The following is a 279,739-nucleotide window of genomic DNA, read 5'->3' on the forward strand; positions in this document are numbered from 1 at the left end:
AAGAATTTGGAAAGGACCCTTCCTGCAGCCCCTCCCCCCATACAAGAAGATGTGATTTTACTAGTCTCCTCCCAAGCCAACAAGGAATTCATGAGCAGAGTTTTGTTGTTTTAAACTCAAACCCAAAGCCTGTTGTTTCGCTCTCTTTTTTACAAGTTTCTTCTCTGGCATTGATACACAGATTAAGGCTATGTGCTTTCGGTCAATTGCATTGTATCTAGGCACAGATAAAACCAATGGTATTATATCTTATTTGTAATGCAGTTATGAAACAGTAAAAGAAAATATATGTATATGTGTATGTTTAGGATTTTGGCTCTGAATTTGAATGGGACAGTCGGTCCACTTTAACTTGTCTCACATCACATATCACAAAAGCTATTTAGAGCTCTTCCTCCTCAGCCCAGGGGAGGGGCTGTTACACCTGAGGGGGAACACTGCAAAATGAAGACAGGGAATGCTGACGCTTGTTTATCGTGCCAATATTGTTACAGTTGACCCAGCAGAGCATAGTGAAATGTAGACGTGTGCGCGGTGGAGCTAATGACAAGGATAAAAACAGGAAGCACATTACAATTGATTTCTGCCTTAATGACTGTTGGAAGATTTTCCTATTTTTATTCACACAGCCAGTGCTAATTAAAACAGGCCGTATTATAGCAGGTACACAAGCATCACCTAGAGACGGTCAATCAAACTCATATAGGGAGAGCTCCTCAACCCCAGTTCTGGAGTAAAACAGAAGAGTATCTGCCCACATTCATAAAATAGAGGGAGGTCCCTAATTCCACAATAGCCTATAGGGCTTCAGATTCATGTAGGAACCTGTCAGAGGGAAGAAGCATGTTTATGAATGAACAAGCTGCTTCTCTGCCCGAGTTCAGTGTGTAGTCTGTTTAGCAAACCGGTGAACAAGGGCCACTGTGTGATGTGGGAACATCCATCAATGCATTTCAATCACATCCTTTCTCATGAGGGAATTTATCAAAGCTCTGATAAAGTTTGAAAACAGAAGATATTTGGGTGAGCCGTGAGAAGGTTTTATCATCATTATTATTATTATTATCATTTACATACACACATATATAAAGGCTGCCAGATGATACGGTTGACTGGCAGTATGTGTTTTTATTTTTTCTTTCTTGCTTTTTATTTTTTAATTTCTTTTTTTTTTTTTTTTTTTTTTTTTTGGGGGGGGGGGGGTGTGTGGATTTTACGCAGTGCTTTTCTGTGTCTCCGCGGCCTCAGAGATGGGTATCCAGCATATTGATAGTGGTGAATGCCAGCGGGCATTAGAACAGCAAGCGGCCATCTGCCAGCCGAGCGAACTAGCAACCCCACCAGCTGCAGTCGCAAAACGCCCTACAAAGCAGGACATGCATGCAGCTTCTGACGTCTGCGGCCACACTGCGCTACAAAGCCCAGAAAAACCAGGAGCGGAAACAATGAGAACCAGGCTTATAGACGCCGCATAGGTCTCCGACCAGCAACTTTCTTTTTTTTTCCCCTTCTCCTTTCTCCTCTCTGTGGACGGGAGGCTGCCGATAAGTGCCCATCAGCTCATTTCGGATGGCCGGTTTGCGTGCGGTTGTTTTTTCCACGGTGAGAAATCATACATAAAAAGACTCATGCAGGGGCACTTTAATGCCCCGACATGGCGACGGCAAGAAAAGGGAGAGAGCTTTTTACTATTTTGGAAACTAGCGCGGACACAGAAAGTAGCACCGTGTGCGACAGTCAAGACTCTCCGCTTAATCTTTCGGCCGATGTGAAGTGGTTTGAAATTCCGTACAGAAAGCCAGACTCGGACGAGGAAGACGGAGTGCGGGAGGAAGAGGAGGAGGACGGCGGCGGCGGAGAAGAGGGGGAGAATGGATTCACCAGCGCGGCGGCCGCGGCGGAGACTGCAGACGCGGCCAGCTTCATCGCAGCAGGAGGAGGCTGCAACATAATTTTGGTCACTGGCAGTAATGGTATCAAGCACGACGAGGAGGAGTACGCGGAGGACTGTTATTATTCCACCTCCACCAACTGCTCCGACACCACCTCGAACGACTCGGATATTGATTTCTCCGATCTGGAGGAGGAGGAGCGCAGGAGCTTTTTCGGCTTCGAGGAGGACCTGGACGAGGACTGCACTTCTCCAGACTTCTGGGGCGAACCTGACCAGGTGATCTCTATCGAGCCCTTCTCCGCTGTCAGCGGCCCGCAGCACTCGCTGGGGGATGATGCTGACACCCGTGACTATTTCCGGATACTCTTCCCAGATTCTCTTTTTGAACACATGGTAGAACAAACAAACAATTACGCCCTCTATCGGCAGAGGAGGAGCGGAAAATCAGACCCCCACTGGCACCCCACTGATGTCAGGGAGATGAGGGCCTATGTGGGCCTGAATATTCTCATGGGCATCAATCAGCTTCCGGACGCTGGCATGTACTGGGCCAGTGACATTTTCATTGGCAATGCGGGCTTTAAAAAAACTATGACGGCCAGGCGCTTTGAAAAACTCACCCAGTACCTCCAGCTGTGTGACCGTGAGTCTGAGCCAGTGCGGGGTGAGAGGGGCTACGACGGCCTGTTCAAAATCAGGCCTCTCCTCGATGTGGTCGAGAACACCATGTGGGACGCATACGTGCCCAACCGCTGCTTGACCATAGATAAGTGTGCCATCGTCATGAAGGGACGCTTCTCCCCCACGCAGTACATGCCCTCCAAGCCCCTGAGGAAGGGGCTGACGGTGTGGATGCTGTGTGACTCACGCTCGGGCTACTGCCACCGAGCCAAGATCTGCGTTGGCAAGCCCAGCGAAGATGAGGCTGCGGCGTCCCTGGGCTACAGGGTGGTGACCTCTTTGGTGCGCGGCCTGGAGGGTCAGTACCACCATCTCTTCATGGACAGTTTCTTCACCTCGGTGTCCCTCCTCCAGAGGCTGCTGAGGGATGGATTGTATGCCTGCGGGCCCACGCAGCCAGGCCGAAAAGGTTACCCAGAGGTCCTGCGCCCCCGTAATGTAGGAAAGCTGTCCCAGGGTGAGTTCTACCAGTGTCAGAGAGGTAACCTGGTGGCTACAGTGACGCGGGATGTCAAGATGGTCAGCTGCCTCTCCACCAACTCTGCTCCAGGGATCGTGGGTATCAGTCCAGGCCGGCAGCAGCGTGAGACAGATGTGGAGGGGGAGAGCGACAGCATGGACAGCTCAGGTTTGTCTTTCGGTGTACCCCGACCTCTGCCCTTGCTGCTGTACCAGGAGAACCTGAGGGGGGTCAACCTGTGCGATCAGCTGAGGGAATGCTACCAGGTTGGCAGGCCGTGCAAGAGGTGGTGGCGCTACTTCCTGTGGTTTTACGTCAACCTGTGCATCGTCAACGCATACATCATATTGAGGGAGAGCCGGGGGGGCACACCGCCAGCCGGCTTCAACGGCAAGCAGTTCACTCAGCGCCACTTCCGCGTGCGGCTGGCACAGCAGCTGATCGGAGACTACCAAGGGGCGAGGGGCATGGAGAGGGCAGCACGCAAGAGACACGCAGACTCACCCATAGAGTACGGACACCGCCTGGAGCGCATGTCAGAACGCTCTCGTCGCTGCAGAAACTGCACCAACAAGGGACTGCGACACGAAAGTGTGTTCGGCTGCAAGATATGCAATGTCCACCTATGCAGGGGAGGGTGCTTCTCTGAGTTTCATAAATAAAAATGAAGTGTTTTTGTTTTTTTGTTTTTTTGTTTTTTATATCCTTTGTGTAATCAAACAACTTGTGTCAAGGGATTTTTTTAAACAGTAAAACAATTTGTAATTCCAAAGGTTACCACTACAAGTGCACAATATAGTCACACACTTTATGTAGAGCTAGTTTTAGCATAGAAGTATTATTGCACGTACATTAGAGAAAATAAAATGAGAAACTGTAGATTATTTGAATAAGTATAGAATGTTTTGGCTACTTGCCTTCTATAACACTGATGGAACTGCCTTGTGTCACTTTTTATACATTTAAGATATGTTGAGGATTTTATATGAAAAGAGAAAATCAAACTTTTCTGCACTTACAATAGATCAGAAAATGTTTACTATGGGAAGTTTATCTCTCTCCTTTTCCAAAATAAAAACTTCTTGATGATGAACTTAATGGCATCATCTCTTCCTTTATATGTTTACACAGCCGCATCACCACAGTTAACCCTGAGAAGGAAGAACAATGTCAGTGCATAAATTAATTTACTCTGGTTTAAAGTTCATTCAGCTTTCATTTCTCTTTTTCCTTCTCACGCATGAAAATGTGTGTTTCTGGGCCTTCAAAGGGACACAGCTTGGAGCAATTAGAGAGTAGAAAAAGCCCCTCAGTGCTCTCCAGCCGAAGGACCTAGTGATGCCATTTCTTTCTCCAACCACACCACAGACACAGAGCCATCTGTGGCCCTATTACACAGAGTCCAAAACTAAAAAGTGGTACTTGTCACCGACATGATTGGAAAATAGAGGAGAGATTACAGAAAAGCGTTTTTTTTTTTTTACGACTGATGGGTTTGAAAAGGGTGAGGGCCTGAGCCTGTTTTCCTGGGAGAGGAGGACAATCGTTAAAATATTCGTGACTGTTGTGAACATGCTGTGGTGTGTTCTCGTCAGAGCTTTTTTGCCCACTCTGCTCTCGGACAGGAAAGCGAAAGGTGCTATGTAGGCAGAGAGAGGCTGCTTCAGCAGGTCAGACTGGCTGTCTCCTCTGTCCTCCTGAGGTCTCTCGCCTTCTCCTCTCACTGTCTGTCTGTCTTTCTCTCTCTCCTCAGGCTCTGCTGTGCCATCCTACACATTAACACGTGCACACACACACACACGCACACGCACACATGCATGCACGCCCTCTTTCCCTCCACCATGTTCTCTTGCTCTCCCTCAGCCGTTCCCCAGCTGGGAGAGGGTTAGTCAACTGGACGCCCATCCTGCTGATCTGCGGGAGCCCCGTGGGGAGTAACCATAGCAACCACGGCCGATGAAGACAGGGAGTCGCCAGCAGGCCCGCATGGTTGTCATGGTACTGGCTCTGGCTATGGAGGTGGGGGGTGCCAGAGGCCACACCTCCCTACTCCAAAACCAGGCAACGCTGTGGTGTGTATGGGTTTTTGTGTATATGTGTGTGTGTGTGTGTGTGTGCGAGTGTGCAGGGAGCTGGCTGGCGGACAGCCTACACACTCTACATGGAGCCAGACTGGTTACCAGGCAGGCTCCGCTACAGCGCAGCCAAGGCCACGACAGCAGCCAAGAACAAACCAAACTGCTCTCTGGAAACGTTTTCATGCAGGTGTAGGATTCAGGGATGAGAGAAATCTGTCACACTGTGTTCTGCGTCACACCAAACCACACTGGCACATTTCTATTCTGTTTTACTGAAAACACACGGCCTGCTGCTGCTTTTCAGATATCTTCATGCAGATGTAGGAGCTTGGATTAGCTAAATCTGTACTGGGTGCTGGTCGTCCTAAAACCGCACAGCAAATTTCTTTTCCATTCTGTTCAATCACGTAATAATTACACATGTATTTTCTATTTATCCACCATTTGAGTTGGCAGCTGTCAGTCCTTCTTCACCCATACAGTGATTACTCTGTCAAAATTATTAAAGTGACTTATTAAAAGCTGTTCGAGTCATCTTTGACATGTTATTTACATTTTCATGTTTCTGTTTCAACATTTCCTTAATAGAATTAAGTGAAATGGGATGTCAAGCCAATTTTGAGCTGAAATTTGAGTGTAACGCTCAACTCCCAAAAGAGCAGTACAGGGACCACCTGACCTCTGGAATATGAAGCCTTTGTTGGTCAATCTGGTGCATGTGTTTTATAAATGGTGAGAGGAAATCATTGATGGTTTTCTACTTTGTCTTGGGGGATGAATGTGAAACCATAAGGCGTTGTTTGTGCTGAGTCAGAATCCAAAGCGCTCTCTCTCTCTCTTTCTCTGCTGTATGTGGTGTCACAACAGCCACATCTAATATTTCCAGGATGGATCCTGACCATAAAATTCTCTGCTCTCAACATGTTTCCCCTCCTGGGCAGGGAAAGATCTCTGAGTCTCTGTCAAAAACATGGGCCTGGTTTCACTTAAAAACCAATGGTTGGGCAACACATGCACTGTTAGAATCTGAATGTGCCTTTGTTCAATATTTCTCTGTTGCAAAATCTGTGCGTGGACAAGGATGAGCGTTTTCCTGACCTTTATTTCTCAGCGCGCTTTGATTCATTTTTTGTGCCTTGGCTGACATGTATGTATGAATGTTCACTCCCGACAGTTTTGAACACTGAATCTCTTGAAATGTGAACTGTCGATACCTGTCTCCATTGGGCCTCAGGAAGGAGAAACCTTCTTATGCCACAATGAGTGAAGACCAGCGCAGTGGCTCAGACTAACCGTTCAGGGGTTTTTATATAACACGAAAACTATATGGTACCTTTTTCACGAGTAAACCTTCCAAAGTAAAACACAAAAAAAGTCACAGTGAGAGAGCTTGAGGTTCAAAGGTCTCGTCCAATACTTGTCCAATACTTTCCGAAAGAAAAAAAGTAGTTTCGAGAATAATCCCACTGGAAAAGAAGCGGATTTGTGTTGCAGAGCTGTGTTTTTTCTTATTCACATTATTAATATTCTTATGACTCTTTGGAGGATTTGAATACTGGAACCAATGCACTTAACTCTCTGTATGTAACAATGTTAAAGCTCCACCTTGACCTACAACAGCAAAATGCTGCTTATATATTATGAATTAGTATTGACAATATAATAATATAATAGATGGTAATATGTCAGTCAAGAGAGACAATATTCAAGAATTAGTGCTTTACTTGAGATACATTAAAAACTCTTTCTTGTACTTATATTTTGTAAGTGCAGGATGTTTACTTGCAATGGAGTATCTGCAGCTTTGGCTTCACTTTTATTTCAGTAAATAAAGTGTACACTTGGATGACCATATCCTCTCAATTGGATGGCGGCTGAGGGAAACACATCTCCATCTAGTGGACATTAAAAAAAAGCATAGCATATAAAACATAAGTCAAAGAGAGCTTCTGAGCAGATATTTATTATGTTATAAATTAAAAAAGTACTGTCGTTTCTTGTCATGCAGTGTGCACATCAGTGTCACCTGATGAATGCACCATCTTTTTTATCCTTGAAACTTTCTAAACCAGATGGACCTCTTAGCTTTTTGCTGATGTGGTTTTGGCGAACCCAACAGAACGACCAGAGGAAGTTTGATCTCTGGGTCTCTTGCCAGCGGAACATGAAGGGTGACCTGGAATTAGAGAAAAACTGTTTTTAATTTATGCATGAAAAATATGGTGGAAACAAGCCTCATTTGAATGACATATGTTTTTATAAATCTCATGTTGTTGCTGTAAAAGGGGGAATACTATGTTTAAGATGAAAGATTATAGTTGAAATCTTGTTCCCACTTTACGTTGTACAGTTTAATTACATTGCTCTGTCTCTCTGTCACTGTGTTTACTGGAAGCACTTATCATTTAGAACAGAACAGCCTCTAATAGGACACTGTTGTCCTGAATGTGTCCTCATTAACTGAGTGGATAAGCCTTGAGGACTCTCCCGTTTTGCCCCCCTCCCACCCTCTCTGTGTCTTTGTGTCACCATGTTGTGCAGCCACTGTGTGGTGCTATTGTCACTAAAGATCTTCCACAGAATGTTTTGCTGCTCCTTTGCTGCGTGGCCATGCCAGGTGTATTTTTCAAAAGGTATATAAGGTAAGGTATAAGGTATATTATTAACCACTAAAATGGTCTGCAACTTAAAAAGAGCATGGTTGAAAACTAAAACCTTATTCTATGTTTACTGGGGATGTCAACATTTGAATGTCCTAATTGATATCTAATCAACATATATCACTGCTGCTTGTTTTAGTATTTGTACCTTGAGACTGTGCTCAAGCTTCATCATGCAGCAGTTGAAAAAAGTGGGTGTGGTCTGTGGTGGGACACTAAGAACTTTAGTTATAGTCCGACTTGTCTCAGCTGGAACAAAGTCTCCGGTCCCAAGCAGGATGTCATTTGTGTACACTGCCCGCTTTGACTGGGCAGCAAAGGTCTGTTTCTCACGCAGGTAGAATCTTGGTGTTACTGCACACGGTGAGTTGTTGAGCACTTCTACAGAGACTCCTGTTGCCTCCCCTGCATGTGGTGAGGAAGAAAAACATACAGACGTCAGGTACATGCAGCTAACACATGGTAATTCTTACTGAAACCCGTTTACCTTGCTTCACTCCCATCTTTTCTGAGATAACCTTCATTGTGATCTTTCCAGGGCCACAAAATGAAATCCTGGTCACACATTGTTGCTCCTAGCAAATAAAGACATAAGCTGTTAGTAAGCCAGGTCCTCTAACATCTGTTTGAACTGACATCAGAGGGACAGCTTTTGTTTACAGATTGTAGTTACAGTTGCATAAAAAAATAGCTGGTGATAACCAACTTATATAGAAGTTGAGTCATTTCTCTACCTTAAGTCCAATTATTATAATCTCTGACTTGGAGGCAAAGGGGAACTCAGACTTGGTCAGGAAAGGGAACTCAGTCTTGGTTTTGTGGACAAGCCAGATTGACTGAGTCAGCTGTGCTCGCAAAGTATATGTAATCTTTCCCCATTTTCCCTCATAAGATGAGGGCATATCCCTGTACAGAAATGATCCAAACAAATAGGAGTGATTATTTATTTTCATTCACAATTTCCTAGAGTGTAGATGTTAATGTCAAATTTGAATACCATGTACAATGTGTTAAATTAGCACACGCACTTATTGGGAATTTTGAAGCTGAACGGATAGACATTTCTCCCAGGGCCGATGATTTCTGAACCTACAGAAAAGAAACGCTGTTGTGTTAAATGCACGTTAGTCATTCATTTGGAAGCTTTGAGATACAATACAAGATAGTGAGACCATACTAACCATCTCCTTTGTTTCTATCCTGAAGAATAATATGTTCAAAACAGAAGTATATCTTCTTGTTGTGAACCACAGGGGCTTGTGCTTCTTGCTCATGCCATGTTACCTCGGCTTTTCCTTTGGCTCTGACCAGAAAAACCTGCACTTTTGTTTCTTTGCTGGTCACCACGACCACCCTCCCAGAGATAATGTCCCCAGGAGAGAAGGTTCCTCGTTCATTCACCTTGTTGTACTCCACAGAGAGACGCTTCACAGTCATGGTAAAAAATCCAGTGACTGAACTGGAAGTAGGTTGTACGGCTCCACAGTGGCACCAAAGTGGGACATTACTTTGGATGTTAAAAAAGGCTCGCGCTGTTGGAGCGGACGTCTCCAGATCCAATATCTGTGTCACACACGGTCACGTGATCATGAAGCGGTGCAGGTGTCACTTTCACACAGGTAACACTAGCTCACAGCCTTGTAGGCTAAACAAGGCAAATGGAATTTGGACTGACACTGTGTCCTGAGACAAAACACTGTGGAATCTCAACATTGAACATTGTTTGTTGGCATTCCTTCCATTGTGCTGACAGGACTATACAGTACAGGCCAAATGTTTGGACACACCCTCTCATTCAAACAAATAGGAAAGTGCGTCCACACTTTTGGCCTGTACTGCACGTCAGCTTCACAGCATACATTATAAAACAGAGCAGAAACCCGAGATTCCTGCTGACCAATGTACCGTTTTAGAGGGAGAGCCCTGGATGTGTGGCACATGTATGGCAGCTTAGTTGTCACCCTGCTGTGGCTCACAAACTTGTGTGTTCATGCCTGTGCATGTGATGTATCACAGCTCCAGCCTGCCAAGCTTTCCTTATAGAGTTTGCAGGAGAGTTGAATGTTGAATTTAGCTTGAATTTTGTTTTGTTTTGTGTTTTTGTTTTTTTAAATGTTTGGTGCTTGACAGGATGTTTATTATATAAGAAGCTATGAAATGTCCCTGATGTCTTGCAGCGAGTTGCAATAAATAAAACTTTAGTTTTACCTGCTGACCTAAGTGCTACCTTTGCCTGTTGGACTGCTTACCCGCGTACCAACATGTTTTGGAATAAAGCATCAAGCTTTTACTGTCTGTAGCCTGCTTTGTGGCTCCACTGTTTTGAGCCCAACAAGCTGTTAATGCAAATTTTTGGAAATGTAGCAAAGACAAAACCTACAAATAGAAACTTTACAGTTAATCAGAGGAATGATGAAGAACTTTTACATGGTATAAAGAAACATTTTCACTTCAGTAATTCCAGTTACTTCTCAAATCCCATTTTTACGCCAAAAGCATGTTTTTCTAAAAAAGTAAACCAGTTAAAAATAAAAAGGTGATTCCTTTTGAACTGTTAGACTATGATAAAGAAGGCAAACACAATACCACCATATGCGGTGTCGAGCACAGACACACACAGAGAGGTGTACAGAGTCAAAAAAAATGAGCAGCCAGCTTGGGGATAGGAAGAGGAACTGAGTTTCCACAGCACTGTCTGTTGCTCCATCACACACTAAGAACACATCTGTGAGGGTAGCTATTTACGGCGCAGTGCTATTTTTTGTCAGAATAGGGAAAGAAAGGGTACATTGCATGTGCTCCATAGGGAGGTGGCTCTTCTACATGTGTAGGTGCTGCTCGGTGTGGGGTGCTGCTCCAGGACGGCGGGTTTGCCTGTCCAAAGGCCTCAAATCCAAAGACAGAGGCAGCAGGTGGCTGTTGTCCAGAAAGAGTTTCAGGCATGACAACTATGGGGAATTTGATCTGTGGGTTTGCAGCACATTTGATATCCAAATAGATCTGAAAAAAAAAAGAAAAAGTGATAGCTGAATTGGAAATTTTTGATTTCAAGCAGCTTTTCTTTTGTGTTTTGTTATCAGCTGTGACCAATAGCACCTCTAGCAATTCTAAGTTGATGTGTGCTCAGCTTCATTGTAAATTACTCCTCTCTGTATTTGCCCGATCCTTTTAGCCAATAAATTATCTGCCACAGTTTATTGTCCATTGCACATGTTCACCTTTAATCTGTATTCCAGCTTGATGATGGAGCAGTTCAAGATGGAGGAAGGAAGTTCTCTTGGGATGGAGATCACCTTGGTCACAGTCTTGTTGCTTGACGGTGCAATAGCCACAAGCTTCTCCTTCAAGATGTTTTTTGTGACAACCTTCCTTCGACCCATGGCAAAGTAACTCCTTTTCTCATACAGTATGAATTTCGGCTTCACTGGACGACTCAATTTGTTGTTGACTTCAACAGTGACTTTGAAATCCTCACCTGTAAATGAAAAAAAAGGGAGTCGGTCAGTCATCTTGATGGCAAGAATTACTATGGCGGGCCATCAGGCACATTATGTAAAGTGACTACATATCTGAAAGCCATCCTTTTCTCATATGCTGAAAACCTCATACAAATACAAATGCAAGGCTTTTACTCACATTACTGGCATCCTATCACGCTTTCATATGAAAAATTGTCCTCTCACATATACAGTTAAAAATGTCTCATAAAAACTAGTGAAATTCATCTGCATATCATTGGAGTAAATATCTTTGAACACCTTTGATTAAATCTGCTAAAACCTGATGAAACCATGACCTATCCCTTACGTCTGTACACCTATTGTGGCTTCAGCTGCTCCGAGGTCCAGCTTTATCAACACAAGCTGTGTCTTCAGTCAGACGTACACTGAAAATTTACTGGCAAGGTGGGCAAATGCCAACATACCCAATCTGTTCCCACCCTTCATATCAGTGGCTCCAGTTTCTGTCATCTCATGCCAACCGCTTGCTCCTTTCAGGCAAAACTGTTTTAAGCCCATTTATACCCTCTGGCATTTCTCTCCTGAACTGCAGGAATTGCCCCACAGGGGAGAATTAAAGTGATTTGATAAAGAAAAAAAAGACAGGAGAGTGATGTTTTCCTTCTAATGGTACCAACTTGTTCTCATGACCTTGCCCAGAGAGGGGTGTTTGGTAGGACAGAAACATTTCCACATGTCTCTCTCTGGATTAGTTACAGAGGTTTCCTGTCTTCGTGTAGGTTAAATAAGCAGTAGTGACAGGTTAGGGAGGAATAAATGACTAACAAAAGCTTGCAGTCAGTGTTTCCTTGTTGGAGCCAATGTTCACTCAGCGTACACCTGTTCCCCAGAGTATCTCACATAGACCTTTCCAGTTAGACAGAGCGTTGCCTCTACGTCTACCTTACTCTGCCCTACCTTGCTTGTATCCCATCCGCCTGGTGTGAGCGTCCATGGAAACATTTCCGGTGGCAAAGACTTTGAACGCTTTGTCCTTGCTGCCATGCTGGGGTTCCTGAAGAAACAAAAGGAATATCCAACATGCAGGTAAATAATTGTCTGACATGATTATATGGTGGTGGTTGTTTTTTTTTTTTTTGGAAGATAAATTATGTCTTACCATAAGCCCTGGAGTATCCATGTCTGCTTTGGAGACAAATGTGAAGTGGACTTTGGCCTTCTTTGTCAGCTTCATTGATTGTCTAAGCTCTGCCCTCAGCTTGTGAACAATCTTGCCTATGGAGGATTTGAAGGATGACGGGAGTTTTCTGTGAAAAGAAATAACTGAAAATTAAAAAAGGCCCAATGAGAAAAAAACGTCAATCTTTAAATAAATTTAAAAAAAAAAAAGTAAGGAACAGCCACCTGTCAGGAATCTTGAATGAAAAAGGAAATACATGTCTTCCTTTACTAAGAACGTCATTGCCTGTAAAAAGTATAAGGAAAGTCATTGCATGCGGTACATTATATCTTTTAGCCATCAGTTTATCAATTATTATATTAACCTAATACATTACCATCCTCTCTTGCTTCTCTCAGGATATGGTGCTTCACTTCATAATATTTCTCATCAGACCAGTAAACATAGTGTTGATATTGCCCATAATGCTCATGCCAGCAAACGTGAGCTTTTCCTTTAGCCACAAAAATGAGAGACTGGATTCTCGTTTCCTTGGAAGTCTCCACAATGATTCTTCCATTGATGGTGTCTCCATTTGTGAAGGTGTTCTGGCTGTTGACTGCATCATATTCAATTGACAAATTTTTGATGGTCATTCTCGAAAGAGAAAATCAAAGCGCAAAAAATCCAATGTCTCCTGTAAAAACTGGTAGACAGGAAGAGACTGAACTCGGTGCTGCTTGACACTGGCTTACATAATGAAAACAGAAATGTTGTTAAACCTGTTTAACCATGTGACCACACATAGTCCAGACATTCATTTATGCATACCAGCGCCATTTGCATTCTGTTCCTCTCTCAGTGTGATGAAACATATTTTCCAATCATTAAGTAGATAAAGAATTTTGACTGATGACTCAATTGTATGGAAACAACACTGTGGTTGATCAGAATGACACACGGCCCCTCTGTGACTTATGCGGTAACTATTTTTTGTGAAGGTAAATAACGATTGTCTCTGATTATCTCGCACAGACCAGAAATGTATGTTAAAAAATGTAAATTAAATATTTTGAGCAGCACAAATGAAATTCCATCACTCCAATTGTATGTGTACATACATGTACATGCATATTGGTGGCGACACAGGAAGTAACGGAGGTAGCGGTGGGGATGATAGGGAGAGAAACTGTCTATGTATTTTATGAGCAGACAATAAGTTAACACCTCCCTTTCCCTTATCAATATGATATGACAGACGTATTAAAATGTCCACACAAGGAATTCATCTATCAATTTTTATATCTTCATGTCATCACCAGTAAATGAGGAACAGAGAAAAATATATCACTATAACTGCAATGTTGTCTGATAGATACACCAAAGACACCATTCTAAGAGAGATCACATGATGATTTATTTATTTACCTTTTGTTTCAAAAAAATCGAACAGGGAGAGAGACAGTACATCTTTTTTTAAAGTCATGATTTCAGGCCACCAATTGAGCTGGGGGGTACCCGGCATTAACTATTGGATTTTCCCCCTCACACAAATTAGAGCTTCAGTCTGGGATCCACAGAAGTTTCTATTTTATGGCGAACTGGAGAACTTAACTTTATTTGTAACCCCCTCAGTGTGATCTCTACAACTGGCCTCATCTATATATTTTTTTTTCATGGTTGTGATCTGTGATTCAGTCATTTAATGTTGTATGTGATCGTCACATTCGTATTATCTTAAAACTTGATATTGCCCATCATCCATTCTTCTGAGAGATGAGCCTGTTGTTTAATTTAGCACCAACATGACATGTTACAGACGTACAAATGTGTTGCAGCTTTCACTCTTTTGTTTTGGTCTGCTCACTGTGCTGGTCATGAAGTCATTTTTCTACTACTTTTCTTATAAGGTTGTTCAGATCATTGTCTCACTGTATCAAGCAGCGACTCAAGGTGGGACTCAGACGCAGAGATCTTGTAATTAACAGACTTAAATGAGAACACCGATGACCTCAAAACAGACTGACAAAACAAAGGCTATGAAAATTACTATCTCTATCCTGAGTCGCGGAGGAAGGCTCGACATTCTGAGGTCACAGGGTGGGGGGGCTAACACAAAATGCTCCGTGACGGCGAAATCCTGACCTTATAAGAAAATAAACAAAGATAAACAACTCACACCATGAAGCATAGGATCGAAGATAATCTATGAAACTTTACTGCTTGAAATCCAAATCACTCAAAGAGGAAAACTACTGGCTTTAAACTTTAGCTGAAAAAACATCTAAACTGAGGTACATAAACTACAGACAAACCAAAAAAAAAAAAAAAAAAAAAATTTATATATATATATCACTCTTCTTGAGGTAAAACAGCTTACTTGAAATTTCTCTGAGGCTGTGTGTATGGATAAGGGGCTTGACTGCTTGTCGACAAACAAAGACACTCTGGCACAAGACACGGGGAACACAGACTATTTAAGCACATGGAGGGAAATCGGGAACAGGTGGAGACAATCGGTACAGGTGACACATGAGGAAGGGCGAGTGCTCTGAAACGAGAGGAGAGTTAGAACTTTCACAATAGAAAGGAAATGACGGGACCAAAAAAAAACAGGACAAGACAACCTCACCACGGTGTGACACACTGGAGGATAAATCATAAGGCATCTGAAGTTGTGCTAACAGCTTTTTTTAAAAATTGTTTTTTTTGGGGTTTTTTTTTAACATACAGCTGGCAAATGATGGTCCAATGTTGGGATCCATGCATAGTTTGCATTACATCTATAATACAGACATTAAGAATAATATGAAACAATTCAAAAACATGATAAAAAAAAAAAAAAACACTTCTGTACATTAGAAGTAATTTGTAGTGTGGAAAAACTGATAATGTTTTGACATTTATTTAGCGAACACCACATAACAACTCTCTAGCAGACATATCACACTTGTGTCCAGCAAACTAGGCTGGGCTCGGCATCATCACAATCGTAGGATAAAAATGAACTGTCATTCCCTTTTCCATCTAATTTCACTTAATTGAAATGTATCTTCTTTCACTAAAACCTGTTGCCAAAATCGGATAAAGGAGGGTACATCTGATACGCTCCATAGGGTGGTGGGCTTTCAAATGACTGCGATGCGGGCGGTGGCTGTTGTGGTGGGGGAAGGCCCCAGGCTGGTGGGTAAGGGCTCCTGAATGCTTCAAATCCAAAGTCAGCAGCTGCTGCAGCAGCAGAAGCAGGGGCAGCAGCTGGCAGGATGATTATGGGAAATTTGATCTCTGGATCTGAAGCATATTTGACATCAAGGTAGACCTGTGGAAAACACAGCTTATGTTATACTGGGGGATAGAATTTTCCCAGCTTCATATCACCACAATAGATGGGGTATGTGGTCCCCTATAGACACTCAGAGACCACAAAGCTCATTCTTGAATTTTTCCCCTTTATCTCTTAGGGTTGATGTCATTTCATTAAACAACTGGGCTACTAATCAGGGCCATGGCCTAGATTGAGGCTTTTTGTTCACACAATGTTTTACTGAAGTGAGTGAATAATTCATGAAAAGCCTTTGCTCTACATGGCTAAATTATGGAAGTACAGGTTTTTCTATCATTTATACTGTAAGCACTACTGTGTTTGTTCTTTAGCAGAGAGTTAGAAACCACTCGGAAAATTGTAAAATATTCCTGAAGCCAACTATTTTAAAAAGCTTCACACGTTGATGTGTTAGGGGTCACCTGTTAGTAAGGGACAACTTTATATTGCATGCCTATAACAGTCAGTCAATTTTTTACCTGATATGACACTGTTTGTACAATTACATCAAAACTAGAACACACACACACTGACAACTCTTGCCTGTTTTGAAATCAGAAAAAATTATTGTTACCAAAAATATCCATTTCAAGGTGCAATGCTGCATTCATAAATTGAGAGGAAAAAGTGGCATTAATAATAATAATAATAATAATAATAATAATAATAATAATGGGGGATTGTTGATGATGCAAAAATTATGTATTTGGTCAAAGAAGTAGGGGAAATAACGAAGCGTTGGTACTGTCGTTTAACGGGAATAAAACAACGCCTCAGACTGTCATCTCTGGTAGCCTGTTCCTGACCCTGCTGCTTGTTAGGATAAATGCATTGTGGCTTGATCCAGGTCATCTCGCCACAGCAGTAGTCAGTCGCATCTGCGCATGACACATTTGCATAGTTATGGAATGAAAATGGTTTCGTCTGTGGGGAAACAGGCCCTGGCTGCATGTGGACAACAGTGCTGTAATGTTAACTTGGTCAACTGCATTGTATGGGAATATTGTGCCTGACGTCAGGATGATCCCATTTAATACAGCTGCCCTCCTTTAGGGGAGAACTGACCTACTCTGGAATCTGGACAGGTTGTGTGGAAAATCAGCGCAGTTTCTAAATGTTCACCATATATAATCGGGTCAAAGGTGACATCCTTGTTAAGGGTTGTGTCTTGCTTTTGCATGTGTTTTAATGTCCACTCATTTCATTGCATACATGAGGCCTTCCTGTTAACAATAAGGCCTTTGTGTCTTTAGTGTGTAACTACGTTGTGTCTACATGTAGGTCGTAGAGCTGCTTACCCTGAGTCTGTACTCTGTTTTGAGGATTGTGCAGTTCAAGATGGAAGGGTCTACATCATGGGGGATGGTGATGACCCTTGTGACGATTTCTTTGGTGGAAGGCTGGATGGGCTCTCCCACCTCTTTCAGGACGTCATGAGTATGTAGTTTTCTTTTCCCTCTAGCAAAGAAACTGTCCTTCCTGTACAAGCAGAACTTGGGCTTGATTTCACGAGAGGAGTTGTTATGAATGTTGGCCACTACCTTCAGTCCTTCTCCTGACAAAAAAGACCAAAGCATTTCAAAATAGTTTATGTGATGAAACTGGAAAATATCGGTGTGAGGGCCCTCACCTTGGAAAAATCCAGTTTTTTCAATATTTACATCCATGGATACTTCTCCCGAGTTGAAAAATCTCAGTGTCTTATCCTTAGTCTCATGCTGTGGTACCTGAAAGACCAGGGGGATTAATGCCATACATGCTCTTTAAAAACAGAGATAAAACACATTGACTTTGTATTTCAAATATCTATGTAGAAGAATAAAAAGCATTAGTTATACAAATGGGAAGACACCCAAAGAAATATTTTTGCTTTTCAATATGTGGCTTGTGAGTGTAGTTTTTCCATGAGACTGAGCACATTGTATACATTTTACAGGTTGGACTAATGAAGTGCAAATATTTAAAAGTGCCACTCCTCAGGGTCTAACAGATTCATTCAACACACCTCCAAACAGGAAATAAAACAGCTGGGTTATAGTTATCAAACTTCTGTTGCCAACTTTAAAAGATTCGGTTGTTATTCTAAAAATGACAAAAATGTCAGTGCAACTAAACACATACCATTACAGCAGGGGTTGGTGCAGTTGCCCTTGGGAAAAATTTGAGTTTCGTTGAATCTGTGCTGTCAATCCTCATTGATCTGCTTAGTCTGGCTTCCAGCAAGTAAACAATTTTGCCAACAGAGCCTTTGAACGAGTATGGCATGTCCCTAAAGCACAAAGAAATAGACCAGAGGAATGTAAAATACAGTAGACATGTTATAGGATGTTTCCTATAACATGATTTAATCAAAATCCTTTGATCAAAACAGAATGCAGAGTAATCCATCGTAATGTTTGTTCAGAACATGCAAGACTTGTATTTTAAATAGCGAGGATAAGGCTTTATCTGCTCTAATTCATTAGGAAACCTTTAAAACAAGACTAGGACAAAATCCAGTTTGTGGCTGGACCACTTACGGTAAATCCTTATTTTATGACCACCGTCCGACATAAAATATCAAATTAAAGACATAAATTAAAGGAAAGGACTGTGCTGGAATTACAGCCCTATTTAAATACAAATGACTCTATAGAAAGCTCAATGTGCAAAATATCTTATTTTTAGGGTTACTCTTTGAAGCTTTTGCCACCGCCGCCAAGTGCTTGGTCTTGGCCGGATACGCTGGGTCAATTTAAAAACGCCGTGAAGAGTTTGGCATAGCCCTTCTCTATGTGTAAAGTGCCTTGATGTAACTTTTGTCATGATTTGGTGCTATATAAATAAAATTGGATTTGATTTAATTTATTGCAGTCACAGTGAGAAGGGAGACTGGGGGAGACAGGACATGACATACAGCAAAGGGCCACGTGTCAGACTTGAAAATGTGGCACATGTTCCAGCAGTTAAGCCCCGAGGCAGACTACCTCACAGCTAACAAGCCAGCAACCTCGGCCTGGGAGCCACAGTAATTCCACCTTCACTTACTTCAAACAACTTTTTATTGAGGTAGGTCCTCAATTTTATTTTTACTCCCTTCACTTTGATATGTAGAATTGGCCACGGCTGTGTCGCTGTGCTAACACAAATATCTGAGGTGATCATTTCCAGTGTAATCATTATAATTTATGATATGCTATTCATTTCTGTCCACTCAAGTTACAGCTGAGTTCTGACTGTCCCTCGACTGTGTTGGAAGTTTAGTTACTATTAACGGTGTGGTGTCAGCAGTAATAATAAAGATAAGTTTTATACTATACAGGAAGTGATCATCTTCTTTCTTGCAGTTCTTGAGCAGCTGGGAAACCCGAGTGGTAAACTGTCCGGTGCATCTATGATCCTGTGGTTGGCATGATCCTAATACGGGTCAGCTGTGCTTTAGCTTCTATCTCAGTCCTGCTGTCTAAATATAGTCAGTGCAGTGGTATTGCAATACTGCATACTGACCACAAGCAACCCCCTCTCCCCAAGAACCCGTTTTGGCAGAAATGATTACTTACTGGAGAGGGAACTGAAAGGTGAACGGATAGACATGACATCCTGCAGCGACAACGTTGTTGTCTGAAAATGTACAAGCAAAACTGGTGAGAAGAAGATATTGTGGTTGTTTATTTCACAACACATTTTTTTTTTTCACCTGTGTGTCAACCCCTTTGGATGTGAAGGAATTTGGAGCTGTGAGCACAATGTATTTCAGAGCTGCTGGACACAGCACCCACCACTCAGCAGTAACAGCTCAGATATGATGAGCGACTAAAGAGGGCGGAAAGACGTCACAGGCTTCTTTGAGCTTCTTAAAGCTTTTTCAAAAGCTCCTTGGTGATTATTAGGTAGAATTTTTTTTATTGGATATGGTACCCCTACCATCAGTAAAGCTCTTTATACGCACCAGGAAAAAAAACAAAAAACAAAAAAAGAAAAAAGCCTACACTCGAAACCTGTTTGAAGCCACTCTCGTCAAAATTAAAATGACCGCAGACTTTTTTTTGTGACAACTGAGCCAAACTAGCTGAGACAGAGATGTAAAATACTTACATGTTTCTGGATTGTGGATTATCGCTGTTTGCTCGTCTGTCCCTAAAAAAAAACAAAAAACAAAAAACAGTTGTTTAAAGTAGTGAGACTGGACAAGTTATTTTCATTACAATCCTTAATGACTAATCTGGAGATTATTTTCTTGTATAATCAAACAATGTCAACAATCTCAGAGTTTGTCTGACAAATGACTATTTGCACTAGCTCTTAATTAACAATGGAAAATGTTCCTATGCATATTGTTTTACACATTTTGTTGATTTTGTCCAAATAAGTGAGTCCAAATTAAATTGGAATTTTTTTTGCAAAATTTACTGTTTGTGAAAAGTTTCATTTTATGTAGAATACAAACGTGAAGCAATTGAAAAAAGATTTGGTTGTTTTATGCAGAGCTACTTCCAATGACTGAAGCTTTTAAGCTTTCATTTCACAAGCTTGTCTATGTAAAAAGGAGAAGCAGGATATTAGCTAAGCTGTTGTTGAGTTTAATGTTTTTTTTTTTTGTTTTATATATATATATATATATATATATATATATATATATATATACACATACATATACATATACATATACATATATATATACACACATATATATATATAAACAAAACCCAAACTGAAAGAGAAGCATTTAGTTGATTACAAAAGCCTCTTAGTTTGAAAAATGGACCCAGATCGAGTTTGGACTGGAGTGACATACCTCTGCTGAATTTTCCAACCAATATTTTTTATTCATTTCAAACAATCCAACATTTCCACTGAAAGCAGCAGTTATCAGCTGCCAAATTAGTGTTCTGCAAAATGGTTTTGCAGAAAAGCAAATGGTTGGTTGTTATGATGGCATGTGAAAGGCTGGGACACCTCTCAGCTCATTCAGAGCATCACCAAAGACATTTTCATCGTTTCATTATTTCGGAAATGGAAAATATAAATAATCACGAACAATTTGGAGGTGTGTGTGTGTGTGTGTGTGTGTGTGTGTGTGGGCATAGATTTGGCAGGAGATTCAGATAAGTTTTCACAAAAAGAAAAACATCATTATACAATGCCATTGGGTCTTCCACCAAATATGTCCGTACAAGTGTGCACACTGTTTGTTTTTGTTTTTTGTTTCTTGTCTTCAGCTGCAGGGATTTGGATAGTGCACTTCTTGGAGACCTATTGAAAGTTGTTTTTTTTTTTTTTTAGCTTTATGCATCTGGGAGTAGCTGGATGCGTGAGAAAGAAGAAGTAGAAGAAACCCGGAACAGTTGGTGCAGCCGGTGCAGACCAGTCGGCCGTACCTGAGCTGTCGTTCTCCCCGATGAAGTAGCACCTCAGGCTGAAGTACTTGTCCTTGGCGTGGTAGACCGCGGTGGTGTTTCCGTGTCTCTCGGTCCACAGCACCTCGGCCTTCCCTTTGAATTTAACATAAAGGGAGTTTAGGTGGCATTCTTTGGAGAGCTCCAGGTCGACCTGTCCGGACACCCAGTCCCCGTTAGTGAAGGCGTCCCTCCCCGCCGGAGGGTTACAGGTCACCTTAATGCTTTTCACCGTCATTACGGCGTCTCGGTCGGCCGGGACGATGTTTCCTCACCAGCCCGACTTCTTCAAGAGGTGTGTCCTACATCCGAGCTGATACCACCCTTCCTGTTTTGATTTGATTTGCTCCTGTTCATTTTTATTTATTTATTTATTTACTTTTTTTTTTTTTTTTTTGCAGTTCCCCACTTTGTCTTGTGACGGTCATAAAAAGTTGAATTTCATTTCATCATTGTTTGTGAGGAGCTTCGTTAAAAAGTCAAAGTTTGTTCGTTTGTCAGGTCTTCGCGGTCGTTTTTGCTGTTGTGTGTGAAATGTTTGCCCAACAAGCCAACATGAATGGTGCCGATGTGGCTGCTCTCTCACGGTGGGACATGGCTGGGACATGGCTGGGACATGACTGGGACATGGCTGGGACATGGCTGGGACATGGCTGGGGAATCCACTGGGTGTGGCTGTAACCGGACACTTCACAGAAAACACCATGGCTGCTGTGTATTTATGGATTGTCTCAATCTTTATACGTTGAATCGCAAACAATAAGTTATTTCTTTTTTCTAGGACAAATAGAAACATTTTAAGAGCAATCTTCCTGTTGAATAAATGTAAATTCTCTGAAATGTATTTATATAACACGCGAATCACGTATTCTTCTATGCTTATTTATGTTGCACACTTCGGACATATGTTTCATGATGTTTCCTTTTTCATCAACAAAGTTTGCGGTACCAAAGTTCAGGACGCTGGATCAAATGCTTCAGATTTCCTCTGGCAGCTGAAAAATCAACTTCCGTTTCGTCACATTAGCGCACGTGGACGGTTAGCAAACAGGTTTAGCTTAGCATCAGCTATGTAACGTTAACTTTGTTTGCTGCTAGCTTTGTAACTTTGCTTACAAGTTGTTTGCATTTAGCTGAAGTGTGATGTTTGGCACTGATTGGACGGATGTTGGTTACAACATTTTGACTGGGTGAGGTGTAACATTTTCTTATTATGGTCCCACTGAGCCTGCACAGGAGGGGGGAAGATATACTGTAACTGTATGCTGTTTCCTTCAAAGGAAAGTGTTCAGTGTGTGTTTTCTGCCTATTGCTGTAGCCTGTTAAAGTGATCATATAACAACTAATCAGTACTGATACTGTGTGCTCATAGATAATAATACAGTAAATGATTTGAATTTCTTAGATGTGGCTGTGCAGTATTCTTAACAGACCGGACAGCAGCAGATGATAGAACCAGGAGAGACATGAGACTTTTATTTTTTAAGAGACTTTTAATTTGACTTGGACTCCTGGCCAAAGACTTGAGACTTTGACTTGCAAAAAAGACTTGTGAGCATCTCTGGTATAGAGCTGTGATAAGATATAGTATACTATGCTATAGATATAGTATATGATCGTCTGTTTATCCAGTAGACCTCACAAGTCTTATTAAATCAATTTTCATATAATAATAATAATAATAAAAACGACTGAAAGGAGATCTGTGTATTGATGAGATTAGCAGTTTTTCAGCAATTTTCAGACAACAGAGTTGACTTATTGTGATCTAAAACTCTGGGAGCTGCACTTTGCGTCACTGCTATTTTTGTTTGTGTTTTTTTTTATTATTATTATTATTATTATTGTTAGTACTGTACCATACAGTCCACTGTGTATGGGGGGCTATAGATAACATTAACACATCATGCAACATGTGAAACTATGTCACTATAATCAAAAGGTTTTGAAAAAAGTATTTTAGATAGCTAGAAAACACAATCACAAGATAATGATGAAGAGTAATTTCCTCTCATTTCATTATTTCATCTATTTGAAAAATATCTTCATAGACCTCGGTTGACAGTTTCACATTTGATGATGTAATGTTGCTTTAGCCTGGGCCCTACTGGCAGCACTGTGTCAGCATGTGCTCCATCACAAGAAGCAGGCTCAAAGAGCTCCAGGTGTTTTCTTCTGACTGAGCAACACCAGTAGTAGCACCATCACCATCAGCAGAGTCAACCCTACCACCAGGAGCATCAGCCGCACCAGTACGAGCAGTAATATCCTGCCCTAGCAGGAGCCTTCACAGCTGGGAGAATAATTATGGGAAATTTGATCTTTGGCTTTAAGATATATTTAACATCAAGGTAGACCCTCGGAAACACACAACTGATGTTACAGTATTGGCTTTTATTTGTTTATGTCACTGGAGCAGTTGGGGTATACAGTCCTCGTAGACATGTATCATTTGTCAGATACTGCAAAGTTCATTTGTGAGTTGAGATTTTTTCAATTTTCCTTTTTTTCTCTTCGGACAGACCAGCTTATCTCTTCAGCATATGGATAAAGACTCAATATATGATCTAATCCACGCCTGCCCTGCATTTATCACCAGTTTTACTGACAGGCTTGTTCACAATAATAATTCATGGCACGTCTGTTGTCTTTGCTCTACAAGGTTAAATTATAAACTCATGAACAAGTACACAACATCACCCAGGTCACAATTATTTCACATTTTACATGCTGTGCGCATGAGTGACTTTTTTTCTTTGGCAAACTCCAGTGTAAACAATTAGATAGGGACACTGCATTTGATAATGTGTTGTTAAGCAGAGTGTGACTTATATAATGACAGGTAGGGGCGTCAGCGGCAAAAAGGAGCAGCTTCGCTGAACAGAGGTTCATTGTTACTGCCCTGACCTTATCCTGTTTCTTTAAAACTGTCCAGTAAATGAGGTTTACTGTTGTCAATATTTGCTCTCGTGGCATTTGGCTGACCAGTGGTTGAAATGTGATCATTCGTTCAGTCAAACCACAACACTGAGCAATAGTGTTTATTGAAATTAGATATGACATTTTGTATTGGCAGTGAGATACAAAGCCAGCACTGGAATTTGAAGGGTGTGATATCAACTAGTAAATATTAGTCAGTTTTAATTAACTTTGAGTAAAAGTTTGAAAATGGCTAAGATTAGGATCCAGTCTGTGCAATTGTTAATAAATACTTATTAGTATTCTACTCACTGAGTCTGTGCTTTGATAATGTTGCAGCTGATGATGGAGGGTCCCATGTTGTGGGGAATGGTGATAACCTTTGTGACTTTTTCTTATAAGAAGGACGGATGGGCTCCCACCTTGTTTGAGGCGTCTTTAGTGTCATGTTTTCTCTTTCTTTCAGTGTAGAAGCTGCGCTTCCTGTACATGAGTACACCAGAAAAGTAAAAAAAAATAAAATAAAAAAAAAAACCTTTGACATGGAACTGTTATGGTTATCACTTCGAGGGCCTTCACCTTGCAAGAATCCACATCCATGGATCATCCTCCAGAGCTGAAAACACTCAGTTTTGTATCCGCAGACTGGTGCTGTGACAGACGACAAATCTGGAGCCAAATGCACAACTTGCGAGACAAATTAGCGAATTAAAAAATGTTTATATACAAAGTTCAAGTCAGAATTACTCTTCGAGGAAACAAACTGGTATGAAATGAACAGCAAAAGTAGCAACAAAAGACGCAAGCAAATGCGTGGAAATTACTATAGCATTAGAAACAAAAGGTGCAAGACAATGCTTGGAAAAAACTAGACAAAGTATTGTTGTGGCAGAAAGGTGGATCAAAAGAGGACTCAGATGGGGAATCTCTTTATGCACAGCGGCCCTGCGAACAACGTAGTCAGAGACAAAATGCAACATTACAGAACGTGACATGGCTTTTTATACTAAAGTCAGACTGTGTGTATAGGGTGGATAGGCTTCATCCTGTCTGGTGTGGATGAACTTGACTGGACTGCACAGAGTCCTGACCTCAACCCGACAGAACACCTTTGAGATGAATTACAGCGGAGACTGAGAGACATTAGATGTCACTTAAGTTCATATGTGGGTCAAGGCAGGTGAGTGCATGCTTTTGGCAATATAGCGAATCACTCCATAAGGCTTATTGAGACATGAACATTATTATGAGGCGAATTAGACACAGTCCAACAATTAGTTTGTTTCAGATGGAAATTGTTTTATTTTGAAAATCCTGTGAGCAGCAGCCTGAGCACACAGACAGAGTTGAGCCACATGAATTGAGTTAAGATATGACATCCTAGAGAATGATCTCACCATAAGTCCAGGAGCAAAATGAAAAATAATACAAGAAGGTTTTTTTTTTTTTATAATAATTGTCAAGTTCAAGCATTTTAATGGCTTTTAAAACAACAAACTGGAGGGACTGAGAAAGAAATTTGAAAGAAGTTCACAGAACAAACCAGGTTCAGCTGCTGTTGATCATTTTTTAAACAATGTTAACTGTTGAAAATCAGAGAAGAAACATGATGCAGGTCTAGCCCAGAACATGAACACATCTTATTTTGCCAAAAAACATCTCTACCAAAGATAAAAACTGAGCCTGCGCTCTTTAAGTGTAAGTTCTGCAAAGTAGCCAGCCCATGCCACATTCATCAATACATACATTGATATGAAAGCCCTCTAACCTTGAGGAGTTTTATCTTGGGTGAAGTAATGTCTCAGGCTGCAGTGCTTCCAGTTGGAGTGGTAAAGCTCAGTAATATAGTCGACTCTCTCCTCCCACTTCACCTCAGCTCTCCCTTTGGATTTAATGAACAAGTAGTCCCTCAGTCCTTGACCACTTCCAAGGTGACCTGGCCAGACACCCAGTCAGCATTAATAAAAGGGTTGCAGACGACTTTAAAGCTGTTCACGTTCACCATGTTGCGTGGCCCTAAGAAATGTAGATGTTGGAGATCTGACTTCCTCAATAGGTTTGTCTTAACTTTTTCAGAGGGCTCAAATTTATATGTGGATTATTGTTTCCTCCCATCATTGTTACTTCATTCACTAATTTGCCTATCTATTAATTTTTGAAGGCAGGTTTGCTTCTGTTGATATCATATGAGCCACATGTCGTTCCGCTTTAATAAGTGTGCCAGCTGTGCCTTTTATGTTATTCAAAGAAAACCTGAACATTGTCAGGCTTCATTTAACTCCCTGATAATCTTTCACTGGAAATCGATACAGATACAGGCCCTTGAAAACTATTTACTGTTTTCCTACTGGTGTTATTATTTGCAAAATGAGCAGTTTGTTAAACAAGCAGTGTGTCAGTGTCTTAATAGATATGGAATAAACGTGCAAAACTGTTTGATCCACTGGAATAAGATAGTAAGATATTTTACTAATGAAATATAAATTACAGCTGTTATTGTTATTATTATTATTATTATTAAGAAATAAACATTGCCAAACATGCATATATATATATATATATATATATATGTTTTGACACACTTCTCATTAAGGACAATGTCATGATATCAAATGAAGACATTCATTGCTGGCGGTCACCAGTAATACAGAAGCTGAACAATGCAAAGCTTGAGACTGCCAGCGACCTTCAGCTTAGCATGAGGGGCTTTTTTTTTTCTCAACTTTTTCCATTTTGCTTTTTTGACTTTGAACATGTTTAAGCATGTTTGAGTAATTTATATCTAGTAGATAGTAGATGAAAACAATCATCAAACTCTATATTTCATCTTCTAGGATTTTCCATTAAAACCAGTCAAGGGCGGGTACATCCCATATGTGCCATAGGACGGAGGTGGAGCAGACGGGACTGAAGCAGTTTGGTTTTGCGGGAAGCTGCTCCCTCCATACATGTAAAATGCTGCAAATCCAGGATATGCAGGTGGATGCTCTTCTTCACCCCTCTGTAAAGCGGGCAAGATAACAATGTTGAACTTGATCTGTGGGTCTGTAGCGTATTTAACATCCAGATAGACCTGCGGTGGAGAAAGAGACAACGTTTATCAATCCTGTCATGGAGCCCTAAAAAAAAAAAAAAAAAAACATGCAATGATGTAATTCGGAAATGGAAATGCACACCCTGAGTCTGTACTGTGTCCGAATGATGTTGCAATTTAAGATGGAAACACACGTGGTGGGAGGGATGGTGATGATCCTGGTGACAGTCTGGCTTGAAGAAGGTGGTATGGCTTCACCCACCTCCTTCAGGATGTCTTTGGTTTCAACTCTTTTCTTCTCTGCAAAGTAGCTGATCTTCTTATACAAGAAGTACTTGGGCTTAATGTCACGCGACAATTTGTTCTGAATGAAGGCCACAACCTTTGTGCCTTTGTCTGGAAGACAAATTAGTTAAAGATTGAATTAGTTGCCCTAACTTCAGCCCTGTCGAAGCTGAACAGCATTTGCACGTTGATGTGTGTACCATCAGCATTCGATCACCGATTGGGTTTCCTTTGTGGATGAGGGTGAATTTTGTCTTCACTTTGCTGTTTGATCTCATGGGCCTGCACAGCTTTGCCGTCAGTAAGTACTGGATCTTTCCATGTGAGCCCTTAAAGGAGGAGGGCAAGCTTCTGCGAGATTTTTAACACCATATAAAAAGAAGTTGCGATATGTTACAATAATACTTTCTGTATAGTTTTTCTTTTACAGTAAATGTTGATTATACAATGTAGTTTTTGCTTTGTTTTTTTAAAAAGAACCTACTGGTCTGGAATCTGAAATGCAATGGTTGGTCACCTACCCGGGGCCTCCTGAATTATAACTTGCTTGATGAAGTACTTCTCCTTGTTACTGAACGTTGCAACAGTTTTTCCGTAATGCTCGGTCCAAAGGACTCTTGCTTTTACCTTCAGCTGGACATAGAGTGAACTTATGCTGCAATTGCCTTCCACCTCTAAACTAATCTGTCCTGAAGGTGAAAATGTCACTTTTGTTGATGGGATTATAGTTCAGTGAAAAACTCTTAACCGACATGCTGTGCTACTGCGAAACTAAGACGTAAGTCAAAATAAAAAGACTGTCAGGTAAGATAGTGAGGACAGAGATTATATACCCTGTGAGGTGTTGTGTTTTGCTAATAATTAAACCACGGGGCTTCAATAAAACCCTTTCCCTGGGTAGATCTGTCTGTGGATGACATCCAAAGAATTAAGTATATTATATATTGCTCTGTGAATTAAACATGTTAAATATATAACATATATAAATATGTTATCTTAAATATGTTATGATGGTTTTTTGACAGTCTTAATTGTGGCATTTACTATTACAAGTTACGACCAACCCATAAGCTCAGTCTTAACTTCATACTCCACGTGTGGGTGTTTCAGACAAGTGTTAACTCAATCATGTGAGTCATTATGTCATCGTTTTGCTGGAAAAAATGTGTCTATGGAAACCATCAGTACTCATGGTGTGCGCGTCTCCAGGTGTAAGGAATGAACACTTGAGAGCACAATTATACAGGTTTTACAGAAAAGTGAATAGAAAGTCCTCCTCATCTTCAAATTTCAGCTCGTTACTAATTCTTTAATAAGTACTAAGTGCTTCATACTTAACACATCTGACACCTAAAAACCTGTGTGTTATTGGAGCACTGACACTATACTGCTGTGAACAGCCCAAGAGTCCCCTTTCATAACTTCCAACCAACTCATGACTTTCCTCACCTTTGACAGTGATATTTCTGGTGCTTGCTATGTGCTGAGGCTTAGATAGAGGTTGATAAGCAGGATGAGCCGAGCCTTCAGGTTAAAGCAGCTCCTCACAGTGCAACCCTACATGCTGCTGCCTCCTTGAGGAAAACAGATGGAACATACCACAACTCCAACCAAGTTTAAGACAATATACTGAAAAGAGATCTGTTTTGAAAACGCACCTTGATGCAAAACCTAAACTGACATTAAAGTTTGACTGTATCTCATTTAAAACATAAAAGCCCATACCACAACAACACTACAACAAATCAGAATAATTCCTGAATGTTCCTTTTACAGCACATGCAGGAGTGCCTGCACATCATGACGCTATCATGTGACACACCCAAAACACGGGACCATGACATCGGTAAGAAGGCAGCGAATGAGAGAGCTGAGTCCCTGCTGGAGATTCAAGTTCATCTTAGATAATGTTGTTAACCAAGCCTTCCAGATTGAGAGAGGACAGATTGTTAATGCGCTCCAACTTCCTTCATCTGTGACACCCTCACTGTTTGGGCAACAAATCAGATTTGCCTACACGTCCCTGGTACAGCTGGTGACAGGATGGGCCAAACTCGACCAGTTCATTTAAACCAGATAATACGCTAATAAGCTGTAACCATCACAATGTTAACACTTCGTAAGTCCAACATTTCAGTTTCAACCCACTTTAGAATCACATAAGAAAACAGTAAAAGGGTTAGATATGCAGAGCTGCTCTCAGCTAGACATCCGAAGTCAGTGAATATTAACATCCTGGCCGAGATTGAGGGCTGAATAACAAAAGAGGAGATGACTTTCCTTCAGGAAATTAAGCTGATGGTGTTTGCGTTGATACATAATTAGACCAAAAAGATTGAATTCTTCAGAGTTTTCTCTGCTGAAGGGACCAAATTGTAATTTGCTGCACAGTACTGAAGCAGTTCAGCCAAGCGTTCAGCTGTTTGCACGGTAGGTGTCTGTCATCATCATCATCATCATCATCATTATTTTGAGCACAATTACGTTTGTTTCATACAAACTTTTAATTTCAGGTTATATACTAAATACTTTTCTCTTTACATGCAAAACAGTAAGTATAAAACGTTGTATATAAAAGTATACATACATATATATACACACAAACACACACAGTTAATATGTTACAACACACGATAAAAGCTGAGATGAAACACTGAACACATACATAACATTACTTATTTATACTAATACTTATAAATCTAGCTTGTAAATCTATGGCATTAAGTGGTGATAAAATTCTAACTGTAACAATTCTCTCCCCTTTTGCTCTGTAAACATCTCTAATAATTCAACATGAACATTACATAGATAAAACACAGTAACACAGTGAAGAGCAGATGCACTGTGTCCCGTAGCAGTATTATATATTAAGGCAGTAAAGGCAGTTGTGCCACTGGCTTGGAAGAACTGAAGTTAAAGGTTACTTGTTGTATAAACGAAGCACTACGAGGTATTGTATTGTCACTGTAAACAGGCACAAGGGAGCATGCTCTGGTCAGAACTGTGAAGAGATCTTTGGACTTATGATTGCAAATTAATCACTTTATGGTTAATGTCAGTTTCAGGATTACCAGAAGAAGAACGAGCAGTCTGGCCTTCCATTACAAAAAGACTGTGTGAAGAAATTTCACAGCCTTTGGATTTTCCCAGAAAATTCATCTTCAGTCCTCAGAAAGGCAGTTTTTTTTTTTGCGATAATATAATGTGTTCAAACACTGGCAAGGAAAAAGAGCAATACATACTTTTTTTCAGCCTGAATTTGTAGTTGTAATACAAAAGGGAACATACAAACCGTACAAAAAGCAAAGAGAAAAATTGAAGCATATAAAAAAGTAAAACAATAGAAAAAAAAATCCATAGTGGCACATGACATGTCACCCATGCTAAGGTGATCCTTGAGAAGTACAGACAGGCTCCGCAATTTGCAATTTTATATTTATAATATAATAATAATATTATTTATATATATAATATCAAGAAGTTTCAGTTACAATGAGGGGAAACTTTAATTTGAAAATATGGATAGGAGGAAGTAGAGTCAAAGTGACACCCAGGAAAACAAAAAAACAAAAAACATAGAGGGAGGAGAAAAGGCCTCGCCCGCCTGTACTCCCTAATAGGGTTGAGAGTGCACTGGGGTGTCACACAGGACGATGGGAAACAACACTATGAGGTCAGGGAAATTGCTTGCACTGATGATCACCTGTAGGAGTCACAAGAAAAAAAGATTCAAACATGTTGTGCTTGTGCCATAAATTCTGCAGTCAATCTTTTTCATGAATATGTGTTTATTATTATTAAATGTAATAATTGCTACCATCATCTGTGTTTTACTAGTACCAACCTCAATGCAATAAGAGACATCAATGATCCTGCAGTTAGAGATGGTGCCTATCGCAGAGTCAGGGATAGTGAACGTAATCTCCCTGTGCACTTCAGCGGTGTTACCAGGAATGGTCTGTCCACTCACTGATACCAAGCATTTGGAAATTTTCCTCGAGGATGTGCTGGAAGGTGAGGAGAAGGTGTGCTTCTCCTGCAGCTTCACCTTCGGGGTAGCTGTTGATGTTGAGCCGTTACTAAAGTCGCAAATCATTGTCACAGTTTCACCTGGAGGAAGAGCAGATACAGTAATGCAGTGGGACATTCTCCCTCACTGTCCTGCCCATTCAGACGGATGGTTTGATGGATTGAAACGGTACCGGGAATAAAGCCTTTCTTCTCCAGTCTGACTGACATTGTGATAGGAGCAGAGGCACACCACAGGCAGCACAATGCCATTTTGTTGGAGCCTGAGAGAGGCGCCTGCAAAAAAGGAAAAAAGAAAAGAAAAGAAGAACAGCACCGTGGCAGAGGAGCAACAGAAATCAACATACTTCACATACTAAGCTGTCACATAGGTCACTCAGTGCATGTGCCAATGAATGTAAATCAAACTGGAACCTTAAAATGCCATGTACGTTTCTATGTGCCTTTTATTTTTGCAGCTTTGATTTCAACTCCCCCCAACTTCTATTTTAAATTGCATTGACGGGCCATAGTATAAATTATTAACACACTTCATCCAGCATTTATATATTATTTGTCCCTTTCTACCACGTGAACTCACAACACACTCCAAACTTCCATGGGATTATTTTGTATGGAGTTAAGATTGAGTTTGTGCTTTAACTGGTTTGTGGAAATTTAAATGAAAATACATTTGAAGAAATTGAAGAAGAGCATAAATGATGTCTGATTTTCAGAAATCATATCGGTTTCATGCTGATGTGTATTAAAGTGTTCTCTTTGACACGAAAGGAGCAGGAGCGGCATGATTCACAATGTTTCCTGGGACAGCACACTGAGCTGTGCGTCAGTTAAGGTTTGTGGTTCGGCCTGCACTTTTCTCTCTATGAAAGTTCACCATGCCTGCTGTGAATAAACGTCTGTATTTGGACATGAAGGGGGTTATTGAGCAGCTCCTTCTTATTTCTATAATCTGGCCATGGATCACTTACCTTTAGGTCCGGCTGTCTGACCACATTTCTGTTTACAAATTTTAACTCTTCCTTAAAGTCCTTAGAAAAATGCCAGGGTCTGTTGATGCACACCATGAACATGTACACAATTTTCCCATTAATCCCTTTGAAGGATGTTGGGAAGTCTCTGCATTGGCACAGGAAAAAAAAAAAGAAATAGTGAGATTTGATAAGGAAAACCACGCCATTTTCATGCAGAGGCTCAGATGAAGATGCACCAAAAACACGTTTTTTAAAGCAGTCTGGATTAGATTTGTTTTGTCACGTGGTCTGAGCAAACCACGTGACCCTCGCACGGCTCGTACCCACCCCAGGGGCAGCTGGCAGCTGAAGGGGTAGGTGTGTACGCCGGGCCGGAGTGTGGTTGTTCCGCCGGTGACTGCGGGAGAAAGACGGGACTTCACTGAACGGCCGCTCGGTGTGTGTGTCGGTGCAGCAACAGCAAATACACAACTTACTTACTGCTGCTCTCCTGCACGATGGCCGCCTTCGTCTTGAAGTAGTCCAGCTTGTAGTGGTAGTGTCTGCGGTGCTTCCTTGTCCCGGAGGACCAGTGCACCTCCGCCCACCCCTGCAGGCACACGATGATGGAGCTGACCTTGGTCTCCTTGGTCAGCTGGAAGGAGAAGTGTCCGGTCACCGGGTCTCCGCTGGAGAAAGTCTCCCTCTCGTTCAAAAAGTTGAAGTCGATGCTGAAGTTCTTGAAGGTCTGGCCGAACATGGTGGACGCTGTGCTGGTTCTGCCGGTCCCGGATCTCTGCAGGTGAACTAAACTTCAGCAAAAGCTATGTCACAAAAAACAAACAAAAACACACAACAGCTTCAGATCAGCAACACAATGACGCACGCAGTCTGCGCAGGCGCCGTAAGCGCCAAGAGGTTTAATTCTAGCCCTGCCCAGATTTGGGATCTCTGGGCCTCCCGTCCCGGTGAGACGCAGCGCTGCAGACCTGCCTTTTCCCGTCAGAGCCCAAAGTTTAGTCAGCGATCTACTCTTCAACACAGTTTATTCACATCTTGGCCTGTTTTTGGCGCAACAACAACAATTTAGCCGCTATCTGGATTTATTGCACACTAAACAACAACAAAATGATTATGTAACACTTTCTCGCCATGCCCAACATGAAAGCATGCCTCTAACAGGATTGTTTTGCTCTGCTACACGGATGTCGTTCCCCCAAATTTCCATGATCGATTTCGATACCAAACAGTAGTTATAAAATGGAGTAAAAATAAGACACAAGCTTTTGTAGAGCAGAGGTTTTACATCGAAGTGAGCAAATATATATACACAACAAAGCTTGATTTCATACAAGCATTAGAATTTGTTTTTTGGATATTAAGGTCATGTTGTTCATTTACTAAAACCCTGCATGGCAAGGAATGTGTTACTACTGAAAAAAAATCCTTCATGAGGCTACGTCAAGGTAGGTCATGAACGCGTGTGATTTGATTATGTTTTTTGCTGTCTTTATAAAAATGTATCTGTGTTCCTGACATCGCACCCAGTTCGTTCCCTCCTCTCTAAATAATTCAAAACATCATTACGTTTTTTTTTCTTTTGAAAAAATACAAACTGTGAATACTGAAATTTCAAAAAAACATAATCCGCTGATAATCTACAAACAGATGGTACTCCACACAGTTTTATGGAAAAACAAAATGTTCAAGTTCAACAACTACTTGGGAAAGCCTTAAATTATCATAATCAAAATTTGGGCTTTAGAAAAGTCTAGCTATTGATGTAGACAGTGAAGATGAAATTGTGAAATATTTTAGTACATGTATTATTATTATTTATTATTATTATTATTATTATTATTATTATTATTATTATTATTGTTATAGATCTCTGTCTGGTACCAAACAGTTGTTTTGTTACCCCTAGAAAAAACCCACAGGAATTACTGTTCAACTGTTTTTCTCTCATCTGCAAAGATTTTATTCATCCATCTCTGATATTCGGAAATAGCAAAAGCACAAAAAAGAAATGCAGGAACAACTATTGGTTGACCTTTGTTTTTGTGTAAAGAGTAATTTTATTGAAATGACCCTTTAAAATTTGAATTTGTTTAGCCCCTAGATGGCACTAAACACTTTCCAGTGATGTTCACTGTACATTGAACTGTATGAACTATACTATATAGAACGCACTCACAATGTAACATGCTATGAGAAACCCAAATGTCATATTTCCTCAAGATGCAATTCAATCATTTAGAACTACCACTGGAGCAAGCTGCACAGTAGCATCTTAAATAAATTGTTCTGTTATGGTTTCATAATAAGTGGTTAAACTGCCCTTTGATAGGGTTATGGTACACAATACAGCCATAAAATGCATATAAAGACCCATTAAACAGGCAGCAAAAGGTATATAAAAATTGCTGGCATGAGTTAAGTTGATCACAAATCTTTTCATATCTGCTGTCTAGTTCTGTCCAAGAGAAGAGTAGAAAGAATGAGATTTTCTTTGGTGTGTCGTGAGGAAGAGCATATTCGAATGAATTGTCAAGAATTGTGTTTGGACTGTTACAGTTATATGGAAACCACACATTTCTTACTATACTAGACTCGCCCTTCAGCAGATGTCAAGGAGCGGTTTTGGTATGTTCAGTCAACCACCGAGACAACTGTGGACAATATGTATGGACAATTCCAATGGCCTTGTCATACAGATATTGCAGGAATTCCATTTTAAAAACCCAGGAAACCAATGGTTGAATTAAATCCCCACGTGTTTTTTAGTGGCTCACTTTGTATTTGCTAAATGTTTAGATGTGGTTCTTTGGTGAAATGTTCATGATCAAAGTCTGGCTGGATTGCTGAATTCACATTTTGACACAGGAAGAGCTGAAAATCAGAAATCGCCTCCATCAACAAACTTTAATCATCTCTGCCATTAGGACTAACCGTCCATTAGCTGCTCTAAGACTTAACATTCAGCCGTATAAACAACGGAAAGAATTTGTTGTTGCGAGGGTGCTGGAGCCCTGGATAGCAACTCGTGCAAAGTGGCATTCACATGAAATCAAGATCCCAGCTGTTTTGCATCATAATGTTTTTCAGGATTATTCAAAAACGCTCCTGGGAAGTTCAGTTGATGGATATGAGCTATCAGTTTGATGTGATAGCTCATATGATGTGTTTTTACTTTATGCTCTTGCCTAAAGTAAATAGATGACTGTGTGGTAATCCTTTTACCTTTTTACCTCTTTACCTGCACAGCTGCCAAATAAGAGATCTTTGACTCAAAGTCTCCATCTTGTCCATGTTATAGAGGGACATGATTTCAACAAGACGTTTGGTGAATCTTATTTCACCTGAGGGAAAATTGGCCTCTGTGAGATTTCCGTTTTCGTTTCAGCTCAGTTATGTGAAAGGTTTTTGTAAGTGTCCAAAGTTGATGCAGATGAGATTGGTGCAGGTTCTGCTTCCAAGTAAAAGAGACTTAGTAACCTGATCTTTTGATGGAGATCCACATGTTGGTCAAGACTGTGTGTATGCATGCACACACACACACGCACAATTGTTTCTAATACACTTTGACTTTAGCTGCCTCTGATAAGGGTACCTATCAGGTTTAGTTGAGCTCATGGTGGCTTCACTTTGCCTGCCAACTCAGCATGTAAACCAACCACACTCAGTATGAAGGCTGCACACATACACACATCTATCCCTCCATCGACCTCCTTATCTCAGAGATATCACATCACGTTCCTAATTGGATCATCCATACAACAGGAGCTGGTATTATGATCTAGCCCTGTCCAGTACTGGTGGCGTTGGATTTGGAGCTGTGACAGCTTTATTTTTCATTGGCATAGGCTCATTTCAAGTACAAAACACCTTTACAGATTTACAAGCATGGTACTTCCTCTGACGTTGTCCTCTCTGAATCTGTAACGCAGGCCTCATCAGCCCTGTATAATCAGGCAGCTGCTGTCTGCAATGTGTTTCCCTCATCACTGAAGTTTCTGGTCCATTTTTCCTGAAAATTCAGAGTAATTATTTAGAATTACTCTTCCGCTGACGTGATTTCACCCCTCTAATTATTCCTCTGTCTTTGCATGATTATTTCTATATTTATAAAAACTGTATAAAAAAAAAACAACAACAAAAAACCCTCTTGTCTATTGTGCAGAGATAGACAGTGGCAGTTAGTCAAATCTAAATCCAAAGTGAAGTAAAAGAACCCAGAGGATAAGCGAGTTATTGATCTGTAGTTTCTCCGCACCGCCTCTCTCCTCTAGTTAATCCACAGGGTCAGGTCTAATGACATTGAGGAGCTCCTCTGGCAGTCGGCACTGCTGCCATTTGCAATTTAGATGGCGGGAAAGGAGAAGAGCGGGAGGTGTGGGAGGGTGAAAATGAGAAGGGAAAGTGAAGGAGGGCTGAAAGGAGTGACAGGCGAAGATGATGGATAAAAGAAAAAGACACCGAAGAGGTAAACAGCAGGAAGATGGGTGCACTGTATGAAAATGGCTGTGGCAAGAGAAAAAAAGAAATGGGAAAAGGATTCAAATGACAAAAATCGAGAATTTTAGAAAAAGGTTCGAGTTAAAGAAAAGAAATATGGGTACCACACATATTCAGTACAAAATGCCACTTTGCTAATTATTTTCTGAAATAAAAGTAAAAGCCCCAAAATACATTAGACAAGTAATTTGTGCCGAAGTGCGCCACGGTAATATATGACACACCGATTGTTGAGGGACAGAAACTTCCTATGCTAGACTAAGCTAAGAGAGTCTCCTGATCAGGGTCCTCCCCACTCATCATACATGGAAAGGTGGTGTTGATATTCTCATAAAACCCTCAGCAAGAATCAGACTAAAAGAGTTTCCTAAAGTGCTGAATTATTCCTCTTACCACACTGGGCACAGAATGAACATACAGTATGTACAAGGACATAATAAAGCGCTTCTTGAGAGCTACCAAAATACTACAAATTGTTCAATTGATTAAGACTTGTAATAACAGCATGGTGAGAGGAAGGGGTTAACTATGTCACATTTGTGCACTTATGTACTTTTTTTTTTTCTTTCTTTTTGGACTCACCAGAAGAATTCCTGCGGCAAAACAGGAAGCCACAGAGGGAACAGTTGGCAACCCTAATCTTGCGTAGATCCTCTGATAGCTTTCTTCTTCACAAACAATGCCGGTCAGGGCTGAGGAGGCTCTGGGGGGTTGTTGAAAGTCCTGGTATCCAGGCAGAGACAAGCTCTTTGTCAGCCTCTGACTGATCAGGCATGTTAATGTAGTTCCAGGAGAAGATAGTGTGTAGTGACTTCACAAATGCCATGCCCCCTAATGTTTTACAACCTCAATTGCATGTACAGTTTATATAATTATTAGTATAAAAAAAAAAAAAAATCTTTTCCCAGCAGAGGCCGAGAATCCAACATCTAAGGAAGTCTAATTACTGTGTGTTGTGTGTAATTCAGTGTGATTGTCCGTCTAAATGCGTGTTTGCATTTTCATTGACAGTTTGTCCATCTAATAACTTATTTAAGAGCCAAACAATGGACCTGTTTGGGGTTTCCTGAAAAGTTTACCACATGATGTAGTCAGAGCGAGAGAATACTTTTTTAAAAGGGCATCACTATTTGCTGGCTCTGTGGTCAGACTTTTAAAAGCTAATACTGCCACCCTGATGTCATTACCACAGGGCCGATACTACAGCTAATGAGTCGGGAACTGTGTTGAGTCTCTTAATGCAGCCTACAAGTCTTTCTCCGTCTGCCTCTCCCTGTGTTTCACACACAAACAGGCCAACGCACAAAAAACAAAAACCAAATCTCCAGCCCACATGCTATATTTATGTGTAAAGCAGCACTCCATCTTTAAGAGTTACCTCCATGAAACAAAAGAGGTGCTTTGTTCCTTCGTCAGGCTAAATCCTCCCTCAGCAATTACCGCTCACCTTCCAAAGACCTCGGCGAGGAACAGAGCAACACTCTTTCTTTCAAAGCAGGCAGTGGAGCATGAAGACTCAGGTGCGATACAGGCAAAGCCAGACCACATTTCATATTCACCTGGATATGCAGTAAGGCTTGAACAAAATGCTGCCTTTCAGAGCCTCTGCATTATAATAATTGATATTGTGAGACAGGTTCCAGGTTCAATAATGGCAGTCAAGTATTTATTAAATGAAAATAAAAGTCCTGAATGGTCTGCCCTGAGAGCAGAGAGAGAGATGTAGATGCACCAAGTGACATGCTGGAATCATTTTAAGTATTTCTTCCCCAAGTATCTCTTTTGTATTTTTTTTTTTTTCCATGTGAAAAATGTTTCCAAATTCAAACTCTATGTCAAAGCTCATCTGTCACTTTTAATTTTGCATCTCTCCCCAAAATATTCAAATTGCCCAAAATTGCAGTGTAATTCACTTTAGCCTTGGCAAAATAAAAAGTGTGAGTCTGTGTACAATGCTCCCATGAGAAACAGGGCTTTCAAGTAAATATCATGTGAGCTATTAGAACATTTATGAAGTAGAAATTTCATTTTCCTCATGAATTTGTGGCTCTCACAGAGATTTTTTGTATCAATACAATCTTCTCCTCCCCAGACCGCAAAACTTTCAGACTGCGCTCTCCCTTGCTGGCTGCTTGAATCTACATGTATTTGAAATAACCACAACATGGCCACAACAGCAGCACTGTGGTAGCGCACAGGCACAACAGTAAACTAAATGCTAACTGCTCTGAATGGGAAGTCTCCAGGCTTGTGCTAGAAATACTGCCTTCACATCATGCTGTAAAATCGCTGGAAACATGGAGACAAAATTACAAAGTTGCCTGTCAAAGCTCGGTCCAATATTTTCCTTGTGCAGTCCGGCTGTTTCAAAACAAATCCTCCAGTCTGAAGCCGAGGTCCGTGAAATAAAATCCAGTTGATCTCCCCCAAAGTCTACTTTATGACTCAGTGAAGAAAGAAAGAGACGCCATCACTTGAACCACAACAGTCCTGACTAAACTTCTTTTAATTTCCCGTAGCTTGTTCACATTATGAGGCACTAAAATACAGTTAAAGGTAGGTTGTAATAACAAATGGAAATCTCCCCCCCCCCCCCCCCCACACACACACACCCCCCCATACATATATATATATATATATACTATATACTATATATACTATATATATATATATATATATATATATATTTTTTTTTTTTTTTTTTTTTTTTTTTATAAAAAATAAAAAACTGCTGGTAATATGTATTTTGCCCACATGATGTATGTTTGGGACCCCTCCTGTCTCAGCACACAGCCACTGTTGCTGTAGTTGTTTACATCAGGGCCAGTGGGAGGCTACCAGACGCAAAGGGTCTGACAGTCTATCAGCAGAGGAGGGTAGTTAATATGGGCACACAACCTCTGTCTTGACCTTGATGCAGGACTATCCATCATCTAGGCTCAGAGAAGGGATGAAGCTGAGAGGTATATCCAGATGGAGGTCACTTTAACCGAGGTTGGAGCCTCTCCATCGTAGTTGGAGTATAGCTTCTGCTCTGAGAGGTTGGAGGAATGAGAATTAGGAGTAACAATGTCAAAAAGGAAAAAAAAGAATTCACAATGCTACTCTTACTGTTATCACGTGCATACAATATTAATAATATAAATTATTATTTTTTTCTTTCTTTTTATGATAGGTTTGCATGTGTTTGACTGAATTAAAGCTATACGGAGAAAGAATTAAAATTTACTATGTAAACTGCATTGTTTTTTATTTATTTGTAACACCATCTTTCTACAAACATTTCTAATGCCATCGACATGATTTGAAATATAATCACTCAATGAACTAGACAGAAGCAGGGACAGGACAGATGGAGTAGGCGTCTTATTCCATTTCCTGACTTTGAATTGTTCTCTTCAATATAAACTTCTCAATCACTATCTTCTTTGTGATGCATTACATTCTGTAATATATCTGTCACTGTACTGCCAAGCCAAATGACAAACCAAAACAGCTCTTATATCAGATTGCAGTACTGTGTACTTTTTCAAGAAATTAGCTTTTTGATTTTTTTTTTTTGTCACTGCAACAAGCCGTCAACAGAACCCTAGTAAAGTGTAAAGTTTTTTCATGAATAGTTTTTTCTTTACACATTGACACTACTCTTTTTTGTTTGTGCACAAGGTTGTTTTTTTTTAGCTTTTTTGAAATATGTTAAAAAGGTTGGTGAGTGTGAGTTGAAATGATACGTTTCGAGCTAGAAAACCACAGCATCAGATGAAAGACACTGAAAACCTCCCTATAGCTGAGTGAATAATTCTCCCTGGCCTCACCTCTACGGGAATCACAGAAATACATTGTTTGAAAATTAATGACAGCAGCTTTAAAATGTGGTTATATTGCATGATAACAGAAAATCAAAAGAGATTTTTAAAAAATTACACTTGAGGAGACGTTGAAATTTGAACTTTATGTAAATTTCAATGCAACCTAATACCACTGATGGAAAAGACAGAGTGTGTTGTGTGAGCATATTTTTAGTGTGTAGATGTGTGTATGTGGTGGTGGGGGGGGGCAGACAGTCTGTAGCCTGCTGTAGTCTGTGTAGCAGTCTATCTTGGGGTCATCTCAGTATTGCAGATCTGAAAGCGTACTTTTGGCTGGCAGCACAAGAGGTGTTGTTTTTTTTTTTTTTTTTTTCACACACTCATCCCACTCTCCCATTTTGGTTTTTTATTTATTTATTTTTTTTTGGGTTGCAGCTCACTCATCTGCAGCCTTATTACCCAGAGTCCTCTGCAACAGCCGAAAAGGCGCTCTGCTGCTGGAGTGTTCTGTTAGTCACATCAGCACCCAACACACGCTCAGCCCAGCTCAGATCATCAGGAATTTCACCGATGGAAAACATGCTCAGAATTCAGAAAAAGGCTGTGCATATATCTAATTGTGATGGAGTTTTAAACCCCTGGCTCAACTGCACTTTTTGTCTGCCTAGTCCCAGGATGAAACGCAATGCTGTTTCATCTCACTTGTGTAATTAAGCGAAGAAATGTAATCTACAATGCATAAGAGAAGTCTATTTTTCATTACCAAATCAGGGTAGCAGGATTTTTTTCTGCCCCCCTAGGTATACTCCAATCATCATGACAAATTGTGACCATTTCAGTCCTTGGTACAATAATTCAGCAATGATTACAGGGGCTGTGAGGTTTATATATACATATGCATCATAAACATTAACATCATGTCCCATTTAATGTATAGTTGCCATCATTGTACACAACTCGGTCATCAAAACAAAGTGATATCATCTGTACAATTTCTGAACATCTGTTGAGTAAAACTGCCAGAGGCTGTTTTTGTAATAAACCATTTAACAGCTGCCTAATTGCTGTATGAATCAGCATCATAGTCTGTAAAACTGTCTGAAAAACACAGGGAATGTGCTTTTCTCTTCTGCACAAATTGAATTTCTTCTCCTCTTTTAACGTCTGAAGAGCTGCAACTTTCTGCCAAATCCGAAACAAATGTGATTCTATTTTACAAGCATAGACTGTTTTTGCAAAACGGCAGAAAAAATGTCACCCCTCTAATTTCAAACTTTTTTCAAACACTACAAATGACTTTACTATTATGTTTTTTTTTTCTTATTAAAGAAACTATCAATAGGCCAGAATTTCATGACCACAAAACCAAAACATATACAGTAAACACCCATGCATCCATAATAAATGCCTTTCTCAATCGCAGTTGAAGTTAAACGCATATTGGTTAGTTGATTCCCTGCAACGACCTGACAGGCTAATTTGTAAACACGTATTAATTCTATGAGTTATCTACCATCAGGACAGAAGAGTAGGCACAGCAGGGCCCTTATTTTCAGGACCACTTAATTTCAGATGTCTGTTAAATCTGTGAGACGTAGACTGTTTCTAGACATGCTTGTTAGGATGTTTTCAGCTCTTGCTTCCCTGTTGCATCAACTGTTGAAAGCAAACATTTTTCCTTGAATGCCAAGTTTACTTTACTACCTACCCCGGATGATCTTATGGCAGCGGTACAACCCTGTTGATTCCTATTAGACAGGCTGTGAAAACAGTTTGTTAAGTTGTCTCTGTTTACACTACGGATCAAATTATGCCCAGAAGCAGTTTGTTTGCTTATTTGTTTGGCCGTACTGGAAATTCCATTGTGCTTATGAAAGCAATTTTTAAGTTTGTTAGCCATTTGTAGACTCAGATTTGTAACTTTTTCCGCTCTTAGGACACTGGCTTTGATAACCTCTTCATAAATGGGAATGAGGGAACAGCATAATGTTGTTTGGAGCAGACGATTTCTAGACAATCGCAGACCAGAGAAGATTTCTATTTCTTTTCTCCCATGCACTGCATTTGTGTGCACGTAAAGCAGCCCACATGCACACATATTTTCTCTGTCTGTGAAGTGTTGTGTGTTGGTTTTTGAATTCGACGGTTGTTACATGTTCAAACTACGAAGTTGTCTCTTCCATTGGTTTGAAAGAAAGGGCATCGTCCACTGGGTAAGGGACACAGTTCATTTGTCTGTTGCCCAGCACTGCACTGTAGTTACATATGCTGTGTGAACCGGCATAACATTGAGGAATATAGGAGCAGGAGGAGTGTATCCATATTTTACAGTATCTCTGAGGCAACAGCTGGATTTCAACTGAGCTGATTTTATTTCAACTAAGAAATTGAAATACATTGCATTGTGAATATGCTATCATCACAAATACAACCCAACTGCCCATCTTGTGACAAGGTGTACTATTGTGCGTGCTAAATTATTTACTAAACCACAATCTTTTAGAAACTTCAGTGTCAATTAATCTCAAGAACCTCTTTTGTGTGAGGGCTTAATCGTTTGCTAATTAGCGTCCTTGCTTACAGACACTCTCAGTGGAAATATACGATTACATAGCCCATCGACAAGCTCAGTAAACAAAGGCTGTTTGCCAAAATTCCAAAGTAGTTGTTGTAAAGCTGGAGAGGGGCAAATCTATCATTTGTTTGTATGTGTGTGTATGTGACTGATGTGACAAAGAAAGGGAGATGAAAGAGGAATAACAAAGACAGAGTGTGATTGTTGGGCACATTTTGATTTCAGTCTGTACTTCACAGTGATTGCACCCTAACTGTAACTGAATGTCTTGGCTTGTTTTATGGTGACAGAGCGGGGAGTCCATTGGCAAGACAGCCTGGAGTAGATAACCTCAGACAGAAGGCTTTGTGCTGCAAAGCTAAAAGAAAGAAAGAAAGAAAGAAAGAAAGAAACAAAGCATTATTGTGTTGTTTTTATGGAAATGTTTCTAGTCGTATCCCTTTACACAAATCGGGTGATTTGGAAGGTTAGTGATGATGCCACTAAGCCGCTGATGTTTAGCTTGAAAATGTGTACGCTAATCCCAACAATGTAATGTTACTACAATATATAATTGTGGTCACAAACAAAATCGTGGAGGTCTGACATCAGTCCTTAAGCATGATACACAACCAAGGAAAAAACCAAGGCACTCTTTCTTGTATAATTCTCCAAAAATCCATTCAGAAGATTCACAGACTGTGACAGGGGAACCAGAGGTCCTTGAATTCATGTATTTTAAGACTGGTTTTAGTGACTCTTCATAGTCAGAGGTTTCTCTGTGTGTTTCACTTCCATTCATCCTGTTATTTCACTTGGACATCCAACCCATATCATTTTTAAGGTACAGATGCTCGTGAAATCTGAATAAAAGGACAATTAATCACAGAAAAAATATACAATGTAATCTTGACAGATGGCGGAAAGCAGTGGGATGGTAGAGCTCACTGTAAAAATAAATTTAGGGGGCAAACATGAAGTAAGACTTGAAAAGGCAAATGAATCAATGATTCTTCAATCACATTTTCACTTTTTGTGTGCTCTTGGGACTGCAGTTTTGCTTTTCAGTGATGTGTTAACACGCTGGGCCTCACTTTTGATGAGAACCACAGTAAATGGGAGTCAATGGGACAGGGACTGAGCACTCCATGATAGAGTATATCTACATCCATCAGCCAGCCTGCCTGCCTGCCCGGCACCCCTGTTAGTCAGTCCAATCATCAGTCAGTCAGTCAGCCAGTTGGCCAATGAGCCAGCCAGTCCATCAGTCAGCTAAACTGCCACCAAGTTTATCAGCCTGTAAGACAGGTTTCACATCATTAACTCCACTTCTATACTACTTCCCTTGCTCAAGGGAATGAATCGGGGTTGAGGTGAGCTACTATGATCGAACTGCTGCCCCCCCTCCCGTAGTAGAACAGAGGCCCTTGTGCTGTTTCCACCTTTAGCTTCTTGAAGACACAAAGTTGAAATGGTGAGAAAGAAACTCAACTACTACAGTCTCAAAACAAGTATGACATATACTGTATTTCCCCTCCATATTGTATTGTATACATTCATTTAATAACTTAATGTGAATTTTGCTGAAATCATACTTAGTGTGTATTAATTATTTTTGTTGATACTGGGTATATTTAGGGCAAACAATTATTTTCATCCTCAATGAATGGGTTGGTGTCAATAGAGAATGACAAATGGCACCACATTTCCCCTGAGTTTACATTTTTGCTGTGACAGTTACAGAGAGCAGCAGATAATCCACACATTTGAGAATGTGACAACAGCGAAGGTTCCTCTTTCTTGCTACTTAGTTAAGATTTTGGACAATCATCCATAAACGGGAATAAAGAAATGCAGAGGAGAACAAACAATGCAGTAAGAAAATGGGTGGAGAAGATAATATCCCAAGTCAGCAGAGGCTAAATGTTCATTACCTCTGTGAGGATTGCAGCACCACGTTGTTAACAGAGGTCAATTCAGCATAATGGAGAGTGGGCTGACTGAGAGTCTTTACCTCCTCCAGTTACTACTACACTATTTTCTGTCTCTCTCTGTGATGGTTGAATCCGTGCATGTATGAATTAAATTATATTGCACCGTACATTACTTAAACGTTAGGAAACATAACAGTCAACAGATGAGACACTCAGATCGTATCTTATCTGATTTGGCATTTTTTACATAATATGACCTATTAACCTTTAAATTCTTTCTGTCTCCCACTCTCATTCTTGGCCTTTCTTCTCTCCTTCTTCCTCCTCCTCCTCCTCCATCCTCTGGAACACATGGTTATCGCCTGTGAGTGGTTGTCATGGTGATCGACCCAGAGGGACTCATCCCAAAACCAAAAGTTCTGCTTGTCTGAAATAGAACCTTTGCGTCTCTCCAGGGGGAACGAGGTTCATTTGGCACGAGGGGAGACAGTGTGAGAGGGAAAGAGAGAGGGAGAGAGAGAGGTTTCAGTCAAGGAGAGTGAGATGAGAGTGTGAGGACAGGCAGGAAAGAGCGAGAGTAAGAGAGAGAATGAGGCAGCAAGCATCCATTCCAACTGGGTCACATCGCAGGAGCATTGCGTAAGCATAAACACTGCTGGCCCTATACTATGCCCTCACACACACACACACACACACACGTCTTTTCATAAGCTTACTACTGTCTGCGAATCAGCCGTTTTGTCCAACAATGTATTTTTTGTCAGATCCTGTGCAGCACCAAGCTGTGCCTCTCTTTTCTCCTGTGCTCTCGCCTTCAGTGGATTTTCAGTAAGCACATCATGACAGTGGAGTGAACCCTCCTCTCTGTTTGCTGCCAGACCGGACATCAGCATGACGTAGCACTTCTACTTTCCTTCTGCATATCCACAAACAAGAAAAACACCATGTTCTTCTGCTGTCTCCGTAGCCTTTGGACTCTAAATGTACCAAACCTGCATCAGCTCACAGTCTCATCCATACAAAGTGTCAGGCCTCAAGGGGATTTCGATTTACATGTGCTTACTCCAACAGGTCATCATTTTACAACACATTGTCCTCCTAACATCCTTGCACGCTGCATTCTCGGCATCTCTAGATTTCCCTAACATTTTCCCTGTGGTGGCGAAGCAGCAGCACAGCTTGAAGCGTGCATGTAACAGGAAGACTCCTAATGTGGCCACATCTTTCCACAGTACACCCTCTCCTCTCTGCTCGCCCTGGCGGTGCTGTTTACAAGCCCTCGGTATTGCTTGTCTGTTCCCAACATGCCCTGCTTCCACGCATGTTTGGTTATGCTAACACATATGTAAATGAACATAAACACAAAATGCACTTCATATTTGCGAAAAGTTGTTTGCGCAGTGCGCTGTGTGTGCGTCAGTAGAGGGTGTGATTGTCTATAAAAGGAACAGCCAAAGCCAGTTGTTTAAAATCCTGGTTGGACGGTTTCAAATCCCCCCTCAGACTGAGAGAGAGGAGAATAAGAGGAGGGAATGTGGAAGTGTGTGTGTGCGTGCGTGTGCGTGTGCGTGTGCGTGTGTTGGGAGAGTCTTTACAGTCAGGGATGGGAGAAACACTGACAGACAGACAGATTTCAGACAGACAGTCTCATAAGCAGGGAATGGAGAGGGGGAGAGAGAGAGAGAGAGAGAGAGAGAGAGAGAGAGAGAGAGAGAGAGAGAGAGCGGTGGGTGGGTGGGGCTTCTCAGAGAAAGGCGTGGTCAGGTAGCTGTCACTTACTGGCGGTTGCCATGGTAAGTGGGCGGCCCCGAACAGCAGGGCATCCAATGGGAGACGACGCCGCTTGTGTCACCATGGTGACGGGGCTGTGCCCAGGGAGGTTGTGATGGCTTGACAGGTGCGTGACAATCGGAGCTCTCTGCAAGCATGTACGCCAAAGGCAAGAGTAGCAACGTGCCGTCCGACAGCCAAGCCAGAGAAAAGTAAGTTTTATTTATGGGGAGGAAACCGCGGCGGTGAGGGAAGTTGCTGAGCGGCCGGGGGCAGTCACACACGGAGCTGCGGGAGGGGAGGGGAGGGCACACGGCGCCACGCTCAGCGCTCAGCGGCGCGGGGCTCCCCGCTCTGCTGCGCCCGGAAAGTTCACCTCTTGCTTTTATTTCCACAAAGATAGACATTTTGTCGACCGGCCTCTCTATTTTATTTTTTTTTTCTCCTTTTTTTTTTTTAGATTCCTTTCTTGTTGTCGTTGGACAAAATATGGTAAAATTGAACACGTAGTTTCTTCTTCGCTGGTTAATTTCAGGTTTTTATACCGAACCCGCAAACACCCTTCTGTCATGTCTAGGTCTTTTTTCTCTCCTTTCTTTCTCTCTGCTTGCTGTGTATTTCATGCCATTTTGTATTTCTTCGTGGCTGTTGGGCTGTCAGTGCTTTTACACGTGTCTTGAAGTCGGTGTCGGTGCAGCAGTTTTGTAAACAGAGACGCTGCGGAGCTCGGACGGTCTGCGGGCTCACTCCTCCGCGGCCGCTGCGTGTTTTTGCAGCCGCGGGAGACGCGTGGTTCTCCGCTCCGGGGGTCCGGCCGCCGCCACGGGAGATGAGATGTTTGTCTCCACATTATGGCAAATCTGGAGCAGCTTTTTCTTCATTTATTTTTTTCCCTCTTTAATAATTAGTCTTTAATTTCTTTCCTCCATATAAAGATAATTCGCGGTTCTTCTTGTCGTGTGTCTGACTGAGTTCATGAGCACAGAGTCTGACCCGAGAATGGAGCTAATTAGGCTTTTCACTTATCAGATCATTGGTTTTACTGAGCACAATGAAGTCACTTTTGGAGGTGGACAGGTCGGGACACTGATATATACTTAGAACATAATTATCATGCCCAGCCAGATTGCTAAGAAGGCTATGTGTCGTTACATAAAAAAAAGGTTATTTGGCTGACAGTCTATTTTTTAACACTATCCCAGAGATGCTGCGATGCTGACACTAAATGTAGTTGCTAAAACGGGCTCTGTGTTTCAGGTGCTTCAAGGCGAAGCCCTGGCTTAGTTGCATTTAACAGGCAGGGCTGCTGAGAGCCTTTCAGTCACTCGGGGTCACACGGTCGGTGAACAGGGGTCATAGATCAGATCCTGCTGGGAATGGGTAGCATGTATCTGTTGGTGATCTGCCTCTGAGTGTGAGCAGACGCAAACGTTTTGGGTTGGTTTGCTCCTCCAGTCAGGACCTCTCCAACTGACAGGGTTCAGGGTTCAGAAAGGGTGAGAGTTGGATGAGATGACTATATAGTGATAGTCGTATAGTCACTGCAAGTTATACTGCGATGTGTTGAACTTGTATTTTTAACTTGTTCCCAGCTGGGAGAATCTTTTAAGATTTTTATCCTGGGATTCTGTCCATAAAAGACTCGATTAATCGTCTCACCTCTGCTCCTGGTTACTGCTGCTCATGTATTGTGTCTTTTGAATCCAGTTCACTCATGTTTGTCAACAGTGTGATTAAGTGTTCAGCTCCATCCCTTGAGTCCCATTCTTTATCCCCAATCGATATGAAAAGGATAGGACCGAGCAGAGTGGCTCTATCGCTGCCTTATCACATGCACTGACAGAAGCTGAGATGGAAGGCTTCCTTCAGGCCTAGAAGACACTCTCTGTGTGAACACATGTAAGCTCGCACGTGTGTGTCAGCATGTAAGTGATAAGCCTTTTGATGGAAACAAAGTAGATACTAATGTAGTAGTTCAGTGGTCCCCTGACAGTTTGCAGAGCAGCTTGGTTCACCTGTGATGAAGGGACTTAAGTTCACATTTCCAGAGCTGCTGTGTTAACATGACCTATAAGTGGATTTCCGTCTTTAATGGAAACATCAACATAAAGGCTCTTCATGCATGTAAAGACCAGCATTTTCATATCCACAGAGGAGCTTTAACATTCACCTGACATCATGATTGAAATAATACTTTGCATGCCGTTGAGCATGACTTTAGAATTTTTTGCCACAAGTACATTGTTTGTTTTTGTCTCAAATTACCCATCTACAGCTGTATCTTATAGTGCAGATTTGCCAACATATTAGCCCTGTTGTGTACTGTGTTCTGAGCTAGACTGATCAAAATGGGCGATTTCTTTTCTACAGACGCCTAACTTCTTATATACCTCATTGTTTGAGATGATATAATATTTAGTCTTTATGTTGTTCGCTGATCATTTTATTATCGGTGTTCCATTTCCAGACAAGAGTGAGGTTCTGCTGTGTTGTATACCGACAAGGCCATACCGAAAGAAAAGACTGGGTGTCAAGAACACATCAGATAAAAAAGGCAGTGAAAAGCAAAAATCAAGCGAGGCAGAGTTTCATTTGTCTCTTAACAAGCAGCCTTGTTTATCAGCGGTGTGAGCGGGCCGAGCACTGCCGAGGCTTCAGTTGTTTCTCATTTCTGCAGCACAGTGGGGGATCAGAGAGCAGGAGAGACAAGAGGGCAACAACAGAATGAGGCGAAGAAGGAGGAGGGGAGAGAGCAGGACTGGGGGAATTTGCTGGATCATTAGTTTACAGTCTTGTAGTATTGACCTCAGAATGGACCCCCGCAGTCACAGGGCTCTGGCATCTCGCCCATGTAGATGTAGAGGAGCTCTAAACGCAGCTGACCTACCTCTGCAGCTCTGTTCGTGTGTGTGTGTGTCTGTTTATGTGTGTGATTTGTGTGGTGTGTCCTTGCTACAGATGCATTTTAAGAATTTACTTTTTTGCCTCATCACATATTCCCAAATGGTTATCTGGTGGATTTATTGAACACATGGTGATAAAATGTAATGCAGCTTAATAAAAACTTCTTTAGGAGAATTACACAAAAAAATACTTGTTTATTCCCAAGTTCCATATTAAACAACATGGGCGGATTTTACCAAACAAAATAAAAGGAGACACGTTTTTCTGTGATGAAAAACTGTGTGGACAGTAGTGTGTCTTTGTCTGCATGTCGGGGGACCTCCTCGTGTGTATTTTAACACAATAATTTTAATTAGCCGACTGCAGATCTTATCCCTAAGGTTAAAAGTTTGTCCATGTTTTTGCTTCAATTGTCTTTTTTCAGAGTTGTATTTCCTTTACAATGGGACTTCATTCAAGAGATGTAGCTAAAGCTGTTATAATTTATTGATTTCCTTTCATCAATCTGTGTCCTGCACAGAAGAGCATCCGTGTATAAAGAGAAACAGATAAATAAGAAAAAAATGTTTTAGAGGATTAGTCCCAAGTCATAACACTACACAAGTAAACATTTTGTCTCCATTTCCCTAATGGTATCACACTTGTTCTAGCTGGATATGCCACAGTTGACAGATGGATATCCGCCTCTGAAAATAGTGGTGCTCAAAGCTCTGAAAATGACATTTCGAAATCCAACAGAAAAATGTCTGTCCAGAAACAATGTTTCCGACACAGGGAGCAATATTTTTGATTTGGACTATTCCTTCAGGGGAAGGGAGCTTCAGTCACACGCTGTGGGCAACAGTGCCTATGGATTTCACAAAGTAAAAGAGACTTCTCTGTGTGAATAACAATATGTCTGTAATATTTTATATCATCATTAAATCCCTGACAAGCAGCTTTTTTAATATGTCTTTCTTTTACTTGTAGCCCTCATCTCTGTTTGTGTCTGTGTCGGGATGTTAGCAAATCAGACACGGTCATAACACATATGTGTCTTTAGTGAGCCGTCTCTCTATGGGTCTCAGACAGCAGCACCGTTGAGCCCTCTTTTCTCTCTCTCTGGCTGTACCAGTGTTACGGTCTGCGCTTGATTTTGATTCGGAGTGACACTACACGACCACTGACTGTGTACTGCAGTTGTTCAACGAGTGTAGGTTTCTGGCAGTTAGAGGACACATTCCACATATTTCTGGGATTGTGGTCTTGAGTGAGTTGCGTTGCAGCACATTGTACCCCCACCCCCCTTTCTCTGCATCTTGATAATTGTGGAATAAATTCAAATCTAAAAGTTTAAAATCCTTCCACACGCTTTCTGCTCCTATTTTAGCTTACAGAAGTAAAGCACTCAGTGGCTTTTGTTTACCCTGCCTGAGAATGTGTTACCTGTATTTAATTTAATTACTTAGACAGAAAAACACAAAACCGTGAACTCACAATTGTGAGAAGTCTAACTATCATTAAGTGTCATTGGTGTTGAGTCTGTAGTGCAGGTAGCAGTTGCCAGTCTGGTGCAGACTGAAGAATTTCTGGTGCTGTGAGGATCATCATTCTGCACACATAAGTACACACATACACTTACACACGGATACAGACACACACTCCCACTGCTACTTCTGAACCTAGACACCTCAGAATCCTGCCAGGAGGCTGCCAATGCAGCATTGCGCAGACTGAGGCAAAGCAATGCATGCTGGGAGTGTTTATCCGACAGAAGCAATTCAGGCTGCCACTCTGGCTCTGACAGTGAGTCACATTACAGAACTACAATAAAAATAGAGCAGCATCTCTCTCTCCCTCTCCCCCTCTCACGCACGTGTGTGCGCACACATACACTGTATGTTCACAGTACCTTGTGTCGGCTGGGCAAAGAATCTGATTTTGTCCGTGCCAGCTGCCACCTGATGAATGAAATTGATGAGTCTTTTGTTACTACATCTCAATGACAGAGGCCCCCTCATTACAGGAAGCAGAAAGAGAGATAATTTGTTAGAGCATGAACAAAAAAATGTAGCCAGGAGGATAAACATATGTTGCTGGACAACTTGGCGATTAAAATGAGAGGCTGAGTGTAGAAAATGGGAGTTGAAATTCAACAAATTTCAAATTTGATAGTATTTGAAGACTTAGCAAGGTAAAAGAAATTCAAAAGAAGAACAGAACAAAAGAAAGAAAGCTCAAAAATAAAAGAAATCAAATTAAATCAGATTTATCTATATAGCCCCAGATCATAACAAAGTTACATCAAAGCACTTTAAACATAAAGCAGGTCTAGACAAAATGATGTCAAGAGACCCATCAGATCCCCCACTGAACAAACACTTGGCGATAGTGGCAAGGAAAAACTTCCTTTAAGAGGCAGAAACCTCGGACAGAGCCAGGCTCAGGGCAGACATCTGCCTCGACCGGTTGGGTTGAGAGAGGGAGACACGGGGTGGGGGGCAAAGTTGCGTAGAGTTGGGAGAGATGAGAGCAGGAAGAGGGGATATTCAATAGGGGAACATATGATGCTGCATGAAGTTCATAGAAATGACGCTGGATGGAGTTCATGAAGCCGTGGGAGCAGCAGGCGTCACAGGAACATGGGGGATCTGTTGAAAGAAAGAGCTTTGTGTCCAGGTCAGACATAGTCAGGTGGTATCCTGCAGAGCCTCATGGTCTAATGCTGCATAATGGACACCTCTGTATCCTGTATACATCTCACTCTCACTGTGGGTCCTTTACACTGGTAAGTCACACACCTGATTCTGTTGACTTAAGTCCAGTAAGGGAGGGAGTGAAAGTCCCCTCCCCATACTTACATAAGAAGACAAGCAGACAAGTGGTAGGAGTGCTCCTCCTTGTTTAAGTCAACAGAGAATAATATAAAAGCAAGGATTAGGGTTTTATGCGTTTGTGTTTGTGTCCCCTCTTTGCTGCAGTGGGTCACCAGAGATCAGTGTGTCCAAGTCTGTAAGCCCATCTGAGCTGTCTGCTTACCGCACTTTCCCTTTTTTTTCATCCCTCAAAATCAACCTCCATCTGTCTGCCGTGCTGTCTGTGTGAATGTGAACTACAACATCCAGTGATCATTACGCAGCTAATATCTTCTCCACTTGTGAACAACTATGATAACTTAGAGATTTATCATTGTTGTTGTTGACGCTGATGGTCAGAGAAAGATAGTGACTTAAAACTGCTGCTTGTGTATTTAATCCTCAGAGCAGTTTAGATTAGCATTGGTCTGGGATTACAAGGAAACCAGAGAAGAAATGGGGCTTTGATTTCCTTTTTCTGGGTCTATACAGCTGTCTGCAAATAAAAAACAAGTAACAACAACAACAACAAAAAACTGATGATGACAGTTTGACAAGGCTCTGATAGAAAACATTTTTTTTACCTGCTAAACACATAGAAGCTGTTAAAAGTCCTCTTTTATCTGCTGGCATCCCTCCTAGTCTCTCTCTTATCCCTGCTGCCAGAGATGTAACTTGCCACAGAACTACTATCAAAGCAGCAGCTTCTTATTGAGCTGTGTGAGTCAGGGGTGGATGGGTGGGGGGGGCTTCGGAGACAGTCTCTGATCAGTGCAGGAAAAAAAAGGAGGTGTGGGGTGATGGTAGATAGGGGGGTGTCAATCAGCCAACAGGACCCTGTAGAAGACACCCTCACAGGACACCTTGAGGGGGTCGATGTGACAAAAGGCCTTTGTCGGCATCAGATATCATGTGGCAAAGGAGGGGAGGAGAGGAAAAGAGGGCACAGCATCCTGAGAGGCTTTTATCACTCCCCTCAAAGATGGCGGGTGCGGATGAGTGACTTTATCACCCACTGCTGGTCCCTAAGGACCCCATGGGTGTCCCTGACTGTCTCTGTTTTAATTAGAAACATACCAACACATCATATTTCTTCTCTTCTACAGTTTCAGTACATCAGGTTTGTCTTTGGGATTGAGATACTGACACTTTGGGGGATGGAGGATTCAGATCAGTGCTCTGTGAATGGGTACAATACTCAAGGTAGAGGGGTGGGTGGGGGTATTTCACAGTATGGTTTGCTGACCATGACTGTAAACTTCAATCTATGCTGTCGGGCATCGTTCTTGTTGTCGGTGGTAACACTCGTGGTTTTGTCAGGAAGTTTTTTGTTGCCCCTGGTGACACCAAATATGCACAGCTTTGCTCCAACCCACAGCACAGTAGGGACACTCTCCCTCAAAGCGTTTCCTGTAACCTGAGAAGCTCCAGCACAAATATAAAATGCCTTTGGTAGAAACAACACTCAGTGTATGTGGACTCAGATGAAGAGCGCCTTTTACCTTTCAAGCCCTACAATTTTGTCTTAATTAAGTTAGCATCTTCGTTTATTTACATCAACTATCCAGCCCTCTCTATTTGTCATCATTTCCCTCCTTTTTAACCTAACCTTAAAGAATGTGTGCATTGTCTACTCTCTAACTTGGAGAGTGTGACGGCTGCTCTTGTGCTCACCAGTGTAACTTGCACTGCTATTCTGAGTGCCTCGGTGTAACTGCGGATGCTGCTGTGCCTCCCCTGTCTGCTGAGTGTAGTGGAGGTTGGTTGGAGGCCTCTCTGCTGATATTTCTCCATCATTGATATGCAAGCTGCATCGCACAGGCGCTAGCACAAGGTTAAGGATGCGTGACGGCCAGGCTTAGGAACTGCTTCAGACACTTTTTCTCTGTATCCCTCTCTCCTGCAGAATCACACACATTTCTTGTACTGAGCCCTCTCTGTGCATAGCGCATATATTCCTTTATGTCTTGCTCTCCATTGTCCCTGGTCTCTTTTGGGAAGTTTTAAGTGCGACTTCTTCATTTTAATTCTTTATAAATGCAGTCTTTACATGTTCACGTGTACATGTGTGCTTTAAAAAGTCCACAAGGACATTTTCTCCTCACTGAATACAAAACTGTATATTCCCTTTCCAAGGTTTTGAATTGCTGACATGGGGTTCTTTACTTTTTAAGGCCTATATCACACCATTTCTCAACCATAGAGAAGCAGCTGGACAGCAGTGAGACTTCTCAACAGGATGGTTCCAGTGTTAGAATATGTAAAACTAGGACATGTTTTTCCTTTTTCTTTTCCAAGAATCTTTTTTTCTCCTTATAATGTGATATTATTCATTCAGACATCTCAGTGCATAAGATTTACTGCTAATTTATCCAACTTCAGGTTGCAGCAAGATATATTTCTTTAAATGGCTACACATTTATTTATACTTCCTTCAGAGCCTCTGTGCTGACCTTAATAGCCTCACATTCTTCCCCAAATTGCTCTAGATTGCCTTCATCTGTATCAGTTTTTAAAAAAAATCTCATCTCAAAGCTTTGTTGTTCAAAAGAATAGAGGCCTATTAGAGCCCTTTGAAAGGAATTCTAATCCTATTAGATTACAGCAGAGCAGTCGTCTCCTTCTCCCTCTGGTTTTGTTGGGAGTTGCTACCAATTGTGGAATGTTGCATTGTGAGAGGTGGACAATGATGTTGTTTGGCTGGATGATCTGTGAAGCTGTTGTAAGAGTGGACCAGTCACATTCCATGTCCGGCACACTGTAGGACAGGGGAGTGTCGGCAGGGTGTGGTTAGGGAGTGGCAGCGAGGAAACTCCTTAGCACCACTGTATTTGAGTTTGAGTGTCTGATAAAGCTTAAAAAAAAACAAAAAACAAAACAGGGTTTGTATAAGAGAGAGGAATAGAGTGAAGAAAATTGTGCTCAGTGAAATGATTGAGATGACATTCCTTATGTATGCATTTGCGGTCCACCCTCATTGACAGAAATGAAGTGCAGGCCTTCAGTCAGTACCTTAGCATGTCTATGTACATGTAGTTCTGTCATTTCTGCTCAGTGCAGCCTGTCTAGTGACGACCCTTTGAATTCTCTTCTTCATAAGAAAATGTAAAAAGAGACTTTAAAAGAATACAGTAATTAACTCCATATAATATCTCTAAGTGTTGTCATCAAACTCCAAGTTCTCTCTGTAAACAGCAGTTTAATATTCTGGTTTTTATGGCTGTGTTGCATTCAGGATTTACTGTAATAGCTTGTAGAGAAAGTTGAACAAGGAAAACACTCTTAAAAATCATTGGTGTTCTTTCAGCTGTGAAATTAAACAAACTCCCCATGAGAGGTGACTCAATCTAAACAAATCAAAGCCAATGAAATGGAACTCAAATTAAGAAAGTGATGGATTTGCAACTGCTTTTATTTATTTTGTCCACTTTGCACGTTCAGCAAACAAAGTTCAGTTGTAGAAAATTTTTTTTAACGTAATGGCGGATTTTCATAAAAAGGACACAACTGCATGTTTGTGCAATTAACAGTGTTGGTAAACAGTGAGATTACCCATCATGCTCTCTCTCAATCTCTCCCCGTTTCTCCGTCTCTCTGATAAACTGGCATTTCCTGTTATCTTAGCCCAGGGTATTGTTGTCTGCTCTGTGCGAAAGTTGAGTCTCTGCACCGCTGACAGAACAAGAACTGTTTCACTTTGTCTGATTGTGTCTGTATCAGGCGGTGGGGGGTGGGGCTTCCTTTTTATTGTGTTGTCTGTTCAAGTCTTAATTGCAGCTGCACTAATGCTGCTGTTTTCAAGATGCGAGTGAGGGAGTGTATCCTGCCAGAGCTGCCACCACTCAGTCAGTATAGTCTGGTAGTCACCACCCACTGAAGTCGCAGCTAGTGTTTTCACTGATACAAAAATTCACAGCGCAATGATGCATTTATCAATATTGTTCGCCACCCCTGAGGAATACTCTTTACCTCAGTAACATAAATACAAATATGAACAAAACAGAGAAAGCTAGCCTGATGTCACCCCAACAAAAAGTGGAATAACTGCAAAAATTACTGTGACTAAAGTTGCCTAATAGACTGAAATAAGCAAAAATATACCAGAAAACTGTTTAAATGGTGATGTTAAGGTGCAGCCATAAAAAATGATATGCGCCAATGCATTTGAGGAGGATGTCAATCCAATAACTGCTTAAAGACCCAACTCTTCTTCTCACTATACAGATTTCCATCCATCTATTATCTATACTGCTTATCCATGCAGGGTCGCAGCAGGGCCAGAGCCAATCCTGGCTGACATTGGGTGAGGGTGAGGGTGAGGGCAGGTACACCCTGGGCAAATTGCCATTCTATCACGGGGCTGGCATATTGAGACGTACAGAGGCAAACAACCATCCACTCTCACGCCTATTAGCAATTTAGAGTCACCAATTAACCTAACAATCGACCTCACTGTGCGAGGATGCCAGGAGTCCCTGGACACAGGCACAGGGAGAACATGCAACACACAGAAAGGACCCAGACACAGGGATCTAACCCAGAGCCTTCTTGCTGTGAGTTGACAATGGAAACCACTTCACCAACGATACAGGTTTTGAGCCTTGAATTCAAAAGCGATGTTGGGGGTGATTGTTGCTGAAAAGTCTCAGGTCCTCATCAGCTCTAATCCAGTGCATGGGACTGATCCTGAATAAGGTTTTTTGAGGCTGACCATTCACACCATTACATATTCTTTATTCAACCTTTGTTTGACTCTGTTTTATCTGTTTACTGTTTTTCATGCCCCACAAATATGATGATAACCACCATTGGGCGTAGCCATTTAGGAGCACAATGTGTGCTGGACTTACAACACAGGGTGGAGATTTGCAACAGCAGTTGAACTTGTGGTCATGTGATTCTGATAAGTTTAGTGTTATCGGTCTTTCCCCTGAACTACAGAGCCTGACTTAGTTTTTTTCTTATACATTATTCTCCTTCCTCATTAGAGATCAAAACAGGGTATTGGTCACTTTCCATCACATTGTACTTATTGTAGATAATTTACTGATGTGGTATTTTAAGACTTTGGCTTATATATATATATATATATTTTTTTTTTTTTTTTTTTTTTGACATATATTGAAAATAGCCAACCAATACCTATATGAAGAAAAACTAAACTCTGTGTCTGATTATTTCCATCTTAAACATTATAATCTTTATTAATTCATCTTATACCGTTTATCCGTCTCTGTGTCAAAGGGATGCTGGAGCTAATCCCAGCTCACACTATATGAGGGTGGGGTACACCCTGGACAGGTCGCCAGTCCATCACAGGGCCAACACACAAAGACAGACAAAGACCAGCAACCACTCACACCTCACCAATTAACCTAATCATGATGTCTTTGGACGGTGGGAGGAAACAGGAGTACCCAGAGGAAGCCCACGCAGCACAGGGAGAACATGCAAACTCCGCACAGAAAGGCCCCAGGCCGGGAACCAAACCCATGACCTTCTTGCTGCGAAGCAACGGCGCTAACCACTATGCCGCTGTGCTGCCCTCATAATCTCTACTGTTTTAATATTTGTTGTTCAAGTGCCCCAAAGGTGGGCGGGGGAGGAAAGGATTCTGGGATCTCTAGTTAATGAAAGATAAACACAAGGTCTTCTCTGAGGTAAGCCAAAGAATGCAGGACTCTTCCCTCTGTCAGGATATGAGTTTCATTCTTCCGACTTATACTTTAACGCATGACATTTCATCTTTCTGCTGACAAATTCCTCTCAGGAAGAACAGGAAGAACGTAAGCAACAAGTTGCTTCACTTTTACCTCCTTATTATGTGGCAGCAATGAGAAACCTTCCCACTGACTGTTTTTATCAGCTGACAGTGTAATACTGGGTATGAGCATCATCGTGTAGTTAACTCGTGGCAGAATTCACCAGCCACCTGTATCATCAGGGATTTTATTTCTGCTGCTGGTCAGCCCTCTCATACAGCAGTGAATCAGCCAGAGCTGTTCACCTTGACTTGTTCGCCAGCATAGGCCACACCACTCTGTGCCAAGCTGGTGTTGAAGCATTCAGGCCTATCACTCAGCCAAAGCTCCACTCCGGGCTTTACTATGGTTTGTGGAAGTGAGACGGATAAAGGTTATGGCAAACATTTGCTGAACAAAGCAGCGTATGAGACCATCTCAGCAGAGACAAAACAGAGTATACTAGCAGTCTCTTCTCAGGCTGCCTCAATGCCGGATTATGACATGTTTGTTAATCTTCAAAGCTGGAGTGAACTTTTGACTGCACCTCACAACTCTACTACGCGCCAAGCCTGCAAGTGAAGTCTACAACAAGGCCAGTCAGCATCAGAGACAATATACTCAATATGAGCTTCTCTATTCAAGTGCTCTGCCTCTAGCAGGAGCCATTAGAAATACCCCAGGGGGATGGCATGGAAGGGTAATGGAGAATATAGATTTAACTTGTGACCATCAGCAAAAATACCAATTAGAAATGCATCAGCAAGCAGACAGATAGAGCAACAGCACATGCCAGTTGGGAATTAATTGAAGGCATGTATTTGACTTGAGCTACGGCAAGAAGTTGAAGGAGTGTAATGGAAGTCTTGTCTTTCAGTGACTTATGACATTTAAATAGGAAATCATCTGAATGAGCTTTTCTTCTCCATGACAATACAAACTTTGTCAAAATGCAGTTTTTATCCCACTGTAGAGTTACCAACAAGTGTTTTTTTTTCTTGTTAAATGAAAGGTGGATGAGGGGACTGTTACATGTGTTGGCTGCATTTTGGACTCTTATTCAGGTGCAAGTCAGGTTTGTGTTTTCAGATCTTGTCTTAAAGAGATGCACCACCAGCCTACTCTCCACCCGATCCTCCGTGATTAAGGTCTGTGACAGTATGTTCATAATGTTGTCCTCTTTAGTTTTTCTCTCAAGCTGCAGCATCACTCCTTGTCTGCTCCGTCCTGACCTCCCCTCGCTGCATTTCCCAGCTCCTTTCATTAATCATTTACCCTCCCTCCTCTTTGTCTCTCTTCATCATACTTTCTGCCCCCCCCCCCCCAATTTCTATAGCTTTTTCTTTTCCTCTTTACCCTCTAGTTGTCTTCTTGTAACTAATCTTTTTCTCCTAATCTATCTCTTCATCTCTAAATCTTTGTCTTCCTGTTGACTGGTAAAGTACCCATCTTTGTCCTTCCTTAAACGCAATCAATTTTTATCACTGTCTCACTGCCTCCTATAATCCGCCCCCCCCCCCCCCTTTTTTTTTTTGGTGCCTTGCCTCTTTCAAAACTTGTAAGGCGTTCCACTGTAAATATCCCCCATTTGCGTATGTGTGAATTTTCTGTCGTAGGAGAAACAAAGTAATAGCTCAAACAAAACAGCTGCTGCAGGCTGCTAGCGTGTCTTTTGACAATTACTCCACTTGCACCTAGCTTCCCTGCACAGATTCATTAAAACTTTACTTTTGCCTAATGGAAATGCATCATGGATTAGTTCAATGGAACCTGATTTTCCCTGTAAAGTGACTTTGCCATGGTCTCGTCTCTGTACCTTTTGTGCGTAAGTAGTCCTGTTTTGAGGATGCTTGTCACTGTTTAAAGGCTCCATAATCCTCATGGTTGTTGTTTTTTCTCTCCCTTGTTTTCCTGAAGCCTTGCATATAAGATGAATTATTCAGCATTGTAATGGGTCTATATTTGTCGTTGTTTATCTTGCCTCAGTGCCCCTGCCACCCTCACCACTGCCCCACCAGCCTCCCTCTCCCAGCCTTGGCTTTTCTATCTGTCTGGCAAGCAGAGCAGCTCTACCCGCAGAGGATGCTCCACTTTAATGAATGAAGTGAAGTCATTTTGCAAGGCTCTTAATGGCACATAAAGCCCCGCTGCTAGGCTTGATTAATCAGGGAAAGTGTTTGGCTGTCACACACAGGGCTGTCCTCAGCAGGGGCAGCAGTTTGATCATTGCACTCTCTTTTATGCTGGGGTCCCTCTCTGTTCTTGCCAAACTTGTGAGGGGCCCAAGCTGCCAACACTTCTCATCCACAGGTGGCGTGTCTCTCATGGTGGGCTTTTGGAGGCTTGATTGCTGGGTTCAAGATGGCTTGGCTTCAATGTAGCCTGGGCTTGATGACACTGATAATGCTGATCATCTCCCGTCTGAGTCAAAGACAAGGAGTCTGTGGTTTGTGATGTTCTCGTGGTCTGCATCTCTGTGGTGAGGGGCGATGCCATGAAAGCACAGTGCAGTCGGCTCGCAAGGGTACAAGAAAAACCATTGTAAACAACAGTGTAATTGTCTTTATGTAAACGCTAAAAGCAGCACAACTAAACTGATTATTATTGCATATTCATCTTCATTGGTCTATATGCCCTCCAATAAGAAATGGTACTACAAAAATGTCAAACTTTCATACCCATATATTGGATTTTTAGCAACTCTCAAATATTAGTATTAGTTTCAGCCTCAAAAATTTCACATTAATGAGGATCTACAAAGACACCATCTGCACTTTCATGTACCCACCTACCTGGTTTGTAATGATGGCAGACGCTGAACAAGGCTGGTGCAGGTTGTTCTTTGTAATTCAACTTAATGTGGCTTAGGTTTGAACAAGGAAACTGCCTTTGAATTTTTGGTTACTGTCGTCAATATGTGTGTTGCAGCACATATGCGGTAAACTGAGATGTAGGAAAAAGAAAGGCCTGGAAGTGACATGACATTTTCCAAACAAGCTGCATTAGTAAAGACAAAAAAGTAGCTCATTACTCACACTAAATAATACTAAATGAGATGTCTGATTAATGGCATGACAAAAATAGACGGGAACTCAGTAGAGCTCATTTCTCTGCTCGGGCCAAATATCATCTGTGATGTATTGTCATAGGTCTATTGTTTTTACATCACAAGCCATACATTATTCATTAAGAAATTAAGGAAATTTGTGAAAAATGTGATGTATTGTTAAGGAGAGATTGCTGTGAAATTTGAATCGGTTCCTTTCTGACCTGTACCTCATTCCTCCACCAAGTTAGGTGAGAACTTTTTGTGAAATCCTGCTGAAAAACCAACAAACAAGTGAATACACTTAGTAGAGCACATACCTCTGCCAAATCCAATGTCAAACAACATACACCAGACTTTGGTGGAAAAAAAATTCAGATTCACAGAAGATTATTTGAATCAGTCCTGAAATGTAATGGGTTCCTCTCTGGCCCATGGCCCATCCCTCTGCCAAATTCAGTGTAAATAAGCTTTGTGCTTTTAGTGAAGACAAACAAACAAACAAACAAACAGACAACGGTAAAAACAAAACCTCTGCGGCAGAAGTAATGAAAGCAAAACACTGAACATGATGCTAGAACTAAACATTAAGGGTTTTTACCAAACTGGATTTTCCCGCAGGCCTAATTTATTGTAATGTGGCAGTGAATTTTCGTCTATGGGAAATTTAAAGGAGTGACTCTATTCCTCTATTTCTCCTCATTGCTTTATTATTCTGTAAAGTATTCCATTGTTTTGGACATATACTGCTTCAAAGGCACTATAGCTCTCTGTAGATACTTCACAGTGTCACTTTAACTAACGTCATGCTCTGCTGTGAACACAAAGCAGAGATTTAAGACCATAATTTAATCTTTTGTAATAGTTAAGCAGGAGATAATTGCAATATTTCAACTTTTTGACTATGACTTGCTACAATCGAGGATTACTCTTCCATTGCTTTTACCTCTCCCACAGACTTCATTGAAATTCTTTTAGAAGAATATAGGATTTTCAGTGCATACTCTGAAGCATTTACTGTTTTCTGTATGTTATGTTTTCACGACAGCATGCAGTCATTTCATTTTTCTCTCACAGATAGTTAGCAGTCGAGTCTAGTTTCAGCCCGACTGTTTTTGTTGCTGATTTTGTGTTAATTTTCCAAAGGAGGTCACAGCAGGGAGCTCGGCTGACTGAGACACCGCTTGCACAAATAATCCTCACCAGTGGAATATGAAAGTTTACAGATCTCACCAGTGTTTATTTGAGGGCTCACCCCGCACCTCCCCACACCCATCACCTCCACCCTACCCATCTGCCTTTTTCTGTCTCTAATCCCCGTTCTTCACTCTCTCCTCTCCTCACCAGAACGTTTCATCCCTTTCTGTTACGCTCCTGTCACCCCATCCTACTTTTTCATATTTTCAGTTTTTTTTTTTTTTCTATCTATGTTGGAAATGGAAAAGTGAATGTGGCTTAGGGTGGTTTGTTTGTTCTTATTTTTCCATCATTTATTTGTCTTTTGTGATATTGGATCGAGCTAGTTTGTCAGATTTAACCAAAACAGGAGAATACATTTTGTCTTCATACTATTGCTCATTTCAGAAAGTCTCGTTAGAGTGCATGTCCCTGAACACGTGCCAACCTGCATTTGACACATACGACATGACATACCATGACAGAAGACATGGTATAGGCTTCCTGTTTAACACTGTCCAGAGTTAGATTTTGTTTCTCCATTGTCCTGTATAGGCCACTTACAATGCATTAATTTCACGGTATTATCAAAATCATTTAACATTTGATCATTAATTAGCAACTTGCTGGTGAATTGGGCATTTAACATCTGAGGGGCCAGATATTTCCCTCAAGAGGGAGTAGAGCTGAAAGGAGTTGAATGCTAATATTCATCCATGTTTAATTATGTTAATAAGACTCCGTTTGCTAACATGTTTAAGATGAATATATCAATATTCTGTGCTTTTAGTTTCTTTCACCGACTGACCCAAAAAAAAAAAGAAAGTATGCATATTTAAAGCCCAGGACTGATCTATTTTAAAGTCAATAAAATGAAATAAAATAAAGCTCTTCATAGTTTACAGCCTGTGATCATTACGTGCAGAGTTCACAAAGGAGACAACATGTCCTCCATTGACCACGCCACCACTAAATACTGTTTCAGACAGGGAATGTATTCATTGCTCTTTGTGGCTAGAGCTGATTTCCTGCTGCTTCCCACACCCAATTCCAGAATTTAATTTAGGCAAAGGAGGCAATTTTATGATGAGAATGTGAGAATCTAGTTTATGTACTTCATTTCTACTGCAGTGGATAATTTCATGGAGTTTTGGCCCACGCCATTTTTTCCTGTGGTATAAGTTAAAGGCTGTGGTGTAAGGAATACAATGCACTGATCTATTACAATTATGAACTATGAAATTTCTGAAGAGATGGCTTGTTCATCATTGATGATCACATGTTTTACTGGCAAGATTTGACCTCTCTTTTCAGATTTAATTAGATTCCTGCATAAAATGTGTGTCATTAGGCCGCTTCAGCGTTGGAGCCAGCCTTGTAAATATGTCAATTAGCATGTCGATTCAGATCAGAAGTATAATCACTTTTCCATTTCGTCTTTAACAAGAGTGAAATAATCTGGAGCTAATCTTATACAGGAAAATCCAACCTCTGAAGCTTTTGTCTGTTGTGATCGGAGGCTCTGCCAGACTTTGATTGCCATGGCAGTAAAATTGATTAGCAGTGATCTAGTGATCTCTATTAAATGCTGATCTTGTGAAAATGGGCCCTGCCTTTGTTTTAGGCTGAGGTTGTGATTGAGCTGCACAAGGCTCTCCTTTTCCTGCTTCTCCTCTGCCTATGTAGTTCAATAACAAGACAACGCAGGAGCTGGTCACTGTTTCTGCCTGCCACCTTCATCAAACTTGGCTCACTCTCTGACTGTTCAAGCGCGCTGGCTGTCTGGTGTGGTGCAGATTTACAGAAGCAGGGTCAGCTTCAAATTTGAATTTAATTGAATGTTACTCACAGAAGACCAAACCACTCAAATTTGAAGGAGAAAAGGGTCAGGTGAGGATCTTAAAGTTACCCTCCCTGCCCCACCATCTCCACCTCTGCCCACTTACCACTCACACAAAGCACACACATACACACACACACACACACACACACACACACACACAATTTAACGTACAGGGTGAGGAAGCAAAGCGGGAACTACATGATCTGTTCAATCATACTGGTTGCAGTTTTGATTAATTTGAAGTGGTTGTTATTTACAATACAAATTGCCAGGGCATACAGGCTGGAAATAAAAAAATGGCTCACAATTTTCTGGTGTATGTCGGACAGCAAGTCAAGGGCAAACACCTGAAGAGCTTTAATGTGAATGACGTGTGTGGTGTCAAAAACATTATAAATGCATTGGCTGCTGCACTTTGAGCACTTCTTACTCAAATGCAAGTGCAGAGATTATTTAAAATGAGTTTAATTCATGACAATAGTCTTTTTTTAATGCTTTTCAATTGAATGTGTAAAATTTTGAGGATTTTTAACCTTGAACAGTCACCTCATCCACTAATCCTCAACTCTTATCTCTTGCTTAGTATTTTGACTGTCAGTCAGATGAGTTTCACATAGTTGGAAGCTTTTTATCAGCAGGAGACACGGCTGAACAAGCGGTAACCAAACAATGAGAGAGCTGTGTGATGGGGTTTAGTTTTTTCCAAGCCCATAGGTTGTCTTTGAAGAAATTAGTAGTTTTGAGTTAAAGTTCAACTGATACACTGAATGCTAACAAAGTGCCCTTCGTCTGCTGCTTTACTGTCTGCTTATCAGCCCTATTTCAACTCTACTACTGTCGGTGAGTGTCAGAGAGAGTGAGAGAGAGAGAGATGAATGTTTTAAGTGCGATTTATGTGTGTATTTTTGCAAGCGTAGGTGCATTTAACTGTTATGTTTAAGGTCAGGAGCATTCTTTTTTCCTTCCCATTCATCTCTCCTTCAAAACATGCATTATATTCACCTCTGATAGCCCCTAATGCTTCTCTTTCTTTCATTCAATCACTTTTCCCCCCACGGCTGTCATCAGCCCACCTTTTTAGGGATTTCTCACTTTCTTCAACCCTTGCACTACTTTGGCCAGAGCTCACATCTAAAAGCTCCTGCAAATCAATCATAGGTCAAACATTTCAGTCTGCACAAGCAGGGCTGTGGTTGTATGGTAAATTGTGTGGTACTACATAGTCAGCGGGATCCAGGCCAATGCATGCTGTTAGGGCAAGTATTAATTTCTTTATTTGTTCCCAAATTCACATACCACAAATTTGTTCCTGGAGCTCATCTCTCTGAATATTTTCAATACAGGAACATGAAATCTTTCAGTGATAGTTAATAGTCCTCTAACAACAAGGCTGCGGCTGGTGTGAGGTTCAGAAGGGAGCTGACAAATTTAAACAGGTTGACAGGAAAGCAATGCAGAGCAAAGTGACTAAGCAAGTTTGTTTCTCGAAGTATTCAGTTGTACAGATCCTGAAAAAGGGCTATCTTTTATTCATGCTCAGTTGTCGAGGTGTCAAGAGTTTTGTCAAACCTCTCATTGTTCCGTTAACCTTGTCCCTGTGAAACGTTCTGTCTCTTTCTCTTTGGTTAAACATTACTACCAGGCCATGGCAGGGTGGAGGGGATGGAGGGATGGAAAGGGAGAGAAGGATCAAGAGGAAAAGGTTCACTTCATCCTTCCATCATTAAACAAACATGGCTTCTTACCAAAGAGATGGCAAGAGGAAAGCCAGAAAGCCTTTCTGAGAAAGGCGAAGCGAAGTAGAGGTAGATGAGATGACTAACTGTGATGAAGAAGAGAGATGGAAATGGAGGAGAGGGATGACCGGGAGTTGGGGGTTTGGTCAGAGGGGTGGACAACCTTTGTGCAAAGCTGAAGGGTGTGCAGTCCATCATCTTCAGACAGGTAGACAGGGCCGTCTGGGGAGTCTGGACGGGCTAGAGCAGACTGGTAGCACCTTTCAGCAGGGTTTCTGTGACCATCTTTCACGCCTGACAAGGTGTAATCATCAACATGTTTTGACAAACACACACAGACACACTGAGCATCAGGTTAAAGCCTCCACTGTGTCACGCTTCAACTATAGTTTGTTCAATATACGCCACATATGTATGCCAATTTTTCAATTAACAAACGCCTTTTGTAAATAAGTAAAGATTTTTCCAAGTATATATACTGAATGTGCATCCAGCTACAACTTGGTTATATTTAACACAAAACCATGTTAACTGTGTGTCTTCTGTTTTTGAGCACCTCATGAATCCCATCAATTAACCACCACCCTGGTCGATACAGATTTTCAGGGGAAATGTGACGCTCAGACACAGCTTTAGGCCGACATGCTCATTGTCTGCTCAGATCCTTGAGAAACTTTTCATTATTTACAGCCCAGTACAATAACTATATGTAATTACACCGAACTCCTCTCTAAATCTACAGGGGGCCATTTGTGGAGTCAGTGTGATCCACTATTGATCTCTCGTGGATCAGTGTTTATTTTGTACTCATAGACCAACGGATCATCAGCTCCTCTCCCTCTCGTCTCTCAGTTGATGTTAGTACCAGCTCACACAGACACACTGGGAGGAGAATTGATTAACAAATCAAGCCTGTAATTAATTCTTGCTGCGATCAAAGCCATGGGAGGACATCTGTGGAGAGCCCCAGGCCCGAGGGCGAGGTGTTTCACAGCTTAGTCCCACCAAGAACTCTCCTATCACCGCGTTGTTCGCTTTTCAAACAGGTGGGCTTGAGGTGAAGCACAGCACTGACTGAATTTCAGATGTCTTAAAAGGTTGCTTGTTGCTTGTTGTTTGGCATTCAAGAGATGACTAGAGGTGCTTAGCTTCGGTGCATGTGATGCCGTTACACATCACAGCATCCCAGAGCTGCTTGTATCCAGAAAGTGGGAGAAGATCTTTTTTAGAATCGATTAATCTTAAATATTGAGTAGGAAGTATAATTGTCATAAAACAGTTGTTTTCTGGCCCAAAAGTCTTCCAAAAAAAAAAAAAAAAAAAGTTGACGTCTGGAGTATGCAAGATGAATGTGGGAATCTAAATCGCTTCATATTTGATATTTTCATATTCCACAACTGCGGCCTATCGGATTGTACATTTCTGTATCTCTCTTTTTTTATATGTTTTTCACCTAACATCTGGATCTTAATGGACGCACTAACCCACTTCCTCCCACTGTCTTTATTTTTCTGTGCAGGTTAGCTCTTTATGTTTACGAGTACCTGCTACATGTAGGAGCACAGAAGTCAGCACAGACCTTTCTCTCAGAGGTAAGTGTATCTGTCTGCTGTATGTCTGTCTGTCTCTCAGAGAGCATAGGCCGTGTACTCTGTGCGCAGTCTGAAGGATGATCTGACCCTCATGTAATGTCCAGTAAGTGTAGCAGCTAATTGAATCAGCCTTGGCCTCACAGTGTAGAGCCAACAGGTAAGTAGCAGCAAACGGGCCCCTTAGTGTTGCATTTAGTGGGAATTGAACAGAAGCATTGAGGGTCACAATGTTCAGGCTGGAGTTCACATCTCTCGGGCCCTTTTCTTTTATTCACCTACTTTTCCTCCTTGCAATCTTTCCACACTCTTCTTTCCGTCCTTCAGATGATTTCTTAACTTAAATCCCACAGAGGTAAAAAGGTGACAGGGTGAAAATGGGGTCAGCTCCTTCACCTTAAATGAGCATGAATTACAATGTTGAAGACATTGGTTAGAGGCTTGTTGTACATCAGCCAGAGGAGGAAGAGGAGAACAAAGAAAGACGAGGGTGGGGAGGTGGAAAAGGTTACATCATCAGCTGGCACCAATTCTCATCACTTAGTATGTGTGCGCGCACACATACACACACACACCTCTCTGTCTCTCTGACACCCTTTCCTCTCTGCCATACTATTTGCTCTCTCTTCCGCAGATGTGAGAGATGAAAAGGATAGGCGGTGTCATGTTCATGTGTGGGAACGCATTAACTAAGAGAGCAACAAGTATAAACAGAGCTGCTTGTATACAATACACAATTGCACACACACATACTGGGCAAACATTAGAGCATAATGCAGCTCTTGCTGGAATAGTGGGGTGGAGCGGACGCAGGGCTGTAAAGGCCTGTTATCCACTCTTTATCATCCACATCTGTTTACAGTGGATCCTCAGGCTCAGGAAGAAAGAGCCCAGAAAGACGAGTCACGAATCAGGCGTAAACGGGAATACCAAGGCGCAGGCAGCTCAGGCAGCTCAGGAGAGCAGGCAACAAGAACTTGTCAAACTAAACTGATGGCTCAAACAATGATAGCCTAAATACACTTAAGACCTTGGCAGCATAGACAAAGAGACACAAGGATGCCGGGGACCTATATAAAAAAAAAAATGGTATTAGCTCTCTTTCAACCCCTATGAGGGGTGCGTGCTCGGAAAGCACGGCTTCTAGCTAATTTCAATCCTCAGTGCAATGAGCGCAACCTCTGCAACACATCTGTCAATAATCATGCTAAAGAGATTTCACTGTAGCATGGTGAAGGTAAATGAATGAACCTCCCAGGATTGCAGACCACAAGAAGACAGGATATGTGGGTGCAGTTAGAGCTATTTTTTCTTTTTTGACGCTTTCCAGATGAAAAGGGGGATAAAAGAGGACGCTCAAAAGTGTCCTGACCTGAACTGTCTGCGATTGTGTTTGAAGTGAGCTCCAGCCAATTAATTGTGAGAAATGAGGGATGTCATGCCCATTCCCCATCTTTTGTGCCAGCTGAGCAATGATGAGGGAGGAGAATAAATCTTTGTCATGGTGTATACAGAAATTGCTAGCTGCCTATAATGTTTCAAGTTCACGGATGTCTTCACTAGAAGTGATGAGTTCGTGTGAAAGCATGTGGGATAAACAAAAAGAGGCAGTTCCTGATTCCCCCCACCAAAAAAGAAAGAAAGAAAAAAAAAACAACAACTTCAAAGCAGACATTCTTTCTAAAAGTCACTGTGTCTGATCTGCAGTTGAGGTCAAGACGGTCTGATTGAAAGGGCTGTGATTCAGTTTTTCCTGTTATTTTAGCACTTGTTCACACTGCCAGCAGAATAAGTTGGTTACAACCATAACCTCCTTTTATTTCTCCATGAAACATTTCAATAAGGGAAATTGAAAAAGATGAACATGAGAACATTTGAAATTTAAGAGCAACAGAGAGGAGAGGCAGACTAAACAATACCATCACAGTCTGATAGTAATAGTCTGACTGCTGCCCACAGCTGCTGCTCAGACCGTGACACAACGTGCAAACATAAATTGCCCCCACTGTAGGTGATGTCAGCACTCGCGTGAGTCACTGACCTTGACCAAGGTGTTAAGCCGTCATATTGTGTAAAGAGAAAGTGCTTGTCATGTGGTCAACCAGTGTCTGGACTCAATAGTTACTGCTGCTGTGCCTCAAGGTATTTCACTTCCAATACTGCAAAAGAAGAGATACATAAGTTTGATCATGGATTCTTTCTGCCTTAAAGTTTAATTGAAAACAGGATCGAGGTGCTGCTCTTAAAACATTCAAGACAAATGTATAATCTGCTCCAGTACGTAATGCCACATTGCAGGTCATAAGTATGCATATACATGCATACATACATATATATATAATCTGTATTTTGAGTTTTGGTTTCAAAGAATAAGAAAGAAACAAACTAGAACAGGTGTGATTTGAAACCCATGTTTCAACTTGAAGAGAGACAGACAAGCTATCTAAGAAAAAATGAAAATCACTTTTTAATTTCACAGAGCGATAATCTGACAGAAAATGCAAAAATAGGACAGAGGATACCTGGCAGCCTGGCGACTAGTAAAGAGTGAAACAGAGCAATAGGGGTGTGTGTGTGTGTGTGTGTATGTGTATGTGTATGTGTATGTGTATGTGTGTGTGTGTGTGTGTGTGTGTGTGTTGTACAGAGGGCTGCTGGAATCCTCAGGCTGGTACATGTCTCTGACCTCAGCACCTCCTGACTCAGGGAACACACATATCGTTACACGTACTTGTGAATAGACAGGCTTTCAGGCACACACTCATCCACTTATGAATCCATGGCATCGGAATCGTAATATAATTACATAAATGTGTTCTAGGAATTCCCTTGCAACCTCTTCAATCTCGTAAAGCAGGTAATTCAGATGTCAGACATGTTTTAATACGCAATATGCTTCTGAAGCTTCTCATGCGCTCTCTCTTTCTCTCTCCTCATCTGTTCGTAGATCCGATGGGAGAAGAACATCACATTAGGAGAACCTCCAGGGTTCCTCCACTCATGGTGGTGGTGAGTGTCTTTGTGTCATGGTGTGTTGTGTAATCATTCAGTTTCGTCTTCACGCAGTGTTTCATCTCTGACATTAATGAACAAAGTGATCACCGTCCTTCCTTCTCTTTCCTGTTTATATTTGTCATCATCTCATTTATTGTTCCCACAAGCACAAATCGTCACTTGCTAAAACACCTAAAGTCATCTATTGCAATATTGATAATAGAATCATACTTATTATCTTGATGCAAGATTACACTGCCATAAAAATGGACTATTAGCTTTATCTGTCACGCCTCAGTGTTTCCCTTTTGTCATAATTCTCCTCTGCAACTGTTTGTTATAGTGTTTTCTGGGACCTGTACTGTGCAGCTCCAGAGAGAAGAGACACGTGTGAACACTCCAGTGAGGCCAAGGCCTTTCATGACTACGTGAGTTTGCCCTGTAGTAGTTTTCTTGGCTCCTTCTTGAGCAGTGCCACTTTCTGAGAGATATATATTCAGGAAGCCACTGTGTTTAATGTTTAATAGGTAGATATGACATTATGAGAACATTAATGACATCCCGTGATGAAATGGTATTTTATCCGCTGCCACTGGTATTGATGAAAACTGATATTTGAAATCCTAAAAATTGCTAGTGTAAATAATACACGTGATGATGCATGATTAGAGGCGTTGTGGATCTCTCTCTTATCAGTTAGTCTGTTTGCACATCCATTCAGGGTAATTTTTTGTTTGGTATGCTTGTGTGCAGCTATGGTTAGAGACTACCTCCACCTGCCCACTTTCATATTCAGGCAAATGCATTTGGAATTAAAAAGGCTTCAACAGACATTAAGAAAGGTTAAAGTTTCTTTAATTCCTTTGGCTGTTTTAAATGTCTAGTGAAAATTGGATAGCATAACAGCCCTGTTTGCACGTCATTCTTGTGTTGTTGTGGCTTTTGAGACGGTGTCGTTTTGTTACTAAGTCTGACGATAAGAATGCAATGTTATGAAAAGCAGCAAGGCCGGTTGGAAGTAAAACTGGAGAGGTCAGTAAGTGTGACCTCTGTGGATTAGTGGTGCAGTTGTTGGCGCTGTTGCCTCACAGCAATAGATTTCTGGGTTTGATTCCTGGGCTTGGGGCTTTTCTTTCTGGAGTTTGCATGTTATGCCTGTGTGGGTTTCCTCTGGCTGCTCTTGTGTCTGTGTGATGCCCTGTGTTAACCCTGTGTGTAACCCTAACCCTAACCCCTCTACTCATCTAATGCCATGCTCGTCAGTTCAGCTTTTGTCCCCGCTGCAAACCTTTAACAATGAAAGGATTTGATAATCAAGTTAAGTTAACAAGTTAATTATTTTTACATTCATATTATATCTTTTTCTCTATATATTCATGCATTTATATATCTTGAAATGATTTATTTAATAATGCATGTTGGGGTCTACATAGTATTAAGGTCATCTGGGATAAAAGATTAGGAATTAGTTAGAGAAGGTAATGAAATCATTCGAGCAACCACTCATCGTTAAAAAAAAGGTGTCACAGTAACACCTCATTCACAATGTCTCTGTCAACCTCCGACGCTGCTGTGGTTTGTTTGTATTAAATCATTTGACACATTATAGCTTCCCACCGGCTTACTGCTTCTCTGCTGGTTTGTGATTGCAATAGTTTGTCTGGAGCCGCTAGAAAATAACAAGGATTCAGAGATGATATCAAAAGAACGGTAATGTAGTTTTGGTGCAGATTTAGACCTTAAAGCGAGGATTATAAGCATTTATCACTCTTTTACATGTAATCCCATAATGAGATGGTTGTGATATGGCTGTAACTTTTCTTTACATCCTAGCAAAATGTTTTAATCTTGTTGTGAATCTTTTATCTCAAGTGGTGTTTAAATGAATGCTTGTTGTGACGCTTGACGCGTATGATACAGAAGTTGAGAGAACGTACAGCTTAGCCTATCACTTCCATGCTCATGTTCACACTCACACACACACGTGCACATTAAGCCAACAGTTGCCTGTGTGGTGGAAACAGTCTTTTATTGTTGTATTTTCTCAGTGTGTCTCCATTTTACTGCTGTAATTCCTCACATTCAGGGATAAGTTGATTCATGCGCCATCCAGTGACTGGAATACAAGGACTGATGCCAGAGTGCGCAACGCTTTAGATTAACTGGTGAGGGAGATACTGGAAGTGCAGCTCTCCTCTCGATAAGTGACAAGGTGAAGTGGATTTGGGAAGGCAGGTTGGGTTGATGGGGGTTCCTCTCTTTTCTGCTTTTTAGATTGTTGTTTTCCTGCTGTAGCCTGAAAGTCTGACTCATCAGATTTGTCTGTACTGTGTTTTATTGAGATGTATTGTTAGAGGAGCACAGGTCAGGTGTTTCTGCCTATCCTAGCAGGATCTTCTGTCCTCTTTTCTCACCCCATCCCTGCATTTCTCTTACTCTTACTTTTCAGCCTGCAGTCCTACAGAACTGTGGGGTCTTCTCTTTTATCCCCCTGCCACAGTGTTCGGGTGTGTATCTACGTGTGCATACGCAGGTGATGCTGCTGATGCTGGCGATGATGATCAGGGTGATGAATAGGCACTTCGCGGACGAGGCAGTTATATGGGATGATGTCATCTTGGCTCAGAGGAAGGGAGCTGGAGGGCAGCACAACCTCAGACCTGGGAGGCAGACACAGAGGAGTGGAGAAGGATGTGGGAAACAAGGGAATGCAGAAATGGATATAGAAAGAGGGACGCAGTCAACAGCAGGACAGACTCTTATATTAAACGATTTGTCTGAAACACATCTCAACAACAAATACACAAATAAACTCACGTATAAGCATCGCGTTTAATTGTTCCAAAGGTGACAACAACAGTATCTTCTTCCCTCTTATCTTATCAGAATCAATTCAATTCAGAAATCAATTCAAATGTATCTTAACATCATTAGCGGAGGCCATCAGCAGTGTTTTATTCTTACATTTCCTGCAGGAATGTAATCAGAGAATTATAATTAGACCAATTGTAATTAGACCAAGGTCACTTTCAATCAACTGCTGCAACGTAGCGATGCTTCACAGATCCAATCGGACGTACTACCCACATACCTGCCACTCAATTACGAAAAGGCGAGGGGACAACTTTGTGGTAGACTTGCTTGGAAAAAGTAGCTTGCCTTAATTTGAGGCTGCTGCCTCTCTCTCAGTATCCTGACTTTGAGACTGATGGAGATTTTAATCAGACAGTTTGATGGTAATTATTTTCAGATAGCTAATTACTGAGTGAAGTCCTAATTAATGATGGCAAGATGTAGGAGCTCGTTCACATGATCTTTGTCTCCCTTTTCCCTTTGATAATTGATGGGATTGTGACGAGGTTTTTGGCTCAATTTGCACGATTATCCCAGTTTATGCTGCCTGCCGAAGATGTGTTTGGCATATATCTGCTTTTCTATTAAGACTAATAACATGCATGATGTTTTGCGTGTGGTTGTGCGCTTTGGATGCCCATTGTATCACTCGGTTTGATCATCTGAGAATGGTCTTCAAGGGCATTAATATAGTAATCTAATGTTGAAAAAAAGACTGATGAACAAAGTGAGATGCAATGCTATCGATTTCCATCCTCAGACAGAGCTTTTCAGGCATCAGAAAGGCCGTTTACAGTTCTGTTAAGTGCTTTGTAAATTGTGTTCTCGATACTAAATGAGCAGTTTCCATTTGCGAGAGTCCATGAAGTCATACAGGCAAGTTATTTTTAAATTCTTCTGCCTGACCTGGAAATGGCCTATTTCAGACGAAAGTCAGTTGCGGTTTCATTCCTGTCTTTTACAAATAAGATGGCAAACATTCAAACCACCGCAAACCACATTCATTTCTGGCTGTTCCTGACAGAATTTGTAAAGGAATTAAAATGTGTTCGTTGTGCAAATATATATTTGATAATTTGAGACGAACATGGTCGTAATTGCGCATTTTGAATTAATTTGTGTTCCGAAAATAGAGCAGATTTTGTACCGAGTGCAAAATTCTTGTCCCAACTAATTCCTGTGATCTTTTTACAAAATATGAGCAAATGAAAAGGAAGAGAGGAAGAATCAACAGCATTAAACTGCGTGAAGACACAATATCCAGCATATTAGCATCATTTAATGTGCTACCTAATGGCATTTAGACCCTTTAAAATGTTTGCTGCACTGAAAAATGGTCCATTTAATTGAAACACAAATGTCTTCAAAAATATTGTGTTAAGTGCATCGGTGCGTGATGTTCAAAATTCCCTCATTGAATTATTGCAAGTTGTGGAAGCGACCGTTTATATCAAGCCAGAGAGGCACACAGAGCTGACGAGGTAGAAAATTTTGGGGAGTTTGGGAGAAGTGAGGCAAAAATATGCACAAATAAATAAATAAGAACTCCACAGAGATCGATACCTGATTCCCAATTTGGAGAGATTATCTGTGTCCACCAGTTGTACTGGTCGTACTGTGCAGCCTGCAGATAAGAATATGCTTTTAAACCGAAGCAAGTCCTCACTTAAAGTCATTTTTCTTTTTTAAAGTGCCTGTTGTGACTGAAAATATGCTGTGAACAGAAATGCTTTTGGTGGTTATGGAAGACTTCTGTCATAACTTGAACATGTACAGTTACCATTATCACACTATAATTGGGTTTTTAGCCCCACATGATTCTGAAAGAGGAAAATCCAACTGCTGTTAGGTTACCCGTGAAGCCTCAAAGTTCAGCCAGAATGAGGATTCAATTTGAGAACCTGCAGATAGAAAGACAGACAGACAGATACACAGAGCAGCTGGTGAGCTTTTTTCTTTATTTTTTTTTTTTATCAGAAAACCTCAAAGAAAATTTCTGAATTTCACGAAATTCTCAAATGATTTCAACTCAGCTTCAGCTCACTTCCTTAGTTTCACATTGAAAACAAATCAAAAAAACAAAAATCTTAAATAGAATACTTATTCAATTGGTACACACAAAAGTATTTTAAGTGAAAAGTGGATAGTCACAAATTACTAATACACTCAAGTGAAATCAGATCTTCCAGGTTTTGTGTAATTGGTGCATTTGGAACTTTTCTTTTTGTACTCTTAGGAAAAAAGGCAGTTTTTCCATCCATTCTTCGATGGGGGTTGGTTCTACTTTAAGCCATTTTCTTGTGATAGTTTTTTTTAACTGGCTGCCAATAGTACACAAAGCAATTTTTTATTATTCTTGTTCCAATTGTGAATGTCAATATCTATACATAGATTTATAGTTGAAGGTAATATTCATCCCTGAATGTGTATACTTTAATGTGAGTTGCACTAAGCTGAGAAGAAAATAAACAAAAGGAAAGTGGTACAAAATATTACAATATTTAACAAATACAAATTTACAATGATGCACAACGACGAAACCAGTTAGCAATTTAACATTTCTGCTCTACTTCTGACATATCTCATGTTATGACCATAGTCTGTCTTATCTGTTTAATACTCTCATGAAGCCCCTCAGACTTTTCTTCAGGCAGCTTCCCATTTCAGGACCCATTGTTTTAAGATTTTAAACATTTTGTACGTACATTGGGAATGACAGCTAGTGCCACTGCTCTCCGCTGACTGCGTGGCCAAAGCTAATAAACAAAGAGAGTGACAGAAGGAGGAAGTGGAGAGTGAGCAGCAAAAATAAAATGCACTGTAGATAGTCAGCAGTATTTCAGGCAAGTATTATAGCACAGGGAGTCTGGTATCATTGTGTGGCATCACAGTGTGAGATAGCAGGCACACAGCAGTTAGAGGGAAGGAAGAGATCAAGAGGCAGTGCCAAGAGCAACCCCCCTTTGATAAAAATGCTCCGTCTTACTTTGCCAGATCTTGCATTCATACTCTCTCTCTGTGTTGTATGGGAATGATTCCACACCGCTCAATTTAACAACAGTACACACATTCTGTCCTTATTAAGGACATGCACATTTGTAAAAATGGAACAAGACACGATGCACGGCTTTCTTCGAGTGCATCCTGATGCACTCTGTGTTTAATATCTGTGGAAACATGAGTACACACATCATATGCTGTGCTGCTGCCTGTGTGAGGACAGGAAGGTGTGGTGACCATGGGGTTTAACTGAAAACGGCTCCGGTCTGCAGTGAGAACATGTAGCATGCACTGTACATGCGAGTTGCACAAAAGGACACTCATTCACTCACTTGACAAAGGGCATGCTTTTTTTTTTTTTTTTTTTTTCATATTCCTTTACAGTTAGAGTTTTACTCATGAGTCTTTACCCCTGATTCGCCCGTGTTGCTCTCTGTAACCTCAGTAACCTCAGTAACACACAACAGCTGCTAGAAAGTCAAACAGTGCAAAGAAAGAAATTCATGATGATATAAAAAATAGTAGGCATAGTGACATGAAATTTACTGATCACATTTATGCTCCCCAGAGAATGGATAACTTTTTATTTCATTCTGCTGTTAGGTGTCTGTTTTCTGCATAAGACTGTTTAATTATTATCCCATAATCTAACAGGTTTAACCAAAAATTTTTAGTTTTTCCAGTCCTTTCACACATAATCACTAAATTGAAAGATTTCTTGTACTTTTGTAAATAAACTAATCCCACCGTGAGCCACAGTCCAACTTTATTGTAGCCATGTGATTGACAATGGAGCTCTCTTACCCCTGGAGCTGTTTTCTCAGGCGTAGCTGCCTCCTAATAAACTCAGCGGATACGAATCCCAATGAAACTTTTCTAAACTGAGCCAAACAATCTATAACTTGTTTTTACAGTCCTTTCTTACATGTTGTTACAATTATTACCAGCTGCATTAAATCTTTTGAAGATAATTTCTCCTTTTACTGGAACAAATTATTTACTGATTAGCAGTTAGTTCCGTACACTATTTCAATTTATCTTCCCTCAGGCTTGCAATATTTGAATATTACTCTTATTTTTTTTTAGGAAATCCAAGGTATGCTGCAAACTGTGCCACATTTTTTTTGTAAAAACAACGGCAAATTCAGCCATTCCTGACTGCAATAATTACAAAAAAAGAAAAAAGTAACTCAGATCCTGTTGGGCAGGATGCTTTGTTGGTCAGCGGGGAGGAAAGAAAACCTCATTTGTGTCCAGCACCTGTGAGTACGTTTCTGTGTGTGCATGCGTGTGAAGAGACAGCAAAAGAGGACAGAGACAACATAGAAACAGTCTACACTAGCTCCAAGCATTGTGGGTAACAAGCTGACTCCAACCAGTTGAGAACCAATGGGGGTTGGGGAGACCCCAAGTCTGTTTCCAGGGAAACAGAGCGCTCTCTCCTCTCTCCCTCTCTCACCCTCCCTCTCTTTTTCTTCCTCTTTGTCTATGTCTCTCTCACTCTCCCATGTTCCTTCTTGGCGGTGTTGAGGAGGAGGGAGATGTAGAGGTGACTCACTGTAACATCATCGCCATGGCAATAGAGAGCAAGCTGAGTGAAGAACGACTGAGGGAAGAAAATGAAGGGGAATTTCCATAGGTTGAGCAGAGATGGAAATGGTTGCCATGAACTCCTACAGTTTTGAAGAAGAAGAAAAAACAAAAACAAAAAAACAAAAAAAAACTACAGAAAAGCAAGATAAATTTCTATGTGAAACGGTCCTGTTTTCCTCCCACCTGCTCAACGCCCCCCTTACTCTCTTCAGTGCTTCCTCCTCCCTCTTTCTCACCAACAGCTCATTCCTTCTGTCTATTGCTATACCCATCCTCTACATTCCTCTTCATTGCCTCTTATCATCTTCCTTCCTCTCTCTCTGGCCTGTTGCGCTCAGCCCTCTGGTCTCAGAGGAATGTGTTTTCCACTGGCCTGTTGCGCTGAGTCATGTCACATGCGTGTTTGGACATGCTGAGGTGGAGTGTTTATGTGATGTTGACATATGCACGCCTTGCTGCTCTACAGTGGGCAGGGGCAAAGATGAAGGCAGATGAAGGTTAACTGAGGGCAGGGGAAGACAAGAGAGTGTAAGAATGAAGACAAGCTCAAACAGAGCTGTAAGATTTGGGGAGTATTTTCTGTTTTGACTGCAGTTATTATTTTTCTTCTTATTCTTGTTATTATTATTATTATTATTATTATGAAAATAAGGGTAATGTGTTTGTCCATGGCAGTCAGATAGGCAGAGTAATGGGTGTTAGACAAGCTGCTTCACAAGGGGATCTTTTTTGTTTGTTTTTTTTAATCACAAGAAACCAGAATTGAATCCCTCTGTTTGGACTCAGTCAAAGTAAGCACAAATTGGAAACTGTTCTTAAATATCCCATCCTCCCTGACCCATCTGAGTGGAAAGTTATACAAATGCTGTTACATTTTACACAGCAGCAACCTCAGAGGTTGTATGTGAGAGGGATTATAGTGACTGATCCAGAGATTGAACTGTGGAAGTGGTGGCAGGACTACAGAGGGAGACCAGTAGGGCAAAGTGAGAATGCTGACACGATCAAAACAGCAAGTTATCTCTTTAACCCCAACTAACCCCAGAGAATTTTTGCTGTTGTAAGCACCCATATCCTTATCTCGTGCTGTCGTGTCTGGCCCTCCAGAACTAGCAGGACTGCAAGATGAGACACCCAAAGAGACTTCTCACTAGTTCTTCCTGTGGCTTGGATTGATGAGCCAACAGCTCTGACACTTTTCTAATTCTGATCTATTCTTCTGCAGTATTCAAACATTTACTACTAAGTGATACGGATCACTGATCATGGAGATATTCTATCTTTGCATCTATAGATGTTTATACATGTAGAAATTCTCCTCTTCATTTCAAAGCCAGGTTTTCAAATCTTCCTGTGTCTTCCTACCATTTCCTCTCCTCTGTGTCCAGTCCATCTCCCTTATCTCCCCCAAAGTGTCATTGAACCAAGTGAGATAGTGTTAGGAGAAATGTGTCTCCAGCACCAAAGCAACTATCATTTTCAACCGTGCATGTGTATCTGGCAGCACATTAGCCCATGGCTTCACCTCACGTATTATACAACTCCTCGAAGACACAGAGATATTTACAAGGGTCGATAATGACATCAGTGATAAAGGAAATACTAGATGAGTGTAGTGCCAACACTTTTACCTGGTAATCACCTATAATGTTACACTGGGGAGTGTCTGCGAGTGTCTACGTGCTGGTGGAAATTTAGTTGTATGGGATAAAGGTGGGGCTGAAGGTGATACAGATTGAAGAGTTGTAGGCTGAAGGGTGGAGAAGGTGATTCACGAGAGCAGAGGATTTTGTGCAGGTTGAAGCAGATGATCTCCTCCACCTCCTTTTTTCTCAAGCCACCTCCTGATTTTATTTGTGCAAAAAGTGTGTCTTGTTGTGTTCAAATGAAATGTTTTCACCCTGCCTTGCACCATTTTAACTTGTTTTGGTAAAGTCACCAGATTCTCATCAAAAGCAGTTCAGTTCACAGCAGGTATAAACACTAGATCTTTTTAAACCGTAAAACTTTTAGAAGCAGTATGTCTTAGTTTGAAAATCAGAGTAGTGGTAGACACAGAGACTTTAGGAAACCGCATTTGGAGGAGAAAGTTCTTCATTATGTATTTTCCTCTGAATGGGACTATAAAGTTTTAAAAATTATCATTGTGTTGTATTGAAGATAAATGTAGCTGATGCTCAAGATAATAAACCTTACAAAGGTAATAAATAAAGTGAGAAGAAGGGCCATTTCCTCATAGACTTCAATACAAACGGACTTCATTTTACAACCAGTTGAGTCACCCTCTGATGGTCCTTAGATAAAATACAGGTCATACACATCAACTTTTACACACAGTCTTTAGTCATAACATGTCCTGAGCATACATGAAAAGACATGTGATGGCTGGTTTCAGTTATATTTGTATGGGCAGGATTTATTTCTAATAGACTAAAAGGCTCATCAGGATGGAGAGATCATTTTTATGTTAAAATGTAACATATTAATGTGTATGTGACCTCAGACCTTCTAATTTTGGCATCAAATCCAACTCAAAAAACCAAAACAAAAGAAACCTCAGTCTGACTCACGTTCCTTGTCATTCAGCCCTGAGCCCCAAAACATCACTCATCACAGGATCAATGGGATATCTTCATGAGCATTTTTTGGACTTGGATGTGTACACATTTTACACACATATGTATGATAGAGGGGAAGTGTAATTTGGATTGCCTGAAAATAAAATCGACAGACGTTATACAAACTGTACGAGCTTTCTCCTCAATGTATTTCACCAGTTGGATCCGATAATACTACATGATAGTGGCAAATAATTTTAAACCATCGCACATGAAAACATCATGGAGTGCACAAGTAAAATTATGAAGAAACTTCTCAACAGCCCCTCAGTTACTTTAAGCTGGAGCTTGACAGCTGCACAGGCAGCAGTTGGCATTGTTTGTTTGGTCATACAGTAACATTCGATTTGACCAATGCGGGTTCAGTTCCCGGCCTGGGGCCTTTCTGTGTGGAGTCTGTATGTTCTCCTCGTGCCTGCGTGGGTTTCCGCGGGGTACTCCAGTTTCCTCCCACCGTCCAAAGACATCATGTTTGGATTAACTGCTGACTAAATTGTCTGTAGATCTGAGTGTGAGTGTGAGTGGTTGTTGCTCTCTGTGTGTCTGTGTGTTGGCCCTGTGAAGGACTGGTGACCTGGCCAGGGTTAGATGATGAATGAAGATGAATGGATATCAAGTACGTTCGTCAAATATAGACCTGTAGAGTCTGAAATGTTAAGAACAGCTGTCTGAACTGCTAAAACCCAACCCAAGCTGGATGAAACTGGAAAATTTGGCAAAACTACATGGGTTTGTCTCATAGTTGATCTAACATACAGCTAAAAGACAAACACATGGTTACACTCATGTAATGTCTTTCTTTTTTTATTGGAAGCTTGAGCTCAGCCAGATTTCATTGCTACATAGCTGCAATCTGGAATGAAGTGCACAGAGAGAAGACTTTTTTCCACTGAGTGCTGTGTTTTACTGGTGTAACATATGGCCTGTTTTGGTTAAGAAGAGAGCTTTGAATGCCAGAGGGCGATTTTAAGCCTATCTGCCTTGAAATTGAAAAGTGAGTCTGACTCAGGATTGGATGGTGGAGCTTGTTGATCTGTGTCTGCTCGCTACAGGAGACTGTGAATAATACATGGTCAAAGGCAGCGCACACCCATTCTACAGCACAGCAATAAGACGTTTTCTGTTGCTCTCACTTTCTTAGTTAAACCCTGTTAGGGATATGTTACTGTATTGTTCTGCTTTCGACACTGACTAACAGACTACAAGGTTTGTCTACACAAATACTTCAATGTGGCAGTTAACATCCGTAGTGCTCTCATACTTGTGTATGTTTTGGTGTTTTGGTTGTGTGTCTGTCATGCAAGCTGCTAGTATCCTAGAACCCCCCCTCCCTCGATTCAGGAAGTGGACTAATGGCATTTGAGAGGATGGAGTGAGCTGGAAGAGGGAGGAGGAATGGAGTTCCTTCCTGTGTGGTGTGTCATTTGTAGATCCTGTTGTACAACGTGTGGCCTTGAGACTTAGTGGTAACCCTTTCAACCCCCCACCCCCCCCAGCTCTTTACAGACAGCCAGCTCACAGGAAGGATTTATGAACTTTGTCCTCCTGTCTTTTTCCGCTGCAGTTGACGCTGAGCCCACTGGCCACAATTCAACCAATCTTGTTCAAACCAAAAGTTTTGATTGCTGAATTGATCACCGCTGTCCAGGAGTATCTGGTTTTCTGTCAGTTATATCTTCATAAACTTACAGTCTTTATCAGAATGTTGGTCAGACAATAACAGCAATCTGAAGAAGGCCCTGTAAGAAACTCTGACTTTATGATAGTCTCTTCTCTCTCTTTTTTTTATGACCATTTTTAGCCAAGACAAAACATTCACAAAAAACAAAAGGCATTGTATCAACTGAAAATAGAAGTTAGATTTAGCTATATTGAATATACTGACAGTTAAATGCTAGAAGGCAGATAAGGCTGGTATTAGCCTACTGTGTATTTTTCTTCAAAAATCCAATTAAATAACCAAAACTAATAATGCATAACTCTGTCTCCCAACACTTTCAGACTTAGACCTTATCCTTTCTGTGGTGGCCTGTCTCTAGCCCATTCATTCCATTAAATACAGGCCTTTTGTATTTTTATAAACGCAAACCAGTGTTGTTCACAATAAAAGGCCAGCTCCCTGGAAAATGTGGGGACAGCAGTTTTTTCAAAAAGCAGAGCTCAAACAAGAGTTCATGGTCACCAGGTGTAACGATGTGACTCATTCATGTGTATCTAATAAGTTTTTGGTTTGCAGTGGAGAAATAAGTTACATCAAGCGACGAATTCACAGCCGGTGTTTGTTTGTTTGTAGGATCAATCCATTGTTATTTTTCTGTGCCTTCATGAGGTTTGTTGACAATGACTAAAACATAGAATATTGCTCTCTCTATCTTTAAAAATAAGGTGGGAACAAAGTGTGGCTGAGAGAGAGGTGAAGGAAGGAGACAGTGACCGATGCAGGTTTCGACAGAGAGAGAGAGAGAGAGAGATAAACAGACAGTGAGAGAGGGAGGAGATAGACACAGACAACCTTTTGTGATTCCACTCACGCATCTCTGAGGGTCTTTCAGTCTCTGAAGTATTGAATGAAAATGACTCCCCACCTTCTCACGCGCACACACACACATACACAAAGTGCACATGAATTGTGCACACAAGTTAACAAGGAACACAATTGGTAAACATATAGGAACAAAAGCGACGTGTGTCATTAAGTATTACTGAGCACTTTAGTCTGATTGGATTAGCGTAGTGTGGATGTTATATGTCGAAAGTTTGATTAGGTTGCAAAGTAGTGATCTGTAATGTAATTGCATTACATTTAAAGTCGGCTGCCCCTTCAGCAGTTTCTGCATGGTTTTTCTTTTTTTGCTTGTTTGTTTTTGTTTTTTGCTTTGTTTTTTTTTTTTCTTACAGAGAAGCGCAGTGTTCTTAGATACTTCACCTGAAATGTTTTGTCCGTATTTTTTTTTTTTTTTTTTCCTTTGGGTTCATAATCACCCAGCTCTCTATCCAACACTCATTCCACAATCATGTAAAGCAAAGCATGCTTGATAAGATAAAGCAATGTGCTTTTATTGTGTAGCAGCAAAATGCGTCATTTGGGATGGAGAAAATGCTCTCACTGTGTGCCTTAAACGCTGTGTTGGCAGCATTTAAGGTGGAAAAGAGACCCTTGTTTTTAGGGTTGGGGTTAGGGGTTAGGGGTTGAGGTTGATATCCCCCACATGCTGTAATGTACCAGTTTGTCTCTGTGGCACTGAGTGTGTCTTGTTGCACATGAAGTGGTGTTGTAGTGTGTTGTTGTGTACGTCTCTATTACTGTAGCGTTCTCCTTGAGTGTGGTAGTTTGAATAATTTATGCAACAAATGAGTTTACCAGGAGATGCAGGTGTTCATCTGAGGACATGCCGTGGCCGTTCCGCCGCCTCAGGTTTCATCACAAACACATTTTGGTACCAGTGCCAGTAACAATGAATGGTTATGTACTAGACAAACAGAAAATCATTCACCAATTCAGTAGCTCATGAAATCAAAAGGTTTGATAAATTGGAGTTGTTGAATGGACATTTGGATGAATTGAGTTCCCTGCTTTCTATTTTTATGATTGAATCAAGTCTTTGTGGGATATTTCTGAAGACAGCAGGGAAACACAGTGAATCAAGGGAGAGGGAACAAAACTCTCTAAGAGACGAAGAGGGAAGTGCCGATATAAAGTCAGATGTCGGATTATTTGTAAGGGTCTGGATGAAATTTGAAGGAGTGGTTTTGTTTGACTTTGTTCTGTAACCTGCTTTGAAATAACATCTTTCATTATCGTGATACAACAACAAAAGGAAATTTGCTTCTTTTTGCACCAGTTAAGAAAACAACAACAAATATTAGCTGAAGTCAGTGAGCACAAAGTCTCACCACACAAGTCAATGTTGACAGCTCCATTCACACTGTAACATACAGCACACTGTGATACAATGTGCTAATGTGTAAAGTCAACAGCTCCATTGCCCCCCCCCCGCATTGTCACAAAAGTGGAAACATTAGTCTGTGAGAAGTGTAAATGATAGACTCATTAACTGTGTGTCATTCATGTTTACAAAGGTTAAGTGCTGGAATATGTTGAGCCTGGCTGACAGTCACTGTTTGAACAGAACTGGCTAACAGGATTTTACAGTGAATCGGTACATTGACTCCCAGGTCACTACACAGTTGGAGCTAATATGAGCTAATTGCACCACATTGTTGCAGTTACAATACATCAGGTGAAGGTATCACTCTTAACACAATTATCAACAGCCAGGATCATCTGCGTACTTGTTGAATGTGGGCGGTACAATAAAGGTCTTTGTACTTCAGCATCTTTGATAACATGCATCGACAGCTGTCTGAATTTGTTATCAATGTTAATATCACTGTGGTACAGCGGTTTGCATGTTCTCCACGTGCCTGTGTGGGTTCCCTTTGGGTACAATGGTTTCCTCCTTCAGTCCAAAGATGTGCACATGAGGTTAGCTGCTGTCTAAGTGTGCAGTGTTCTTAGTCCCTGTATGTCTCCAGGCTGGCAACCTGTGCAGGGTGCATCATAATATGTGAGCTGAAAGGCATCTTCACATAAACACATAACATGAACAAACCTTTTTCAGAATCCCTGAAAAAATGTTTTCAAAGAAATGTGATGAGGTCATACTGGGTGTAAAAGTCTGACATTCTGGGAGGGGTGCAGATAGATCCCTCCTCAAAGATGGGCAGGCATGTAATAGATGTTGTGACACAAATGAGATGCAACATGTGTGTCAGTGGTTTTTACAAATCTTTACAGCTGCTGATAATTGGATTCTGTTATCTTCACAAAGGGTTTAGCTGATTCCCTGTTTTCCAATCTTTGTGCCAAACTAAGCAAACCAGCTGATGAGTAATCAGGTCTGGAAATGGTACTCTGCAAGCATCATGCAAACCATGTGACCAGTCCAACTTGAAGCCATTTTAAGAAGAATCTAGGAAAAAAAAAAAGAAAAAATTCAGACTCTTCTAAAGAGACATCCCTGTGATTGATTCTGATTTTCTAATTCATTTGAGACAATCTGATTGGTCACGAGGAACAGAGGGAGTTGTTTTTGTTTTCTGTATATGGATCGTGCTGCTGGTTTTGGGGCAGGGAGATATCCTGGCGCCTAGTGCTCATTTATTTATTTTCCTGTTGCTGTATTTGGAAAATGCTGCTTTGTCAGCAGGTCAGGTAGATTTTTTTTCCTTCCCCCAGTTCTCCTTTTCCCACACAAACCCATTTGGAGCACTCACACACTAACTGCCACATGCACACGCACAGGCATACATGCACACTCATAATCTCTGCTTTGTCCTCTTTTCTCTTCTTTCCCTCCCTCCCTCTCTCTTTTTCTCATTCCCCGTGCATGAAGGCAAACTCAGCAGACCTCCAGGCTGCCGGGGAGTAGAGGCATTCTGGGTAATCCACAGTGTGAGAAGGACGAGGGAAAGAAAGGGAAAGAACTCACAAAATCACAACACTTAATGCTGTGCATGATGTTGGACACAGACACACTAGCGCACACACACACACATACGCACACAACCAAATCCAGTCTCTCACCACTGAACCATGGAGATACAATATCCATCTGTGTCCATCTGTACGTTCATCTACTGAGACAAATACAGACTGTGTTTGCAGCAGAATATGGAGTCAAAAAGCTGCACAGCATCCTGTTCCCTGCTGCCGAGCATTTGCAGTTGGTAGATAGGAGAATGGGGGTATGGCGAAGGTGGTGGGGTGGAGCAGAGGAGGATACAGGAGTGTCGTCAGTCCGCTTTTATCTCGGCTCTGATTAAACCTTGTTCATGTCTGACCTAAAAAGTCAGCTGGCGGAAACTTCAGAGAATGTGGGTGCATTTCTCTGGAGCTCTTTACATCCAGCCCGTTGCCTTCAGAGAGGGAGAGAAAGTGAGAGGGGAGATCAGAGAAATAGAACAGAGAGTGGGCAGATCCGGGGGAAAAAAAAGAAGAAGAAATGGCACAGACACAGCTTTATGTGTTCACTGTGTGCACATAATAATATATATGGATACACACTCTCCCACACCGCGTGTGTCTGCTCTTTATTCCTGCCGAGGATGAGGAAGAGGCCAGTGCTGGGTGGTAAGTCTGAGGTTTGCCAGGAGTACAATGCTACAGGAAGCAGACAGAGGCAGTGCTGAAATGTGTCAGCGCCACCCGTCTGGGACAAGCAAAACAAAAAACACAAGGTATAAAAATAAACCTGTGCCAGCATGGCAGGGCATCTGCAGCAACAGGAAATGTCCCAGAGAAGATGAGGGAGAGACAGGAAGAGAGAGATGAGGGAAGACCCATAGATTCTTTTTTTTTTTTTTTTTTTGCAGGTGGTAATGCTGAGGAAGTATTCAGATATAATTATTTAAAAAAAACTAATTACAAGTAAATCTATTTCAACTTTCAGTAAAGTAAAATCACTTATGTTCAGTTTTCTTAAAGAACCTGGGAAATTATTTTATTAATTGACCTTTATTATGGATGCTCTAAAGGCTTAAATATAATTTTTGTCTTTTTTTTTTTCTTTCTTTTGTAATCTGCAGGTTTGGTTTATCCTTAACAGTGTGTCATATTCACGCTGCCACCAAATGGAAATAACCCTAATTTGTAGAGGTTCACTACTTTGCTAAATGTACTAAGTTACTTTCCAAGACTGCTGGAGAAAGAGCTGTTATGTTTTTGGATTAGTTTGCTTATAAAGTGTAAATTAATTTCTCTCTGTTTTTTTTTTTTTTTTTTGGTTTGTTTGTTTGTCTGTTTGTCCCTTTCAGAGCGCTGCAGCAGCCCCCAGCCCAGTCCTTGGAAACCTTCCCCCAGGAGAGGGCATGCCAGTGGGTCCAGTCCCTCCAGGATTCTTTCAGGTAAATAGTCCACACACACACAGAAAGTGAGAGGGGTCATTATTTGGAACATCTGATTTTAGATTTAAGGGACAGATTCTGCCCCATTGTTCGTCTCAGAGCAGCTGTCTTATGTCAAACTGTGGTGTCAGTACTCCTGTTTTGTTTTTTGTTAGCTGAATTCATCTTATATAAATTATATAAAATATTCCTTGACAGAAACCAACTTTAACACAAATAGTCCGCAATCCTTTACATATGTGTTTATCTGTCTTCCAAAACAGAAGATACAAGTAGGGAGACAGACGTGCACCTTTGACCCTGACCGTCTGTTCTCCATCACAAAGATTCTTCCAGTTGTCCATTGATTGACCGTCATTATTAGTCAGACTCAGATGCTCCCATCTGACACACAGATCAATAGACTTCGTCGGCATTTCTCAGCACTTTTAAAAAACTCAAAATCAGGTCCGGACAGCCCTTTTATTCTCCTTCTGACGTCAAGTTTTCTTTGAAGACAAGGTCTTGACAAGACCAATTGATAAATTAGTGTCGTATTTAATAAAAATAAACGTCTTTATTCAAGTTCCAGACAATAAAATGAATAAAGTATAGTAGATCTCAGTGGATTTATTAACTGCAAAGAGCTGTATAATGCATAAATATACATGTATACACACTTTTTCGAAAACATATGGCGTTAAACTTGTCTAATTCATTGAGTCAGTTTCTGAAATTAGCTCCTCATTCACTAGCTCGCTAATTTTGAAGCTCTTGTATGTTCAGCTGTCACTGAATATGAATATTTATTAATGTAAAGACAATATTTTCTGTCATCACTACTATTGATTTCATCTTCATTATAGCAATCAAGTAGAAATACAGAATTTGATGTCTTTTAATGGATCTTCAACACAGCTGGGAGATGGATGGGTTGGGGGAGAGTGTGTGTGTGTGTGTGGGGGGGGGGGGGGGGGGGGTGCTAAGAGGAGACTGATTAAAACAAGTGGACCATTGCTCTCTAGTGGCATGCTGCAGTATTGCCCCTTTAAACAGCCGCAGACACATTAGTTCAGCAGACAGAGTGACAGCATTGCTACCGTCTGTGGCGATGACAGATGAAAACCCACTCGTGGCTGCAAAAGAGCTTCTCACAAATGCTGCCAAATTCCACACAGTTAACATATACACTGGCATCATTATTAACAAACCTCATCCGTTATTCCCCTCAGTCTTTTTCCATAAACGCAGTCCAATGAAAATGTGGTCGACTTCCCCACGCTGCTGTCATGGAATTGTTGATTAAGGAAAATTAGCCCAAAGCACACCAGAAGACATACGCGGTAGTTTTGGGTGGTTTCCTGTTTTGGAGAGTGAAAAAAACCTTTGTTAATGTAGAAGAGTTCATAAAAAGGGGATTGTAGTTTGTCACCTGGCATGATGAACCAGGAATTTATTTTGTTGGTTTTTCTGTGAGCTAAATTTTTTTTTTTTTTTATATACTTTCTTTAATAAGCTCCAAACACTTTTAGAACAGTGACCTACGCACTCTATCACATACAGTCAGCATCACATGCATCTGGAACAGAGGGTGCACACTATCTAGAACCTTGATTCAGTCAATATACCTTTATGCAATGTTTGTTTTGGGGTTTTTTTCCTCAGCCATTCATGTCACCTCGATACCCTGGAGGACCCAGACCACCCCTGAGATTACCAAATCAGGTAAGAGACATTTTGATCTTTCAGTAAGTACCCAAAACTGTGGATAGCAAAAAACAGACCTCATCTGTGTGACGGTGACGATAACTCCTGTGACGGATCCTCTCTCCTCTTCAGGGACTTGGAGGAGTCCCAGGTAGCCAGCCCATGTTACCGAGTGGGATGGACCCGACAAGACAGCAAGGTGCACATACACCAAGAAACACTGCACATAGTTAGTTTAGACTAAGACTGGCTATTATTTCATCTTTCCAACCAAAACATACTTTCTCTGAAGCCACACTGAGAGAAGCTGGTGCTGATCTTTAGCATCTGCCATTGTGATTATTCCACTGGGGATCAGGCTCTTTACCAAATTTCATTGCAGGCCAAACTCATAGTTTTCAGTACTTGTATTTCACCGAAGACCACAAATGTCAGCCTCTTTGTGACAAACATCAGTGAACTTCACCCTTGGTGGACTATGAAATCCTGCTGACATTGCCATCCCCAGAGCTGCGTCGTTAGTGTGTCAATAAAGCACAGGTTATCTTCCAGCCACATTGTAACACCGAAACACCTCCTCATAAAGTCTTAGCTGTAGTTTTTATCACTAATTAACATTTCACAGAGATCAGAGAGAAAAGAAAAAAAATGTTTTGATATTTGTGATGAGAGGAATAAAATGCACCTGCCTTGGTGTTAATATTGAATGGAAATGCTTCTCAGCACAAGAACAGGGCATCTTTTATGTGCTTTCAATAGTGTTGGATTTCACTGAAGTTCTGCAGTATGAAAAAATAATCTGTTAGTCTGGGACAAAACTTGTTGACGCCAAATTAATTCAGTCGTAGTTCAGAATTTGCTGATGATAATATAAATGTCTCTTTAGATCATTTAATCAAATCACAATTTACACTACACCATCTCCTACACAGCACATACATTACATACAAGTCCTGAATGACTGTACCGTTCTGGGGACGAAAACTGATTCTGGGTTTAATTTCACTGTTTGTTTCAGGACATCCAAATATGGGAGGGCCAATGCAGCGGATGACTCCGCCCCGAGGAATGGTACCACTGGGGCCTCAGGTAAGGAGCACCATGATTCTTGGATATTTATTCTTGGACATAACTAAAGGCATGTGTGTGTTTCTTTTAGAACTACGGCGGTGGAATGAGACCACCACTGAACGCCCTAGTTGGTCCTGGGATGCCTGGCATGAACATGTAAGCGGTGTAAACATAATCAATGTAATCTGCACACGCACACATTAAGCATTGTCGTGTTTGTGGAAATATAATCTTGTTTCCTAATGGGGACACAGCTTTTGTCTCCACCGGGTCGACCCCAATTAGACCTAAAAAGTCCTTTGTCCGAAATTTGTCCCCACAAGTAACCAAAGTCTGAACCACATAAACAGAGAGATAGAGGAAGTGAGCAAGAAAGAGAGAGTAAGAGAGAGAGAGAGGCATGCAAATTGACCCAAGTTACACTTTCTCACCTCTGCTTCTCTGTTGAGATGTAAAATAACCACCCACCTTTCCGTCACTCAGAAGGACATCCTTTATCTGTCTCCTCATGACTTGCAGTTAGTGGTTTCCTTCATGCAGCTCTTAATTACGACATTGGGCTGCTAGAGGTCTGGAAGTGCAACATTTTGTCCTACATTGTACATTTTAATTGTTGCTGGATCCCATAACGTCCTTCTCTGGCAATGGAGAGCTTTTTTCTTGCCAAATCTGCCCAATTGAATTGAAAGTAAAGAAGTGTGTGTGTGTTTCAGGGGACCAGGTGGGGGTAGACCCTGGCCAAATCCTCCTAACTCCAATTCAGTAAGTGTTTGAACAAAGAAACGGAGCAGAAGTTTCAACTGAAATTCAAGTTGTTTAATTTCTTTGATATTTTTGCTTTTGTATTTTTCTATTTTAGACCCCTTACTCTTCTGCATCTCCAGGAAGTTATGTGGTATGTACAAGATGTCTGAGTTTGAACTGTTACTCGAGTGGCTTTTATTCATTAGTTCATGAATGAATCTCATAGAAAGTGAAACTCATTCCAGGGACCTCCAGGCGGAGGAGGGCCACCTGGGACCCCAATAATGCCAAGTCCAGCTGGTAGGCTGTGTGCATGCATCTGAATGTAATTATGTTCATTTGTTCTTGATCTTTATCCTCTTATTGTTTCTCCGTTCGCTCCGTCAGATTCAACCAACTCTGGTGACAACATGTACACAATGATAAACACAGTCCCTCCAGGTGGAAGCCGACCAAATGTGAGAGCTTTTTTCCATCCTTTGGTTCTTTAATGTCAAAAATGACTGTTTTCGGTGTTTGGTGTTTTGTTGATTTTGTCCATCAGCGTCTCCTCTGAATTTTCTCCTCAGTTCCCTATGGGTGCAGGTGGCGACGGCCCATTAGGGGGAATGGCTGGAATGGAGCCCCATCACATGAATGGATCATTAGGTACAGGAACAGGTCGCTTGTCGGTGCTGCACTGACATGAAATCTCTGGTTATACTTTTCTCTTATTAATATAAAAAAATACATATGATGACAGTGAAGTGCATTATTTTCATGCTTGTGTTTCCTGTCTCAGGGTCTGGAGATATGGACAGTCTCCCGAAGGTAAGAGACGTCTTTTATGATCTTTGACGCTGCAGTTTGCACCTGATGTTTTGCAGCTTTTCACCGAGCTGTGTTTTGATGGCCTTTGTGCAGAACTCTCCTGGTAACCTCAGTATGAGCAACCAGCCGGGGACCCCCAGGGAGGATGGAGAGATGGGAGGAAACTTCCTTAACCCTTTCCAGAATGAAAGTGTGAGTTGGTTGGTCTTGTGTAATAGTGATGATTTAAAAAGAGGCCAGGCTGCAGAGAACTCACAAAAATTAGGCTCAGAAGTACAATGAAATGTCGCTTTCACATCCTGAATAAATCTGTATTCTACGAAACTACAAACAGCAGCTAGTTAGCTTAGCGTAAAAAAAACAGCCCTGTCCAACTTTCGCCAAATAACTTTTCTGTGACTTTTCATTGGTTGCTTGGCGATACATACAGACATGTGAATTTTAGAAATCTTCTCGAGAAACGGAAAAATATGGAATTATAACTTTAATACATGTGGCAACGTTTCATGATCTTAATGTACAAATTGTGTTAACTGCTGCTAAAAATGCCTAACTTATTTCTCTCCGTCTAATCTCTGCAGTATTCTCCAAATATGACCATGAGTGTGTGAAGGCTCAGGCAGCAGCTCAGTCAGTTGCTCAGTAAGCTGGAGTGGTTTGGTGACAAAGCAGAGAGACTGGATGTGATGTCATCGAGGCCAGTGACTCTTCCTACACCACCACCTAGCTAGTCAAGACAGTTGCCCCAGGCTCTGTCCTTCTACGACCCCACCCCCAAGCCCCGCCTTCCTCCTTCCATCCCACCATGGTTTCTGTCCACGTCTCTTCTTTCCTGTTTCTTCTTCCCTTCTCCGTGGTGACTTGGCGACATTCATCGGTTCTTCCTCTTTAAACGATGAGACTGTACAAAGGAACCAAATTGAAAAAACCCAGAGGAGAACTCTTTGTATATTTGCATAAAGTGTGTTTGAGACTGTGCAAACACTCCAGTTCCTGACAGATGTGCCTCCCCTTTGCATCATGTCATGGAGTTCATGCCCAAATAGAAAAGGCCAGAATCCTATTTATCCAAGTGTTGAAATTTTCCAAGGATTTCCTTGGATCTCTTTCCAAGAGATTCAGACACTTTTTGATTGATGATAAAATTGTAACCTAACTCTTTGTGACATGAGACATCTCTCAGAGAGACGTCACAATCATTTTACCATGAAGCCTTAATTGAGGCTTGTACAGATTATTTGTCTTTGCAGCTCTCATGGTTGTCTAAATCTTCAAGACTACTAACATTTTGTTGTACGTTACTTAGGTTTTGGTTTTTTTTGTTTGTTTTGTTGTTTTGTTTTGTTTTTTTTTCCAATCACAAACTTTCCAGAAATGTAGAAAAGCTAATATATCTCTGATGAGGCAGATCAAATGCAGATCAAAATCAATTCCTTGTCCAGACATAAATTCTAATTTTAAGTTGTTCCTCACGCTGAGAGAAAAGAGCACTGTTCAAGACTTAAAGTGATACTATGTAATTTTTAGCCATTATTGCCACAAGGGACAATTACAGGACAACAATAAATGGTAATGATAATGCTAAAGCATAGTGAAACCAGTTGATCATTTTTATTGCGTATGACATGAAATTTCCATTTGTAAGCCAAAGAGTGTATTATTTCGTCTTTCAAAACTGATTTCTTCTCCATATAAGTCATGTGAGATCAGTCCATACTGTTATTTATTGGGATAGTAGGAATAACACAGCAGAAGAATGCAGAAAGATTAATACCTAATAGCACTGTACAGAATGAGAGTCTGACCACTTTTGTTTTTTGTTTTTTTATAAGTGATCTTTCCGCATTCCTTCATCCTGTGGTGGAAAACCAAGATTGGAACTAGAAGTATTCCGTATACTGCATAACCTCAGGACTGCAGGACAAAGTCAAAAAGTGGGGACAGCTGATCCCAAGTGATTTTCCTTATCCATGTTTATGTAGCAATAGCGACATGAAATCTGTGAACGTGTGTGCTCTTGCTTTGTTTGCTGCGGCCTCTTTCGTCGATAGTTCTTAACCTGCTGTATACAAAAGGTTCACGAGGTTACCTTGCAGTTTATTGGGCATAAAATGTTTAAATGACAGAGAGATCAAAAACAAACTAACTGCATGGATGGTAAACAGTGAGATACGAGCTTGTAAACGCCACTTTGATCCCTCATGCTTTATTGTATTCGGAAAAACTGTGATCTTGGTGTGATATAAAAGGTTGATTGGTACAGAAAGCTAAAGTAAGCTCGTTTTTAATCGGTGTTTTCAACTTTTTTCACTGCCCAGGATGTATTATCATTGTGTATAAAAGATCAGCATACCTGTGAACATTCTCCTCTCCCCTCCCTTACTGCAAAGTGTACAGCTCACAAATGTAGCTCCTCTGTCTTGTATGTGTATTTGATATTATTGTTATTATTTAAAGACGAGACTTATCGCAAAAGGGAGCGATGGACTGATGATGCCCCATCACATCTAGAGAGAGATTTTTATTTTGTTTTGTTTTGTTTTGTTTTGTTTTTGGCTTGTTTTTTGTTTTTGATTTATTCTTTTAAATCGAAGCCATGAGTGTAAGTACAAGACGATGCATTTGTAAATCGGATCTTCATGTTTTCTGTTTTGTGGCAGTGTGTGGCACTCCATTAGTGATGTGTTCATTTTCTCTTTTTTATTCTTGTATTATGTTTTTGTAAATACAGAGAAGTATTTCATGAGTTTTGAATATGCTGGTATAAAGCTTCTCTTCCCTTCGTCAAAGTGTCAACGCTTTTCATTCGTGATGGCTGCGTGTATGTGGACATGAATTTCAGTATGTTTGAAGACTTCTTTGAGAAAGGAAGCTGGATGACTTCAAGGTGTGAGCAGTGTCCTACCTCGATAAATAAAGTTATTTTAAAATGAGTAAAAGCAGGAACGGCAGAAAAGTGAACACGTTCTCATCGGTAACATTTCAGCCGTGCTCTCGTCTAACCTGCACGCAACCCTAAGAAATTGTGACAAAGCCCGGAGTAAAAAAATAACAGTGTGTTAATGTGTTAACATTAGGATTTTGTTATATTTCACCTCTTTCCATCCTGGTAAACTGAGCTTCATCACCCGCTGGCTGAAGACTCATGTTTAGACAGTGCAAAGTGTCAATCCAAGAGCCAGCCACTGATGCTCCGTTTGTATACTTCAACAGCAGAGTCACTGCAGTTCTCATTTACTTTACTTATTTACTCACTGACTCCAAACACGCATTTTGTCTATCCTATACAAAGAAAGGGCCTATGATCCCCCACAGAAGGAATAATTCATCTTGTGTAACAACGAGACGGGGAGGGAATGTGAGGGAGCCCCTGGCAGAACCACAGAGACCACAGCATTTCTCTTGTATAACACAATGATGGAGCATCAAACGAGTATTTTTCTTATATCGTATAAACATTTGGCATACTTGAAATATTCAGCTCTTGCACGGTTACACAAACACAAATCTGGAAAAAATCTAGAAACTCAGTCGTCCTCACGCTGGAGTATCTACATCTGCTCACGACGTGCACAATGCCACCTTTTCTATTTGAACACAAACAAACCCTCCTCCCTTAACTGCCCCAACCCATCCCATCCTGCACACCTCAAACTCTCTCTCCCGCTCTCTCTCTCCCCTTCTCCCTCCTATATTAATGGAAGATCCCCTCTGTTAGTCGTCATTACAGGTCTCCTCCAGGAGTACAGTTGATCTGTTTTTTTGCTGTAGTATCCAGCTGGCTGCCATTTGACTTCTAATCATGTCTGTTCAGTTGTGTTTAGCTTTGCTGGCTCTCTCCGCTCTGACTGCTGCATCTGATCCAGACTGTGAAGAGCTGATTAAACCTGTGGTGGATCGAAGTGGGGTACGTTGTCCTCAGGATTTGAGGTAGAATCATCTAGCTTTCCTTGTTCACTAAGATTTCACGCAGCTCTCCTCAGGTGTGTTCATGTTGTGTCTTCATGGATTTGAGCACCAAATACACAAAAATAACAGCATGAAAGCAATCAGAGGAGTAATGTGAAATATGGAGTTAGCTATACTAAGGAGGTCACCGTCTACCAGCCAACTCTGGTGTTTAGCAGGATGGAATCGAATGGAACATTTGAATGCACCAAAAAGTTTAAATCTAGGAGAGTAAATGTGTTTACTGTGATAGATGGTCATCACCAAGTTTACACTTCAATTTTGTTTGAAGTTTGAAGTCCGTGGAGTCCTTTTATGATATTCTATCATTCTCAAAGACACTGGACAATCTATGGAAGTTATAGCCTCAAAATGTGTTAGTCAAGAGCTTTTATTTGAGGTGGTGTGCAAGAAATGTGCATTTTTATTTTCCTCATCTGTGTGCAGCTTTATGGGAGATGGATATTCTACACTGGAACAACCAGCAATGAAGACTTACTGAAGGGACTTCAAGCTATCAACAGCTCCTGGCTCGAGCTCTCACCCATACCTGACAGCGCTGACATAACCTTGCGATGGGGAGATAAAATGTGAAAATCTAAAAAAAAAAAAAAAATGTTGCTCATATGGTGAAAGGGAGAAATTTACTCCATGCCTCATGTTTTATTTTATACTCACTTTTCTTTAGTGGCGGGAAATGTCATTATGGAGAAACTAATGGGACAGTTGCAGAATTGACCAAAATGACATGTAAGTACATTATGGCACAAATCATTGTCAGTGTTTTAGCCCTGACTAAAATTCTGTTTGCACCCAAAAGTTAACATCAATAACAGCACTTCTGAGCATGTCGGGAAGCACCTGGTGACCTGCCCTGAGTGCTTGCTGTGGATAGACGACTCAATAACGACGGAAAATGGGGAAACGAAAAACGCAAAGAACCTCTACCTCTTCAGTGAGTTCACGACATGAAGAAGCACAGAAAGCAGGCCTTAAGCAACCGATTATGTTTTGACTAGTTAACTGAGATAGCATGAACTTTTCCCCGCTCTGCAGCAAAGTCTGGGAACCTGGATGATGCTCATCTGGAGGTTTTCAAGAAACAGGTTACATGCCTCAACTTCCAATCTGAGTTCCACAGGACAACCACAGGTGAGAGTCTGTTATCTGTCTGAACCACGACACACATCACCGGTCTGGGTAGCTTATTTATCTAACAACTCCATTCTCCACCTCTGTTTCAGATTTGTGCCCTTATGAGAAGGAACCTGCCACGGATGTAAAGGAAGAATAGAAAATCCGCACCCACCGAGAACCTCAAATCTACCATCACACAGCTTGACTTGACTATCATTCAAGTACACTGTATTAGATGTTCTTAAACTCACAGTGCCATTTGTGTGCCCCATTGTTGTCTTAGGAGATGTGAAAACAACAAAGTCTCCATCCTGCAGGGGGTTTAATGTGTGCTTCTGTTTTTAAGCTTTCTGTCCTTGCAAGTGCTACTCACAGTAGGCTGCTGAGGTTATTTTCTGGTATTTACAGTAAATGGTGCCTGTACCTGTTCTTGAACGATCAGTTCAATTTCTGTCAATTTCACTCATAATGAAATTCATAAAAAAATGCTGTTTGGTTGTTTGCCTCTATTTTCTATTAAAGGCACAGCTTGGCATTCTGGTCCTGACTGCTCTGTAAAGAAAAAAAGTTTGCATAACAACTCTAACAGCCTGTGACTAAAATGTTCGTCAGGGGAGTCAAGCACAGAAATACTAAGTAGAACTGATTGTTTCATTCACACTTCCACCTCAACTTTTCATTTACTTGTTGAAAGGGCCCCTTGAAGGATGGATAGCAACAGTTTTACATGGCTGTGAGAAAAGTCTGCAGGAGTGCAGCCATTACACACTGTAGGCATTTTGCTGAGAGAAGGGAAACAGGGGCCTTTCTGTGTTCTCAAAGAATTATGCAACACCCTCCACCAAATTTAAGGTTGGTAACCTTTAACCCAGGGTCTAATTCTGATGTTCAGCCCAAAACATTTACTACAAAACCTGAATGAGGTTTGGGGGTAACAAAAGACAGTTCCTGCTGATCCACATCCATGAAGGAGTTGCCATTACTGCTTTATGATTTACATAACTTTCCAGTTACATTTCCATTAAGGTTTCATAACAGATGTTTATTGACCATCTGGCAAAAACATACAAAATCGCAATCAGAGAACTAGAAGATCCAGGAAATCATGAAACATCATAGACCACTGCCGATTTATTGCCTATTGAGAAATATCAACTTTTAAACAAGCTTTCAAACTATGTTTGAAGGTTTCAGGTTCAGATGGAGCTAATCGGCAAGCCAAATCCAGACTTGCTTTATTATCATTACCAATATCACAACTATCACCAAAGCAAACCTGGATGACCAGTCTCTGAACCGTTTCTCTTTAAAAACAATGCCAATTTCATTTTCAAGCCAAAGTCATTGTTCTGAGAAGAGATGAGAACAGAAGAGCAGTATTGTGTGTGTCTGTGTCTCTGTATGGGATAGGTTTTTTTTTCTGCCTTTGTGTGTGTGTGTGTGTGTGTGTGTGTGTGTGTGTGTGTGTGTGTGTGTGTGTGTGTGTGTGTGTTTGGCTCTGTACAGGGGGTGTTCACATGTTGAAAAATGTGGGGGTCTTTGGGGTCTATTCAGACTCTGCCAGATGGTTGTTATGTAACAGAGTAAATAGGACACAATCCCCTGCTGGTGAGTGTGTGTGTGTGTGTGTGTGTGTGTGTGTGTGTGTTTGGCCCAGCCCACTGTTACAGAACACTTACCAGAACACCCATGGTTCTTTTGAGGAGACTGTAGCTGGCAGGATCCCTGACATCGGTGTTGCTCTCTGGCTGCCTGCTGTCTCGAGCCATGGCTGCACAGCTGGTTGTAGCTCTGCTGGCTCTCACCTCCCTGGGTGCCGCATCTGAACCGGACTGTAAAGACCTGGTGAAGCCTCTGGTACTGGACAGCCACAGCCCTGTGAGTATCACTGATCTTTTGTTATGAGCTGGTCATGTAGCGGAGGCTCTGTTCTGCTGTGCTGCCGTGGCTTGGAGTTGTTTTCTGTCTGCTATTACCTTTACTTGTTGTTAAAGTCAGCCACAGTGTAAAAAAGAAAGAGAAGAAAAAGACATGAGTGAGTCTTAAAAGAATGCAGCTCTGATCTGCACGGATGCATCTGCATATTTATATGTTGGAGTTTAACATTCAAGCATATCCAGTTTTCCGTTCACTTTAATCCGTATTATGGACCCCCCTAACAGAAAAACACCTGTGACGTCATGTACCTTTAAAACAACCCCCCCCCCCCCAAAAAAAAAAAACAAAAAAAAAAAAAACAGAAAACCTCTCAATAGAAATAGATTGTTTCATGGTCCAAAACATTTTTAATAAAACAATTATGTCATTAACCAAAACAATGACACTTTTGATCGTATATGTGATCTTCCTCAGAGAATAGAGTTCGTTTCTTAGCATCATAAGGGCTTCTTTTTTCTTTCATACATAAAAAGTACATCTTCTATATTCTATTATATTACCCAGTGATTGTGTGGTTATTGTGTTGGTGTCAGATCTACGGGAAGTGGGTGTTTCATGTGGGGTCGTGGGACAAGCCTGGCCTGAAGAAGGACTTGTTGTCGGTGAACAGCTCGTGGGTGGAGCTGGCAGCGTCCTCAGACAGCGGAGTCATCAGCATCTACTGGGCAGACCGCCTGTAAGGACACTGCTGGCAGCAAATGATCCGTTACATAAGCACATATAGTCAAAGGTCTCCGTTCCTTTTTATTGTTTCCGTCTCTTATTGCAGAAATGATGGATGCCTTCAGGGTGAAGCTAATGCCACCATCACTGGGATGACCAGTCACACCACTGGTACATATTCTCAAATACTCAGTGTTTTCCTCTGAACTCCCTAATTCCCCGTCTCCACCATCTCCCCTTCTCTCCGTCGTCTGGTGATGCATACAGCCAAAGCACATTACGGAGGAGTGGGTAGATTTCATAAGAAGACAGCCTCTAAGTGTTTTTTTTTTTTTTTTTTTTGTGTGTGTGTGTGTGTGTGTGTGTGCTTTCTTGTGCACAATGTTGATTAGAGCCACAGAAAACCACACAAGCTCAGTCCCTGCTGTTTTTAATCTTTGTTCCACAGTGTACATCAATGGTCATACATCATATCATGACGGGAAGTACTATGAGACCTGCGCTGACTGTCTCCTGTCTGAAGATACCACCCTCCTCCCCAACAGCCAGTCAAAGGGGCGGTATCTTTTTCTTTTTAGTAAGTTTTTATTCCCCTCTTTCATTGATTTTGGTCACATTTGAATCTCTCCTGTCTTCACACACAGTGAGCCTCACCCTCCTGTTTTATCTCTTTGCTGCCTTTAAAGCACGGACTGGAAATCTGGAGCCATCTGAATTAGAGACCTTCAAGAAGCAGGCAGAGTGTCTTAAGTTCTTACCAGAATATCACTTTGGAAGCACTGGTCAGTCCTCTCAGCTCTGCATGGCTTCACCATCTGATTTATTTATCAAATAAATAATTTCAACTCAATGACTTTTCTGTTATTTCAGAGCTGTGCCCAGATGAGAGGGAGACCTCAGCTGCTGAGAAATCAGAACTGGATCAAACTGACACTGAGCCTGCTGCAAAGTAAACCAGAGGCCTGCCCACAGCCTCCAAGCACCGGAACAAATCCAACTTAACATGTACTAAAAGTGCTACACTGTGAATCATGTAGTCATGTGGATCTGTAGTTTAGTTCTTAAATGTGTAGTTTAGTACACTTAAAAGTTTCATTTAATGCCCCTTCTGTTTTGCCACTGTAAAATAAAATAAAAGTTCTCAGTCTCCCTTTGTAGAGTCTTCCAATCATTTATTTCTACACTAATTGAGAAAATGATTTGGTAACAAGTAAAGATGCTAAACTCTCTGTCGATCCTCGTGTCCACATTATATGCTTCATCAAAAGTAATACAGCTTTTTTAAAATGCTCCGCTGGAAGCAGATGGGGTATTTCTGAGTTCGCATGGAGAAAGTTTGACATCTCTTTCTCCTACCAGGGATGTTAACTGGTGTTGGGTAACGTTCCTGTGAGGACAAAGGAAATGTCCGACTTTTAAACTGTCCCCAGGTAGCCTGCTGCTGAATAGCTGCCTCAGGTCCTTTTTTTTTTTTTAAAAAAAAACTGTTTCATCAGTCCCAGAGGAATTGTGGTTCGTTGCCGGAGTTCATTCAGGGGCAGTGACACGGACAACAGAAGAGTGTTGAAGAGGCCATTCTGTAGTGAATAAATCTGCATGGCTCAGCATGGTCATTAACCTTCAACGGTGCATCTGGGTATGCAGAAGCTCCTCCTCTTCCTCCATATTCGCACTTGCACAACTTTTTTTTTTTTTTTTGAAAGCCCAAAGGGAAAGGTTTTCTGTCGCAGGTTCAGCTACGTCCTCTGCAGTGCAGCTGTCTCTCGGTCTCAGTCGTCAGCCCTCCGTCCAACCATGGCTGTGCCTGCTACTGCTGCCATCTTTCTGTTGGCTCTCATTTCCCTCTCTGCTGCATCTGCACCTGACTGCAAGGATCTGGTCAAACCTTTTATGCCTGAAGACCGCAAACAGGTAACTTGTCATTGTGATCATGATTCTTAATTATGCCCAAGATGTCTGATTTTTCGAAATGTTTAAAAAAAAAAGTATATTATCAGCTGGCACAATGAGATATTTGGAAAATATCTACATAAACTGCCCACGTGCAGGTGCTGGGGAAATGGGTGTATGTGATGGGAGCTGGTGACCCGAAGCAGTACCACATGGCCCTGGAGTCTCTGAAAAGCGCTTGGATCGACTTGTCCACTACATCTGACAATCAAACTCTGACGTTGCGATGGGGAGATTACTGCTTGTGAGTGAGCTGAGCAGAATAACATGTGGACAAGAATTTGTAGCATAATTTTAAAAGTAGATAAAAAATGTTAACAGCATGTCTGATTATGGGAAAAGGGGTCACAACTTATCTTTGTTTCTCAGTAATCAGTGTATCATGGGGGAGGTGAATGCAACAGTGTCAGGACTCGCCACCACCTTTCGCAGTGAGTGAGCCACAGATAGACATATTTAAAACAGAAATTTACCTTTAGACTAATCTGTTGTTACAAATATATCCGTAACCTCAGATGTTGTGTAGTAATCAGTCCCTCTGCTTGAAAAGAAAATCTGTCAGAGCACAAAGGACACATCCTCCAGACCTGCTCTGACTGCCTGCTGTGGACAGACACCTTTCGAAATGGGGATGTCACTGGTAGATACATAATGCAGTTCAGTAAGTCCTGTTTCTATTTCTTATCATTACATTTGAACATCTGAAACATAAAATATAAATAAACTTTCCGTCTTCCAGCAAGGACAGGGAAAATGGATCCAAAAAACATAGAAATTTTCAAGAAGCAAGTTGGCTGTATGAACTTCCCGGAGAACTTCCACAGCTACGATGGCGAAACAGGTCAGTAACTCAGTTGTGCGTGACCAGCTTCACAACCATTGTCTTCTTCAAGTTTACTGGACAAAACAACTTTCTGTTGTTCCCACAAGGTGGAGATGTTGCAGTGAAGTGTGGTATTTAAACATGATTATCAAGGATGCAGCTGAGTTATGTTTGAGCTCTTCCATGAATTTGGCTCTGCTGAGTGCTGACAAGAAATTGAGCCAAAATTAGGCCTGTTGTCGTGTTCTTCTCTCACAGTTTGTTTTTTTTTTCTCTCGCATTTTAGAGCTGTGTCCAGGCAACAACGAGAGTGAGCAACAATAAAAAAAATGCCATAAGCAACATTTGTATTAAGCACAAGATGTACAATGTAGTAGCTGTGTTTTGATTGAATTATATATGATTTATAACAAACTTTGGTATTTACACACACATGTTTTTGGCTTTATGAATGTCAATACAACATGTATTTAATGATTTCACATATTTACTTATAAAAACCTAAAACTGTCATGTTTGTCTTATAATTATGCTTTGATACTCCAATGACAATAATAATGTCAATTATGTTACAAACTGTTTAATTTCTGTGATTTATTCAAAACCAGGATCTTATGCAAGTTTTTCAAAAGATAACTGTTTTGCTGGAAATTGATCACATGCTCTCATGGTGGTGGGAGTATTTTAGGATTTACCTGACCTGGCTTTTAATGTAAATTTATATGAGAATAAACAGCAGACAGTTAAGTTGTCGTATTATTTCTTCTGCTCTAACCCAAGGAATGTCTCAAATAGAGATCAATGTGCAAGTTTGCCACTTCAGAGTGACCAGCCTCCTCATGTCCATGCACTTAAGCCACCAGCCTGCTGTAATGGCTCGCGGTGCCAGTTTGTATGTCCTCCATCTTGCATAACCTGCTGCTGTCAGTCTTCCCGCTGGTTCTGCTGCTCTGCGTCTCAGAGAGGCTCTCCGTAGGTGCCAGTTTCCTCCATCTGAGCAGCGCTGCCACCTGCTTCTGGCACTGAGAGGAGCCAAAGTAATACAGGACTGGATCCAGGCAGCAGCTGAGGCTGCCTAGACACATGGAGATCAGGTACGCCTGGTAGGAACTGTCACCGGATTTGTGGGACAGCTGGACATAGTGGACCATCAGGATGATGTTGGTGGGAGTGAAGCAGACCACAAACACCATCAGCACCAGCACCGCCATCACCACAGCCCGAGTCTTCCTAGAGCGGTTCTCCACATTGGCTGCTGCCAGAGCCTGGATAATACGAACATAGCAGACAATGGTGAACGTGAAAGGGATGAAGAAGAAGATGGAGGAGTAGATGGGGAAGAAGTAACGATAGTAAGCTTGTAGTTTCTCCACATCCTGCACATCATGGCAAGTGGTGATGTCGAGGTCTGACAAATACATGGTCTGTCCTGAGACCACCAGAGGGGACACCCCTCCCAGGGCTAACAGCCACATGGCAGCACACACGGCTGTAGCCGTCTGGGGGCTGCGCCACGTCAGCGAGTTCATGGGGTAAACAACAGCCAGGAAACGGTCGATGCTGATGCACGTCATGAGCAGCACAGAGCAGTACATGTTGCAGTAGAACGCTGCAGTGACAACTCTGCACATGAAGGGGCCATAGATCCAGTTGTTGCCATGGTAATGGTAAGCAATCTTCAAGGGTAGGAGCAGGCCGAAGAGCAGGTCTGCACAGGCGAGGTTCAGCATGTAGATCACTGCTGGTTTCCTGGGACGGATGTGATGCAAAAACATCACCATAGTTACGAGGTTAAGAGGCACACTGATGATGAAGATCAGGGTGTAAATGGTCGGGACAAAGCTTGTTGCTAGGCGACCACGGAGAAACCCTTTAGCCTCCTCTGAGACAAAATAGTGCTTCTGCGGTTGACGGTGTGGGCCGTGGTGGTGGTTGTGTTTTTTCACCGGCTCCTGCTCCCATTCTGAGCCAGACCCCATGTCGTCTGTCAAACTGTCCAATGCAGACAGGTCAATGTAGTCCACAGGCTCATCAGTGACCATGACAAAGTGTCCAGAAAAGGTCCGAGGCAGCTGACGTGAGCCTTTAAGAAGACGTGCAGAAACAGAACAGAAAACATTTTTGCTGAAGAAGCATGAAGAAGGTATATCATGACATGAAACGTGCTGGACGCAGTAACTGTGAAGCACAGTGCTATTTTCATTTACTTATTTTTTTTCATAATCTAGTATTGCAGTCAAATATAAATTCTGTTCTTATGTAAAAGTAAAAACAGTTTCTGCTCAATATTACTGAATGTTACTGAAGTCTAAAAAAGTGCCTGATAAATGTCACAATTAAATGATGGCATTATTTATGATAAAGAGGAGCTAAGGATCTGAGCTGACTTTAACTAATCAAGTCAAATCAATTTCCTTTCGAAATGTTAGTTTCCAAAGCTGGAACTATCAAACAGATGGAGTGGAATTAATGCATTAATAACACTAAACTGAAACAGGAACAAGGAATTGTACTTAAAAACATGAACAACTGTCTGTGAGCGACTGTGTGTGGCTAGACAGAAGTACTGTATGAACATTTATTTTTGAATTAAAAAATATTAATTAAGCAATTGCCATCACATTTTGTCGGTTCTGTTGAATGGTGGAACATTCAGCTGCCACAGCATCTCCAGTATGAACCATAGTCTGAGCTAAGGTGGATTACAGGCAGCAGCTTGTCACACCAAAGCAGCAGTTCAAAGAGATTATTTAAAATAACTACTGACGTTAATCAAATTTTTGCAAACCCAAGCCTGAACCAAGTGGGCTTGTGTTAATTTACCTTAGTATCAATTATTAACTTTTTATATTGTTATAAAGGTTTAGACAGAGAACAACTTACCATTTTGGGAGGAGAGTGCTGAACTCTGAAGATAAAACAATACAAAGATGCTTATAAACAGGTAGCCCATGGCTTCACTGTGGAGCCTCTGAATTACTCTAGAATTTGTGCTGTCTGAGTCCCTTCAGAGTTTCGTGCCAGCTTCAAAGCAATTACAGTCCAGTGTGGACACGCCTCCTCCTCACTGCACGTCCTCTCCTCCCCTGACAGAGACATCACGTCCTGTCACCTTTCTCTTGATGTGAATGTATTTGTCTATAGAAATACATTTAAGAACACAGATCACATTATATCTGACAGTATGGAGGAGTGATAGGAAAACATCAAATGATTTATTTCTGCCATGTCTAATTTATTGAACATTGTTCAAGCATTAGAAATCACTTCTGTACTGATAATACACATTAAAAATAGATCCGCCTTTAAAAGGTTTTTCTTTTATTCATTAAAACATGTATATTTAAACTTTTTAATTAAAAAGGCACTGGTAAACTACAGTATTTCATGTAGCCATGTGGGTTGGCTGGAAAGTTGCTCCACAACTCCTTCTGAGAACTGATCGTGATGAAGTGTCCACCAAACCCTTAAAGTTTTTTCAGCAAACAAGTTAACAGTAATTGTGTTTTCCACTCTCTTTTACAGAAAGAACATGAATATCATTACAGTTCAATTCTTAAAAATACTTTACATTTACAATCACCACGCGGAAAAATACAGACTGCTTATATTTAATTGAACCACTTCTCATCTTGGTGAGACTCACCAAATTTTAATCAGATGAAACACAACAGAGTCCTAAACCATCTGATGTTTCCAGACAAAATTAATTTTCCCATTAAACTGTGTTTTCAGAAAGTACAATCTGTTTCCTCCTCTGTTCCTCAGCTTTTTACTTTCTAGCTGTTGACTTTCTCATTTTCCATAAAATTTCTTGTTTAGGAGAAAAATTAGCAAATTGACGTTCACTTTAGCTTTGTCAAACATCTTCATGACGGCCACACCTTCATACTGCAGCTGAAGGAGGTCCTGGAAACAACACACAGCAGCATTAGTATCAATGTCTGACATAAAAGTAAATTTGAAGGAAATGTAACCATTAGTTACATTATTAATATTATACATGAAATTATGCTTTCTATGATTGGAAAAGAAAATGCAGATTCATTACAAAAAGTGCATCTGCACTGGAAAATATTTGCCTTATTTTCACCATATTTCCCACTCATAGTCCAACGACAGGAACAGAACATTTAACAATCCATCATCAAGCTGACTCACTGTTGACCACCGAGCTGCTTTAGGATCTGATTACCTGGAAATGAAGCTGGACTTTTTCCATCTCTACTCCCATAAATTTAGCCTTCACCTCAAAATCCCCAACTTCCTCAGTGGGTGAAATGTCAAACATCACATTTTTGAACCTGGGGCATGAGACAAAGACAATAGACAAATGAAAAAAAAAAGTGACAACACAACACATTGGGGGAAGACGGGACCATCAGTTACGGGAATGGAGGAAAAACAGACTACTGGAAATTGCAGATTGTTTCAATCAGTATACAAAATGTATGAAAGAGTTTGCCATATTTGTGTAGACAGTTTATAGTGACTGTTATTTGCAAGGGTGATGTACACTAATGTGAAACACTGATGGTGGTGAATGGTTTCGGGGATAAAAGTGCGCTGTCGATTGGAAGTTCTCTGCATATCATAAACTAACACTAGAGGCTTTCAAGAGTACCACTCACTGGTTTGTCTGAAGTCCTTCGATCTCCAGGATGACTCCCTTCTCATGCAGCTTTGCTGCAGTGTACTTAAGGGACTGGGGTTTCCACTTCTTACTGCCCTTATCATCTCCTTTGCTGTCCATTTTTATAGATCTGCGAGAATTCCTGTATATACAAGGCACAATAATAAATAATTGGAAAGCCACACAAATGACAGGAAACAAGACCATTGTATATAAACATAAGAGAAAATGACTGACGTCACCCTAGTGTTGAGCAGTATAGAGTATTAGTACAGTAGTACACATACAGTACAGTACAGTACAACTCACTTCCGGTTGAGGTTATCAAGGCAGGTCTTAATGTAGGTGTCATAATAATTCATCTGGTCCTGGTAGAAGGCAGCTTTTGAGTTGAGAGCCACCAGTGTCTGCTGGAGCTTCACAAGTTCAGCCTTCCTTCTCTGCCTGTAGCGTCTTTGGTAGCGAATGTCCTGTCAATTACAATGTTTAGTTTTTACAAATTCAGAAACTGAGCGGACCTGACAGTGCTTATAAGTTAGTAGGGCCATATTTCATTCAGTGTGAATAAAGAGCAGCTTATGAACCTTCGATATGTCGTTGATGAGGTCCTGGTATTTGTTACCAGCACTGGCAAGACCAGCCTGCTCCAGGTTACGGAGGTTCCTCAGGATCTTCCTCTTCTTCTGCTCGAGAGGCAGCTGGCTGTCCTCCAGTACTGCTGGGCTGCTCTTCAGACCCTCTGGAGTCTGAGCATCTTGGACAGCCCGGCGTTGTACAACCTTTGTATGTTCTGATTCCTTCAGGAAAAAGAAAAAAGAAAAACAAAGACCGGATATTTATTAAAATATATTCTTTAGATTAATGAAAAGGACTCTTGGCTAACAAAAGAAAAGAAAATGTCACCTGTGGTGCAGTCGCTGGGGTCTCCAGAATTTCAGGCAATGTCTCTCCGGGTTGAATCCGAACCACGTCCACTATTAGTTTTTTTGTCCTGACGCGTTCAAACACAGGGAAAGGCAATCTTTTAGAGTCAGAATTCTCTTGTAATGTCATCAAAAACCTTTGAATTAGTCACCATTGCTGTACATATTCAAGCATAAGTTGTTGGGAATATCCCAACAAGTTTGCATTTTCTCCCCAGTGTCCCAAATTATATTCTTATGATTGGTTCGCAAAGTCATGTTAGGATGGACTCAACAAATTATGCAATTGATATAGTGGGGAAAAAAAGAGGCCTTTGTCTTCCGTGCCAACAAAGAAACAATGATTCATATTTATTTTTCCTCCTCAAAAATTGAACATGCCAAAGAGTAATAAAATGACCAGCTCTCCAACACAGACTTAAGAAACTGAGGCAGACGGATACATGTTCATAGGCAAGATAACCCTGACCACCAAACCCCTTCCTTTATGGACAGGAAAACGATAGACAGGCAGGAAAGATAACAAAGGCACGTTACTGAGTGATAGTCAGGCAGAACACAACACACAGTGTTAATAAGGGTTGAGTAAAGTGCATCACTCAGCATTTATAGCAATCCCAAACAACATTCAATGCCTCTGAGGAAGTGTGATTCAGTGTAATGGTAAATATACATGGAAGAGGAGAGTATGGCTACAGGGACTGAAACCTTTCTTGATATTTTCTACAAATTCTCATCCTCTAAGAATTTAGCCTGATGCCTTATGTTCTTGTGTCCTTCAATAATAAACATACTTTGTTATGAGAGTCTTCAGGTCTTTGTCATCCCCTTCCAGCAGCTCAAACTTGCTTGTTAGGGTGAGGGAGACTTCCGTCTTTGCTAGCTGGCTGAGAACACTCTCTCTGCTTGGGTCATTAGGGTCTACTGCCCCTTCCCCTGAAAAGAAACAGTGCAATGTGTAAAATGATCGCTACATTATGGCCAACTTATGTTTAATATGAAATAAAGTTTGTTTTGAGAGTACCAAGCAATGACTCTACATCTGGGACGTCTCCCAAGTCCTGCAGCAGCTCATGCAACAAGTCATTGTGGTCTGGAGAGATGGCCTCCAGATGTTCCAAAAGCAGCTAAACAAATACAGATGTGATAAGTCCTGTGCAAAAAATTTAAAAACTGAAAAAGCATTGACAATGATGGCAGCACCCACAAATCTTCTATCTTAAGTAATTCATAGGAAAAATTGCAGCACATGCTCATTGAAACCATGTGTTTTCCTTTCACATATTAAATAAGGGGAAATGATAAAATCATCTTTATGTGTAAAATGAAGGCTAAGAGAACATCTGCCCAATCCCCATCATCTCCATTGTTATGTATGAGTAAGTACAGTGTGAAACTAATGATAAATGACACAGATGGCTTTATTCTTCTGATGTCCTCACCACTGCCCCCCTTTCCAAAGAAGGCTGGAAATATAAATAAAGGAAACACGGTGATTATGTAAAGAAAGTTAAGTGCTGAGAGAGGATGAGAGGGGGACAAGAGATCCTAAAAAATAATAATAATAAAAAAATAAATAAAAATACAGGGAACATGTAACCACAAGTGGCCACAATAGGTCGTGGGTATAACAGCATGAGAAGTGAGAGCTGTATGGCTAACCCCATATCGACAGACTTTGAGACGTTGGGTTAAGAATAAGAATCATACTGAGGCAAGAGGAGCATTTTTAGTTTCTTCACATTTAAAGGGTCATATCTATTAAATAGCTAAAAAGGCTAAAATGTTAGAGGAAACCAGATGCTGGTTTGTCATAGCAGCTGCAGAATCAGTACAACAGCATTACAGGTTGGCATATGCATGTATTTTGTACAAAGCCAGTGTAATCTACAGATGACATGTTTAAGAGGTAAATTTTTCTTGGCTTTACCGAGTGTGTATTGATAATCTCCTCTATAGAGATATAGATGACAGGCTTGCTCAGTGTCACCATGTCAGAGTATTCATCAATATTAAACTTCTCCTCAGGTTCAGGGACATCACATGCAGACTGGAAAAATTGCCTGGAAGAAAAAGAGTACTTATTGTTATAAGAGGTAGAGCACAGTTGTTGAATAAAACTTTGTTCAGACAAATAGCTAAACTCAATGTCAATTTTCAGCAATGATGAGTCACTGTAGTAATGTGGAACAGTTAAAAACTGATAAAAACATATTCTGGCCCAGCCCTTCCTCTTGAATGAGTTCGGTTCAACATGTCTCCTAATTGCTGATAGGGTAGCTTTCTCCTTTGTCAGTGAATTTAACAAGTCTCACCCTTAAAGCAAACATGGTTATCAGTAGGGTTTATTTCCTTTTTTCGTATTTCTAAATTCTTCCTTTTCTATCACACGTTTTCCTCTTGTTGGTTTGGAGTGTGAAACAAGCCACTATTGGATGCAATTACTGTACAATGGCATGAAAGATTTACCTTTTGCCAGTACTCCCTTGAGCTAAACACATTTCCTTACAAAACAAATATGTTGCAGATACACAAACAGCATATTTTTTTCTTGATATTAGTGTCCAATTTCTTACCTAAACTTCTCATATGTCTGAGAAATGTAGTTGTTCATTGGCGTCAAATGTGCATTCTCGCCTTCAAACAGCTTATTGGCAGCAGCATGCTGGAGCATCTTTGCAACAGATCCCAGGTTTCGACGCTGATCTTGATGGAGCTGCCCTCCTGCTGACATGTCGATGATGTCAAAGCCATCTGGGGCAACAATGGCTGGGTTCATGTAGCGGTAGTATAGCAGGTTTCCTACAATCTTAGAAAGAAAAAATAAAAACAAACAGAATACCATTTAAATGTCAAATAAAATGAACCTGTTGTCACATCAGGATGATCAGTTATTAACCATGTGGAGGGGGGACAATCGAAATACGGAATATTGATTAGCAATATAAATATGTTTACGCATTTGCAATACTTCTACCTTCATTAGCTCTTCTCCTGAGGCATCGGGAAACTTTTCATGAAGGCTGTTCTTCAGAACTTTTGCTATGTATCTCATGCCATAACTACATGCAAAACAAAAAGCATTGATAGGACATCAAACACAAAACAACATGCATCCACGTAACCATGACATAAAATAAAGGACTTATTAGTAGCATTAATATTTGAATTAATGACTGTAAGGGTTAATATGTGTCAGAGTATCCAGATGTACAAAACTTCTAGTTTAAAAAACAGCAGTTTTCCACAATGAGTATAATCAAACATCACCACCTAGTGGTATAAACAGACTTCAGAATTTTTATTTAACAATGAAAAAAGTATTAATGTCTGAATGATGACTCTGGGTCATTTGGGTGTGGCTGATGTCGCCCAAAGCACAGTCCTGTTTTTTCTCCAGGGAAGATAACTGCTTGTACCATAGTGATGATTATATAGTAATGACTTGTCCCAAAAAACAGAATGAATGATAAATGACAAAAATGAGTATGGTCATATCCTGTTAAGCTCAAGACTAGAGCTATGTTAGTCAGACTGCTTTCCTTATGTAGTGAAGATCATGTTAATATAAAGGAAACAGGAAAACGCTAAATAGAGGACTGAGAAGATAGAAAAACACAAGGAAGAGAATGTCTAACCTAATTACTTTCACTAAAGAATTATCAGAAATATATTATATTTTAAAGTAATAATCAAATTGCATTTCGGAAGTAATTTGCTTCCTTAGGTTCAAGGTATGTGCTAACCCTAACCCTGAAAATAACAGAACTTAGGATATAATGCTGCCCAGTTAAAACCAACAGTCACCACAAATTTTGTCCTCAAGAGACTTGAATTCATGGCCTCATGACAAAATGCTTTCATCTTTTATATTACAATGCTAAAATGTTATTGATATTGTGTCCAAATGCGTTTAACTCAAAACGAGTGATTTGCAAGTTTTGGGTAAATTAACCTTTTTAAAAGGAAATCAACTCTTCAGTCAACAAAAACATGCCAACAGAAACCCAACAGTACACAAATGAAAAGTGACACTGACACTGAACAGATCCCAAAACTTACGGGATATTATCCAGTGAAGACACAATGGAGTTCAAGACCTTATCTGTAGCAGAGCGCAGCGCCAGACTGGATGCCTCCAATCTGTTCCGCACTTCCTCATGAGACATAGCCTGCTCAGGAGTCACTTCATAAGGCAGCTTGCTGAGTGAAGATAAGATGAGAGAAACACTGAAATACTGAACCTTTATGTAATTTTGAATCATAAACCAATAGTTATTTACCTGGCCTCCCCAGTAGCTGTCTCCAGCTGGTTGACCCAGGCTTTATACACATCAACGGGGTTGGTGTTGATGCCTAAACTCTTGTCTTCAATGATGTCCTTGACCACAGGAGCCAGGAGCTGCCTGAGTGTGTTGTGGCCTCGTGCACCTCTGTTGAAGCTCACCACCATTTTGATGACAGTTGGGTTCCCTGTCACTATGTCCTGGATCTGGTCCACCTTAGAGCTGAGGTACACAGTGGAAACAGTATGCTAGATTAGCCATATCAACTTCAACAAACTCATCTGATATTATTTCATTTTGACAACCAGTGTGTTATACCCATTAAAGTGCATTAGTTACAAAGCAAAGACCAGGCTCAGTTGATATAAGCAAAGTAAGATTCAGAGGAGCAGCCCTCACTTTATTTCCTCCTCTAGAGCAGTCTTGAAGAGTTTGAGCAACAGGTATTCCTCTCTCTGGTTGGAGGCGTAGTTGTACAAGGTGAAGATCACAGTGTCCATAAACTTAGTAGACTTATTTTGGGGCATCTGAAAGATCAGCTTGGCCAGGTAGGATGGATTAGTCTTAAAGAGAATGCAGAGAGAAGAAGCAGCATAAAAAGTGTGTCTGAAATCAACAGACATTTATTAAACCTTTCATGTCGACAGACGGTTAGACGTGGTTACTATACCTGTAGCAGGTAAAAGAGATGTTGGTAGGCTTCCAGTTTCCTTCTTTTGCCTTTACTAAGGCCTTTAATGCCTAGTCTGTCTCCTGCAGACAAGTCATCTTTACTTGCTTTGTTTTTCTTGTTCTTCATTTTCTTACTATGGGATACAACATCCTTTTCAAAGAAAAACAAATACGAAATGCATTTAAGAGCTTAGCTCCACAAACTAAGAGGTATATCAGGAATTTCATTTCAGTGTTAGGAGCAATTAGGGTCTGAAAAAACTGTGAATTTTCAAAGTTGGAAACTTTCCATGGGAATTAACAGGAGTTCATGGGATTAAATGGGAATAACCTATAAATTTACTAAATTGAAGTTTGGCTCTTAAAATGGAACTTAAATGTAGTTGGGGAAAGTATATTGCAAGTAAAGCTGGATATTTGTGCTATTCCTCAATCACAGGCACAGCACATTGCTTACATTGCAGGGTCATTGAGTTCACAACCCCTACATACACTGTTCAAACCCAAGGCCCTTTGAACCTGACAAAGCACCATTCTCAGAAAGGCTGGACGGTGACAGGGAAGAAGATTCAGAGTCCGAGGTTGAAGAGGCGATCATTGAGGATGTTGATGAGGCCCAGGAAGAGGCCACTATCTGAGAGGTTTTGTAAAAGTGCAGAAACTAGGCTTGAGAAGCTTAAGGGAAGATCCTTTTGATTTACATGTTGAACGGGGGGGGGGGGGGGGGGGGGGGGGGGGCCTTGAGTTATATTTTACTAAACATTCATGTTTGTCTTGTTCAATGAAAGAATTGATGGTTCCACTCAAAATCTGTTCAGTTCTAAATCTGTTATTTTTTTCTTTAATGGATTATTCTGCATGGATGCCTGTATATGATAAAACAGAAGTTTTAGAACTCCAATGAATTACCATAATTTGGGAAAGTGTTCCATTTGGAATATTTACAAAATTCCCAGTCTTAACTTCCCATGGAAAAGTTTTCCAGAAATTTTCCACCACTCTGCAAGTCTAGTGGCATTTGCCTGAAATATGCCATGACCAAGCAATGTATAATGCCAAACTATTTAAAATCATAGTGCATTGTTTCTTTTCTCTTGTATAAATAAAAGTAAAGGGTCATCAACCTGCAGAGTGATCCGGTTCTTCACAAGCAGTCCGATTTTTATGTCCATCAGGTTCAGGTCTTTCTCCATCTGCTGGTTTGAGCGAATCTTGGTGACCACTTCCTCCCTGAGCTGTGTCACTTGCTGCTCTTCCTGCAGATCCAGGGGACTCTGCTCCAGCAAATGGACGAACTTCCGCACCACTGACAGAGGAGGATCCTTGGCCCCAGCTTATCATTTAAGACATAGATAAACATTCATTCATTCATTCATTCATTTATTGGAGTGTGTAATGCAGCCTTGAATAATTGAACTAATATTGCATGATGACAATCCTAGTTCCAGACAAAGTCTCAGAATTATACCAGAACAACTCCGATTGAAATGCCTTTTTGACTCACTTAAGGTTCTATAGTCATCTCTGGCTTTGTTGGCTTTTAGAAAAGCCTGGATCTTCACAATTTCTTTTTCCTGAAAAACAGATAAAAATAAGCCTTATACAAAATGGAAGATACGGATCAAATTTATAGGACGCCACTCAACAACCCTGACTGACTAGTGATACTCACATGATCTTTGAAGAAGTTCAACCTCTGATTGTATTTGCGTTTTGCTTTCCACATCTTCACCAAAGACTGGATCTGACAACATCAGTGTTGGTGTGTGTTAACGGGTATCAGATTTTAAAGTTTAATATTCACTTAGGTTTTTTTTTTTTTCCTTTTCTTTTCTTAAATAAATGTATTACCTTGACAACAGAAGCAACATTTTTCTGAAGCAAATTGATCCTGTCTTTGTACATTTTCCTTTGTTTGTAACCTTTCCAAAAAGCCTGGAGGGAGAAAAAAAAAAAAATAGACGTACACATGGAAAACATCCTGACAGTTGTGGTTTTAAAATCTGTAAAACTAATTAAAATGCATAGTCCAGATACTGCTTGTTAGATTAATTTTAATATTGATAAATGGCTCCCTGCAATAAGCTACAGCTCCTTTAGGGAGCAGGGTCAATCTAGTTTCTGACAGTCACCATTCATAGGTACATGTAAAAACTTTGAGTACCTGCAATTTGACAACATGCGGTTCTTGCTGGTGTAGATACTCCATCCTCTGGGTGTGCTTCTTCCTGACCAGGTAACCTCTGATCCTCGCCTGCAGTTGAGTGACGAAGGCTTCATTGGCCAGCCATAACTGTTCCCGGTTATATTCTGCAGTCACACTGCTGATAACACTCTGAGAGGAAAAGGCCCATTTTAAGGTTTTTTCAAGATTTGAATCAGTCTCATCACAGGGCTATACCGTGGGTTAAGCGAGTATTCACACCTAAAATTCAAATTTTAAATTCTTAATAAATGTTCAAAATGTGTCTCAAAGCATGTTTTTACTTTATATTTTTGGTTTGCTGTGTGCAGATTGGTGGGCAATCAAATCAAAGTTAAAATACTACCAAATAAAGCATACAAAGTTGAAGAGCTCCGATTATGTTGTACTGTATATGGATCACACAACAATGCAACATCCATGTGTACAGTAATTAAATGGCATGGCAGGGAATACCTGGATTTCCTCTTTACTGAGCTGACCACAACTGTGTTCAAATCCTTCAGGCTGCTCCCAGGTGCCCTGTCCAGTTTCCAGGTTATAGTAGTAGTCATATCTGTCCTTGAAGCAATGCTTCACCCACACACTTTCTGTGGTGCCTGAAGTAAAGCAATAAGTGCTCCTTTAGAGACAGTGAACATTTTATATACCAACTCTTAAAATCAATGGACTTCTAAGTGTGTAAGGACTCTCTCTTCTTTTTTTCTTTATTTATTCATTAATTTCTTTTTTTTTTCCTTTCTTTCTTTTTTTTTTTTAAACACACAGACTCTTTATAAATCCAGTACCTTTACTGTCTGTTTGTCTTTGCACCAGTTCAGTCTGGTAGGTGTCAGCACATTCAGGGAGCACCGCTCTCAGGCCTGCATTGGGAGCCTGCAAAGCCTCAACTGTATTCTGGGAGTCCCCCTCAGCCAACTTCCTGTTAATATCCGCTACTGCTCCAGCCACTGGCAACATGGAAAAAAAATGAACCAAAGGAGGATGATGCAGTGAGTCAAATATGAAAACACAGTGAATGCATGACAAACCACAGTGGAAGGCCATTCAGACAAAAACCCAGCAATAACACAAATGTCAGATTGGCAATTATATAATCACCAAAGACAGTATGAGGCGGACAGGCAATACTGAAACAAGCTCTAAGTACTAATTTACAGCAATAATGAATGCATTCAGGTTAAGTTCTGTGATGATCTGAAAATAATGAACATCTTCTGAACAATCAGAATATTGTATTCTACATGCTTATAATTGAGACGAAATAACTGAGCCTGAATAAACCATTGTCTGATGTGGTGAACAGACGGATGAATGAATTTCAATTCTGGGTACGTACACATGAGAGCCTCCTCTTCATCCTGGTTAGCTAAGTGTATGGCCTCCTGGATTTGGTCCAGCCACAGAACTGCTGACTCATCTCCAGAGCTCTGCAGTTGGAGGAAAAAAAAGCACTGGATTATTTTTCTTGTTATTACAAGGCAAAGCAAAGAGCGTGTCAAGAGCTAAGATCTAAAGAAAAGGAAAAAAATGGTAAGTAATTATTCACAATCGATCATAAAACATACAATAAATCCTCACTTATCAAAATGCATTGTCCTAGAATCAGGACCTAACAGCATAACAAAATCCCAATGGGTGTTTTTTTTGGTCTGATCTTTATTCACTAACTTTAGAAACGTCTGCTGGGGACTGAGGCCACAAGGCCAACAAGAAGGAAGTCAACACTGAGTTGACTGAGAAGTTTTGTTACTTAAATCTGTATCTGCCCAATGAATTGTATATGTTGGGCTCCTGCAATTTGCAATGAAAAGAACATTTCCCTTTAGTTGTTAATTATAAAAAAGCTTTTTTTTTTAAATTTATGTTATACAATTGAAAAAGTGGAACATTTATGTGATAAACCACATGCCACACGGGCTGATCTACCTGCTGTATGGCACACATTTGCAGATACAGAAAGATTACCAAAAAAGAAAAGAGAAACTCCATGATTCCATACCATAAGATTACTTATTATTTGAAAAATAATCAGTATTATTCTTTGAACTCTTTATGAACCAGTGTGCAATGTCCCCCCACCCACATGAGTTAGTGGGCAGTCACTGACGCAGGCCATTTAGTTTCCTAGCCTAAACAGGAAACATGCTCACAGCACCATACAAACAGACACACACACACACACACACACACACACACGCGCACGCGCACACACACACACACACACACACGGGGCTGCTGAGCCGAACGCACACTATTATAACAGCTCTATAGTCACGCTGTAGAGATGCTTAACGGAACAGTTCAACAGTGGATACCTCCTATAGTAATTCGAAAACAAGCACCACCAAGAAGAGTGAAGACAAGAAACTTGTAACAACTTTGGGCTACCAACTGAGGAGTGACATGGCAGACCTTCTGTCAGGATTACTCATCTGTCTGATGGCAGTGCAGACTACTCAGCATGATGGTAAGTGTATATACACACACACACACACACACAAAAAGTTATCCAAAAATGTATTTGTATTTTTGTTTTAAATCCAGGTCTACATTTAGATATTCTCACTTGAACTTTTGGAAACAATAAGTAATTTTAGCACACAACAAATGCTTAAAAAAGTTATACATTAACTGTTTAAAGCAGGAATTATTATTCCAAGTAATACAATATATTTTAATTTTGGAAAGGTCTGTTTTCTTTGGAAAAAAAACATCTTAAAAAGACACAAACAAAAAATTAAGCAACAATGGTGTGATTAAATAAATGAAATTTTTTGTTTGACACTTTACTCTGATTCAAAGTATACTTTCTCCAATGAAAACAAAACAATAAACCAAAGCTTTTAAGCTATAAACATTGTTTTTATACCAATTCACAGGAAATAAAACCAGGACCAAAACCTGTATTTCAACTGCTGCAATGCCAAAATCTTTCAAGGGCAAGACATACAAATGTAATCACACAAACCAGTTGCCAGCTCTACTCCCTCCCAACACAAAGCCTTGGCTCTATGTGAATCCAGAGGGCCCAGTGACAGCGTATACCACAGGGATCCTCAGTACCCGGGTCATACCTTCATCATACATCCTGGCTATGCTGGTGGGTGTCCCCTCCAACGCCTACATACTGGGCTTTCTCAAAATCAGACTCGCAGCAAACTCATTGTCCACAATTGTGCTTTACCTGAATCTGGCCTTGTCTGACCTGCTGCTCCTGCTTTCCCTGGCACTGCGCATTCACTACCACTTCAGCGGAAACAACTGGATATTTGGAGAAACCTCCTGCCGGCTTATTACAGCCTTATTTTATGGCAATGTTTACTGTTCATCTCAAACAATAGCATGCATCAGTCTGAAACGTTACCTGGCTGTGGTCAGGCCGTTTTTGTACCGACGATTGACTAAAACTACGTTGGCAATGGGGGCCTGCTTGGTGGTATGGTTTCTGTTTGGAGTTGCTATTGTACCAGAGCTCCTTGTGCAGCAAAGCTACTCTATTACCGAGCTGGGAGTCACCACATGCCATGATGTACTTCCCCTCGAAGATAATTCCCATTCTCCATTGGTGTTATACCGGCTTGTGCTGGTCTGTCTGGGCTTCATAGCACCTTTCCTCATCTGCATCTATGCCCATGTGGCAGTCGTATACCACCTAACACTATCTGGTTGTGACTGGAGACCTTTCATCAGGGTCAGTACTCTGGTATTTGTCATCTTCGTGGTGTGCTTCTTGCCTAGTGGCATCCTGCACATCGCCCACTACATCCGTCTGTTTTCCAATGGGGACGACAGACTGTATGGATACTACAGAGTAGCAGTGTGTCTCTGCTGCTTCCACAGTTGTCTGGATCCCTTCCTGTGTTTGCTCATTTCCAAGACAGCAACCTCCGAACTACAATTCATTTCTCTCCGCGAGATGCCTCAGAGACCAGCAGTTATCGTATGAGATTGGATGTGTGTATACAGAAAAGAAAACATGTCCCTGCTGGATCATTGTTGACACACAGCAGGGAAGCCTGAGAAACAAGGAAGTTAAGACTGGACGCTAGATCTAAAAGCACACCAGCGTCTGGACAGTATCAGAAAAACAATCAGAAGGCTTATCATGCCACGCGTCACCTTGCAGGATGTACCTTGGTGACACTTACTCACAGTATGTTGACAGCCAAAACCCATCCTCTTTATTGCTTTGAAGGACAATTTCAAACAAAACAAGGCAATACTGATGTATGTAAGATTTTTTTCTTGTCATTCCAAATTTTCTTTACATGTAAACTATGTAAATAAAAGTTCAAAGTCAAAAATGAAGCTTATCTAGCCTCATAAAAAGAGTTAAAAGAGCGTCAGGAAGCTTGACTAAAACGTTTATGGTTTATGGATCCAATTATTTGCCAAATTTTGTGCTCTGGAAATGTACAAAGAAATGTACAAAGACTTATGGAAGTGTTTGACTCAAGAATCAAATTACCTGGCAGAGAAGTTGCTTGGTGTATTGTAGGACATCATGGTAGTGTTTGGCTGTGGCTGGATTCACACCAGACAACTTGGCTGTGGGGAGCAGCAGTGCTGCAAGCGTCTGCTGATGATCATGTGAGTTAAGTGCCTCATTGATCTCAGCAATGGCTATGATGCCTGGAGGCAGAAGACAGAACACTTGAAACTTGATCTAGGACTGTGTTCAAATCATTGTGTGTTTATAGGACTTGTCATTGAACATTCACACCTAAAACAATACCTTTCTGAGGATTCAAAGTGATGGCTAGTTTATAGGTTGCACCGCACAAGGCAAAGGCTAAAATCTGTAAACAAAATATCTACGATTTTCTTACGTTCATGCTCTTCATGGACTTGAAGATTGACCATGTCGATACACTTCTGAACATCATTCCAGGTGAGAAACTCTTGGCCCTCAGCAAGAGCATCAGCTCGCTGTTTAATAAGGGTGTCGGCATACCTGGGGGAGCACCGTAAAGAGTTTCAAAACTTTTTATGACATCAAATCAGTTAATCACCAGTAGCTGATCCCAAGTGTTGATAAAATAACAGTGGAGGCTGCAACCTGGAGTCTAATGACTTCATCAAAAGGCATGTCTCAGTTTAGTCTTTACATCAAATGATCTAATTTCTCCTAAATCCTTATCACAATAATTCAACTTTCAAATGTGTCAAGGTCACCACCAGCTGTAATCAACACACCCAACTGATGGTCTCACTAACTGTTTTACACTGATACCTGTTGTTCGTCAATACACCACAACACTGGTGTGGTGTACTGACTGCGATCAATTTACCTGTTGAGATTGTCTTGATCCATATTGGTGAAGCCCAGGGGAGAATCTGTTAATTGCTCAATCACAGCTTGTGGGTCTTTGGTATCCAGAACCTCATTCAGCACTGCTACAGCTGACAGCATCTCCACAGCTACACTCAGTTCCTCGTGGCTCAGGCCAGACTAAACAACATTAAAAGGTCTGGTTCACAAGCACAAATTGACATTTAACTGGAAAATAGATTCCTATTCTTAGACTCTCTGACCCCACTGTACACTTAGCACAGGCATATACTGGACTGAGAATGTGGGTGCAGGTAAAAGTTTAAGGATGTTGTCTAACCCGCCCGCCTTGTAGCTGCAAACTGAATAGTTCAGCCTGATAGAGATTGGCAGCAGTTTGGTAAACAATTGGCAGTTGTGCCTCAGGATTCATCAGTTGCTCCGCCGTCTCCACTGCATCGCCAAGGCGAATGGCAGTATTGATTGCAGCAACTGCATCAAGTTCTGGTAAAGAAAATTTTCAGAGTATGTCAGATGTTTTGCAGCTGATTTGATTGATTTGAGTATTGATGAACTTGCAAGTATGTACACAGAAATTTCAACTGACCAGTAATTACTGGTAATAATCAATGAGTGTCCAAAAGGTACTTACTTCGTTTCTCAGCCTCAGCAAAGTCGTTGCAAGAGCTTACAACTCTCTGAATCTCTTCTCTGTCAACCAGCACAGCTCTGCCTCCGTCCTGCAGCACAAAGATTAGAGTACATGAAAGACACACCGCTGGAAACTCATGGTTATTCAGTTTTGCTTTAATGCAGGAGCATGTAGGACAAAGTGTCTGAGAGTGGCTATTACAACTGAAGCTATAGTGGCAGATTCAACTGTTATTTTCTAAAAGTATGATGCTCCTGATCTAAACTCTTCTTTGAATACCCCCTCCCCAAATCCATTAGCTATTTAAGATCGGTTCATTTACTGTATCTATCTAATTACTAGAAATGAATGCAGGTAACTGACAGTCTGAAAAGAAAAAGGAGTTGCTCTAGCTGCTGAGGAACTGAGTTGCCAATACCTGAGTGAAAGATGTCTGACTCACTGTACCTTTGATTTATGTTGGCAGTAGGTGGTAAAATGTTCCAGGTACCAGTGGTTGTTTGACTCCTGAACACCCAGCAAGGCCAGAGCTTCAAGCCTAAGTGCGGCTAATAGAGCAATCTCGTCCTTTGTTGATAACGCTTGATTTACCTGCTTTATTGCTGTCTGGACTAGAGATGGGAAAAGAAAGGTGTCACTGAAGGAATAAAGTATTTTCATTTCAATGTCCTTCAGATAAGCCCAGAGATAAACTATTACTATTTAAATTGTGGTTGTTTCTTGTACATTCATTTGCACATGTAGACTTCACATATATTCTGTGTTCATATGCTTCAACACTCTACAGAGATTTTCTTTCTGAGCAAAAAAAAAAAAAAAAAAAAAAAAAAAGCGGCATGTGTGGTACTGGACAGTGTTATGAAGGGATTAAAAAAGCATGTAAGGATCGTGGGAGGAAAAGGCCTTACTGTTGACTAAGTCAATGCAGCCCTGGATCTCCTGCTGTGTTAGCAGCTCCTCATAAACATCTCTTTCTTCAGTAGCAATCGATGAACGCTAAGAGGAAAATAAAAAGGATCATATTTATGAAATATTAGTTTCAAATTGAGTATTTAAATTGTATTTCTCTGCATCTGTTTTTTCCAGATTAATGCTTTTTGCATATTTTACACATCACATTTTAGCTATTAAAGATGAACAGCTCCTGTTTTTGCAGTATTTGTTTATAGAATGGGAGGAAAGGTGCCAGAGGGAGTGGACCACTAGTGTTTGAAGTACAGCTGACACTGCAGTAACTGGAATGTGCTGGTAAGGCAAGTGGAGAGTGAGCCAATGCAGGCAACCTCTTTTAGACCTCAGTACAAACATTTAGATTACTGCAGTGTCTTCCTTTCTTTACTATAATTGTCAATACTCTGTACTGCATGTCAACATTGTCTGAATTCCTTAAACTTGACTTGAATATTGCTTGTGTCATAAATCATTTATACTGTTCTAGTTCGTTATTTCAGTAAAGTGGCACCATTTTTGTTTGAAACAAAGAGACTCAGAATCAGCTGGTGTTGATTAAGCCAACCAACAAACTCAGACAATGTTCAGGGACCTTATTCCCAACCTTGGATCAATTAAATATGAAATAGCATACAGCAGATTTAAGAAAGACGTTTTTATTGGTGATAGCACTTTCACTTAATGGTATTGTTACTTTACTGGGATTTGTGTACAGAGTGGCGACATAACAAACAGACACTGAAAGTCACACACAAGGTGACCAAGTCTTCTTAAGAGAAAAAGGCAGTGGCAATTGTATCACCTATTACTACAAAAATAAAATAACACTGAAATTTCAGAGGTCACTCACCCTCCCTGAAGACTGATCCTGCTTACGAGCTTTAGCCTTGCTCAGTGTGTCCTGGTATTCCTGGGCCAGAGCTTCCTGGATGTTCCTCAGCATTGCATTAGGATTGTTCAGGGCTCCCATCGTTACAGATGCCTGACCTCTGTCAACTGCCTCATTGATCGCAATCACAGCAGCATGCACTGAAGATATGCAGTGTATGAACATTTTAATATTGGGAAATTGAAATGTTGCAAAATTAGTCAAGTCAGATGCCACACTTTTATTTTTGGACGTGTCTATTACTAATATCAATTGGTCATTTAAATTGGCGGAGGACTTACAGGCAGCTTCATCCACTGAGAGCTCATTGGCCAGGATACCTCCAATCTTGCTGAAGGCTGGCATTTGAATGCCATATTTCTCCAGCTCACTCCTCATGTTACTGATCTCTTCCTCTGGAAGTGATAAATATGCCAACAACAGGGAAAAAATGTGGTAACCTAAGAGTATAGCCTTACGAAGCCTAAAATATACTTAATGCAACAAAATTAATTTGACTTTAGTTTTTAAATTTAACTGCTTCTTAATGATGTTTATAATCCTCAGACATGTTCATCAACATGTTAGTGTAGACAAAGGGATATTTAACTGTTGGTAGCAATAGACAAGCAACAAATGTCCAAGGTTACTTAAAAAAAATATCAGTCAAGGGTTGGTTTGCAAATTGTGAAATGATGGCGTTTCAGAGGAGAAACTGTGCAGGATTGATGCCCTGTAGCTGATTCAGAACAATAAAATATCGCCAAAATTAAAATAGCTGTCCTGATCACTGTAATTTGAATGCTTACAGGGTATATTGTTAACGATCTGAATTTGCTTGTTCATCCAGATATCTAGATTACCAGCAAGATGATCCTACAAATGCGCGTAAAATGCATTTTGTCATTCTTTTTTTTTCTTTTGTTTTTTGTTTGCAACAAGACTGGCAAATAAAAAATATCCTCCCACACCAGGAGGGTTCTCATTGAATAAATGTGTGTGCATTTGGATTTCTAAAAGCCCTAAAAAACAACAAGTATTCTTGATTTTAAAAGCAATTGATATAACTTTTGTGCGATACCAATACTTCAACAGGTGTTACCTGTAAAGGCCACTTTGCCCAGTAGGTCCTGAATCTGTGGTGCAATCCCCAGTTTATACAGGTATAAGCTGAAATAAAACATACAAGGGTTAATGCTTAATGAGAAGTTTTAAATATGAGAAGTTAGAATACTCAAATTTTAATTTGTTGCCACACTGTAGTGTCACACTTACACCACAGAGGGGCAGTGTTAGTCCCCATTTACATTGCGCATAACATGACAGCCACTAACAGACTCAATCCACCACTGAACCAAGTCAACAAACAGGTGGCTAGAAACTTCATAAAACTTTCATCTTCCCACAGGTACCAGATAAGTGGTAATGAATTATAGATACTTTGGGTAGGTCTGGCATCAGCCTTGCCCTAAGAGGAGCAGTCACAGAAGCTGTGTATTCCACCCTTCGGGCACAGCGTGTGTGTAAACATGAAATGCACTCTGTCCTTGGGGACACAGAAGGCTTTATACGACTATCTAAACTCTGCTTACACAAAGGGTAATGTTTTAACATGCAGGCAGCTGATTCAGTCAAGGATACAAACACACTAACAGCTGACTGGGGTTAATGAAGGTGGCCGGTTACAAACCACTGGGGTTATGGATAATCAGCTGACTAGCTCAGAGCAACTAGCTCTCTACAGACTGTAGATCCTGCTTGTTTTGAATGGTTTTTAAATTTCAAACAACATATTAAGCACAAAGTCTTAACGACTTTGACAGAACTATTTTAAATTGTACTTGTAAGATTTTTCCTGTTTCAATTTTCGACCACACTGAGTGTGCTGAAGCATCTGCTGGTTTGCCTCTATGTGTTTGTACCTAGGGAGGCTAAGTATTCACTGGGTCTTGTGGGACCAGAACTGGACTCACAGGAAGGAAGAGCATGTGTGTGCACAAGGAGGGAAGGAAGCCAATTCTCCTAGGACCAGAACAAAACACTACAACAGAGAAAACAATCCAAGTAGCTCAAACAACTGCTCCCCAAGTCTGACTACGGCTCTGTATGAATGGGCCTAATAGATAAAAGCTGAATAGTACAATCAAAGTCTCCCCAACTGAAAAAAACAGATTTAATATTGAATTGCTAAAACTACGCAAGTTATAATAAGACCACCAACTTCTATTGCTTTTTCCACAAACTTGAAATCACTGTAAGTGAAGTTGAACAAGGAAGGACACATTTAATTTGCCTCCAAGTCCTTGGTTTCATGCTGCATCTATTTTACAGAAGCAGTGTATCTAGCGTCGTTAAGGCCATCAAATTGTCAAAACAAACCAATATGATGGGTAATGAAAAGAGTTAATGTAATTCCTGCTGAGTCAGTATTTATTTGCACATTCAAGCACTTGAGGGCCTGAAAGCATGTTCATTTGCAGAACACTGGAGGGATAGATGGCTATATCTAAATGCACACTGCTGTATATTATAACCTTGACCTACTTAACATGAATCATAAAAAGGTCTGCATCTCTGCTAGTTCTCCTCTAGACATTCAGATTAATTTAATGGCCACATCAAGAGGCTTTGCCTTTAAGTGAGAGAGTAACAAAAAACCTCAGAGTTAACATTTTCATACATTTACCATTCTACATATGAGGGGTGCTCAAATTCTATACCCTCACAACGCTTTGCTCTGTGCTTGAAATATATTCACTTTGTTATAATCAGATCAAAGTGTTTGACATTGCCTGCCATTATCTCTAAGTAAAAGTAAATGAATCAGTGTGTAACCTGGAGAATGAGCAAACTACCACTGAACATACAGTACAGGCCAAAAGTTTGGACACACCTTCTCATTCAAATGAATAGGAAAGTGTGTCCAAACTTTTGGCCTGTACTGTATGAATAAGCCAATATTAACAGAATAATATAATACTTGCTGAATGTAATCCACCTAGCTGCTTCTAGTTTTTTTTCTGGCTACCAGACACCATCTCTTGGTCTTCAGATCATCTTTAATAATAATGGTGATCTTTGGCTTTAAGTTCTTTCTCGGAAGCTAAGTCACACTTAACAGTCAGGTGTGGCACCTTCAGGGACAACTGTTTACAATGCCATTGTGCAAACAAAAGATTTTAGAGGTGAAAAAATAATTTTGCTCTCAAAAGGACAGTAGGACATAGAGCCATAAAGTGAAAAATCTAAGTGTTTTTGGAATCATTTTAGCGTTACCTTAGTGCATGTATGCAGTACACCACCTTGGGCATGTTTTTGCGATCATACACATCTGTTGTTTCAGGATAGAATATCTGAAAGTAGAAACCACAAAAAGCATTCGTCTTTCTTCTTATCTATGCCTTGACAATGTAATCTTCAGTCTGTTAAAATGACCAAGCTCATATGATCTATCACAGGTATTTTATATAAATATGGATACATTTGCATGTACTATGAGTGCGGATGAGCAGATGAGTGTGGTAAATACTAACTACTGATGAATCAACACTAATATCTAACATAGTTAAGAGTTACCAGCTTCACAATGATCGTATGGACTGCAATTCTGTCTGGCTATAATTTTGCTAATCTCATGTCCGTGCTGGTGCTCTCACCCTTTTATCACCACTCACAAATGATATTACATTAGAAAACATTAAAAAAGAAAAGAATACTGTCTAAAACTTTGGCTAACCTTTACTTACAAATATATGACATCATAAAATTTTATGTCATGTCTCTTGTGACATTGTGGTTTTGCTTATAAAATAAACCCCATGGCATTATGCAACACTAAAAGCCGACATGATTGAAGGATAGTGTTACAGAGCACAAATATGTCTATGAATATTCTCATTCATCCAGATCATTGTTCTCTCTCTGAAAATTGATTCATGAGCAACTGGACTTGTATTTGTCTATGCACTAGTAGACCAACAAGCATGAGCTGATTAACCCCTTGGATAAGAGGCAACACGTCTTTATAGACAAATACAAGTCCAGTTGCCCACAAATCAATTTTGAGAGAGTACAGAGGACAAACTATACCCTGTCTTAGTGTTGGAGTTATTGGAGTTTCTAAGATCCATTTTCCCTCTAATACTTGCATGTACCAAGCCAATGAACACACCAAAAAGTGTTCCTTCCAAATTTCATAGTTTATGATGCAAAGCATCACTTCTCCCTGTATGATTTGTCTATCTTTAACATCACACAGATATAAGTTCCAATGCAATATTGGTATGCAAGACAGGTAGAATACAATTGAAGTGGTGGAACAAAATTGTCTTACATAAATATTTAGGTTGCATTAAATAGAAAAAACAATTTGAACACAAAAATGTCAAATATCAAAGTCAGGTATTTTGTTTATTTAAAAGACTGATTAGTATTGCTGACACCACATGCTGCCCTATCCCATGTCCTGTCTTGAGTTCTGTTCTTTTATTGTTCCAGTTCAAACTATGGAGTGCTCCACCTTATACTATGTCTATACTGTAAAAGGAAAAGATGAAAAATAGATATATTTTTTTTACTTAGCTTCGAGCTAAAAAATATCTGTTTATGACTTAATTAATCTGCAAACATCTGGGGTAATGCCTGCCATCTCTTGACGGCGAAAACAGGCTGAAATCCATCTGTTTCCCACACAGTCAGTGCGAGCCTATATCATAGATACCTATATAATCACCTTACCTTGGGAAGACCCACAGATTCCATAGCTCTGAGCCACTGTACAGTGTTGTCAGTGTGTCTGAAGTGCAGGCCTGTGCTCTGAAGAAGCAAACAGCAGGACAGACAGATATTTAGCAAACAAGAACTTGCATGGAAATTGTGAGAATTCATTCTGCTGCACTAACATGAAAAATTTTTATAATGGGTTTGTTATGTATTACACCAATGTGGCATTATAGAAAAACAAGTTCATCATCAGCCAACTTAAAAAAAAAACAAAAAAACACATAAAACCTGAGCTGGCCCTCCGGATACCTAAGACCCTCATAGTTTCCCAAACTGATTATAGCTCCTGGTGGAAAAGAATTCCAGCCTCAAACTCTAACCAAACTAAAAAAAAAAAAAACTAAAAAAAGCTATTTTTGTAATTTACTTTATTAGCACAGCTGCATGTTACAGTTGGGCCCACTCATACACTCGCCTGCCACGTTTCTCTCTTTCCTGTGTAGCTGTCTAAACTGTCAAGAAGTGACTGAAAGTCTGGAAATGGTCTTCCTGCCTAAAATGATGCAAGATAGTGAAGCAAGTATATGTAGTAGAGCTATGAGCTTAGTCCAAAGAGGAAAGATATAAACAGTTAAACTGTCAAAGAAAGGAAATTTACCTTGTAACGGGTCTGATCTCTGTCATAGATCCTTTTCTCTGACACCATTTTAGGGGCAAAAAAATTGGCAAGTTTGCCTAGATAGACGCCATTCCTCAGTCCCTCTTCCAATTCTGTGGTGGGAGGCAAATCTTCCTCCAGACAGGCCTCCATCCACCTGAAATTGACATACGTTAACTTCAGATCAGGATTTTCAAACATCCATCACCTGTTGATGAACTCAAGAGAAAGCTCAGCAGAAAATTGTCTTTACATTCACATGTATTATTTATATATATATATATATATAGGCAAGTTACACACTTGCCTATATACAATATTTATTAATTACAAATCAGTGTTTTTGCAATTATAATTAACTGAAAGGATTTTGGTAAAAGAGAGCAACAAAGTCCTCTGTTGGCCCAAGAGAACTGGGCACGGTTACAGGCAACACCCACAGTGCCCAGCATGCTTTCAGAAGGGGGCTGTGGTCAGATTTGCAGTTTGAGCTTTGGCTCATCTTTGGCTTACTTTTCATGTGGACAATTTGAGGTCAAAGAGGTTAACAATGTGCAAACCAGTCTTTTACTACTGCAATTATTCTTGAGCTAAATTGATCTCTGGCAGTGGTTCACTCTATAATAATGTCTGATCGTGACTGAAAGTAAGACATTCAAAAAAGTTAAGTCACAAGAGAGAATATAAAGTTTATGGTAAAACAGTATTGGCCTAATTTCAAGCTGATTTCATTTTCCTCTGAAAGGTTGAAAAGGTAGTGACTTTGGCACAAAGGCCCCTTTCAGACTATTCCCAGAGATGTTAGGGAAAGCCATCCCTAAAACCTGGTGAAAACCTAGTCATGGTCTGAAAATCTGTTACACATTATTTTATTGAATGGAAGTGACAACCTTTATATTACTATGGTAAAATGTTCTTACCCTGCTACTCATCCCACAACCAAGTTCATCTTTTGCAAAAAAACAAACAACAATCTTCGGTCCTCATTGATTTAGTTTGCTTGTTTTTCATTTAAGACTTTCGGTCATATCAACAACTCCTGCCCTTGTCAGTATAAATGCAATAAAGTGTTCCTTCCCACATGAACCCCCACAGACATCTTGTTTAGGTTAATTAAACAGATCCAGCCTGCCCAACTGTGTCTCAGCACATTATTACCACAGCATTAAAACCACAGCATGCACTGTCAATGGAAACCCAGTGACGTGTATAGGTTGGACTCCTTGAGGAGTAAACATCTGTGTAACCAGCTATGCCACCTGGAGTAGCTGTAGATGATACAAGAAAAGCATGTCAGCTGTACTTTAAATATGTTTATAAAGCAAATTCAGTGATTGTCTGTACTCTCCATACATTGTTAGGCTTGTATAAAGCAGACACTTTAGTTATACCAATGTCATGATGCATTAGTAAACTTAAACATCCGCACGATGTTGCCTTTCAGCAAAAACTCATTTGGTTACACACAAATGGCTATGAAATGGATACAGACACACAAGCTGCCACATCCCCCTCTCAAGGCAAAGATGCAGATCAAATCCAGAAAACTCATTGAGTAATTATTTTTTAATATCCCCAGGGAAGTAACACATTGTTAGAGATCAAATGCAAATGATTACCAAAAAAAGTAATAAATAAAAAAATATATATAAATTGTTAGTGGGAATACAAAGACATAGTCAAAAGGAACATCCTGCAAGCATAATGGTGCTCTCCTTTGACACTTCACTTCCTGTACCTAAAACAATGTAGAGACATGTGTCTCCTGGAGCAGGACAGGCCAGTACCCCTGTTTACAACCCTCTAAAGCAGGCCATCCTGTCATTGTCCACTACACAAAACAATACACAGCTTTCTGTACCCTAGGACTCATGCCTGTCACATCTCAGCATATTATTAGTAGACTGCACTCTTATGCTTTGAACTGCAGCATTTCTGTCTTCTTGCGTCATTTAGTTTAGTCATGCTAGTCATGAGTTCGAGTGTGTGCACAGAGAGAAATTCAGTGCATGTGTTAATCTAAAAATTGGGATATTGCCTTTCTCTAAAGAAAATAAAAAAAGATTCATACAGGCTAAGAGAAGACCAGTATCAAAGCATAAACTGGCCCCAATCTAAAAATGACAAAAAAATAAATAAAATAGTTTACTCTTCAGTGAAGGTACAAAGTCTTGTTGCAGAGATCTGTGTGTGTGTGTGTGTGTGTGTGTGTGTGTGTGTGTGTGTGTGTGTGTAAGGGTGTGTCTACCAACTACAAACAAGAAAGTTAAAAATGTAGAGGACTTTGAACGGAAAAGCATGGGGGTAATCTACAACATAAAGATTTCTTCATACAGCAGCGGCTAACCAGCCTGTAAAAATGGCTGAGGATGAATCTCATATCATGAGGAACTAAAAGTAAAATGTCATGTGTCATTTATTTGTTTTTGCCTTTTCACCGTTTGTTGGAAAAGGTTCAATGACTCATCAACAAGGGAAGAAAAAGTAACTAGCTGCAAGGCATAGGATGTGCCTCAGAGATGGGTGAAAAAAAGAACAGCAAAAAAGAAACAAAGCTTCACCAGTTGGTGGTCTGATCACAAAGTAAGCTCAAACACAGGTCAGTTATATTCAAATAATCTATTTGAAGATCTTAGCCCAGGTGTGCTCAAAGAGTTGCTTCCTCAAGGTTGCCCTATTTTAGTGATCTGGCTCCTGACCCCAGAAAGCAGAGCCTAATCGCATGCTCTCTGTGGCTCTCTCAGAAGCCCGTCTTAATCCTGTTCTAATTTGACACCATTCCCAGAGAGGCTCCACTGCACAATTTACAGGTAGGAGGAAAGTCAGTAGCAGTGGGATGGAAGAACAAAGGGCTAGAAAATAAATATGTGGAAAATGTGTGTGCGTGGGAGTGAGCAAGAGTGAAGTAGTGGTCATTTCTTGGTTAAGTAAAGCATCTGTTTCATAAACTGTCTCTGAAGCTCACACAAAAAAAGACATGACCTAATTATGATGAATGACTGAATGAGCACTTCGTCTAGCCTGCATGTCCCTGCAAACTCTTACTATCCTGTGACATAGGCAGATAATGCCAGCTATTCAAAGTTTGTTGAATAGCTTGAAGTCTGAATGTTGTGAAACAGTGAAACACTTATGTAAATGAGGATCCACACACACCAACACACAAAGACTATAGTAAACACTATAGTAAAATATGCTATAAAGGATTGAGTGATAAATAATCCAACATAGGTACAAATCTTTTCATGACAAGATGAACTTGTAAAAAAACAAAAACAAACAAACAAACAAAAAAAAAAAATCATAAAAAAAAAAAAAAATCTGTGTTTACGCCATTCTGATCATAAACATGATCACACTTCCTGTTCAGATGGATGCCATGGTAAAGAAAGCAGGAAGTGGTTTGAGCTTTTGCTCAGGCACATCACAAGAGAGTCTTCAAATTTACTTTCTATGGGGAAAAAAAAACCAAAAAAAAAACCAAAACACTAATTACCAGAAACAAAAGTATTTACTAAACCTACTTAGAGAATAATCAAAGAGTTTAGAGTTTTAGTTTTTTTTATTTCAATCATTCGGCAGTCAGAAAGGTTTAGGGCGTAGTGGAAAGAAAGCCACTCTTTCCACCAAGTCAGCACCGCCCCTGTTTTAATCGCACATGTTCTCTTGTATGCTTACTGCTACATGTCATCTCATTAGAGGTCCATGCTGCTGAAAATATCACATTCTGTTTTGTTGATCAGTCCTCTCACTTTCTTCCCGTCACTTAATTTCCCAACCAGTGATAAAATATTGTTCTACATAATCAAACAAAGTAACCTAGAGATTGACTCAGGTACACACCCAGTATAATTCCTATGAGCTCCAAGATGTGGCAAAGTAAACTACCTAATGGAAAATGGTTGGCTTTAGTCAGCATGTGCCATTAAGCCCCTTTGTATTCCAGGTATTTCCCTTCATTTCTCCGTCCTGCATCCTGTCAGCTCCTCATGCCTTCTCTTCGCTTACCTTTTGGCCTCCTCTAGGTGACACAGGTATTCATAGGCAATGTTCTGTCGTCTCCTCTCATCCATTTCCTCTGCTGACAGCCTCTCATCATCCTGAATGGCTGGAAAAAAAATTAAAAAAATAAAAATAAATAAAAATCATTATGTCATCATGTTGTAATTCAACATACTGGTATAATGTACTTAATATTATGACAAGCAAAAGTAAAACATGGCCCATTTTCCTTTGGCATTGATGTGTGAAAAAGAAACTGCATTTTGTATGTTTGTAATACATAATTGTTAGGATAATTTTGTTGACACAAACAGAAAGTGAACTATATTAGTATTGAATTACAGCTCATACCAAGTTCATTTGCATTGTTATTACATTTTACATCAGACTGGATCCTGGTACAAAGCCATTGTACAAATTCAAACTACCTACTTTAATAATTCACAATTACTTCAGTATGTTTCATATTCATACAGCATGTTACCCTAAAAATGGCACTGCCATTATGCCATGTCAAATATTTATCATTCATGTATCATCTAATGTAAAGTAATAATAGTATCAGGCAAATTAAATTTTCTTAGGGAACAGTACATACGGCTATTAAAAACACTACACTAATGGGGCATTTCCTGTAAATTTTCTGGAGTTTAATGATTACCCCTTTGAAATTATCCTTCAATACCTGCTCCACTGAGCACTATTATGAAAGAAATGTTCATGTCAAAGTGGCCTCCGACTGAGTGGGGTCTGACTGATGTGACTTCTGCTGTGAGTTGACCTTTACCTGCAGCTTAGTGAGATCTCCTTCCCGTAACACTTCTTATCCCATTATAATCCAATCAAATCTCTTTTTTCTGGCTGAGTGGCGGGACAATCTCAAACTGAGGAGCACTTTCTCCAACTGGGCCAAGTGCCTTTCCCTGAGTTTGACCATGGATTCGAAACTGTATAGTCCCTACATATATAGTTTATATTTTCTGAAGGTGCTGGACCTGAAGGAAAAACAGCATGAGCTATCTTTTGCTCTCACATGACTTGAATGATGCCAAGTTAAACTAGCTGAACCTGTTGATTGATCAGCTTAAACAATGTTCACCAAATGCCCAAAGGAGGAAAATATATTTCCTCTTTGAGAGTGCTACGTACCTTCAGTAGAAAAAGATAAATAAGATATTTCCTATATTCAAATTCGTACATCTGTACTCCTGTGCTGTGGTTCATTTAATGCTATAGTGTCTGCCCTTGCATTTTATTGCTGCATATTGTATACTGTATTTGAAATAGCAGAGCATAGTTAAAATTAATTTTTCCTGTGGAAAATAATCTATACAATCAAGTCTACAATTAGCTTTAAACCACTCAAGGACTCTCCTTTAAATACTGCATGTCCCACAGAGATCCATTCAGCAGGCCTTAAGAGCTTTGATATGCATCCAAGTTACTTCCTTATTACATATAATAGCTAAAACAAATGCACTGCAATATACCCTCCTTGATTTGCAGGATGTAGTTTTGTGGTGCTACTGAGCTGCATTGCAACTGGCATTTGTTAGACTACTCTCTAACGGGACATACAAACAAACATAATAGAAACATCCATCCATAAAGCAATACAATCCAACAGCACCTCGACAGTCTCTGAAATGACCACAAAGTTGAACTAACACCTCTTTGACATATCCATGTAGTTATCCAAACAGCTAATGGCTCTATGTGGCTAATGTGGCTGTAGTGCAATGTATAAAATGAAGCAGATACAGCTCAAAAGCTCAAGTTGATGATCATGTCAACAAGTGATCTCAGTGGCTGTGACAGTGGGATGATTGCAGTTGCCAGATGGACCGGTTTGACTATTTCTTAAACTCCAAAAGGATTTTCACATGTCTCTAGAGGTTTCACTCCAAAGGTGTTATAACAATAAACATCCAGTGAGAGGCAGTTCTGTGAACGGAAACACGCTGTCAGATAAACATTCTGTGGAGGGAAAAGCATCTCACAGTGCACAGCATGTTGAGGTGTGTGGACTACAACATAAGACCTAAGCCCAAAGGATCCTGAGACTACTGTGGACAAGGATCACTAAAACTGGAATACTCCAGGCTGGTGATGGGAGTATAATGTTTTATATACTTTGGGTCCCTTAACAGAAACCCATCATGAGCTGAATGCTGCAGCCTATTGAAATTTCTAATGCTACTTCCAGCATGAGGACAACTGAAACCTGTTTCATGAATATTCAAATCAGATCAGTGAACTTCCCTGTCTTGCCAAGTCAAATCTGATTCCACCTTTGTGATGTGGTACAATTGGAGTTTCCCAGAAACCGTCCATCTGATAAATCCGCAGTGTGAAATGCAATCATGCCAAGATGAACCATGATATGAAAGAATTATTCCCAAAATATATACTTGCTGTGAGAGCAAAGGAAGGACCTATTCAGTATTACTGTGGTGTTCCTAAAAGAGAGTGCTCAGTATAGACACAAATACCGTAACCCTTTTTCAGCATAATATCCAGCCCCCCCAAACACAGAGCAGTGGCACAGCTGTGTAGCTGAGATGAGTTCGAATCTGTAGGAACCCTTATTTCAGAGACAAAAACACTACCTCCACTGAGTCACTCACAAACTTCCTGGAAGAATCTGTTTGCGCACCCCCCCCCCACACTGAGTGTTATATATTTAACCCTCAGAATGGGTTTGTTGTCTTTAATTGTCATAGGACCGCTGGACCCGAGTTACAGGATCTATGATTGTGACTCATACTTTTGTTTAGCTGCAGGGTTATTCCAAGTAAACTTCTGAAATAGGTCAATAGAGAACAACGAATCAAACCTGTCTCTGAGTCTGCTGAGGGTAAAATACATACAAACACCAGCAAATTAAAGACAGCATGCTGGTAGCCAAGCCTTATCTCACAGTCTCTGCAAAAAATATCTACATACAGAGACCTGTATGCAGAACAAGACTGGACAAGAGATTGGATGGTGATTGGAATTTATTGACGACCACTAGTTGGTCAATAAAATTCAATGGGGCAAATGAAAGGAAACTACTGCTCAAACAACATAACTGATTGACTTTATCTCCCTGTGTTGGACATTGTCCAGATATGTTAGTGCATGACAAGACACCTACAGCAAAGCCTGAGTGAGTGAATCATTTTGCAGACTTCGGTTTTTTTATTGTTGGTTAACTTGGGCACAATCCTGACATACTCATGGAGTCAGGTATAAATTTCTCAGCTGCAGCAAAATCCCAAGTTAATGGTTAACCTGAGAAAGTGCCAAATGTGTAGACAAGCCCACATGCCGACTACCACCATTAAATAAATCGAAAAAAAAAAAAAAAAACACTTATCTGGTATATCTGAGGGCACTCAGGAAAACTGAAGGAAAACTAAACTTCAAGATTTGCAGGATTTAAAACTGAGGACAGTACACGTGTCCACACTGGGCCCTGAACTTACCAATTCAACTGGGACCAGTCCTTCAAATAAAAACACAAAAATCTGTCTCTACTCACAGTTTACTTACTTACTTTCTAATTCACCTGCCAGACCACGTATTATTTAGATTAATCCAGATTTCCACAGCCACTAGATGAGTCCTGACGCCAGGTGCAGCAGAACCACCTGTTGCCCATTAAAACATCTTTCCCCGCACCGGCCTGTTTCTATCCTTCCTGCCTCAGCACCGAGCGAGTAAAGGAGTCGAGGCGCTGAAACGCCGGTACTTACTTCCATAGCGTGGCTTTTGTAAAGTTGGGCTTTCTTCATGGTACATCCTGCCTTCGTTTCCTCCTCCACCTGTGAACTCGTCTGAACTGCAAATAACTTCAAGCTAACGTTGCAGCCACCAGGTCCGCTAAAAGCCGCGCCTTTCAGTACAAACTTTGAATTAATCACCAGACTGAGCAACACTGAGGGGGGTTCGGGTTTTCTTTCTCTTTTTTATATATTTATTTTTTTATATAAATATTAGTTTGTTTGTTTTTTTTAGTCCTCAGAAGTTAGAAGAAAGCCCCAGAGTTGACCTGCAGAAGACCAGCCCCATGCTGTGGACTTGTCGGACTGAGGTCCCGCTCTCCCTGATCCGGTTTCTGTCGCAGCTCGGATGATTGACGGGACTGAGACTCGACGCCACGCGCCACCTGTCGGTCAAAGGGGCCGCATGCCGCATTCACGGCCGACTGGGAAAAAGGAACAACCGCCGTCACCCTGCTGCTGTACGCAGCACGCCGAACTCCTCTGGGCTCTAACTTTATTCTCCTGCTCTGTTTTAATTTTAAAATAGTATTTGTGTGTCATTCTTACGATAGCGCCTGCGTGTGGTTATGCATTTAGAAACAATTTCTGTTTCTTTTCTAAGTTGGTTACATAACGTCCTGATTTCACTAATAGACCTCTTTGCGACAAAATGACAAAAATGAAGGCAAAAATAGATTTAAAAAAAGAATCAACATTGGGAGTAACAATAATGTAATTGTTCGAATTATTATGTACGTAAATCTATTTATATTGATCAAGGTAAAATGTTGCCGTCTATTTGAACATCTGTCTGCAATAGGGTCCCCATGCTGTAACAGTAAATGTTGTCAACCTAATAATTTCATTATTTGGATTCAACCACTAGGTAGCAGCATTACATTGACATTCATTAATTTTTTTTTTCAAGTGTGTGTCTATTTTTATATTAATATAAAATAACCTCAAATTAGGATTTATATTCCTGCAGGTAATTGCAGTACTGTGATATATAAAGAGTATAGATATAAATTTGCTCATCTTAACCTGCATTGGAGCCAGCTCTGGCATCGGGCTTGTGAAATGAAACCAAAACATATTTTGTTAGAGAACATAACTTTTATTGTATATATGTTCAAAAGCAGCACAGTCTGGATTCCTTGCCTTTGCAGTTTCAAACATCTTTTAGCTCATCATTTGGCAAATATTTCTTCACATATTTTCACACCTACGGACCTCTTAACACGAAGGTCAGTCAACCTATGACTGGCAGGCCCTTTACAATAATATACACAACTTTATTCTCTACACACATTTTTTTTACCTCCATAAAATGGATCAACAGAACTTACAAGAGTGATACATTCACATTTTTTCTCAATAAAATCTTAATATTGCCTTTGTTTTCCGCCAGAAGAGTTTACAGTTTACAGTGGACCACAAAATAACTGAAGTTTCTTACATACATGCAAGTTGGTGCAAACACACACGCACACACGCACACGCACACACACACACACACACACACACAGAGTAACAGGTGAGTAAGGAGCCAAGGACACACAAAGATGTACAACAGAGACACAGTAGATGGCTTTATCACACAGCAGGAGACACAAGTCAATCAGGGAGTTTATACACACTTAACCTGGAACTCCACCAATATCAGCTTTGATATGTACATAGTATTTACACTCATGCACCCATACACAGACCAACACACACATACAGTACTCTCTTCGTCTCTTTTGTACACACTCACATGTGCACATAATGTAATCCTCAAAAATCCCAAAATGTCCAACACGTGACAAGTATATAGGCCTAATTTCCCAACTGATTTGTCAAAATATGAGAAAAAGTTTAGTTTGTGGACATAGATGCACATTTAAAGAACCACTTTAGAGGCCTGTTTTTCTCCTCTTTTTCTCTTCATGTTCTTGTTTTTTTTTTTTTTTATTCTTGAAAAAGCCACCTGCAGTGAGAGGGCAAATTTCCTCTATGCCAAAGAAAAGCAGGAAAACACAAGCTGTTGGCCACAGATGATAAAATCCACAAATACAAATAAAACAAGACTGTAAGCAACTGACTGGTGTGTTGTCATATATACATATGTGTCATATACATGCATGATATACATATATATGAGGAATGTCTTATTGCATATATATATATATATATATATATATATATATATATATATATATATGTTTCTAAATAAATCAAAATTATTAGAGGTATTTTAACACTTCTGAAATGGTAAAATTAAGTTACATTGTCTTTATCATCTCTATATTAATTATTTCCTTACCATTTCCATCTTTAGCAGAAAGCATTGAGGTTTCAGCGTTGGAAGATAGGATACATAAATATTAGTACAAGGTAGGTGCAGTTTTATGTGCGAGAAAATGGCAAAAGTAGATTTTTCACAGGATCACAACAAATGACAACTCAAATGAATCAAATGATTTTGTATTTGCTTCACAACTTCAATACTAATAGTTAACCTAATTTAAAATGTAAGTTTTCGAATATATATAAGATACAAATTTGAAAAACCCAAAAATTATTTCTTTATGTTATTTTTCATCAGAAGATTATGCTAAGGCTTACTTTTTTCCTGATTGTTACTTCCATTTTTCATGTATGTTATGACCTTTCATTTTGTAACAACTGAATTTTTGTTTTCCGGAGAGAAGGAGGCTTTTTCCACAGGAAACACTTGGGATGTTAACAAAAGAGGTGAGGTTTACACAAAAACTGAATTGACACCCAAACAAAATATTGTTTTGGCCACACATTTGACATATACTCACAAAAAATAAATGTTTATTTTATCTATTCACTCCTATTCAGTTTCTTTCCATTCCTTTTAACGTTCAGACACTACATGACTATGGGCAGACTGCTCCAATTAAGGAGAGGCACATTTAAAAAAAGGCCATTCAGTATTTTTAAAAGGAGGCCACGTGACATAATATTATTAATGTCACTGCCACAAGCAAGATCCAACACAAAGCTAACAAGAATGAAAAGGACAAATCATCAGAAAGTCTGTCAGGAGACCTGGACTAATAACATCTGCATAAAATTGATAAGTCATCATCCTACCTTCAACAACAACACAGCAGAAAAGAAACTGAACATCACTGGATTCAACATACCATACAATTACTGATACAAGAAAATAAAGTTTTTCAATATGGCCTTTTTCATTCTTGGCTGGGTAGGTAATGCAAAGGGCTTGGTGTTGTACTATGGTCAACTCTGAAAAGGTTGCAGATGTCCATTGCACAAAATATACGTTTGTGTGCACAGAATGATGTGAGAGCTGAGCGGGGGGAAAATGCAGGTATATGGGAGCATCAGACTGTTTTAAGAAATCTATTTGCACAAAGAGTGGATCTATGTTGGCGATCTACAACATGCTATGTGTATGTGGGTCCTGCGGGGAGGCCAGCTGTCATACAGCTGTGGCATGTGTCAGCTATGTCTGATCATCTATTCCCTATGTTGACAAACAGCAGGTTGACTGTGCTCATTATGGCTTGTTTTTCACTTTTCTCCCCATCTGGCTTGTCTTAATAAGACTGTATCAATAATTAAAGCCTCAAGCTTTAACCAAGCAGGGACTCCACAAAAGGTTATAAATGCAGCTGGTAGGGGCAACCAGCCACTGAACAAAACTTCACCAACGTCTCAGTGCCAAAAACCTGCACAAATTCCCAGCTCTGTCATGTGATCTCTCCAGAGAGCAAGTTGAAAAAATGAGTGAGCTGATGACTGATTTACATGGAAAGCAAAGGGTTTTACTTGTATTATTCAAGCCAAACACAGATTGAAAATAATGGTTGCTATCCAAATGTAAGGTACATTTGTAAAATGGGATAACCAAGCAATTTGCATTCCTTACCCAATGGTCTTTGGGCATCCTCTAGGATTCACCCAGGTTTTATCCATGTTTTATCCCAGTCAATAAACACTACATTGGTATTACATTAGGACGTTTGATCTGGTGTCAGGCAACCTGAGTCCAACGAGGCCTCCACCGACGAGCACGGATGAGGCCATAAGGATGGGGATGGCCTTCGTGATGCTCACAAGAGAACCAAAAATCAGATTCCCTAAGACTGCCGCCATCTTACAGAGAGCATTGCAGAACCCAAAGCCTGTTCCTCTGTGGAGAGACAAACAATCAGGGGCAGGACAAGGTCAGAAAGAGGAGTGAGTAAAGGTTCACCAGTATGTTCCTTATTGCATGCAGGCATGCATACCTGCATAAACAGCTCTAAACAATGAAATGACCCATTTAAAATTCATCCACATCATTATTCACCTCCTGACGGTAGGAAACGACTCAGTAGTGACCACATCCAGGGAGTTCCAGGCAGAGATGCTGAGGCCATTGTAAAGGCACAACATGAAAATCATCATGGACTCACTGGTGCCGAACCACAGGAAGAAACAGCTGATGCCTGAAAGCACCATGGAGCCCCCTGATTGGCATACAAGCACAAAGCAAGAGTTAGCACAAGTGACATTCATTTGGTTTATGTTCAACTAAACTATAGGGACTCAAAGAAATTGCCTCTCACACTCAGTGATGGATGCCACATCCAGAGCATCAACCACTTCAGCACTCTAGAGTCAATTTAGAGTAAAAAACAACTATTCAAGAGCACATGCAAACACCAACTGTGTCTTCATCTCTTTGGCTCTTACCCAACATGGACAGACGCCCAATTTTGTCCATGAGAAGGGCGGACACAATGTTGCCGGGCAGAACAGCCAGGGTCCCAAGGAAGTTGATGAAGTAAACCCAGTAGGCACTGTAGTCATCATCAAATGTCATCTGGCACCCTGTTTTGTTGTGAGTGAATGTGCTGTTGACTACCTCTGTACCATCTATCAATTTGGATTCATCGATGTCTGTCCCAAAAAAGATAGAAGACAAAATCACATTTTGGCAACAATAAACCAGATGTGAATACCTGTCAGAGCTACCCTGCCTGTCGCTCTGAACAGACTATTTTTCTTCAGCTGATCAGCTGATAAATCTGATCATCATAAATGACAAAATGTCCCGCTCTACCTGTGAATTCTTGTCCAAATAAGACAATATTTTAATGCTGGCATCTCACCTGTGTTGTGGAAGACTGCATCAATGAAAGTACAGTTATGGAAGAAGGAACCGACTGATGTCACATCATCAAAGATGCAGTTACGGAAGGTGGAGTCAATGAAGGTGACAGACTTCAGCTTCATGTTGATAAATCTGAAGAAAGTTACATTCAGCATTAAATATTCTATCATAGAGAACAAGTTATAGTCAACTATTGATTTAACTACACTGCATTAGTTTTAATCTAAAATATCCTTGTTTGTATTGTACTAATACAGTCATATTTAAGGGTAAGCACTCTACGCTAAAAACTGAATTTAAAAACAAATATTTGGGAGATTTTCCCCTCAGTGTAGTTGACCTACCGGTCATTAATGAAAAGGCAATTTTTGTGTATCTGGTTCTCCAGGGTGAAGTTGAAGGTGAAGTCCGCGACGTGTTCATTATTGTGTGTCATCACTTTGGATGCATACTCATCAGCCTGAAGGTGTTTGATGACATCAGGGAACCAGACTGACAGGCCATAATACCTGCATAATCACAATGATAAAGGGATACCAGGATAGCATGGTTTCATTCATCCTCAAGCCAAATAATGTTTTCAGGTGGAGATTTTATATTGATAGAGAGTCAGCCACAGGTGGGGAGGCAGACAGACATTATACAACTCCGGGGGAAACCTGTGGTTGTTGTCTGAGGCTGTTTTTCCTCTGACTGCTTTCCTCCTGTCTATGCTCCCAGTCAGACACCATTGGACCAGTACTGATCCACAGACAGTGATTTATTTCTAGACTGTGCCCCTTCTGTACAGCAGAAAGATCGAGATGACAGAAATACAATGTGGTCAAAATTGCCAAGAGTAATTATCTGAGCAAAAAAATTAAACCTGTCTGATTTTTGTACAAGAGAAGTGACATCAAGGGGCAGCACAGCGGCGTAGTGGTTAGCGCTGTTGCCCCAAAATAAGAAGGTAGCAGGTTTGGTTGTGTTGTCCTCCGAGTACTCCGGTTTCCTCCCACCATCCAAAGACATCATGTGTGGGTTAACTGGTGACTCTAAACTGTCCGTAGGTCTGAGTGTGAGTGTGAGTAATTGTTGGTCTTTGTCTGTCTCTGTGTGTTGGGCCTGTGATGGACTGGTGACCTGTCCAGGGTGACCCCACCCTCACCCAGTTTGAGCTCCAACAGCCCCCGCCACCCAGAAACAGATAAGCGATACAAGATGATTGAATGAATGAAAGAAGTGACATCAGAGAGAAAGCTCACCCGAATGAGAGTGTGAACCACACTATTGCAAGGCGCATCATGTTCTCTCGCATGGGATAGTTGAAGCACTTCATAAGATTCATATAGATCTGAAGAGAGACAAGATACTTCATGCAATCACTGGAAAAATCTGGTGTTTGAGGAGTGGAGAAAAATCTATCTGACAAAAATAATGAATGAAATGAAATTAAAAGAGAAATAATTACCCCATGTGTTTCAGATTTTATTCTGAAGAAAACCTTGGAGACTGGGTTGCCAGATGCTGATTCCATTTCGACCAGTTCATCCAACTGTTTAGGGATCTTGATCCTGTTCACCTGTGAAATGAAAAATAAGAAATTGCCAAGGAAAAATATTTATTGTATAGTACAATCAGTTTTATGTTTGATTCATACAATGCTAACGTCTTGACAGAACTGTGTTAATGCAGCATTATGATTTCTCACTTCTGTCTGTCTGATTATCTTTTGATTCTTAAAAAGCTCAACTGTACATGATAACAGCAATGAAAATCAAGTCAGAATCAAAACTGAATATAAACAGTGTGTGCTGCAGTACTTGATCTATTCAAGAAACATGTGTTGAGTAAGAGGCTTTCCCAAAGAGTAGCTCCCGCAGCACATAAGCCTGAATGACACAAAACAGCTTTCAGAACCTTTGTAATTCAGATATGACCCGCCATAGTGAAAGCATTAAAACCTGTCCCAGTGGTGGCAGGAAATAAGCCTCTTTGCTTCCTTAAGTGTCAGGAAACCCAGCCAAGACAGAAACAAACACTCACAGTGAAGACTTTCTCCGGTTGCCCACGTGCTCTCATGTTGGTGTCGTGGATCTGTTTGAGGATCATCCAGGCTTCATCATGCTTCCCCACCTGACAGGAGGGAAAGTGAGGTGAAAGAGACAGAGGAATTCAAGGGAGAATCACCAGTCCTGCTTACTGAAAGGCATCAGCTGTCTCACACCTACAATCGTGTATACTGTTCATAAATTTGTGCCTTTGATTTCTCCAAAATGATGACAGTGACAACAACTTCACTTCAAAGCGTAATCATCTCTTAGCGGTGAACCTACTGTCATGGATCTCTCAGCTTCTATTTCCCAAATGCAGATAAGGACTGTTCTGGATGAGCCGCATAGTCTTGGTCTGAAAATGTCCAAATCCTTTCAATTTGGCTGACATATTTTTTTTTTTTGGGCCGGTGGGGTGTGCAGAGTAAAATTGAGAAGCAAGGACGGTTGGCGACAGTCTACAACAATGGCAAAGCACCGTAATGCAGCATTCTTCAAAACAAACTCTGCTTACCTCAAGGTAGAACCTGGGGCTTTCAGGCATGAAGGTAAGAGCCACCACGGCACACACACAGGGCAGGGCGCAGACAACGACAAACACCCTCCAGCTGTGAAACTGGTAAGCCGAGCCCATGCTGAAGCTCCAACCTGTAATATAACAGGCAAGATGATGATGGAAGAAGCAGCAGAAGTAAAAATGAATGGTCTAAATGTCTGATGCACTAAATAAATCCTAACCTAACCTAAAATGAACAAGATTCCTGGCAAATGTTAACTCCAATATTTTTTAATTGCTTTTGTCTCTATTAGACTGTGTTCACAAGCTACGTGCTATCTTTGATGCTGCTAAGATGTAACTTCAAATAATGTTTTAAATTTAAGTTTAAAATAATGTTTTGGTGCCTTTTGAGCTCCAATAATAGTTTGATGTTGATCTGAAAGCCCACAAATCAAAGAGCTGGGATTTCTTGACATTCATAAATGCTGCTAATTGACATTTAATATACTATGGCTCATCTTGTATAATCTGCTGATGAATTAAGCCCTTGGCAGGTGGTTATTTGGCCAATCTTAAACTCACAGGGGCATCATAAAAGTGAATAAGATTATTTAATAAGTCCTGAAATGATGCTTTGAAGACCCAGGGCTTACATAATATCAGACCAGTGTATGATGTGGTAGTGTGCATTTTTATCAGGGAAAGGACTGGGCCACTTGATCTGAGACGCTGACTTTAAATGTTATGTGAGTCTCATATCGCAAACACAAAAAGGCTGAATGTAAAAGATGACATTTAAACATAAGCGCTCTGTGGCCCCGGTAGAGTGAAGTGGAAGCTCAGATATGAATGGCTCTGCAGGGGGAGCTGAGAGTGCACGGGGACGGGTTAATTGAATGTGTAAAAAAGGAATTGAGTGTTTTCTGCTAAGTTAAATCTTGTTGCACCTGCTCTCAGCCCAGGGGCACTCTTCCAGACTCATTAATCATTGTTGAGCGCATATACACACAAACAAGCACAGACATACACTTGCACAAAGAGGGGAGATGCACACACCGCAACACATGAAAGAAAATTCAAAGAAACTAAGAGGAATTTCCTGTTGATCTTACTGGCACCATTAACATAATGCAATAGTAGCACCCACACAAGGACACAAACATATATACAAACATATGTGCAAAACTATGCAACATACATTTCGTTATGATAACTGCTTATTTTTAAAGCCTAAACCATTTGAGTTGGTAGAAGAGAACAGATAGTTGCAGAGTTTTTTGTTTTTTGTTTTTCAGAAAATTAGAAATAACGGAAGGCTTATTCAGGGTTCTTCCCTTCTCTGTTATAAATGCACATTCTGTGTGCAGGGTAATGCTGTAATTTGAATATATGGAAGACTGTTTTGTCTCGGGCAACAAAGCGGGAAAGTGGTTAGCGCTGTTCCCCCACAATAACATTGCGGGTACTATGCTTTTTTATGTGCAAAATGTAACATATATGCAATATGTAAAGTTTAGACAGACACAGACAGGAATGGCTGTGATGTAACTGTAAGAGAAATAAGTGTACAGTAATGCCAGGAGAGTCAGGATGAAATCACAATTGCATGCTCTGCCTGTAGGCCTGTATTCATGCTCTCATTGACTTCACTTTTTAGAACTTTTGGGAGGGAGCACAAAAAGGGGTTGCTGTGTCAGTCGTGACCTCCCACATCTCTCAACAGATCGTGCCTCAAGGAGATGCTGCGCCAAAGGGAATAGCACCATTATTCATCAACAGGCGTAGGAGAGGAGTCAGAGTGTGTGTGTGTGTGTGTGTGTGTGTGGGGGGGGGGGGGGGGGGGGTTAACAGTAATGGTTGTGCCAGATAAAGCCTGCCTGGTATTAATCTCACAGCATATTAAAATCTGGCTTTGATAGCAATGCATATCAACCACTAAAAACAAACAATTTTCAAAGGAGGGTGGGCGTCTGTCAGTGGTATAATAAATGCATGAAAATGTCTCAGTAGAAAGCAGGAGAAAAAGATAAAAGTAAAAAATTCAAAGGGAAGTCAGCCAAATGATAAAAAAAAAAGTACTTTACACATATATGCTTTGTATTCTCCCGCAGCACATTTTCCGATGTGCAGAACTTATTACAAAGTACAAGGTTAACAGAGTCCATTTAAAGTTTTCATTTGTCACTGAAGTTCAGCTTCCCCGCTAAACAGAAAGAATATACATCTGTTTCACTCTCATATAGTGTTTTGCTGGGCAGCAGGAGTGATGACTTTTCATAGATGATGTCTCATTTGTGTGTATTCCCGCTTTCTCTGAGTCCCTTTATTTATTTCCCTGTCTTCCCGTCTGTGCATGTGTGTGTGCGTGTGTGTCTGGAAGGACTGAAGAGTGAACGAGACAGAGAGAGACAGAGAGGGAGGAAGAAAGGGAGGGAGTTGTTCGGCAGTGATTGCCTTTTCTACAGATATGTAATGTGGCTTCTTGCCCCACAGGGTTAGTGTTTTGCCCATGTCACTGGAAATCTTATTACAGGGATTATGTACATAATTGACTAAGTCTATGGATGACTGAGTCAGCAGTGCTACACTACTCCCAGGCCTACAGACTGTGGGTAGACAGGGTGTTAAACCTAAACTACCATCAAAGAAAATGGTGATTGCAGAAAAGAAAACCAAAATGACTTTATGCTACAGTGGCTTTCAAAAATAATGAATTACAAGAAGATAAATTACAAGAAATTGCCATTGATGTAGAGTCCTGTGGGGGTGGTGATCTGAGCAGTGTGTAATGATGCCTTTCTACTGGTGGGCTTAGCTGGGAACAAGTAAACCCTTCACAGGCTCCTGTCAGTGTGATGAGACTCTTTGCCAAGCAGAGCTCTCCAGGACTCCAGCTGTGAATCTGGCAGGGGAGCTACTGGGAGACATCAGAAGTCAGCAAGTGGAGAAGATAAATGAGAGCTCTAATGGTGTATTAAACATCCATACTGAGGCTCTTATATTTTAACCCGTCATTGATGACTCCAGTTAAACACACTACGGTATTTGTGCAAGATTTGTACTTCTGTTGGTTGAAGCCACTGCAGCACTTTAGTGAAAACAAAAACCAGTGGAGAGCACTGGAGTATGTCTGCAAGACATGGAGTTTTCTTTCAGAGGAAGAGAGGCAGAGTTGTAGTGAGTGTCTGTGACTACCATCCCCTCAGTACAATATCAACGGATCTGACAGCAGCGTTTCTTCCTGAACACTCATTCTGATTGTAGAGGATTCTGTGAATCCGTCACTTTACTTCTGTACATCCATGTGAGCAGATCTGAAGCACCACATACAATTCCCATGTGTGTATGCACCCTGAGGAACACAAAGACCATTTATCAGAAACTGGGTGTGTGTCACTTTATTTTCATGTGCCTCTCCATGTATGTATGTGTGTGTGTGTGTGTATGTGTGTATGTGTGTGTTAACTTGAGTGACCTCTTAGAGTGTCGGAAGTTATCGCCTTCAATTTCCCTTGAAGAAGACCTGTATGTGGCTGCAGCCCAGTTAGACATCATCCTTGGCACTAATAGCAACCAACACACACACACACACACACACACATTGTCACTCTCTCCCTGACGTCACAGGTTGGCTAAATCGCAGTCTGACCATAAATCACCTCTAGCTGTAGCTTTGTCCCATTAGAGCAAGGAGAAAAACCTAATTATGCTTGATCAAGAAGAACACTCTGCAGAGACAGAGAAGAGAGAGAGAGGAGAGGTAATAAAAGGAAGGACAGCGTTGGGAGAGAGATGGGGAGAGTACAAAACAGGAGAAGAGAGGAGGGGATAACAACAATGACAGCAGACTGGGACAAAAAAACTGGGAGAAGGAGAGGAAGAGAGGAAACAAGCTTCGTTTTGTTACTTTACATGATAAATCCAGCTGATATTGAATGCCATAAATCCCTCTAACCCTTTTTCAGCATATGACTGCAGTGTGGTATCCATGCATACGTTAATCTCCTGACGTGTGCCCCTCCCAGCCTGCAGCCACTCAAAGCCATTAAGTGATTGATTCCCATGGCAGTGAAAACTGGCTCTTCAACAAATGGCTACAGAGAAGCGGTATTGTTTCGTTACCTGGAGTCAGGAGATTAGCATGAAATTTCATTGCCAGGCAACCTATCAGTTGTGTTACACATAAGAAATAACTGGCATGTTTCTTTCCAATCCGCTCTGACTCACCATAGTGTGGTATGATGGCCCAGGCCATAGCAGATGCATAGATTTCTCCAATCATCCAGAACATACACAACCAGCTGAGGTGTTCACCACGCTTCTCCCTGGACAACACCTCTGCGAAGAAGGAGAAAACAATGGGGACAGCACCTCCTATCCTGTAAGAGCCGAGAGATTGAGAACGTGAGCATCCGTACGGTTTACATTTCTCACATGAAACATTGATGAATGGGCTTGCATATTTTAATTTGTTTTATCGAGTCTTTTCTGCTCAAATGGGTTGAATTGAAAGGTTACTGCACAAAGCTTGACATCAAAGGATACAAAGTGAACAAGAAAAATAAGCACAGCTTAGCAGCCATTTTTGGCCAAAAGAAAAAAAACCCAAAACATAACATCCATCCATAACATACAATTTAGAGAGCTCTTTCAATTACTCCAAAGGTCTCTGGGGAGAATGATGGAGATACAATTACTAAATTAGCTCTCAAAGGAACAGTTATACTGTCAAACAAGAGGACATGGTGAATCACCATCTAATATCTTATGTCACAAGAGGAAGGCACCATCTGGCAGAGTTATCATTTATTTTCACATGCTGGTTATTTAAAGAGATTTTAAGGTTGCAAGAGGTTTTCCTAACGGGGTGAGGAGGCATAGTTTGACCTGATCCAGCATTAGCATCATTTTTACTAGAGCAGATTTTGTGATGTACTGTTTGACTGAGCCCTGCTGTGTGAGACTCACCCAAAGCCCGCAACGAGACGGCAGAGCAGGAAAAGGCCGTATCCCTGGACAAAGGATGAGAGGAAGGCGAAGAAGCCATTCGTGGACATGCAAATGAGGAGACACTGTCTGCGGCCCACTTTGTCAGACATCCCTCCCCAGAAGAGAGCCCCCACCATCATCCCCAAGTAAACAACACTGCCTGGAGAGAGAAGGAGGAAAGGGAGGCCTGATTTTTGTTTGCTTTTATGTACAGACCATCACCTCAGATCTGTAGTTTGTATAGTTTAGAAATGTGTGCACTTTGGTCTGCAGGTCTGATGACTGTTGTCAATAACAGCAGAAAAGTAGCATATTGTATAGCAGTGCTATATCTATAAGTCATTTTACCTTGTAGTAAGTGATTTTTCTGGGGTACTAGGTTTGCTGATATGGTTGTTATGGCTGACTTTACGCTCCGCACCCAGTCCTGAGCGAAGCAACTGGCATGGTAGTCAAAAAAAGGCTTCCCTGTTTTCACCAGTTAATTGCAATTTCAGCAGTGATGTTAGTGAAATTTTTCAATTCACACACCTTCATCCACAGTGACAGACCAATGTTAGCAATTTTAACATGGATACTTGTGATATGCAAACAAGAGCAAGTCATCTGCTGTGAACCATTAACAAAGCATTTCTGCCTTGATCAAAGATGGTAAGAACAACTATGACATTGCAAGCAGATCCATTGCAGATTTTTAGTCTTACATCAATTTAGTCTTACATCAATGTCAATTTAGTGGAGTCAGATTTGAAAAATATCCCAGCCTCTCGTTCAAAGTCACCCAACACTGAATCTCAGCCAAGAAGCTTTTTAAGAAATCGTGTCCTCCAAATCTGCCTCTGCTGGCAAATGGCAAAGTGACAAATTAAAATATGGAGTCACATTAAGCCTGCGCCTCCATTATTGCTGAATGTTCATCAGTAAATTGGAAGTGATGGTTAACTGTCTCCATATGCTACATTTACAGATGATGGTGCAAAAAAAAAATAATAGAATAAATAGCTGCTAGATGCCAGTACTGTCATAACTTAAAATACTTTTTGGGGAAACACACATTCCCAAGTTACAATGGCACTAAAGTTTCTAACTGAAAGCCTTCGCATTGCGACTGGATCTTTAAAGTTGACTTATGATGAACCTGAAACCAAGTTGGAAGATCCTTGACCCCAGCGCTCTACCATTGATGAGTAAATACAGTGTGTAAAAGACTGAAAACAGGGTCTGATCAATAAGCGGACAAATGTGAACAGTAATGCAGGGTGACTTTACAAAAGGGCCCTCTGAGATATTTGAATCTCTCTCATCACAAATGGGATCAATGCCCCAACAAAACAGCATTGATTTCTCCCAGTGATCATGAATCTGCTCCGGAGCCAGGAGCCAGTTGTCACTGCTCTAGTCTCCATCCTATCTGCCGCTGTGTGGTTACTATTATTCCTGCCAATACAATGCCTGGTAGACTGAACCACTGAAAGCTTTACTGACAGAAGATACACACAGATCCAGGAACATGAACATGGACCTCAGAGGATATTAGCGCTCATTCAAGTCCACACAGCAAGAGGAGAATGTGCAAGTCGCAGTCACACATAGCGTGATATGACTCAGCCGAAGTGACATTTTGTTCATCCCATTACAGTAATCTTAATAGCAAGATGTGTTTCCCTCCTGTAATGTCTGCACTCAGGTCTCTCCTCCTCTGCTGTGAGAAGATATCTGTTTGACACTCTCGCTTCAGGGGTCAGAACCCAGCTATCTGTCACATTTGGCAGCCATCTAGATACTCGCCTGAAGGGAACATAAATTCAACTCTAAATTTAAAGGAAGTGTTCAGTCTACACACAGTTCGCATTCGCTTCATTAAAGGGACCAGAAATACGATGCACAGGCAAACACCCAGTGGCCTCTCATTTAAATGTCGTACATCCAAACATCCAGAGGCTTTTTCATTTAGTGTCTCCACTCAACTTTTCACATAGACAATAAACAGTTTTCCTTTGTTTTTATTGTTTTTTTTTTATTACGTTTTTGTTCTGTGGCATGTCACTAAAATAGAGAAAAAAACAGCCCTCAATTCCTGTTACTTATAATTTAATGAGCGTAAATTTTGAAAAAAAAAAAAATATATATAAAGGTTTGACTAATGGGCACACCCCTGATAGGACAGTCAATTACCCAATGAATTTATTGATGTTCTGTCTGACTTCCTGCACGGCATCTCAGGGGGCATGATGTCAGCAGAGCCTGCACCAGGGGAGAGGGGAGTAGTGTACTGTGCCATATAATCCCAAAATAGCACAGACATCCTTTATTATTACAAGCTCTGTCTCATCACCAAGAGACCAAAAGGTAGTTTGCGTAGCATTAACTTATCATGCCAGACAATTACGGCACATTTTCAACATCATCTTCTCTTCTTTGCGCACTCCCACTTGGGTTGATACTCTCATATTTTGGACCCCAGCAAACAGCTCCTACTGCCAAACTGCTCACTGTATCACTGTAGTGTTTTTCTTTGCATACTTTTGTGAATATGCAACACTATTTAAAAACAATTTAATGAATAAATGAAGAAATCTATTTAACATATAAGTGCTTCATCAGTGACAGTAACGTGTGGGTGGGTGTCACAGTAAAGCTTTTTAAAGCTTTCAGGATTTTGTCTTTTTTCCATCAATAATGGAATATGATCATCGCACGGCCAGTGGTGGAGGGCCCTTTGCTGCAGGTCATTCCCTTCTCCCTGTTTCCTGTTGGCCTCTCTGCCAGTTACTGAATTTTAAAAAAGGGATGAAAAGGGATGAAAAGATAAATCTTAAGAAAACAAACTGCAGTCATTCCGAGATTTGGTCTTCCTCTTTCCTGTTTGTCTTTACCGAGGCATGGCTTTTGCTCTGTTTTCAGAATGTGTTCAGTCCAAATAAATGTATTTAAAGCTAAAGTACACCTGATGATCTCCATAACCCTGGTCTGTTCTGTAATCCGATTAAAGACATTTATCATCCAAGAATCTTTTTTAACATTTGATGAGACTGATGCTGAGGCTACATTCAATCCGTCAATAATGAACACAGTGAAAAAATAGCTGGACCACAAGGTCTTCAGCCAGAGTATTTTAATTAATGACAGCCCTTTTTGTCACTCACTATTGGCCTAGCATTGATTTAGTTGTACTATCCTAAGAAGGGGGGCACAATCATAGATGTCAGTTGAACCGTAATTTTGAGGATAAAATTTGTAATGTGTGAAAGCCTGGTTTCATGCACAGGAGAGATGTATATCAATTAGTTGTGTTAGGAGTAAAAATCCTTGGGCAGACACCGGCTGATACGAATGCATTGCTGTACGAGTGTGAAATACAGCTGCATTTGGACTTGATGGCCCATATAGACCCCGAGCACCATCAGAAAATGACAGTGTGTCAGGAGACCTCTCAGGCAGAAGCAAAAGGTTTTGCCCCAAGACACTGCTGAGATGTCAAAACACATCTCCAGGAATGGTAAATATTCAGCAAAGTCACAGGCTCTCTTTAAATACAAGAAAAATATTAAGGAGGTGCTCTTTTAAGTTAAGGTATGGAATATAACACAGCTGTACTCACACAGAGACACACACACACACACACACACACACACAAACACACAGGACCAAAGAGTAGATTCTATTCATAGATAATAATATTTCAAATCCATATAATCTTCCTTACTGAGACTGAACTGGCCACTGAGGAACTGAAGGACAGAAGATTAAAAAAAAAAAAAAAAAAAAAAATTATGCAGGCAAAAATCACAAATGCAGGCAGATGAAATATGTGAGCAGCAGAAGTAAGAGCAAAAGCAATGAAGGGTTTGATGCTGACAAAAGGGAGAGAAAGGTAATGAGGGAGGAGAGTTCAGTAATTGCTGGCTCGAGTGGGTGAAAGAGAGTGAGGAGTGGAGGAAGGGGGAGGCCCCAGCACAGTGTTTTCTGTCCTGTCACATCCTGAGGAGCCCTCTGAGAGCCATGGAAGCTCTGAGCTGCATCACGACCTCTTCTCTGATTTCGTGCTTTGATGCTTTTCGCTCTCAGCGCTGCAAACTGTTTCAGTGTTGCGCAATAAATAAATAAAAATAAAAAAGAAATAATCACCCTGTTTTATTCATACTGATGACAATATCACACAACAGCATGCCTGGTGCACACAACATCTACACCGCAGTAGCCAACATCTCTGTGCTTCAAAGGTTTCTCTTCTTCTCTACGTCTACATATCGCCTCTCCTCTCCTTTTCTTCCCAACCTTTCCTCCATTTCTCTATTCCTACTGCTTTCCACTTCCTTAACGCACTTCACATTCTCCCTTCCTCCCCTCTTCTTGCTCTCTCTTTCCCAACGTGTTTCCCTCTCATTTATTTGCCTTAGTTTCCTCTACCCTCCACTGTCACCAGCTCCTGACACTGAGCAGCGTGTAATCACGTTTGTACTACATCGTGTCAGTTTGATCGGATTCATGCCTCCGTCCTCTGCCACCTACGCAGAAAAAGAGATTGAAGCTTTTTGGCATATTTAAGTCATATCAGTGGGTGCAGGATTTAAATGAAATCTATATGAAAGTAGCCCATTGTAGGGCTGAGGGTGCAGGGTTTGAAATGACTCACTCAGCATCAGTAATGATACAACCGTCATTACATTAACGATTGTGGATAAAGGGCATGAAATGTAGTGATGCCATGAACCCCTGATAAGAGCGTGTGGCTTCGACACAGTTTACTCATGGCTGATACTGCTGGTGGCAGCAGGTTTGGTCCATATGCCAGCCCAAATGTACACATTCAGTTCTATCACACACTCACCCTGCCTCCTCTCCCACACAATGTGGAGTTGCACTACTGAAGGAGCGTTAATCTCCGCAGTGAGGCTGCGATCTTACGGCAGTTTAGCCACGCTCCGCTGCACCTGGACCACGCAGCCCCACGTAGCCAGCCAGCTGGCTCAGACGGACAGCGAGAGAGACAGTGGATGATGATGGGAGGAGAAAGGAGACAAAGAGGGAAAGTGAGGCTGGGAGTGTAAGGGACAAGAAAAAGATATGAGAGACGAGAAGATTAGGAAAGTGAGAAAGTAGAAATGACATGAAAGGAAGCGGAAATATTGACTGAAGAGAAGGTGGCCGTTAAATGAAAACCGGGGGGGCAAGTCGGGAGACTCGGAGAGGGAAATGAGGGGGGTTTGAGCAGGGAGACAGCCTAAGAGAACAAATAAATAATGATAGGGTAATGTGTTCCCGTTGTCTGTTGTGTCTGAGATGATAGCTAAGCCTCTCCCTCAGATTGTTGGTGTACTGAATACCACCAATCTTCCACCTCCCTGATCCCATCCACCCACATCTCTTTCCCCATTACTCCTCTCTAACTTGGAAATCTTTCTGCTTCAAAGCTCTGCTCTCTCCCTGTTCATCACACATATTGTGTTTCACGGGACCTGTTTTGCCTCCTCCTTCCTCCCCGCATCATACACTCCTATATAAAGTGTTAACAGTATGTCACCACCTCCACCACCCTAAACTCTCTATCCTTCATTCCAATGTAGAGATTCCTGATTTTGATGCTGGTGGGACCAAAGTCACTTTAGTAATATGATTATATTTTAATCATCCATCCCATCTAATTTTTCTCCGTTCAGTCCACACAGCTTACCTCTGCCTGATTAATGGAGCTGCACAATGCAACTATGACGGGAGTCCACCTCAGATGAAACTGGCCTGGTTCCTTGGAAGTTAGGTTTACATTTAATCATTCAGGAGACACTTTTGTCCAAAGCAACAAGTTGGGGCCATCACTAAAGCATCAGTGAAGCAGCGACTTGGCGTAATGCAGACATGGCACTGGAGTAGAGACAGTCCTACATATACCAAGAGCAAGTAGTTCCATATGTAGGTCTGTGGTGCTTCATGAGCAAGAAATGGGTGATATAAAGTAGGCCAGGAGTAACCTGGAGGAGTGTCACCGAGGGGGTGTGACATGTGTGAAAAAAACACCAACCAGCCAAAAGACATCTCTAGTGAAGCAGCGACAAAGACGGGATCCCTCAGCAACTTCACCCAGACCTTGTGTAGGTTGGTCTGTCCCCTCTGTCTTCTGAAGGCTAGCGCCATCAGCTGGCCCCCATGAAGAGGATATCGCTATAACTGGCATAGTAAGAACCTTATTACAAATAAGAACCTTGTTTTGCTCAGGTTCAATAAAACGTATATCAAAAACAAGTTCCAAAATGAGACGAGCCTAATGAAAATCATTCACAGGTTTAACTGGCTGTGGTTTATTCCAAACAATAAAATACTGCTATGGCACCTGCAAAACATCCACTCACCTCATTTTGTTAGCTCTAGTTAAGCATAATTACTCTGAAAAACTCCAAAAGGATTCCAGCAAGGTCACAGTAATCATGTAGGCTATGCTTAGACACACAAAACAAACACACACACGCGTGCGCGCACACACAAAAAACCCCAATCATGTTCACCTCAACTGGGAGGAGCCTTAGGGCAATCAGCAGGAGAAAAGAGAGGAGAAAGGGGGAGGATGGGAAAATAAAAGAGAGGCACATAGAGTGGAGGGTGGGAGGGAGGGAGGGACAGTGGGTGAGGGAAGGAGTCACGAACAAGGAGAAGCAGAGCGTAGAGCATGAACGCCTGCAGGACTTCGCTTGGTTAGAGAGGAAGAGAGCAGTTTACGTGGGTACTTGGAGAGCGGCAGAAAAATGAAAGAGTATGGTAAACAACTCATCACAGACACATAACGCACTCTTCCATCATGTCCAAAAAAGAGTTATACTTCCATTCAGGACAACAGATGAATTTAGTATCCTATAGATGAATCAAAGCAATAAATATTAATTTAGTTTATGTAATATGTATCTATCTTATATGCATAGTTATTTGCACATAAAGAGTGGTATACTATAACTATAATAAAAAACGTGATGACAATGGACATATAGAAGAATATATTTTGGCAGGTGTGGGAATTCCTTATTTCAACATTTACCCACTATAATCCAGTTCTTCTGAACTTTCTGTCTTCCGTCAAGCGATGCAGCACAGTTGATGTATTGTCATGTCTGACTGTGGCAGTTAGTATCTAAATGCTGCACGCCTGTGATTTAATGTCTTCGCCACTCTGGCACAGACACAGTGAGTCAGCCCGTGCACACAGCTCTGTGGTGATGGATTACACACCTGCAGCCACGGGGCCCGCTGGGACTCCTGCTCAACACAGAGCACACAGGGAATATGAGCTACCTTCTTAATCCTGACATGGAGACCAGTGAACCGAAACACCTCATCCATGTGCAGCACAACTATAGGATGAGGTGTGACACATATAGCACAACTAATCTTTTAATATTTTCACCCGAACAATATCAGGAAGTAATATGGATGGCCTTTTGTGTAAGTCAAACCACTTATTTGTGTACTAAAATGTAGCTGTGCATAAATAATAAGCAGTGTATATTGCAGCATGTAAAAGGCTTTAAAATGACACTTTTACATTTGCAATACTTAAAATAATGAATTTCACTAAGCGGAAGCCAAGACCTGAGGCAAAAACAATAGTTAAAATCGCACCTTGGATTTTGCCATTACCCATCAGATGGATTAAATAATGTCAACACAATTTCTTTGAGTGTGAATAATCATGAAATCATTTTTCATATCTCATCCATCAAGTCTTCAAATGATTTAGCACACAGTCTGTCTGTACCACAAAATTGTTGGACTTGTGAGAAACAAATTTTACTAAATTCAGGAGCAGATGTGTCCAAATTTTTAGAAACTGGAATCATTGCGGTTGTTCGTCTGTTTGTCTTTCTGTGTTGGGCCTGTGATGGACCGGCGCCCTGTCCAGGCTCCAGCAACCCCTATGACCCGGAAACGAAAAAGCAGTAGAAGATGGATGGATGGATGGAATCAGTGCAGCCGTAAGGAAATTACAAACGCTTCTGTCAGATAAATCTTTCACTCTCCACAACATGAATTTAAAACACAGGTTCTCTGTTATAAATCAGCCTCCCGGCCCAGTGTCATCAGTATGATGTTTATCTTTTGGCTCATGGAGTTCAATGAATATTGAAGGAATTTAATGTTTGCACAAATATATTAATGGCACGATTTCCTCATTCTCAAACACACACAGGCTCCCTTACCTAGCCATCCTGAGCTGGAGTTGGGCACACACATGTCTGTCTCTGCGCTGGGCAGCACAAAGCCCACCACGAACACCTCCACCCCGTCTGACATGAGGGCGAGCCCGAGCACCAGGAACAGCTGCCACTGGAACCTCCCATGACCACACTCCTGGATGATCAACTCGTACTGCTGGGCCAGCTCCTCTTCGTCGGCCTGTCTTTCATGCTCCAGCTCCCTGCGGTCCTTTGTGGCATCTGACACTGGCTGCCCGAGTGCCACCTGGCCCTCCTTATGCTTTCTGTCTCCTGCTGAGGGAATCCCCTGGTACTCGCCCTCGTAAATCTCATCTTCATCATCATGGCCCTCGGTGGCATCACTGGACCCATCGTCATTGTCCTGGTAGTCCACTCCATCCTCCCTTGGGGGGTTCCGGTAGAAATCCTCATCTCCATCCTCCTCATCCTGGAATCGGCTATAGTTGCGGTGGGATGAGTACTCATCTGTGGCGCGATCCACCACCTTGTTGACTTTCTTAGCTGCATGTTTCTTGGCCTCCTTGACCATGTCCTTCGCTCCCTTAACCAGAGAAGTCCTGTTATTGTAAGTGTCCTCCATTCCGGCTCCACCTGTAAGTCTTCAGGGGATTCAAAGAATACTTCGAAGTAGAAGAAAGACGGGAAGACGTGCAAGTTGATGGGAGGATTTCAGGAATTGTGAGATCTGTGGGTCTCAAGATGTATCAGAGAAGGAAACTCTTGAGTCTGCAGTCACCACAGGAGATATCCCACAATGGTGGTGGCAATCATTGGTCATCCTGAAAGAGATAGTGGAAGGGTGAGAGACAGACAGATAAAAATAAAAAACATTGAGTGAGTAAGTGCAAGGACAAGGAAGAGATCAGAGAGAAAAGAGAAAGAGCGAGAGACGATCATCAGATGCCAATAACTCACGTCTCCCTCTCTGCATTCATAACTATACCAGACTAACAGGTGACATTGCACTGACGGCATGTACCCTCTTTAATGGCACATTCATTTTCCCAAGCCTTTTAATCATTTGCAGTGATCTGAGGAGAAAAGCTTTTTCTGTATAACTTTCAGTTTTTATTCAATTTCCAAGGGCCACTCTCTTTGGTCTATATTTCATGAGTCGGCCAAAGTTTAAAAGAAATTAGCATTTTAAACGGAGTTGACATATCTGCTGACTCATGATCAGCTCTGAGAGGCAGAAGCTAATAAACAAGCCCTGCTCGAAATCAATTTGCCCCCAATAAAGAGCTAGTGTATTATAATGGGAGTGACAATCCAACCAGAACGGCACTGTCATATTTAATCTTCTCAGAAAGGAGGAAAGAATGGTCATATGTGGATACAACGATAAATGCACACTCAACACAACATTGTGTAAGGCCTCTAATTTTGTGTAGGACAAGCATCTTGAACAAAACAATGAGTCACACACTTGTAGGAAGCACACAGAAACAACACAAACGCACACACAGCATGGCTAGAGCAGCCATGGTGATCAGAGGGAGACCCTCCAACGCTGCGAATCATGCAACATGATGTCATGTGAGTGCTCAAACTGTGATCCACAGTTTATCATCACACCGTGTCCAGAGGCACAGCAAGCCTCAAATAGACAATACAACAGTAAAATCACAAATCCTTCATCTCTCACATCATATGAAACATATAAGATGGAGTAGGACCAGGTGTGGGATGGTGAGAGCTGTTCATTGTGCTTGTGTGTGTGTTTGTGTGTATGTGTGTGGTTCCCATGTGTGTAGAAGCTGCTCACCATGGCCTCTAATGAACACTGAAGCCTTGTCAGGAGAACACAAATCACAGGGCCTGCTCCGGCTCCCTTAATGGCATTTTACCGGGTAAAATGACACTGCTGATTCAAGGTGACTCTGCTAATCCCTTTTGGCTCATTGGATGACTTCTGTGGTTAGTATCGCACGCCTTTACACATGGGCCGATAATTTTGTAATACCTCCTCTGACATCATTTGTGCCTCAGATGATTCATAACAAACAGCTTTTTTAACAATTTAACAATTCTTTGCTTCTTTTGTTTAAAAGCAACAATTCCCTGGTCCATTAGTCATGTAAAGAGTAAAAATGGAAAGAAAACTCAATTTGATTTCCTCAGCTAACAAACACCCGGCCAGGAGCACGTCAGAGTCCAGCAGTGTGACTGAACCAATGTCATTTATTGTTCCAGGATCAGGTCATGTCGGCTATCACACACACTTTTCATTTACTTAAAACGAGCAAGCACGCATACACACAACAGCAAAATGGGGCGCATCCTGGTGGAGCCGGCCTGTCAGGGAATCAATGGAGTGTGTGTTGAGACCCGCTGTCAGTGGTGATGAGGCTCAGAAGACACCCGAGCACAGACGACCAACCTCACCTGACCACAGCTGACAACACCCTGACAGCGCAGACAGCCTGAGCAATGAGAGCAACTGCAATCAAACTGGATAACTTCTAACAACAATAATTCTTTTCTTTTCTTTTTTTTTTTTTTTTTGCCGTCTCTGACCTGGAATTTCTTTTACTTGTTGCTTCACTTTCAGGCTGACCTTTTTGCATCTCCTGTTTCCACAGATGCCTCAAAATCTAATTTTTCTCTTCCCTACTCAACATCAGTCAGCAAATCCATTGATTAATGTGTCTCTGCCAAGTCCTGTTTCCAACTCCTGTTTTTTATTGCATCTATATTCTTTATCTCTTTGCCTTGACTCATTTAAAATCCTTATTAAGCCCCTTCAAAGTAACCAAACACTTTTAAGTTCATTTATTTATATTAAACAACAAGGTGACAAAGAAAATCGGTAGAGTATTAAGAAGCTTCACACAAGTTGGGCACAGCAGTTCTCTATAATTCTCTATATATAGTTAATATGGTCTGTGTGCTATTGCTGTGAGTCATGTGGAAATGGCTGAAAATAGGCCTTGCTCTGGCCATACCCTCTGTCTGCATGATGGATAGTGTCCCTGCTTTCCTTCAACCTCTTTAAAATACTGAAAAGATACTGGGTCAGCTATCACTTGGCCCCAAATCTCCTCCTCCATGAATATAAAGACAGATGAAGATATTAGTGTCACAGGTTTTTTAGCCCTATATCCAAAAGTAAAAATCCATATTAATATCCAGAGCGTGGATCAGTGATCGTGATAGTAGTAAGCAGCCTTAGTCACGAGAGACTAAGCATTTATCAGCTCAGTCAGGGTTTCCTGCAAGCAGCATGCGTCATCAAAAGGATCGACATCAGTGGCAGTCTTGATCAGCAGTCGCCAAACAGACTGGTGTGGGCGTGCAGGTCGTTAGAGTAAGAAGGGAAAAAACATCAATGCCGGTCTTTGAATTTCAGGTAGCTTAACCTACAACTGCTGGAGGAGACAACAAATGTTCATGGGAACTTGGATGGAAAATCAATAATGCCTTTCTTTCGTGCAGTCTAGCAGTTCAGACATGGGCTCTTTCATAGAACTAAAAAAAATGTAATGATGCAAAACAAAGGCAGCAGTGTACCTCCCCTTTTTCTTTTTTCTATTTTTTACAAACAGTAACTATTCAGGGTGGAATAATTGTCAATAGTAAATTCACCCTTTGTGGATTTTGTAGCTTTTTTGTTTATTAACAGATTGAAGCAGTTTGACCTTTTCAGTCTTTTGTACTGTAGGAATGACCAAAACCCCAAATGCTTCAAATCATGGCGTGCTTTGACTTGTCACTGTCTTGCCCTTTCAAAGACATGCACAAGCACAGTGGCTTGACAGCCAGTTTGTTCTATTAGCACCAGAAAGAGCAGGTCCAATCTCTAAGTGGGCAGAGCTGCATGTAATCCCATCAAAACGGAGAGGCCTGACCTCATCTGAGAGACAGAGGCCCAGCTAGCCCGGGACGTCTTCCGTTAGGAGATTTCATCAAACACTGATGCCATTACTGACTCAGTGTGTGTGTGAGTGTGTGTGGGGGGGGAGGCAAACGGTCAGGGTGGAGTATTAATAACTGAATAAGTGATGGCTGGATAAAAAAAAAAAAAAAAATACTGATAGCGAGAGGAAATGGTTGTTGAACAGAGTAGGAATAGAATAAAACTATAGTGCAGTATGGTATAAAAAGACTCATATCACCACATTGACAAAGCATTCAAAGCGTGTGAACTTCACATCTCCTTTCGCAGACACAGAGATCCTCTGCAGATAAAACTTCATGGCTGAGTTCAAGACATGCCAATGTTACATCATACAGATGCGTATATAATATATCTGCACATAGTGAATCTACTGGAGCAGGCTGATATCTGCTTTTCCAACACAGAGTTACTATTAGCACCGACTTCACTCACGTCTGGGCCTAAAGAAAAAGGAATTCCGCTCTGTTTATATTGACAATGAGAATATCCACACTTGGACATAAAGACATAAATTATTGCATTTGTACAGAAATAAAAACATATATTTGAGTTGGACTCGATCTCTAAAGGGACAGTCATTCAGAATGATGTCTATTTGATGATCTTGGGAAACGTATGTGGTCTTTCTGCCCTGCCAGACACGACTACTGCTGCAACAGTGTTTCTTAAACACTGTGGCGTCACCGCTGTCTGTTGCTGACCACTTTTTATTTTCAGAAAACTATTGCTCTTGTTTCTGTTTCTTTTTTTTTTCACAAAGGTGAAATAGGTGGAGACAAACGCAAAAAAAAAAAAAAAAAAAAACCTGCACAAACAATTTAAATATGATGTTAGTTGTTGGTATTAAGTTGTCCCTAAAATGTGCTATTTTCCCATTTGCCTGGGAATGTTGACAAAATCTACAATCTTTTTTGTGATGCTGTTTCCACTCTCTGTCGCATCATTAGTGGCAGAGCTTTCTATCCACAGAGTCCTTTCTTCCATTCATCTATGAGACACATACAATGTTTACCTCTTAAAAAAGCATCTCTTTAGGAAAACTAACAAAATGACAGGTCAGTGTGGCTGCTGGAGAGGCGAGCTACAGATGGGATTCTTGTTTTCCATGGCAGGAAGAAAATCCACATCAACTTGAAATCAATGATAAGTGAGGCCAATGGGAATGAATTCTGCAAACATGCAATCACTTTACCTCATCTCACACTTGCTCACTGATGGAGGCCTTCAGTGTTCGCCCAGCAGGGCTACTACAGCAGCCTTCACATTGCAAACAAAGCACTTTGCCACAGATTTCCAGTTCACCGGCTGTGTGCCTGTCAGTCGCTAACTGCCTCTTGAGGTGCAGTTCACGGATGAGTCAGTTGCCTGCTCCCGCATCCTCTCTTCTTTTTGGTGGCACCGCAGAGTGCTTTAACTGCCCCGGGGTAGGTGGCTGGATTTCACTACAGCATGCACAGTCGGCAGGCAACAACTCAAAAAGCTCTGCTCGTGCCAAGGACGAGTGTTTTCTCTAAAAACACGCTGTTTAGCAAAAGATGAATAAATCATGAGCTCCACTTCCCCATCAAGCTCACAACTTAAGGTAGAAATTCAAGCATTTTACACCAAGGTTGTTGATGTTCTGTACATAATGAATCCTCCATTAAAAAGAATCACTGAATTCATAAGATATAAGGTTTGAAATGAGATATCAATCTCCCCAGTTATGTGATTTCTTATGCTTTAAGTCCACTTTTTTGCTAAGTATGCCAGTTTCTCTCTACTTTGTCAACAGACAAATGCCTACAGAAACAGAACAGACAAGCTCTGAAACCAACTCAACTTTTAACAAAATTGATACACAAACTTATTAATAAATAATGAGACTGTCCTGCTTCTCAGCCTCAATGTTATTGGGAGGTATCAATGAAAGCTGCCAATAACTTAAACAAATCACTCACACGACCTAAAACAACAGAATAATGGAAAGTGTAAGAGAAAATACCGGCTATTTTCTAACTGTCACACAATCAGCATGTGTTCAGGGGAGGGGGGAAAAAAAGTCATCACTTACCGTCATTTATGGCGACAAGAGTGGACTGAGGTGATAGCCATTGCAGCAGACTGGGGAAAAAGAAAAATCCCGTGGGTTTTGTTACTGTGGAAAAGGATTAGAGGTAATTTGCTAGCGCACCAGAATGGTTTTTTCCCCTGATGCAGTCCTCTCGATGCAGCACTTATGGAAAGAGAGAGGGAAAGAGAGAGATGGTGGTGGGAGGGAGAAAGGAGAGCAGGGAGGAAGGGACCTGGGGGGGTGGGACGAGGGGGGCCAGTTTAATCAATAATTGTGTTTCATTGAGTGATGCGGGCAATTCCGTTTGATGGAACAATCGAGTTAGGCGACTGGATGACGTGAAATCGTGCAACGCATGAATGCAAAACAGAGAAGAGCAACCGGCGAGCCTTCACTCACTTTAGTGCGAGAACCCAGTTTGGTGTGAACGTGACCAACCATTCTTTGTTTCAGTCTTAAAGGAAATTGACCGTGAAAACCAGTGACAGGTTGCTGCCAGACAGGAACAAACTTGTCTGCTGCTCAATCCGAAATATTTCGACTTATTATTATTATTATTATTTTTTTTTTAAGGTGGGTTTCAAAATTAGTTTCTTAGCCAAAATCTGGATTGTGGGAAGGATTGGGCAATAATTGGCGGTCAGCTTTCCAGCCACGTCACAGGTGCGTTCACCTCGTTCAACCCCTGGCTCTGTCCATGGTGCTGACGCTTTCCTGCGGGGCTGGGCACCCGGACGCATATTTAAACATGTTCTTATGAGTTATAAGGTTCCCTCAGCAATTCTCCCTACAAGATAAGAAGTTATTTGAAAAGTAGATGAGTGAAAAAAATAGGATCTTAATGGGAGAAAATATGGCTGATATAAGGACATGAAGGAAATCAATAAATCAAAAGCTTTTTAGAAGAATTAGATTGCGATGTTGGTTGTAGCCTATTAGATAAATTCTTCCAAGGGCTTAAACCTTGATACACTGCCAGGATCAATATAAATACAGACAAAAATACACTGACAGACAAATAGTCATAACACTGCGTTTCACTGCACTAGAGACCTTGTTCTCTTACTTTAACCGCTTCCATGTGACTTCCTATTAAAGCCATTAAAGAGCAGTAAGAAAGGCAGACCTTAGTAAGAAACTAAATCAAGATAATGAACAATGAAGGAGAACAGGACACATATAATCCATGAATGTGAATTACTATCTATAGACACAGAAAGACTGTGTAATATATATGCATAAGACCCCCCTCAATGCTTGATTTTAATTTAAGGGCTTAAATCTCAATATGCAATTTAAGCAAAATAAAATATTATTCATTCCACATATGCTTGCAAATGATTACAGAGTAATACTATTGACACCACACAAACATTATACAATCCTGTTACAATAATTGTATAACCCAGCACAGGCTCTTTGAGATAAGTAGGCTCCTTAGATGAAGTGTGAGACAGTGACTGCCTGTGTGCATGCTATGTCAGCTCATAACGCCTCTGAAGCCCACGAGTGGTTCCTGCAGACAGGGAGGGAGGAGGGAATAAAGAGAGCTGATGAACTGATGCAAGCACAGGGACATTCAGCCTTCCAGTGTTCACATCATTAAAGCCTGCAAACTATTCCAGCACTACCCGTGAGACCCAGTTCTAAGCAGAAATTAGTATGAACAAGTTCTTTCATGTATCACATCTTGTCCATCAAATTCCTTATTCCTGAATTTGGAGAATCTAAAAATCTACATGTTGACACATTTTAATGTAGAAAATGTAATTCATAGTTCTGAATGTGCTGACTGAGTTTACACACCAAGTCATCCCTCTGACACTGGTTGTGCGTCATGTTCACCACAAATGACACTGAACAGGATTGCAAATGATCCATAGAATGTGCACAAAGACACACACAGCACAAAAGCATGCAAGGCCACACACAAAGTCACGATGAAAAAAAAAACAAAAAAAACAAACATCAATCTTTTTCCTCTGAATTTGATGATTCACAGAAGCAGTGACCTGAGGCTTAGGACACTCTCTGCCTTTGATTCAGAGTTGGTAGACAAACCTCCCTCAAGCCATGATACTCCATTTATTACTGCTGGAACGCTGAGGAGCACTTAGCTTAATGTACAGGACAGTAGAATGACCCACACACACACACACACACACACACACACACACACACACACACACACACACACACACACACACACACACACACACACACACACAATCCATCGCACATGCCAACACATTCTCTCACAGTTCTCTTGTAAAGACTTACTCTCTGCTCTTTGTCACAACAACATGCATGCAAGCAATATAGAAGCTTGTGAATTTCAGTCTTCTTTCGTTGCTAAGAAAATAGAAGATGTGTATGTATATTATAATATATATACTATAATAATAATATAATATTATTATAAGATCTTGCAGATTGGATACTGACTAAAGAATTCCCAAGCCACATACAGTAAATCTAAGATAATACTGGTCATAGCTCCTGTAGTGAGAAAGTGACAGTTTTGCAATCCAATATAATCCTGCTGTTCAACCAATTCAGACCTTAAAGTGCTGGGGTTTCCCTCTCATCTCCTCTATATGAGGTTTCTGTACAACTTGTGTACTATTTACATAAACATAGAATAAATTAAATTAAATTAAATTTTAGCATTGATGTGTTGATTGTGTAAATGCATTTATGAATACATATACATGGCATTTATATACTTGAATATTACGTAAAAAATAAGAGGTTTGTGGTTCTATTCTACAAAACATGACACCACTGGGATTGTGTTGCGGCGCTATTATGCAATTTTTGATGATGCAAACGATGCACAATCCAACACAAATGTAAATTGTAGAACAATTGCACCAAAAAATTCCTTATTTTTGTATGTATCCTACTCCCCCAAAGATCTATTGAAATTCCTCCTGTGTGGGAAAAATAAAGGAATTAGATTTAAAATGGGTGGATGGATTCCTTAAGAAATCAGCAGAGAGGTGGAGGTAGACTAGAACAACTGTGTTGCTTATCTTCATCCAGATTATAGCAAACAGATGTAGACACTGAGAGTAATTGTTACTGCTTTTGGGAGATAGAAGCATGGGCTAACTGATTTAATTCTCGTCTTTGCTTTCAGCCTGCCCTGCCCCACAGCACTCGTGGTTGGCCACTTAACTCTGGACTCAGCATGGGCAATACTGCGTAGCTACGTTACATAATAATGACGGACATTATGCTGCTTTGTCGTCTCTAAGACGGTTGTTGAAACTATCTGAAGGTGATCCATTAAGCCACGTGTTTACAAGTTGTGGCAATTACAGTACCTAAGTATTCTGAAAGAAAAACAGAAGGACACTGGTGTCACTGATAGAGAGTTTTGATGGATTAGAGAGGCCCAAGGGGGATGTCCTGGTCCATCAAAATGTAATGAAAATTAATTTGAAAACGGCATGCAGCTATGAACAACTCCAAGATGAATCCTGGCAACATTGTCTTCAGTCAGAGGTCATCATTGTCTCATATGTGAGAAAATGGGTTGATAACTATACAATTGATGACAGCACAGTAGCTGTTGTCTTCAGGAATTATGGTTGTCTGTAAGTGTGTCTGACTAAAAATCGATCAAAGGCAGAAACAATTTTACACAAAGTTTATAGTCAGCTGTTTAGATAACAATGCAAAGAAGGAGAATGCTAATTATACATCTACAACAAAGATCAGGATCTAATTCCATTGTTTTTCAATCTGCTAAACGTAAAATACAAGATATTTCAAGATATTGTAAGAAAAAGAAAAAGTTACTGAAGAGAGTAAACCTGCGCGAGCACAGAACATTATTTCCTAATTTCTGCTCTGTCTGTCATTGCCAGGTCCTGAGTAGTCTGACGGACCTGAGCTAAAATACCAGGGGGAAGAAAGTCAAATGGATTGTGATTATTGTCCTGGAACAGATTGAACAGGCTATGAGAGAAGAATGTGAGCTGAATCCCATTTGAGACCACATGCCCAGGTGCATTTCTTTTGCTGAAAGGAAGGTGAAAATTTACAAAAGGGATCTAAAGAAAGGTTTAATGGAGTAGTACAAGCTTTAATCTAACCACTGTCAAAAAGCTCATGCCTTTGTCTTTAACAAAAGAGAAAACATTATGCAGAATTGGTACAGAATAGAGTTGTGTCCCTATAATCTTTCTGTATTGTTAACTCAGAGCTATTGTCTATTAGTGTAGTTATGGTTATGCTGCTGTGGGCAAAAAGACAAGTGTAATACACAACACATCCATTTGACCTTAATTGTTTTATTAAGCTTATTAATTATTTCTTGTACACATATGAGAGATAATAATTCACTTTCAGCACACTCAATTTAATCCCAAATAGGACAATTAATAGTACATAAAGTCAAAGACAGCAGAATAGATATGTTATGTTCCCTATGAATGGCACTCGGCAGGAAACTGGGATACCAGTATAAGAGTTGACCATCAGTTTTGCAGAGTAAACAGCAGATGACCAGAAAAACCAGGTTGAGGTGACAAAAATCACCCCGAAAGAGAAGCTGTAATGAACACATCACCAAAACCTTTCAAAACATGTGAATCGTCTGCTCTGAAATGGAAATAAGTAATCTGTGGGAGCTAAAGCTTCCTGTCATTCAACAGGAAACCTCCACCCCCCACAGAGCAGCAAGGATTATCCTCGGTGCTTCACAATTCTGGTTCAAAATCGCAGCCTACATCAACTGTCGAGGCATGTTATCATAAATTTGTATGTGTGTGTGCGTGCTGAGAGATGTCTGTGTGAGGCTTTGCTAGCACCAAGTAATCATTCAATTCATTTCTAATATGTAATGGGTATGGAATTTATCAGATTAAATTCTTAATTTCACAGACAGACCTCAACAGTCTGTGATTTGCTGTTTTTGGCAATTTTTCTGCACTCTCATAATCATGCGCCGTCTATTTTCAAAGCCAGCCTGCAGCTTTTTCTATGACAATGCTGACAGGACACCTTCAGACAGCGAAATACTCTCAGCACACAGCCAGGTGGTGAGGAGGCCTCAGTCCAACAGTTCTGCCTGCAGCTCTGCCATGGCTGAGAGCGACCATATGTCTCTTCTCTTTGGTGTCTGTCCATGCCTGAGTCTGCCAAGCCGGTAGGCCTAACCCCCATATGTGTCTTAATGCTGTTAAGCACTACGTCCTCAGGGGGTTAAGACATTGCTGTCATTCAGATTGTGAACCACTCTGTGTTCTCCATTTGCTTAAGTGAACAACAGAGAAATGGCCACAGGAAGGTTCTCAGGATGGTGGTATTCACCAAGGACTTACACATTCCTTACAAAGGTAAGTTTGTTTCTTTGTGACAATACACTGAAGCAGCTCATTTCCAAGCAGACAGACCAGTAGTGAAAACCATGCTGTTCTTAAAATGGGTGCATAGCTTTGATTTACCAATCCCAGAAACAGACCAGCATCGTTTTTTTTTTTGCAGTTTTGATGTATTTATGAAACAATAAACAAATATTGTGTTCTTTCATACTCAGATTTGTAAACATGGCTTATTTTGAGTAACAATTCTTAACATGGTAAGTTATATAGAAAATCTGAGATATTATAATAATATCCTACCTGAGATCGTTTCTCCATAATGTTCGGCTTATTCTACATTATACATCGTGGCCGTATTATTACCTGGAACATGCACACCTCTTCCAGTCAGACGACCATGCATTAGCTTGTAGCCAGCGTTAGGATGTCTTCTGTGGACATCACTTACAACACGGTCCCACTCCTCATCGGTCACAGCTGAATACAGGTTGGTTTTTCTGCACACACACACAAAAAAAAAAAAACATTAACAATGAGTAATGTCCCAGTCCTTGCGTGTGTTGTTGTGTCTGAAGTGGTGGAGTACTTCTTCTAAATTTGAAGGGACTAGACCGGATCCTTCAACAGACCGGTTCTTTAGGGCCTCTGAAGGTATCTTTGAGCTATAAACATGTCCGTAGAAGAATCGTATCAGTGTATTGTATAATGACAATAAAGCTACTTTCCTTTCCTGCATTTCCTGAGGTTTTTTTTTTTTTTTATAGTTTTACTTCAGTAATTTTTTAAGCAAATGCTATTGTACTTAAGTAATATTTTGACGAAGATACTTTTACTTGTATTGGAGTAATATTTGACAAGGAGTATCTGTACTTTTACTCAAAGTGAACTCTGTCCACCTCTGGTAATGGGCATTCGGAAATCTTTTCATTCAGTTCAGTTTTATCAGTTTATTTTCTATCCCCTTCAGACGATCATATTGCAGAGTTCACCTTGGTGAATATCACTTTCCAGATAGATACATACAAGACACATCTGGCCTACAGCTGGGCCAGAGTGGCCTGAGGCCTGTGACACTAAGCAAGTTCACCATAACGAAGATTTGTTTTCATCATTCGGCTTGATTTTACCCAGAAGTGACTGTCCTCCATAACCTGTCCTACAAACTGGATATCTACGGGTCTGGTTCTTATCTGGTTTACGTCCATACAAAGCATGATGTTTCAGATACAACTTCCAGATCAGGACCATTTTGGATATCAACAGTCAACAGTAGATTACATCTAAAATTTACCCAGATGAGGGGAACTCAGGCCATATAATCTGGGTGGAAAGTAGTTCTTCTGTTAATTTTTTTCTCATGAATCTGGCACTGATGTTGTTTGCAATTTAACTCTGTTCTCTTAAGAACTCTTGTTCATATTAGGGTTAGGGTTAAACTCAGGATGCACCGATCTAATAACCAGATTGTTAGTGCATGCTATCCAGGACAGCCATTGTCAGGTTTAGTTAAGCCAAGTAACAACAAGATTTCCTGAATGTGTTGAAGTTGGCCTCAGTTCACTCTACCGATAATAACAGAACTCGTGTGACCTGAAGATAGCAGGAACATTTAGCTGCTATGTTGAGCTGCTGCTGAGAAAATCGTGAAGTCAACGAGGTGACCAAATCACAAAAATACCTTTTGCCGAGCATTTCTCTCGGCTGTAGTGCAGCAGGTGGTGACCTCAGCGTTCTTCCGCTTACTGTTCTCATGGAAACATTTTGTCCAATCAGAGTCAACATAGCAGCAGGCTTTGGAAAAAGAGCCAATTAGAGAGCGCCTTGTTGGTAAGTCAGTAGTTTTGAAACGGCTAAGCAAGCGTTTTCCAACTGACGAGTAACGCTGGAAGAAGAGTGTGGAAGCTTGAACAGGAATGCAAATAGAGAAAACCTCTGAACGTGGTTTGGTTTTAATTTAGTACAGACTGTGCTATGTATTAACCACGCAAAGACTCCAAAGACTTTAGTATGGCCCCCTTTTGAATCAGCAACGAATGAAGCGTAAGTATGAGTGTGAGTGTGGACTGTTGGAATATTACGGTTTGTTATGTTAACTTTCTCAGATAAAAGAGACACTTAGCCTGTTTTGTGTGCTATGAAAGGTTTAATGAAGAGGATAACCTCAGACTCTGAACTCACTGTTTAACTCCCGATCGTCTGACTGGTGTGCTGGGCTTCAGACAGCGTTCAGGCGGTAACCACATAACCAACCCGCTTTCACAACATGAGGACATGCACAGAAATGTATTAATGTTCATTTTCTCATCAAGTTTCTCTAAAGTTCCAAATCAAAAGTTAATTTTCAATTTCGTGCCTATGTTTGTAACATTACACGAACTCACAGTTCACAATATAAGATTTATTTTCTATATTGTTATATATGTTCATGTTCAGCATAAACACTTTGCAGAAACTAGCAAAAGATTCTGGTCCTAATCTCCTTTGTGCTAAAGACAGCGTGTTGTATATTTCTGATGACCTTACCATTTAGAAAAGACACACACATTGTTAATTTCTACATTACAAACTGCACATTAGACAATATACGAGGCACTGTAATCTGACATTCTTAGTTTGTGTAATTTTGTTTAGATGTCTTCGGATGAAGATGAGCCAACCAGTCCTGTTCTGCCGAAGGACTCAGATCAAGGCAGTTCTGTCTCCTCTGAGCTTCAGGTGATGGAGGGGGGGGGGGGGGGAATCACTCACTGCATTGTATCATTTTCTACAGTGATATCACATAAGTCAGTTAATTCTGCCCTTTAAAATGAGAAGCACATGCAATCAGACAATCGAAAGACACATCCAGTTTCCAGCAAATAAAAAAAATAAAAAATAAAAAATAAAAAATAAAAAACTTCTCATTGACAATGGGACAAATGACAAATGAGTCTTTGACCTGGCCCTTCTGGAAAGTATACATTCCTCCTTATTACAGAAGTCAAAACTTTTCTTGGAGAGGTAGTGGGGATTCTGCTAAAATGCTATAACCCTTAGGAACAATGGCTCCAAAACTGATAATATTTTGAAACTCAATTTTTTCGATATTGTAGATATGCTTATTATTTACTGTTTATGGATCAACAGGATGAATATGAGGAGCTCCTTCGCTATGCTGTGGTCACACCTAAGATTGACACACTCACCAGTGCATACTTGCAGCGATTGAGCACCTCACATCTGTCTGTAGACGCTCGGAGTTCCCAGAGAAAAGATGACACAAAATCACAGCGCCCAGCAGGTATCATTTAGGAACTCTAGTGTGCAGGCAACATTCATACACATTTCAGTAAGCCTTTCTGACAGAAACACAACTTGAGCCTTTCCAGACATCGCCTGCATCAGATGATCAGCTGTCAAAAGGATTTGGCATCACAACATGAAAAAATGCTGTGTCTGCTTATCAGCCTCATATTTTCTGCTTGTAAACCAGCCTAGTCAAGATGCATAGGATATCAGTCTGTCAGATTGTAGCCCCTATCTCTTTCCCCTACGATGCCCACATCTTAAACAGTCTATCAGTTTCCTCCCTCCAGCTCTAGCCCTGGCTGCAGCTCTCATTGGAGGTTTAGTGCTTTAACTGTCATGGAGTAGTGCACAGGGATGTAGAAAGCAGACTGGCTGATTGGTAATGATATCCTGGCACTCTGCCCACACTGCTCTTTAGAGTGCAGGCTCTCTCTTCCCCCTGCAGCATTTAATTAAGATATTGACAAAATTGCATTCCTGGATGAGGGCTATGCTTGTCTTATTCAGCAAACTTGGCTTCATCCTTTCTTTTCTTAAACTGCCTTTTGTTCTCCCATATTTAGCTTTATTCATTTCTTCAATGTCAATTCTTGCAACATTTGATCAATTTATCATTGGGCCTCTATGTGTGACTTCACTCCATTGTCTTTCTTGTCCTCTGTCAGATACTGCAACTGATGCTATAGATGGGAGGCATTCTAGCAGGAGTTTCAGATCATCACAGGCCTCCCCTTTGATTTTTGAGCCCACCACACACACAAGAGCCCCTCAAGGTAAAATGAATCAAAATGGCAGTGAAATGGTTATGTGTGATATGTCATCGTCTTTTCATTTCTCTTAACATCTTGTATGCTTACAATATACCCAGATTATCAAGTGTATTCCTTCTCTAATTGTATGTTTTATTTTTATTTTTTCCTTACCTTGAAGCTGATGAGGTGGCAGGTCGGTCATCTGGCAGGTTGTCAGTGCTCTCAGATGCTCCCTCTGGCAGGTTGCAGGCAACGTCTGCGACATCCCGGCCGAACAGCCCAAACCCCCTTGAGCCTACAGTGTCTGAGATGTTTATTTCAGAGAAGAACATTAGCAAGATGGAGAATATTCTGGACATGTGGAGCAACAATCTCAAGGTTGGTATGCTTCCTCATACTGTCAAGCTGTCTATCTATAATCACTCAATTTACTAGCTCTTAATTGATCTTCATTGCTCTCTGTTTGACAGTTGGCCATACTTATTGTTGTGTGGCTATCAGAGGTGTAACAGTATGCTAAAGTCATGGTTTGGTATGTACCTTGGTTATGAAACCATGGTGCGGTACATAAAAATGCAAAAAAAAAAGAAAGAAATGCTGTTTTTTTTCCCCCATTTTAAATATATTTAATTATTTATAGAGAGGGTTAGAGAGAGAGAGATTCACCCTCATGACTGGAACAAAGCTGAGTGGACAGACTTATTCCTGGTAAACTAAAATTATTAGACTGAATTACTCATACTGTGAACACTGGTGCTGTAAATACAAATTCACATAGGCAGTTAAATTTCTGGTTTAGTGACACCAAAGCATAAATTGAGTCATTGAAGAGTTATCTGCAAAGAAAAATACTGAGGGTGGAGGTTGTTGAAAAGCCTTTTAATTTCTGATTATTTTACTAAATGCAACTTTTTCCATGATATATGTATCGATGAAAATGCATAAATGTGTGAATGAATTAGAGCAGCATATTAGTTTCAGATTGGTACTATGCACACTCATGTCATTATAAAGTAACAATGAGATGGATTCAAGATGAGAAATATTGTGGCACATTCACTATGTGGACAATGGTGAGGAAGTGGTCAGAAATTATTAAGGAAATGTAACATGTTTTAGTCTCTTTGAACTGGATGACAGCTCTCCTCTTACTGGATTCAGTGACCTTTTAATTTTGTCTCCCAGAGGAATGATTTTGGATGGGTCCATGTGAGTGTCCTCCCTGCCCTTTACTTCTGATGTTGTACAGCTCATTCATTGAGGGCAGATGATAACCAATCACCTGCTATGCATTGCTGATAACAGAGATGAGTTTGTTCCAGTGAACGGCACCACTGACAGGATACAGACATTATCCAAAATGAAAGATATTGAGATTCCAGTGAGAAGAAAATCTATAGTTTTAATTTCCCTATAAGACAAACAAGTTTAGATTTGTAGATGCTGGATATGTTTCATGTTGCAAATACTGAGGTCACGATTTACTTCTAAGGTCACATATTTGCAAAACTGGTGCATTATAGTGTTGTGCAGGCTGCATTTGAAGCCAGTTTTAGACCTCTGAATGTACCAGAGCTGTGCTTCCTGAATAGCACATTCACGTCAGAACTGTAAATGTCTCTGGACACAAATTCAATACAGTTAGACAAGAGATTAAATCTGCCAGGTTTGTAGTTAGCTCTTTCTGTCAGTGACAAACCCCCTGGTACATCTGTTTGCCAAATTTAAATGTGTGCGTACATTTGTCCATGATTACTAAAACAGGTTAATTAACACACCATGACAGTCTCATCCTCTTTTCCCTAATTAGTCTAATGTGCTGATGGAGCTACGGAAGTGGAAGTTGGCCTTTGTTGAGCAACACAAGTTGGAGATGAAGAAAGAGAAGGAGAAGTATACAGCCAAGACAGCTGGCCTGAAGTCAGAGCTGGAAAGCCTGAAGGGGTTGCTACAGACCTATGAGACTTCCAACCACAGAAAAGATGAGGTGATAACCTGTGTAGTCCTTTGCTTTTTTATACATACATATTGTGGGTGACTGAATTTATTTCCATACTGAGATTTTATTTCCTTTGTTTACAAGTTTTATTGTCGGACTGGTTGGGCTTGATCCATGTTACTCCAATATCATTTCCTCACTTGCAGCTTCAGACCTTTAATGCTGTACATAAAGCATTTGAGAGAAAAAGATTAGGACCACAGTGTCTGATTTTGGACTATCCTATCAAGCTTGTTGTGTGCTGTGTCCTACCTGTGTCAGGTGATCGTGAACCTGAGCCAGGTGTTGGACAGACAAAAAGAAAAACTTGAAAAAATGAAGGCGTTCACCCACTGGAGACTTCAGCACAGTGAGGCCAAAGAAGAGGTACACAGGTGACAGTGTATTGTTTCTTCAAGGTTTTAAATATATTCATGGTGATGTTTCTAGCGTGGGCAAGGGTGTCCGTAGGTGTTCATTGTTTGTCATCAGTATGATTTAGAACTTTCAACTCTTATACCTTGCATTATTCACACTTGTCAGTCTTTACTCTTACACAAGAGAATGTATACAATTATTTCCAAGTTTCCAACCCCAGTTTTAACTGTCAGAAAAAGGTGGGATAAAATCTTTCTTTGGGTGGGGCTAATCCATTTGGTGAGCTGGCCAAAGGCATTTTATGGATATGTTAATGTAACAATTAAAGCTATTTTTTGCATAGATATCTTAGTCACAGATCAACAGATTAATACCTTTTGAATTATCAGTTCACTCATTACATCAGCATTTCTGTTTAGATTTTCAGTCTAATTCACGTATTATGATTCCTTTGTCTTTTATTGTGTGTCTTGGATGTAAACTTACATAGCTTAACATTGCAAGATTACAACTATTTAATAGTTCATAAAAAGCCCCTTTTTATAAATGTATCTATTCATTTTCATAGTGTATTACACATCAAACTGTGAAGAGCATAAAATAAATATTTTTATTTTCCAGGTACCAAAATAAAAAATTTTGGCATCTCTTGAAAATGAAAAATTAAGTGGATGACACTTTTTTCCTCCATATTGACACAGAAACAGGACCATGAAGACTCTTGTGCACCCGCACAAGAATGAATTATGGGTGTAATTATTTCCTTGTGAATATTTTCATGGTATTGTGGTTTCCCACCAGGCTCATGCTGCTCAGGTAGCACGGCAGCACTACAATCTGCAGCTGAAGAGGAAGGTGTGGTTAGGCTGGCACTCTCTGGTCCAAAAACACTGGAAGGTCAAGGTGGAGCGGGCTTGCCAAGCAAGGGCTGAAGAGGTCTGTGCACGCCTGTCTACAGAGTATGAGGCCAAGCTGGCAGAGGTAAATAAGGCAGAGAAAGACCTGCATATAAAACAGTGTGTATGATGATGCTGAATTTATACTTGACTCTACCTCAGTTAATGTGTTTTACAACTGCAAAGCAGATGAATGTCCACATTAAACTTGATTCATAGTTTGCAGTGATATCATCTTTAAAACAAATTGGAATGATGAAAAAGGTTTACGCTGGAAATGGTGTTAAAGGTGTATATCAGCGGTGTAACACAAAGGCCAACAACTGAAAGCAAGTGAATGAGCTACGCCCGCTGGTGTATTATAAACTGATAAATGGTTAATTCTTTCTGTTTTCACAGCACTGTGAGGCTATAGCCAAGGCTCAGACAGAAATTCAGAGACTACGATTGGAGCGGGAGCGCTATGAGGAGTCTATGAAGAAAGCTTTCATGAGGGGTGTATGTGCTCTCAACATGGAGGCTCTCAGCATGTTTAACCCTTCAGAAGGATGTCTGGAGCAATCAGAAGTTCATGATCAGCATGGTCTGTAACAGGAAGACCACACAAACTCTTTTTCTTTAAATCTAGTGCATTACAAGTCCCATAAGAATATGAAATGCTTTCTTCTCACAACAAACCGCAGAGGTCTTGTTAACCTTGGCTTTATGCCTTATTGATTCATTACAGCTATCAAGATGAACTGACAAAAAAAGATAGAAGCACTTTCTCCATCAGAGTGCAGCCTTGTTCTATTGAAAAATGTGTGGATTTATGAATGAGATGAGTCAGGGGGTTTTCACAGGTTACAAACATGATAAAACCATGATCTGCCAAAGAAAAACTGGCTGGATTTCTCTTAACAGTTATTATTGATTGGGCATTTTTGCCATTCACTCATCCAATCATTAGTATTCGCAGCTAACAAGCCAAAAGGAATAACACATGAGAAATGGTTTCATTCCCATCAAAAGTTGACAGAGAACATTCACCTTGGTTTTACCAATGCCAATCTATAAAGAATATATGATGCCAGAGCCTGACTCAGTTTCTTTCTATAGATCCTCAACCTTCACAGGATTCACAGGAGTCTGGCATTGCTACGCTGGCTCCACTTCAACCATATCCCCTCGCCTCACGGTTCAGCCCAGTCCACTTTGACCGTCCAGACCCTTCCTCCCACAGTGAAGCAGAGGATGTGGTGAGACACGACAACATTATTTATACTGTATAGTTCTTTTATGGCATAGATTGGTTTCTTTTCTAATATCTCATAGGTTCATACAGTAGTGTTAAATTTGATTTAGTTTTTCTTTTTTCCCCTAGTAGATCTTTGTGTGCGCCTCTAAAGACCAACTGGCATTCTTGTTTCACTGACTTCCTTTTCTTCAGGTGGGCTCAGGTGTCTCTGTTTCCAGGGCAGAAGTGCTCCCTCCAACTACTGTAGTGCACAGCTCACTTCCGCTTGGGGGCATTGCCAGTTCCAACAAACAGGTTAGCTTTTAGACATGTAGATAATCTTTAGTACAAGGGCCTCTGTCCTCCCTTGGGTTTAGTTTTTATTTATTTATTTATTTTTTTTTTTTTTTTGGTACTACATCACATTTATACACAATTGTCAATTCTTTCAGGTCAGTGGTCGTGCTGTAATAGCCAGTCAACAAAAATCCACAAAGACTGTAACGGCTCGTGTCGCTGCACGACCTGATGGGGGAAAGCCTGCACGCAGCAACCTCCAGGTGATGGGTGTGGCTCCACCTATGAGCTCTGTGATAGTTGAACGGCATCATCCTGTTACGCAGGTACAGAATTGCTGTCTATGTTTAATTATGTGTACACCTTTTAGTCATATGAAGCCCAAAAAGAACATGAACATTTTTCTTTTTCACTCTTTAAGCTCACCATTGGTCAGGCCACGGCGGCTAAATATCCTCGTTCTTCCCAACAAGGCCACAGCTCCACCGGAGGCCGAGGCTCCTCCAGAACACACACCAACACGTGTCACGTTCACTCCATCAAAGTAGTTGACTGACCACACAATGATATATCGATCTTACCTAGTCTAGATTTAATGTGCAAGATATCCTATGCAAAATTCCTAGAATTAGTTGCCCTGGCTCTGCATTGCAAATAAACATTTTGTTGCCATTTTTCAACTTCATTAATGCTGAAGTGCTGTTTCCTGATCTGAAGGATTTTTGTCAGGAAAGTAACCACACATGTTTAAACATTTGTAAATGTTTTTGATTATTATTTATTACAAGCCGGGTGGTAAAAAGTTGCAAAATGGGCATTTATTATGATTTTCTTTTTAATAATTTGACTTACAATTATGCAAGTGAGGCTGTACTGTAATGTGTAAAATCACATATTTTAAATGTTTTCACTTCTGCTGATTTCTACTGAGACAAACCAAACACCTCAGTTCATCTACTTCAGCAAACCAAAGCTATACATGATGCACCATTCATTTTCAAAATAAATTATTTTATTGCTTATTTTCTGTACAGATCAGTGGTTAAAATTACGTAAACATGAAGTTGAGTGGGTCTGTCTGTGTGTTGCAGTGTTAAACTTCAGGAGATGCTGCAGCTTTTACTTCTGGCACTCTCTTCCTCCATCCGAATCTTATCTGTTAAACAAATATACATTTGTGTAATAAAATTTGGGCAAACATCCCCAGGTACCGCAGATAAATTTTCCTATATTCTTCAGCATAATTTCTTTGGGACTGTAAAAAAGGTTTACTGAATGTACCTGCAGCTTTCCTGTTCCCTGTGACAATGAGGCCCTGGTAGAGTTCTTTCACAGGGTTCCTCTGAGCCAACTCCTCCCCATGGAGCCAGATCAGCAGCATCCTGTTCCCATGCTCTTTGTAGCTGTGCTGACCTGTGGACAAGCACACAGCACTGTGCGGTCAGGAAAACATTTCTTCTAGTAAAAATAACTGATTGCCACCAGATTTAAAACTGGGGGCGCGGGGGGGGATATTCATTTTAAGTCTTTCTTTTAAATTCAGCGATTTTAAAACTGTTAACATTTTGGCACCTGTCCACTGCTCCTCGACGGCAGACACTTGCTCCTTAGTAAAGCTCCAGTGTTCTGCTAGCTTTTTCCAGTCTCCTGGTTTCAGGAGCTTGTAAGCCAAACACCAGGCCATCGAACGGAGCTGCTTGGTCTCAAAGCGGTGGTCAAGCTTAAACGTTAGTGGGTACTCGCTGTGAATACTCTCATTAAACTCTGGGATGGTCTGAAAGGGCAATTAAATCATGTCAGCAGATTGATAAAGGCCACTACCCTCAGAGAACACATGGGCATGGAAAGAGATTATTGGAAAGACTTACAGTATTCATAGTAAAAGAAAATTGCAAATAGAAATATTTGAAATCCAATTTAGCACCAATTTAATTAAGGTAAATTCCTTCCCTTCTTGATCTTCAAAGTGTGGCAAACTGTGGCATTCATATTGCTAATAATTTTAATAGTATTAGGGGTGGCTCAGATAATCCAGAATATGACATTAGGGAATGGATATGTTTGATTTCAAGGCTTCAGAAATTCATTATGGCACATGTGAAAAGAGTAAAAGTTACAGCCATCTCTCACCTCCCTCCAGGCAAAGTACCTCTCTGCTTTGATTATCATGTCCACAATAATCACCTCGTCAGCTCTGGCTGCCGTACCCAGAGCTGTCTTCCCCTGCTACTCCAAATGTAGAAATATACAACAAAATACACAACAGGAATAAGATCTATAAGGAATCAAATAGATTTGTTCTCAATGTAAGGTGCTATTGTTAGCTATTAGTCAGATATAATGTTTTTTCCCTTTTGATGGTTTTTGATTCTGATCATGTTAATGTCCTGTAGAAAGTGTACGTGTACACATATAAGAACAAAATGTTTACTAACGCAACATCTACACTGCATAACTTCCAGGGATTTTTACCCACCTTATCCCGGAGTGTCAGATCCAGCCCAGCTTTAAGAAGCATTTCAACAACTTCTATAGTGGCCAGCTCTGCAGCAAGATGGATGGCCGCCTGGGACCTCTGAGAGTCAACAAAATGCAGCATGTATATTTCTGTTTTGTTTTTGTTGGCTTACACCTTCTTTTACTGGGTCAGTAGGGGGTCCCACCTTATTTGTGACGTTAATGTTGCACCCGGCATCCAGTAGTGTATGGATAACTGGGATGTGACTGTTCTTCACTGCCAGGTGGAGAGGAGCCTCAGTGTGCTGACAGTAAAAGCACACAAGACAACATCAGTCCAAAAAAAGTGAACTGTTGATTTAGAAAAAAAAAAAAAAAAACAGGCAAGATTACAGTGATATGAATCCAGACAGTGCGTCAGCAGCACACCTCGTGTGTATCTGATCTGTGTGGCCGGGATACTTTACTGAGAGAGTGTATTACTGCCACCTAGCTTGTGTTCTTACCTTATTCTGAAAGTCAGCACAGGCTCTGTACTGCAAAAGGATCCGCGCAAGAGATGCATCTCCTCTCTCTGATACCGGATGGAGAGGGCTGCATTTGGCCTACAGGAGAGTGAGTTGAGCTGCGTGAGATTTCACCATGATGATACCTTAAAGATTAGGACATTTCATGCAGCTTCACTAACAGCAGGGCGCTTGGATGGACTTGATTAGCGGTCTGCACTGTATTGTACCTTTGTTAGGATGTTGGGGTCACAGTCAGCCTCCAACAGGGCTAGGACACATTCTTCCTGACTGTTGTCTGCAGCCTGGTACAGAGCCGTCTCACCATCCTGTTGCAGAGCATATCTGTCAGTAAAATAGAGTAGTGGGGCTGAGGAATTAAGACAGCATTAGAGACCGCATTTTAAAGTGACTTTGCCTGCTCACAAGGTGTCATGTGAATCTAGAAATCAAGCAACCGCCTAAGAATTACTTTTAAATTGGCTCATGCAAATAGTTTAACATTTAACATTTTTGATTATTCAACAAGAATTATTGTCAACATAGATCATATACATCATAAATTACTAATTCTAGTCAGCAGAATCTCTGGCCATATACATTAGTTTAGGCCCAAACACGGTTTACCTTGATGTATAATACTGACGAGTACATGTTTGATACATTTCAATTAATCCAAAATGGAGTTACTGTGCAGGAGTGGATTAGCCACTGAGCACACACTGTCACAAACCAAACCGGGATATAGAGAGGATGTTTCCACTGATTGTCTACCATATTGACTTCATTCCGAGTATCAAAGCTCTGCAGCAGCAGCTGGACAGCGTCCAAGTGGCCGTTCCTGGCAGCTAAGTGCAGGGGCGTGTCACCTCTCTGACAGAAGGGAGGGAGGGAAACAACCAGCATCAAAGAGCGTTTGACTTTGAGCTGTCTTGGAGGCGTGACAGAGAGATCTGCACTCAGACACATGTGAGAAGAAACAGCCAATGTCATGTAAATAGGCGCACTGGAGACCAATAAATAATCCATAGACACACCTGATTGGGCTTCATGGTGGCCATTTTGTATGGTTCCATCAACATCTCTAACATTTCCACACAGCCATGCTTCGCCGCCAGTGCAAAAGGCCGCTGCCCTGACTGCAGAAGAAGACTTGAAGTTCAGTCACATTTACTGCAACTAATCTGATTGTTCTAAATGTTTCACTATGAAAATTGAGTGATACCTGATCGTCTTTGTCAAGTTCTTTCATCTGCAGATCATTTATAATATACTCAACAATGTCAGTGTGGTTGTTGATCGCAGCACAGTGCATCATGTTCAGTCCTTCCTGATGCAGGAAAAACAATGACTAATTTAGAAACCACTGTTCTGTTTAATGTACATTTTACTGGATTTGCACAACTGTATATATATAAAAAAGAGGAAGAACAGGTGTTTCTGCCCTGAGGTTTGTAAAGATGAGGACATAAATGTTGGATTCAGCAACCTGGATAATGAAAAGTAGTCAAAAAGTGCCTGGGGGGGAGCTCATTTAGTTTACACAAATGGAACCAATTTCTAGGTATTTTTCTCGTCAGTAGATGCAAATCAGCGGGTCAAACCTCGTTTTCGACTTTGTGCTCAGCTCCGGCCTGCACTAATAATTTCAGGATCTTCAAACTGCCAAACCAGGCAGCCAAATGAATGGGTGCCACGCCATACTATCAGACAGAACGCAAAATGGAAAGTTTGGATTAAGGTGTTGCATAAGCCTGTCTCTGGCTCAAGCCTTCAGATGTTAGGATCTCAGACCCTCTTACCTTGTCCTTTTGGTCCACCTTGACCCTGCGCTGAAGAAGTAACTGCACAGCTTCCATGTTTTTTCCAGCTACTGCATAGTGAAGGGCAGTTCTGTTATGCTGAGGTAAACAGCACAATTAGCATTTTACCCCCAAAACCCCAGAAAGCATCAGCCTGTGAGTCTGTGATCTTATTAAATACACTGAAATGTAACAAGATGCAGAGAGTGCCGTGTTTGTAGACCCACCACATTCTTTGCATTAGCGTTCAACCCTTTTCCCAGAGTCTTCATGGTTACCACATCGTTCCTCTTAGCTGCTTCCATAAACTGCTTCTCTGCATCAAGCACTATACAACACAGCACGCCATTTACACAGCATGTGGTTCTTTACATGCAATACTTCACGAAGTGTAATACACGTCTGGTGTGTGAGGCATTACAGTGGCATTTGTGTTAAACTGAGATGAGTGCGTTTTATTTGTTTTATGTGCTGTGGTGAGTGACTGGCCTTGTGCAAATACAGCGCATTTCTTCTGTCTTCCTCTACAGTTAGGGGAAGATTCCACCTCCATTAATTACTAATGATTAACATCTGCATCAACAAGCAAAAACTAGAGAGTTCAGTTCTTAAGAAAACCGTTTGCGTCTTGCCATCACTCTTTATCTCAGCTTTTAGCTTTTCTCATTTTGTTCTCCTTGGATACTCACACATCTCTTTGTTGTCAAAGCTGGTGTCTGTGTCTTTGTCCAGGTTCTTGTTCATTATGAAGTCAGCAAAGCCCTTGACAGTCTCCTCTGTCACCCACGTTCGAGGATCCAGATTCTCCTTCTTAGGACAATGTTTGTTGATCATCGCCCTCAAAGCCAAAGTTCTTCTCTCCATTGAAAAGCTCTTTAAATGATCCCTTTGTGTGCCTTAGGTGAGCTTGGCCCTCAAACAAAACCAACTACTTAACTAATCGAAAGTAAACTGAAAACACACAAAAGCTAAAAACTCATGGCTCCTCTCCGTCAATACTCAACAGCAAAACTTGGAAATGGAAATGGAAACATACTCTGAGTACTTTCCTACTAGCTGAAGGGTTGATCCGTGTTTACTTTAAAAGCTCACACCCTAGAGGGCCTGCTGATACAGACTAAATGTGGCTGGTATTTGGCATGAGAATGGTTTCTATTTGTCGTGCATTATGTGACGTGCCAAGGGGGAAAAAACTGACCAAAACAACCAACCTAACACACACGCACATTAATTTACACACGTCTATTTGCTTACTGTCAGATGGCGTTTTTGCGGATAACTCACAATGTACCCAACCTGTTGCAGAACTCTGCTTTGCTGGCATTCAAAAGCTCAATGAATGAAATCCTGTCGTGGCAGCTCAACGTCTGCCGACAGCAAACAGGCTGATCTGACCACCAACAGGATCACTTAAAGAAGAGGCTGCTTACTTACTTACTTACTTTAGTTCAACATAGTTTGTGGAAATATAAATAGTTGCCTGAAGAGTGGCAAACTTTCAGCTTCAGGAGTATGATTTGGTGGAAGCGCAAAGAACACTGAATTGAGCTACAGGTTACAGGTGATGTAACGCAGATTTGTCGTCCACCCATTTTTTATTTTTCATTTTTTTACTTATTAGACAAGTTGACAACCCTGTGAAGATGATATACCAAGTGTTTTTAAAACTGCAACTTCTTCGAACATAGTGCGTTTTGACAAATTTTAAACCAATGCTATTTTGGTTAAGATAAATCAGATTAACAGGAATGACAAACCATAAAATAATAATTTATTACAACTTTGATTTATTGATAGAAAATTTCTCTTATCTTCATTATTAAAAACATTTTATCTCTGGAAGACACAATAAATACAACTCAATACTTCATCTTAATAAAAAGTGGCTGGAAGATAAATTAGAAGTAATCCTTGAGGCTAGAGTGTAATAAATATTCTAATGTTCAATTTATACTATATAATAAGAAGCATTACCTAAATTTTCATGAAACTAATACAGCACAGTCGTAGAAAATCTCTATTAATCTGCTAGAATTCAAACAAAGGACCTGATTGTTTACTTTCTTATGCCAGCAATTTTAAGCATTTTTTTTATTTTAGGAAAACATAAAAACAATAAATATGGCTTTGAATTCAATAATTGAGGAAACAATTACAGACTAAATGGCTTATTTCATTTCATGTAGAAAACCTCCAAAGGTCATACAGATGAGGATGTGCATATATCACCTGAAAAATCTGTCAATGGTGTAGCATGGGCCAATGCCTTTGGCTCTCTTTGAAGGAGGAGAGGGTGGCGAGTCCTTTCTAAAAGTTGTGAAATCAACACAAACAAAAAAGACATAAGTAAAATGTATCAGTTTATCTTAGGTAATTGTCAAATAATATTACTTCACCTACAGAATATTATATGGACAGAATCTACATCAGCATTTTGTGCAGCAACAATGTGTGATCGAACAGTCTCACCTTTTGCTTTTGCCTTTGTTTGCTTGTTTTGGAGGGAGAAGACCTGTATCTGTGAACAGGGACAAATGGACAGAAAAGAAATAGATTTCAGCTTTTCTCTGACAAAGAATGGGCTTCAATGAGTAGATTCACTGTTGCAGCACCTCTCTTGGGACATAAAGAGTGCAATTTCTGAAGCAGGACTGTTTAAGAGGAATCCACGGTGCAGTTTATTGTGGGAAATGAATGGGTGAGAAAGTGATTTAGCCATTTCCAAGACCAGGGCAGAGGAGCCCCATGGGGTGAAATGAGATGTCTTTTCTCTGTAGGAATTGGGGCCGACTTCTCATACAATGTCACTGTCTGTAAATAACGAGGTCATAGGTCTCAGATGGATGTCTACCAAACGGACATTCCTCCTGTTAGCTCCTAAAATGTGACTTTACACGCATCTTACAAAAATTAACAGTATTGTATCAGTCATCTGCAGGAGACATATACAGACTGAAGAGCTACGCTGGAAACACTGATATGGTTCGGACCACAAAGTACAAAAAAACAAAAACGCAAAATTAGTGATGGGATAAAACACTAGAAACTACCATTTAATACACACGCTCACCTATGGCTTTGCTCTTTGTAACTGAAGGTGGATTTATGGCAGATGATGTGTTTCCTCCCAACTCATGTAAGACCTCCTGGTTCAGGCAGAGGTCGACATGGTGGTTGAAGACAGTGAGGTCATCAGTCTCCTGGGTCAGCTGACACACTGGGCAGATCAGGGAATGGCCTTTATCATTACATAACTGAGGCTGTTCCAAGGTTACGGTTGCATTGTCAGCACTGATCGACGAAACCGCTTGCGTGGGATCGTTTTTCAAGCTGTGCTGGCCATGAGGGCGGACCCCGCTCAACTCCAACTCTTCACTATCCTTTGCCTCCTCCTCCCTCCATTTGTGAACCACCTTACATTCATTCTCTAAATCCAAATCGGATTCTGAGTCAGGATCAGTGCTTTGATGTGGCTTTCTTGAAAATTTGCTCAGACACTTGTCAATGTGTCTGTTTAAGATGTTCAGATTAGTCGTCTCCACTCGCCTGAAACACACCGGACACCTAAGGCTCTCTGACTCTGTGCCTCCACATCCTGATGTGGATGCATGGGCTTCACCAAAGTCTTTCTCTGAGAGATATGAGGATATACTATTGCGTGTGTTTGATGATGGCTCTACACACTTTTGATCACTGGATCCAATGCAAGTGTTCACTGAAACATTCACCCCGTTTCCTTCCTCATCTGTGCTCGAACTAGCTGCCTGGCGTTCTAGCCTTCTAGCATAGGCCCTTTGGAAAAAAGACTGCTGGGGTTCCTCGCTAGTTTGATCTCCCCCTAATCCTTTCTTTTTGATCTGCCAAGGAACCCCCTTTTCTTTCTGGCACTGCTGCATCGTAGGATGACAATTAAGAGTCACCGTCTGGACAGTGTGATGGGAAAGATACTCCTTTTGAGGGTTTTTATGCGTTTCTTGGATGGAGACACTGCAGTCTGTCTTTTCTTGCCGAAGGAAGCCAACGATGCTCCTCTGGAGAGGCTTTTTATCATCCGAACTGACAAAAGCAGAAATCCGAACACCTATGTGCACAAAAACAAATTATCTGAAGAAAAATGAATGTCGATATGCAGCATGTCACAGATTATTTAGATTTATTTCTAGCTAGTTATATTAATTTATACATCAGTGGTATTGCTCGATCTAATTACCCATGAGTCTCAGTCTGAGTGGCTGGGGGCTTTCATTTTCTATTTCCGTTTTCAGTAGGTCCTTAGCAACAGCAAAAATCTCATCCACTGTAGCAACAGTACATGTCAGCGTCAGCGACCTGGTTTTTACCTCAAAGTTCACTTTCTTCAGTTTCAGTGTTACGGTTTTACCCTTCATGAAAAAGAAGAAAATACAGAGTTGGGTTCATTTTCAGAAAAACTGTTTTTTCAACAACCCCTTTATTAATGACTTAAATCAATGGCACTTAATGGAACAGACATAAATAGAAGAGATGTAAATCTGTATAGTCTGTCATATCACTGATTGAGTCATCAAAATGCATTATGTAACATGCTACAAAGTGCCTTCATAGTAATGTGATCATCTCCCTGGGAAACATTTCCAAGGCTGATAGTAGCCCCTGCTGCCTCCTTAATGGCCTTCCATTTCCTGTTGCTATCAATGCCACATCAGGACCGTGGCAGGGGGGTAATGGCCGTGCTTTTGCTATTGATTTGAAAAGGAATGAACAGGTTGAGGTAATTGCACAAAATTTGGTTTAAGAGTCGTCGTGATTCTACGGTGAACTAGAATAAAGCATTTCTTCTTCTTTCTGTGGACCGTTTTTAATCCAATTCTTTTCAAATATTTCCTTTTTTGTTTGCTTTTCTTATTTTTCTGAGACAGCCTTTTGGACCTGAAGGCAACATCTAACTGAGCTCAGTCTGCTGCAGCTACAAAATAAAACTGCATGCGTGGCTGTTGTAACCAGAACAATGTCTTGCATCAAATGTTTATTGTGTGAGCCAAAAAATGTCTCCTTCTAACCTATTTGTGCAGAGTATGTGTATGTACTGCATAAAGCAACCCACTCTGACATTTAGTACCTTCAGATCTTCTGTCTTCATGTTTTCTGCTAGCTCTTCACAGAGCTCCCTGCACAGAGAAAACTGATCCTCAGCTTTACTCAGTTCTTTAAATGTTCTGTGAAAAAATGAAATGTCACAAAAGGTAATGAGCTGGAAAGAAGGAGGATGAAAGCAAAAACAATCAATTCAATTATGTCAGTGTCTTTGCCTCATGAAAAGCCAACCTTTCTGTGCTCATGCTTTTTCTTTCTTCATGCCTGTATGAAAGCAAACACAATCCTTAAAGTCTCTCTCCTTTTTTCTTTTAGTTCCACTGTGTTGCCTTTTGCTGAAGAAACATACATTACCTTGGTATATACGTGGAGCCCAGACCCAGGGAAACCTGCATGAAATGATGCCAGGCTGTCTCTGAGAACAGCAATGACAGCAGTGCCATCCGCTGGCCAAGGTGAGAACAGCTACTAATGCCCAGAGCATTTAGCATCTTCTCACTCACCTTCCCTATGCCTGAAACCTGGAGGGACAAACAAAAATCTTTGTACCATTTTAAAATAATATTTATAGACAGATTCACCTTCTGTTCTCTTGTCCCCATCTACAGCACATCGTCTGTCTGGTCACACCACACCTATTTATGCAACAGCAATGGCACAAGGCTCTGTTTATATATTAGTTTGAGCAATGTGTACTGTACTTTGCGAACTGGAAGCTTCTGGATAAAATCCATGACGGCCTCTCTGGTGGAGGGAAGTCTGTATTGGCCGTTGGGCTTGTTCTTGTCACTGCACACCTTGGCAAGCATCATGTTTGGAGCAATTCCTTGGACAGTGAATAAGGGTGTAATTGAGAGGTATATTTGCTAATGAACAGTTGGTGAAGCCACAAAATAATGTTGACCCTAAATGTAAACAACCACATGAGCATTCCAGACTTTTCTTTTGTTATTGTAAAGAATACATTTCATTCTGTAAACCAGGGTGGCATTTCCTCAGCAATTAGAGTTGTGGTGAGGGAGAGGGAAGAAAACTGAGTATATGTTATAATTCTCCTGTGTAATTCAAATAACAAAGCAAAATGCTAAAAAAATACCATGGTGGTCAATGATATACCAGTGTGGTCCTCTCCTCACCTGCACTGGCAGTTAGCACGGTCTTCTGCTCAATGCGGAAACGCATCTCTCTCACAGCCTCTTCAACAGATATCCCAAATACCTCATAAACACCACCAGCAACAACAGCACCAGAGGCAGACAAGCCAGGAGAGGAGCTTGGGCTGTCTTCAAAAAGGACAGGAGAGAGGTCTTGCACCTCTGGTAGTGTTTCCTTGGGGAGCTCACTCTTCTCTTCACCTTTACAGAAAAGAAATTATTTTGATCATTGCAATGATGAACTTGTGGTAAATAACATTTTCTGTCATGTTCACAATAAAAAAAAAACAGGCAAAGATGCATTTATAAGCATTATATATATCCACATAATTAAGTCCTGCCTCTGGCGGCGCTACTGGCATGATAGTAATGCGTGCGAGAGGAGACCAGCCAGCTCTGTCTGTGGTTAACATGGTCAGTAAAATCCAGATAGGCTTCATCCAGGCTCACTGGCTGGAAGTGAGGGTCATAGTCTGCAAAAATTTCCCGGATCTAACACAAGGATACAAATTCATGAGCATCTGTTAGTTAACAAAACAAACAAAAAAAAAAACACTTAATGTGTCCAGATGAGTGTGCGTTTGTGTTTGTGTTCTGACATCATTCTTACCTCATTACTCACTGCTCTGTATTTATCAAAGTTAGGAGGAACAATGACCAAGTCAGGGCAAAGTTTCTTTGCAATAAAGCCAGGCATGGCAGCTCGAACCCCATATTTTCTGGCATCGTAGTTCGATGTTGACTGAAAAAAAAAAAAGATGAGAGACAAAAATGGAAATCTGGATTTAGGAATCAAATTTTTAATTTGAGTGCTACATTTGCTTTGGAGGCATTCATACAGTACAATGTTTGCAAATGATTGAAACAGAAATAATCTCTGATTTTTGATAGTGATTTATTACAGAAAAATGTACTTTGTGTGCAACTGTCACTATTTCCAGCCTGATGTGTGCTTGTGTTGCAGAGTTTCGTGTGTCCACACTCTGCACTTAGACCACCTGGGTGTCCCTCTGGTGCACGTTATTTCCAAGACATCAGCCTACCAGCATGCTCATGGATCCTACAGCCATGGGCTTATCCTTCAGCTCAGGACAGTCCCTCATCTCCACAGCAGCATAGAAAGCGTCCATGTCCACATGCACAATTAGGCGGCTTAAATCACGACTCTGCTCCAGCATCGAGGCCATCTTCTCCACCTACACACAGAGATTTGATTGAAATCAGAATCCGAGATACTTTGTTAAGTCCCCCAGAGGGAAATCAGCAAAAAAAACAAAACAAAAAACACTGAAGTAGATTAGGACCCAGATGTTTGAAATGCAGCTGTTTCATCTAACAGCTCATCATGTGTATATTTTCCAAGAAAACGCTGCAGAAAACAACTTTAACAAATCAAGTTGCAACATAAATCACCTGAGCTTGTGCTTTCTTTAACTGGGGCTCTGTGATCTGTGCCTTCTGTAGCATCATTTTCTCAATACGCTGATTCACCTGCTGCTCCCGCTTCAGCTCATTTTCATAAAACCTTGATCCCTGAAGGGGAAGGGGAAGGACAATGAAGAGTTTCAAATTCTGGAGCACACATGAAAAACTGCAATTGCACATCAGTTCATCATTACACGGGAGCTTTGAGACTAACAACAGGATGGACACAATCTGCAAAAGTGGGCCTCCCATTTCTCGTTTTCCACATTTTCAACACATTAAATTTCTCTGGTTCCAGGATCATTCACACCATTCACAAATACAATAGACAGTTGGTGTAGCAAAAAATAAGCATGTATGTATAATGGCTTCCTGGTACTTCACAATAAACTAACTGAGAAGGTGATTTTGAGTTGTCTGACTTTACCTTGGATGCATCCATGATGATCTGGTTAATCTTGTCTCTGTCGAGACCCTCCATACCAGCCTTGTGGTCATTGAGGGCCATTCTGGAGAGGAAGCCCTCTCCTTTACTGGATGCACCCCCATTCTCCATCCTAAGAAAGGAGCTAGTTCAGTGTACTCCGATCTCAACTCTCCTCTAAAGTGACCTGATAAAACTGCAAGATATCGTGGCTTCGTAGGATAATGCTCTTCTCACGCTGAGCAGAAAGGGCCCCTGTGTTTCGAGGTGCCTCAGCTGTCTAACGATCAAGCCTCTACATGCTTTGAAACCGATAACGAATTTAGCGGCACTTCCGCGTATATGCGTCATCGGAAGAGGCGGGGTTTGTATTGTTTACCTTTTTAAATTAATAAAATAGTGAATTTATCCTCAAAGGACGTCTTGTACCACTCAAAGTGCATTTGAGATCACACCGAGACACGGATAAACGATTTATAAGATATATTTTTGCTTTTATCCATTTTCAAATAAGCTATTATATAAATTAAATACTAATATAAAGAGTCTGTGGGTCATTTTGAATATTATGTCAGAAACAAATATAAACTGAAACTAACGTTACTTAGACAATATACCAGTTTATATCAGCCTGAATTTGGAAACTGTGTAGTTTCCCACGAGTATAAAAATAGGTACTTAAGTATTATATATATATGTATATGTATATTTAAATACCCTAAAAAAGTAACCACAATAGGTTTGCATGCTTCTAATTTATTAAAATATCATTGTGTTCAAATTGCACAGGTCAGTCCAAGAAAATTATTTACTTTAAGATAATATGAATACACAAATTACTGTGAAGTGTAAGCTCTGACGTATTTTTTTATTTTTTATTTTATTTTCATTTTATTTATTTTTCTTCAACGTACAACTGAAGCATTCGTCGCTTTACTCATAGCCTTTGTGCATGAAATCTGGTTTCAACTGCAAAACATTCATTGTGTTTTAGTCGTTTGCAAGCAAATTAATTTATCTATTTCCGGTAGGCTTCTTTTCAAAGTACATTTATGGAAGTAACTGCGGCATGGCAGTTCGGATATAAAATATGTGTCACATAAGTATTGAGACATTTACTGAGCAACCCGTCCTCACTTGTAAAAAACCTTCGCCCGATTGTGCCACGGTCTGGGCCGCAGCGCCGATGATGATGCCTTTAATGTGAAGGCGAGCCCGTCCAAAGGCAGGCGTGCTGCCGTGTCCGTCAGCTCGACGCTTCTGGCTGCAGGTATACATTGAAGCGTGGCCGACTGCCCCCTCCTTCCCACCGGACCTGAATGAAGACAGGCTAGTCGGTCCTCCTTCACGGCTAACTGAACTGCGGAACTGCAGCGGCGGCAGCAGCTCGGTGCTCGACGTCGGCGAGCAGAAGTTCACACCGAGGCCTCCGCCGCCGTCCCCCCCCCGTGAGTTTGGTGTCGACCGCGGCCGAAGGGGCTCCGGAGAGCAGGCACAAGTTGCTGGTTAAGTTCCCGTTAGCTGGTTGCGTCGTTTTGACAGCTAACGCTAACTAGCTAGTCTCATTGGTTTTCGACGTCAGTTTCAAAACAAAGCCCGCAAAAAGCGGAGAAGTTGGGACTCAGCTGTCGCCTTCTCGCAGTGGCTCGCTGCAAGACGAGCTGCGTTTACTGTCAGAAGACTTTGGACGCGTTACTCCATCCAGCCGGCGTTTTGCAGCCTCGGTCGATGTCCGATTCACGTTATTTGTAAGCTAAGTTGAAGAAGCTCTTGGACAGCAGCTAGCACTAAAGCTACGTGGCTCTGTCAACAACAACAACAACAAAAAATACGCAAATTAGAGTCAAGTTGTCTCCGCAGCTTGGATTTAAATGTCCGAGAAGAGTTCATCGTCCGGCTCGGACGAGGATGTGGACCCGGAATCTGGGCAGCCGGTGGAGTTCGGTGGTGTTTTAAGCAAGGTAACTCAATTGGTTTGAATATTACGGTGATTCATGTCGCAGAGGTACCTTCTGTCTCCGGGCTCCTGATTGAAAACAATGTGGACATCACTAATGAGCCGCAGTCTCATCGCTTTGGTTTGGGATCTGTTGGGTCTCAAAGTGCCGCTGACTCTTTGTCTTGTGCACCTTGTTGTGTTTGCAGTGGACTAATTATATACACGGATGGCAGGACCGGTGGGTGGTGTTGAAAAACAACACTTTGAGCTACTACAAGTCGGAGGATGAACGGGAGTACGGCTGCAGGGGGTCTCTGTGCCTTAGCAAGGCTGTCATCACAGTAAGTATGTCCTGTGGGTGCAAGGAGGAAACTACTCCGTCAAGGGTTAATGCACAGGTAGGCAGCATGATGGGCTGAGGACCTGTCCAACATTTCAGTGAGCAAAGCCTCAGAAGATGAGGAATCATGAGTGAAGTTAAAGCAATGCCTTTATCTTGCCTTTCCCTGTCACGATCATGGACTTCAAGTTTTATTCCTTCAGTTGATTATCCTCCAAGATAAAACAGTGAACATTAACTTGTAATGAGACCATTACAAAGATAACTGGTATTGCTGTAAATAAGCTGCATTTAAACAGACAAAGGCATTTGTTTTTTAACTCCAGCAGTCATTGGAGCACATTCCCATGCCTCTTCATCCATGACTCTTAGTGCACACACTACCTGAATTTGGCGTTCCTACAGTTAAAATGTAAGCTTATAGCATTTACAGCTGAGATTGAACAGGTATTCTCCCCATGCAGGCTGAGATAAGCTGAAATCTCACACCATAGTTAAACATTCACTGTTCTCTCTTAGCGCACCGCCACCCTAACCCTAAGTACAGAGGCCAAACAAGTGGCTTTACTGTGATTTGTGCAATGGGATTGTATGATTTAAAACTGGATTAAAACAATAACATGGAGAAACTTAATTTCTCCAGGGAAGCATGATCATTAGAGTGGCCAGATCTGAATGGGGCTCCCCAATTCATTCAGAATGTTTTTAAATTTTTTTATAGTTAAATTAACTTGAAATGTACTCAGTTTAATGACTTTTGCTCACTCATAATTAGAGTAATATGACCCACACAGCCACTTCTTACTGCCTCTTCCTTCTTTCTAAATATCCAAAGCCAGCACTGTCTGAGAGACTGCTCTGAGGAGTCAGGAATGCAGAAACATGCCCCTACTTTTCTTCTTCCCTAATATCAGTCCGTTCCACATTGTGAAGCTGCAGACACCAGACTGTTCTCACACGGAGGCCAAATCTGGTGGAAATGTCACTGTCTGGGTTGGCCAAGATCCATTATCAAAAACTCACATCAGGCTCAGCTCTACTGTATGTATTAGTTTTTCCTGTCAGTTTGTGGAGTGTACCCTTATATGAATAGTAACAATCATAATAAAATAATAATAAATATATATATTTTTTCATTATTTATATTTATTACATTTATTGCGTTAGTATTTCAGTGTGTGTTTGACTGATAACTTTCTCATGCTTTGAGCTGAAAATGCCATAAGCCTATACGGGGCGAAAAGCCAGTGCAGAATGGAAGTAGTGCTTACACAAGGGGAAAGAGGATGTTCAGGCAGAATCAAAGTGATATAAATTGGATTGTAAAGCATAGGTTTATGGGCTGTGTCTGATACAGCATACAAAGATGGACTGGATTTCTCTAACAAGAAATAGCATCATGGCTGGGTGCACTTGAGGTTACCACTGCATGGCTTCTTTACAGTAAAATTTTACAAACTGCATTTTTGACATTACACCACTCTGACGGCAGAGTTTTTTTCTCTGAGTCTAATAAAAAGCTTTTAATGGCCAGGGAAAAGTACTCAACCCTTTCTCCATCCCAGATATACAACCCATAAAATGTAATGCCAGTGTTCAGAGTTTAAGACAACGTTACATTAAGTTATGCCTGCTGACAGTTTGTGTTCAGAGTTCGTGTATGTTGCTGCTGTCTGTAGCGGCGCATGAGTGTCATCCTGAGAATCTAATTAAACTTGGACAACGTGAGGTTATGTCAGCTGACAGAGCTGCTGTAGTCTTATTGCTACTGAGTAGTACGAGGACAGAGGCAGAGCGCAGATTCAAGTCACCTATGTCTTATTTCTTATTAGGATTCTTTTATAAAGCAGCTCTCTCCCCAGCTGAGTGCAACAGTTAAATTCCAGTCTCAGAGGAAACGGGTGAATTCTTTGGTGCACGTGTACGGGTGCTGGTCCGTAGTTGCAGCTGGGTGGGGTACATTGTAGAGCGGGGGAGTGAAATAGCTGAAAGATTTGGCCGAACAGTAGAAGGAAAGGTCATGGTGACCTAGGATTAGACAAAGGCATGCTGGAAGAGTATTGGCTTTTTGCATAGCTCTGCTGTGGTTGTGGAGGGTTGCAGTTTCAGACGTAATACATGAGTTTCTAATTAAAATTCCTGTTTATTGTGTCACAGAGGGATCTCTATGACTGATTGAATCCATGTGTGTCCGGAATCTGTCACCACTAGTTATCCAGTGTCATAAACAGACAAAGTATAGTAAACAATTCATATGAGTGCACCAGCAGGATTTCCCACTAATATTACAGATTTTACTGAACTAAAATTCTTACATGAAGAGTTTTTTTGGGGTGGGGGACATAATTCAAAATTAGGATATTTGTACTTCTTGGTAATTACTTGAATGACTTATTTGATCTGTTTTGATAATTATTCATGAGACTTCTCCTCTTTCTGTGTAGCCACATGAGTTTGACGAGTGTCGTTTTGACATCAGCGTGAACGACAGCGTTTGGTACCTCAGAGCAGAAGATCCTGAGCACAGACTCCAGTGGATTGAGTCAATAGAGTTGCACAAGGTGAGTTTGACAGATTTTGTGGCCCTTTCCTACTTTTAACACATTCCTTTGTTTGTCATACAGACTTTGTTTTGATTCATGATTTTTTTGTTGCAATTTTGTGCAAATCAGTTGTATTGCTGCTATATACATATAGCATATATGTAAATATATGCTGCTATTGCTGTTTGTCAAGAAATAATAAAAATATTCTAATGCTATAAAAGGCCAGTCCCATAGGCTATAATAAAAAGTAAGGTTCACCCAATCACCCACTGAAAACACCTTTTCCAGGTATTCAGGTTCAGTTGGAGGTTCAAATGTTTTGTTGAGGAGTTATCTGTTTTGTTCAGTGAACTGGGTGTGTCTGGGCAGGGATTCACACACACAGAGCCATTTACCCTGGGAATCTGAGGAATCTGAGGAGTGAGGTGTTGAGGTGGGGGTATCCCCTGTCATCAGATACCAGGCAGTTGCTCACTCCACAAGGACATTTGCTTAATGATGTATAGAGTCTTACCGTTAAGCTTGTAAAGCATACCAAATATGTTGTCACAGCAAGTGCTGTGGTTTTGTAATGTCAAAGGTTGTATTTAGGTTTATGTGTGCTTTGTGTGGGTTTCTAATTAGTCATGGCTTTAGCAATCTTATCATTAAGGAGTTCGTTGGGCTGCAATCTGTAATTCACGTGTCTTAAACATGTTAGGTTTGTGGCTTTCTCACAACAATACAATGTAAATATAAAAATTAGGACAAACATTCTGATTTAGTTAATTTTGTTTTCATACGCTTACAATATACAAAATAGCATAAAAATTATAACATTTGATGCTGCAATCAATTATTACATCCATTGCTACCTAAAACACTTAGCTGTACATGCCACGTTATTTACTTTAAGTTGCATTTGTAAATGTATACATGTATAAATCCTCGCTTCAATTTCATTTTCAATGTTAAGGCCTCAATTCAATTCTCGAGTTTGTCCGTTTAATACAGATTTCTCTTCCAGTTTTAGATTAGCCTTGTCTAATCTAGTCGAGTACCACTGATTTTATGCTATGATAGCCCATTTAATTTTTAAATTCTTAATCTAAATGGTTAGCATGGTTACATAAATTCATAAATGATGTAATCTCCATCAGTTGTTTTCAACATACCACACTAAGGACTTATTGTCAAATTAAAATAATTTAATAATATATTGTAACATTAGCTTGTTCCACAAGTAAACTGGAAACCTACTAGAAACGGTCTCAAATGTCTGGGTGACAGTCAATAAAGAGGTCTGCTATCATTGCAGAAATGATCTGAGTTATGAAAATAAATTACATCTTTCCTCAAGTCATTGTAGCTGAGAGACTACAGTAAACACACCAGACATGAAAAAAGAATCACTATCCTGTGAACTCTCATTAGCCCTACAGAAATGGTGCTGTGGACGGATTCCATAGAGCTGCTGGGTGTTGGCATGCCATCTGAGTGTGAGTGACCACAAATCTCATGTCCATTAACAACAGTGTGTCAGTATTCCAGCACTATGTCTGGTCTGTGCCCTTTAGTAACCTCAGCAAGTTGAAAAGTTACACTACCTGCAACACTACTGTAGGTAAGCGTGTAAGCACTGCTCCCAACTGGACAAGGTGGGACTTACACTATGCAGTGTTCACCACTCAGATTTGTGCTTAATTCATTCATTCTGCTGAATACTCACACAGTTTGTCCACCTCAGGAAAGACGAGCTTTCTGCTCATTAGTCTGAAGGTGTTCTATTTTTTTATTATTATTATTTATTATTTTTATTATTATAGTTTTTTCCCCCTCAGCTTTATTCATCAGATTGGATGGTGTAGAGCAGGGGTCTAATACTCCGGGCCTGGAGAGCTACTGTCCTGCATGTTTTTGATGATTCCCTGCTCCAACACACCTGATTCAAATGAGAATCTCCTTCAGACTTCAGCAGAGTTTAGGGACTAGCTGATCATTTCAATCAGTCATGTTTTTTTTTTTTTTTTGTTTGGTTTTGTTTTTTTTTTTTTTTTTTTGTTTTAGTGCAGCTGTTGATGAATAATGCATCAAAAATAAAGGGGGATACTTTGATCACAGCTGAGAAGCCTGTCCCACGCAGTCAGACTGACAGGGGTGATGTGGAAGGGAACAGGGGAACCCCTTAGGCAGAGTGATAGTTTTAACACCACTTTGCCAGGTTGCTTGTTGGCGCAGTCTTACCACTGCTGGTCCAGATCAGGCTTTACAGATGGATGTTAACAAACTAGAATAAGACCAATGAAAAGTAAGTAACAGTAAAGAGGTAATGTAAGAGATCCAGATCAAAGGTGTTCACTCTCTGTCTCTCTTTCTCTATCTTTCTCTCTGTCTGTCACAATAACCAGGCTCGTTCATTCGCCCACCAATTTAGCACGTCAGCAGTTTGTCACACAAACAGTTCCGGACAGCCTGCCTCTCTCTCTCTCTCTCCCTCTCTTTCTCTCTCTCCGTCTCTCCCTCTCTCTCTCTCTCTCTCTCTCTCCCTCTCTCTCTCTCTCTCTCTCTCTCTCTCCCTCTCTTTCTCTCTCTTTCTCTCTCTCTCTCTCTCCCTCTCTTTCTCTCTCTCTCCGTCTCTCCCTCTCTTTCTCTCATTCTCTCTCTCCCTCTCTTTCTCTCTTTCTCTCTCTCTCCCTCTCTTTCTCTCTCTCTTTCTCTCTCTCCCTCTCTTTCTCTCTTTCTCTCTCTCTCCGTCTCTCTCTCTCTCCCTCTCTCTCTCTCTTTCTCTCTCTCTCCGTCTCTCTCTATCTAATGCATACATTCATGCACCTTCCATTTTTACCCCCTCTCTCATTCTCTCTCTTCCATGCAAGAACGCTCATTCTCAGTTGCTTCCTCCATGATGCGTGCTGGAGAGAAAGAGAGACAAGATGAAATGGTTTCACAATTTAGGGTTTGTGCTCTGTTGATATACTGATGCAGAACGTCTGGACAGCATCTACATGTGTGTCTTTGAGTCCACGTGTGTCTGCAGAGGAAGATAGCAGACCTGCTTCGCTTTGCTGCGGGATTACATTACTCCATCTTCCGGCTCAGTCAATCCATTTTGTCGTCTTCATGGAACATCTTGTGTAAACCTCGCTTATGTCTGCTACAGAGCCAGTTACTACTTTTTTCCAATTTTCTCTTTACTTCTTTTATTGCTGCTTTTTATTACTTCATGAGCTAAGCTTAGTCTGTACCGCATCTCTTCTCCATGTCCTCCTTCCATTTGTTCATCATTGAGGTGTGTCCAGGGAGATGGAAATACTGACTTAAACCTCTGAATTGTGAAACCGTGGAGCGTGTTTAAGATCATCTGGGCCATGTTGGGGTCAGCAAACAGTCGGGACTGCAGCAGTGTCCTGTTTTGCTTCGGCTGTCAGAATAGCAGCATGGTGGGCTTTTAGCATGTTGGCATGCTGCTTTCTCACTTTCACTCATCACTGAAGTATTTTTATTTAGTTACTATACCAGTGTGGTGAATTACTGATGATTCTCTGTTTGCTTGCATGGAATTTTTACATGAATAGTAATGGTATGCTAACTCAACCTTTTAGCCTCACTGCATGTTAGTACGTATGAGAAATCACTCACTCAATTTTCAGCCTTTAGGCTAATGTTGTATGGGTGTATGATGGACTAGCAGCATGTTTGTAGAGGGCTAATTCCCTAAGCAGAAGTGGGCTCTGATGCTTAGAAGTGCCCTGTTAGCCAACACTCTGATTTCCATCACAAAGCAGTGGGCCCAGGATGCCATTTCATGTGCTGTATCTAAGTGGGTGTTAAGTTTGCACGGTTGTGTCATGCAGCTGAACAGGTACATAAAAGTGGGTGTCTCGGGGCACTCACAGATTGGCCTTCAATGCTTCATTGTGCTGCATTGCTTTGCCCATGGATCTTTCCAAATTAGTAATATAATAGGAGCAATCTGTATGGTATCTCATTCTGATCAAATGAAATATTACTGAAATAATGATCCTGACAGTCTTGTAAGAACAGCTTATTGGTCTTAACCACCACTTTTTGTCAATTGTTTATGTGGCCATGTAACCTACCTGTCACGACTGTGCCAAATGGTCAATGAGTATGCTTATGGACGGTGTTGCAGCAGAAAACGGATTACGCTGACAGTGAGGATGATATAATTTAATTTTAAGTGTTGTATAAATGCATTAAAAAGATCCAAAGTTGACAAAAAAATTTAATTGTATCACAGTTTGAAAAAATAAATAAAAAACTGAAACATATGTGGAGTCATCAGTTGAGACTGATGACTCCAAGACTGTGGATGAAACATTTTCTGGACCACAGAAACTCTAAACAATCATTGACTTACATTTGTAATTTCCTCAAATGATCCTTTGTGTCTCTTTAGTGATGGCTGTAATTGTAACTTTTGAATACTTTTGAAACATCTATCGCTTAGCTGTTTCAGGGTCACGAGGGGGGGCTGGAGCCAATCCCAGCTCACACTGGAAGAGGCCAGGGGCACCCTGGACAGGTCTCCAGTCCATTACAGGGCCAACATACAAAGACAGACAGAGACCAACAACCACTCACACTCATACACAGAACTATGGACAACTTAGTCACCAATTAACCCAAACAAGCATGTCTTTGGAGGGTGGGAGGAAACCGGAGTACCTGCACAGCAAACTCTGCACAGAAAGGCCCCATGTTACAATTTTATTGTAACAGCATGTCTTCTGAGTAAATTTCTCACAAAAAGTATTGTATGCAGACCTGTGTGATTGGGAGAAAGGTTGTGTTGCTGTTGATATTACAGCAGTCATGGGGTTAGATTTATTACCCTGTAACAGCAAATGGAAGAAGCTTCTCTCTTCTGTTTATTCGTAAGAAATAGTTCTACATGCCCAACAAGAATACCTCACAGTCTCTTGTTATTTGCAAATGAATTCAGACTCATATAACATCCCCCCAGTTAGCGAGTGCCCTGATTTATCCGTTTTCAAGTCTGTCACTTTGGCTCCACATTATTGTTTCTACTGGATGAGGAAAGGAATGAATTTAGGGGCAACGCTCCAATATTTGGTCATGAATTTGCTGCCTCTCTCTTTAATGTTGTGGATAACAGTTAACAGCTGCATGTGGAACAAACAAGAATATATTTGTTGGGGGGCTGCCCCCACTTACATTTAAGTTGGCAGGTTTAATGGAACAAATGCAGTCACCATCCCTCATTAATGTCTAGTCATATATCTGTTTTATAGTGCCATGTCAGACAGTACCCTTTATGTCCTAATATAGTGTTTTCCTCCAGAACATATGTTCACTCTGGGATGCAATGGGATTTATTTCTACTGTTCCACTGTCAACCACTTAGGGACCTATTGGTTGAGTTGGTGCATGTATCTGTCAGTCAGCTTAGTCCCCTTCAGCAGATTGTGTAGGTGTTGGTCCCACTGTGGTGCAACTCAGCATTACTCACTGTTGTTGCTTGAAATGAATTCCTTTTGAATCTCTTTTCTCTGTCTAGTTTTGATGAGCAGCAGGCTATCTCAATATGTTGTTTAATGTGTTTTCTGAACTTACTGATCTTGAGTGCTTCTTTGCTCCCCCTTCTTGCCCTCTATCTTCCCTCCATTCTCTCCTTTTGCCCCTTGTCTTGTGTTATAGGCTGAGTCAGGTTATGGCTCAGAAACCAGTCTAAGGCGTCATGGTTCCATGTTGTCTCTCACCTCTGCAGCCAGTGCCTTGTCTGCAACATCCACATCCTCTTTCAAGGTAAAAGAGAGAAAAAAAATTGGTCAAATGATAGTTAAAAGGACATGGCAAAATGTGAGTGTTAATCAACATTTTATGTTTTTTATATATACAGAGAGAGAGAGCAAGAGACATAACTTTAGCTTATGGGTGAACAAAAACAAACTCTTGCCTCTGACCTAAAAACCTTTTGTCTTATTTTCTTGCATCTCTGTATTTCTGTTTCTCTCTGCACAGAAGGGGCACAGGTTGCGTGAGAAGCTAGCAGAAATGGAAACTTTTCGGGATATTCTGTGCAGACAAGTAGACACCCTGCAGAAATACTTTGACTCCTGTGCTGATGCTGTCTCCAAAGATGAATTTCAGCGAGACCGTGGTAAGATGTCATAGAAATAAACTATTAATGTAGTCTGTATCTTGACAGAGATTTAGGTTACATTGAAACAAAAGCATTGATTTAGCAAAGATGAATGTCCAGATTTTTCACTTGGAGAGGAAAGGATTTACAAATGTTGAGCTTCCGTTATAGTAAAACTGCTCTGTTGCATCAGTTAAACATACACTATCTAATTTTCTGTTAGGGGTTTTTAAGGCAAAAATATTAACAAAAGTTACTCACTCCAAAGGAGTGGAAGTGAATTATCTTGGGATTATAGGGGTTGCTGTCTTTACAAATTCTGCCATCATTACTGTCAACTTTTCCCAGTAAAGTCAATGTTTCAGGAGGTTTTAACCTAAACCTGAGTTATCTGAGGTCACTATAACTTGGCCATTGAGTAAATGCACTAAAAATACAGAATAAACTCTGCTGTTTGGCCAAAACAGGATGTTTTGGAGGGGCTGGCGGCTGAGTTACTGCTAACATTTATTTCCCTGATGATATAAGACCTAGGTTGCCCTTAGGTCAAAATCCATTGTTTAAAACAACCAGCTCTCAAACGTCTGTCACAGAAACATGGGGATATGATTAGCTAGTCTATTACAACGTGTTGAAGTAGTACACTGCTCTCACCTATAGCCAGCTGGGATTACCTCCACACAAAAGGTGCATAGATAAGGTATACATAAATATAGATATCTCTAAATTTGTCATTGTTTTGCCAACCAGTAGTTGAGGATGATGAAGATGACTTTCCAACCACTGCAAGACCTGATGCTGAATATAATCACAACAACAATGGCAGCAAAGAGAAGTGTGAGTAAATTCTCCAAACATTCAGTGCATGATATGCAAGTATGTGTGGGAAAAATATATATATATTTGTTTTATTCCTGCTAAGTGTGAAAACTAGAATGTTTATTTTTAATGAAGTCATGTTTGTTTCTGTCCTCATTAGTGTTTCCCCCTGCCAGCCCCAAAGGCATCAATGGGATTGACTTCAAGGGTGAGGCCATTACCTTCAAAGCTACAACAGCAGGCATCCTCTCTACCTTGTCCCACTGCATCGAACTGATGGTCAAACGAGAGGACAGCTGGCAGAAAAGATTGGATAAGGTCTATCCATGCACTCTGCACAGTGACTTAAATACATACTCGAGGTGTTAAGAGTCATGTGTACAATAGGCAGTTTGCTGAGTGGGTGTGTTAGCTATGTGGAAGTGATGCAGACGGGGGAGCTGATTGTTGCCCTCCATTGTCTTACAGGAGTTTGTCATTGTGGCCAAGAGTTGATGTTTCGGGCTCTGCCTTTCAGGTGATGAGGTTGTCAAACATTCAGCTGGCTGTGATGTTAGTGTGCAAAAACAATTTTGTTGATCAGAAATATAATATTTAGTTTTATGAAATATATCATTTTAATTATGAACAAACCTTGAGGGTGCAGTTTAGCTCTGCTTTTATTGGGCCCTATGGTTTGTCTTTGGCTTGGTTATGGAACATGCTACTGGTCTGTTTGTTGAAGAGTTATTTGCTAATGTTCATTTGATAACTTAAACAGCAGCTTGTAAAGTAATTTGATACACACACATTTTTTGTGGTAAATGTTAATGTCACAAAATGAGTTAATGTCACTCATTTTGCAGCTTGTGTAACTGTCAGAATCTGTGCATCAGTTCATTCACAACAGAACGGAGTCTTCACAGTTATGTTATAGCTATATCAGCTATAACATAACCCCATATCAATATATTCATTCCAAAGTAGTCTCACTATCCTGCTAGAAACACAAATGCACCTGTTAAGGTTAATGGACTTCAACCCCTTAATGCTTTCATTTTGATGCCTGGGATTACCATAACACTCATTGACTACATTTTTCCGTTTTCTCTTTCCTTCCTTTAAATAACACATTATTTAGTATAATCTGTGTAATCTAGTGAGTGCTCTGTGTCCGTCAGGTAGCTGCATCTTAGTTGGCTGATGTTGTCAAACCTGTTTCTTTCCTGTTTTTTTTTTCTGTGTGCAAAGCAAAGGCGTGCTTGCCCAACCCTGAAAGTTACAAAAGCCGGTTAGCTCTCTCTAGTTTGAACTGAAACTACCTCATTCTTATCTGTGTTTGGCTGTATGTTTTAAAGTTAAGCTGCTGATGTGAAGTAGGGAAACAGAATTGACTTTAGAGCACACACTCAGAAGGAGTAAGACCCGTCTGCTCAGACTTGGACAGAAAGTGAACCAGAAAATGACTGCTCGGACTTCATGGTGCAATTTAAGGAAACCGTCAAGACAAAGTAGGACAGAGCTCCTAATATACCAGAAACAGAGATGGATACCATTACAGACGGGCAGCAGCTTCTTTACAGTAGGTGTCTGTCTATCTCTTAAAGACGTCTCTCAACTGGACTGCCTCCTGATAATTGTGTAGGAAGTGTTAAATGTTCATACCATTCTGTACATTTTGTTTCTCTTTCACTTCAGTTGCTTTCCATTTAAGTAATTTATAGGGAACACTATAGATTGATATCATGGTGTACTTTGGCCTGTAGTTGCTTCAGTTTGTCTTATCCCAGTTTGGACAAACTTTGTCGGGAATATCAACAAAGCAAAGGCTACGTGGCAATTGTTTTTGGGTTGTTTTTGTTTTTTTTTGTTTTTGTTTTTTTCTAATCTTTCTTTTGCTCACACAAAGAGACCAAATGCTCAGACTGGTTTCTTAGTTTTCTCTGGCTTTTAAATGATAGAGAAGGAAGACAGTAGATATGGAACTGGGCTTATTCATCATTGTACAGCATTACTCTGTTTGTGGTTCACCTTTGGAGGTGGGTTGTGTGCCTCTGACAGGGAATTTAGGCAAAACCTGTTTCAGTGCACATACGGTTGAATTATGTGGTGGGTTTGCAGACTGCAACATGCAGACCTCTCTTTGACACCGCCTTTTGTTTCTTTCATACTCAACTGGCTTGTCTGTTTATATGCTCTCATCATCACCTATATTGTTTTAATAAAGTTTCACCAACCACTCTCTGCGCTTTGTGTGTGGACAGGAGTTGGAGAAGAGGAGGAGGGTTGAAGATGCCTACAAGTCTGCTCTGCATGAACTGAAGAAAAAGTCACACTACGGAGGCCCAGATTATGAGGCAAGATAAGATTTTAGAAACACCAAAGCCAGTGGCGCTGTCTTGATGAACCACAACAAAAAGATTTGTGTACAACACTGTTCTCATGGGTTTGCCACAAATCTTACAGTACTTGTTGATTGCTGCCTTTTTCGTAGGAGGGGCCAAACAGTCTGATCAATGAAGATGAGTTCTTTGATGCAGTGGAAGCAGCGTTAGACAGACAAGACAAGATAGAGGAGCAGGTGTGTTTAAGATTTTGTCAATTGTTTTGTACAGTTTGATTATTTAAAACTATACATTTAGTGTATTAGTCATATTGAATATCTCTGATTCTTCTCTGCTGACTTCTGGAAAACCTACTGAGCACAGTCACACACAATGAATACAGTGGTGTCGCCTGTCTCTGTAATCCACTGTCTGTCTCTGTGTCCCTCAGAGTCAGTCTGAAAAGGTCAGGATAACTCAGTCTTCTTCGGTTTCTTCTGGAGACACCTACTCCACAATTGGTACACACCGATTGGCCAACAAGGTCAGCACATTTCTTAATATTTTAGATCTCCTCCTTATTTCTATCCTACTTCAATTTAAGACTCCAAGTTGCTCTTCTTTTCTATGCCTCCTCCATCCTGTTTGGAGCCCAGTGTGACCTGTATTTTACACACAGGTCACGCTGGCTGTGAGCTCTCTGTGCGCCCTGCAATTTCTCTGAGCTTATTCTGTTTGCTCAGCAAATCAGTTTGTGCTTACTGCCATATTTTTATGTCTTCAAATGAAATGCTCCTCCAGCAAGTTGTGATTATGTGCTTTGGTCTGCTGCACTTTAGCTTTGTTCCTCATTTCTCTCCCTCTTTAACGCCTTGTCTGCGGTACAGTTCCATAGCCATTCTTCTTCCCTGTCTTCCACTGAGCTGGTCAGTGCTTTGGATGATGTTCACAGATTCAGCACTCAGGTACTGTATTAAGCTTACTATTGTAAGGGGATGCTTAGTCTATTGCTTTTTACTGCAGTGAAAGAGAGCTTGAGCGGATAGCGAGAGAATGTTTACTCACAAATCTCTCCAGGATTTCATGTTTTCTGCATTTTCAGTCGCCTTTACAACAAAGTCATTGGTATTCTAGTATTTTGCTACGCACCAAGGCAAAAAATAAAGGACAAAACTTAAAATCCTGGAGTGACCAACAGGTTGTCTTGTTCACACAACAGCCATCAGTCTACTGACACAAGTTTAATGCTGCATGCCTGAAACCTTTCCTCACATCAGTCTGTCTTCCACAGCATGCACAGGCATGAATCCAGACTGTTTATGTACTGTCTTCTTATAGCATTATTGAAATGTTAAATAACATGAACAAGCAGGAGCCTGATAAGAGCAATAGCCAATATTTTCTTGGCTACTGCTCATTTGCCAATAAGCTCGCTTCAGAATTCCTAAGATAGCAAAATATTTTCTGTTTGTCTTTAATGATGTCATCCAAACCTCTGTGGTTAGAAGCTGAGGTGCTGGGTGTGACTGTACATCATTAAAATTGACAGTAGGACACCTAATATAATACAACATCTCCTTTACCTTATGCGCAGTCCTATTTCAAAGCATGTCCTCAAATGGGCAGGAAAAACAATAAAATATAAGTGAATTAAAATGCAAATTTATCTGTCTTTTTCTCAGGTGGAGGAGATGGTGCAGAATCATATGACTTATTCTCTTCAGGATGTGGGTGGAGATGCCAACTGGCAGCTGGTAATAGAGGAAGGAGAGATGAAGGTGAGTCCAGAGAACTGGTTATGAATCACTTCCCTTATATCCTAGCCTTGAATATTAAAACCCCATTGTTTTAATAGCATATATAATAGTACTTTGGTTGTTTTACATGTTAGATCAGAAGCTGGAAACGCTTATTAGCCAAAAATATTCATATAAAATTATCAGTGTTTAAAATAAATCACTCTCTGCTCCAAATTGTAGCCAATTTTACATTCAAACTTTCTCTTTTCGCACTAAGAGGATCCCTCATCATATATTCTGAGTGAGGTTGTGAATATGTTTGCATTATGAATCGGTTCTATCTCACGTTCTGCACTGTGTGAAACAGGTTTACAGGAGAGAAGTGGAAGAGAACGGTATCGTCCTGGACCCTCTCAAAGCCACACACTGTGTGAAGGGGGTGACGGGACATGAGGTCTGTCACTACTTCTGGGACACAGATGTCCGAATGGACTGGGAGAGTAAGTTTCATTCATTTTGCAGGCTGTGATCACCTGTGTTTTACTGTTGTGACTAAACTGTGCTCTTCCTCCCCCAGCTACCATTGAAAATTTCAACACTGTGGAAAAGCTTTCTGATAATGCCATCATTGTTTACCAGACACACAAGGTAAAATGACACACACAGTGGTTACAAATGTTGATGAAACATGTTGCACATCTGATTGTTAATTTGATCTGCCTATTTGATGAGTGCATCTGGTTGTGTTTCAGAGAGTGTGGCCTGCCTCTCAGAGAGATGTTCTCTATCTGTCAGCCATCCGGAAGATCATGGCAACAAACGAAAATGATCCGGACACATGGTTGGTCTGCAACTTCTCCGTGGACCACAACAATGCCCTTGTAAGCTGACTGCATGAAGCGTATTCATATCAAGCAGCATTGCAAGGGAATGTTTAGTGGATCAAAAAGTTGACAGTAAAAATACTGTACATTAGCCTTGTGATTAGATTAGAAATAACTTTAATTTATTACAACAGTGTTACATGATATGGTGTGCCATTCCCTATTTAAATAGTTGAAAGAATTGTTTTAGACCTTTTCACCTCTGTCAGATCTACTACAGAGAAATTTGTTGCAAAGTTGATGTTTGTTCTACTTTCAGCCCACAAACCGATGTGTTCGTGCCAAAATCAATGTCGCCATGATCTGCCAAACACTTGTCAGCCCACCAGAGGGTGATAAAGAGATCAGTAGAGACAACATCCTGTGTAAAATCACCTACGTTGCCAATGGTAAGTGCATCTTCAGCTTCTGTCTTTTTGTCCAAGCAGGATCAGTAGCCAACAAAGACGAACCCATTGCATCACTATAAATCTAACCATAATCTACCTACAATCAGGAGAAGGTGTTCAGCCGAGCTTTAAATGTTAATTAGTCAAATTCAGGACAGCCTCCTCTTAGCATTTCTGTTTGTCTTTGTGTAGCTGGTCACTGTCATGGAGAATGGCAGTGTGTGTCAGTGCTTGTGCGGTTGAACTGCCAGAGGGGTTGCAGGGGTTGATTGGAAACAATGATTTCTTCCTTATCTCTCGCTAGAGGGCACCACAGGCTGCTGTCTGTCAACTGAATCTGCGTTTAGGGCTGAATTGCTTTGTTATGAGTCAAAACATACACACCGATTCCTAATAAATTTTCATCTGTGTGGCTGAAGTAAACCCCGGAGGCTGGGCTCCAGCCTCAGTCCTCAGAGCTGTGGCCAAGAGAGAGTATCCCAAGTTCCTCAAACGCTTCACCTCCTATGTCCAGGAGAAGACCGCTGGGAAGCCAATCCTCTTCTGAACACAGAGAGGTAACCTGGGACTCAGACACATCCTGTTTTAGGAAGCAGTTAAACTGAAGACTGATGGAGCATTACTTACATTGTTGATGGAGATGTCTCCTGACTGGTACTTCATCTGTCATTTTGAACACTGAACGCCAGCAGATGTACAGAACAGTTTTTTGTTTTTTTCCCCCCAATCTCTTGCCTGCTGACCTTTTATTTGCCCTTTTGTTTCAGGCTTGCAGAGGGCCAAGATAACCCAGTGGAGAAACTAGGTTGTTCATAGTTGAACAGGCTGTCAATGACTATGTAACCCTTTCACCTGGCAATTACAAGGCGTTTTGAGACTACTGCGTGCAGGTCGTCATATCATCCACAGTACACCTGCTTGTAGAGGAGACTGGTTTTACAGCTTTAATCCATCAGTAGTTCTCATCTCAGCCACATTGTAATGGCTTAACACCATCTACTGGTCATGGGTACATTTGTATGTAAATTTAAGAGTTTCTTAAGTGGTTTTTGAATTATTGTTACCAATTATTTGCTTTTTTTTTTTTTTTTTTTTTTGTAAATTGTTTTGTACATTTCTTATGATTACATATCTTTTGACTTTTTGGGTTTGCTTTGATCATTAGTATTATAGCTACTTGTTTGTCGCTGCTAAAGTAACAACCGTGAGTGAGGACAGGAAAAGATACCAGATATTGACAGGAAAAGCATTGATGAGGTTTGGTACAGTGTTTCCTCTCTTGCCTTCTCCTGTCCCTCTGGTGATGACTCTGCAGTTTGATGGAGGGTCAGAGCCTAATGCTTTGAAATCTTTATATTTCTAGATCGTTCAGTAGCTATGGGAGAGAAACATGGACACAGTGTATTGTACAGAGAAAACTGAAGTTTTCAGTTAGTTTACTAACGTGAGAAATGTGAATTGACTGTTAAAATGCTTGAATTTGACTGTAATGGGCCAATGAAACCTGAAGTATGAGTTGAAGAGCATCGTGTTAAGCCTAACTCATGTTCATTAATAATTTTCTCATAGTGAAGCTGATGATCAATAATTGGATAAGTATGACATGTGTGACTGTGGTCTGTAGGTTGCCATCTATTGTTAGCATGTGTGTGTCCCAAACCTCACATTTTCTGATGGATATTTCCAGATGACCACAGTGACTGATAGAGTGATCCTCTCCTCTGCTGAGAGATGAGCGGATACATATCACCTTTGGTGTTTGTTTTTTTTTTTTTGTTTGTTTGTTTTTTTTTTTTCTCCACAATATTTGATGAGAATCTGACCATCCATGAGATATTTGTGTAAATTAGTCCTGCTGCTGTTCAGCAGGATAAGATAAAGTTGTCCAATGCTGAGCAGGACATCATCTTCTCCCTACATTCTCAGTCGCACTCAACATTACATTTCACACTACAGTGCAGTGGCCTCCTGCCCTTTGACTGATAAAACACCCCTAGAATGCCTTAGACACCAGGATGAATCCCCAAAATCCTGGATTTCTTCTACTGTACAGCCACCAGATGTGCATTTATCAACTCTGAAATGAAGCTTTTGGGGAATGGGAGCGGGAGAGGGGGTCAGCATTTCACATCATTTTACCTCAAGATTTCTATTTACTCTAGATTGTGTATAATGCCATCAAAAGTTGGGATTTTTGCAATCAGTAGATCTGCGTATTTAAAAATGTAACCATCAGATCTTCAGTCTAAGGGGTCAGAGGTCAGGAAGGATTTAGATATTTGTTTTGTTGATGATTACAAGAGCTACATCTATGAGCAATGTCAGCTGAAGAATGCATTTAGTGTTTTTAATTTTGATATTTTGTCAGTAATCTACACTTTGTATATTTCTAAGTTGTACATCAGAAGTGTTATTATTTGCACTAAATGTAATGCAATTTGACAATGGTCTGTAAATTAAAATTGTTACACAACAGAATTGAGTAAATGTGTTGATGGCAGTTTCGGATTTAAATGATAAATGATGCATAGAGTTTGAGTTAAATGTTGAAGTTGCTACAAGTAAACAGAATTTTATTTGAGGTTCTCTCTCTCTCTCTATATATATATATATATACACATTTATATATTTATTTATCTATTTACTTATATAAATATGCATTGTCTTTACATTCAGCGATTTAAAGAATTTTTCAGCAAATGGTAAAATATTGAAATTTACATGAATGATGCTTTCAACTGACGTGTGATCATGGAATTCAACATTTATAGTTGGATGTGGTCTTGGAGAAGAGGTATCAGACGGCTTCTTAGCGTAGGATGCATGTCTCATAACTTCTAGAAGAGGACACACTTATTCAGTATCAAAGGATATCCTGAGTAAAAGCATCTTCAGTCGTGACACAAACCTCACAAAACTAGTAGCTCCACATCAAAAAAAGATCTACAAAGTTCTGTCATTGTCTCTCTACACGTAGTGTCAATGACTTACAGAGGTGTGGATTTGTAGAATAAAAGGGGGGAGAAAAAAAAAAAGTGCATATTCACACAGCCAACTCTGTGCTTTTGTCAGGAGGCCCACCCGCTGAAGCAACGTCCTCAGAGAAAGATATTTCGTACAATAATCATAACCAATGTCAAAAGTGCCTTTTCACGAAGAGGGAGTGTGTTGTCCCATCGCTCTGTGCTTCACCCAGGAGCCAGTTATTGTCTTTTCAGTTCGCTTTGCGGCCGTACGTCACCAAAGCTTCGGGTTTGTGTCAGGCAGTGTGGACGACAACCCATTTAGGAAAAGTTGGCTGCTAAACCCCGTCACTGTCTGTGTTTGGCTTTGGCAGCTTCACAATGAAGTCTGTTCATATGAGTCTTTCCTCGCTTTTGCTGGCTGCAGCTACAAGTGGGCTTGCTGCCATCCTCCATCAGAGACCAACATGTCCTAATGATTTCACTGTAAACATTTGTCATCTGATCAGCCACTAATGCAGGCGCAACCTTTGAGGGTGCCATTCATTTCTTTCTGGTCTGGTCTGGTATGAGTTTCACCTAGTCTGTGCATGTGTGTATGTGTGTGTGTGTATATATACATATATCTAGTAAATGTTTTTTGTCTTTGCCTAGGTCGTGAAAACAGGATACACATATAAAACTTAATGGCACTGCATTGACGCATGATCTAAAAAGCAACATCCGGTTCGGCCTGATATTCATATCATTACATGATGTGTCACATGTTTCCTGTAGATGTCCATCGCTGTGACTTTATGTCTTCTTTTAGTCCTTCAACCAGGCGAGAATCTCACTCTTTGTCTTGGCAATACAAGTGGCAACATGAATCTAGTGGCACTGGAAGTGGAGTTAAAGGCCCGTCCAGTCTGTCCAATGGAGTGTGGCGATTGTCTTATGATTGGCAGGAGGAAATGAAGGTTGGAAAGCTGCTCTTTTCACTGCAGGCAAAAAAAAAAAAAAAGAGGAGAGGACCAGGTTATTAATCTAGTTCAGACTTAATATGAACTAAATGGTCATCGGCACAGAGTGACCTGAGATAGCAGACAGAGAGAGCACTCACCAAATAGACATCAAGAACGGAGCCATCATCACGGTCTATGTCCACGTCCATGGTGCTCTGCTCAGAAGTGAGGCAGATAGCGCTGTCCTCGAGGGTAAATGTGGAACTGGATGCAACATCATCTCTGGAACAGCAACACATGTTTTCCTTTTAACTTCCGTATAAACTGCCCCCTTTGAGTTTACTGTTCTGGTGAAAGTAAAAATGTTGCATAAACGTTCCCTGAAAATCAACTAGAGACAAGTCACACCCTTTATTACAGAAACTCCGAACTCAAAGAGGTGAAGTGGTAAACATATAAAGATGTCTTATATGTACCCCTTGAAAGGTTTCAAATGAACAGAACTAAACTCATGAGAAATATGGGGGCAAATATGAGTGTACATGAAAAAGGCTCATTTCTTGTAAATATATGGTTTTTAGAGTCACATCAGATCAGGAGACATGGACAACTTTATTCATCCTCCCTGATTCAACCACCAGGGGGCACCTGGAGAATGTTTTCCATTTAAATGCATCAGGTGACTCCCTGATAAATTCAGGAATGTGTGCTTACTCTTAGACTCTTGTGACTGACTTCTTTCTGTGGTCAAAGTCAATTGAAAGGGAGAGAGAAGCCCCGCTGTTTTGTTGCAGCGCCTGCACTTTGTCAGCACACAAGATGTTAGACCGCCAGGCTGTCCGACAGAAAGTGGACATTGTGGATGCACCGTTTGTCCTTTCTCGTCAGAATTTCTGCAGGTATAAGGCCGTGTCATAGCCCCTCTTAAATATTCATGGTAACAGTTGACAGAACAATGTCAGGGCAGCAGCGGGTGACGGGTGAAGGGGACAGGACTGGACGAGTCGCACAATAGGGCCTCAGAGAGCAAGCTGAACCTGATACTGCTGGACAGGAGGACAGGTGGAGGATAGAAAGCATTAAGGCGGCAGGCGATGAGCTTTTAGAGGCTTCCAATAAGACAGAAGAGGAAACTGTCTCTTACTAACAACCAGATGAAGAGTACATCCGGACTGTAATAAAATCTGTTAATGAAAAACGGGATTTCCAGATTATCAGACTTTTCAATAAAGTATGAGACAGCGCTTCACACAGGTATTTATAACACTGTCCCAACAGAATGCATGACTCTGGTTAATGAAACAAGTCAGATCTGAAGAGATTCGTGTCCCCTGCTTCTGGAGAAATCCTTCAAACTGTTTCCACCGTCACACCACAAATCCTTCATCTGAATTGTCCGCATGTTGTTTCAAAAGCAGTCTGTTGCCAAGCAAACTGAGTCACCTGTTCCACGACACGTCACCACTCAAAGACTACATGACGTTAGCAGACAGGTGACAGTAACGTGGGCGTGCGCGAGCGCGTGTGTCTTGGGAGTGGCAGATTTTCATGCCAAACAAGTAGAGACAGTACCTGTCCTCTGTTTGGTTGTCCACGTTGACAAAGATGGAGGAGGTGGAGATGGTTCCCATGGAGGAGCCATAGAAGGATGGATTGGCAGGCACCAGATCAGGACGCAGGTACGAACCGAACACAGCTGAGGAGGAAAACATACGTGCACATCAAATCTTTCCGTCTGACTCTTCATGCCAACATCTTTCCAAATTCTTGCAAGCTTGTATTTATTATCCATGATGAGTAAAATGAAACCCTAAGCCACGACGCTTGTGCCCCATTAGTAAATCAATAGGATCAATAAAGCTTTATATAGCCATAGTGATCAAAATGTAAAGATGCCATGTCAGTTATTTTCGGTACTTTATTGTGGACCTAAAAAAGCTTAAACAACCCTGATGACAGACAAAGCAGAGCTTGAGATGTTGATTTAAGCTCGGTGATGAAATTGTTCCCCTCAAATTGAAATATCGTATTTTTTCCTGTATCATGTTCACACTTCACACATGCTGGTGAGAGAGAGTTCCTCCAGCAGAAAGGAGAAAGTGGACACATGACCCTGTTTCTGCTCCACACCCACATCCTTCTGTCTTCCTGTAGCTCTTGCCTAACACTCCATCTTATCAGGCACAAAGGTCAGATGCTGCTGCCGAACCTGCTGACGCAGACGTTACAGTCATATACCTTCTCGTACCGGGGTCAGACTGTGATCATGAGAGGGAGTGAGAGAGGAGTTGAGGACGAGATGCCTAAAACCACACATCACTTTCATTACACACACCCTTTGGACACACACTGGTGCCTAATGACGACACCTTCTGTTTTATTTTTTTTTTTTGGGGTTTTTTTTTTTTTTTGTCCATTAAAGCCGAGCTCTGTATCAACCACTGACAGTTTCTCCTCCAGAGCAGTGCTGAGAGGACAACATTTTTAATGGGCCAATGCCTCAAGTGTTTCTAAAAAGCTTTAAAACGCCACATCAACAGCAAAATGAGTGAAACTGAAATGAAAGATTAGGTGGCAGTTTTAGCGATGGTGAGAAATGTAAATATACAAATTGCCTTTATGGTAAAAAAACCCCCCAAATAGTTAAGGTTTTGAGTTTCAGACAATCTCATTTATTATTTAGATGCTTCTATGGGCCCCTCTGACTGTTGCAAAAGATCCAGCATGCACTGTTTTACAGATGATTAGAAAAAGTTGCTTCGTTGACAAGTTGTCACGGTCGGAGTGAGATTCTCTGTGTAGAAAATGCTTTGTGTACCTTGTCCATCCAGACTGGCTAGGCTGTGGGCCCCTCCCAGTCTGTCCCTCCTGTCCTCCCCCTTCCTCTCGTCTGCCTGCGATGAAAGGATCTCCTGAGAGGACGACTTCAGAGCCGGGATGGAATTGCGAGTCCTCTTTGAAGGGGAGAATCGAAGTGCTGCGGAGCAAATTGAAGCACATGAGTCAGGAAAAGAAAGGAAAAAAGGGAAAAAGGAAAACACAAGCAGAAGATGTAAGAGGTGAAGATAACTGGAGGAGATAAAGAAATCCTGACTGAGGTAAAGTTGTTAACTGTTAAAATCCATAACGACATCTACACAGGCGTCCCCCAGGCTGTCCTCGTTCTGCCTCCAAAGCAGGGTGTGCAATGAAAGCGCTTCCTGCCGTCTCTTCTGATGGGACTTGGCAACGGCTATCACCACAACTAAGTCCACAAATAATTGCCTTGGTCATGCTCACTTCCACCGGGGGGGGATTCTGAGTGCTTACATAATATTTGTTATTAAGCCCAAAAACTGCTTTCTGACTTTACCTACAGCCACACTGAGTTAAAGGGTTTAGAGGCTTTGTGGTAAACATGATCAGTCTGCAGTATTTCATCCTAAAACTGCAACGAAGCAAGGAAATCTGCACACTATGACTCGCCTCAAATTCTACAGGAGATACTAGCAGGCTGTAGAAGGGCGAACAATTCAAGGAAGCACTATCGCAGTCTTTCCTTGAGTTCACAGAATATGATCTGATGATGTTGCACTGACACTTAAGTGGCCAGTAACAGACAGTAAAAACTGACCGCAAACTCATTCTCCCACTCGGGCCGAGATTTCCCGCTTTGCACGTCCCATTGCTCCCCCTTTGCCTCTGTTTTTTGGGGGCATGTGGGCCTGCAAACTTACGCTGAGTCTTCCTGAAGACACATGTGGTCATGAACTTGAGGAAGCGGCTGGCGTAAAAGCCGGGCCGGTGCACCGAGACGGAGTCCTGGAGACAGGCAAAAAAAAGAAAGATGCTTTTAATAGCAAGTAGACTGAAAGAGCATGAGTCTGAACAAGAGGCTCATTCATGAAAGCAGCAGCGTCAGATTCGAGCTGAACTATCCACTTACACCATCGTACACCAGGGCTTTCCATGAATGCTCCAACTTTTTAATGAACCTGGGGGGAAAAAGAAGAAACTGTGTAACAGATATATATTTGCTCAGAAGAAACTTCCTCTTCATGCTAGATCGAAGCTGAAACACTTCCCCCTTCTCTCTTGATATAACATTTTCATCATCGTCTAGATGGGTGTGACCACTTTAATCCTAAATTGGGTATTTACTCATTACAAATGAATGATATCGGTCGAACATCTGCTTCATTTAGGTTCTTACTTTGTTAAATTCATTGTGATGTTTCTGTTCTTATGTTCTCATTTATGTTTTTTACGAATGGGGTTGTCTATGTACTACGACTTTATTTTTATATAAAAAGGTGCCATTCAAATGAAATCTGGTTTGATTTGATTAAATTAGACTTTTAGCAGAAAGGCAACTGATTTTGAATGAGAAATAAGGCGGGATCACTTTTGACAAATTGGACCTATTCATCGTTCCTCCGTGACCTGATTTCAGCTCGCCTACTCTGACTCTCTGCTTCTTCCCCGGACAAAGAAAATCAATGCGTAAATGAAGAAGACAGAGCGCTGGACTGACAAGTCTCTGGTCTCTTTAGGAGTGTGGCTGGTAACAGCTTTTAGCTCTCTCCATCAGTGCAGGGAGATAATTCAACATTAAGAGCTTGTCGTAGGGCAAGCAGTGACAGAATGGTGCCGCTCTGTCTGAACTATTTGTGAATAATTCCTCTTCATTTTCTTCTTTATTGGTTATCGGTGAGATATGTGAGCTTCGAGAAACTGAGACGGACAAACTGTATCTGTAGATCACACACACAGATCTAAATGTATTTCATGGCACCAAAAGTCAACAGATTCACTGATAATAAAAAAAACTTTAGTTTTAGTAGTGACTGGACAGAAGGTCTGACAGCAGGTTTATTTAATCTCCTAAAGATCGTTACCTGTATGACTGTAGAATGTCTATGATGCCCAGAAAGATGAGCAGCTTGTCTTCTTTGTGAGTTTTGGCAGGGATGCCACCCATCCTAAAACAGAGATAAAACACACCACCAGTCAGAGTCTAGCAACCGTTCTTCTTCTGTAGGGCTTGAAACGCTGTTCAAATAAAGGCAATAGAGCTCCACACTTTCACGAGTGTTTGTAAAAGAGGCTCTTAAAGTATTTACATTTGTGTGTATTGCTGTAAGTATGCAGAACAGTAGCTGTGTTTGTATTTGTGTAGCTATGGTTATATGAGAGCCTGACTGTGGGCCTGTGTGAGCACTGTTTGACTTTCCTGAGCGAGGTATGAGCATAGTTGTATAACTTTGTCTGTGAGAGAAAAGGTGGAGATTAAGAAACAAAGGCAGAGTGTGTATGCCCAAATATGCGGGCATAATGTGTGTGTGTGTGTGTGTGTGTTCTCCGCCACGCTCAGCTGACTCACGTGTCATCCGTGGTGAGGGCTTCAGCTGCCCTGCCGTCTCCCTGGATGGACTCCATGGCGGTGGAGTAAAGCACCCTCTGACCCACATGTCTCTTGCCATCGCCCCCCGCCTGGCCCGACTCCCCCCCCTCTCTCTGGCTCTGGTCCAGGACGTGCACACCGAGCAGCAGACTGTAGTCCATTATCTTAAAACTCTCCAGGACCTATGATGAAGCAGATTTTTCATGAAACGCCTAAAAAGCCCGTTGGTTATTAACGACCGTGACAGAATATTTTCCATTCTCAATGACCTGCTGAAAGCTGAGGAGATTCATTTCCTGGACTGGATGCTTCACCTCCACCCCCCATCAGTAAATATAATGATGCTGCGAAATGTTTTGAAAAAACTTTTCTCCCACCCAAAACACTTCCATCACCCAAAATGTTTCAGTGAACCAAAGACCAGAGGAAATCTCTGTTTAAACCAGGTTTGAACTAAATAAACACGGTTCCTCCACAGTGAGCCAAGTGTTACACTTTGACCCGACTGAGGAGCCTTTCGCCCAGATTCCCAGAAAGGAAAGCTGTGTGGTGGTGAGACAGGCGGAGAGGGTGGGACGTAAGAGCTGGATCCAGGGAGAACCAGGAACCGGGGTCTTATGACCAGGTGAAATAACACGTTTATCATCAGACACAGTTTCCATTCCAGATCGTAAATAATACATTCATATACTGCACGAGACCAAACATTTCATCAAATCAACCGAGCATTGACGCAGAGAGGCCTGTGTCTGTGACAAAATGTTATGAATCTGACTTAGAACTTTGTCTTATCTGTCTCTAGATCATTTATTTTGGAGGGAGGTCCAAGGGACATTCCAGTTAGTAAGAAGCATCACTGGTGTATAAAGTTACAGTCACACACACACACACACACACACACGCGCGCATACAAACTCACAAACACAAAACAGATTTAATGACCAACTGACACAAACAGTGGAGCTTTTGTCTGAGCGTTGCCTGTTCCATATCAACGATTTGCATCCCTTCACTCGCACTCCCCCAGCCTATTCAAACCACAGCCATTTTGAACAGAGCCACTCGAACCGGGCTGCCTACAGAAGGCCTTTACTGTGTGTGCTGGCCTCAGCGCTCCCAAGCAAACAATCAAACCACCACAGCAGAAAGAAAAGAGCAGCATTGCAATGGCTGTTTGTGCGAAAAGTTTCTTGCTGTTGGTACAGTTAAATGTCGGCGCAATGAATGTGATATTATAATCCTTGGAGGTATAACAGCCGTGTTTGGGTCTGTCCCTTGGGCAACTTGCCCTCTGCTCTCATTTCAAAAACAGCTCATTTTCTTACAGTGAATGAGAATGAGTCTAATCCCAACACTCCTGTAGGATGACAGCTTTGTCACAGCAGCCTCTGATCTTCAGTAAATCCCTGATTTGTTTCTCAGTTTATATTCCACCCTGTAGCATTCCCCCACCCATCCACAGTGCTCGCTGGTGTGGCACGAATACAGTTACCATCACGGGGATGTTTCTAAAGTACCTTTAATTCAAAAAACACAAATTGAATTAAAGACAAATGCCTGTTAAATTTGTTATTTGTTCAGACTTCAATTAATGATAAACATCTCGCAGCACCAGCTTCAACTCGAGCCCAAAGGACGAACACGCCCGACACGACCCAGGACACCCAGGACCAACCAGCAGGAGAATTTAAAACGCAGCAAAAAAGCAGGCAGCTGGAGTTCATGGTTGGTGCACACACAGAAAATTTCATCCATCAGGCCATGATATCATGAATGGAAACATGTATGAAGTAATTCAACAGTATTTCTGAGACCAAAAAAAATTGTTGAATGTTTCATTTCTAAAATGCAAATGATTGCCAGTTCTTTAACTCCTTCCTAACAGTAAACTATTTATCTTTAGCTTAACTACTGAACGGGCAAAACAAAACATGAGGAGACGTCACAAGTGGCTAATGATTTTCATTGTGTACTGACCGTACTTAGTGCACCAAGCATTAATTAATAAGAAAGTGTATTTAATTCTATTGAATATTATCATTAGTTGCAGTCCTCCCCGTGTTTTGAGGTAAAAACAGAGTTGTGCGACTGTGTTTGAGGATCCTGTTGAAGACGTGCTGATTTTCAACCACAAGGTCACAGCCTTGGTCCTGTTCAGCAGACAGTGAGAGAGGCCTTTGTTGTCACGGGCTTATGTGGCCGAGAAGAGGGGAACTATACAGTAAATGGCTGTTCATGATTGGCTACACTAGCTGCTACGCAAAATCATTTTTGTCCTCCCACAAATCACCCAGGCATTCACTGTGAGAGTCCTTATATTTCTGCACTCTTTCATATCTGAAAGTAAACGTCTTAATTTCATTTGGTACGCATTCTCCCCCTAAATGATGAGATTTCTGCTTTCAAACTCGTGCAAAGAATAAAACGGTCTCAGCAGCTTTACATCATCATCAGCATCTTAATGATCATTGTGTTCATCAGACAAACGCTGCTGTCACACTGTCACTGTTGTGACACACTCTGCTGTTTGCGTCGCAAAGAGCCAGCACCAGACCGACATCCCCCTCACTGTACAATAAACCCTCACTGTCTCGCTCTCCGTACAGTAGAGTTCAACATGTATTATTAATGCCTTGTGCTGTTTTGGCATTTTGGGAGTATCACTGGAGCTGCAAAGTAGTGAAGATGGGAGACTGTAAACGGAGAGCAAGCTCTGTGTTTCCCTTCCAGTCTGTCACACAGCAGAAACATCTGAATGCTCGGCTCTTCCAGTCCCGCTCAACTCTGACCTCACACATTCTGAGGACACCATGCTCTAGGAAAATAGTGAATCTTGTTATTTTCAGAGGCTGTATCACATGTCCTTTCACAAGACACCAATCCCCTTCCATTTTTTTCGCTCTCTCCAAGCCCCTCAGCCCCTGTCGCTGAGCTTCTGCTGACCCCTCCTCTGTGTTTTGGTTGGAGGCCTCTCCTAGGGTGACAGGGTTAGCTGCTTACTCATGGAAATGGATAGAGATTCTGCTTAGAGGGCACTTTGCCTCCCGCTCAGGAGGCGAACACAGGAAGTCATGACAATAACAAACTGCAACGCACAAAGTCGCCAACAGCTGCTCATAGTGAGAAACTGTCACTTACATATGTGGGAGCACACACCGCAACGCATACTTTATACATACACATGGCGTGCGGTCAGTATATGTCCAAGGCACATATGGGTCCAATTTTAAATGTGTGTGTGCTACCACGTTAAACATTAAGGAAGCACTGACTTAGCAAGAAAGGAGGATCTCATTCTGGCTGCAATCTGCTTAACATTAAAAAGAAAACAGAGAACATGGAATCCGTCAGCACATTGGTTAATGATGATGAGAAGAGCAGTAGCTTGAGGAGGTAACTTACAATCTGTCTGAATTATGGTATCTCGCACTAAACTAACAAAGAGTCTGTGCTCGTTGTTTACACACCTGGGAGGATACCCTAAAGATACACTTTCCAAAAAGAACGTCACCAAACCACAAATTAGACCGGCAGAACCAGGAAGGTTAGTCAACAGCAAAATAATACTCATGCCATTTTATGTGAAGAGAAGAGAAGAAGAAGGGAAAGCAGAATATAAGCCCAGCATCACACTGTTCATTACTGCTAACTCTGCCCCGCACGCCATCAATCACCATTTGGCAATAAAGCTGTCAAGCCTCTTCTATTCCCACACGCTAAGAACAAAGACATTTAAGCAGACGCTCGTGTAATGGAAGTCATGATGTTGTTAGCTGTACGGTGCCAAGCTTAGTAGCCAGGGCGGGTTGGCCCTGCCCGGCAGGAACAGGGGGGAGGAAGTCTTTTTTCCTGGTCTGTGAGCTTCATCGAACACGGTGATCCATCCAGTTAATCCAGGTCTGATTCCAGGTTGAATATCAGAGCATAGCCCATCTAGTGGGTGTCTGTGGGTGTGCGTGCTACATGAGTGTCCATGGGCAGCTACCGTATACCAAGCAGAACAAACAGGATTACAATACTGAGGCCTTTGGGCTTCTTTTATTGACCACCCACTGTTTGAACAAAGCACCTCAAATCAGTGTCGGGAAGCCACAGTATCCTCAGCCACGTGAAGGGTCGCTGCACATCAGCAACACGTATTCAGTTTCCTGGTGATCCAGCTTATTGTAATTTCAAAATGACTTTAATGTAATGATCTAATGTTTTCCTGATTTGAAAGTGATCCTTAATTTAATAATGTATATTTGAAAATTAATACTCGACTTAGAGAGCTGTGTTAGTTCATGTTTTTAAACCACATGTCTGTTTTTTCAACATAAGATGTGATGGACTCCTGCCCTCGCCCCTGTGTGAGCTGGGATTGGCTCCAGCAGCCAATCCAAGGAAATCCGCAATTCAGCTCTTCTGTTTCTTTTGCTCGTTAAAGCCCCGAGGCATGGTCCTTCTTTATAAATGTGGTCTGCATGCACTTCAGCATAAACGTAAAAAGGATTTTCAACTAATTTTGAGTCCTGATCTGTTCCCAGCAGAGCGTCCCACAGCCTCTGAATAATAAGAGGAAAGAATGTGTACATTTAGATTTGACAACTATTTTGGGATCAAGCTCTGAGTGCCGCACACTACCAGGATCCCATCTTAGTCACATTCAGTGTTTAAAGAGCTGTCATGTATGAAACACAGCAGCACAAAGAAGAAAGAACAAGGCCGGGGGCAAACTCAGAGATTTGAATGAACACACAGTGGAAAGGCGCTGCTGTCCCGTCGGCAAACACGGAACGTTGGAAACTTTTTATTCTTTTCAAAACACTTTGTGTCATTAAATATTTGCCCTTGACTAGTACGCAATGTACAGTTGCATGAGTTGGTATTTAAGCTTCCGTACTTGATTATGAGAATTACAAGTCCAAGACATCCCAAGAGCAGCTCCCTGCAGTCAGTTGACACACGACCTGCTGTCCGTGCAGGGTTTCCAGCATTCAGGTCAAAAATGTTTTACTCGAGGAATGAAGGCTTGACACTGATGGCATTTTTACAGGAAGGTGTCTAATAAATACAAATAGCCCAGACTTCCTTGTTTCCAGCATAACTCGGAAGATTGCTTTCATGGAATGAGCGTGATCTTCCTGCTGTGGGATGATTCAGCAATTTCAACGACTGTCAAATGAACAAACAGGGACAACAAAGAACCGCACACACCAACACGCACATGCACACTTACCCGACAGTCTCTCTGAAGGGTCTTCGTTAGGTTGTTGTATGTCTCTGCGTCAAAGTATAGCCCTTCCTCATGCATGTCCTGAAAGTCCAGGTCTTTATAGGTCGGAGAGGCTTTCTCCCTCTCTTTCCTGGACGCTCGTCTCTTGTAGGTGGATCCCTTCAGGTCATATTTGTAGTGCATTTTAACGGAACGAGGAAGCACATTGTTCATCACCACCAGTCGAATGTTGATGCCTCCGGACTGGATACAGTACAGGCCGTAAAACTTAGGAAGAAGTGTGCGCGGGTTCTGGTTTAAGTTCTGTGAATGAAAAAAGAGCAAGCAGGATAATTGGCACACAAATTCATATATTAATAAGGCAGACACAAGGAAATTTGTGTCAATTTGTGAATGGCCACATATGCAAATTACCCCAAACAGCAGTGTTCATTTAAAAACAAAACAAACAAACTGTAGCTACTTGAATGGCTCCAAAAGCACTTAAATCCCCATTAACCACCATGTTTCCAGCTGGCAATCTTTATGGAACACTCTCATTCAAGTTTTATGAAAGTTAAAGTTTTTGTAATCCACTCAAGCAAGACTGCTCCTCAGAAATCTACAGTCTATATCACAGAGACTGAATCAATCATCATGAAAGGTGTTTCTGGATATAACTGCGCAGCATCCCATAAACTGGGTCGTTTTTTACTGTTATGGTGCCTTATAGTTGGAGCTATTGAGAGCGCTCACTGTATTTCATCAATCCCACCTCAACATCTTCAAATTTAACACCCAACAATCAATTTTCTGACTGGTGGAGTCCTGAGGAAGTGGCATTCAGGGTCTCACCATGTAGTATCCAGGTAGCAATCTCTGGAGAAACTTGGCCTCTTTGTGCTGGACGGTTTTAATAATGAACTCGTCATCGCTGGTTAGGTAGAAGAGGGACCCACTGGCCCCTGGGTTGGCCAGCTCAATCAGAGGCTCATTTACCATGGAGTACTGAAGGAAGAAAACAGAAACGAACCACTTTAACAAGTCACATTCAATAAATTGGAAACGGTTCTTAACGTATAAACTGCTACACATAAAAAAATGAAAACACTATTTAAAGTTTACATGAAAACTATGATTAAGTGGTAATGTTCCACTATAGTTTCTTTGTTTAGGGCTGGAACAAGAAAAAATGGTTTTGAGCTATTTACACTAAGTCCTCTGATACAAAGATCCGGGTTTCTATTCAAATGCTTCTTCTATATGCACAACAGAGAGCGAATCACCCTTCATACATTTAATTACATACAATTAATATGTACTAAATAAATGACCACCTGTTATAAATACTTGCTACTAGATGCATGTAGCCCAATCAGTGAGAGAAATATTGCCGCCAACAGCTATTTTTACAAACTTTCAACAAAGCCTTGCAACCTGGCTGGAGGGATTTGCTTCCGTTCGGCAGGAAAAGGACTGTTGATGCTGAGCATTAATGTTTGGCAACAAGGAAACAAGCTCGCATTTGATGTTCCTATTCATCTTGGGGAATGTTGCAGCCCAATTTAATAATCTTTACAACAACAACAAAACCAGCTCTTTTTGAACTTGATTCTTCAAGTTCAACAAGTATATAAGGCCATTGTTTAAAATATAACTGCACGCTGTCATATTAAGATTTCCTTTAGTTGGAAGGAGTGCCAAGTTTTCCACATAGTTTGGCCACATTTTACCAACACGTAAATGGAGGCAGGTCTCTATCAACATTTGGTTTATTGTTAGACAAACACATTAAATGTAGAAGTGCTAGTTCCATTTCACAGCAGTTGAGCATAATAGGAGCAATTACTGCTTGTGCCTCCATCGTGACAGAGCGATTGAAGTGTGAGGGAGACCTTGTGAGCAGCAGACTGCAGCGTTTTGATGTTAATCAGTGCATTTTGAGACCAAATTTTCAGATGAGAGGAGAACTGGAGGCATCCACTTTCATTCTCCAGACACTCTTCCTCTGATGACCATCTGCAGTTGCTCTGACTTACCAGCAGAAATACATCTGCAAGTGTGTGTGTGTGTGTGTGTGTATGTTGTTTCTCTTTTAATTAGACTCTGCTGTGCATTCTCTGTCTGAGTGAATTCCTCATCACCTCAAGGACATCAATCATGAGCTCATCCTCTAAGCTTCTGTACCATGTGTCATCATCCCTCTAATGCTTTCGATTGACATTTACGCTCTGTCGCTCGTCTCTTTGCCTTTTACTCAAACAGAAACAAAACTAGCATTCAAAAACCAACATGAAGCTGGTGGGTTTTTTTAAGGCTTGGGGGCAGTGGAAAATAGAAAAACGGTTTCATAACAAAATAAAGGCCAAATGAGATTATAGAAAATCTCTTTTCTGGTCCAAGCAAGAAGCACACGGGTCGTTACAGAAATTAATATGGGAACAAGGTATGGTCTGGTGATTAGCAAATTAAATAATCAAACAGGATAGTATGTAGCAGCATAAAAAAAAGCTTTTTATAATTTAAATGCATTGTGAATGACTGCAGACAGCCAGTGCTATAAGAAGAATATTTTTGCAGACACATATACACACACACACAAAAAACATATTTTATGAAAGTGCTCCTGTCACAAAGCTTTTAACAAAATACACTCTCGTTTTTGTTTCTTTTTCTCTGTGTGTGTTTGTGTCTTTGCTTCTGCTGGGAAATCACAAAATCCTCTGCTCCACCTCCTCCCTAACCCTAACCCTTTCACCTCTAGGAGCTGGTTAAAGCCGTTTAATGAGGGCATGCTCCGTTAACTCAGTTATTACTTTCAATATCGCCACCGCCCCAATGTTGTGCCTTGACTTTGTCCTCCCGTCCTGTCTTTCTGCTGCACAGACCCACCTACTACTCACACCAGGTTCTGTCATGATTAAAAAATACATAAAGGTGGAAGATTAGCAGTTAGTTAATAGGAAGTAATAACAGTCTCCAATTTCCAATCCATCCATTATCTGTATTCAGTAGGGTCACGGGGAGCTGGAGTCTATTCCAGCAGATGTTGGGTGAGTGCATGGTTCACCCTGGGCAGGTCGCCACTTCATCATAGGGCTGACTTACAGAGGCAAAGAACCATTCAGGCAAACTCAGGCAAGAACGCCACACTCCACACAGATAGGCGTGAGGGCTAGGAATCCAACCCTGAACCTTCTTGCTTGTAATCATATACATATGAATCAGTAAATTACCACCTAGTACCACTGAAGCTTGCTTGTCTTACCAGGTAGTCATCTGGCTTGATGCCGAACAGGTCCCTGAAGTAGCGGAAGGCCAGTGGGGCATAGGTCTTGAAGCGGAAGTCAGGATAGTGATGTGCTGGGGTCAAGTTGCTACCCTCACTGGTTTGTGTGATGAATAACCGGGAGGCAAAAAGAACACATAAGTACATTAGATACAGTAATCCAATTAAAATAAAGAGCATACCAAAAATTACATCAGTAAAACAAATCAGTTTCATTTTCACAAACCAGCAGCTGCAGCAGGGGGAAAGTGAACCTGAACACAACTGAACACTGAACCTCAGTGCCCGAGCATGTGGGCTATTGGCTTCTGGCAAGAGGATCAGAGGAACCTGTAATGTGCTCCACCCTACAGCCTCAGTAAACACATGGGAACCTCAGGTTCACTGGTTTCGTTGTGAAAACTGGCCTAGATAGTGAGTTTGTTAGACACTGAGGATGGCTCCAGTTACTGGGGCTTAACAATACCCAACAACACACGAGCCTTTAGTCTGAAGGGGAGAAACAGAAGAACAAAATGATTAAAAAAAAAAAAAAAAAAACTAAGCAAAACACAAAATAACCCAAAATTTTTTCTTTTGTTTGATTGGATAATGACAAGTTAATGGGCTGTGACAAAGACTGATCCTGTTTTACAAGTAGCCTAACCTGAGTCCCTGGAGAACACCGTGACACCGGAGTAAGCATGTCTAACTAGGTTAGAGTGAATCAGCAATTCAGTCTTCCATTGAATGAACTCGCGCTCACCCTCAATCTATAAGAAGTAGGTTAATAACAGTTTTTGTTTTCCAGGGCACCTTCAAATCTGGTTAATAGTTTGAGGACTTGGATGGTTTTCTGGGTAAAGAGGTTATTTTGTTGTTGTTTTGTTTCGGTGCTGTAGTTAGACTGTCTGGCCCTGATGTGTAACACGATACCTGTGATTACTCTACAATGAAATCTTACTGGGGCAACAGCGACACAGTCCAAAAAGGTAATGTGCAACTCAAATGGAAACCATTTCATATACAAAGGCACCTGGAAAAGTGTCTTTCAATCTAATCAACAAGCCATCTGTGTGCACATCTGCCTGTGAAAACAAGATGGTTGCCATCAAGATATATGAAGTGAAAAAGAAAACAAAAAAGTGTATGTGTGTATGTGGGAGTCACAGTGATCTGCGACATCGCCAGCCATCCAAAAGTAGACTGACAGGACAAATAACAGTGGAAAAACCTCCAGAGAGGAGCTAGAAGCGGAGGAAGAGGGGTGAGACAGAGGAAGGCAATAAGTGCATCTGAGAGCCATCTCCATCACTCAGCCACTCTCTGAGGATATTCTGTCAGCTAAAAGAAAGAGAGGGATTTGTGTGCCATTACAAATCAGCATAAAGGGGCCATGGTTGTCATAGATACAGATATAAAACGTGAACGTATTTGCTTACGCTCATGCTGATTGTATTTTGTTTTTTTGTAGAATTAATTGCATATTTTTTTATTTTTCATTTCAGTGAAAAGATGGGCCTAAGGACTTTAACTTCCATTTCATTTCTACATTATGTGAAAGGGCTTAAGATCAGTTGTAGTCCGGCTCATGTACCATCTTAAGCTTTGTGCGTGACAGTATAAACAAGCTACAGCAGGTTTTTTTAAACGTCATCATGACACTAAAACCAAGAGTAATGTTTGGCTGTTGCTGAGGAGCGCCGAGGCTGGTTTGAATAAACCACATTGAGTTTACATATCCTGATGCTGCATCTCAAAGGCAAACCGTAAAGTATTTCCTGGTAGGACTCTTAATGACCTGAATCGGAAAACCCATCACAGTGCACAGTCATATAGTCATATATGACTGTGCACTGTAATGAATGTGTGAATACATGAGTCACACTTTCAAGGAACTTCTTGGTCTGTTCTTCATTATATAAAATGTGATGTAGTTGCAAAGACACCCTGAGATGACAGAGCAGCCACACACTGACATATGTTTTGCACTGTGGCAGTAAGAGGCACACAATAAGCTGATTTCTCAATTCTTGGCTGGATAATCCACCAGAATAGTTTTATCCCTGCATCGTGATTTAGACCAGCAAAATTCACCTCACTGACAAATGATGACGGTGGCAGTTTGCGGTAGCAGCAGTAATTTGTTTGGACTGGATAATTTGCCACTTTCCAATGCGCGTGATTAATAATAGATTGAAATGTTTTTAATATAAGACCCAGACACATAATGAACAGGCAGACAGACAAAGTGTTAGCCTTATGTTGCTTTCCATTCATTGACTTTGCAGCATTGGGAAATTGCTGTGGCCAAAGCGCAGCCTGTTACCTACGCATAAGCAGCTCTCTGATTCACACGCAGATGAATAACTTCAAGTTTATGTAAAAGTCAAGCTGTTAGTGTATGAACCATCGCTACACAAACATCTTACACAATGAACCTTCGGAGGATCTATACATAGCAGAAGGCATTTGGCTGTGTACAGAAGCGCTTGAGCATGTGTCTATCGTCACTACACAGAACCGACCTGGGAAGAAAGACACTCTCCACCACATAGAAGTCTTGCATAAGCACGTCTCTGTCAGGCTTGGAGGTGAGGTTTCCCACTGTGTAACCGATACCGAGCTGAATGGACCCCTTCAAGGCTGATGATGTGGTCTAGATGGGAAGATGGAGGAGAAAACGTCACATTGGTCTGGCTCTTGCAGCTCCTGGTCACTGCTTTCCCTATTTCTTCCACTCTTTAGCTTCACTATAGTATTAACACGGAGCGTTTACTACATTGTACAATTTTCAGCCGTCATTTTCACACAAACATGTCCAACAGCACAAAGAAACAGCTCATACCTTACCGCCACCGCAAAAAGACCTTTGACCAGTTTTTAGCCATCATGAACGGCGGCAGCTACTGTGGAGCCTCGTAATGCTGCCATCAGTGGTGAAAGTTTTATTTATTTATTTATTTTTTTTTTTGTTTGCTTGTTTTTTGTGCTTTAGAAGGACATATATAAAAACTTGTGACTCACAAGGAAAGGCCTTTTGGATTAGTTAGCATTTCAGAATAGATGTTAATGGGGCCACCTTTGTTGTAATGACTAAAATAACAACAAACACCCACTTGGATTTTGGATGAGCAGTGTGAGTTTTTACCTTCTTATATGTTTTCTCTCTGCTCATGTTCCAAGGCCGACCCATCCCATTTTCTGTTGTGGTTGACATCTGAAACACACGCAAACAAACTGACTGTAAGAGAGCTTACAGAATCTTGTTACTTGTTTCATAGCATACAATAAAATCCCATTTGCTGAAGAGTTCAGACCATAAACGTGCCTTGCTTAAAGGAAAGCTCTGTCAGACAAACAGCAATCAGGGCGACATTCCGCGACTGTCAGGTTGAGTCATTCAGCGTTTTGGGCCTGTCACAGGATCCTATGTAAAAGAACAGATGCAGAAAGTATGTGTCACACAATAATAAAACGCTTAGACAAAAAAACAATTCTCCAAGTCTTGCTGCTTCAAAGTTGAGATATTACAAGCTGAGGAGAATGTGAACATATCCATCCGCTGAGAGTCCTTAATTAACTGTGCTACACTTGTGCGTCGTTCATCGTAATGCTGGCACATTCCACTCCTCTTAGGGGAGGCACCTTTCTCTCGCAGCTTTACTTTGACAGTCACATATGACTCACGTATGATGTGTAAATGCATATGTGTACAGGTAATAACAATCCAACTACTTCCTATTACAGACTTGTCTATGAAAAACAAGACTAACCTGCCTGTTATTTCAGTTCTCACAAATGTAGATAGTGAGCAGGCAAATGGATTTTCTTTCGCCATTTTTCCTTCCATAACTCGGGGCTTATGAGTGTGTGGGATAAATGGCCCCTCATAAAAGAGCAATGTGTACCACAGAGGTGAAAACCTGGCACTGTGCAGCTTATAGCACAACTAAGTCATTACTGAGCAACAAAAACAGTCTGTCTCATTTCCCCATATGAATTTTACGGTAAGCTCTCCCCCTCTCTGGTTGTTTTTAGCAGAGTTCCTCCCTCATCTTTTTGTAAAAATAAGGCAGAGTGACATCAATAAATCAATAACTGTGGCATAACTATGCCTCAGGAAAAATGGGGACGCTGACAGGGAAGTTAGGAGGGAAAGTCCAATATAGAAACACTGGCAAAACTGGGACTTTGTGTGATAAGCTCCGGCCTGCAGTCACTCTGCCACCTGCATATAAATGCACCTGCAGGTCTCGGTGCTGCACAACACCGTCTTGCGTCATCGCTGCTTCCAGCCTAACGTCCTCCTCTCACCTGCTCTCTGACCAGCAATTACTGTATATCTCAGTCATATCAGACTCTATTGTACTGAGACGGCAACCTCTCATCAATAGAACACTGTTATCATCAGCTGTTGAAAAAAACGAACAAAACAAAACTATGGTACCATTTTTATCAATAAAATCACTAGATATGTGGAACTTGTTTAAAAATAGTATCCAAAAGGAAAGCTGTATCTTCAGATGAATAATGTTCACAGCCACAGATATTAGAAGTATGTAGCAAACAATGAGCCCTTCAGACTGGGCCTCTATCTGTGCACCTGCCCTTCTGTTGCTATCTGGCACAAAGACAACAAGACTCAACTCATTGTGGCTCAGAGCACATCTCCCAACTACATCTTTCTGTATCGTGGTGTCTCATCCTTCGTCATTTGGTCACACACAGGTCTTCGTGTTTGCTGTGTATGTTTGTATAAACAGGAGTTCCAGGAACGCTGTTCACATTCACACAAAAATTCTGATCATCAGTTATGTGTTGTTAGCAGTGAATCCGAATCTGAACCTGAATAATGATGTTTTGATCCACCTGAGCCATGTGTGGTGTCTCTGAAACTGAGGAATGTTAACAAGCCCTCAAGCTGGCCGGTCTGGCTCAGCCATGCCCTGGCTGTCAACGTGCTAAATGGGATTGTTTGGATCTCTCTCTCTCTCCCTCTTCCCCCTTCCCTCCCCCTTTCTCTCTCACCTGACCCCACAACCCAGCCGGTGCTTTTCCAGAACAGTCCAGGAAAGGCCGGCAGCTGCAGTGAACAACAGCACGTCTATTATTGTTCACCTCAATAAAGAAAGGCAGACAGACAGACACAGATAAAAATGATGAATGGCTATCCGTCCAAGTCTTACCACTGTCACACAGTCCAATTTCAAATACCTTGGACATACAGGACCACATGTACTGTATATTGTCTTACTACACACTGTATGTAAAACAATACCTTGTGTGATATAAATACAAAATGGATAGTGGATACTTTGTGGTCTGGATAACAACCAAATGTGTAAAGTGATACAACTGATCAATAAAAAGGACACTCTGTACTTGAATGTCTAATGTGAGTGAAAACATTTAGCTCAGACAGACGCAGCAGCTGCCCAACAAGACAAAATTGACAGGGTCAGCAACCAGTTTTGGTCAACAGAGTACTTTGCATTCACCTAATCTTTCTGCTTAGGAATCGCTATTAGACTCCTGTATGTAGACTTAGTATCCTAAGGTAGGATACTATGTAAATAAACTTAACTTAGCTTTGCTGTCTTGCTGAACAATTTTCTTCCAACTCGTCAGCACACCCTTGTCAGAAGCTCTACCACCCTTCAAACAAACATACTTGAGCCTAGATCAAACACTGGCTCATACCATATCTGCTCCACATTTTCAGAGATATTGCCAAGGGTATCCATCAGCCCCCGTGGAAGTCAAATAGCCTCTCTTTAGCCAAGCAGTCCTGGCAGTGAAAATGTGTTGCTGGGTTCAGACATGGGCCGTCTGTTATGATAGAAATGCAAATTCAAATACATCTGAACTGTCTGGAACTCTTAGAAGTGGCGACATTATCTCACTGACTACGTAGGAGTCCTCAATATAATGAAGGGAGGAATCAATCAACACTACCAGTCATATGGCTCGTCTTGCAAAATGTAAAAATCACTTATCTCTATCTATGTTGTACTACTCTAGTTCTTTAAGACAGCAAACAGCAATTCTCACTAAGGAGCTTTTTCAGATGTTCATATGCAGACATCAAGGCTGAGAGGTGCTCAGTCAAGGTGACCCGTGCAGTTTCTATCACCAGGACATGGATACTACATACAGGCTCCCACTTGCTTCAGTCCTCAGATACTATTGGATTACTGCAGCAGATTGGAGAGGTAATGGGGAATCAATGCAGAGCACTGGAGACTGGACTGCTGGTTTTTTATGACCTTCACAAGCACAGACTGTTGGATAAGCACAGATATCTGGATTTGGGTGAACATAATCAAGAAGATGCATGGGGAGTCAACTTAACTCGGCTCCTTAGTGGATCAGCTTCATCAGCTCAACTGCTCTGATCCATGGCTATGGCGCAGGCAAACTCAGCCCAAGCAAAAATGAACTCATAAAACATGTTTGCTCGCAGTGTTGTTATTGCTATTTAATCAAACCCTTTTTCTACCTCGACAATAGTGCACAACAGGACCATATGCAGTCTGATAAACTACACTGATACAAATATGTACACCCTCAAAATAATAAAAACCTCATTAGTATCAAAGCCCATTGCTGTATAATGTGAATCATGCAGCTGGGAAATCAGAGCTCCCTGTCACAATGAGCAGAAATGATCAGCATACACAATAAGACGCACACTACCTTAAAAACCTTCAGCTCCAGTGCCTGGGTTCTGTTGGTATTTCAAGAATAGGTTTTATTGGCAGAAAAATAGTGAGGCAGGGAGGGGAGTAGACACTGTTCGGTGGAGGGCAGACAGAGAGAGATGGGATAACACTGTCTCTGTATATCTGCTCATCAATTTCAAAAACACAGGCTGAGCTAAAAATTCAGATGCTCAGCTTTGGTTCCACTCATTTAAAAGAAACCGCCTCAGAAAAAGCGCACACAGAGCAAACACAAAACAATGCACATGCAGCTTTCAAAATGTACTCATACACTCATATATACAGGTTGTGCCCCAGCCACAAATCTCATGACACGCACAAACCCTCCCCAGGTAAAGCTGTGAGACATCAGCATGGAATTATCTTGGATTGTTCTTGGTGCGCTCTGTTCCATATTTCCCCGTATCCTCTGGAGATGTTTGTTTTCATCCTCCCACTGAGGGACAAGCTGTGCTGCAGCTTCGGAACATTGTTTGTCCACACCGTTCATACACAATGCAGCACTGCAGAGATAGCAGAGAGATGTGTGCGCGTGGAGAATATATGAGAAAACAAGTCTAAATATCTTCAGACATGACAGATGATCATGATAGATTGGTTGCACTGAGAACAAATAGATTTCCGCCACAATATTGTTCAACAGTACCAGATGTCAAGCTTCATTGAACGCAGTGAAAGTTTTTTCCCCTGCAGGACAGAAAAGGAAGGAATCAGTGGCAGTACATATTGAGAAGCTCCACAGAAGGAGAATGCATATATTTAATTTCAGAATATGACAAGAATACAAGAAGCCTGAGGAGGGGACTCGGCCTGTGCGTTTGTAATTCAGAGAGCATCTCACTCTAGTTCCCGCTTGCATGAGAAGCAGTGAGGAAGAGGAGGACACTCACAGTTCTCATGATGTGATGACACAAAGATGATGAGATGGACTTGTCCATACTGATGAAGCAGAGCTCAGCTTGGCTCCGCCCTGCCCTGGAGTCCAAAGGTCCCCTCACTCTTCTTTAAGGCAGAAGGGTGACAGCCAGGTTTATTGCCTATGCATTTCTCTGTGGACACAGCTGACTGTTAATTATTCTCATAAGTGCCCAGCAGAGGGGTTAGCCAGTGTAGTTCCCAGCCTTTATTGATATGAGGTTACAAGCAGGTTTCATGTTGCCAACTTTCCGCATTCTTGAACTATTTTCACCCACTTAGTTGTCTTCACTCACTCCTCCGTGTCTTGCAATCATACAGTTTAATTTTGTCAACTCTCCTTCCTGCTCGGACCCGAGGGTGCCCCAGGTAGGCAGGAAAGTGGGAGTGGGATATGGTGGGAGGGGAAGGAGATGGTTAGCAGGGCCAAAACAACAACAAGCAACAACAAACATCACAACCTCCAAATAATCTGAATTCCTGCGAGGCTGCCAACCTGTCGCTCTGCCAGCAGCCAGCAGCCAACCGATCGCTACACAGAGGACAGCAACTACCAGCCAATCAAAGCTACAGGCCTCCTTTGGGAGATGTTTTTTCACCCTCTCAAACGCTATTGCTGACGTGCTGCAGGGCCAAGGAGGCATGAACTACCCTTTGGAGGTCATTAAGATCAAAGTGATAACACTGGGGAAATTCTACAATCAGATTCAGACACTGCAAAGTAAATTGCGGCCATTTTAAGTAAACCGTGATGCTGCCATTTGTAGACAATCTTTGTAGCATTAACATCATAGCTCTTTAGAAACATGCAATCAGGAATTTGTCATTGCAAGACAAACCACTTTGTTGAATGTGTGTCAAATTACATGAAGTGCAGTGAAAGTGGAACATCAACATCATCATCACTCAGATAGTCTGACTTTGTATTCTCTAGACGAAGTCTTGCTGTAATAATACTCCTAAAAACAGTCCCACTGTACCCAGCGAGAAAGTATATTCTCAGTTATATTGTTACTGCTACAAATTTGTAACACAGCAGAAAAGCACTAGAGCCTCCTTTTTTTCTTTTTTTTTAAATCCCAGACTCGTGCTGCCCCAAAACTGGTCAGGAGCCATGTGTCTTAATACAGCAGCTTTCAGTTCGTGTGCCCATGACTAAATGGCAGAACTAAGTTCAGATGCGAATTTGGTGGACTACCCCTTTAATTATTCATTTGACTTTTTCTCACTTGGGAGCATGAAACCAGGAAACACTAGTGGATCATTGCCATGAAAACATGTACTTTCTTGACACTGTGGCCTGCCAGTAAAGCCCGAACACGTCATACATTAGCACTATAATCCTCAGGGAACGAATATCTCATCATCTATTGTCACGCCATTTCTGAAAGTCCTTTCCATGCCTTTTCATGCTGAGAAAGCCAATGCAGACTTCACCAATATTTTTAGATAAGCATGAAGATATCCACGTAACGGTACCCACACTTTAAAATGTAGAAACAAATCACATAGACACAAGGTAACAGGCTGTGACTCAATATTAGAGTGATGATTGTCATTTACGCGCTGTGGGAAGCTAGCTTTTAAATCAGGGTGAACATTGATCTCAGTGCAAATAATAAAACAGAGTTAATTGTAAAGGCCTGACTGATTTGTGGTGGCTATCAGCAGCACTGTACGCGGTATGTGCTGACATGAGCGCGGCCTGGCTGACGAACAAGCACAATGAAACAGATAACAGAGAGAGAGAGCCCCATGCTTAAGTAGAGGTGCTACACATATGACCGGAGATGTGGAAGCTGAACCTCATCAGAAAGACGATGTGGGTCATTCATACAACGACCATCGAAAAAGCCCAGTACTGCAAATGATACAGTGGTTAACTGGCCATTAACTCCAGTTTTAATGGGTAATGAAATATTTAGTGCATCTAGTAAAACTTACCAAACATGCTAATCAATGCCTTTATAGATTTACATGGCTAAGATTATCTTATCCTGTATTTATCAGTGTCGGTGTCTATGTAACAAGAAAGGTTAATTCCAGAAATACCAAAGAATTTAAAAAGGTCTCATGTTCTATTTGATCATAAATCTCTAATCACTACAATTACAACTGAGGGGTTACATTTGAAATTCAAAATCTAAATTGTGGACTTTGTAATGCCATGGTTGAGAATGGAATACATTTGGCTTTCCCTGGTATGACATTCCATAGTTAGTAATTGATTAACCAATACAGTACAAGATTAATCTATTAAAATCTAACAAGCCTCAAAGTCCTTCCATCCAATCCATATACTTACCAAAAATATGTTTGCTTTTATATTCTCTTACAAGATAATGTTGAAATGGTGCTTAATAACCCAAAATGCGCACTTCTGGCAACAATACAAACAATACCATTGAGCTTCCACTTTGGTTGGGACGTACATGAGCACTTCGGCCCAGAGTATGTGTCGTGGGAAGAACGGTCACACTAAACAGACAGTGAGGTGCAAGATTTCATAATCAGAACACTGGGGCCTTTTTTTCTTCTATCAGATTGTTATCTTACATGTAACTGGACTCAGCAGGGTGACCCTCCCCTGCGTGTGGACCTGAAGCACATTGGTCAGTCAGACCATTATCAGGAATGAGACAAAGTGAGCTGGGAACTACTGTTCAGGGCACTGATTTACGTAACTGTCTTAATAAGCCTCGTATGCCTGTTATTTTGGTCCTATCACTACTGGGATCCCATGGCACAGTATGAGAACAGCACACAGAGTGCTCTTTGACCCAAAATCACAAGACATGACTTAAAAAAAAACGTAAAGTTGTTCATTTTCGTGCTACCTCTTCAAAGGAGAATTTAAAAAAAACAAAAAAAACAGATGTTAGTTTCAAAACATGGCCTTTTGCCAGTGTAACTGATTACAATGAATGTCACTGTCACAATCTCATTACTGAACTAAGAATCAAGATGAATCCACCACATTAAAAGCCCAACAGAAGAAAAGCGCAGAGAGTCACAAAATAAAATTGATGTGATGTGTCTTGACCAGGTTTTGGCTCAGCTGTGCTGTGGCACTTGTGCTGCTACTCAGATGGAAAATATTACATAATTATCAGATGCTGCTCACTCTAAAAACCAACATATTGGTTGAAGGGAAGTGCACAGTGAGCCATAAGAGCTCAGGTGTTATTCTCAAAGAGAGAGCACAGGGATTTGCATGGACCATTTCCCTTTCAAACATCCTCTGCGCCAAAACTGACCAATGCGGCCCAGGCTGGACCAATTCCACTGCCTCCCAGTCAAATCAGGAAGATCATAAAGGAAACCACAGGCTCATATTCATGTGGGACAATTTTGCCATTGTCCTAAATTCTGACTGGAAGCCAAGCAGATTTGCATGATTATTCTCTTACCACAAGTGCAAAGACATTTAGATTCAGATTACTGACAGTCTATGAAACTCATTTTCCAAGGAACAGTCCAAAGATATTCAAAAATGTATTGTATCTCCATCAGCTGCTTTAGCATGCAGATACATAGGATTATTGGAAGGCAGGATCAGACCCAGGACAGAGCACCTCATACTTCATCTCACTTCATCACACTTACAGCGGGGGATGCTGGAGGCAATCCCAGCTCACATTGGACAGGTCGCCAGTCCATCACAGGGCCAACATACAGAGATTGACAGAGACTAACAATCACTCACATACACACTCAGACATACAGTTAAGAGTCACCAGTTAGCCCAAACATGATTTCTTTGGGCGGTGGGAGGAAACCCACGCAGGCACAGGGAGAACATGCAAGCACAGAAAGGCCCCAGGCCGAGAACCAAACCTGAGACCTTCTTATTGTGTAGAAACACCACTGACCACAATGTCGCTGCGCTGACTTCCATACTTCAGCCAGAAGAAGAAGGAAAAAAAAAACAAAACAAAAAACATAATGTACCGAAATTCTTTCGTCATAACATCAAGGCAGCAATACTGTACTCTGTCAGAAACACAATCAGAAATTTGGCTACTCAAATATGTGTTTTGTCAATGATATAATGTCATACAAACACAATGTTACCGCCTCACCTGCCCCTGAACAATAATACATTTCTCACATTGCACCTATCAAGTGATTTCACAGTCACAGTCCACTGGATCTTGTGGTGGCGTGATGGGTCAGGCTGGAAGAGTCATAAAGAGCCCGAGTGCCAAGTGGCAGGTGGAGAAATGTAGCAGCTCACTGTAAAGAGCGATGTTAATGTGACAGATGCCCACCCAGTAAATGAGAGGCTGGCCAGAGGAGCTTCTAATGATGCACCTTTTTCTAATTATTATTATTATTTTTACATTTCAAACATGTAAAAGAGAATGAGAAAGCATTGTTTAAAAAAAAAAAAAAGACAAATATCAATTGGAAAAAAACAAACAAACAAAAAATATTAGTCATCATCCACACTGTTACCTGAAATCATAACAATCATCACAATACTGAAATTTCACCTGGTTTACAGCACAGTGAGTCCGAGAGACTTCACAGCTGTTCCAATTTTTAGGCTTACAAAAGGTGAAACAGAGGCGTCTCCGCTCATCCACACCAAGAGTTTCAGTCCAAGTACACATCTCTGTAAATGACTCTGCCTTATATTGTATTACACAACCTTCAACGTGCTTCCCTCACTTCCCATCAAACTAGTCAGACTTCCAGTTTCGCACGAAATGTTACAGTCATGTAAACAAAAACAACAAACACTAGTGATTGTCCAATAACTGGCTGTAGATCAGTCTTTAACTGAACTGTAGCAGCAACAAGGGTTTAAGCTTAAATTTCAAATGAGCCAAAACCCTGAACACCCCCCACACAAACTTACCATCACTTCCAACATAATTACGACCCCCCCCCCACATATTCCCTTTACACAAGTCATACACAAACACAATCTGATGAGGAGGTTGTTTCAATCCAGCCTCTGTTCTGAGGTCCGGTGAGTTTGATCTGTCCAGGTAAGTGAACAGCTGGATCACTGCTTTCACCTTAAGCATGGTGTACCTGTCGACAACGACCTGAGAAGTCAACCAAATGTCACACGTACGTGTGTGTGCGTGTGCGTGTGCGTGCGTGTCGATGCTGTAGGTCCCAATGAAGCCCTTACAGTGTTCCTCATGGCGCATGAAACTCACAGTAATCTTTTCCACCCTGTCGTCCTCCGGCGAGTGGCCGTGCGGAAATAATGTCTCCTTCGGAACGGCTGCGTCAGTCCTCACATACAAGTCTGTGCTGAAACTGTCAGTCCCCTGACGGTCACATACGGAGTGTTTACCTCCAGCACCACTGCAGAGTGAGCCCTTCACAGCGAGCAGCCAGCAGCCCTGTGAGACTCCTGCCCCTGCCCTGCCTCTTTACATACAGCCGGTCTGAGTGCGCCGACTCACACATGCCCTCTGCAGGGGAAAGCAGCAGCAACAACAACAATAAACTCCAAAACTCATTTCATCACCACAAGTCAGGCTGATCTATTTTCTCCCATTTCTTTTTTTTTCTTTTTTTGTGTGTGTGTGTGTGTGTTTGTTGTCCCATCCTCACTAAGGTGATTGCATGACATAAGAGATTTGGCAACCCTGATTTTGATGTGTTGTAGAAAATCAGTCCTAATTGGAAGTTTGCTGTCGTGGCTGAGGTTAATTGGTATTCCTGAATATGTCGATATTACTCACCTAGAGCAGTTAGACCGACCCAAAACTAGTCAGAAACAGCAGACTGACCCGGAGCAGGTCTGAGACAGTAGACCGACAGAGAGTTGGTTTTGGCAATAGGAAGATAAGAGACAAAATGTAAACTTCTTGAAGGAAAGGTATCAATCTTAGGTCGAAAGATTGTTCACATTTCAGTACAAGGAGGAAGCCAGTTTATATATTTAATCACAAGTAATAATGAGGTAGTGAGATAGCAGGTGCATCTGGATGAGGAGAGTCGTCTTTATCCACTCCAGGGCCGTCTATTGAAATCCTAAAGGTGATAAAAGTAATCTCAGAATTAGTTTATCACATTTATGTTTGCAGATACAGCAGGCTGTGCGGTATGTATTTCATGTTCACTAACCTGTCACTGTCAGATAGCTTTTGAGCCTCCTCAGGGTCACTGCAACAAGGTCATAGTCAACACAAAAATAAGTGCGTGGCATCGCAACAGGTAAGTGCGAATAAAGAAACTTTGTGAACAATGATTTGTTCCACTTACTATTTTGCCTGTTCAGCTGGCTCTCCATTTTGCTGATCCTTTTTACGGAAATGCCAGGAACTCAGGAGGAGAGCCACTAAGAGCAAAACTAGGAGAACCATGATCAGGGGTACCAGCCATGAGACAACATCTGGGGAATCAAGAGACAAATACAAAGTGAACTGATGAATACCACAAACAATAAAATTTTGATCTCACCTGTTTGTAAGCATTTGAAAGACAAGTACTTGAGTCCTGAGTAAAAGCAGGAAGAAAGAGTAGGACAGAGCAAAGCAAGTTTAAGTACTAGCAAAAATCTGGATTTACTTCAAAATGCACACTTTGCCAATTGATAATGTGATTTGAAAGCATTGAAAGAATTCTGCTGCTTTTGACAGTTGTTTATACAGATACTACTACTCGTAAATCTGATAGGTACTATCAGATTAACTGCTGTTTTACAGGTGAATTTACCATTTTTAATTATCTCAGTGGGTCCCTCCTCTGTTGGGGGGGGTTCTGGAAGAACAAGGAAAAAACTTAATGATGTATCAAAACACCCAGCACTATGATGCAAAGTGTGAGCCTCCAGGAAAAACTTACCAGTGGGAAAAGCACATATACTGTTGTTGCCTAGTTGGGAGAACATTAGAGTTATTAAAAAGGGTTATCAGACACAGAAGCATCAGAAAAGATATTTACCTATAAATAATAAGACTGGTGCATTTAAATGAAAAATGCTCTGTGTATCAAGAAGAAATCTATCATCCATAATTTACTTTCAAATCATACTTATCACAACCATTTCAAAGAGAAAAAATATAAATCCAGGGCCTAATTTGGGGTTAGGGTTCCGGTTTCATATGACACAATTTTTTTTCCATCAGAGGATGTGTAAGAACAACATTTCCCATAACAGTGACAGCATTTGAAAAGTCAAACCATGTGATCTGTTGTGGTGGGTCCATCAAAGGAAAACGTCTCATATTAACATTGGTTTGAATCATTGTAAGAAACCTGGATTACACAGAAAAACGACCAAAGGGTTAAAAAAAAAATAAATGAATTAAAGGTAAGCACCTGAGCATCTCTCAGTCTTAATATATCCATCTGCGCCTTCAAATTCACAGGTTTCACTTCCGTTGATGGCAACAAACACCTGACCAGCACGCTGGCAGGCTGACATCGGTGGTGGGGAGCCAGTGCAGTAAGTGAGATTAGAGATACCCGAGATGGGCTCCTCGTTGCAATACACCGAAATGACAAGATCAGCACATCCACGGCAGAAAAAGTGCCGCACAGATGACTCGTCGCCTGAAATATAAAACATATCCACAAACTTTCTTATAACCCTTTCGAACCAACGCCGAGTTGGAGAATGAGAGGATGTTGATTACCTTGACCTGTTGTTACTGAGGCGCATAGCACATGAAGCAGCATCAGCACATAGCGCACAAGATCTGTCAAGACAAAAAAAAGGCAGTGAAGCCTCTCTGGTGGTTGTGTTCAAAACACTTAACGTCAGGAAACCTACTTTTCATGTCCTTTTTCACTTCACAGGCAGAAAACATGTGAAGGCTATCTGCAGCGCAAAACAGCATCGAGTTCCACTCCACTGTAGCTCACAGCTGTGGTTATCCCCAGGCCAAACACTTCCTGTCCTGTTGGAATGGAAATTTCAGCTTTAAGGTTACTGTGATTGATTCTCAGGCCCGTTGACAACACCATAATTCCTTGTGTTTGTTTGTTTGTTTGTTTGTTTGTTTTTTGGTTTTGTTTTGTTTTTTTTTTTTTTTGCTCAGCAAACGACTTCATTATAATATTTATGGATTATAATTATCATATAATAGCGTCATAATGAAAGAGCTTTCTGAAAACACAATTAACGTGCTAGTAATATCCAATGTCTGTGTGTTCATACATACAAGTCATACAGCGACCTGACGATCACTATGCCGGGAACTGTTGATTCAAAGAGGAATACACCGTTGAGTATCGTACAGAGAAATTTAATGCCAACACTTTGAGAGATTTCTTTGATTCTTCACGGGTCATGGCGCCACGCACGTCGAGCCATGTGTACATCAAAACAATCTGTTTTCCAGTCGCTGCAGCTCGAAAAGACATCACTGCAGAACTGCAAACTTGTCATTCAAATTCGACGCGCAGAGAAAACAACAAAAAAAACAAAAACGAGAAAACAACACTGTGTGTGGGGAGGAGTTCTTCGCGTGGATGGAGGCTAAAAAAATAATAAATCTACGAAGCAGATCTCTGATGGAGAGTTCCCACTGACAAAATCCAGGCGTCTGAACCGTCCGGGACAGACCTCCAGACTGCTGGACAGCTAAACCAGCTGGTAGTCTTTAGTAACATACACTTGGTGTATGGAGGAGATCGAGTTAAAAAAACAAACAAACATACAAACTTACTAACTAAACTGATCTGCCCTCTGGGCCACCTTCATCCTTGTAGCCGACTCACCCGCGAAGAACGTGCGTCTGCTCCGGCAGCTGCTGAACTCCAACTCGCGCGTGTGCTTCTCCGTTGGCTTCCTTTATAATGCATGCGGGAGTGCCCTCCCTCAGCTGCAGTAGTACTCTGCCCACGTTAAACCAACAAAAAAAAATCCCCGAAGTACTTTTTTGAAAATGATTTGCATGAAGATATAACATGGCTGCTGTAAGGGAATGATAGCTACAGTGGAGAATTGTGCAAGTTCTCTTACTTGGAAAGATGAGGTCTAATTTTTAATCATATTTACATTTCAACTATGAGAGACAAAATGAGAAGAAAAAAAAATCCAGGAAATCACATTGGAGGATTTTTAAATAATTTATTTGTAAATTATGGTGGAAGATAAGTATTTTGTCAAAAAAAAAAAAAAAAAAAACAACAACTCAATACTTAGTAACATAACGTTTGTTAGCAATGACAGAGGTCAAACGTTTCCTGTAAGTCTTCACCAGGTGTGCACACACTGTAGCTGGTATTTTGGCCCATCCCTCCATGCAGATCTCCTCTGGAGCAGTGACGTTTTGGGGCTGTCGCTGGGCAACATGGACTTTCAACTCCCTCCACAAATTTTCTATGGGGTTGAGATCTGGAGACTGGCTAGGCCACGATACATGGCCCCATTCATTCTTCTCTTAACACGGATCAGTCGTCCTGTCCCCTTTGCAGAAAAACAGCCCCAAAGCATGATGTTTCCACCCCCAGGCTTCACAGTAGGTATGGTGTTCTTGAGATACAACTCTGCATTCTTCCTCCAAACACGACAAGTTGAGTTTTTACCAAAAAGTTCTATTTTGGTTTCATCTGACCACATTTTATTCTCCCAATCCTCTTCTGGATCATCCATATGCTCTCTGGCAAACGTCAGAAGGGCCTGGACACGCCTGGCCCTGCAGGATTTCAGTCCCTCTCGGTGTAGTGTGTTACTGATGGTGGCCTTTGTTACTTTGGTCTCAGCTCTATGCAGGTCATTCATCAGGTCCCTCTGTGTAGTTCTGGGATTTTTGCTCACCGGTCTCATGATCATTTTGACTCCACGGGATGAGATCTTGCGTGGGGACCCAGATCGATTATTATCAATAGCCTTGTATGTCTTCCATTTTCTTACAATTGCTCCCACAGTTGATTTATACACACCAACCTGCTTGCCTATTGTAGATTCACCCCTCCCAGCCTGGTGCAGGTCTACAATTTTCCTCCTGGTGTCCTTTGATAGCTCTTTGGTCTTGGCCATGGTTGAGTTTGGAGTCTGACTGTTTGAGGCTGTGGACAGGTGTCTTTTATACAGATAACCAGTTCAAACAGGTGCCATTAACACAGGTAATGAGTGGAGGACAGGTCTGTGAGAAATCTTGCTTTTTTTGTGGGTGACCAAATACTTATTTTCCACCATAATTTACAAATAGATTCTTTAAAAATCCTACAATGTCATTTTGTCTCATAAATGAAGTGTACCTATGATGAAAATTACAGACCTCTCTCGTCTTTCTAAGTAGGAGAACTTGCACAATCAGTGGCTGACTAGATACTTTTTTGCCCCACTGTAGATGGACAGAGATGAGAACCTTAACTCTGCGTTAATTGGTGTCTATAAATTCCACACTGAAATATTGAGTTGACACTTAAATGACTTTGACTAAACTGAATCAATGCCAAACAGTGTCATGTAACGTGATCAATCATGAATCACACATCTGTGTTTCTGTTATTAAAAAAATGGCTTTGTTTATATTGCAAGATAATATATTTATAGAAAATTGGAGCTGGTTTAATTGATCCTTTAATATCTGATATGGAAAAAGCACTTGGAAAAAAAAGTCTGTGGATTGTCGGAAGAACTTTAAGAAGGGCTGGTGAAGGGTTTGATGAGACCAAGATCCATTGCTTTGACCAGACATGTGCGAGCTGTGTCGATGGGCTCCTGCCTTTTGGGGTTGTCAGCTGCTTTGCCGATCACCGAGAGGATTTCCAACATCTCGCTCTCTATCAGCTTCTTGGCCAGCTCGCTGTCATCTGAGTCGAGCATGTTATAGACAATCACCAGGCCACGGTGCTGGACATTGGGGTTGGTATGGAGACATAACCTCTGTAAGATCTCAAGCCACTGGGTGGTCTGTTGGGAGAGATCAGTTAGTCAGTCGTACAGTGACACCTTAATTTGTGTGAATGTAAATCTCTTCTGTATTGTTAACACACAAGTGTAATAGTAAGATAACTGTAAAAAAAAAAACATCACCAATTGACATTATAATTATGATTGTAACCTGAACATGGTTCAATGTTCATTTAGGTGTTAGACAGGTCAGACAGATTGTGCTATGTGTTGTCCAGGATATTTTCTCCAGTTTCATGCTGGGAAAGCTGCTCTGACACTGTTGTACTTACCACCTGGGTCATTTTGCTGCAGAGCTTCTTCTGAGCGGCAGTGATCATGGCCAGAGCTCCAGCTGCAGCTATCTGAAGTTCATCATCATCCTCACCACAGAGCAGCACCAGCAATTTGAGTTTATCGTTGCCATCCTCCAGGTAACGATCTTGAACCTAAGACAAAGATTATTTTAAACTGAGGCCATATTAAAAACCTTTGTCTGTCACCGTTTGTTGATTATGCATCGTCAGTTGTTAGATGGGGATTTTAGCTGCTTCTCTGTTCTCACCTCTTTGCATGTCACAAGGTTACACATGCATTCAGTGGCAGCCCGTCTGATCTGGTCGTGCTCCTCAAACATATGGTTCTCAATCTCTGGCAGTGCTTTCTCCTTTAAAATCTTTACTCTAGAAAGTCGACAAAATAAACCCAATAAGGCAATCTGAAATCTGAAAGGGGAGAAATAAGCAAATCATGACTATATTCATGTGATGGTGAGAGATGTCACCTTAATTTTTCACTGTAACCAGCCAAGTTGGTGAGTCCTTTCAGGGCCTCAAAGTTCTGCATTCCATCTCTGTCTGTGTGAAGGAGGCTGACTAGAGGTCGCACCACCTCATACACCTATCAGCAAAGAAACAAATATTAGATTTCCAAATGTCAAATGGTGCAAACTCCAGATAAGCAGAGACATATCACACTGAACTGTAGACGAAACAAGATTAATAAAAAAAAAACCAACAACAACAAAAAACTATAACTAGAATCCAAAACTAACATAAACATAAACATATAGAGGCAAAGATGGGAAGTGTATGTGGTGAGCTAAATTTCCACCTCCCTTTTCTCCTTTCTGTACGGGGACATGTACGGCCCTGAAGACCAAACAGACACTCTTGCATATCTTACCCTCTCACCAGGGAAAGCGATTTCTGGGTTAGAAATAGCTGCAATTTTGGCAAGGGCGTGGCTGGCCTTCACCTTCCCAGCATCTGTCCCTTCCAGAGCAAGCGGTATCAAAGCCTAAAAGAAAAGCAATGGTTCATTTTTAACATGGCAAAGAGCTACAATAGTGGGTACATTATAGTTACAGTACAAGTACAACCAGTTTGTCAGGTAAACATGGCAGAACATGCAGCCCTGCATTGTGACATCCCCAAATTATTCACTTACACATTGATGTCTAAGCCTAATACTCACCTTCCCCCCACCTTGGGCTACAATAGTACCGCGATCTCTTGGATTCTCTGATAATGCCAAGAAAACCCTAAAGATATAAAACAGAGTCAAACAGATATGAATGAATCATCTCATGTAAGAGGCATGAATCTTGGGTTTTCCAGCAAATGTCATAATCAGCTGTTGAAAAAATTAATTCATCATCACTTTCAGTTTCAGTGTCTCTCACCTCGCCAACAATTCTTTGGTCTGCTCAGTGAGGATGGCGTTGTCTGCTTTGACCATGACTGCAAGAGCTGATGTGACACCAGCCTTCAGCAGCCTTTTAACTCTCTTTTCAATAAAGTCCTTCTTGTCCTGAGAAAAGAAAGCTTACAGATGATGTGCATTCATGAATATACATAACATGAACAGCTGTCTGAGGGAGTGGTTCAGTTTCCTTTTTCTCTTACCTTGGGGTGTTGCTCAGGCACATGTTGCTTTGAAAACTTAGCTAGCTGGACCAGCTCAGGGATGATATCCTTCTTTTCATAGCAGTTGGTGCAGTTGACTAAGGTGCAAGCTACTGCATATAAGATTGTCTTATCCTTGGACTAAAAGCAAAAGAGAAAGGAGATATTACCAGTGTCTGCTCAAATATTCTGAAAAACAATTCTTTCTGACTATTCATACCTTGGCAAGTTCAAACATCGCTTTCAAGGCGGGCTCATCCTCAACAAAGTCGTCTTTCACATCAGCATCATTAGTCAGATAAGCAAGACCTTCAATAGCCCACTTCCTTGTTTTTGTATCAATCTGGGGATTACAGAGCCACCTGGAGTGAAAAGGGAAACATTTAACAACAGTAGGTAGTCATTATGTGTGATAATTGTTAAGTTCTGCAAACTCACTTTCTGCACTGCTTGGCCAGTTTCTCTGTGGAGCCTTCAGCAAACTGCCTTAAGCTGTAGTCATCACCACCAGCTGAACCCAGTTTACACAGACCCTGGTGGAGGACATTGACATGAGTATAACCCCCCCACAGGCACACACACACTGTTGTAAAGCTGTAGAATCAACTCAAACATTTTACATTCTTGTAATTAACAAACTTTGTGGAGTTACCAATAGGGTCTCTTCAAATGTTTTTATTTTCCTGTTGTGTATTGTGTCATATTCATATTCAGATTTAAGGAATGATGTTTCAATTGTTTTTGTCTAATCATTGAATAATGATAATGACAATAATTCCTTTCCCAGCTCACTCACCACCAGTGAACGTATTTTAATCCTCTCATTCTTAGTCTTCTTGTAGATATCCTTGAGTAGTGACACACCATTAGTGATAATGAAGGAGGCTCGGCTCATCTTTGAGGAGGCATGAATCAGCGCCTCAACAGCAATCATCTGGTCCACCTCACGTTCTGAGCCACACAGCGCCACCATCATCTCCATGATGCCTTGCTGACCAACCAGGGCGTTTCCAACATCAAAAGGACCCTGCAGCAGCCCTGAGATGGTGTTGATAGCATGAATGGTCTTGTCCATGTCGTTGGGGTCAATTTTGGATCTGTGGAATGGAGACTAAGAACAAGAGAAAGAAAAAAACTACCAATTGGTGAAAAATGTATCTTTATAAAACATACTTGATATATTCATTGCAAATGTCCTTGAAGTTGGTTCTCTCTGGGTCGCATGTGAGGTCATCATAGAGCTTGTTGAGGAGCACGCTAGCAATCAGCTGTGTGTTTTCTGTCAAAGGCAGTTGATCTGGCAATTCAGTAACCTGACCACACACCTTGAGGATTTTCTTCAGACCTGGGGAACAAATGCATACATGGAAATGTTACAGAGTTTGAGATGCAGTGACAGATTGCTTTTCAAAAGTGCCAGGTTATGTGATGCAACTGTCTGGCTCACCATGATCAATGGTGAAGAGGGTCCTGCTGTGGTTTTTCTCTTTTTTGTCTCTGCGAGGCACATTCTTGCTCAGGAGGTTCAGAGCCTGATCTCTGCCATGACCAGACACTTTCTTGCTAGTAAGCATCTCCAGGAGAGAGAGAAGAATAGTTTTCAAGTCTTTAGCAGCATCTGAAGAGGAACAGATGATACAAAATGCATGTTTCAGTCAGCGGTCCTGAGGAAGAACGTGGCAACTGCTGAAGCCAAATAGATGCAGAATTCTGTCTCACCCATGACCAGGGCCTCTTCTTTCCCATATTCCCTGGTATCGCCACCAGTGAGGGAGTCATTAATGCACTGGAAGAGGTTGCAGGTTGCCAGTGCGATCTCCTCATTGTCGACAGCCATGATGCTACACATCTTATCAATGCCCACCATGTGAATAATAGCCATGGCCTATTTAGGGAAGCAAATAAATAAATAAAATATGTTGTGAGATGCATGACATAAAAATAATCTTTTGATTTCAAAGGACATTGTAGAAGTTGTCATTTTAAAAGATCGATTGCATTTGGAAAAGACTTTGAGTTTTGAATTCCCATAAACTTTTGGATTTTCAGTTTGCACTTTTCTTGATTTATTTTCTTTGCTCACCCGTGCTTTGTGTCCTGTGCACATTCCTGACAGAGTACGGACAGCAGCCAGAATCATCTCTGGCTTGCCTGTCTCTATCATGTTGAGCAGCAAAGCCACGCCGTTGTTCTGGAAGATTCTCTCTGCTCCAGCATCTTCTCTTGACAGGACAATCAGATTGTTGGCAGCCTAGATATAACAAACGAGGTAGATCAACTTTGCATATACATCCTAGCAAACATTCAAAATAGGAAACTAGCTCATTTCTTGGCATAGTTAATAAAAATATGTACTTTTTCTCTTTTGTCCTTTTCCATTTCCTCATCGAGGAGAATGTCAAACATGTTCTGTACTCTTGAATCTGTGGAGAAGGTTGTTTTGAGCTGTGGAAAAAAACAAAACAAGAAAACATTTTAATCATTTCCTGTGTGATATACAGTTTGGTAGTTTTGCTTTGGTGTAAATATCTGTTCATTTTTCTCTCTAGCCAAACATTTCATTTATGCCCCATAAGAACATCAATTGCAATAATGATATTTCCACTTGAAAGATGAATACTGAAGACATCGGTTCATTTAATCTTCATAGATTAGTTATAGCTTGTTGTATTTATGATGTCTGTGTTCCTGCGTGTAGGTTTGCCAGTCTGTGTAATGTTCACCTTAGCTTGGATTTCTGCCCCGAGCCTTCGGAGAGTCTCCAGAAAGGTCTTGTTCTTTGGTTCGAGGGTAGCACATCTCTGCACATCTTTGAAAGCCATATCTAATTTTCCCAACTTCTCCAGAGCTTGACATCGCCGATACAAGGCTTTGATATCCGCTGCATCAACATCAATTGCTAAAAAAGGGAGAACCACAATGAGCTTGTAAACTTTGATTTTCTTTAACATTTCTAGGGTAATATTTGGCTTGATACTTTCTATATTTATTACGCTACCTTTAGATGCATCAGATGCTGCATTGGCATAGTTTTCCTATGACAAAAAAATATAATTGAAAGTATTTAGCAAAGGATTACAAATTGGATCGCATCTTGTGCTCGTTTGTTTGGCTTTACTAAACTCCTCACCTTTTTCAGATAGCATGCGGACCTGTTCCTGTGAATAACAGCAAGCACCTTCTTGTCCTTGCACACCTTGATGGCTTTAGTGTAGCATTCAATGGCCAGGTCTATATCTCCAGCCTGGAAGTGCTTGTTTCCCTCATCTTTTAACTGGACTGGGTCTCCCATCTGGTAGGAAATGTATTTATAAGGCAAGACATGTACAGTCTACAGACCTTTAAACATTCCAGTGTTACAGCTATATCACATATTAATATGTTCATAGTTTCTCTCTGTATACATATTCAAAAAGATATTGCGCTTCACATAACAAGCATTTTTGCTCCCACCGTTCTTGCTAGTAAATCCTCCTGACCTGGGTCTCCTGTAGCAAATGCTCATGCACATGTTATCTCTAACTTTAAATGGCCTCCCCTCAGGCCTTATTTGGGCATGATCTCGTCCCCCAGTTGGAGTCTTGAAACAAATGCCCCTTTCCCAATAGAGAGAGCCCGTCTGCCAATGTTGCCCAGACTGACACTTGCAAAAACGAAACAAAATAAAGTAATAAAACTTCTCTGTGGAAGATGTACAGTACCTTCAGGATTGTCAGCTGTTTGTCGTTCTCAGTCCTCTTTGATGTTCTCCTGCTTCTTTTTTCTTCCACGTGGACAATCCCTTGTGCTTGTTGCAAACTTTTTCTGCCTTGTATAACCCACCCCCATCAACACCTCAATTGATATTTATACTGGATCTGAGTGAGGTGGTACAGGACCAAGTTGGGCAAACCATCACACACAGGGTTTAATGCCAAATGTGAACAAGTACCGAGAAGCTATTGTTCACCCAACTTCATAGTAGAGGATGCTATAAACCACGAATATTTGTGTTGCAACAAATATTCTTCCAGTATCTTTGATCTATCCAAGGCTTTATGAGCAAAACGGTTATTTCCCACTTAAGAAAAAAGTCCATGAGATGGACCCCCCTCTAAGATGGTCTAGTCCTGATAAGGTATTTTTAGGGCACAGACAGCTGAGAACTCACCAGCAGATGCCTGATACCAAAGGGGTGGGTGTGGGGCTTAGAAGAGTGCGTGTGTGGAGACAGTGGTGGGGGGGGCTGACAGCTGTACAACCACAGAGGAACCTGGTAGCTTCTGGAAAGAGAATTATCTGGAGCCACATGAGTTGGGTTAAGGTATTTAGTTGTGCAATGATGGGGAAGGTTAGGCACTAAAGGATGCATCATATCAATACGAGTCCTTATAAATGTGCAGCTGAAGTCAGACGTTGTTTAAACATCTGAAGCAGGTTAGAATCTGTACTTCATTTTACCACGTAGAATGTCAGACTTCACCAACATTACCCATAAAGTAAGATTTTTGCTCATTAGTGCAGTGGTGTACTTGGATTGTCAATATTTGATTTGTTTTAAAGTAAATATACACATTACTTGTTTTGTTTTAATCAAGCAAGACTTTTGTAGTATCTTCACATGGCCCTTTATTGATTTTTAGATTGATATTTCAATGTTCTAGTTCAATTTTAAAAAAGGAAAAAGTCCTTCCTGAATAGACACCTGCACAGTCCCATTGGACACAAGTGTTTGCAGGCTACAGATGAATGATAAACCAGAAAAGCAAAGATAGAAACTATTAAAGGTGGACGTTTAAAGGGCACTGACTTGCTGATGATGATGCCAGTTTATGTGTATGTCTGATGAACTGAGCCTCTTTCAGCTCATTTGTTTTGTGAATAGGCTTCTCACCCTTCCCATGCATTCTAAATAATAATGTGAACTATTATGGCAAATACTAGGGGTGGGAATCTTTTACTATTTCACGATTCGATTCAATTCGATTCTGATTTTTGGGGCTACGATTCAATTCAAAATTGATCTTCGGTTGATTTCTGCTTCGATCTATAGGTGTGCAAAGGATCCTCGTGATCTACTCCAGTCTGCTTTGCAAGACAGAATGACAAATGGAGATATTAAAGTGTCTTTTTCACATTTATGAAGTTTTAAGCATTTATTCATGCTTAGATGGAATTGTTGCAACTGTTGCATATAGGAAATATCATATATTTCTTAAGTAACAAAAATAAAAGCCTCTCTTTATTAAAAAAAAATAACAATAGTGCAGTTAAACACTGGTTCCTCATTTCGCAAACCTTGCACACTGTGAAGTTAATGTCAAGCTCGGTCTTCTCAGGTATTCGGTAAATATAAAATCAGCGATCACGAATCACGAAATTAGACAATTCATCATGAACACGGAATAACAGAAGTGGCCGACATTCATTTTTTTATATATATCTCTGGGGGGAGGGTGCGGTCTAGTGTCTAATCTTATAAATATGATAGGTATCTACTTTATTTATCCTGAGGGAAATTCACTTATATGCATCACTCACACTCACTCGTGCTTTACTTCCCAACATGACAGACACACAGCTCGTTTTTGTAGAGATTAGATGACGAAAGGTTTACAAACACAAAATAGGGCAGATAAATTTACTTGTGCAATAGTAACGGCCGTGCAAACACATTATTTTGCAAATAAAACATAAGTACTCGAAAAGTTTCTCTGAAGGTCGATACAATATTTTAATCAATATAGCAAAATAATATGATTGTATGTCAAAGGTCTATTTACAGGCCTGAAAGTAAATACATTAGTTATAATGTTTCAACTCGACAAACGTCGAGTAAATACACCAATATGGGTGTAGTATTTTTGTGAGTAAACGTCTCATCTGTTATACAAATAAACGCTTAAATTTCACTGGCACCAGACTATACTGTAGGAAATGTCCTTAGAAAAAAACCTAAAAAAATACAGTGTGTATCCTGTTAGTATGTATGTGTGGTGATATATCTGTATGTATACGATCTAAAACCACCAAATGTAAATATGAGATGTGTCTTTCAAAAATTCATTGCCTGCAAAGTTTAAGTGTCCCTGCTTTCATTTTGAAAGGACCGGAAACTGGCGGCTATTCCTGGTAGCTACGTAATGCTAGCTGGTTTCTGTTGGCTGCATCTTCCTCTCCAACCAAAGACTGACAAACACAACAAGCTGCTTTTCCCCGGCCCATAATAAGTCGCCAATCCCGTGTCTGCTCATTTTTTTAAGTAATGTATAATGGCGTCGGGTTTTGGAAAGATTGTCGTCGGTACCTATGTGGAGATAAAGCGCAGTGACGGTAAGTTTCCCCGGGTCTTTTCTGACCGCACTGTGAAGTAGTTGGAGGATCTTTGTTGCTCGGTGCCGTTGGAGACCGGCCGTTGTCCCTGACTGTGGGGCGGCACGTTCACGGCGGCTCGTTAACAGCAGCTGTCAGGGCGGAGGACTCCCAAGATGGCCAAAGCCTTTGAATGAGCCTCTACCTTTGTTAGCTAGCTCCTGTGCGAATGCAAGAGGCGGCTTGACTCCTAACCCCTTAAGTGTTATCGTGTGACAGATAAATGTAGGAATTTAGAGCCCGGAGAAACTGTAACGCCGACCCTGGGGTCAGCGCGTTACGTCAGCAAGTTATTTATCAGAATAACTCATTACAATGTAACAGCAGCCGAGTTAGCTGCATTGCTAACCAAGTTAGCTTGACGTTAGCGCAGCGCTCTCTGGTGACTAACTAAGCGGCTAGCACTCATGTAACCCGGCTTATTACAGCAGTATCGCTGGACTGAGACGTAACCACCATCCAATTTCTTAAAGAAAGTTTCCCCTTTGCTAGAATACAACTCGCATATTAGCTATACGTTTTACCAAGTCAGCATTGGCTGCTATGAACACCCTCTTATTTTATTCCAAAATATCTTAAACATCTTGTAAATTTGGCATGCTCTGCACTGACCACACAGACAAGTGGAAGTCGTTACATTAGCTTTCTGCTTTATGTATAGTAATAACATATAAGCTTACAACGAATTCTTTTTTAACACGATAAGCTTACACAGCGTAAGCATGAAGATAAACTGTTTGTCAGACTAATAAGAGTCTATGGCAGCTCTACAATCTCTCCAGAATTACTGCATAATGTAGCTTTACTGCTATAAGGAGGAACCAGGGATTGCAATGGCCTCACTAAGGCTAGTCCCTTTGGAAAGGTTAATAAAAAAAAAAGAAAGACCGCGAAAGGGAGAGGCAGCTTGTTGTATGACTCGTCTACAAGTGAATGCCTTCTTTATGCTGTCTGGGCTGTGTAGTTGTTGAGCATCGCTTGAGGGCCAGGCAGCCAAACATGACTGAAAAGTTTGTGTCATTCCTGTGGGCCCGAACCCTGTGATAATATTTCGCATTAAGCCCTTTAACTCCAAAAACCTTTCTGAAAAAGTGTGTGGTTTTTTTTTTTTTTTTTTTTTAACCATTGACCCAGTTGTTCTTGAGTATATCGTTCTTAACTCCATCATCCTTGAGTCATTTCATCCTACAAGCCTCAGTCTCCAGGGATCAGGGTCAAGATGTGAAAGACACGCTCAGCAGGCCGAGAGAGGGAAGCGTCCTGTCTGTCTGTTTCCCTGCTGGTTGGTGTTGTATCCAGAGAAGGGATTGCCCTCTCTCTGGGGGGTTGGTAGAGGCTGGTTCAAATTCAAGCCAGATTCAGGCTATTAGCCACCACCCCATCTGTTGCAGCCAGCTCCCTCACTTCTGCCAGCACTCACTCTCACTCCCTCTGCGCTTTTTCTCTTTCAGAGTCAGTCCTTAAATGAACAAGACACCACAGAGAATAATCTTATGCTATTCAATAAATGACCTGGAGTCATTGCTTAACTCGTATTCCTCAGTTTATGCCATTTTGCAATGTGATAACAGATTTCCTGTAAAATCAGTGAAATTGATTATGACAGATAGTGATTTACCTTAGGAATACAGTAGTTTCTGTCAAAGTTGAGCAATGATGAACTAAGACCATGTCGCCTAAATTTTTTTTAGACACGTCAACAGATTCTTTAATGGGTGTCTTGAAGGGTTTTGTTTTTTACGTATGTGTTAACATACTCAGTCCACCAGGTATTAGTTTAAAAGTGAGTCACAGTGGAGAGTGGATTCATACCAAATATTGACATTTTGTTTGCACTGGTAATTGTTATTTTTAATGAAATTTATAGATGGATTGATCTGTTGAAAAATTATTTATAGTTTGATAAGTTATCTAAAACAGGTCAGTTTAACTTTGTCACAGTGTTGCATTGTGGCATCACTGGATGTCAAGGCAGTAAGTGACAGTACAGTGAAAATGACTGCCTTTGCCTGTGCCTCTTCAGATCTATAGTCTTATAACAGGTTAGACAGGCCCACTACATGTCCAATGTTGTGTATGCCCTCCATTCTTGGTTCATATGATCTGCCATTAAAATGTCAACATTCCCACAGGCAGCAGGATTTCAGCTTTTTGTGGCTGTTATGTTCATTGTGGAACAATTATGGAGTAATTATGATACTCATGGATTTTTAGTGAGAGTTAGGTTGAATTGCTTTCGACATATTAAAAAGATGCTATTTTGTAATAGGTGATTAAACTGATATCTTGCTAAGTCAGCTGAGATGTCTAAAAAAAAAACTAAATTCATGAAACATTTATTTGTGTCTCATGCTGGTTTACTGATGCATTTTTAGTTCAATGCTGTAACTGCTGTTAGAACCGGCAACAATTTGGGTACTTTAGAAAGATGGGGTATTTAAATATGTAATTGAGTAGTTGGATGTTCTGTGATGGAAAATGACACTTTTTCTTTCAAGTGGATGTTTGGACATTTCTGCTAAACTGCTATTAGTCATGCAGTGCATTGCTGAATGGAGACCTGTCAATGAACAGGAAGCATGTGGTCTGAAACATAATCTCTGACATTAGGAGGATGCATGAGCGATTTGAAGGGCCTTTTGCTGGTTGCCTGTTGTCTCTGTAAATCCTCTGAGTGTGGCAATTGCTATTTCAGCATGGCCTGCTTTCAATAGTTCTTAAGTAGAGGTGTGACGCTAAGCACAGTCTGTTGTTCCAGCCATCTTTACTGCTGTCAACGTTTGTCTCCAAGCTACTTTGTCACAGCTCAACTGGATTATTTGCACTGAGGTACATTTCTGGCTGTCCTTTCATAGTTCAGACCTTGGAGATGTCAGCACAGTGGTTACTGGCGTATGGTTAAAAAAAAAGAGGAAAAAACCAGATAGAAAATTGCATAAATCAAAAGAAAACAAGTTGTATATAACACAAGGGTAGACTCAAAAGGTTCAAGTAAAAAACTATTGTAAGGTAAGACATTTGAATATTCAGCAGTTAGGAACACTAAAGGTATATTTGCTTGCATGCTCCTTGTGTCTTTAAATAATGGATATAGGAACATGGTGTTTCCTTGGATTGTGCTGGGACTTTACAGCATATAGTCAGTTCCACAAACACAGAGATGGGAGTGCTGAGAGAGGTCATTACAGCTGGTATTATTATGCTGTAGACAGAGGTGGACAGAAGCATACAGGGTTGCGGTAGCAGCTGTGCTTTTCTGCTCTATTAGTGAGCTTTCTGTGACAGGCCATTATTAAACCTTGTGGTAAGAACTTGCTAAGATTAGCTCAGTCCATTGCCTTGCTCTTATTTACAATATAAATAATGCCATTTTTTTTACCTAAATTTTTTTGTGAATTGTCTTCAGTGAGCTGTGATCCATTTATGCAGAAACTTCAAAAAATTGTATTACGTATATATTAAAAAATACGTTTTTGTTTGTTTTTTATTTTATTTTATTTTTTTTACAGCCTACACAGAATCCGTCTTTCTTTCATTCATTCATTCATCTTATACTGCTTATCTGTTTCCGAGTGGCGGGCAGAATCCTTCACAAGATCATAGTTAGACAGTCATTCAACTGAATTATGGACACACGTGAAGGTGCTTTGCCTAAACAGACACTACAACTTACTGAAGTATGAAAAAAAACTATCTATAACTAGCTATCAAATTTTCAACTATCCCATACTTTTCAGGTCCTTTCAGGTCCTTTCACTTCACTTTACTTTAGTAGGAACACTGTTTTCACTTTATAATGTTCAGCCAATGTGATGGTTGTTTACCATGTATCTATGATACTTCCATAGGCCGTATACACCAGGCAATGGTAACCTCACTGAATGAGGACAACGAGAGTGTCACAGTGGAGTGGATAGAAAATGGAGACACAAAAGGGAAAGAGGTAAAACACCCTTCATGATCACTTGCAGCACCCGTAGCAGCAGCATGTTCTTTTGTGTTCCAATAATAAATAATGCATCCAAAGACATTCAGGAGCTGCGATGATTATATAACCAGCCTGCATGTACAAGAGTCTCACCAGAGATCACCCTCTATACACTGTGTTAGCTGAAACTAACACAGTCACTGGTCATATGTCCTACACTGTGTATACTGTGCAGTTTATCCAACTTTTATTTCACATTTTCTCATTCCAGTTCTTTGAATAGTGACATTGATATCCCATAAAAACACTCTCAACACTCTTCACTCTCTCACTCTTTCCTCTATCTTTGTCACTTTGGTCAACATGAGAGGACAGCAGATGGTCAGTGTTATATGTTGCTAATAAACATATTTACAGGCTCCAAAATCTTTACTTCAAAAATCACCATAATGTGATGTAACTTTTTCACGTTTTGCAATCACAGACTTGACTACAGCCTGAAAATGGATGTGAATTTTTTTTATTTTCCCACTTGAGACAGCAGCTTGACTTTTTGTCTGATAGAGCATATTGCCATTTTAATAAAATCATTGGTGGAGCAAGACACCAGTAAAGACTGGTCAACATTAGAATAATTTGGGGTATAGTCCAAACCATGCTTATGCAAATGGGTGACACATTGAATCATGTTTTTATTTAGTTGAAAAAACAAATGCATTCTGTCAACAAAGAGATAAAAATACTTTGGATTGACTCTAAAGATTTGTATGTTAAATGTCTCATCAAGTTGAAGTGCAATGAATATACAGTCTTGTTACACTGATTAGAATACATGTTATCTGTTGAATATGGCATTAATAAACCTATTCATCTGGACAGATTGACTTGGAGAGTATATTTGCACTTAACCCAGATGTGGCTCCAGATGAGGAGATTGCCCCTAGCCCAGAGACTCCACCCCCCCCTACACCCACAGGTGTCAAGGTCAACAAAATTGCAAAGGTGAGTAGCAGTGTCCCATCTCCTCTGGCAACCAACATAGAAAGGCTATTTGCCATCTTTTAATCAGATTCCTTCCATGCACCTTATATCCTTCATTTACATCAAACTTGTTCAGTAAGTTTCAGACTCGCTGAAGTAGTTATGTGGTTGTGGTTTGCTGTACCTTAATATAGATCCTGGATCCTTCTAGGTAACCACCTGATTGGTTCTGTTAAGTACAGTGTGTGAAGCACACTGTCACTTAGGGCAGCTCTATACTGTCACACAAGGATTAATTGGTTAAATATTGTTGTTATCTAACCAGCTTTATAGTACAAATTACTTTCAGGTCCTCAGCATATTAAACATTTAATGTCGAAACTACAAGGCAATGCAAAATGAGATTATGTTGCTTGCATATAAATAGTTACTTAATTTACACTATGCAGTTCAATAGCCTAGAAACATAGCCCTGCCCTGTTAACAGGACTACTGTTATGGCCGGTAATGATTTAATAATGAACAAGTTACTTAACCAAAACCTGCAAAAAAATGATCCAGTGGGTTTCACACTATGATTTGTGTTTGTTTTTTAATTAATGGAAATTTCAGAAGTTCCAGTACTGTAAACCCCTTGAAGTGGGGACTAAAATGACTTACTATGGCTTTTGCTTTCTCTCACAGAACCGTCGGACGATAGCCCCTGCTAAGAATGACACTCCGTCCAGGGATAATAGAGGTTTGTTACATTACCTCTCATAATAAATTATTCTAAATCTTTAAAATGAATTTGACATCGTCAATACATATAAAACACACCAGTGATTAATATTATTTGAGTAATGAAAGTATTCAATTACTACATTTTACACATTATATTATTAGTATTTAGAATTAATATAATTATTAAGTCACAGTCTTTTGTGGTTGGTTTATCCGCAATATGTAGGGAAAGCTGGTACATTAATTCAGTTCCAAATTTATTAGGCACATCTTGCTACTGTGACTTTCTGGTTGATGCAACTGTTATTTCATTTTGGAGTAAGCGGTCTGCAGTGCTGAGTGATACTCTAATATCGAGAGATATTTATGTTATTTAGTATAACCTCATTAATAGAATCAACGGGAGGGAAAAAATTGATTTGGCCCATGTTAGGTGAGCATGAAGGGTGGATTGATTAAAAAATCTGAACAAGTTTGTTTAACAACTTTGAAGTGTTTCTTAAAATTTGTTTTGTGTTTTCAGTGATTCCGACCCGGGCAAGAGTCCAGCAGCCTCAGCAGCCAGAGCCAGTGCCACCTCCATCTCAGCAGCCTGCACAGCCCAATCAAGCTCAGACACAACAACAATTGCAGAATGGTACCATGATCATATGATAAGGATAAGGTTTTAGCTACCTTATGGTGACATCTGACAGAAAGCTCACTCCTAAAAATACTATTTTCAGGAAAGCAGTCGTAGCATTTACAGTATTTTTGATCAGTGGATTTAGACTGACTCAAACATTTGATCATAACATCTCATGTTTTTGTTGACTACATGTTTATCACAGAATCCTCACATCACCTGATATCCAGAAAGGAGTCTGGACAGCTTTGTATGTATCACCTGCACGTTTCCCCTGCCCTCAGTGCCTACTTCCTTGATTATAAGTGTCCCAATAGAATCAGTGTCCTCTTGTTTTATGAGAATACTATTCACCCCAAAATCTGTCAGATACTATTCACTGGTCTGCTGTGTTGGTGAAGTAATACAACAAATCCATCCAGCAGACAGGCTTTCTGAGTATTAGACAGGGAGTTGAAAAAGGTTTGTGCTGCTGTTTGACTGCGCTCTTTTCCCTGTCTCATTTCTGCTGAGTGACAGACAAGCGCATGTGAAAAAGTGTGTGTCACTCTGCAGTACTCAATGAGGCTAAAACGGGAACAATCAATTTTTTTTCTTTAGCCCCCATTTCTTTCAAGTGTTTACTGTCCTTTTTGAGCTAAGAGGTGATTGAGGGAAATGTCTTGCTCCCCCTCCTCACCCATCAGCTCCACCACAGATTGCCTGTGAAAGAAGTAACCTATAAGTAGTGATGGTGCTGCATCCTTTTACAGTCCCTTGTCCTGGTGCTGACCCGAGTCATCTTCTCCTCCCAGATTAAAGCAGATTATTAATCCCCCTGCTCTCATAGTCTGGGTTCTCATGGACTGAAGCCAGCAGGAGTCCAGGGGCCTGTACTACAGGGCCTTAGGCAGGCTTTAGAGTGGAAGACTGGCACTCTGGCACCAACCTAATCAGATAACACAGATTTTTCTCAACTCTGCAAGGAATCAGAGGTGGCTTTTACTCACATTTTTGCTAATTTGGGTTTTCTTGTTGTGGGTGCTAAGAGATTATTATTGACCTGAAACAATACTAAAATGTGGGTGTGCTGTGGTGGGCGATTTATGATATGTTACTGGTTCATTGAAGCAATTTCATACTCACATTTGATCTGAAACCAAGTCTAATTTAAATAGATGTAAATGTAATAACAAAAAAGATGCATGTGGTGTGTAGTCTCCTGTCCCCTGTTCTAGTTGTCTTTTAGGATCCAAACAGAAGGGATAAATGAATAGAGCATGTTTTGTACATGCTGTAAAGACCTTTTGTTGGTTATGAAGAGAAAGCAGCTAGTGTTATAATGGAGGCACTGTGTGCTAGACACAGCATCCTGGTCTGTGCTTGAACACTATCTCCGTTCTGCTTTGTTGGAAATAGCCCAAGGTTTATCCCTTCTATTGGAAGAAAGACCAAGAGAAAGGAAGGATGCTGCTCAAGCCGGGTGAAAAGACTGAGAACATGAAAGAAACAGATTGGAACAGGGATGACAGAGGAAGAGACCTTTTTTGAAACTAAAAGGAAACAAACAGGCAATTGACCTATTCAGTGAAAGGTAGTACTGAGTGTTTCTCTTGTCTTTATGGCAGCAAGGAGGAAGTCAAACTGTGTGAAGGAGGTGGAGAAACTACAGGAGAAGAGAGAGAGGCGTCGGCTTCAGCAACAGGAGCTCAGGGAGAAGAGAGCTCAAGTAAATCAATATTCAACTGAACGAAATACATTGAATGAATCTTAGTAACCACCTAAGTTGTTGACCATGGGATGATAAACCGAAAGACATTAGAATAATTTTCCTGTTGGTGAAGAAGCTGGCACCCCACTCTGACATTTTGTCTCTTCTTGCCCTCCAGGAAGTGGATACCACCATTCCCAACTATGAGATCATGTACATGATCCGAGATTTCCGAGCCAGTCTGGACTATCGGCCCCTGACCACAGCAGATTTGGTGAGTAGAGACTGTGGTTTCTTTTCTTTCCTGGTAGTCCGCCTATGGTAACAAACTATAAAATATTCCTCTCTGTTGAACTGACCAGATCGAAGAGCACAGAATATGTGTTTGTGTGAGAAAACGTCCACTCAACAAAAAAGGTAAAGATTTTTTATTTTTATTTATTTATTTATTTATTTTTTGAGTGGGGGGGAGGTCAACATTGGTCTTGTCAGCAAAAATCACATCATATTCTGATAAAGGTATTTTTCTCTAAATGCGATTGAAAGTCCTGTCTCTGTTGTGTATCAGAATTGTCCATGAAGGATTTGGATGTTATCACCATCCCTAGCAAGGATGTGGTGATGGTTCATGAACCTAAACAAAAAGTAGACCTGACCCGCTACCTGGAGAACCAGACCTTCCGCTTTGACTACGCTTTTGATGACAGCACCACTAATGAGATGGTTTACAGGTTTGCACCAGAAACCACCAATGCTGAATTAACAGCCGACATGTTCCTTGTTTGTTCGAATGGGTAAATGTCATCATTTGTTTACATGTGTGTTGTCTCACTCTAGGTTTACTGCCAGACCTCTGGTGGAGACCATTTTTGAAAGAGGCATGGCTACCTGCTTTGCTTATGGACAGACAGGCAGTGGAAAAACACATGTGAGTCACATCCAATGTTGACTTCAAAAAGCCAAAAATCAAATCACTTACAAACTAATCCTAATAGTTCATGTTGAAAAATTTGATTGATTTTTTTTTTTTTTTTTATTACTATTGCATGTTATTTGAAAAATACACTTTTATTCATATTGTTTTGTACTGTATTTTAGACCATGGGTGGAGATTTCTCTGGGAAGAACCAAGACTGCTCTAAAGGAATTTATGCATTAGCTGGTAAATCTGTGAACTGTGGTTTCTCCAAAGGGGAAATATCATTTGTTTCTTTATTTTATGATAAAATATTTAGTTTTCTCTTGTGAAATTGTTTAAGTTTTCGTCTCTTCATGCAGCTCGTGATGTATTTCTCATGTTGAAGAAACCCAACTACAAGAAGCTAGATCTACAAGTGTATGCAACCTTCTTTGAAATCTACAGTGGAAAGGCAAGGAAGATATTACATTTCTTTTCCTGTTTTTTTTTTTTTTTTTTTTTTCTTTTTTTTTTTTGTTGTCATTGTTTGTTTTGTGGAAAGAAAACCCATTGCTAATTTTGTGTACATATTGTTAGGTGTTTGATTTGTTGAATCGTAAAGCCAAGCTGAGGGTGCTGGAGGACGGGAAACAGCAAGTGCAAGTTGTGGGGCTTCAGGAGAAGGAGGTCAAATGTACAGAGGATGTTTTGAAACTAATAGAAGTGGGAAACAGCTGCAGGTATGACATCAAAATATTGATATCTTGTAGAGTTCAGTATGTCTTACTTTGATCCTATTATCCTAAATCTGCGTAAAACACTTATTTCCTTCTTGTGTGACTTTTCTAGTCCTATTCCCTCCACTTCATGGTCATGGCAATTAAAGTAATGATGTAACTTGTTGACTGTTTATTGCTCTCTTCACTTATAGTTCTGCCTCCTTCCTCTTTCCTTCAGAACCTCCGGGCAGACATCAGCCAATGCTCATTCTTCTCGCAGCCACGCTGTATTTCAGATCATCTTACGGAGGAAGGGGAAGATGCATGGCAAGTTCTCCCTCATTGACCTTGCGGGAAATGAGAGGGGGGCTGATACATCAAGTGCTGACCGCCAGACTCGGCTGGAGGGAGCTGAGATCAACAAAAGCTTGCTGGCCCTAAAGGTTTGTTTTACAGTCCCATGTGTTTGCTGTCACTGTCAGTTATTTATGTATTTGCTTGAGAAAAGACTAAAAACGCAGTGATATTTCTTATTTACCCTGTGACATGTCATTCTCACCGTGTTTCAGGAGTGTATCAGGGCTCTTGGCCGTAACAAGCCCCACACTCCATTTAGAGCCAGTAAGCTGACCCAAGTCCTAAGAGACTCCTTCATTGGGGAAAATTCACGCACATGCATGGTCAGTTCATTGTTCTCATAAATAATCTGGAGCCATGGAGTCGCATCGCTTCCTTATATGGAATTAATTTGAATGGTCCTCTCGCTCCAAACAGATTGCAACAATCTCTCCTGGAATGACATCCTGCGAGAATACACTCAACACACTACGCTACGCCAACAGGTGGGAATATGTTTACCTGCTACAGTGATTGTGACAATGACCTATTGATGGACATATTGAAACTTAAGTCCCCAGTGCCTCTCTGTATAGATTGAGAATAGCTACACCAATGTTGTTAATGCAAGTTTGTCTGCCCGCTCTCAGTAATTCTCTCTAACTTTCTTGTATCCCTTCTCACTTTTCTTTTCCTGCTTTATTTCTCTTTTCTCTCCTGCCCACTGCTCCTCTGTGTACTGGTGTGGCTGGTGCCATTGTGTAGAGTGAAGGAGTTTGGGATTAGTCCATCGGACATCCCCTTCTCCCAGGGCAGTCAGGGAAGCCGCCCTGACCACTCGCCTACCAATACCTTTGAGTATGATGACTTTGCTGCTACCTCTCCCAGCAGGTTGAGCACTTCTCAAAGCACAGCACAGGATTGCATACACTCGCACAAACACAGTGCATGTGCCCCATTCAAGTTTTCATTACATTATAACACAGCCATGACTTCATTTTAGCAACTTTCATCCACTTCAGGGTGGTGAAAACCTCCACTGTCTTCTTATTCTTCCTCCCCTTCATCTGCATGCTGTGACATATTTCATCCTCTGCTTTGTGCTTTCGCTTTAATGTTCACCAAGCAGTGGACATTCCCTTTCACTTTAACTGACATCTGATACATGAAACCCAATAGATTCATATCCGCCCATTTTGGTGAAACTCTTAAATTACTCATGCTTCAATTGTTGGGGCTAGAATTTTCAGAGATGTGTGAAAGTTGGTTCTGATTATAAGGTAGAATCTGAGCATGACAGTTAAAAATATGACCAAATGAGGTGTCAGTTGCTGTTTGGAGACAGTAATGACAGTCAAATGTCCACATCACGAACAGAATAAAGGGGGAGCTTGTGTTTGGGCTGGTTATCCCTCAAATATATTCCTAGTTAATTGACGCTGTGGCTGAAGGTCAGGTATACTGTCTCATCATCTCTGCGAGGCCCCATTAAACAGGAACTCAGAGTCATTAGTATAACAACTCCCTATGGAAGACATGAATTGGAAGCATTAACAGGACTGACAGTCACCTTTCCTCATGCATGAAGTCACTGCTTTCATGGTGTCACCACTCCATGCTACTTGTGAATGCTTGGCCCAGCAGTTAATGTCACCCTCCCATATCAGCAGCCATGTTCAGAGTGTATCTGGGCTGTGAAAGATTCAACACTGACCAGCTCAGGCTTTTTTCTCTCTAGGGTGAAGGAGCTGACAGTGGACCCCAACCAGGTGATAGAGGGGGGTCGGCCTAACATCCATGCTGTCACCCAGCTGGATCTTCTGGACGAGGACTGGCTGAGTATCTCTCCACAAAGAGATGACCTCAAACTGCTCTGTGAGCAGAATGTAAGTACACAAGATTAGACAAAACATTGACCCCACGGGGTCAACTTTCTTACAGCCTCCCGTCACATATTTGAACCATTTTAAAATGACAATAATCACTTTTGATAGCAAAGCCATGTTAACGACGTTAATGTCGTTTCCAGGAAGAGGAAGTATCTCCCCAGCTCTTCACTTTCCATGAAGCAGTGTCTCAGTTGGTGGAGATGGAGGAGCAGGTCCTGGAGGACCATCGAGCTGTTTTTCAGGTCAGAACACTGAAGGAAAATGATACATGGAAACTAAAACTCAAATTTTACAAAAAGTCAGAGGTCACCAACTAACTAATTGTGTATGTGTGCTCTGTTATCAGGAGTCCATCCGGTGGCTGGAGGATGAAAAAGTGCTGCTGGAGATGACAGAAGAGGTCGACTATGATGTGGAGTCATACGCCACTCAACTGGAGCAGATCCTAGACCAGAAAATAGAAATCCTCACTGAGCTCCGAGGTGTGACTCCACCACAGACAACTGATGACAACATATCCTGCTCCAACAACCCCCAATCACTTTTTTTAATGTTTCTTTTCCTCTCTTCATCAGATAAAGTGAAGTCATTCCGCTCCACGCTCCAGGAGGAGGAGCAAGCCAGTAAGCAGATCAATCCCAAGAGGCCACGTGCGCTTTAGAAAGTGGAGGCTGAAGAGGCTTAAGTGGCACATACAGAAACATAACCACTATGTTTGGCACAACTGATGCTGCCAAGAGCAGCAGTGAAAACACGAATAAAGGACTGTCTGTATCAACAGGCTCAAGGAGTTACATTTGCTATGATCCCCCTCCTAACAAAACTGGCTGTTCACTCACTATGGTCTTGTTAGAAAACGTAGGAAGTGAAATAGTTTTAATTCCTTCCTGTTAGTTTTTTTTTTTTCATGAAGGTTTGTTTAGTTTCCTCTCTGCTTTTCTTAAATTATTTTCTTTTATACTTGTTTGTACTTTATTTGAACAGGATATTTTTCACCTGGGTTAAGAGAGCTTCGTTGAACATGTTTTATGGTTTTGGTTTACTACAGAAAACCAGTATTTGATTTCTGGTTTGCCCAGCTGACATGTCTGCATGTGTGCTCCGTGATAGCGTTCCTACGCCACTGTCCTCTGTCTTCATGTTTCTGAGCCCTCAGTTGTAAAGTCGTCTCATTCTAGGCAGTCTCCTCTATCGTTCCCCTCCAGTTTGGAAGAAGCCAACCAAAGTTGCTTCTTCTATTCCTTTCCTCGTGTCCCAGAGCTTTTTTACATTGCGTTGTATGTGGCAACTGACTTAAGAATTCTTACTTAATGTAAAACATGTTTTCCACCCCGTTTAACACTTTGTTATAAAAATGAAACTAGAAAAACCTACATTAATTAAATGTATAGTGAAGACACCTGACCTACCATAGGTTATGTTGTTGATCAGTGTTTGCACCGGATGTAATGCTGGATAAAGTAATAAAAATTAATGTCTTACTTGAAAGGCTTCCAGAAGTTAATTATCAAAATACTACAAATAACTTCCGTTAGGTCTTCTGAGACCTTAGAGGTGGACATCCCCTTTAACTGCCTCCTGAAAACCACACAGCATCATGTTTGGCTACCTTGAGTATCACCCACGTTTTTTTGTGGATTTTTTTTTTTTTTATTTAAGGTTTCATTATGAATCCAGATAAGCACATTTTCATCCTCTTGAGATATTATCAGCTAAAGCCTAACATTATTGTAGAAATACAATTTTTTTGTAAAAAAGCCTATATCCTATAGTGTTCTGCTTGTTTTTTTTTTTTTGTTTTTGCTTTTTTTTTGGTTGATTTGCATTTACCTAGACCTTTGATCAATGTGCTCAACCAAGACCACGTTATTTCCATCCCATACAAAGAGTGAAAAAGAGGTACTCAAAAAATCCCCCTCCCCCAATAAATAAATAACCAAAAGGCCTGTCGTCTCTGCCCCTCTCTTCTGTCCACTTATTTGAAGTCCTTTGTCTGTTAGGACGTCTTCCTCTGGCTTCATAAACTGACTCTCCATCTTCTCCAACAGAGACTATGATGGAAAAAAAAACAAAAACGCCGGTTTGGATGCTGCGTTCATGACAACTCGGAATTTCCGACTTCCGATATCATAGCGTTCACACAACAGGTCAACTCGGAGGAGAAAAAAAATATTTTAGCATATTCCCATCGTTTTGGACACTAAAATATGTGCAGCAGTCATTTGTGTTTATTTTGGAAGCAGTAATTTCCGAGTTTGACAACTTAGAGCTCATTTTTCCCAAGTTGTTCAGAATGCAGCATCACCTGCTGCTGGATCTCAACCAGGTTCTCCCAGACCACACCCCCTACTTCTGATTGGCTGAGGTGGACAGAGTACACAACTTCACTACTTCAGTCAAAGTACAGATACTCCTTGTCAAATATTACTCTGCTATTACTTTACTTAATAATTATTAGTAAAAGTATAGAAAAAAAGGAAAAGAAAGTAGCTTTATTGTCATGATACAATACACTGATGCGATTCTGCTACAGACATCTTATAGCAGTTAAAGAGCCCTAAAGAACCGGTCTGTGGAGGGATCCGGTCCAGTCTCTAGTCTCTGGAGGGGTTTGGTTACTGTTTCTATGCTCGGCTGTTTTCTGTTGTCTGAAGTTTGGTAGGAAAATGTCCAGTCAGCATTAGTCCGGTGCCCAGAAAAGAAAAGCGAAGAAGAAAATAAATGTTTAAGAAATGTTCTAAACAAATATTTTCAAAAAAGGTGGTGACAGTGAAGCCGAGAAGATAAATGTAGAGCAAGGTAAGAGACAGGGCCGTTAGCTTGTAACGTAAGCTAACTGGCCAGCTCTAATGCTAACGTACATTAGCCTAGCTTGTATTAAAGCCCGACACAAAACATTGTCTTTGACAGAAACAGCTGAGTTTGGCAGCTCCATCAGAAAGAAGAGACAGAGAGGAGAGGGCTGTAGCTGCAGTCAGATAACAGAGAGAGCGACGGGATGGATTTATTTAAGGTGTTGGCGTTATTTCCGCACTTTCCGACAAAGACATTGACAGCAAATTTAAAAGTACTCCACCGCTTCAGACACCAACACACACATAGACCGGGGGGATATTTCAGATAGGACGATCAACAAACTCTGAGTCTATCCCTGAACTCTGAGTTGACTTACTCTGAATATCCGGTGTGTTAACCGATTCGGTTCTTCCCAAGTTCCTGTTCCCCTTTACGCCGATTTACTGCTGCCTAAGTTACCGTACCATAGCAACAGTAACGGTAGGGGGGCGGGGCTTTGGGGTGACAGGGGGGTTACAATTGAGAAGAAAACAAGTAAGAATATTACATAATCTTTCACTAAAATAGTTGTGTATTTTTACATGTCCTCCATAAACAAATCATCTCAGTGGATGATTCGTTCACGGTTTTACTGGTCTAGTCTGTGGACGCGTCCTGTCTCTGGTCTGGTCTCGGTCCGTTCCTGGAGGGGAGCCGTCACCCGTCTGGTCTGGTTCGGCTTAGGTCCTGGGGGGGGCGCCGTATCTGCATTAGCCCAGTCCATTACTCGCAACCAACTAACTCCGTAGACACGTTCAGGTGCCCACACCGGGAATGGACCTTTACATATCATACATTACATATTCATGCATTTCATTTACATCACTTACATATTTATAGCATCACTTACATATTTATAGCATCACTTACATATTCAACATCACATTTTACATATAGACATTACATTCCAAATCACAGTCCATTACGTCACCCCGGGGTTACATTACATCATACATTCACATACCCTACCCTAGCCCGGAATCGAACCCTTCCCTCCTTGGTGCGGGGCGGCAGCGTTACCGCTGCGCCACAGCGCTGCTCGAGTTGCCGAATACATTTGCACCATTTCACCATTACAAATTTACGTCACGTGACCAAATCGTGCTGACGTATTCACCCAGAGTGTGCTGCGATTGGCTCCAGCACCCCACGTGACCTCTTCTTCTTAGCTCCACGCCCACGCCCGTTGATTTGTTTATAATTTTTTATGAATAAATAAATACCATGCTTTGTTGCTGAGTTTTTGTTGTGTATATGCTACAGTTTAACTGATTGATCATAACAATGACAATTATGTGAACCTATGACCTATTTTATGGGCATGTCGAGCAAGAGATAACAGATCATGTGTAGGCTTTCAGGAAAAAATTTTTGAAGTGTTCAGTGAATGGATCATTGACTTTCGGCCAGGATGAGCGTTTGTCATGTGAGTGTATGTTCATTAAAAAGGGACAAACTTGTGTTCACCTGGACGTGAATTATGAAAAATATGGACGTTATCCGGTGGGTGTTTCTGAGGAGCAGAAATATGTCATTCGCAGGCACGTCCGTTTCCAAATGAATGGTAAGCAATAGTTACGTTATAGGTCAAAAATAATGTCATCAATCCGTGAGTCCAGCATGCTAACCAGTTAGCTAGCAGTCCATTTCGAAGCGACTAACTAGTGTAAGTGATCCGGCAGTGAGGTTTACTTAACAGCTAGGCTAGCTGGCATCCATTTACACAAAGATTGACAATGGATGGCCGAACAAATGCATGATTTATTTTTTTATATAATAAATAACATACCAGTCACCTACACATTGGCTTGTTCCATTTCGCTTTCGGTGCACCCAGCTGTGTTTCTATTTGCGTTTCTTCCTTAAGTACGCACGACTCAGCAGTAAATCAGCGTAAAGGGGAACAGGAACTTGGAGGGAACCGAATCGGTTAACACACCGGCTCCAAAACAGCTGATCTGAGTTGGTTCAGTCAACTCTGAGTATGTTCACTTTGAGTTGCGCGCGTGCACAACCTCTATAAAAAACCATCATCAATGGAGCCCCGATACCACGAGTCACCATGACAACCGAGAAAGAAAAGATCCAGTTATTTCAACCCAATGGAGTTGGAGGTGCCGGCCGATGGAGAGGATGGGCCCATGTTTCACCGTAAATGTAACACCACCGCAGCAGCGAAGGAGAAACAGCAGGAGAAAAAATTACGACCCGAGTCAACGCGTAAGTTTGGATGTACCCTTCGATGGATTTCACATTTAACCGTAAGACATCGTGGTTTACAGTTATAAATATAAATGAGGATAAAATCAGATTTTCATTTAGGTGCAGTCCATCAGGAGAGAAGCGTACTTGGAAGCAGTAAAAAATGAAACATAAAAAAGGTAAGGGATATTTTGCTGGGCTAAAAACAAAAATTATGCACTGTTCTTTTTTTTATTGATGAATCTTTTCACAATGTTGCCTTGTTGATGTTGTTGTTATTTTTTTTTTCATGTGTAACTGTAATGATTATTTTCCACATTAAATGAACCTGTTCATAATGGATTGGTCTACAGTGTGTGTGTATATATATGTGTATATATATGTGTATATATATATATATATATATATATATATATATATACCACCTCCCCAACAGCTGTGGATGGTGTTATCTGCCTTGATTGGCCACAGACTGAAACTACACACTACTACACACAGTTGCCTTTCCAAAGTGTGCTCTGCATCACTGATGTTGTAAAGAAAATTACCGTTTGACACTTAGCGCCACACATAAAATGTGCTGTGATGTGAGCACACGTCCACAGTGTGTGAGGTTGGTGATGTACGGCCGGAGAATGTTACTCCTCTGGAAACGCCAGGACATCTAATCTCTCGCCACGTAAAGCATTTCGAATTACTTGGCCTTCGATATCAATCGGATTGGAATTGAATGGGTAATCCATGGCCAACAGCTGTCTTTGTGTGGGAGGAGACAGGTAGAAAATCAGGGTTTGTTAAAGAAAAGCTGCCAGCGAGCAGGCTATGTTCACAGTCTGTTACCATGGTGACTGAGTTTCAGACACCCCTCTTTCTGGAACCGATAACTCAGTTTCCCTTAGATCAGGGTTAACATACTCAGAGTTTCCCTCTTCTCAGGGTTAACATACTCAGAGCTTTCACATAACCCGCTTTCTGGACTACCCCTCAGGACATTTCTCGTTAATGTTTTGTGTGTGTGCGCAGAAAGACAGATCTGTATTCAGCTGTGACTGATGAGGAGTTGGACCGTGTTGTCAGTGATCCACAGAAGACATCCAAACTCTGGATACAAACTAATGCGTGTTCCAGGTAATAATACAGCCACGATGTATAATGAAGAAGCAGCCGATCGTTATGGAGAAATAATCCAGGTAGGATGAGGATTATACACTGTGGCCATTTTCTTACCTGGAACAAAAACTATTACAATTAAAAAAAAAATTGAGTCATGTTAAACTAGCGCAAAAGTAAGGAGTAACGAGAGCATCAATAGAAATGTAATGGAGTAAAAAGTACAATATTTGTCCTTCAGATGTAGTGAAAATAAAAGTATCCCCCCAAAATAATACTCAAGTACAGTACTCAAGTAAATTTACTTCTTACTGTCCACCCCTGCTGATTGGCCAGTGAATTCAGTTTGCTGAGAGGGAAAGTTGTGTTACTCTCATTCTGTTGATAGATGAACTCAACTGACTGCTCCAACCATCAACAGGTTTGTTTCTTAACGATCTTTTTTCAAATCACAGCCCAGCGACACTCGCTGTAATATTTTAAGCACTGACTATAATGTCATGTAGTGAAGGGAAATTATAGTAATTTGTTTAGAAACTGACCGGAACGTTGCGGGTTTGTGGTTAGAAGGCTAAAATCAGTCAATTATCAGTCTGTGAATTAATGTTTCCTGTTGTTTGCTCCATTAGTGTGAGTTTGAGCTGACCTGTAGATACAAACATGTCATCTGTCGTTTCTACAAGGTGCGTTTTTTTTTTTTTTTTGCAAAGTATGAAGGTTTTACTATGAAAGGGCTTCAAGGGAAGCACCAGTATGTCAGCCTCTGCCTTGATACCAAAGGAACACACCGGTGTCTGTCAGTGTGTTGACTGCCTTCAGGTGGCCATCCTGAGTAACTGCATCTGCACCATCTTTACTACAAGTACCACACAAAAGTAATGAATACAAAATGATGGCTTCTGAGAATTATTATTGATTTGGATAAAATTATAAATAAAAAAATTGGTTAAAAAACCCAACTAAATTAAGCAGTGGTTTTAGCACAGAAAAGAAAAAATGTTACATGAACGAAAAACTTGTGGACTGAATTTATTGAGTCAGCTCACACTCAAAGCAACACTTATTTAATATTTACCTTTACCATAGGTCATTTGCACGTTGGATCAAAACTTGTAGAGTGATTTTAAAATAATCAACTGTAGATTATGTTCAATAAAAGAAAACGTATTTTTTTTTAACAGTGACAAACATCAATTGTCTGTGCAATGCCAGTGACATTTCCTGTATACTCAAAGGTTAAAGAGGACACTCAATATGAGTCCTTTAAATGTCTCCGCCAATATTCTTTCATCTGAAATTCAATTAATATCAATTGCATTAATTGAACAATCTCCATGAGAGGATAGATGAGTTCAGCAGTCCCTTTCTTTGCACTCATCTGATCACGACACTCTGCTGCCCCCCCCCCCATCAAAACACATCATGAAGCTGTCTTCTTCAGCCCTCCTGTCATTTAGGAGAAGTGGATCCCTGCAGAGTTGAATGCATGTAGGAGTCTGAGGATGGAAAAAAAAAAAAGAAACATAAAAATGTGAACTCATTTCTCATTTATTATATAGATTATATATAGACACGTTTAGCTTACACCATGAAGTCGTCGATGTCCATGGACCTGGCTCTCTTCTCACTGAAACTGGCCTCCTGTAAAACACTCTCAATCTTCTTGCTAATGCTGAAGTCTGCTGGGACGTCCTGTCAAGGTGAAGCACAAGACTTTAAAGTCAAAGCGACAGGTGTGCACGCTCAAGAAAAAAAAAAAAAAAAGAAATAGAGCCATAAAAAGGGTAGCAGCAGGGTGTAGCTCACCATGCCGTGTACAGAGCAGTGAATTCTGTAGTTCTTTTCCAACAGCTGTTCCACTGCAGTCGATCTGAAATAGGAATCAATATGAGTGCCAGTTTTTGCTTCTGTCAGAGTGGCATCACCTGCAGCAGGAAGCTACTCACTTGAAGGCCGCATTGAGTGTTTTGTTTTTCCTTACAAAGGCTATTCTGACCAGGCCGTCCCACTCCTGTTCACCAGAAAATAGAGGTGACAATGTTAACATCTATGATTCATCTCCCGCTTCGTTAAACTACTTTCCCTGCAAAGTTGACCAATTTAAGAACTGAGCCTCACCTGGAAGTTAACCGGAGGGGGAGGATTTTTTGGTTCTATCCTGACAACACTGGACTCCACTTTTGGAGGAGGGCGGAAATTATTCTTCCCGACCTGATAAAAGGGGAAAACAACAACAACTGTGAGATAAACTTAATACAACATAGGAAAAATCTGCATTATAGGCGAACATCAGAGCGTGTCAGTCCACCTTCATGAGGTGATCTACACGGGCCAGAAGCTGAGTGTTGATGGACAGTCTACAGTACAGCTTGTCTCCAGGTTGTGCAACCAGTCGCATAGCAAACTCTCTCTGGAACATCAACACGGCACATCTGAACCAATGCAAAGCAAAGTTAGTGTTTAATACACAACTAGTCATAAGAAAAAAAAGACTTTTCTATTTAACTCTCTTACCTGAAAAATGGTCGATGCAGCAGGAGTTTGAAAACAAATGGTGAAGAAATCTGCACAAAACATGAAGAAATGTCAAGGTACATACAAACAATGACAATATCAAATCACCTGAGTGTGGAATGTGACATGTCTTTACCTGGTAAGGTAAATTAGCCACACAGATGTCAAAGAAAGGCAGATCTGTTTTTAATACATCTCCGACTAATATCTGAAGTTTGGTCTGCAAGGGACTGTTAGAATCAAAAAACAACATCCTTTTATCAGATCACAAATTTGCCTTCTATTTAAATGTAGATGCTACATAATGATATAGTGGCATGGTGCAGTCATCACTCACGTGCACTGTACTCTCTTCTGAAGTTCAGCCACCAATCTGCAGTCCAGCTCACATGCCACCACCTGAAAAACATATCAAGTGCTATTTAAACTGAACAGAGACAACTAAGATAAGACTACAAGAAGCTGCCGCAGAGTGATCTGTGGTCAAGTGGTCACTCAAAGTTATTATTAAAGTTGTTTTGAAATCATGAAATACTTTTTGATAAACTAAAAATCAGGTGAGCAGAGTTAGATCTCTGCCTAGGATGCAATTATGTGGTCAATTACACATGACGGTGGTTAATATGGGGACAAGGATACTAAAAAACGTAAATCTTAAATCTGTACATATGATACTCGTGTTTCCAGATCCTCCTTGTAAGAATGTACAAGGACATTAACAAAAGTGAATCATGCATTGTGCACTTTATGTAAAATGGCATATAGTTATTCATTAGTTAAGTTTAGAAACTCCACAGTTTCAACTTGGTGCAAGAAAGCCCTTTTTACACACTCACCTTCTTGGCCTTCTCCAGCAGTTTCACCGTCATATTACCAGTTCCAGGTCCCACCTCCAGAACCACATCTGTCGGCCTCAGAGCAGCCTGGAAAACATGACAAACGCCACCTCAGCCACAGCATAACATTCAAACACTTTGGCACATGTACAGGTGTGAGAAATTCAACTGCACATGGATTTTTTTTTTAAAGGGCCATTGGAGCAACTCACCTTTTCAATGATACCATTTACAACCAGAGGATTCTTCAGGATATGTTGGCCCAGGCCCGTGTTGAACATGATTCCTGCAAGAGACAGTAAAAAGGGGACTGCAGACTGGGTTTGTGTGATGTCAGTGAGTTCAACAATTCATGGTCAAACATTTAGACTGTATTACCTCCATACACATTCAGTCAAAGGCCCTTCTAAGAATAGACATATTACAGTTTTACAGCTCTGTTGTGTTAAAACACCAGATTCACACTCTGTGGTGAGTGAGATTATGGTTGTATTGCACATACGTACTTAACAGGCAATTATTTCAACATTAACTGTAATAATGTGTGTACACACTTGATAATTCAAGCTACTCACACAAAGCTGAGTGAGCTGCTGTGTCTCAGCGGACATGTATTTCTGAATTAAGTTTGGTTCATGCACGCAGCTTTCCTGCAAACAAACTTTTTAATGTATGCGACCAGAAGTGAAGGGAACATCCAAATGTGGTGGCTGACCCGGAAGCTGGTCGTTGTTTTGTGTGAAAACGAAGCTGAGTTTTGACTTTAAAGTCCATTTTCTTCCCGCAGCTGACCGTGTTGTTAGCTGCCATGCTAATGCTAATAGACCTGTACCTTGGTTCTTCACCTCCTGGTGCTGCCGGCTCTTCTTCTCCGCTTTAACCTTCGGCATCTCTCCTCGGATTAATTCCGTTTACAGAGCTAGAAAACTCAAATTTGAACTACTGAAATGTCTCCGTCTGGTCAGACATGTGTTTGAGCCCCCTGGTTTCTTCTTCACTGACAGGACGTTTAAATCGCGTCCATCGGTGTCTGTGCCTCTGGTGGCAGCTGGACGTCACTACATTGACCAACGCGTCAGAAATGCTGGTTTTATTTATTTGACGATACAAAAACACACACATACATTTACACAAGAGTGAGTACATTCTTTGTTTAGTCAGAGATCGGGAACTCCTCCAGTGTCATGGCAATGTCCCGCAGTTTGGGGTCATCCATCCAGTTCACTTTACAAGCCAGGAGGACCCCCTGAGAAAGACAACCCATCTGCGCATTAACAATTTCAAACACTGTATGAACAGGTATTGTCTTTAATGACCTGTACAACCTACCCTGAGGACGTTCTGCGTCATGATGGCCATCTTTCTATATTTCTCCAGGTTTGCTTGGCCTTTCTCCAGCACTGCTCTGTACTTTTCTGTATCTGGATGCTCTTTATTGGATTTAAGTTCTTCCATCACTTTCATTTTTTCATGTGTGAGCCTTTTCAGCTCTACACACATGCGCGCACACACACACACACATGCGCAGAGCAAAAGAAACACAACATTAGTGGGAAATTCACTGTGGTGTCAATAGAATAAACAACAAAACAAAAACAAAAAACTGAAAATACCAAGCCTCTTCTTCTGAATTTCTGTAATTTCATCTTGAAGTGTTCGCGACTCCTATAGAATAAAAAAAGAGACATTTTAGAATGACACTACCTGAATTTAAAAAGTAATACATGTCTTTTTTGCAGAAGAAGAATCAACTGTAGGATTGATTCCCATCTAATCTAATTTGTAATTCCTAATCTGTTTTCCACAACACATAAACTCAAACTAATGACAAAACAATGTGCATTGTCATGTTGAAAGGTAAGTGAGTGATGTAAACTGGCTTTTAAGGGAAAGTCATTTGTGGTAATTTTGTGTGTTCTGGGCAGCAGAGATAATGACACCATCTCAGTATCCCTGTTGGATTACTTATAATTTTGGTGGGACAAGTAGTCATAGAGGACAAATCAACTTTGACAACAGCATAGAAGTCAAAGCAAGTCAATGATTACAAAGCACAAACACAGTACCATACAATCCATTGCCAAAAAAGATACCCCCCCCCCTCTCAAAAAAACAAAACAAAATTGTATGCCATACACAAAAAAATTGAACACAGCAACAGTATTGAATACAACTGAGCAACACTTGAACGCTGGACGCACATTGAACAATGAGGCATCTTACTTTCTGTAGTTCTTTTATACGTGAACAGAGACTCATGCAGCGATGGCTCACAGATTTCAGTGCACTAAAACAAGCAGAAATTATCAAGACCGTGATTAACTTAAAGTTTCATATACAACATTTAAGAGTTGTTTCAGTATTTTATGGATTGACATACTCAGCCTCTGAATCATTCTGTTTCAGCTTTTCTCCAATAGCGTGCCACATCTGCATTCTGAAAGACATCGGTCAAATCAATGAAATGTTTAGGCTGAATAACGTTAACAGCATGTATATCAGATTGTTATAAAAACATGTGGGTACCTGTGCAGCGCCAGTCTGCTGTTAAAAAAGTTTGTCTTGATACTCTCCAGTTCATTGACATAATCTGGTCTAGAACAAAAATATGTTTACATTGAAAATTATGAGCTGAATCTTAAACTTACATTCTTCTTAAATTCTAGTTCACCATCATGGGGCTAGATGGAAATACTCACAAGTCTCTCTCAGCTTCAGACGTGCTGCATGCCCGCTTACTTTTTCCTATTACAGGAAACTTGATTTTAATGCTTTCAGGTGTAAGTCAAGTAAACAGAGAATGTATGGTCACATGTACCTGCATGGAGCTGTACAGCCATCTCAAAGCACTGGTTGGCCATCTGCTGCCTTATTCTGAGAAGAGAGTTAATTTAACAATTCATATTTTGTTTTATGGCAAAGGTGATGTCTTCTCATGATAAAAGTGGATGGGAAGTGAATCTGAACCACTGATAAAGAGGGCAGAAGAAGGACCTGAGCATGTCTGCATGTGAGGCATCTTTCTGCCCATGGGAGCCTTCAGGAGTAGGACTGTCATTCAGTGCCTCAGCCTCCATCATGTGGTCGATGTTCCCCACGTTGTCAGGTGGGTCCATCACAGAACGATGACAGATTCTGTGGAGAAAGTCTACTTTAAATCACCCAAGGAGCACAACCATTCCAACCATTTGGAATAGTTAAATTAGAACAGATCTTTACCACGTAATTTGCTCAAATATTAAAATAATTCCCAAACGCCTAGTGTCTTTGGGATTAATCACATGAGTAGAATTGATTGGCATGTGTACCAATATAGCTTACAACAGCACCTTAAATGGTGGAAGAAAAAGTGGAGTAAAAAGAAAAATAACTTCACTTTGTCTATAGACGTCTGTCATACAGTGCAAACTAATTCTTACTCCGTGAAACAGAGTCCTCTCTACAACATAACACACTTAACTAAAAGCAGCAACAATAGAAAACAACATTTAAGGGACAAAGACATAGAAAAGAAGAGCAGCAGAATTAAGGCACACCAGCATGAGACCTATTCGCCCGTAGTGCAGCAAACAGGAAATGTAGCCACAAAAAAAAAAAAAAAATAACACAAGTGCCTAACAATTGTACCTGGATTTATGTATGTATGTATGATATAAAGAAATAAAAAATAAAACTTTGCGTTAAGTTAATATCTGCATATGAGCACTTGGGTGTGTGGTATATAACGTGACTGAACTGTGGAGTGGCAGGGGAGCATTAAAATGTCTTACCTGTTTATCAAGAGAAACGCTGTAGAATTAACAGCCAACAAACGCGGCTGGTGTTTAAAACGTGAGCGATAAATTATCCAAAACCTTTCAGCTGTTCAGTCATTGACGGGGATTTTGTTTACATCAGTTAGTTCAAGATGGAAACCCCGCCAGGAAGTGACGACATCCTGTCGCCCAGCAACCGGCGCAGTGACCCCTAGCGGCTTGGAGTGTTTGCAGCGGCTTGTTTGAGCAGCGAAACCAAAAAGCTAATTTCGCCTTATAGTCTCCAAACCTTCGTGTTGAAGGACCTGAAGAATTGCCATGAAGCCATAGATTTAACTTTAATACTCCCATACTCGTGGTGGAGACCGGAAAAGGTAAAACTGCTTCACAAGCGTCTGCAAATCAGCGGCCGCTGTATCAACCGATTTGGTTCCCCGTTGGGAACATAAAGCCATTGACAGTAACAAGGGGGCGGGGCTTAGCGAAGGCTCGGTGGGCTAAACCATTTGTTGGGGGTGAGGGGGGGGGGGTACAATTAGGAAGAAAACAAGTATAAAGCTTATGTAACTCAAATATCTTTGAGTTACATAAGTCTGTCTACTCCGTAGACACGTTCAGGTGCCCACACCGGGAATCGAACCTGTACATTACATCATATTACATTCATATTCAACACTACATCTTATATATAATCGTTCACGAAATAGTTGGGTATGTTTACATGTCCCTTTTTCCTCCATCCACCCTCATCTCAGTGGGTGATTCGTTCACTGTTTTACTGGTCTAGTCTCGGTCCGTTCCTGCAGTGGTGCCGTCACCCGTCTGGTCTGGTTCGGCCTAGGTCTAGGTTTACTGGTCTAGTCTAGGTCTAGTTCGGCCTGGTCTAGTCTGTGGACGCGTCCTGTCTTTGGTCTGGTCTCGGTCCGTTCCTGGCGTCACCCCTCCTGGTTCGGCTTAGGTCCTGGGGGGGCGCCATATCTGCATTAGCCTAGTTCATTACTCGCAACCAATTAACTCCGTAGACACGTTCAGGTGCCCACACCGGGAATCGAACCTGTACATTACATCATATTACATTCATATTACATTCATATTCAACACTACATCACTTACAGTATAGTACATCACTTTTTACATTTTTTACATTTACATCATCATTACATTCCAAATCACAGTCCACCTAAGCCCGGGGTTACATTACATCATACATTCACATACCCTACCCTAGCCTAATCGAACCCTTCCCTCATTGGTGCGAGGCGGCAGCGTTACCGCTGCGCCACAGCGCTGCTCGAGTTGCCGAATACATTTGCGCCATTTCGCCATTTCACATTTACGTCACGTGACCTAACCGTGCTGACGTGTCCACCCACGTGGGCTGGGATTGGCTCCAGCACCCCACGTGACCTCTTCTCCTTAGCTCCGAGTTCACGCCTGTTGATTTGTTTATAATTTTTATGAGTTAATAAATACCACGCTTTGTTGTGTATATGCTACAGTTTAACTGATTGATCATCACAATGACAATTATGTGGACCTATGACCTATTTTATGGGCATGTCGAGCAAGAGATAACAGATCATGTGTAGGCTTTCAGGAAAAAGTGTTCAGTGAATGAATCATTGACTTTCGTATAAATCATGCACTTACTCGGAACTGACCCAGGGCATAATCTAATTCCCAACCCAGTTTCCCAAAGGGCGGCCAGGATGAGCGTTTGACAACGAATGGCCGAACAAATGCATTCTCGATTTATTTTTTTATATAATAAATAACATACCAGTCACCTACACATTGGTTTGTTCCATTTCGCTTTCCGTACACCCAGCTGTGTTTCTGCGTTTCTTCCTTAAGTGCGCACGGTAACATAGGAACTACGCACGACTCAGCAGTAAATCAGCGTAAGTCTCCATGTTTTAAGTCTGTCGACTGTCTTAAAGTCTTTAAACTCTCTCTCTCATCTGTCTACCTCACTCTTTCTTTTCAGTGTAACGTGGACCAGATAGGTGAAGATCTGCGAAGGCTGGACTTTGATCGTTGCACTGCAAGGAGTCATCGCCGATGGAGAACAAGAGAAGAAAGGTATGAATAATCTAGTTGGTTGCATTATTGTTTAGATACATCATACATCAGTGCACCACTGTAGGAGTAGAAAAGCCAGCAGGTGCCTGTCAGCTGAGGAGATGTGTGTGTGTGTGTGTGTGTGTGTGTGTGTGTGTGTGTGTGTGTGTGTGTGTGTGTGTGGTGTGGTGTGGGGGCACTAAGGGAATTTTAGAGCGTCTGAATGCTGGAGAGGTGATTGTAGGAGATGGAGGCTATGTGATGCAGCTAGAACGACGTGGCTACGTGAAGGCAGGGCACTGGACTCCCGAGGCTGCTATTGAACATCCAGAAGCTGGTACATGTCTTATAGCTGGCTTACTTTTCTTTTTACTCGTTCATCTCTTTGGCTGTATTTTTGAAATAAGTCAGGCCTTGTCCCTTCCTCACTCTGTCAGTGCGGCAGCTGCACAGGGAGTTTCTCAGAGCAGGGGCCAATGTGATTCAGACATTCACCTTCTACTGCAGTGAGGACAAGCTGGCGATCAGTGGGAATGTCACCAACATCACTGTAAGTGGAATAAAACATCAGCAATTAAATAAAAAAACCTCTAATAGCATCGATATTTTGCTCACGCTCAATGACTTCCGTCTGTTATTCTCTGACTCAGGGGGCTCAGATCAATGAGGCAGCCTGTGACCTGGCCAGGGAGGTAGCCAATGAGGGTGATGCACTGGTGGCTGGGTGCGTGTCTAAGACTCCATGTTATGTTAAGAGTCGCAGTGAGACAGAGGTCAAGGCTATCTTCAAGAAACAAATGGATGACTTCCTTAAAAAGGACATTGATTTCTTTATAGTAGAGGTACGGGCAGAAACTGTTTTTCAACTGCTTCTCGTCCCAAGTTTTGGCGTGCTGATTCCATACACATTTTGTTTGCAGTTTGTTGATCATGTAGAAGAGGCACTCTGGGCAGTGGAGGTGCTGAAGAGCAGCGGTAAGGCAGTGGGTGCAACACTCTGCATCTCCCCTCATGGAGACATGGATGGAGTCCCGCCAGCAGAGTGTGCCATCAGGCTAGTCAGAGCTGGTACCCTGACCTTGTGTGATATGCTATTCCAAGACATTTAATCTTAACTGTACAATGTAAATGCGCTTTATGTGTATGCATTTGTACATAGGGGCGGATATTGTTGGAGTCAACTGCCACCTGGACCCTCTGACATGTGTTCGTACAGTGAAGATGA

General features: G+C 41.0%; 23 protein-coding genes across 44 annotated transcripts in view; 8 read left to right on the plus strand and 15 right to left on the minus strand.

The window, feature by feature from the left end:
• Nucleotides 1-1,654: 1,654 nt before the first annotated feature.
• On the plus strand, nt 1,655-4,995 carry LOC115048431 (piggyBac transposable element-derived protein 4-like). Its single transcript, XM_029509878.1, has 2 exons — nt 1,655-3,672; nt 4,899-4,995. Exons 1-2 carry the CDS (start codon nt 1,655-1,657, stop codon nt 4,993-4,995), a joined length of 2,115 nt encoding a protein of 704 aa, XP_029365738.1.
• A 1,850-nt stretch (nt 4,996-6,845) lies between these two features.
• LOC115048807 (arrestin domain-containing protein 3-like) lies at nt 6,846-9,705 on the minus strand. 2 transcript variants are annotated; one of them, XM_029510579.1, is made up of 7 exons: nt 8,955-9,705; nt 8,802-8,862; nt 8,508-8,679; nt 8,261-8,348; nt 7,922-8,178; nt 7,140-7,289; nt 6,846-7,008 (listed from the first exon to the last, which is right to left on the minus strand). In XM_029510579.1, the coding sequence occupies exons 1-6, from the start codon at nt 9,208-9,210 to the stop codon at nt 7,161-7,163; spliced, it is 963 nt and encodes a 320-aa protein (XP_029366439.1). In that variant the 5' UTR covers nt 9,211-9,705; the 3' UTR covers nt 6,846-7,008; nt 7,140-7,160. The 2 variants fall into 2 exon arrangements, with proteins under 2 accessions (XP_029366439.1, XP_029366438.1); XM_029510578.1 differs by having other exon boundaries at nt 6,847-7,008; nt 7,192-7,289.
• Nucleotides 9,706-9,876: 171 nt separating this feature from the next.
• LOC115048805 (arrestin domain-containing protein 3-like) lies at nt 9,877-13,156 on the minus strand. Its single transcript, XM_029510577.1, has 6 exons — nt 12,791-13,156; nt 12,639-12,699; nt 12,394-12,541; nt 12,192-12,288; nt 10,992-11,248; nt 9,877-10,773 (listed from the first exon to the last, which is right to left on the minus strand). Exons 1-6 carry the CDS (start codon nt 13,047-13,049, stop codon nt 10,528-10,530), a joined length of 1,068 nt encoding a protein of 355 aa, XP_029366437.1. The 5' UTR covers nt 13,050-13,156; the 3' UTR covers nt 9,877-10,527.
• Nucleotides 13,157-15,030: 1,874 nt separating this feature from the next.
• Nucleotides 15,031-21,453, minus strand: LOC115049401 (arrestin domain-containing protein 3-like). The gene is made up of 7 exons (XM_029511574.1): nt 21,073-21,453; nt 19,790-19,831; nt 19,255-19,315; nt 17,837-17,984; nt 17,346-17,442; nt 17,014-17,270; nt 15,031-15,712 (listed from the first exon to the last, which is right to left on the minus strand). Exons 1-7 carry the CDS (start codon nt 21,326-21,328, stop codon nt 15,455-15,457), a joined length of 1,119 nt encoding a protein of 372 aa, XP_029367434.1. The 5' UTR covers nt 21,329-21,453; the 3' UTR covers nt 15,031-15,454.
• A 5,386-nt stretch (nt 21,454-26,839) lies between these two features.
• LOC115048432 (arrestin domain-containing protein 3-like) lies at nt 26,840-29,130 on the minus strand. Its single transcript, XM_029509879.1, has 4 exons — nt 29,126-29,130; nt 27,474-27,679; nt 27,186-27,436; nt 26,840-27,082 (listed from the first exon to the last, which is right to left on the minus strand). The coding sequence occupies exons 1-4, from the start codon at nt 29,128-29,130 to the stop codon at nt 26,840-26,842; spliced, it is 705 nt and encodes a 234-aa protein (XP_029365739.1).
• A 700-nt stretch (nt 29,131-29,830) lies between these two features.
• Nucleotides 29,831-33,209, minus strand: LOC115048962 (arrestin domain-containing protein 3-like). The gene is made up of 6 exons (XM_029510855.1): nt 32,812-33,209; nt 32,659-32,728; nt 32,329-32,476; nt 31,531-31,633; nt 31,173-31,438; nt 29,831-31,031 (listed from the first exon to the last, which is right to left on the minus strand). The coding sequence occupies exons 1-6, from the start codon at nt 33,068-33,070 to the stop codon at nt 30,942-30,944; spliced, it is 936 nt and encodes a 311-aa protein (XP_029366715.1). The 5' UTR covers nt 33,071-33,209; the 3' UTR covers nt 29,831-30,941.
• A 13,842-nt stretch (nt 33,210-47,051) lies between these two features.
• Nucleotides 47,052-94,817, plus strand: LOC115048711 (single-stranded DNA-binding protein 2). The gene is made up of 17 exons (XM_029510412.1): nt 47,052-47,107; nt 67,695-67,767; nt 70,712-70,773; nt 71,102-71,186; nt 87,639-87,728; nt 89,373-89,432; nt 89,547-89,613; nt 90,433-90,503; nt 90,574-90,641; nt 91,199-91,247; nt 91,345-91,380; nt 91,475-91,529; nt 91,617-91,687; nt 91,799-91,877; nt 92,011-92,039; nt 92,133-92,231; nt 92,621-94,817. The coding sequence occupies exons 1-17, from the start codon at nt 47,052-47,054 to the stop codon at nt 92,648-92,650; spliced, it is 1,080 nt and encodes a 359-aa protein (XP_029366272.1). The 3' UTR covers nt 92,651-94,817.
• A 3,977-nt stretch (nt 94,818-98,794) lies between these two features.
• On the plus strand, nt 98,795-100,880 carry LOC115049452 (uncharacterized). Its single transcript, XM_029511685.1, has 6 exons — nt 98,795-99,002; nt 99,596-99,738; nt 99,832-99,896; nt 100,174-100,302; nt 100,412-100,507; nt 100,596-100,880. The coding sequence occupies exons 1-6, from the start codon at nt 98,892-98,894 to the stop codon at nt 100,676-100,678; spliced, it is 627 nt and encodes a 208-aa protein (XP_029367545.1). The 5' UTR covers nt 98,795-98,891; the 3' UTR covers nt 100,679-100,880.
• Nucleotides 100,881-101,184: 304 nt separating this feature from the next.
• Nucleotides 101,185-105,493, minus strand: f2r (coagulation factor II (thrombin) receptor). Its single transcript, XM_029511684.1, has 2 exons — nt 105,382-105,493; nt 101,185-104,581 (listed from the first exon to the last, which is right to left on the minus strand). Exons 1-2 carry the CDS (start codon nt 105,449-105,451, stop codon nt 103,350-103,352), a joined length of 1,302 nt encoding a protein of 433 aa, XP_029367544.1. The 5' UTR covers nt 105,452-105,493; the 3' UTR covers nt 101,185-103,349.
• Nucleotides 105,494-105,718: 225 nt separating this feature from the next.
• On the minus strand, nt 105,719-136,451 carry iqgap2 (IQ motif containing GTPase activating protein 2). 2 transcript variants are annotated; one of them, XM_029510432.1, is made up of 38 exons: nt 136,084-136,451; nt 132,350-132,449; nt 128,342-128,498; nt 127,699-127,776; nt 126,238-126,314; nt 124,064-124,131; nt 123,264-123,377; nt 122,944-123,122; nt 122,051-122,138; nt 121,590-121,753; nt 121,143-121,230; nt 120,831-120,994; nt 120,510-120,670; nt 120,048-120,172; nt 119,687-119,850; nt 116,555-116,645; nt 116,004-116,165; nt 115,672-115,814; nt 115,177-115,347; nt 114,864-114,947; nt 114,685-114,756; nt 114,517-114,586; nt 114,137-114,345; nt 113,011-113,163; nt 112,740-112,903; nt 112,338-112,562; nt 112,117-112,257; nt 111,032-111,116; nt 110,631-110,863; nt 109,985-110,117; nt 109,079-109,181; nt 108,849-108,990; nt 108,035-108,122; nt 107,716-107,928; nt 107,441-107,601; nt 107,130-107,273; nt 106,694-106,802; nt 105,719-106,407 (listed from the first exon to the last, which is right to left on the minus strand). In XM_029510432.1, exons 1-38 carry the CDS (start codon nt 136,127-136,129, stop codon nt 106,294-106,296), a joined length of 4,983 nt encoding a protein of 1,660 aa, XP_029366292.1. In that variant the 5' UTR covers nt 136,130-136,451; the 3' UTR covers nt 105,719-106,293. The 2 variants fall into 2 exon arrangements, with proteins under 2 accessions (XP_029366292.1, XP_029366293.1); XM_029510433.1 differs by lacking the exon at nt 136,084-136,451 and adding an exon at nt 135,885-136,059 and having other exon boundaries at nt 106,294-106,407.
• f2rl2 (coagulation factor II (thrombin) receptor-like 2) lies at nt 117,554-119,710 on the plus strand. The gene is made up of 2 exons (XM_029510434.1): nt 117,554-117,685; nt 118,098-119,710. The coding sequence occupies exons 1-2, from the start codon at nt 117,622-117,624 to the stop codon at nt 119,162-119,164; spliced, it is 1,131 nt and encodes a 376-aa protein (XP_029366294.1). The 5' UTR covers nt 117,554-117,621; the 3' UTR covers nt 119,165-119,710.
• Nucleotides 136,452-140,082: 3,631 nt separating the features above from the next.
• Nucleotides 140,083-157,534, minus strand: sv2ca (synaptic vesicle glycoprotein 2Ca). 2 transcript variants are annotated; one of them, XM_029510919.1, is made up of 12 exons: nt 156,937-157,534; nt 148,733-148,913; nt 147,992-148,143; nt 143,780-143,913; nt 143,258-143,347; nt 142,683-142,793; nt 142,477-142,565; nt 141,577-141,741; nt 141,231-141,364; nt 140,812-141,018; nt 140,426-140,585; nt 140,083-140,266 (listed from the first exon to the last, which is right to left on the minus strand). In XM_029510919.1, the coding sequence occupies exons 1-12, from the start codon at nt 157,532-157,534 to the stop codon at nt 140,083-140,085; spliced, it is 2,205 nt and encodes a 734-aa protein (XP_029366779.1). The 2 variants fall into 2 exon arrangements, with proteins under 2 accessions (XP_029366779.1, XP_029366780.1); XM_029510920.1 differs by lacking the exon at nt 140,812-141,018.
• Nucleotides 157,535-170,093: 12,559 nt separating this feature from the next.
• On the plus strand, nt 170,094-178,191 carry poc5 (POC5 centriolar protein homolog (Chlamydomonas)). 3 transcript variants are annotated; one of them, XM_029511392.1, is made up of 14 exons: nt 170,094-170,278; nt 170,380-170,521; nt 170,870-170,953; nt 171,365-171,518; nt 172,192-172,299; nt 172,457-172,656; nt 174,089-174,265; nt 174,539-174,643; nt 175,436-175,615; nt 175,930-176,113; nt 176,629-176,768; nt 176,960-177,061; nt 177,199-177,369; nt 177,465-178,191. In XM_029511392.1, exons 2-14 carry the CDS (start codon nt 170,510-170,512, stop codon nt 177,597-177,599), a joined length of 1,752 nt encoding a protein of 583 aa, XP_029367252.1. In that variant the 5' UTR covers nt 170,094-170,278; nt 170,380-170,509; the 3' UTR covers nt 177,600-178,191. The 3 variants fall into 3 exon arrangements, with proteins under 3 accessions (XP_029367252.1, XP_029367253.1, XP_029367254.1); XM_029511393.1 differs by having other exon boundaries at nt 170,380-170,471; XM_029511394.1 differs by lacking the exon at nt 174,539-174,643.
• Nucleotides 177,713-182,863, minus strand: ankdd1b (ankyrin repeat and death domain containing 1B). Its single transcript, XM_029511395.1, has 15 exons — nt 182,498-182,863; nt 182,036-182,136; nt 181,809-181,907; nt 181,611-181,709; nt 181,232-181,336; nt 181,044-181,145; nt 180,781-180,879; nt 180,237-180,335; nt 180,007-180,105; nt 179,707-179,805; nt 179,520-179,618; nt 179,174-179,269; nt 178,616-178,817; nt 178,325-178,456; nt 177,713-178,199 (listed from the first exon to the last, which is right to left on the minus strand). The coding sequence occupies exons 1-15, from the start codon at nt 182,670-182,672 to the stop codon at nt 178,144-178,146; spliced, it is 1,662 nt and encodes a 553-aa protein (XP_029367255.1). The 5' UTR covers nt 182,673-182,863; the 3' UTR covers nt 177,713-178,143.
• Nucleotides 182,864-183,648: 785 nt separating this feature from the next.
• Nucleotides 183,649-190,205, minus strand: polk (polymerase (DNA directed) kappa). Its single transcript, XM_029510922.1, has 14 exons — nt 189,888-190,205; nt 189,449-189,568; nt 189,079-189,231; nt 188,646-188,777; nt 188,377-188,527; nt 188,018-188,236; nt 187,583-187,707; nt 187,236-187,402; nt 187,113-187,145; nt 186,907-187,003; nt 186,019-186,190; nt 184,879-185,889; nt 184,278-184,326; nt 183,649-184,115 (listed from the first exon to the last, which is right to left on the minus strand). The coding sequence occupies exons 1-14, from the start codon at nt 190,014-190,016 to the stop codon at nt 184,034-184,036; spliced, it is 2,640 nt and encodes an 879-aa protein (XP_029366782.1). The 5' UTR covers nt 190,017-190,205; the 3' UTR covers nt 183,649-184,033.
• Nucleotides 190,206-191,119: 914 nt separating this feature from the next.
• On the plus strand, nt 191,120-209,421 carry LOC115048345 (collagen type IV alpha-3-binding protein). 4 transcript variants are annotated; one of them, XM_029509740.1, is made up of 18 exons: nt 191,120-191,845; nt 192,030-192,164; nt 194,608-194,724; nt 200,368-200,475; nt 200,692-200,830; nt 201,563-201,649; nt 201,792-201,949; nt 203,875-203,967; nt 204,105-204,191; nt 204,386-204,478; nt 204,822-204,899; nt 205,617-205,712; nt 206,041-206,173; nt 206,251-206,321; nt 206,426-206,554; nt 206,817-206,946; nt 207,366-207,503; nt 207,714-209,421. In XM_029509740.1, exons 1-17 carry the CDS (start codon nt 191,756-191,758, stop codon nt 207,491-207,493), a joined length of 1,872 nt encoding a protein of 623 aa, XP_029365600.1. In that variant the 5' UTR covers nt 191,120-191,755; the 3' UTR covers nt 207,494-207,503; nt 207,714-209,421. The 4 variants fall into 4 exon arrangements, with proteins under 4 accessions (XP_029365600.1, XP_029365601.1, XP_029365602.1 ...); XM_029509741.1 differs by having other exon boundaries at nt 201,566-201,649; XM_029509742.1 differs by lacking the exon at nt 204,822-204,899 and having other exon boundaries at nt 191,123-191,845.
• pip5k1bb (phosphatidylinositol-4-phosphate 5-kinase, type I, beta b) lies at nt 208,731-238,100 on the minus strand. 4 transcript variants are annotated; one of them, XM_029509746.1, is made up of 17 exons: nt 238,047-238,100; nt 237,513-237,773; nt 232,314-232,472; nt 228,030-228,128; nt 227,850-227,918; nt 227,227-227,357; nt 224,699-224,816; nt 222,286-222,438; nt 221,455-221,754; nt 216,216-216,418; nt 215,731-215,814; nt 214,779-214,827; nt 214,570-214,654; nt 213,672-213,830; nt 212,426-212,549; nt 211,012-211,135; nt 208,731-210,889 (listed from the first exon to the last, which is right to left on the minus strand). In XM_029509746.1, exons 5-17 carry the CDS (start codon nt 227,916-227,918, stop codon nt 210,887-210,889), a joined length of 1,602 nt encoding a protein of 533 aa, XP_029365606.1. In that variant the 5' UTR covers nt 228,030-228,128; nt 232,314-232,472; nt 237,513-237,773; nt 238,047-238,100; the 3' UTR covers nt 208,731-210,886. The 4 variants fall into 4 exon arrangements, with proteins under 4 accessions (XP_029365606.1, XP_029365604.1, XP_029365605.1 ...); XM_029509744.1 differs by lacking the exon at nt 232,314-232,472; XM_029509745.1 differs by lacking the exon at nt 232,314-232,472 and having other exon boundaries at nt 237,485-237,773.
• A 110-nt stretch (nt 238,101-238,210) lies between these two features.
• LOC115049382 (uncharacterized) lies at nt 238,211-241,123 on the minus strand. The gene is made up of 9 exons (XM_029511533.1): nt 241,033-241,123; nt 240,083-240,209; nt 239,946-240,008; nt 239,629-239,862; nt 239,152-239,181; nt 239,023-239,067; nt 238,570-238,699; nt 238,432-238,470; nt 238,211-238,338 (listed from the first exon to the last, which is right to left on the minus strand). The coding sequence occupies exons 2-9, from the start codon at nt 240,147-240,149 to the stop codon at nt 238,251-238,253; spliced, it is 696 nt and encodes a 231-aa protein (XP_029367393.1). The 5' UTR covers nt 240,150-240,209; nt 241,033-241,123; the 3' UTR covers nt 238,211-238,250.
• Nucleotides 241,124-242,902: 1,779 nt separating this feature from the next.
• Nucleotides 242,903-248,862, minus strand: unc45b (unc-45 myosin chaperone B). The gene is made up of 20 exons (XM_029510710.1): nt 248,763-248,862; nt 248,192-248,353; nt 248,060-248,096; nt 247,785-247,960; nt 247,417-247,506; nt 247,145-247,312; nt 246,781-246,946; nt 246,509-246,679; nt 246,235-246,406; nt 245,858-246,158; nt 245,500-245,594; nt 245,282-245,423; nt 245,062-245,202; nt 244,839-244,966; nt 244,631-244,697; nt 244,340-244,453; nt 243,939-244,054; nt 243,720-243,837; nt 243,448-243,603; nt 242,903-243,175 (listed from the first exon to the last, which is right to left on the minus strand). The coding sequence occupies exons 2-20, from the start codon at nt 248,351-248,353 to the stop codon at nt 242,903-242,905; spliced, it is 2,793 nt and encodes a 930-aa protein (XP_029366570.1). The 5' UTR covers nt 248,763-248,862.
• Nucleotides 248,863-251,177: 2,315 nt separating this feature from the next.
• On the plus strand, nt 251,178-264,817 carry LOC115048884 (kinesin-like protein KIF2A). Of its 4 annotated transcripts, XM_029510722.1 has the most exons (22): nt 251,178-251,373; nt 255,261-255,355; nt 256,220-256,342; nt 257,006-257,060; nt 257,568-257,587; nt 257,636-257,681; nt 259,247-259,377; nt 259,538-259,633; nt 259,722-259,776; nt 259,928-260,090; nt 260,197-260,287; nt 260,458-260,521; nt 260,638-260,729; nt 260,855-260,997; nt 261,215-261,419; nt 261,546-261,656; nt 261,751-261,818; nt 262,078-262,203; nt 263,051-263,198; nt 263,342-263,443; nt 263,548-263,683; nt 263,777-264,817. In XM_029510722.1, exons 1-22 carry the CDS (start codon nt 251,313-251,315, stop codon nt 263,860-263,862), a joined length of 2,217 nt encoding a protein of 738 aa, XP_029366582.1. In that variant the 5' UTR covers nt 251,178-251,312; the 3' UTR covers nt 263,863-264,817. The 4 variants fall into 4 exon arrangements, with proteins under 4 accessions (XP_029366582.1, XP_029366581.1, XP_029366584.1 ...); XM_029510721.1 differs by lacking the exon at nt 262,078-262,203 and adding an exon at nt 257,875-257,919 and having other exon boundaries at nt 251,180-251,373; nt 257,568-257,681; nt 259,277-259,377; XM_029510724.1 differs by lacking the exon at nt 262,078-262,203 and having other exon boundaries at nt 251,180-251,373.
• Nucleotides 264,818-270,362: 5,545 nt separating this feature from the next.
• Nucleotides 270,363-273,729, minus strand: dimt1l (DIM1 dimethyladenosine transferase 1-like (S. cerevisiae)). Of its 2 annotated transcripts, none has more exons than XM_029510881.1 (12): nt 273,531-273,729; nt 272,911-272,984; nt 272,699-272,785; nt 272,200-272,261; nt 271,999-272,092; nt 271,863-271,912; nt 271,657-271,780; nt 271,467-271,559; nt 271,295-271,359; nt 271,155-271,218; nt 270,934-271,040; nt 270,363-270,844 (listed from the first exon to the last, which is right to left on the minus strand). In XM_029510881.1, exons 1-12 carry the CDS (start codon nt 273,586-273,588, stop codon nt 270,802-270,804), a joined length of 921 nt encoding a protein of 306 aa, XP_029366741.1. In that variant the 5' UTR covers nt 273,589-273,729; the 3' UTR covers nt 270,363-270,801. The 2 variants fall into 2 exon arrangements, with proteins under 2 accessions (XP_029366741.1, XP_029366743.1); XM_029510883.1 differs by having other exon boundaries at nt 273,525-273,729.
• A 57-nt stretch (nt 273,730-273,786) lies between these two features.
• cenph (centromere protein H) lies at nt 273,787-277,782 on the minus strand. Of its 4 annotated transcripts, none has more exons than XM_029511208.1 (10): nt 276,469-277,660; nt 275,693-275,833; nt 275,517-275,572; nt 275,398-275,443; nt 275,225-275,293; nt 275,079-275,135; nt 274,922-274,985; nt 274,312-274,363; nt 274,028-274,188; nt 273,787-273,944 (listed from the first exon to the last, which is right to left on the minus strand). In XM_029511208.1, the coding sequence occupies exons 2-10, from the start codon at nt 275,812-275,814 to the stop codon at nt 273,852-273,854; spliced, it is 720 nt and encodes a 239-aa protein (XP_029367068.1). In that variant the 5' UTR covers nt 275,815-275,833; nt 276,469-277,660; the 3' UTR covers nt 273,787-273,851. The 4 variants fall into 4 exon arrangements, with proteins under 4 accessions (XP_029367068.1, XP_029367064.1, XP_029367067.1 ...); XM_029511204.1 differs by lacking the exon at nt 276,469-277,660 and adding an exon at nt 277,672-277,782 and having other exon boundaries at nt 273,807-273,944; XM_029511207.1 differs by lacking the exon at nt 276,469-277,660 and adding an exon at nt 277,677-277,768 and having other exon boundaries at nt 273,807-273,944.
• The window catches only part of LOC115049181 (betaine--homocysteine S-methyltransferase 1-like), a 4,289-nt gene continuing 1,256 nt past the window's right edge, over nt 276,707-279,739 (plus strand). Inside the window, exons 1-7 of one of the 4 annotated variants that reach the window (XM_029511201.1) lie at nt 276,707-276,827; nt 278,441-278,535; nt 278,719-278,851; nt 278,952-279,064; nt 279,165-279,356; nt 279,435-279,582; nt 279,674-279,739. The exon at nt 279,674-279,739 is cut by the window's right edge and continues 117 nt beyond it. In XM_029511201.1, the coding sequence (XP_029367061.1) occupies nt 278,515-278,535; nt 278,719-278,851; nt 278,952-279,064; nt 279,165-279,356; nt 279,435-279,582; nt 279,674-279,739 (673 nt within the window). In that variant the 5' untranslated portion in view covers nt 276,707-276,827; nt 278,441-278,514. Of the gene's footprint in view, nt 276,828-278,247; nt 278,355-278,407; nt 278,536-278,718; nt 278,852-278,951; nt 279,065-279,164; nt 279,357-279,434; nt 279,583-279,673 lie in introns of those variants that run through there. The other 3 variants (XM_029511200.1, XM_029511202.1, XM_029511203.1) reach the window with 3 other exon arrangements.

This window comes from Echeneis naucrates, chromosome 9, assembly GCF_900963305.1.
Source record: "Echeneis naucrates chromosome 9, fEcheNa1.1, whole genome shotgun sequence".
Lineage (NCBI taxonomy): Eukaryota > Metazoa > Chordata > Actinopteri > Carangiformes > Echeneidae > Echeneis > Echeneis naucrates.

Excerpts from the sequence above, each read along its gene's own strand:
- LOC115048431 (XM_029509878.1), top strand. The coding sequence starts at position 1,655 with ATGGCGACGGCAAGAAAAGGGAGAGAGCTTTTTACTATTTTGGAAACT. Across the intron at positions 3,673-4,898 it reads GTCCACCTATGCAGGGGAGG|CCGTTCCCCAGCTGGGAGAG; the intron begins GTGCTTCTCTGA and ends GCTCTCCCTCAG.
- LOC115048807 (XM_029510578.1), bottom strand. The coding sequence starts at position 9,210 with ATGACTGTGAAGCGTCTCTCTGTGGAGTACAACAAGGTGAATGAACGA. Across the intron at positions 8,349-8,507 it reads TTATAATAATTGGACTTAAG|GAGCAACAATGTGTGACCAG; the intron begins GTAGAGAAATGA and ends TTTATTTGCTAG. Across the intron at positions 8,179-8,260 it reads AAAGATGGGAGTGAAGCAAG|GGGAGGCAACAGGAGTCTCT; the intron begins GTAAACGGGTTT and ends CACCACATGCAG.
- LOC115048805 (XM_029510577.1), bottom strand. The coding sequence starts at position 13,049 with ATGACCATCAAAAATTTGTCAATTGAATATGATGCAGTCAACAGCCAG. Across the intron at positions 12,700-12,790 it reads GAGAGAAGCAAGAGAGGATG|GCAATGACGTTCTTAGTAAA; the intron begins GTAATGTATTAG and ends TACTTTTTACAG. Across the intron at positions 10,774-10,991 it reads AGCTGGAATACAGATTAAAG|ATCTATTTGGATATCAAATG; the intron begins GTGAACATGTGC and ends TTTTTTTTTCAG.
- LOC115049401 (XM_029511574.1), bottom strand. The coding sequence starts at position 21,328 with ATGACGGTGAAAAGCATTAAGGTGACCTGTAACCCTCCGGCGGGGAGG. Across the intron at positions 17,985-19,254 it reads ACCTTTCAGTTCCCTCTCCA|GGACATGCCATACTCGTTCA; the intron begins GTAAGTAATCAT and ends TTTGTGCTTTAG. Across the intron at positions 17,271-17,345 it reads AAAAACTGGATTTTTCCAAG|GAGAAGGACTGAAGGTAGTG; the intron begins GTGAGGGCCCTC and ends CTTTTTTGTCAG.
- LOC115048432 (XM_029509879.1), bottom strand. Across the intron at positions 27,437-27,473 it reads GACAGGGCTGAAGTTAGGGC|AAGGCACAAAGGTTGTGGCC; the intron begins AACTAATTCAAT and ends GTCTTCCAGACA. Across the intron at positions 27,083-27,185 it reads GGACACAGTACAGACTCAGG|GTCTATCTGGATGTTAAATA; the intron begins GTGTGCATTTCC and ends TCTCCACCGCAG.
- LOC115048962 (XM_029510855.1), bottom strand. The coding sequence starts at position 33,070 with ATGTTCGGCCAGACCTTCAAGAACTTCAGCATCGACTTCAACTTTTTG. Across the intron at positions 32,729-32,811 it reads CATCGTGCAGGAGAGCAGCA|TCACCGGCGGAACAACCACA; the intron begins GTAAGTAAGTTG and ends TTTCTCCCGCAG. Across the intron at positions 31,634-32,328 it reads TCAGACAGCCGGACCTAAAG|GCGCCTCTCTCAGGCTCCAA; the intron begins GTAAGTGATCCA and ends CCTTTTTTGCAG.
- LOC115048711 (XM_029510412.1), top strand. The coding sequence starts at position 47,052 with ATGTACGCCAAAGGCAAGAGTAGCAACGTGCCGTCCGACAGCCAAGCC. Across the intron at positions 70,774-71,101 it reads TTCCTCCACTCATGGTGGTG|TGTTTTCTGGGACCTGTACT; the intron begins GTGAGTGTCTTT and ends TGTTTGTTATAG. Across the intron at positions 89,433-89,546 it reads CCCTGAGATTACCAAATCAG|GGACTTGGAGGAGTCCCAGG; the intron begins GTAAGAGACATT and ends TCTCCTCTTCAG.
- LOC115049452 (XM_029511685.1), top strand. The coding sequence starts at position 98,892 with ATGGCTGCACAGCTGGTTGTAGCTCTGCTGGCTCTCACCTCCCTGGGT. Across the intron at positions 99,003-99,595 it reads TACTGGACAGCCACAGCCCT|ATCTACGGGAAGTGGGTGTT; the intron begins GTGAGTATCACT and ends TGTTGGTGTCAG. Across the intron at positions 99,897-100,173 it reads GATGACCAGTCACACCACTG|TGTACATCAATGGTCATACA; the intron begins GTACATATTCTC and ends TTTGTTCCACAG.
- f2r (XM_029511684.1), bottom strand. The coding sequence starts at position 105,451 with ATGGGCTACCTGTTTATAAGCATCTTTGTATTGTTTTATCTTCAGAGT. Across the intron at positions 104,582-105,381 it reads AGCACTCTCCTCCCAAAATG|GCTCACGTCAGCTGCCTCGG; the intron begins GTAAGTTGTTCT and ends GTCTTCTTAAAG.
- f2rl2 (XM_029510434.1), top strand. The coding sequence starts at position 117,622 with ATGGCAGACCTTCTGTCAGGATTACTCATCTGTCTGATGGCAGTGCAG. Across the intron at positions 117,686-118,097 it reads GCAGACTACTCAGCATGATG|GAAATAAAACCAGGACCAAA; the intron begins GTAAGTGTATAT and ends ACCAATTCACAG.
- iqgap2 (XM_029510432.1), bottom strand. The coding sequence starts at position 136,129 with ATGTACCATGAAGAAAGCCCAACTTTACAAAAGCCACGCTATGGAA. Across the intron at positions 111,117-112,116 it reads TCTTCACTGGATAATATCCC|TTATGGCATGAGATACATAG; the intron begins GTAAGTTTTGGG and ends TTTTGCATGTAG. Across the intron at positions 106,803-107,129 it reads GAAGGACTTCAGACAAACCA|GTTCAAAAATGTGATGTTTG; the intron begins GTGAGTGGTACT and ends CTCATGCCCCAG.
- sv2ca (XM_029510919.1), bottom strand. The coding sequence starts at position 157,534 with ATGGAGGACACTTACAATAACAGGACTTCTCTGGTTAAGGGAGCGAAG. Across the intron at positions 143,348-143,779 it reads GCCCCAGGTTCTACCTTGAG|GTGGGGAAGCATGATGAAGC; the intron begins GTAAGCAGAGTT and ends CCCTCCTGTCAG. Across the intron at positions 141,019-141,230 it reads TGCAGTCTTCCACAACACAG|ACATCGATGAATCCAAATTG; the intron begins GTGAGATGCCAG and ends TTTTTGGGACAG.
- poc5 (XM_029511392.1), top strand. Across the intron at positions 171,519-172,191 it reads AAAATCACAGCGCCCAGCAG|ATACTGCAACTGATGCTATA; the intron begins GTATCATTTAGG and ends GTCCTCTGTCAG. Across the intron at positions 174,266-174,538 it reads CCAACCACAGAAAAGATGAG|GTGATCGTGAACCTGAGCCA; the intron begins GTGATAACCTGT and ends TACCTGTGTCAG.
- ankdd1b (XM_029511395.1), bottom strand. The coding sequence starts at position 182,672 with ATGGAGAGAAGAACTTTGGCTTTGAGGGCGATGATCAACAAACATTGT. Across the intron at positions 179,619-179,706 it reads ACATTAACGTCACAAATAAG|AGGTCCCAGGCGGCCATCCA; the intron begins GTGGGACCCCCT and ends GTTGACTCTCAG. Across the intron at positions 178,200-178,324 it reads AGGGAACAGGAAAGCTGCAG|ATAAGATTCGGATGGAGGAA; the intron begins GTACATTCAGTA and ends TTTGTTTAACAG.
- polk (XM_029510922.1), bottom strand. The coding sequence starts at position 190,016 with ATGGAGAATGGGGGTGCATCCAGTAAAGGAGAGGGCTTCCTCTCCAGA. Across the intron at positions 188,778-189,078 it reads TAGGATCCATGAGCATGCTG|TCAACATCGAACTACGATGC; the intron begins GTAGGCTGATGT and ends TTTTTTTTTCAG. Across the intron at positions 188,237-188,376 it reads TGCCAGTAGCGCCGCCAGAG|GTGAAGAGAAGAGTGAGCTC; the intron begins GCAGGACTTAAT and ends TTTTCTGTAAAG.
- LOC115048345 (XM_029509740.1), top strand. The coding sequence starts at position 191,756 with ATGTCCGAGAAGAGTTCATCGTCCGGCTCGGACGAGGATGTGGACCCG. Across the intron at positions 204,900-205,616 it reads TTCACAGATTCAGCACTCAG|GTGGAGGAGATGGTGCAGAA; the intron begins GTACTGTATTAA and ends TCTTTTTCTCAG. Across the intron at positions 206,555-206,816 it reads TGGACCACAACAATGCCCTT|CCCACAAACCGATGTGTTCG; the intron begins GTAAGCTGACTG and ends TTCTACTTTCAG.
- pip5k1bb (XM_029509747.1), bottom strand. The coding sequence starts at position 227,918 with ATGTCAACCACAACAGAAAATGGGATGGGTCGGCCTTGGAACATGAGC. Across the intron at positions 227,358-227,849 it reads GAGAGAAAACATATAAGAAG|ACCACATCATCAGCCTTGAA; the intron begins GTAAAAACTCAC and ends CTTCCCATCTAG. Across the intron at positions 212,550-213,671 it reads AGCCAGTCTGGATGGACAAG|CTGTGTTCGGTTCGTACCTG; the intron begins GTACACAAAGCA and ends TTTCCTCCTCAG.
- LOC115049382 (XM_029511533.1), bottom strand. The coding sequence starts at position 240,149 with ATGCTGTTTTGCGCTGCAGATAGCCTTCACATGTTTTCTGCCTGTGAA. Across the intron at positions 239,863-239,945 it reads CTCAGTAACAACAGGTCAAG|GCGACGAGTCATCTGTGCGG; the intron begins GTAATCAACATC and ends TTTATATTTCAG. Across the intron at positions 238,471-238,569 it reads CCAGCTGAACAGGCAAAATA|TGACCCTGAGGAGGCTCAAA; the intron begins GTAAGTGGAACA and ends ACCTTGTTGCAG.
- unc45b (XM_029510710.1), bottom strand. The coding sequence starts at position 248,353 with ATGGGAGACCCAGTCCAGTTAAAAGATGAGGGAAACAAGCACTTCCAG. Across the intron at positions 247,507-247,784 it reads GGGCAGAAATCCAAGCTAAG|CTCAAAACAACCTTCTCCAC; the intron begins GTGAACATTACA and ends TTTTTTCCACAG. Across the intron at positions 243,838-243,938 it reads GGTTACAGTGAAAAATTAAG|AGTAAAGATTTTAAAGGAGA; the intron begins GTGACATCTCTC and ends TCGACTTTCTAG.
- LOC115048884 (XM_029510722.1), top strand. The coding sequence starts at position 251,313 with ATGGCGTCGGGTTTTGGAAAGATTGTCGTCGGTACCTATGTGGAGATA. Across the intron at positions 260,288-260,457 it reads CAGGCAGTGGAAAAACACAT|ACCATGGGTGGAGATTTCTC; the intron begins GTGAGTCACATC and ends ACTGTATTTTAG. Across the intron at positions 260,998-261,214 it reads GAAGTGGGAAACAGCTGCAG|AACCTCCGGGCAGACATCAG; the intron begins GTATGACATCAA and ends TCTTTCCTTCAG.
- dimt1l (XM_029510883.1), bottom strand. The coding sequence starts at position 273,588 with ATGCCGAAGGTTAAAGCGGAGAAGAAGAGCCGGCAGCACCAGGAGGTG. Across the intron at positions 272,786-272,910 it reads TAAATGGTATCATTGAAAAG|GCTGCTCTGAGGCCGACAGA; the intron begins GTGAGTTGCTCC and ends CATGTTTTCCAG. Across the intron at positions 271,560-271,656 it reads GTGTAGATCACCTCATGAAG|GTCGGGAAGAATAATTTCCG; the intron begins GTGGACTGACAC and ends CCCTTTTATCAG.
- cenph (XM_029511208.1), bottom strand. The coding sequence starts at position 275,814 with ATGGACCCACCTGACAACGTGGGGAACATCGACCACATGATGGAGGCT. Across the intron at positions 275,294-275,397 it reads TCTGAAGCTGAGAGAGACTT|ACCAGATTATGTCAATGAAC; the intron begins GTGAGTATTTCC and ends TTTTTGTTCTAG. Across the intron at positions 275,136-275,224 it reads AGCAGACTGGCGCTGCACAG|AATGCAGATGTGGCACGCTA; the intron begins GTACCCACATGT and ends GATGTCTTTCAG.